At 42.2% G+C, this 245,443-nt stretch overlaps 5 protein-coding genes and 1 long non-coding RNA gene across 19 annotated transcripts; all 6 read right to left on the bottom strand.

The window, feature by feature from the left end:
* Positions 1–535: 535 nt before the first annotated feature.
* Positions 536–21,906, bottom strand: GNB5 (G protein subunit beta 5). The gene is made up of 11 exons (XM_064721781.1): positions 21,557–21,906; positions 17,526–17,662; positions 16,008–16,049; positions 15,210–15,286; positions 13,634–13,766; positions 9,975–10,118; positions 6,918–7,009; positions 6,745–6,793; positions 4,244–4,340; positions 3,131–3,297; positions 536–2,641 (listed from the first exon to the last, which is right to left on the bottom strand). Exons 1-11 carry the CDS (start codon positions 21,666–21,668, stop codon positions 2,630–2,632), a joined length of 1,062 nt encoding a protein of 353 aa, XP_064577851.1. The 5' UTR covers positions 21,669–21,906; the 3' UTR covers positions 536–2,629.
* A 9,208-nt stretch (positions 21,907–31,114) lies between these two features.
* MYO5C (myosin VC) lies at positions 31,115–64,794 on the bottom strand. The gene is made up of 41 exons (XM_064721780.1): positions 64,698–64,794; positions 61,654–61,764; positions 60,650–60,815; positions 60,239–60,383; positions 59,685–59,841; positions 59,016–59,159; positions 58,041–58,122; positions 57,368–57,475; positions 56,741–56,847; positions 55,821–56,086; positions 55,330–55,411; positions 54,864–55,004; positions 54,102–54,227; positions 53,402–53,485; positions 52,396–52,530; positions 51,977–52,074; positions 50,609–50,695; positions 50,414–50,525; positions 49,295–49,506; positions 47,947–48,112; positions 47,451–47,597; positions 46,740–46,904; positions 46,420–46,513; positions 45,791–45,854; positions 44,569–44,749; positions 43,890–43,983; positions 43,030–43,093; positions 42,863–42,943; positions 42,294–42,474; positions 41,400–41,493; positions 40,612–40,663; positions 40,248–40,413; positions 39,911–39,998; positions 39,122–39,217; positions 38,026–38,180; positions 36,828–36,917; positions 35,497–35,647; positions 34,807–35,089; positions 33,621–33,795; positions 33,018–33,098; positions 31,115–32,760 (listed from the first exon to the last, which is right to left on the bottom strand). The coding sequence occupies exons 1-41, from the start codon at positions 64,722–64,724 to the stop codon at positions 32,608–32,610; spliced, it is 5,211 nt and encodes a 1,736-aa protein (XP_064577850.1). The 5' UTR covers positions 64,725–64,794; the 3' UTR covers positions 31,115–32,607.
* A 768-nt stretch (positions 64,795–65,562) lies between these two features.
* Positions 65,563–162,613, bottom strand: MYO5A (myosin VA). 4 transcript variants are annotated; one of them, XM_064722689.1, is made up of 40 exons: positions 162,426–162,613; positions 141,805–141,915; positions 140,585–140,756; positions 135,610–135,754; positions 120,010–120,166; positions 115,727–115,870; positions 114,934–115,015; positions 113,404–113,511; positions 112,844–112,950; positions 110,491–110,756; positions 109,872–109,953; positions 107,415–107,555; positions 106,544–106,669; positions 104,541–104,624; positions 101,093–101,254; positions 100,452–100,549; positions 99,774–99,860; positions 99,576–99,684; positions 98,590–98,801; positions 97,566–97,722; positions 94,550–94,789; positions 93,807–94,055; positions 92,595–92,688; positions 91,752–91,900; positions 90,548–90,661; positions 88,339–88,485; positions 87,550–87,603; positions 86,027–86,254; positions 84,968–84,988; positions 83,359–83,459; positions 80,681–80,879; positions 77,103–77,196; positions 75,881–76,027; positions 75,341–75,495; positions 74,067–74,156; positions 73,220–73,370; positions 72,100–72,382; positions 71,149–71,323; positions 69,745–69,825; positions 65,563–68,901 (listed from the first exon to the last, which is right to left on the bottom strand). In XM_064722689.1, exons 1-40 carry the CDS (start codon positions 162,450–162,452, stop codon positions 68,749–68,751), a joined length of 5,502 nt encoding a protein of 1,833 aa, XP_064578759.1. In that variant the 5' UTR covers positions 162,453–162,613; the 3' UTR covers positions 65,563–68,748. The 4 variants fall into 4 exon arrangements, with proteins under 4 accessions (XP_064578759.1, XP_064578760.1, XP_064578761.1 ...); XM_064722690.1 differs by having other exon boundaries at positions 88,339–88,482; XM_064722691.1 differs by lacking the exon at positions 84,968–84,988.
* A 2,596-nt stretch (positions 162,614–165,209) lies between these two features.
* On the bottom strand, positions 165,210–176,926 carry ARPP19 (cAMP regulated phosphoprotein 19). 4 transcript variants are annotated; one of them, XM_064721898.1, is made up of 3 exons: positions 176,698–176,926; positions 171,964–172,086; positions 165,210–168,716 (listed from the first exon to the last, which is right to left on the bottom strand). In XM_064721898.1, the coding sequence occupies exons 1-3, from the start codon at positions 176,740–176,742 to the stop codon at positions 168,546–168,548; spliced, it is 339 nt and encodes a 112-aa protein (XP_064577968.1). In that variant the 5' UTR covers positions 176,743–176,926; the 3' UTR covers positions 165,210–168,545. The 4 variants fall into 4 exon arrangements, with proteins under 4 accessions (XP_064577968.1, XP_064577970.1, XP_064577971.1 ...); XM_064721900.1 differs by lacking the exon at positions 176,698–176,926 and adding an exon at positions 174,412–174,490 and having other exon boundaries at positions 167,777–168,716; XM_064721901.1 differs by lacking the exon at positions 176,698–176,926 and adding an exon at positions 174,220–174,356 and having other exon boundaries at positions 167,777–168,716.
* Positions 176,927–180,816: 3,890 nt separating this feature from the next.
* Positions 180,817–228,434, bottom strand: ATOSA (atos homolog A). Of its 4 annotated transcripts, XM_064721886.1 has the most exons (13): positions 228,113–228,434; positions 227,612–227,881; positions 197,615–197,799; positions 196,576–196,778; positions 196,035–196,160; positions 193,917–195,765; positions 193,153–193,269; positions 192,138–192,211; positions 191,226–191,337; positions 190,361–190,519; positions 188,491–188,559; positions 187,454–187,653; positions 180,817–182,102 (listed from the first exon to the last, which is right to left on the bottom strand). In XM_064721886.1, exons 2-13 carry the CDS (start codon positions 227,625–227,627, stop codon positions 181,949–181,951), a joined length of 3,264 nt encoding a protein of 1,087 aa, XP_064577956.1. In that variant the 5' UTR covers positions 227,628–227,881; positions 228,113–228,434; the 3' UTR covers positions 180,817–181,948. The 4 variants fall into 4 exon arrangements, with proteins under 4 accessions (XP_064577956.1, XP_064577955.1, XP_064577954.1 ...); XM_064721885.1 differs by lacking the exon at positions 228,113–228,434 and having other exon boundaries at positions 227,612–228,018; XM_064721884.1 differs by lacking the exons at positions 227,612–227,881; positions 228,113–228,434 and adding an exon at positions 215,853–215,936.
* Positions 228,435–233,444: 5,010 nt separating this feature from the next.
* LOC135452285 (uncharacterized) lies at positions 233,445–240,932 on the bottom strand. Of its 5 annotated transcripts, XR_010441571.1 has the most exons (6): positions 240,572–240,932; positions 239,583–239,684; positions 238,774–238,907; positions 238,275–238,454; positions 236,111–236,172; positions 233,445–233,573 (listed from the first exon to the last, which is right to left on the bottom strand). It is a non-coding gene; the product is annotated as an uncharacterized LOC135452285 (long non-coding RNA). The 5 variants fall into 5 exon arrangements; XR_010441573.1 differs by lacking the exon at positions 236,111–236,172 and having other exon boundaries at positions 233,489–233,573; XR_010441572.1 differs by lacking the exons at positions 233,445–233,573; positions 236,111–236,172 and adding an exon at positions 235,990–236,110.
* Positions 240,933–245,443: the final 4,511 nt, after the last annotated feature.

The raw sequence follows: 245,443 nt of genomic DNA, 5'->3' as shown, positions 1-245,443 counted from the left end.
CTGGCCACAGCTCAGTTCTCTCCTGATAAGGCAGAAAGCTGAACTGCTGCATCTCCAGGTGATCTGCACATCTGATTTACCCAAAAAGCCACAGCCTGGGCCCTCAACAGAATTTCAGTGCCCAGCTTTTCACTGGCACCCTGCTGCAACCCAAGGAGCTCCCACAGAACACATACCCTACATTTCCAGTTCCTTCCTGGGTATCCAACAAGGATCTGGAAAGAAACCATTACATTAGCTGGGATCCTTCTGAGCAGGAAAACAATCTGAGTTCTTGCCTCCTGAATGCAGGGTGAACTGAGATGGCATTTCAAGCACTTCCATGGGCTGCCCACTCTCATTTGCTGGGGTTCGCCTTGAGTATTTCTAGAAGATATTCCAGAAGCAATTTTCTGGTAGATCTGGATTTTACCTGAGATTTTTGTAGGAGAAATCATTTAAGAAACTGTGTAGTGCAAAAAGTGAATGTCAAAAAGGCAAAAAAACCCAAATAGCTACCATTATAAATACCTAAACAATGGGAAGAACTACTACATACATGTTCTCAATATGTAAAATACAATTTATTGTATTTAGGCTGTTCATAAGTATCAACACAATGTATTATGTTTGAAACAAACATCTTGCCAATAAATACTACCTAAACATTAATATTAATCTTTTGATCAAATGTGTACAGTGTATTGACTCAATATTGCACAGTGAGTTCTATATGACATTTCCATAGTGCATTCAGTTTGTTACAGGGATAGTTTGCCACAAATATTGCAAAGCATCAGAGTTGACTTTTCCAAGTGAAAACAGCTGACCTATTCCATTAGGGATGGAGGCTGGTATAAATGTCAGTGTCTTAGGTTAACTGGTTATGGATTCACAGAACCTAAGGTTTTCATGGATGAGGAGACTTCATTTCTAATATGATTTTTAGATAATTCTAAAAAAATACCACTTGCAAATAGAATGAGGATGTTATCATTAAACTCCAGTGACCAGTGAGCTTGTAAACAGGGTCATTCCAGTAAGCTTGTTTTCTCTCATTCCAATCTAAATATAAATCATCAATCTAAATATAAATCATATATATGCTATATTGAGCTGTACCTCACCACCTGCACTTCAAAGGGCAGGCTGTGCAAGCCCCCAGCACTACTCCAGCTCTTTGTGCCTGTGCTCAGGTGAGACTCAGAACCTGCTGGCATGAGCAGAGCTGACACTCTGGCCCCAACAGTTTTTCATGTATGAATGCAGATATAATCTCACAATGGTTCCATAATTAATTAATCTGATTAAATCTTGATTCTAGAGCATCACTTCTGTGTGGGGTGGTCCTGCCAGTCCTTGTGGCATCCCCATGCTCACACAGAGGGCTGGGTGCTGCCAGCAATGTGGCCAGCTGTCCTGCTCTCCTGAAAACCAGTGACTCCTGGAGCAGATGGAGTTCTGTGCTCTGGTCAGCTCAGTATCAAGCACTGGCAGGACTGTGCTCACAGCAGATTTTCCACAGCTCCCTGTTATTCACTCTCAAGCCCAACTATGACAAAACCATGCCCATGGCAGTGGGAGATGACTGTGACAGTAAGGACTGTATGATTTCACCTGTATTTGCATGAACTTACAACTGCCCTGACATTGCAGAAGGACCTTAAGGTGGGCATATACTGCTTTAATATATATTTAAGCTACATTGCCTTGCCAAAGTTGTATGAACTGCTCAAAATGCAAATAAGAATCATGGTCATAGAATGACTATGACTGACTTGGAAAAGATTTGACCATCAGTATAATGGTGCTTAATGCTTAGCGTGTAGTATCCCTTAGTGCTTAGCATGTAGTATTTCTTTAAGTAAAAGAAAATTCACTCACCAAGTGATACAATTAAAAATTTCTAAGAAACTACTGGTTAAGTATTACCTCATGATTATGTAAATCATGTTTATATCCCTCCTCTTTGCTGTTTATAAGTTTGTATATATTTAGATTCTTTATATTCAGGTAACAGAGATGAAATACTTATTTCTATCTAAAAAGACAGTAGGAAAAACCAGAGATTAAAGGGATTTTTTTTTCTGTACAAAAAATACATTTCTGTGACAGCAGCCAGTACCTTCACAGTAGGTCCTTTGCTCCTCTACTTACCACCAAGGTTCAGTCATCCATAACACCACCATAAAATATCAGAATTGTTTCTCTTTCTATTTTTCAACACTGAAATTCAATATGCTACTACGGAATGTTTCCAAAGCCTTTTGCTTTATCCCGATAAACTCAGGACTTTTTTTTTTACTTTAAAAAGGAATTAAATTCATGCAAATAAATACATAATATGCACTGAAATACTCAATTCTATTATACAGGTGACTTTGGAGAAAAGTCCCTTTATAAATAATGAAACTAATTCCAATAAAAGAATATAGTTTCAAAAAAAATTAAAACATTTCATTTTACTACAATTTGATGTTTGCTACGTGTTCAAGCAGACTACATTTTCTACCTAGTTGTGTTAATCTGTGGGCTGAGTGTCACTCTTTCGGACTGTAGTGAATATTTGATTTGGAGGAATGGCTTCTTTATGCAGTTTTTGTAGTCCAGGGTTTCAGTCTTCATTTGATTCTGCACACGGCATCTCAGGTTACGCCCAGATCTGCAGAAAGAGAGAGATGAACACTCCTTTATGACCCTGACTCTCCCATCAAACCTTAAATTAACATCGGTAAGCCGATCACATTAGTGGTACAGAGTATCAGCAGCAGTGATATCATGTAACCCAACAGCAAGCTCAAACTTAGCAGTTCCGCTAGCACTTTGTGGGGATTTTTACTTGGCTTTGCTGTTCATCTTTCACACTGTTTTATACCCTCCTTAGTTCCCCTAGAGCAGTTTTCCTCTAGCAGGCCTTCCTCCTCACCCCCTTTTACTGAACAATTGGAGAAAGCAGCACCCGGGGCAGTTCTCTTTCACTGAACAATTGAATACCACAGCACCCGGGGCAGTTCTCTTTCACTGAACAATTGGAGAAAGCAGCACAGGGGCAGTTCTCTTGTACTGAACCATTGAATAAGCAGCACAGGGGCAGTTCTCTTTCACTGAACCATTGAATAAGCAGCACAGGGGCAGTTCCCGCAGCGCTTACCCGGAGCGTGTGGTCCCAGGAGCCCGAGCAGAAGGCGGTGCCATCAGGAGACACCCGCAGGGTGCTGACACGGTTTTCGTGTCCGAATAGAATGGACACACGGGAGCCCTTCAGCACATCCCACACATTGATGGTGTAATCGTTGTAGCCCGCGAACAGCAGGCGACCTGCAGAGACAAGGACATTTTACACTCTTAGTGTGCCTGGACTGCAGGACACCGATCCCCAGGAGCCACAGCCCACCCTGTGCCCACTGCTTCCCTTGGGACAGCTGTGTCCCCTTGCCCCTGGGACAGCCCTGCCCGTGCCCAGGCTAAATGCTGAACCACTTACAGGTAACGACTTAAAAGCACTGTAAATTTTAGTTAAATTTTAGAGAATATGTTCGGTCATTAGAGAAGGGGGATGACTTCAAATCATGAAAGACCGAAGAGCAGTTTAACAGCTACTGCAGGGTAATAATGCTTAACTCAGAGCTTACACAGAAGTTGAATACAAACGCTTGAATGATTAACAATTTGGTAAGTGATTCACTGCCGATGGGGACGAGCTGTGGTGCATGTGACCATGACAGAGAGGTTTGCCTCAGTTCCAGGAGGAGGGCAGAACACCACCCACTCACCCCCACCCAGGGTGGCCGGGGAGCTCTGATTTGTGCTGGGACAGGAGAGACAAGACTCTCAGGATCTGTAGTGAAAAGTGGCAATGGCTCTTCCTTCATACCCCTCTAATATACTTTTACTACTAATCATTTGTTATCCTTTTAAAAGCTATTTATGTAACTGCACTTAATAGTTAGCTACATTTCATGTTGCCTTTGAAATGTTTTTCATTATTATTGTGAAACTCTAGCCCAGCTGTAGTTAATGGCAAAATATTTCCTGCCTTCAGTAGGGCCAGGAAAATACTTTTCATCACTACAACTAAGCAATAGCCAGCTAGATTATTTAAAGTGTAATTATTTTTACAGAGGCAAAAGAAGGCTTCCATGCATTTGGTACTTATTACTTTTGATAACTTTTAAGAATTAATATTTTATCAATTTAAACTGAAAAATTCTACAGTTCCCCTCAAATCTCAACACTAAGATAACCTCCAAAGTTCAAGTCTCACCACTGAGAGAGAAGTCCACACTGGATGCTCCAAAAATGATGCTCTCTTTGGAATAAATTGCTACTTCTCTGTCTGCACGAAGGTCATATAAACGACACTAGGATTAAAACAAAACCAACACACATGCCTCAGTAAATACTGGAAGCACTGGCTACAACATTTGGAAAAAACGGGAGTGGGAAGTGCAGCCTAACAGACATCACAGGAAGCGGCTGCTTGGCTTCTTTCTGCTTCCTCCTTTCCTTCTGCCTCTGGCTGCTGTAACTGGGATCCTCTAACAGGGATCTAAGCAACACGAGGCTGTTTTGTATACACTGCAGGAAGAACTTGCTTTTTCAAGCCACTTCTCTAAGGCTCCTGCCTGTCCCAGAAGGACATGAGTGGTGGACCATGGTACCCACAGAGTCCCCACACCCTCCTGCTTCCCCCTCTGTGGCTGATTAGGGCATCCTGCTGCTGGGGAGGTGCATGTGGACACAATCCCTTAAACAACAGTTCAGCACAGCCTGGGAGATGGGCTCAAGTCTCTAATCACTGTTGAGGTCACAGACCATGTGGCACAGAAGAGCCTGGGTGGTAGTGCTGGCTCTGAGTAAAGCCAGGTCTGGGAGGCCTCTCTGTTTGAAAAACCTGTGTGAAAATAATTCAAGTGAAATAATACATTTTAATGCACATCTCTGGGTTTCATTTCTCGTGGAAAATTCCAAATCACCTCTAACAACCTATACTTCCTGTTTTTATGATTTGCCAGCAAAGTTTGGCTTGACATGGAAATCATGTATCAGGCTTCACTGCCAGACTTCAGACCTCACTGCCATGTAGAAGGGCAGTCTGTTAGCCCTGAAATCAAAATGCACTTTTGAAACTATGTGAACTGAAACCCCTCCTCAATAAGTTAAGCTTAAGCAAACAATGGCCAGATGGGATTGCTAATATTAAGACTTTACTATTGAAAAATGGCTGGTATTCAAGTCTGCACATAAAGAAGGGGCTGTTTGATTTGCAGAGCAGTGGGGAGCTGCCAGGTATGTGCAGTCCAGGTCTCTCAGTGCTCCACAGAGATGAATAATTTCATCAGACTGTCCTGACAGGGACCTGAGGTCACTGCAGATGACAATACTGTCATCTGAGCATGTTTTTACGGATTACTTCCAGTCAGGATTATCTGTTCCTCAGAATCCCCAAGTATATAAATCAGGTCAAGGATACCACTCTGTAACACTGTAAAAACAAACCCCTTCATTTAAAGAATGAGGTAGCTGGAAACTGCCAAAACCTCTGTCAAAAGTACAGAGGTGGAATTTCTCATTCTCCTGCTCCAGTCAGGAGTGTCAAGAATGGTTAAAAGACAAAAAAAAATTAATAAGAACCTGTGATTCTGGGCGTTAAAAGAGTGTTTTCACTGTAATTTAATGATGGACAATTTCTCTGTATCACTCCCTCAGCATCTCAAGAGCTCACAGTACTGCATCCAAGTGTGCAGAGAGCCACTTGGCTCACCACAGGGCTAGAAGTATTAACTTCTAATCGAAGTTTTTAAAACATAAAAATCAGGGTCATTCTCTCCAAAGAGCCTTGGAATGTCTCCTCATCCAATGAAGACAAAAGGAATGTTTCTGTCGAGTTTAGCTAGCATTGAGTGGACTCAAAACATGCTCTGAGGGCAGAGTACTTTAGATAAAGTTTTTGCTCCCAGGTGACTCAGTGTGATGTTTAAATAAACAGAAGAAATGAGGTGCCAGGTGCCTCCCCATCATCTGCTCTCATGCTACACTTAACTGCCAGCTCAGGCCCTGCAGGGCTGTGGTGGGGCAGAGATGGTCCCCCATGGGACACACCAGCTGCAGGGAGGGCCATCAGTCCTGAGCATCACTCAGGGGCACAGGGCACAGGAGGTAAATGGCATTTTGTATACATTGTGCTGATCAAATTTACCTGTCAATGCATTCTGAGCCCCTCCTAGCAGATTGCTCATAGATAAGTGAGATCCATTAAGGGCTGATGTGTGATCTAGGATGACCAGGATGCAGTGACTCACTGCAGTGATGTAGCCAAGGCCACCCTGGGGCTGCAGAGGCCAGCTACCCACATCTGCCCTGAGCCCATGGCCCCTCTGCTCTCTGGGACATGCTGACACAAGCTGCATTTCAGCTGGTTCCTCCCATGCTGTGACCAAGAGCTATGTGAAGCCAAGTATCTTCCAGTAAGACAACTAATTTTAGTCATGAAACTTCAGACACAGAGAATTTGAAATGAGTATTTGGACAGTATGTCTTGTAGAGAAGTATGGAGAAGTGACCTACAGTGTTAAGTGATTTTCCCTAGAACATTATATATGGTATTTAATATCTTACCTTACAGGATTATTATTTCTGCCAATTTGGTGTCAAAGGCCCAGTTTAGTCACTAAAAGCCCTCTGTGGATGTGACCTAGCCTTTTAGGAAAATATGACTTGGGAAGCAATAGAATTTTCCTAAATTAGGTTGTGGAATTAACATACCGTGGCATCGTCTGAACCAGAGGCAAAAGCATCTCCACTTGGGTAATATCTGTGCACAAGTGAAAGAAGACCAGAACACATTACATTACTTGGATGAGCTCAGACTTCAGAAATAGAATCAGCAGCACATTGCCCAACACTGCAAACGTGTCCTCTCCCAGAAACACACTGACCTGACACTGTTGATATCTGAATCGTGGGTTTCAAATGACTGCACACACTGCCCAGACCGCATGTCCCAAACCATGGCTTTCTTGTCACATCCCTAGTAAGGAAAAAACAATCATTGCAGTTGTGCAAATGGTGACATTCGCCCCTCATGTGGCTGATACTCATCATCAAGCTCACAACATTCAGAGGCTCTGAACATCACAGCTCTGAGAGGATTTACCCAGCTGAGCAGCCCCAGAACTGGCTGCAGTGGCACCCTCAGCTGTGCAGGTGCAAGTGGGAGCAGAGCTCCTCAGGAAGGCTGGAGCTGCCCTGCACTCACAGCCCTGCTCTGCTTGTGCTGCTGCCCTGCCTCTGTCTGCAGCCCCACCACAGCACAGAGATGCACAACTGACCTGTTCCCTGACCACTTAACCAATATAAAATACCAGCATCCAGCATTTAAAGGTTTATAACTAGTTGTTTTCATACACTGAAAGAGAAAATAAAATCAGTGCATCCAGAGGGTTTCTAGCCCAGCCTCCTACCAGGGTTATCCCCTGTCAGAGCTCTGCACCCACATGCTTGATGGTGTGGTTGGGATGAGGAAAACAGCATAGCAGCACTTCATCTCACCCTCAAGCCAAAACCTGCCCTTCCAAGCTGTGCTTTGAAAGGATCATTTAACACACAGTGCTCAGTGCACCCTGAATTCCTTGGGCAAGGGGCTTGGCCCATGCAGTCTACACTGTCCTTGGGGCAAGAACCATCTCATACTGGAAGGGCCACACTCTCAGCTGCAATGTCTCACTGCTGTCACAGTTGCAGTGACAGGAAAAAGAACATGGACTTTGCTTTGAAGAGTGATGGGAGATTTTGATAAACTTGCCCCTGCTGAGGAGTAGCAGGCTGAGCTCCAGGGGCTCAGCCTCTCTGAGGCTGTGTGGGAAGAGCAGGGCAGGCCAGGTGGCTGCTGCTTCTGCTGAGCCAGAGCACCCTGCTCACCAGACCATGCCACACATTATTTATTTTAAACAAATATGATAGCTAATTACATTAAACAGTTTCCACACAATTCACATATTTCTCTGTCTCTTTTTTTAAAAATTCTGTTGTTATAATGAAATCCTAATGTTTTTAGTAAAGATGCCATTATTTAAAAGATGTAATGCTCCTTGGCACCAGCTTGTGGTTTCTGCACCAGGGAAACCAAACAGGATAAAGAATATTTTGGACCCAGCATATTTCCCTCTCAAGCCCCACCACAGCCCAGCCCAGGTCTTCATTTGCTTCCATGTGCACTGTTCTTACTGACTCCTCTGGGAGTTTGGGAGCAAGACCAATCTGACAAGCTGGTGCTTTGACTCCTAAGGTTTTGAAGGAGAAACCACATGTGGAGAGATGGACCCCTGAGGAGCCTTGCTCAGAGGGCACGGAGCACAACAGCCCTGAGCTCAGCCAGGAGGGCAGGAATTTTCAGTTCAGTTGTTAAATGTAACAGCACCAGCCCACATGCTGATACACTGACACTGCTTGTTCCAGCTCAAGGTTACTGTACCACAGAGGCCCAGCATTCAGGAATCTCTCCAAGCCACCCTACCTTCCTGCTGTTCTGCCTGTACCTGCACTGACACGATGTCAGACAGGTCTTCACTGCAGTGGTGTTTTGCATGTGGTGAATTAAGTGAATGCCTGTAAGCACAGACATGCCCAAGCTGCTCCATCAACACAAGCATGACATATTCCCTTAGCAGTAGCAGAGCTGCTTGTGATTCCTTGCCCTATAATAAGCTAAGCTGTTCCCAGGGAGAATGAACCTATCCTTTCTGGGAAGCAAGCCTGGTGACAGGAAAACCCGAGAGAAGTAATGCACTTGGATGGAATTAGCTTTCAGTCACGCTTCAGAGCAGCTGTGCTACCAGCAGGCAAGCTGGGCCAGCGTGCTGGACTCTGCTCCTGATGTGCCAGCCACATTTGATCAAGAGCCATAACAGAAGAGGTCCAGGTAGATTGTGTAGGGATAAAACCACAACTCCAAGCACCCCTAACCCATGGTTGGCACCCTCTGGCACAAGGGCCATTTCCAGCATCAAATACAGGATCAACCAGTGCTGGTGGGGCTCAGAAACCAGCAAAGTTATTGGTACCTTCAGCAGAGTTATTGGTAACAACTGGCCTCTCAGCTCCTGCCAGCTCTCTTCTGCACACTCACTTTCTAATGTGGGAAAGACTAAGATCACCTTGAAAAGCAGTTGAGCCCCAACCCACTCACATTTATGCCTGGCCTGCCTCACTACCAGGCTGTGTGCCAATGGCTCAGCTGCCTGGGAACAGTGATCCCTCAGCAGCAGGACATGATTGGGAAGATGCCCTGGGGACTTTCCCTGGCCAGTCCAGTCCTGCAGCCCCAGTGAGGTTTGTGTGCTCCCCAGCACCAGGACAGGGGAATGTTGGACTAATGAAGGGGCTTTAAATGCCTCTGGTACCTCTGGAAGGCACAGAAGACTCAGCAACAGCTGAAGATGTGGCCACACCTCATCTCCCTGCTCCAGCTTGCACGAGGGGTTAGGTGCCTGAGCTGCCCCTTGACTCTGGGGACACAGTGGCACACATGTTATTGCAACCCCACTTGGATGCCCTGAGCACAACCTGATGCCTGTCACACCCCATCTGGCTCTAGAGATCTGGGCACAGGGAAGGAGCAAAGTGTGGGAAGTCCTCTGCTGTTCCAGGCTCCCACCCACAGGGACTCACACCTCCACTGTGGCAGGAGCCCCAACTCTAGCTCTGAGCCTTCCCCCTCCCAGCAGAGGGTTGTTTTGATCTCTGGATTGCTTTGATGTGGGGTGGAACTTGCTAAGTAAGCAGAAGTGCAGTCAGACTGGCTGGGTGGGTTTGACCCCACAGTCAGGGGTTTAATTTGCTCCAGCTTGGAAAATGTGCTTGCAATGAATGGATTGCACTGGGGCATCCAACATACACTCCAGCACTCTCTCAATAACATCATGAGCCTCCCACTTTGCTGCCTTTTCACTTCCATATTCCTTAGTTTTATATTATGAGAGGAAGCTCCTGCTTACCCCAGAGACAAATGTATTTCCCGTTTCAGAAGGGGCCAGGTCCAGGCACAGGACATCAGCTCCATGACCATGGAAACTCTGTAGAAGTTGCCCACTCTCAACATCCCATAGAGCACAAGTTCCATCTCCACTTGCTGTCAGGATCTATAGGATGTGGGAGGAAGAGTCACAATACAAGAATCAGCAGATGACCCTCAGGTCACAAAGAAACAACTGACATCCTACACAAACACCAAAGGACAGCTTTAATTTAATGAAATATTAGGCAATAAATCAAAGCCATAAGCCCAATGTGAACCTAAGTACAGCTTATGTGTTTTATTTTTAAGGAAAAAAGGTAGAGTAAAAAAGAGAGCTGTATGGACACCACTATCCCTACACAATGTTTCAGTAATTGTCACTTTTGTGTGGTGGGATTTGCACAAATATTCTCTAAAAAGGAGGCAGAACAACACTGGTATTCCTATCTGCCCCTGTCTTTCACTCTATCTATATCTGGCTGCTGGAATTCAGCCCAGGTAAATGGAAGAACTCTTGGAGTTATGTACACCTGTTTAACTCTCCTTTTTTTTTTTTTTCTTTCTGCTTGAAATTGTGAGGTTAAAAAAAATTAATTTGGCTTAAGACATGGATTTTCTGAAAGGGAAGTAAGCCTGTCTAGACAGTTGTTTGATAAGTCCATCAGTTCTCACTTGTCCTAAACCATTTGTGTGTGAAAGGGCTTGAACACACACTGCCCAAACACAGCTCACAGCTTCCCATCTGCTACAGTACTTGTACAAAGCACATGTGATCAAAGCTTGTTATTGTGGCTAAATCCTGATGATGCTCAATTGTTCAAAATTTCCCCTTGGCACCCGAAACTGTTATGCAATCACAAATTCTGTAGGTTGAAAGAGTCCCTGTGCACTGGTGTGGAAGGAAGCAAGGGTGAACGTAGGAGGGCTCTCAGTTTTGTACACAGGTTTTTCTCATGGTTGGTGAGGAAACTCAAGTGATCCCAGTGGGTAGTTACAAGTTGAAAACAAAATTCTCTTCACGAAAAAAATGATCACACAGTCACGGAAACATTCACAGAGTTGCATAAAGGTTAAACACTGAACATGTTTGACAGATGCCCCAAAAATTCTTCCCGTAAACAGAGATCTGCAAAGCTGCAGAACAGACTGTTCCAAATCCTGCAGCAGAGAGATGCTAATGCTCTCAGATGATAATAGCAGAAGAAAGTCCTCAATTGTCTTCCCAGCCAGTTTTGAGCCTAGATGAACTCCCCTGTTCTGGGGAATGTTTGTACTTGGCTGAGGAATGAAGACCTTCAGCTCTGAGGATTTGCTCTGTAACACTGTGGAAGGGAATATGAAGGGAATAGGAGTGGCTAAAGGTGCAAGGGAAGGGTCTGTTGGCAACCCAGAGCTCCAGCTAATGTTTAAAGAGAATGATATGGACTCAACTTCAGGGCTGCTCCCAGCCCTGCCACACTTGGAAGCATGGCTGCCTGCCCTATGCAAAACACTTGAGATCCCAATTAACTGCTGCTATTAATACCCATGGAGCATTGTCACGTGGGGAGCATTATCACACCACAGAGCTGCAGATACCTAATTTGGGAAGTGAGGCTCCCTGGCTCTCTGCTCACTGGGGCAGGGGAGGCTCTCTCAAGCAAGACTGGACTGGGGCACTGGGAACAAGGTGTGTGGGTCACCCAACCCTGCAGCTCGGGGTCCACGTGAGAACATGATGAGCAGCAAGGGTGGAACTCCCTTTTTGAGCACCCACAGCCTGGGAGTGACTCACAATGAGCCACCCCCAGATCTCTTCTCTTTGCACTGCACTGCCCAAAGCCCATGAGCACACTAAACCCTAAACTCCTACCCAGCCTGTGGGCAGAGTGAGCTGCAGTTTAAGACAGCAGTCAGGGCAGAGCTGCAGGCCTGGCAGCACCTAGCAGTGGGAGCTGTGGGGACACAGGGCTGGGGGACACCTCCCCCTCATGCTGGAGCTGCTCCAGGATAACACCACATCCCTCCTGATGCAAACTGGGAGAGCAGAGCTGGAATCAGCTGGCACAGCTGGCAAAGCTCCTGCACAATGTACTTGTTGCACTACGCACCCTCAGAGTTACTGAATAGTTTTAATTCTCGACAGTTTTAATTCTGGTGTCTTTATGTAAATGAAAAAAATATAAGAAATCTGGGATTCTCTAGGATCTGCTACATAACAGTGTCCTAAAAGATGCTTGACCAACCTGTTGCTTGTATTTGTTTGAATAATAGCATGCAGTGCCATATAATCACTTATAAGCCTAACAATCATAAGAAAACTTCCTTTTAAAGACTTCAGAAAAATTTCTGACTCACTAAATATAAAGCACCTTAATCCACTGTGACTTAACAATAGTAATACATGACCTTCAATATCAATGCAGTTTGCTGTATTCAATATGGAAAAAAAAATCCAAGTTTTATTTCTTTTTTATTATGAAAAAAAAGATTGCTATTTTTCCTGTCACAGGATTTAATCTCAAAGCATTTAGGTAGAGACAAGAAAAGAGAAAACTGGGTTTATATCTCATCAAAAACATTCCACTTAATATAGACTCTTAATTCCACACAGCTCCTGCACAGGGAGGTCAGGACTAAGCAAGCCTGAGTGCTGGGTACCTCCACCACTTGTTTCCATGGCAATGGACTTAAATTAGCACCTAGGAGTCATTACAGAAACCAGAGAGTGACAAACAACAACATACTCTCGGCTTCACATGGCCTGAAATAGAAGCAACAAGAGCTGATATTTCCTTCAGAAGAGTTCCAAATATCTGGAAGAAGGGGACATGGTATTCCCTTTCCAGCAGCTCTATTGACATTGAGAGCTATAAAAATGCTCCATTCTGCCACTGATTTTGCTGCAGAGCTACACAGAAAAGGGCTTTAATTAAATTCAGAAACCAGAGAGGACAAGGGGATTATCCTGGCTCCTTTCATCATCTTCTGTGTTCCTAGAGAAAGAGATCTTTGAGATATTCAATAGAGAGGAAGGCTGGCTTGGTCTCAGATCTGCATTCAGTTCCTGGCTTTTCCATCACCTCCCATTGTGGGTCTCTGCGCTCCCCCCCACTGCCTGTGAGATGGGAACAGCATCACTCCTTTCCCTCGAGGGAACACAGCACTGCATGTAGGAACAGCAGGTATGGCCCTGTGGGCCATGCTCAAGCTCAATTGCATCACTTGGTACAAATAAAAAATACTTTGAATGAAAGCAAAAGCAAATGTTGCCGGATGTCCGGGACAGAGCAGGCAAACAATACAGTCACGATCAGCTGGCACAGCACCCAGCCCAGTCCTGGCTGAGCCAGGTTTTAACTATTTGCAGTAGTCTGGGCTCCTAAAAGCACAAACTGGGGAGCAGAGAACACACAGCTACCAGCGAGCTCCCTCTGCAGAAGCCACAGGCCTTTGTAGGGACAGCCTGGCCACAGGCTGAGACAAGCATTTCCTTACAGCAGCTTTTGCAGCACCTTCACTGCCCCCTGTGAGGGTGTTCCAGCAGCCCCTGCAGGGGCAGGACAAAGCCCTGGGTGCCCCAGGAGCAAGGAAGGACACATGCACTGCACCTGAGTGCAGCTCCTGTTAGGTGATGGTGAGCATAGGGAACACATTTACCTGCATGTCTGAGTTAGTGAAGCTGCAGGCAGACAAGTAGTTCGTGTGCATTGCAACAGATTTCTTCTTTGCAGCCATATTTTCATTTTTTTCAAATGTCAGAGGGTACACAGAACACTTGTTGTCCAGGCCACTGAAGAGAGTAATAATAGCAGTAACAGAGAGAGGAAAACTGGTTAAAACTGCACCGACAAAAGGCAAGTGGTGATAAGAAGGACACCACCTGTCAGCGCTGTGCTGCCAAACCCTTACAAGCACCGACTTCCCTGTATTGTGCTGTGTGGGATCTCCCTGTGCAGGGAAGCCCCAGCTGCCTCACCAGCCTGGCTGCTTTACAGAACTTGAACAGCTGCTCCTCAGTATTTTCACCCTTATCGAGTTTATAAATGGCACTGAATGAAACCTCACGAAAGTATAAGCTGGGAGGTGACAGCAGCCACCTCAGGGTTAATGTTTCACATGCAGCCAAACTGCCATTTTTCTGCTGACATCTGTCATGGCAAAGATCACTATTTCAGCATCATTCTACACCTACTTTTACAAATGTGACCTAGCTCCTATAGAAGAGGCAGCATAGCCAGTAGTGGGTGTGAAGACAAAACTTACAGAGCAGTTTGGAAAAAAGGCAACAGAAGCACTGACCCCTGTAGCTGCTGCCCCCATCCTGAACAGTTAAGCTGTGTCAGACCCAGGAATCATTTCTTATATCTGCCCCTTTCCTAGAGCTGTGGTAGATCAGTCCTGCCCTGGTCCCTTGGATCCTGGTACACCACCAGTTGCTGGTTCTGTGCCTTACATTATGTGCCTGGCACAACAGCAATACAGAATTAGGTGCAATGTATACATGCACTCCCCATCTCTGCTGCAAGTGTAAAGACAGAGCTTGCTTGCCATTCTTTGGGTTCTAGTCAAAAACATTTCCAGACTCCTTTCCACAGTCTGCTTCTCTGTCTCAGTCTGCTGCTTTCTAGATCTGCAAGCTGCACACTGAAGTCTCCCTTTGTTCCTTTCTCTCACCCCAAGCCTGCTTTGTCTGATCCACCCAGTTCCTTCTTATGAGATGTTTTGCCAACATTTCATCTCTTTGTTTTTTTCCCCTATATAAACTTTTTTTTTCAAATCCAAGCCCTCAGAAAACCACAAGATTATCAAGGATGGGGTTACTTCTCCCCACCCCATCTTAGCAAGATCTATTCACATACTGGTAATCATTAATGATGAACCTCTATGTCATAAAAAAATGAGTGCAAAGTAAGAACACAATTAAAACCTCTTTCCTTTAGAAAATATATCCAACATAGACAACCACACTAGAAAAGGGAAGTTGCATGCATGCAGAATTCCTAACCCATGATATAAATGCTGAAAGAGGATTATTTTCCATGCTTACACAACAAATGTTACTGCACTGAAGTTAGAGGAGATAATATGTACGAGCCATTATGGAAATAGAATCAGAGGCACTTAATGTAGACCTTCCACCCACAATCACAGCATGCAAACTTTTATCTCTCAGCTTCTGAAGCCACCAGGACACTGCAACAAATCCAAACTGCTGTGGAAGCTGGGAACTTACCCACAAGCAATGGCACATCCAGAAGGAGCATAAGCACATGCCATGACCCAGGTGCAGGGCATCGTCACGGCGTGTTCCTGAAACACAGCACCCTTTAGACTGGCACTCACTGCTCCTCCAGCCCATGCAACCAAAACAGTGGGAGTGAGCAGTTCAGTATTTCTTTGGACATCCTCAGGGTCAGTGCAAGCTAGAGATGTTTCCCCCAGCCATTACTCTCCGGTTAGTCAACATCCTTACTGCAGAACTCAGCAGAGCAGCAGGAGGATGGCCAGTCCTTCTCTGACACTCTCCACCTTATTGATCAGCCCCAAACTGATCACAGAGCACATTTTATTGGGTCGTGCAGTGCTGTGAAAGGTCCCCACTGCTGCACATGTAAAAGTGAATTAAAAACAAGTAGTTTTTCCTCATCTGTGTGGTGCAGGCAGCCCAGAGGGGGCTTGGCCATTTCACTGTGAACACCACAGCTGGAGGAGCCCCAGATCACACACAGCTCCTGCTACAGGAGTGCCCAGGAAAAGTTCCCCTGTTTTGCTGGCTGGGCTTTGCCTCCCTTGTGAGCAAAGAGGTTGGATCAGACTCTCCCACTGGAGACCACGACAAACCCCAGTGCCCTGACAGGGACTTTGCTCAGAAACAGGTCAGAAGGGCTGTGCCTTGCCCTGGGCTCCTTTTTTTGGGCTGCTAGTGGAAGTCTGCATTTTATCCCATTATCCCACTGCCTCCAGTGACACCTGTGAGCCCTTCACCCAATCCCACTGTCATTTGCCCTAGGCTCAGAAAAGTTTCACTTACTTTGTTGGTAGTGAAGGAATCCCACACGATCACCTTCCCATCCTAAATGAAAGCAGAGAGAAAGAGAAACTGAGGCCTTCCAGAGACATGGCTGCTTCCCAGCTTGGAGAAAACTCTGCTGCTCATTTCCTCTCCCCAGTCTGTTATGTCCTTTTGTCTCCATTTTAACAACAGCACAGTGGTCACAGTGAAGCACCAAGGAGACACTTGTCAGTAGTGCTGCTGTACCTACCACAAGAGAAGTGTATCTCCTCCTCTCTGAGATGACTCATGTTTGATTAGAAGACCAATTTATTTTTCAATGTTTTTCTCTTCCCTCTTAATGGCTCCATGAGTGCTCCTTTCTCCTGCAGCATATGCCCCAGACAGGGCCATCTCCTCAGGACACTGTCACCTGCAAACCCTCACCTGTCCCAACTGACTGTTTATGGATATTGCACTGTTTATTCATCTTCCCTTCCCAGTCTGATCCTGGTTTTCACTTTACTTGTCACTACACTTACTTTACCTTCAATTATCAATTATACAACCAGCTAAAGAGCCATCACAGAGCCTTGTACAGAGAGCAGCACAATCGCTTGGTGTACACCAGCTACACTCGTGCCAGCTACTTTGCCTTAGGCACACAAAATTTCATGATACTTTCCTGTATCATGAAAGTGAAATGTTTATTACTGAGCAACAACTGCTTCTGTACCTGGACTTACAGTTCTTAAAATAGAGTAAAAACTGCATTTCAACCTGTCCAGTTTTCTGATTGACACATTTTAACCACTTTAAAAAGTGTGGCATTAAATATTTAAATTATTCTCTTTGCGGAGATCACCATGAATGGTAAAAACTCCCAGTAAGTGAAGGTGGCTTGCAATGCAGATTGCCTATTTTTATCCCTCAAGTGAGACCCCTGACAGATTTCATGTAGGTCAGTGAACAGCTGTGAGATGCAACAAGCTCACTCACTGCCATACTGGGCTCAGGATGAACCAGGGGATCTAGAAAGCAATTATCTCATTACCTCCTCCAGCTTATGAGACTGGTCTTGAGCAGGTGTTAGGAGTGTTTCTCAAAATGCCCAACTAAATGCAGTAATTTTGGCAGGATATCTGAGGCTTTCAAGGTCATATCAATCATACAGACCACAGAAGAAATTTCTGTGCATAGAAATCTCTAAGAAAAAAAAATCAATATTTTTCCTCTTTTCCTGATGATTTTCTCTGAACACATAACCTGAAGAATTTGCTAAGTATTTAATCTGTAAAGAACATGGAAATAGGTGTAGCCTCACATGAGTCTATTTTTTTATTGTAGGAGGGAATATGGGAAAATCTGTGTATGATTGGACAAGAAATATTTAGGGAATTAGCTACAAGAGGTGTACCAATGATTCAAAGGTTGGATTTACACTCCTTGAACAAACACATTGCCAATGAACTTCTCTCAGGGCATCTTGAAAACATTTACAATAATCCCAGGTACCATCTGATAGCAAGAAGATTTGTACAGTGCCCAAGAGCATACCTGGGAAGAGCTCACAATCCTTCTCTTGTCCTTGCACCAGTCCATGCAGAGAACTTTGTTTCCATGGCCCTTCAGGGTCCTCCTGGTCTTCATCACAAACTGTCCCAGTGCCTCCACACGCTCTGCCACCTGGTGAACTGCAGACAGCTGGTGGTTAGAGAGCCCTCATCAAAGCTCTGCCCTGGCAAGTATCTGTCTATGAGTAATGCCCCTGCAGGGATTAATCCCTGAAGTTTGAGCCCAGTGAGCTCTGCCTCAGAGCTGGCAGGTGGCTAACACCAAGGTGGGCGGCACAGGAGCACATTCACCAGATAAAGACAAGGATGGATTCACTCAGGGCTGAATTCCAGGGATGCAGCAGCTGAAGCTCTTGCAGATCATCCCACCCAAGTGTAGCTGGAAAACAGATTACCCCTTTTCCCCCCTTACTGGGAAATGTTCAGGCCCGCAGGTGGACAGACATGAGCTCTGGAGGTGAGACCCAGCTGCAGCACTGGGCTGGTGCAGTGGGACACAGGTACTGGCACTGGTGACTCTGCTGTGCCATCCCTTCTGGTGGCCAGGACACAGCTCTGAGTGAGCAGGAAGCTGGACATTTGCCCTAAGAGTGCACTACCCAATTTTTCAACAATAACGATGGACATCAAGGACTTTGTGAGATGTCCCTTCTACAAAAGAGGGAAACAGAGGGCAGGAAGGCAACTTTCCTGAGCAGCATCCTCTGCTCAGAGGAAGTGGAGAAGTCAGCTCTTTGATACCTCATTTAATAGCAGCACTTTCAGCTGATGTTCTTCAAAACCTGACAAATTTACATTTCTGCTTGTGCAAACTTTGACATAAAATTCATGCAGCTGACACAACTAGAAGGTGACACACATAACCCTGATGCCTCAAGCTGGGGTCGCCTGTAAATGTGTGGGAGAAAGTGTCATCTGAGGAAATCTATTTGCCCTGCTCCAGCAGGTTCATCCCATGTGGAGCTGAGTAGGGCCAGGATGTAGCTCAGCACCCAGGGGCAGCTCCTCACACACAGGGAGATGTCCTTGCAATGAATGCAATCACTTCAAGTCACTTCAAGTCACTTCAAGTCCCACAGTAGAGTGGAGATCCTAAGGCTGGAGACTCTGGCACCAGAATTAAGAACTACTCTGTCTAGAGTAAAGCTGATCCACACCAAAACCTAAGATGACCCAGCTGCTGCTGGCTGTGGGAGCAATGCCTGGCTCAAACTTTCTGAAATAAATGGAGAAGCTCACATGCTTTAATGAGCTAGAAGAGGAAATTTTGAGCTTTTCACTGCCCTGCTGGAGATTGAGCTTCACCCCCATGGCAGGTGGTGCTTTGGAGCTGCTTGCTACTTCACCCTTCATCACTTTTCTGGGGCTGGGAAGGGCTGTGACAGTGAGAGCAGGCATCCTGAACTTCCAGATCATTTCTTGGCACAGGCTCAGTGAAGCAATTTCTGCCCAAGGCAGGGACTGATTTCTAGTGGATTACCTTTTCAAGAGTTGTCTTTCAAAGGCACCAGCCCCACAGGCTGTGCCAGAATAATGCTCTCAGCTGAAATCTCTGCTGAGCCAGGGGACAAGTGCTGTCCACCACTCCTCACGACTCGCCCACAAGTCAGAAGCAAGTTTCTGAGAAAGTACCCTATAACCATTCACTGATGAAAAGCTACATTCCCCCTGCTACTGCCCATAGAAACCTGCCAAATGATCCAATCAAAGGCCATGGAAACACAGGACTGGAGCTTATTATGGCAGCCAGAAAGATGCTTGTGTCCAGAATATATCTGAAAAACAAATGTTTCACAGACTCTGCACAAACGGTTTCCATTATGTGAAGGCAGCTGAGACTCTGTGAAATTGTCTGGTTTAGCCTCACTGATTCCCTGAGGATGCTTATCTCCAACCACAGCCATAATAATCCTGCTCCTCCTGCCCAGCACAGGGTTGAGAATCAGACAGTTATTTTTAAGCATTCACCAATATTGTTCAAAGATAGTGGAAAATCATGCACTCAGACAAATAGATTAGCTAAAGCCAGTAAACAGCTTTAGTAGTTTTACAGAGGCCCAGATAAAACTGCCTATTTTTCTTAAAAATATTGTTTGTCCTGAACAGGAGGTGTGGAATTGATGCAGATACTCTTGGGTCTTTGATCTTTTCTGTGTTGGGTCTAATGGTCTCTCTGGACCTAAAAATTCATGGATCACACAAAAAGAACAAACTTTTGTCTACATCCAAAATTTTAGGCTCTTGAATTGACTCCTTAAAGTTATGAGACTGCAAATCAAATGCATGTTTGGCATTTCCTTTTTCTAAGCACATTTATGAGAGCTGCTGTTTAGAACCAATTGAACAAATAAGGGCAATCCTATTTAAGCAAGCTATTTGTTTTGGGAACCACAGAGGGAAAGTCATGATCCAAGCAAAAGAACGCAGAAGATACAATTATAGATTAGGGGAAAAAAACGCCAAACCAACCATGCAAAGATCAGAAATGATGCCTTATTCTGAAACTTACAAACTCTGCAGAAATAGTACTTGGGAATAATTTAGGTGTAAAAAGCTCTGATATAGAATCAATTATATAAAATACATAAGGGAGCATTGTTCTACAGCAGCATAACACTTTTGTCTCAGAAATGCTGTAATGGCTTTGCAATCACAGCTTTCCAATGGAAATTCACAGATTTTATATATGACAAAGAACATCCCACGACTTTCAATGGCACACAGAGTTACAGTGTCACTGTAATCATGGGTAAAATTTTGTGAGCAAAAATGGGTTTAAGAATATGCTTAAGAGGTCTGTTAACTAAAAACTCTGCCACTTTTGGTACAGAAATGATATTATAGGAATATGGTGATTTATGGTAATGTTTCTGTAATGAGGACATCTTTGTTTGCTTAATAATTCTGATTAACAGGACATTCATATGACATGATTGTCTAACTTAGACAAGAAAATGTTCTATTTATTCCAGAATATATATTTTTTTATTGTAATCCTTCCCAGCCTGAAAATCAAAAGTGTTTTTCAGTCCCTCATTCTTACAAAGCACTAAGAACCGAGTCACTGGATACAAGCTCAGATTCCTTTTCAATGCTTAAGGCATCAGGACACATGAAAGAAAAGTTTTAATGACCCACTAATATTTTGAATAGAGTGAGCTACATGATTTCAGATGGAAACAGTAATTTACATGTTTTCCTTAAAAAAAAAAAAAAAACCAAAAGCAAAAAAACCAAACGAAACCCAAACAAAACCCGGCAATGGGTTGTTGTAGTTATAAAATGACATCATGATAATAAAGTATGTTTTATATCTCGGAACTTGTGGATACCTATTTGAAAAGCTCCATTAAGGTAAGGTGAGTTTCCTTTTCCTGCAAGGGGAAGGGGGCAGGGGGAGGGCCGGGCTGAGCGCTGTCCATCGCATTTCTGCCGGGTTGTCCCCGGATCCTGAAGCCGCAGCTGATCCCGGTGAGTTACACACTGACAGCTCCAGCTCTGACTCACCCGCACCTCTGAATCAGCACTGCATCCCTGACACTTGTTTCCCCGGCAGAAGAGGGGCATAGCAGCTGGTTTTGGAAACAATGCTCCTTTTTAAGCCCTTCCACACCTCGGGTGAAATCCCGGCCTCATTAAAGCAAATTCCCATCAACTTCCACATGGCTGGGGCTCATCCTGGCTGCTGACACTACACCCAGACGGTGTGCGGGTGAATCCCGGGCTGTACCGAGGCTATCTGAGGGTCCCAGCCCCGCCGGGCCGGGCCGAGCCAAAGCGCCGCGGGGCCGGGGATGCAGCGGGCCCTGCCCGGCCCAGGCCCTGCCCCGCACCGGAGCCACGGGCACGGCGCTGTCCGGGGCCCGGGGCACGGCGTGTCCGCCCGCAGGGCCCGGGCAGCGCTCCCGCTCCGGCCCCGCTCCCGCTCCGGCCACCGGCCCTGCTCCCGGCCGGGCCCAGCCCCGCTCCGGCCCCGCTCCCGGCCCTGCGGCCGCCCCGCCCGGCCCCACTCACGCTCCACGTCGTGCAGCTTGGCCCGCTCCTCCTCCAGCTTGCCCTTCAGGCTCTCGGCCTCGCTCTTCAGCGATGCCAGGGTCTCGTTCTCGTGCAGCCCCTCGGTTGCCATCTTTGCAAAGGAAGCGGGGAGAGCGGGGATGAGAGCGGGAGGGAGGAGGAGTTTGCCAGCCCGGCTCCCGGGGATGCTGCCGCGGCTCCTGCTGCCTCAGCAACGGCGCCGGAGCCGGCCCGGGCTCCCCCTCCCCTCCCGCTGACGTCCAGGCCAGTCCTGAGCACGCACACCGTGGGGACCAGCATCCCCATCCTGCCGCTACAGCATCCCCATCCCGATCCTGCCGGCTGCACCATCCCCATCCCCGATCCTGCCGGCTGCAGCATCCCCATCCTGCCGCTACAGCATCCCCATCCCGATCCTGCCGGCTGCACCATCCCCATCCTGCCGCTGCATCATCCCCATCCCCATCCTGCCGGCTGCAGCATCCCCATCCCCATCCTGCCGGCTGCAGCATCCCCATCCTGCCGGCTGCATTATCCCCATCCTGCCGCTGCAACATCCCCATCCTGCCGGCTCCAGAACCTCCTGCTCCAGCATCCCAGTGGTCTCCAGGCCGGCAGCTGGACCAGCCTCACCTCCTGTCCCGCTCCTACACATATCCCAGGCCCTCTTCACAGCCCAAAAGTTTCATTTCCACAGAAACACATGCCAATGGCTTTTTCTGCTACATACCTAAACTTATTTGTACAAGTTGCACAATGTGGGAGAAAGAAGTAAGAAAAAGCCATAGGTCACCCCAGTGGCATTTTAAAATATCAGATAGGGAAGACAGATCTTGCCCAGGGTTATCAAGTCCCATCTTAGCTCCATCACTCCCTGATACTCCTATGGGGAGGGGGTACTGGGAGAATCAGCTATGCAGGTCTCTAGCTCAGTTCCTAGGCCAGCAGGACAGATGCAGTGGTGAAAACTCTTCTCTCTACTATGCTTTGAATTCCTGATTTTTAAATTTGGTGTTACCAGGGTTCCTTTCCTTTTTGTTTCTCTCCTTTAGACAAGCTACCCTTTGTACCCCTTGTATATCCTACTCTCAGATGTGCACAGTAGAGTGTGGCATTCTTATCTCTTGAAACAGAGCAGTTTCCAAAATCCCAAAGAGTTAATAAAGAGACCCCCACTTTGGTGTGGTGTGAGCCCAGGGGCTCATTACTTTGAGTTCTGCTCATATGAATAAGTGCTGGGCACAGCTGATGCTTCCAGAGAAAGAACCATGGCACACAGCTTTTTGTTCCCTGGGAGTTCCTTGAAAATGTCCCCTTTTTATTGCAGAATTGTCCTTGATCTACGAGGAGTAACTCTGTGCAAATTGACTCCCATTATCTCCCTTTAGCCAGAAAATAGACAATCCAGTGGCTATTGTTCAGCCTGGGGATGTGCCAAGATTGGAGAGGGAGATAAGAAAACGCTTGTTTGCAGCTGTTGTTTGGGCTCTGGGCACATCCTGGATGAAGTGTGGGTCTCACAGAAAATAAAAGTCCCTTCCCACACTGGGTCTAGAAGCAGTGTTGCTGTCCAGTTGGGGTGCCCAGGCAGAGCTGCTGAGCTCTTCAGCATCACTCTGGAGCTGAACTCGGCCCCTGGTTCACAAGGGCCCTTTTAGTCAATGGCTCTGCAGGCAGAAGCCAGGTTACTTCACTGGGAATCGAATGCAGTGCCTCTATTTCCAGTCACTGTCCACAGAAACTGGTGTGATCTGACCCAGCCAGCCTGATGGCCATGTAGGCAACCCTGAACTCATCACAAAAGAAAATGTAGGCAGGTATGGGTTCACACACTGCTGGATAAAGGACCATCCTTCAAAGCCCCCGAGAGTAATCAGACATTGCAAATGCCTTCCAGCACAGACTATGCCAAAGTAATAAAAACTGAGTATTTTTAAAGTGATACCCAAAGAACAGAAAAAAGCAAAACCAAGAAACCCAAAGATCTTTTAGCATGAAAGTGACAGAAAGCTTCTTCCCATGCATTATCTTCAGGTCTGAAAAATTAAACCTACTTATATTAAACTCAGTAATGAAGCTGTGTCCTAGGGGGCAAGCAGAAGTAGATTCTGAAGAAGAAACTTCATTTTTGAAGGATTCTAACCTATAACAAATACCTTATTTCTGACACCTGATAAGTGTGGAGAGGCCCAGACTTAAACCCAACAAAAGGCTGTAGGAAATTTCTTTGCCTCCACAGGAATGCATCAGCTCTCAGGAATTTGGCATAGATAACACCTATGTGTCAGACAGTTGGCATAGTTCTAACAGTGAAAAATCCAGTTTCTTGCCTTGCTGATGTGAACAGTCTCACTGCCTTGTGGAATGGGATTAAAAAGTCTACAAAGAACAGCACAGAAAGTGAGAGTCTTTGGGAACCCTACATGTGCAGGCTGATACATGATACTAATCCTGAGGTGATGGGGTCAGCAGAGCCAAGAGGTGACAGGGAAGCCTCTGCTGAACAGACTGAGCTGTAGAACTGTGTGATGCAAAATGTACATTTCACTGGTTTGAAAAAAAAAATTAAAAAGGATTTAATTCATCTGATCAGCTTCTGCTTAACTGCCCATGCCATCATTAGCTAACCATTAAAAAAAAACAGGTTAGAGTAAGGCCAATTGGGAGCTTTAAATAAAATGAACCAGGGCTGAATCAATTTAGATGATAGCTTAGTACTACATCAAGGAGTGCCACACATGGCAAACACACCAGATTGCAGTGATGAGTGATGGAGGTCCATGGAAGAAAGCTGGTCCTGCTCTGGCAATAGTGACACTGGGAAAAATGAAGGATCTAGCAGTATAAAACAAATTGTTGCCTACCTCAAAAGCCAGGCCTTTGAAATGTTTCCTTTCTCACTAATTCAGCAGCTGATATCTTTTCAAGTTGTAAGCTAATTTTGTGGTGAATCTAAACCAGCAAACATTGAGTTTCTACTGATTAGCACCAAACTCCAAAGCAGGCAAAACCCCAGGGGAAGAGGATTATTTTGTCTAAAAGGCAAACAATTGAAGTAGGATGATGTCAACACTGGGAATCAGCAATTTCTAATTCTGTTATCCCTCAGCATATGTTGTTTTTGGGGAAATCACCAAGACTGACTGATGAAAATGCATGTGTACATCTGCTGGACTGAAATCAGGAGCTGCATGGGCACATCAGGGAGCTGCAGAAAGATCAGCCAGTTAGACATCACAATATGCACAGGCATCCACAAACAAAACTGTGGCAAAGGATATAGTGTGCATTTTGATATAAGCCAAAGCATACACACAGCTCTGAAAAAAAATAATTTAAAAGTCAAGGATGGAATTTCCCTATTTGTGTGTATTTCTGTGCTAGTGCAAAGAGCTCTCTGTGTTCGGAATATCTGCTTTTAAAGCTTTTAGAAAATATGAAGCAAGGTAAAGCCAGATCTACCGGAGAGCCCCAGGCCCCTCTGCAGTGCCAATAGGAAGCCTAACAGGCTGTTAGGTACTGATGCAATTCCTTCTGAAGTCTCAGGCTGCTCCCACCTACCAGCTGTTCCAGCTGTTAAGAGTCTGACCTCCTAACTGCCAATAACAGGGAGAAAGTTGCAGGAACTGTAAATAACAAACAGCCAGTTTCCTGCAATTCCAGCATGCATTTATCAACTCATGCAAAAACTTACTGAATAAATAGCCAAGAAGGCTGTTGGCCAAGAAGGACCTGAACAAAGCAGCAATTTCAGTCGGGAGAAGCAAATAAACTGGGAAGGGGCTGCCTTTTGTCTCGCAGTCATTGCATCTAAACTTCCTCCTAAACAAAGTAATGCATGGGAATGTGCTGTGTCAGCCAGTAAAGTGTACACATGTACCACCTACACCTCCAAATCAGTGCTCTCATCTGCCTGCACAACAGTGCTGTGTAAACACAGCTTGCTAAGCCTTTTAGCATCTCTGCAGAGATCATTTCATCTGACACTCAAACACAACAAACCGTTGGACCCTACGCTAGAGAACACTTCTGGGGAGGAAACAGTGATGGATGTCTTCTCCAACTGATAATGCACAATGGTTTAGGAAAATAAAATAAAACTACTGCAAGCTGGACAGCAAAATTCTGAAGTTTACAAAAGGAAATTTGGAGGCCAGCTCTTCAATAGCCACACAGGTTCATGACCTTAGCTGTGTGTTTCACCTTAAAAAACCCCACTCTGATGTCTCTGGAACAGAGCTCCCTACCAGGAGAGTGGGATATCACCTCACCAATAATTGCTGGAGCTTAGAAAGCCTCTAACAGAAGACATTCCACTGCTCTGCAACTTTTTCCCACCTTACCCTCATTGTAGCAACTTCCAGCTCTGACCCAAGTACTGCAGATAGCCCAGGAGACAACCTGGTCACAGCAGGAAATGTGGGCACAAAGGAGTTGTGACAGCCCTTCCCTGGTGTCTGAGGCAGACTAGGTGAATGTCATCTCCTCTGTCTCCAGTGAATGACTTTGTTGTGATGGTTTAATATTTTGTTGTTGTTGGTAAGTTCTTTCAAAGGCAAGTGGGAAACTCAAGATCATAGGCCAAGCAGAGCACATATGTTCAGGGAAGGTATAGGTTGGATATTAGGAAGAAATTTTTCACAAAAAAAATAATAATGTACTGGAATGCTCTTCCCGGGGAGGTGGGAGAATCACCATCTCTGGATGTGTTTAAAAAAAGACTGGACATGGCACTTGGTGCTATAGTCTAGTTGAGGTGTTAGGGCATAGGTTGGACTTGATGATCTTAGAGGTCTCTTCCAACCTCATTATTCTGTGATTCTGTATCTCAGGGAAGAGATGGGCACATAACACTTGCACAGCAAGTGTGGTACCCTAGGGTAAAAAGCTCATGGCCATTCTCCACTCAAGAATCATAAAAAATATCCTTGAACCCTGAGGCCACCTTGCTTGTAGGTTTGTGGAAACACCACGTGTTTGTCTGGCAGTCTGTGAGCTGAGCAATACTTATTTGCTATTCAGAAAAATGCAACTTCAGAGACCAGTGCTCCATTCCCATTGTTGTTTGAGGTGCCCACAGCATGGCAGTGACACCAGTGGCAGTGACACCAGCGGCACCAGTGAGACAGTGGCAGTGACACCAATGACATCAGTGGCAGTGACACCAGTGGCAGTGACACAGTGACACCAGTGAGACAGTGGCAGTGGCACCAGTGGCAGTGACACCAGTGAGACAGTGGCAGTGACACCAGTGGCAGTGACACAGTGAGACAGTGACACCAGTGCCAGTGACATCAGTGAGACAGTGGCAGTGACACCAGTGCCAGTGACACCAGTGGCACCATGACGTACCATCTCCACGCAGAGCGAGCAGTAGCTGCGCTGTTCTGATTTCACAGACACCGGCCTCAGGGGCTTCTCCTTGCTGCACTTGTCACAGGGACCAAACACAATTGCTAAAAAGGTCTGGTCCATCTTGCTGGATCACCAGAGCTGAAAGAGAAGAAGGAGGAAAGCATCATGTGAAAAACACTAATTACTTGTTTTTAAAATTTTAAAAGTTTAATATTAATAAAATGGTTATAAAAATAGTGATATAATTAGAGTAATAACAATTTGGACAGTTTGGATTAGGACAATATGAGGCAACAGAAACAAAGAGTTACGGATGTTTGGGTATCTTTTTCTGGGCAACACAGGCCAAAAAAAGGACACTCGTTAACAAAGGATTAACCCTTAAAAACAATAGCCTGTTGCATATTCATACACCTCATACATGATGCATAAATTCCATTCAAATACAGGATTCTGTCCGGTCAGTGTCAACTTCTTCCTCTGAATCCCAACGGTGTCTTCAGGGCTGAGCAAGGCCGGAAGAAGTTAATTTCTTCTGATAAGGGAACAATAAATTCTCTTTTTCTGAAAGATTTAGGAGTCCTGTGGCTGCTATCTTGCTGTGAGGCCTCTCTTTAAAGATGTATCTTACATAGCATAGTTTCTATTTTAACATTATGTTATAACCTAAAACTGTATTTAACACACTACTTGAGAAAATTAATATAGCATACATTTCTAACATAACACATATAATATTCATTTTAATATTTGCGAAAAGCCAATCATAGAATACGCATTTTTCACAATGCACCAAGTCCAGCACAGAGCTTGCCACCACTGCTGTGCCAGCTAAGGAGCCTAGGCTGTATATAGACATCTGTAGGCTGGATAATCTCTCTCTCTGACTAATCCCTCAGGCTGGATGAACTGTCACTATATACAAGACAGTCATGTGCTCTGCAGAGTCTTTTTAATGAAGAAAAACATATAGAAAACATATTTATACACCATTATAATATGTGCTGTGCTTATTGGTTCACTACATGTGGGAAAGTACTTTTAATTAGTACTTAGCCACTGCCAGCAGACTATAACCAGAAATCCATAGCAACAGCTGGACTTCTGAGAAACCTGCACTGATCAATACATTTTGTTTTTCCACTGCATGATAAAATGGTCATTATTATGCATTATTTTTAAAGCTGAAAATATGACCTAGGATTTGGTCAGCAGCAGCTACAAAATATTATGATCAATATGCTGTTTGAGCAGAAATTGATGCTTCAAGCACACTGACAGCTGGGTCATTACAAATCCACTTTTGTTCTCAAGCCAGGCATCTCTAAGATCAAAGCACTACCAATAGAGCATTAAAAACTACTTGAAAGTCAGAAAAACAAATGAGAATAATATTGTAGTGTCAGTTTTGTCTGTACATTTTTCATAGGGAAAATAAGACCTTTCACTTCTTCTAAAAATGGAAGTTTTAAACAATATTTAGACTTGTACATAAAAAATGAATTTGTGGTAAACAATCAGAAGTTGTTATCGTAAGAGAGATTTAAATGGAACAAAAGAAATTCAATGACCTATGACATTTTAGAATTTGTCTGGCTGGACATTATACAATCAAATCAAACTTTACTCTGTGTACTTGTCTCCATCCTGCTGTTTATGCTTACGTATTTCAGTGGACTATTTGGAAAGTAAGACAATAAATGCAGAAATCCTGCCCACTTTTAAGTCAATAAAAGTTTTGGTGTTGTCTCCAGGGGATGCATGACTTCATCCCAAAACACGTGGGAAGAAGAAATCTGGCCTGGAAGGAACTGCAGTGTAATAATTTAAAATTTGCATGGAGATTTCAGTCAACAGCCAAGGAGTTTTATATTCCACTTGATGAAAGCAGCAAATATGGCCTGAAGCTTTTAATGTATTTTTTTGCAAATGTGAGCCTGAGACCACAAGCTGCCACCCTTTCCAGGGAGCTTCTCAGTGTTGTAAAATGCCTGCAGTGCCTGGGCTCAGCTCTCCTAGATCCTTAAAAGTGGACATTGACAAGTGAATAACCTGTTATTCCAAGGTTCTCAGAATTAGTGATCCCTGAGGAACCACTGATCTTATTTGAACGAAATGTCATCAGTTGCTTCAGACACTTTTGACAAGGATCTATTAGGCATGGAATAAATACTCTAGGCAGAATTAATCTTTGATAACATATGAGAATTTGCTGGAATAATGTACAGAAGGAATCATACTTGCTATCAGTATTTTACTCAGGATAAGATTATGACACATTACAAAATTCTTCTACAAGAGAAGCCACCAAAAGTTGTGAATAATTAAAAAGCAGTATTACTCCTGACATAGTATACAGATCCATCACTATGACAATTTTACAAAGATATTTAAAGCAAAAAGGTTTAAAACCATTACAAGTTCTAGCACTGTAGCCTGAATTTCTAATCTTACTAGGTTTTTAAAGTTACATTAGAAATTTTAAGATGGTGAATCATTAAGAAATGAGTTATTACAGAGAAATACTGTACAATGAATCTTGTGGTAAAAAAAAAAAATATTACCCACCTTTTCAGAGTGCAAGAACCTGGAGATTCTCAAGATGGCTAAGTAAGCCCTGTGCAGCTGCTAACTGTAAAAAGACAACCTTCCTGTTAATTCTACTTAAAGGTATTTAAAGCTCAGCCTCTCCAGTTGCATCACCTCAGATCAGTTACATACTGGGGATTACTGATAATGACTTTATTTTAACTGCCTTCTTTTAGAACACAGAATAAAGAACAGGAACTATTAGACAAGCCAGACCTTACCTACCTGGTCTATACAGCAGGTTTTTGATGGTTTGTTTATAAACAAGTATTTGCTTGTTAACAAATATTAAAGTTGAAATACACCTGGCAACTGCTTTTTCCTGCTATCAACTTGGTATTCTGACAAATATTAAGTTTATCTCATATTCTTACAAAAACTTACAAGTCTAACAAATTTATTAGTGTCCATGCTGGCTCTTCCTTGGTTATACTTCTACAATTCTCCTAAGACAGCAAATTTAAAGTCAACAGGATTAAAAATTGCTGCTTTTCTTGCACTCTTTGAAAAAATTTTGGAGATATTTATGAAAACATGTCTGAAAAATTTAAGAACTGCCAAAGTTCACATCTATTATTAAGATTCTATGGAAGGCACTGAATTAATGCCATTAGATTTCACATTTGGTATTCAAGGGGATCTGAGGGAAAAAAGACAGAACTGAATCTCAGCCCAGTAGAGACTTGGGTTAAAGTAACCAGTCCTAATCATTTTTTATTAGAATATTATGGGAGCACAGGACTGAAAGGGACCACCTGTGCTGCTAAGCTCTATTCCCAGAAACTGCAGGAGTCACAAGTCTAAACACATCCAAAAATGCCAAAAGCATCTTACACATCTCTCCATAAGCCACTTCAGTGCTTCCCCACTGCAGTAAGGATCACCATTCAACACTTTCCCAGTTGAATGAAATACCTTTCTCCTTTAGCATCATCCTAGGAAAGTTAACCTCACTAATGCCCTTCACTAAAACTGCTCCTTATAATCAGAGGAGTAACAGAGACCAAAAATAGTTTTGCATTTAAATTCTATCTGAAGGCATTGATATCAGCAAAAGCAAGATAAGTTCTGAGAGCACACAGTAAGCTGGATAATTTTAAACTTTGTTTTAAAAATATACCTTGTTGTTTGCATACACAGCATTAATAGCACACTCCACAAAAAGCTTTCAAAGTAGCATCAAATTGTCAGAACAGTTTTCCTTGATCAACAATTTTTTGTCAACAGCACAAGCACCTTGACACTTCTCTGTGATGTGGATGCAAGAGTGGGCTGTGATTTCCCTCCCGTCAGCCCAGGTAACAGACACACAGCTCCAGGAGCTGCAAAAAAACCCTGTGCACAATTTGCAGCAACAAAAGTTGCTTCCATTAAACTATTTCCAGAAATTCATGAGGAGCCAAGGACAGCACACAATGCTGACAGGAAGAGACACAATGTTACAGCAAAGCAACTAAATTAAATAAATGTTTCTGGTGCAGTACAACACACACAACTGTTCACGTATTTCCAAATAACTTCTTTCAAATGATTCCATACTGGAAACAGAACTATTGCATCACACAAAGAACTACAAATTGATTTAAAACTACTTTATTTAACAGGTTAAAATAGTCTACCTACATGTATTATCTTTTGTACAGCTTTTATTGTTATTGAACAAACCACAAAATGTTTCCTTCATGTATTTTGACTATGTCTCTGTGGATATCATGAGGAATATGACACTGTACATGGTAAGCACCAGCAACAATAAACAACAAGAATTATTCCCTCTCTATACTTAAAGGTAGTTTGTGAAATTAAACAAGTACTAACACTGTAGTAATAGTCAAAAAACAATCAAAGACATTTTTCCTTAAATTAACTCAATTCATTAGCTATTTATATTATATTCCTTTAGCTATTTCAGAGCCTTAGTACTTGATTTCAATACCTATAGCAAACAGAGTAGCTAGAAACCCAGCATTAGTTACCTATTTAATGACAGTCACCCTTGTGGTGAGGTGAATGCTATTTCCCCTGCTGTTCTGACAGGGTCCAGAACTAAATAAAGTTATGTTTTACTCCCTGACCACAGGGAGAAGGCTGAACAAAGCAGAAAAGAGACCATTTCTGCAATTAAGGATCCTGCAACTGAAATTATGTAAGTAAAGGTGAAATGTAAGGAATTGAGCTTGGTTTATCATTAACACCAGACCACAGCTGCTGCATCTACTCCTATTCAGTCTCTGGATGGAGGAGGGAAACCACTAAAATGAGAAAGGCAGAAAGGTGTTGTGTGCATACTCAGTGTGTATTCTGAAGTATATTGCACTGCAGATGGAACCAAACCAGGAGATGACTCCTGCCTTTCAGAGAACCAAGCTTGTACTTCAAACCTGGATCGTAGCATGAATTTTATATCTAACTTTTCTATTACAATAACTGATATTGAATCCAAACTTGGCACTGCAGAGAACAGAACTGAAAGCTGTCTCCAAGAAGTGCTCCTGAGTCCCTGCTCTGGCCAAGGAGCTGAGCAGAGTGCCTGAGCTGCAGTGCAAGCACTCAGAGAGCTGAGCCACCCTGCCTACAAAAAGACATTGTGGGTTTGTAACAGCCATTCTCTTAGAGTGATCTCAGTTCCCCTCTTCACAGAAAGGTGAAAGCCAGTCTCAAATATATCAAGGCAAAGAACAGAATTGCCTTGGGAAGAAAAAACTCCCTCTCATTACAGGAAGTGAAGGCAAAGAAAATTGTAAAGCAGTAACATCTATCACATGCCAGTCTTCCCCTCTGACTGCTGCTGACAGGGCAGCAATGCAAACTTGTCAGATAAATGCTTTTCTTGTCAGCTGTGGACTAAAACTGTATGGTAAGCTTTGTGTCCAGGTGATGATATAAAGTTATTCTTGTAGGACTGAAATGAAGGAAGAAGTGTAAGAAAAGGGAGAAGGAAATAACAAGACAAAATTACTCCTACTCTTCAAGTCTTGACCAAGGAAGAAGTTTTTAACAGCTTAATTCACTGCACGCTGCCATGCTATCCAGCAGCTGGTGAAATGAACCATGACAGTCTGCTGTCTTTATAGAGTCTCAGAGGAAATACCAATTCACTGGCTTTATTAAACCCTCGTGAGAAAGCCAAGTTTGAAGCTGCTGGGGACTTGTATCAGTTCCAAAGCATGTGGAGAGGGGGTGAAAGGAAACGTCACTTGGAAGAGATGCTTGGTATCAAGCATCAGCTGTGGGACATCCTCACGGTTGTTTAGCATAGCCTGAAAGCAGAACAGAAAGAGTGTGAAAACAATGAATTAAGAATCAAAGCAAAGCCAGCACACTGCTTTCTTCCCATGGCAAATCTTGCTTTTCCATGATGTTAAGCAGATTTGCTTGCATCACTTTCAAGTGTCTAGAAGATGAGCTACTTAGTAATAATGTGATGTAAAGGCCAAGTACAACTGTAAAGCATCAAAACTCAAGTGTGTGAAGCACCCTGTGAGCTGAATATGGAAACAGCAGGGGCAGCTCTTACCTGGACCTTCCGAACAAAGGATGGAGTCACTCTTTTCTCAAAGTCATCTATGGGAGTGTATGAGTTCAGGATCTTAACTATCTGCTCAAATTACAAAAGACTATTTTAGTGTGTCATAAAAAGGGAGAAGACAAAAAGAAGTAAGCATTATTATGACATTCTTACTGATATTTAATTAAGGCTTCAGTAAAACATTTTGCAGTAAAGAGAGAATTTTGACTTGTCACCTACTGAGTTGTTACATATATGATGATTGCTATGACTCATTTCCAGAGGTGTCAGCAGATCAAGGAGATGTAGAAAAAGCTGAATTTATTAAGGGAAACAATTGAAAAAAAACCTGTGACATACTAAAAAAAAATACATTGTGGAACAAAAATGTGGGATACAACAATGCAGGAAAGCGTTCACCATAGGAGCAGTTAAAATGCTCAAAGCAATCAGGAATAAGGAGTTAAAATTCAATATAACAAGTGATGATGTGGAATGCTGAAGAATGTGACTTTTATGAAATGAAAGTCCAATGGCTTTTTGCAACAAATTATTTTAGATAGCTAAGATTCTGCAATCAGTGCTGCCGGAAAAAAACAGATGGCTCATTACCTGCACAGTAGAAAGAGATGTACAGTGTTCACATATTTCCTTGGCATCATCATCTGTGATCTTTTTAACCTGAAGGAGCCAGGCTGCCTGAGACAAGGGCTCCAACGTTTCTTTGGCATTGCTGCTTTGAAGATTCTTGTCCTTAAGCCATTCTTCCATGTAGCTGATATTACATCTGGGTTAAACCATGAACAAAGAACAGAAATGTCAGGTTCCCCTTGACAAGCAGGTTACTTTGAAGACTGCTAAGGAAGAAAGAGTCTTCTAATGTTGTGTTCAAATTAATATATTTTAAGCTAAAAACAATACCTGCAGGTCACAGAAATCAAACAATTAACAGCTTATTTAACTATAAATTAAATCCTTGTTATATTTCAATTCTTATTTTTTCTTAATTGTCTATTTTTTAAAGCTTGGCTAATAGATAGCAAGTTATTAGTTTAGCTGTTGTTTCCAGAAAATTACTAACATATAATGGCATTGTCTACTGCACTGTATGGCATTAAAACATTTATTTGCAACTGAGCATGTACAGGAAATGAGAACAATCTTTGCTGTTGCAAAGCAGGGCCAGGCTTATAAAGGATGATCAGCTTTCTTCTAATAATGTTCTCAGATGGGCCAAGATTTTACTGATTTTTCTTCCCCTGAGCCTGCAGACTGACTCATGGAAAACAAATGCACTGTTTCTTCTGCAAACAGTTAGGAGCATGTTTCCTTGGTGCTTGCAACAGGAGAGATGATGCTCAATTCACACCCTCCAAGGCTCTGTCCCAGTGCCTGTCTTGTCACAGAGCATGAAACATGCAAGTCAGCTTTTGTATCCCTGCCAGCCCTGGGACACTGCACCTGTTCACTGTGGTAAGAAAGAATTAAAAATACTGTTGGTCACATCACAGATGAGCTAGCATGGAAAGAATTCTAACCATGCCTGACTTTAAGCTTCTGACTGTAATTTTCTCTGCCTTTTCCTCCACTAGTGTTTCCATGGAAAGAACAATTTATAGTTGTCACGTTGAGACAGCTCAGCCCAAAACACGAAGATTTGCTTTTCCAAAAGAAGTAAAAACAACTGGCTACTTCCAGCAGAATGGTCACAGAATATCCAGTGACTTAGAGGTAAAGGACATTATATACAAGTGTTAAAAATTCATTCTCAGGCTTGCTGAAACTTTACTGGCTTTACCTTATCTGCATTCCTTTTCTACAGGAGCACATGTCCTTGCGGAGGAAGAGACTATTGAGGGTGACAGCTCCAATCAGAAAGAAAAGCTGCTTCACTGCCTGCTTTAGGAGCTCAGAGTCCAAGCCATTCTGACACATAGTGCTATAAAAATAGCTGAGCTGCTGCAAGATAGAGGTCATGGTGTAGGTATCCGTGTCATCTATACTGGAAGAACGTTTACGGAACCCCGTAGGTTTCAAGCCAGAAATTCCTTGAAGACTTTCATATTCCAGCATGCCTGGTACTGAAATACAACAGAAAATAACTGATGAAATCAAAATTCCCAAGGCTCCTTTCAGTTGCATTAATTATTGAACAAAACCTACTTTCAGGATATTTTAGAAGTTAATTGATACAAGAAAAATAAGATACTGACAAAGGCTTCCAGAGCACACAATTTTAAAAAAGCCTTTTATTTTTGTATGATGTTGCTCAGATTCACAGCATTATCCTAGACTAGGAAGTTTTGAGGAAAAAATCTGGGAATATATGATTCAGTGAAATTTGTATGCGTAGAAACACACATGCAGGAACACCTCAGTATAAATATCAGGAGAAAGGAGTCTGTCCCACCCTCTGCCTCCCTGTATGAGCTTTCCTCATGTGCTTCACCAGCTACATTTAGGTGCCCTTGGATTGCTGTTGTCTTACCAATCATGTGCTGAATGTTGTTCTCCATTACAATAATGAATTGGTGATATATTTGAATGGCCAAATCACTGAGAATTTGTCTGTATTCTGAGAGATCAAAATGCTTCAGACAGTTCTTATTCTGACGTGGAGTGTTATGCTTCATGAATTCCTATAAGTGAGTAGTAAATATAATTAGAAATCACATAATGTGGTAATTATAAATTGTTACTGCAATGTTGGAGTTACTCATTCCATTTCTGGCTGAACACAGAATGAGTCAAAGCTAATTTCAATGGGTGCTTCCTGTACTTAATTTTCCAGTTAAAGCTGACGTTTGCTTTGCTCCTAAAGCCAAAGGAAAGACACGCATAGATGTCAATGAACTCTGGAGCAACTCCCAGATCTCTTAAACAGAAAGCAAACCCTCCCTGTTCTCCTCTTGTTGCCCTACCCACACCCCCCACAAAAAAAAAAAAAAAAACAAACCAAAAAAAACCCACAACATAAAAAAAGCCAACAACGTAGCTGTTTCAACTATAATGGCAAACAAAAACATTTATGCCATATTGTTGCAAAGGGATATAATTTTTGGACTTTTCATTTGCAAAGTTCTGACTTCAAAAGTTTACCCCAAATCCTAACCTGTGTGAGGTGTTTATAATTCATTAGAACACAGATCAAAAGCAAATTCTGGATTCAGAGCTTTCCCTACTGCTGCAACCCCAGTCACAGAGTGTTGGTGATAAAGCTTATCAGGTTTGGGTTCTGAGTGACCCCGCTGTGGCCACGAGAGGGAGCGACTCCAAGCCCAGTTCAGGCCACCCAAGTCTATAAAACCTCTTAAAATACAGTCAGAGTTTCCAGCTGAAAAGAAACTTGAATCTCAGGATGAAATTTAGCTTAACAAGCAAGTGAGATAAGGGATAAACCTGAACAGCTTGTTGTTTTGCTTCTTTCCAGAGTTTTTTCTATTTTGGTAGCAGTAAGTATTTGAATGGACCTAATTATAAAATAGCAAAGCTGTTATATATATATATACATGGCTGGATATCTGAAGTCCAGCTCAAATTAAACTCATGTGGAAAGATTCAAATTAAGTAGCAGTTTCCATGCCATGACTTTAACCTACTTTAGCACTTTGACGTTTTCTTCATTTCTCTTGACTCATCAATTCTATACTGTCTTATTATTTGTATAAGACACATAACACCACTGCAGGGCAATGTGAATACATAAATACCTGTAAGGCACACTGGTGAGCTGGTGAATAGTTTATTAATTAATGCTACTTTGAATTTCAATTAAAATCTGTCAAAAGTAATGGAATCATTTTATTAAATCAATCCTACCTCTTCCCCGCTGTACTGCTTCAAACAGTTAAGAAAATAATATGTGTTGGAAAGCCAAAACGACAACATCTCAAAGTCTTCTGAATGTTCCTGAAAATGGTAAGTAAAGCAGTCTTACTATGGTATTGTCTCACAAGGTTAATTCAATAATTAAACTTAAGACCATTACAGCATTGGTAGAACAGAGTCTATCTATAGCAGAAGGAGCACAAAGCATCTAAAAGGTGCTGAACAAATCCTGCTCTGTTTTCAGGCTAACACTTAGCAAAGATCCCTCTTTGTTTGGTAAATACTGCTTAAGCATTCTTAATAGACAGGCTAAATAATAAGCCTGAACAAACAGTTTTACAATTCCTGTGGATATGTAGTGTGCTGGAGGGCTTCCTGCAAAGAAGTGTGAACAACACCTGCATTCACAAATGAAACTGCACTGCAAAAACTATAAAAACACAGTTCTAACTATCTATCTCTTATTTTTATTAGCTGAGTAAACATAAGCTTCTCTATTGGATAAATTGTGCTATAAATTTGTTTGTGTACAAACTTATAGGTTCTCTGTACAACACATTCAACTGCATAAACCACAGTCCATTCCTGCCTGTGCTTCCTCCCTGTGTCTGGTGTTTCATTCCACTATAAATCCATTCACAGAGCTGAATTTGTTATGCATACAGCATAGCAATTTTTGTTTATAATTTAATTTTGTACACGGGCTGGCAATTTGATTTTAATCATTTGGGTTCTAGTGCTGCAGTACAGGTGACATGTTGAATTACACCAGCAGCCAAGCAGTGCAAACACTTCCTCAGAGCCCACTACCAGCTTGCTGCCAGACATACCAGCCTTCATTTCTGTCCCTCTGACTTTGAACAGTGCTGAAAGCACAGGTGCACTTCACCTAATTAGCTACTCATTGTAAAATGTAAAGTGCTTTAAATGATTTTGTCAACATCTTCAGATAAAAATAATTTATGTTAATGCATTCCGTGGATTCTGTGTTCAGCACAGCAGAACCTCAGCTGGAGACTTTACAGGGATGCTACTACATCCTCAGTAAGTGTCACTAATCATTATCATTCCCTTCTAGGAACATCAGCAAGTGGAAATGTTGGCATTCCCCAGGTACCACACATGCATTTGTAAACCTTGTGTTAAAAATCAAAAAGCACAGTACAGTACAATCAAACACAGCTCCTACCTTAACAACCTGCTTGATGCCATCAATGGTCACATTCATGAAAGACTTCAGCATGTCAGCATCGTTCAGGTAATCTGCATACCTCACACACATGAACAGGATGTGAGCTGGAAGGCCAGGAATCATATTAACCACAACTCCACGGGGCTTCAAATCTGCATGGAGGAGAGTCATCTGGTTTATTACAGAAAAACCCAATTTTCAGTGTATCATTCCAAAAAAGACAAGCACCGTGTTCCTTTCTGCAGTGACCAGTCACATAATAACTGATTTACTGGTGAATCTCTTGTTTCTGACCACTTCTGTAACAGTATTGCTCACATATGAGTATTAATTATATTTTCTTGGGGGGTAGGAGAGTATTGTAGCAAATTCTAAGGTCTAGCATGGCTATGCCAGGCATGACAACTTCAAAAAGCAAATTACATTTAACTACCCACTGGATGCCCCACCAAATTCCAGCATTGCTTAGGGCCACATCTTTGTTCACAAAAATATTGACATTCAAAAGTGAGGAAGTGAGAAGAAAAGGCAAGTGTTTTTGATTTAATAATAGTACAAATGTACATGGAAAATTTGTCAAATTCACTATTAATTGTAAGCTAATGAGAAAAGCTGGTTTGGCAGCAAGACTGATAGTGTAAAGTAGGTCAGATGAGGGACAAAATCCTTTTAAGAGAGAAACATGAAGTACAGCTCCTTTTAGTGAAGGGAAGACATGGCAAGGACAGACATGAGAGCAACCATCACACATGGATATAAGCACAGTGACTTACAGACCTAGCAGATGACCAGGAAGAAAGAAAACTGAAGTCCCTGGTGTGCTCTTGGGATTTATAGCTTTAGAGGTGGAAAAATAGTAAGAAAGGTAACAGAGTCAGCATTATGTAGAGTCAGAGAAATTATTTTTACAGAGATAAAGCACTTCTGTAGTTGAAATATCTGGTAGTGGAAAGAGCAGTACAAATTGTACTGGTGGTAAGAGAACGGGGGAAAAGGCAACTTTGCATGAATGCAATATGGTGCCATGTACTTTTTGTTACAATGTTCTGAGTATTGTTGTTGACTTATAAAATTCCAAGTTTTACTAGAATACCAAGGATAAGATTTTGAATGATCCTTTCTTCATCCTCTTTTTTGTACTCCATCATTCCAATGTACTCTTTGGGCACAGTGGGCACAAGGGCTTCAGCTGTCAAACACAAAAGCACTGTTACTGCCAGGTTAATGGATAAGCTAATGGTCATGTTAGAACAAACTACTGGAGAAAAGCAGTTTTCTCTGTAATAAAGACAGCACACACTAATGTTCTTATCTTATGGCTCCAAGCATTATGAGTTAAGTAACACTTATATTATTCCTGAATAGCTTCACTGGATTCAGTGGGATTACTTGCAGTAATAAGAAAAAATAAACAGTGAAGTTATACCTCTACATTAGACAACTTTACAATGTTTTTGAGAGCATCCTGTAGTGAAGAATTACTTTGTAAGAGCTTTGTACAGACTAACTTCACATCAGGAACCACCTGCCACTTGAAGGCTCATGGGAGGGGCCCCTTGTCAGATGCAGAACTAACACTGGTGGCCCAGAGGGTTTGTGTGAGGGTGGGCATTAACTGCTCTTGGCAGGACCTTATCCCTGTGCCTGCATCTTTATCATCTAGACCAGGTCCCTGAGTGTCTGTGATTTAGCTGGGGAAAAAACAAATACACCAGGAAAGGACTTCTATGTAATTTGTGTTGATGATTCCCCGGCACACTTTTCTGAGGTACTAAATTTCTAACTCCACCCCAAACTCCAGTTTTTTAAAAATATTTTTTTTCTTCAAACAGACACTTAGCATTCAAAGCTATTAAACAAAATAGATCACATAACATCTTACATTTTTCAATAGTCTTGGTCAGAGTTTTGATCTGATCTTCTAATTTTTTTATTATTCTGTCTTTCATGTCCAGCTTTTCTTCAAGATCCTGTAATAATCAAAGTCAGTGAGTTAACAGCAAACAGAATGAAAAAATGTTTTCTACTGCTTCATGTTATTACCACAATTAATATTATAATGTGCTTTTACTTATATTTGCTGGAAGAAATAACCTCATATCCTTTTTTCTCCCTAAATTAATTGAAGAAACATCCTACTCATACCACAAAATCATAATTTCATTCTTTTTATCCTGCATTTCATGTACAGTTTCTCAATGACAATTTCATTTCCTCACCATGTCTTCCACAGCGAGTCGAGTTGTCACTTGCTTTATCTTGCTTTGTAGTTCACCCTGGATTTCATCTTGCATCAAACCATTGCTCAGCCCCTCAATTCCTTGGATGGTGTCCTTCAGATTCTCTTTTTCTTTAATGTCTACTTCATTCTGGGCCTCAGTAGTTCTAAAATAGGTAAGAAGTCTTGTCTCTTAATCTTTTGTGAAAGCACAGTCAAATCATACTTGTTAGTTATTAACTGCACAAAACACTCTAAGGCAAATCTTAAGTGGATTGTAATTTAAGAGTTTAAGTGACTCTGTTACTACAGCTTATAGTGTAGCAACACTTTTTTCTTTTTTAAAAAAATAAATTAAAAATTACCGTCTTTGTGTCCTGTCCCGTTCCAGCTCATAATGCAGCCGATTTGACATCTCTGCCATTTTTTTTCAATAATAAATAGCACAAAACCCAAAACAAAACAGAAACAACAAAATCAAAGGTATTTACTGTTCAGTACTACTATTCAGTAAAACTTTCATACACTCATAGTTTTGTTTCATCTAATGAAATCAAATTATTGATGCCAGATAATGTATCAGAGAAACATGGGACTACTCCATACCACACAGAAAATTGTATGGGATGAAGAATTTTGATACTACTAACTTCTTGCAGTTGGCGGTAAAACTACTCATAAATTTTAAATCAGTTGCCTAGGAAGACATCAGCAGGGTATGCTTTCCTAAATTGAGAAGAACTTTTCCCTCTGTCTCCCACTCTGAGTTTTGCAGCATTCTCTCAAGTCTACCTCATAGAGTATGCCTCAAATTCCAAATGATCTTTCCTTTTTATGACTGTTTCCAAAGGACATACTCCATTTCACATATTCTTAGCAGAGCCCTATGGAATACATTTGGAGACTTCCAAACCCCAGAACTGAACGACTTCAAAAAGGTAAAAAAAGCACATATTTGTATGTATCTTATTTTTTCAGAAGAGATATAACACATATTTTTCATTGCATTTCTTCCATTTTACTAATAAGAAAGTAAGTAATGAGGCAATGAAGTCATGATGGAATATTAATTCAGCTTTTAGAAGTTCAGTTCTGGGGAATTCATCAAGTTCACCTCAACCAACAGAATATGGGACCATAGTGGGACCATTACCTTTCAACTTTGTGGTCTGCTCTTGAAGACGGTTTTCAAGGTCTAATTTTTGATTTTCAAGTTCAGCAACTTGCTGCTTAAGATCTGGGATTACCTTTTAGAGAAAAAGGAGATTTGTGTATTTCAGCACCTTCCTTCTTTTCAAATCCCTTCAGTAGTTCCTAAGTCATCCCATGACCCTGAACTGCCAATAGTCCAAACCAGAGGACTTATTTAACTTGCTTGCCTGACTTGTTTGACTTTTCTGAAGGCACCTTCTGCTGGCTTCTTAAAAACTAAATAATGAGCTAATCAAATTGTTGGACTTTCCCACTAGTACCATTGTTTTGTTCTAGTTTAAAGGAAATTACACTATGGCTTTAATTTCCCTAGTTCAATTAACAGTGAAAAAACCCCCTCAACATTCCATAAAACACTTACAAAAATAATATAATAAATAACTTTTCCTTTTATTTTCGATTTTTGTAACTTTGCTTGGAAAACATTTCCTCGATTATTTTTCAGAAAAATGATATGGCATGTGCTATCTTCTGGAATAAACACGAGTTCCTTGCGTCAGACAGTTTTGCACAGCACCAGCTTTTGGAATGTGTAGCTGCCCTCTGGTGGGGAAAGCCTCAGAACTTTGAGGAGGCTTCTGAGAAAAATCTCAAATCAGGTTCATGCAAATGAAAAGGCAAAAAGTCTCTGTGAGGCTGCCCCAGCAGGCTGGACACTCAGACAGTAAATTTGGCTGTCTCCTTACACAGCACCCCAGCAGGCAGGGAGGGAGCCTCAGGGGTGTGCAACCTTACATGGCCCTATTTGTTTGAGCCTTGAGGTTTCAAAGACATGCTCACAATATTTGGAGAGCCACAAACACATCTGGGTTGTGCTTCTGCACCTGGACCTTACCAGATTTTCTGAAGTCAGCCTGCTAACTTCCAGCCTAATGCCATCGTTTATGTCATTTTCCTCTCGGAATAATTTCTGTAGATGATTAATATCTTGACTAAGATGTTCAACTTTAAAGTTCAAACCTTCAATCTCTTTCTCATATATTTCTTTCTGAGACTGGAAATGGCTTTCCAGTACTCTGTTAAAACAAAAAGGAGAAAGAACATGGCAGATGCAAAATGACCCTGATTAAATGGGTCAAATTTAATACAAAGTGAAAACAAAGTACTGTGATTAACACAGAGATATTCCATGACATCACCTGTGCATTAAAGGAGTTGAAAGTTATACATGATATCTCAGAGGAAACACATTTTCCTGACTGACACATCCACACTTATCTCACTGGCTTGGTAGAAGTTTATTCAACTGATTTTAAACTGCTCAGCTCATCATATAATGTGGTATTTCTTAATTTCCTTAACAGAAGTTCAGCATTGCACTGTAAAATTGTTACCCACTGATCTTTTGATTTATCTTCTAGGTCACAGCTTGGAGTTTTGGAAACACTGAAGAACTGAACTAACCTTGTGGCTTTTTTCAAGCCCTCATAAGCAAACCACAGTTCTCCATCCTCATTTAAGTGTTCCAGATCCTCTGTAGAGAGTCTAGAATGCAAGACAGAACCATTAGTGTGCAGATGACCATAATGCATTTCTTAAGCTTTTGTGAAGATACCTCAGAAGAAAATTACCTGCTCCTTACATCTTCAAAATCATAACTTTCAAGAAGCTGCTTTGTAACTTCTGACATCTTTTCTGGAAAAAAAAACCCCACAAAGTTTATAAAATTCATTATTTTCTCTACATGTTTCATTATAAAGACCAAACCATCCTCTTCCTAAATCTAACAAAGTTCTTCCCTGGTACTCAGTAAATATATCTGATTTACCACAGGAATACCATGAGGGACTTGGTTCTACTTTGGGACATTCAGGAGCATTGATGTACCACCAATACTCCTTTTTTTCTAAACTTTCAGTGCAAAGTTACATCTTCCTGGTCTGAATCTGGGCAACTCCTAGACCTGTACAGATGATTTATCATCTTGTGCTAGGTTACTACATTAAATGCTACAAATACAGGTTTGCTTGTTGACATTATTATCATTAAATAAAGTTCACAATAGTAGTGCTTGTTAAGTACATCTTTCCCACAGAAACAGAACCCAAATCAGCAAGTTATTTACGCATACATGACATTGTTGAACCTAGCACAAAGAACAGGACGAATGAAAACTAGATAATATATTGTTTACACATTTTTGGGTCCTTGTTAAACTCGAAGTGAAGTTTAAATTTTAGGTGAAGTTTAAATCATTAGTATTTATTTCTAAACACAAATGAGAAATGGCTGAATTCAAAGTTTCCTCAAAGGGGTACCCCATCAGTGACCACTTTGTACACTGTATATATATAGATGGATGGAATTAAACCACCATGGAATGGGAAAGAGAACTAGAGTTCTGTCATAGCTGACATTGAAGAGATCAATTTAAAGTGGCCTGGCTCAACTGCACTTAGGAATTCCCTGCACTGTCTGGTATGTAGCTTACCCCTCAATTCTCTCTTCTGTGAGTGGGCCTGCTTTTCAACATCCAGTTTCTGTGTCTGAAGAAGTTCAATTTCCTTTTGCAACTCAGGTATTTTCTGAATCAAACAGAAATCATATACTGAGACAAGGTGGGGATGACAAGGGCAGAGTATCAGAACTAAATTAAATCAGAATTATAATTAAGAACAAGTTAATATGGTGAAAAGCTTAAAATGCATTGTGTTTAAAGCACCTGATTCTCAGGCAACAGAGCACAACAGTAATGTGAGGTACTGAAAAAAAAATGTTTGTGCCATGGAATTGACTCAGAGAACAAAAATGTGACTTTACACTAATGTAAGGTTCAGTTTATAAACTACATGTATGGAAAATTCCCAGAGAAATGAATACTTTCTCAGGAAAATGGAAGGAAAACAGATCTATATATTCAAATTTATAAATATTAAAGCACAATTACTCTTGAAAACATGCACTTATTACTGCAAGCACTAACTTGCATTGTCTACTACATGAAAACACTGCAATACAGTGACCTACCAAATACAGCTTATTAACTACAGCTTCTCCTAAAAATGGACTGGAAATAAAAAAAAATAGTGAAGATAATCTATATGCAAAACATGCACATTCTCCACTTGCTTTCTCTAGCAGACTCCAAAATGAAATGAGTCATGCTTTACCTGTGCTTGTTTTGTAAGCTGTCCTACTTCCATTTTCAAGCCGTCCTGAGTGATAATTTCTTGCTGAATTTGTTGCTGTAGCTGAGTTTTTTCTTCTTTCAGAATCTTAATTTCTCCCTTCAGCAGTTCAATCTCCTTTTCATAGTCCTGCTTCTGGTTTTGGAAATTTTTCTCAAGTATCCTAAAGCACACAATGAAAAGGTAATTTTATTAATCTACATTCATAAGTGAAAAAGTGGGCTTTGTTTCAGTTTTAATTTGAAGGACATGCTTCCTTGAAGAACATTTAAATGAACCATAATTACTTGAAAATGCCATCCTACATTCTCAGAACCCACACACATAATGGATGATAATGGCAGGAGAACATCCCTATATTTTCTTACAGTTTTAGTTTATTTAATTTTCCTTTACAGTTTCTTACAGTTTCCAGAATATTTCTGCTGGATTGGCTTCCAGCATCACACAGGTAATGAGCAAACCAGAAATACTAGGAAAAGAAATCCTCTTAATGTAGTCTGAGGGTACTGGCAGCAGAAATCAGACTGAGCTGGAGCACCACAGAGCTTCCAGCCCTCAGGAGCAGTGACTGATTGCTCTCTTCACACTTGAGAGAACAGCACTCCTCTGGTACTGAAGGTTCTCTGTCTTGGACTGGAAAAGTTATTGGGAAATAAACACTTGATCCAAGAAAAGCATGCTGAAAGCAACAGCCATTTGTTGATTAATAATAGGATTTTTACTGCAAATTAAATACCTAAAGGGGAAAACAAAAGTTTTTCCTTTGTACTTTTAACTGAATGTCCTTTACAAACACTGCCTTTCCCTCACACTGAATCCTTCCATTCTGTCCTTTCATATTCAGTTCTCAGGAGTTCTGACTGGTACGGCCATCAGCTGCTCTTCCATTCCTGACCAAATTCTGAGGACATCTCCAAAGAAACCATTACCACCAGAGTTGCCTTTCAATTCTCAGACACAAGAAAAGACAAGAAATTGCAAAAGCAAGAACAGTCTGATTTCCTGCATATGACTCACCCACAAACAAGGACGTGCTTTTCCTAAACTCTGCATGAAGTACTTCAGTACCAGCACTAATGCCCAAGAACGTGGACAGATTCCTGACTGATGCCAGCATAATATGTTTGCAGAAGGAGAAAGAAATGTAGGGAAAGAGAAAAAATGAATGCTGTTTCAAAGAAATAAAACTCAGATTACATACATTCGTTGGTTTTCTTCTTTTTGTACATCGTTGAAGAGTTGCTGTGTGAGCTCATCCATTTTCTCTGTCAAAAAATATTTTAATATTTCTAAGACCTTCATGCAACTGTGTCCACTTATTAAAAAAGCATGACCATGATGAGTTTTGTTTTAGTAAGTATTCCTTAACATATTCTGAGGCTGAAATTACTCTCTCCAGTGCCAAAAATTGTCACAGTACATTTATTAAGTAATGCTATAGAAACAAAAAGATTCTGAAGCACCAAATTGTGCAATTATTCATCTGAAGTATACTTGATCTCATGTGCTGCCTGTGTCCTTTGAAATTAGATTCCTAAAAGTAGTGTATTAAAGGAAGCAAGGATGAAGCTACACTTTGAAGGAATACATGTGTACGAAAAAGGACATGTAACAGGAGGAGAGGTCCTGCTACTGAAAGAACAAATTTAATTATTAAATAAAAAGAAGTTGCACACTTGTGCTATGCATTCTAAGCAATAGAAGGACCAACTTTAAATTTACTACAATTTCAGCATTTACTGGAGAAAATGAACAAAAGTAATTTATTTTTGATGAAAAAATGATTTTACCCCACTATAACTCCTTAGAAACTCCCTTTAGTTATTGTACCTTTCATTTCCTCAGTTTTTTCTTGGAGCTTTATTTCTAAGGTCTCCTTCTGTTCTTGTAATTCTTTATTCTGATTCTCAAGTTTTAAGATTTTCTGTACAGACAAAAAATAAGCAAAATATACAAATTACAGAGGAGGAAGAAAGAGGTCTAAGAAGATCTTACATTTAAAGAAGCACAAATGGAGTCTCTTCCTTTCCTGCCACCTCCCCCCAAAAGAGTATGGTTACTTAGAAACTCTCAAATCATGGATTTGATAAATTCAGTAACTGAAAACAGTAATTAAGAATAAAAGCACACAGATGGCAATTATAATTTACCTGCTCACTGTCTTCTTTATATTTTTTCCCTTTTTCTTCATATGTTTTCTTTTGAGCAGTTAATTTTTCGAGTTCTGATTCAAGTTTCTGAATTGTATCCACGTCATTCATATGAGCTGAAGCCAGATTGGTCAATCGTTCCAGCAAGCCATGATTTTCTCTACTCTACAATGAGCAGGACAGGATAAAAGTGAACAGAAAAATGCAGTGAAACTGTTCCATAGAATTTTAAAGGGAGTACTTGACCTATTTCTGCTCACCATCCCATGGTTTCAGTCATGATCATTTCAACCCAGGACTGTTTCTGTCAACTAGATGAAAACTACCATTTTAAAGATGATTTGGCTGGAATGGCTCTCAAAAATAAGTTGCAAAATAAACTACCAAAGTTACAAAACATGTTGTACCAGAGGAATATCTCACACATCCTTCATCCTAACAGTAACAACCCCATCCAGAGACTGGATGGACTCAAGAAACATTAAAAAAAACAAAAAGGTAATTGCAGACTCTTCTCATTTGTATAATTAACCCAAAAATACAAGGAAACCCTAGATGGTTCTTTCTACCCTGGCTGTAGAAAGCCTAATAGTTTATTATAGAGGACCATAATGCTTACACACTCTCCTGTCTTCTCAACTCAACATCTTTGACTAGAGCAGATAGGATAAACAACTTAGTACAAATCAGAAGCTGACTGCTTCCCCTCACCTGTTCTTCTATCCTTTTCTGCAGCTGCTGGACTCTGTATGAGAGCTGGATATTCAACACGAAGCGCCGAATGTTCTGGAACCTGCGCCTGGCCAGCCACGCACGGGCGTACTTCTGCAGAACCACAGCCTTCTGCTCCTCACGCATCTTTAAACAAAGGATTAGTATCCCTCTGTAATTAGCTCAATCCACAGCAATTATAACAGCCTGTGAGTCTACACACACTGCTGAGGACAACGCAGCTCATGGAAATATCAAAATACTGAAATATTCCAACTGCAGGCCCATTTGAGCCATTGTAGTAATCACAATAAATGTTCTGCACCCAGCATAAACCAGACAGAGATCTTGGTAAAAAACTAAAAAAATAGAGCAGAAGATACAAGAACCAGACATGACAAAGGTAAAGTATAGGAATAATTGCTATTGTGTTCATATTTTTTACAGAGCACGAGTTGTTTCCAGTTACTGAAATCACATGTTTGATAGGCTGTACCTTGCGATACTTTTTTCTTGCTAGAAATCCTCTTGTGTAAGCTTGGATTGTTACAGCAGCCACATGGATGAGCTGGCAAAGTCTACGGACGAGGTAACCCCGACAGTATTTCTGAATGACTATAGCTGCCCATGTTTCCTTCAGATTTCTTGCAGTTATAGCTTGCCTTAATTCAAAAGACAATAAAATTTACTTAGATTGGATTTCTCATGCTCATTGCTTTGGTCAGTCAAATTGCATACACATACACAAAAAAGAGAAGATATCAAAATCAGGTAACCATTATCAAAAACACAGCTTGTTCTTCAGCTAAAGTGAAGGAGAGGGAGTCACCCACAACTTTTAAATGTGTCCACAAGCATTTGTTCTGATGGTCTCTTTATGAAAACCTCCCAGCCTACACAGAGCCATCTTTCCTTCTGCTTTGACAATGCCTGGTGAATTTTCTTTGCAATAATTTGTCCACACTAATCCATACACCCCTGGATTTTTCCCTGGCCCTAAAGTTCAGCAGAAAGCCCAACTGGGACAGTTATTATCAGCTAAGGACTGAGCTTACAGGCAGACAGGCCTCTTGGGGATTTGGTAGACAACGCTGGAAACCTGTTGGGGTACTTCCCTCATATCAGCTGAATAATTTGAACACATTCGATTTCATAATTACAATCAAGAGGAAATGGAAATACAATTGTGGGTATCCTTAAAATTAGAGGGTTTTGGGAAAGCTGCAAAAGGCAGGCCTCACAGACAGCAGAACTCTGATTAGAGTTAAGCAGTAGCCATAAGATTGGTCAGCAGAAAAATTATGTAAGTAGAAAAGGACAAATAGAACAATGGTCTGTGCATTAACGTTGGTCTAGAATAGCTCCCTAAGCTGCAGAAAAGTGTATCTAGTGAGATATTAGGAAGTTCTAAGCTTTATAATGGAGCTCTGTGCATTGTTTTAAGGCTTTGTATTTGAAATAAGCAAGTATTGTTTTAACTGAAGGTATGTGTGCTTATAGTGGTTGGATTGAACTACTGTCAATGTGCTTTCGTTTTGTGTGATTGGTCAAAAAACTTTTAAAGTAAGTTGTAACATTAAGTTCTTGGTCTGCTGCCTGGGATGTGAGCTGCTGGCATCTTCCCATTGTCATAACCATGCAATGAGACTGATGCTGGAAAATACAACAGCTCAAGGCACGTTCCCAGCAGTCCCGTCCCATTTCTGATTTGTACGCAGCCCCCAGCCGGCGATAAAGCCTGAACTGCTCTTTGATAAAACCTGCCCTTGGGGCAGCAGCCGGCCCTGTGCGAGTCCCCAGGCAGGCCCAGGAGCAGGTGCCCGGGCGGGCAGGCAGGGCGGTACCTGACGGTGCGCTGCCCGCGGTAGTACTGCTGCACGGTGAGCGCCGCGCGGCGCAGGGCCAGGAAGCGCCGGCGCTGCAGCCAGCCCCGCACGCGCCGCTGCAGCAGCGTGCACGCCTGCCGCAGCCTGTCCGAGCGCAGCTTCTCCAGGTAAGCCACCTGCCCCGCCCTGAAAAATATCTTTGTTCTCCCAAACTGATACTGGTTAGGATCCTGAAAGAGAAAACAGTAGGTACGTTAAGTTTTCAGCTTATTTTTGTAGGCCAGATATTCTCTTCCTTTTATAAATTGTCACTTCAGGCAAGCTCTGCTCCAAGACACCATCTTCCTAAATAAGAATATCCTCTCTGCCTGCTATGCAGATAGCAGTACATAGGGGGAAAACCCACTTAGCAGGAAAGACACAGAGAACAACATCAAAAGTTGTACACTCGTGATCTAAAATTAAAGGGAGGCTCTGGACTTATCATCAAGGCCTTAAAAGCAACCTCTTCACCTCCTCCTACAAATCTGGTTCCATGAGCTCAGCAGCAACTTTTGGTGCACCTTTCTAGCCTGGAACCAGTGAGCTGTGTGAGCAAAAACTTGGGGTGAGGCTGCTTTTAGGTTACAGCTTTCCCCCTTGGCCTGTGCCAGGGCTACGCAGCAAGTGTGCCTGTGTTTGGTGTCACACATCTCTGAATCCGAGCTCAGTCCTTGACCAGGACCAGCCTCACCACCACAGGCTCATCTAACAAAGAGAAGCAATGTGCAAAATAGCAGATTTTTGAGCAGCTCTTCAATAAGCTGCATTCCACCATCAAAACTGCTCTTGTGCTTGTAATACTTGACAAATGTATAACATTTACTGTTTACTGGTTTATAAATACAGATCTCTTCCATTTTGCAAGTGACAATATTAAGCACAGAGTGGTTAAATTCTCTGTCTATGGCCACATCATGACAGTCACAGCACAAGGTTACTTACCCACAAGCCTGTTTACAGCACAGTAAACCAGGAAAAACAGCAATAATGTAAATACCTTTCCTGCCTGAGGAGAGATACTACCCCTGGCAAAACAGACCATTTATTACTAACAGATGCTGTAATACATCTATGGGCTGGTGCAGACAAACCAACCTGGATCAGCCTCTGCAAAACAATCTTGCAAATCTGTTTCTTGTCATTTATGGAGAGCTCCTGCTGTGTCATAAGAATGCTGTAACGGCTGAAAAACTCAATGTAAGTCCACCTGGAAAATTAGAAGTTAACAAATTAATTTCATTAACAGACAAGTAGGTGTTTTTTGGCATGGGGGCTCACTGCTATCCCTACCTGGACGGGTAGCTCTGTGCACTAATCCGAATCGTTTCCAAAACACCACATGCTCGCAGCTGCTGAGCAACTCTCTTGGAATCAAACCTAAAAAAAAGGCAGTGTTATACTTTGCATTTCTGCTGGGTTTGGCATGCTGTAATAATTAGAACTATTCTACCAACTGGATTTGTATTTCTGCTCATAGGACACAAAGCTCTCTGCTTCTTATATAGTGTCTTACTCCATACCACATATTAAAAAGATAAATATATAAAAAAATCTGGGTTTTCTGTTTCTTTCTCAAAACCAAAGGAAGACTGTATTTATTTATCTCACTAAAATTCCTATTTCCTTTCAGTATTAACTGTGGCAGTTCATAGCAGCAAGTGGTAAAGAATAGTTCCACTCTTGACACAAAACACACACAGAAATAAACCCCCTCAACAGCCCAATAGGAAGAAACTTGCCAGGTATTTTTTATCTCATTCATGATGAATAAATCTGGACTTGCTCATTAATACCTGGGTTCAAAATTACAAACACAAGGCATGGAAAGTCCCTTTCCTGCTCTGGACCAGAGCTGATTTGCCCACAGAGCCCACCACCAGTGTCAAGTCAGTACCAGCCAAGAGAGCCCTGTGGCTGGCAGATGACTACAGTATTCTTTCAGAAGCTCTTGGTGCACTCTTCTAGTCTAATTCTGACATGTTTTTACATTATCCAAGCAACTTCTGCCCTCACTGCAGGATCATGAGAGCTCACTGCAGTGATAGTGATATAATATCAGCAGTAACGTGCTTTGCATGGAAAGATTTTGTCTGGCTACAAGAAAATGAGCTAACAGATGCTTAAAAGATTGCATTTAGAATCAAAGCTGGCCTCTTCCCTCCTACTCATATAAGATAAAGGCTTTAATTTCATTTGTCAGTGCACTGCCTGCCAGCTGGAAGTTGTATAGTTGACATCAGTGTGCTTCCACAGGTCTGCCCAAAAAGAGACCAACAGCTGCATCAAAGTTAACTCCTGCTCACAGGTTAGTGGCTATCCATCTGCTCATATGAACTATGAAAACTATCTGCCACATATGACTGTAGTAAAACATTACAATTACATAAAAGTTACATAAAATAACATAAAATGTCCTGACAAATACACAAGCACTAGTATGTAACTTGAAAATTATTAAGTTAAAGGATTTTTAAGGTAACAAAAATGATACTTAAACATTCAATTTTTGTAAGAAGACACTATTTTTTTCAAATTCAGCGATCTGGGAAGGAAAACCATGTTCTGTATGGGAAGTTTCTCCACAATAAGAGTTTAGCTTGCTGACACACCACTACAGTGATACAGAAAACCACAGCTGAGCACAACTAACATACTTACTCAAAAGGCAATTTCTCATCATTTGGCTTTATGCATCTCACATAATGAGGAGTGGTTGCATTGAGTGTCACCATAAGCAAAGACAAAGAATTCCTGAACTGGAAAATACCAGACATAAGAGTTGTGCTAATGAAACATTTCAGTAAAAAGTCAAATCTTGATCTGTTAAGTTTTGGCTGGACACTGGGAGATAGGGTTTACATCTTAAATGCAGGAAATTGAAGACTGTGGCTGTACCCAACAGCCTCTTGTATATAAAATAAACACACCTATTATACCCAGACCTGGAGCCCTGCTCTGTGGCTCCTGCTGTCCTGAAAACTGGACAGTCCCCCATGAACAGTGACAGAAGCCAGTGTCAGACTGCCCAGCATTTCCCAGCAAGTGCAAACCCCACAGAATAGCAGGTTTGGGGGTACCTTACTGCCCACAGTGGTCCGGAGCTGCTTGTTGGGTGATTTCAGAACAGGTCTGGCAGATTTGATGTTTATAGCTGAACTGAAAGGTGAGATGGACACTGGACTGTCTTGAAAAAAATCTGCACACAGATGAAACTAAAAGTGTGGTGAAAGAACCAGAATTAAACACCGTGTAAATGCAGCATCATTTTAATCAAAATTACATTTACTATACCATAAAATGCAAACTCCTCAATACTTAGGCCAGGTATTGCAGGATTTTGAACTGGGTATCAAACAAACAGCAACTGAAAAAAGAGTTGCAATGATTCTGAGTTTATTGTGCAGCACTCACACATTACACACACAGAACTCAACATCTGTGAAAGCAGCCTGCAAGAGCTATTTCAGTATAAGCAAATATGGACATAAATACAGAGCAGAGCTAAAAATAAGAGCACTTAAGGCCGTGTTTTCACAATATGCAATTTAAATTAAGAATATGTTTTCAGGTCAGACGAAGTTAGCTTAAGAGTAATCCTGAAGTCTCAAGGCTATAGACTTCAAAGGGACAAGCAGGTGGGAAGTGGCAGGCACACATAAGACACCTGATGTATTTCTTGCCCTGGCATTCTCCTAATCTCTTTTGAAGAATAAACAAAGGCAGTTGTTAATGATAAACCCCCTATCAAAGCTGCACGTAATGACTACAAAAAAAAATAGTTTTTCAGTTATAGGGATTAAAAAATGCTCTTGAAGGGAGATATTAAAAGAAAACTCCAACATAACTAGCAAAGTAAATGCACATATATGAAGGAAGTGGAACATTATGTTTTTTCATCCTGTCTATTATTTGATGGTAAAAATATACAGTTCTACAATATTAAATAAATTAATAAAAAATAAGACTGATTTATTCAACCTATTAAAAATTTGTATATCAGAAGAAACATTTTAAAATCAGATCTGAATTAATTCCAGTAAAATCAGGTATTCAGAAGATTAGTCATTACTGTTTGTCACAAACCTTGCTCTCTTTCAAGATTTCAATCAATACTTCGTGTACTGTATCTCTGTTTTTTTCCAGAAATCCTTCACATTTATATTCTACCTGTGCAAACAGGTGAAATCATTAACTTCAGCAACACATAAGCAAACAGTTGGCAAAACAATAATTTTTACTCTCCCAGCTGTGGTAGCCAAGAGCTCTTTATTAATCTCAAACATGATGGCTGAAACTCTGCTTTTCCTAATTCCATTATCTCAAGATTACACACATGCATCCTGAAAATTTAGAAGCACGAGAAACTGCCAGAATCCAAATCCCTCTGCCTTCATTAGGAACTTATTTCCTCCTTTCTTCATTATTCTATGATTTCAAATCAAGGCAGCAAAAAGGAATACTACATCTGAAATTTAAATAACTGAGACTAAAATGTCTATGAGCTACAACTATAACTATTCCATTTATACATTCTATTATTTTTCTGCTTTTTATCTTGATGATTTATTTTTATGCTCTTAAATTCATTATCTTAAGAACTTCTTACATTTAAACGTCATGTTACAGGCAGTACTACCAATAACAAATAGCACTATTGGAGATCAATTTTATACAAGTTCCAAACAGGTGTGGCTAATATATCTTATTTCCTACATTTGTTTTTTTTTCTGAATGAGCAACTGGTAGAAGCACAGGGAACAATACTGGGTTGTTTACACTGTACCTTATCAGCAAAGTGCTGAATGATGAAAGAAGTGTTTGACATCCTTGGCTTTTCAAAGAGTGCGTTTTTATTGACAAAATTATTGTACAGCTTTTGAAGCCAGTTTTCATCTTTTCCATGAGGCAACTGTAAGAATAAGAAGGGCAATCTCTTTAACAAACTGGGCTGTTGGAGCAGCAGAGCTGCTGATGGCAACAAACATGCTGCATACAGTGAATTACAAGGCCTGATAACCAGTTCTGGTCTCTTCAGACCCACCAGTCGCAAATAATTTTTGGAAAGAAGATTGTATTAATCCACAAGGTTTTCTATCAAAAGCAGTGATTTGTGGACTAACTAAATTTAAAAAATATTGGTGGAAGAGCTCCCTGGGGCCTGAGCAGTCCAAATTCCTGCTTGGAGCAGGACGAGCAGCAGCAGACTGCTGTTTGCCCTGCAGTGCAGGGGGTGAGGAAGGATGAGGATCCCACTGCACTCCTGCCCAGCCTGCTCCAGTCCTGCCCTGCCCCACAGGGAGGAGCTCCAGCTGCTGCCCCACTGCCAGCTAAGCTCTGAGATCCAGCTTTAGCTTCTTAATACTACAAGAGAAAATAGAGTAAGTAATTTACAGTCAAGATTGCCAAATAGAGGGCAAACATTCATGTTCATTTTCTGAAGAAAATGCTCTATTCCCCATTGAAAAGAGTAAAATATGGACTACAAGCCCCATTTGTAAAAATCTATAAAGTTTTGGGGTTTTTTAATGAACAAATATTAAATTACCAAGCATTCTTCATCCAGAAGTTCTAAAATTCCCATTTTAGCTTCAATAAGGTCAATGACAGGCTGGTTGTCATAAAAGTCTATTAAAGTCCATGGGATATCTTCCTTCATATATTCTTCTTGTTCAAGTTTAAAGACATGCTGGATTTGCAAAAATTATGAAAACATAAAGAAGGTTACAATTAAGGGAAAATAAGTACAGTGTCTGCATGTGCATAGTTGTATACATAAGAGAGAAAAAGTTTTTATATTTTGGAGTATATTGTATGTCTGTCTGTAAGAAAATAAACTTCTAAATTTTCATTTATATATGTGTACCTATGCTTACATATAAAAAGAAAATATTTTTATTTATTAGTGGATAGTCACTATCCAGAAATATCCATCACTCAATCACAAATAGCATTTACTAATATCCACTCTGAAGCAAAAAAATATAAAGAACTGTAATAAAAAAAGAACATACCAGGTTAAATTGCTGCTGTAGTTTTTCATTAGCATAATTGATACAAAATTGTTCAAAACTGTTCACATCAAATGTTTCAAATCTGAAACACAATTCAAATAAGAAAAAAAAAATCCTTTGACATCAAAATCAAATGGCAGCACCCCTGAAACTCTTTGGAGATATCCTAATGTTTCTAGGACAATTAACTAATGGTAAGACTAATGAAGATGCTAAGAAATTTCAAAACTTCTCTAAAAGCTAATGTTAGCAGACATAATAAAGCTAAAAATCCAGAGTTAAATATAAAAGTATCATATCAGAAGTGAAATTTAAACCTCATTCACAAAAAAATATGCTATTTATAGTAGCAGAGAATTTCTACCAATCTGGGTGCTAAAGAACCTATATGACCATGACCTTTTAGTAAAACAAATTCATTACCAATACAAAAAAGTGCCTTTTTTATCTACTCCAAAGAAAAGGCACTCTGTTTCCAGAGACATTCTTACCCATAAATATCCAAAACACCAATGAAGGTGTGCTGCTTGCCAGGGAACTGCAGAGCTTGGTTAATTCTTTCCACAATGAAGTCAAATAAATGGGAGTAGATCTTTTTTGCCAGAGCATCCCTGGCATTGACAGCCTGGGCCCTTGTCATGGGCTTCACCACGGTCTCTGAGGTGGTGACAATCTTCCTGTGGCACAGCCACCGGGCCATTTTGTCACAGTTTAAATCCAGAAGCTCACAGAATATACTGAGGTGTTTGTCTTCCATCTTTAAAGAAGATCAATAAATATTATTAGGGCACATTTAATTCTTCAACTGTCTTTCACTTTTTAATTCTTTAACTGTGAAATCCTCGCTCTGCTGCCACCAAGCTATGAGTTTTAGTTTTACATAGGCAAAGGGCTGTATTTATTTCTTCACCTGGCAAAATAGCAAGATGAGATAAAGCAAATAATACTGGATAGAACTCCTGATATAGGAGAGAAAAACTTGGAGTGGATGAGATGTTTTGGATTAAGACCCTGAAAGAAATGATACTTTGGTCTACTGTTAGGTGTTATTGCCTTTTAGACTTGCATAGCTTGCTGGGAAACATTCTGAGCAGCTTTGACTATGCTCTGGTTCCTGCATCCTGCAGAGAGTTCCAAAATGGATTTTCCAGCAGCTGTGGATCAATTGGATATGGAGTACTCTTAGCCACACTTTGCCTTTTGTTAAGACTTTCTGAAACTGGGCACAGAACAGCATCTGTGTGAACACTGACTGCTGTTCCACACAGATGGAGATGGAGAAATCAATCAAGCTTAGTGCACCAGATTTAATGCTGCTCTGAGCCCCAGAGAGGAGAGAAACTATTGCTAAAGCACTTATGGCATAAAATAGAATAGAAAATGTTGGTATCTGAGTGAGCTACTTCCTTACACTGATGGATGATCTTTCATCTCCAACAGCTGCTATTTCCACATTGCCCAAGTGCAGGATTGCTGCCAGCATTTTAAAAACATCCATCTGAAAATCCTTCTTCAGACCTAAAAAAACATTCCTTGATTATTTGAAATACACAGAAACAGCACAATTAATTAAAGCAGAACAATGCTGGGTGACCTGCTTTGTTGTGCAGCCAAGAATTGTACAGCATCTCTGCAGAGTAGGATGCAAATCCTTGGTTCTGCCAATTTTCTGCCTGTCTGATCTGATGATAGATTGGGCATAAGTTCCTGTACCTCCCCAAATGCCAGCTCAAGTCTGATTTAGCTTTTACATAAGCTTTTTACTGGGGCAAAGAAGCTTCCAATTCCACTTCTGCCACAGCATGTTAGTTTATGGCCCAGAAGACTCCAGTCCTCAATGCTTCTCAGCAGTAACAATTAACACCAATTGTTAACTGCTCCTGCCCAGCACTTCAAAAGCAGACCAACCACAATGGACAAGCTATGAAAAAACCTATTTTGGTAATTACTACTAACATTTTGGATATTTCAGAATCAATAAATTTTTGCCCATTTCAGGAAAAAAACATCTACTGAAAATGTATCCCCAAGAATTTACCCAGTAAGGCAAATGTCTTCTGAGTCTCCACCATATTTGCTCTGTCATCAACCCCTTCTATTACAGTGCTGCCACCCATTCGTGTGTAGTGAAACTCTTCCGCACTTCCTGTAGAAAAGAAGCAAATCTTGTAATTCTGCAAAAATTAGGGACTGGGGAGAGCACTTGTTAAAACTTCTGTAATACAAAAAATTAAATGTCCTGTCAGGTGACGTTTCAATGATGAGCTGAAGGTCCTCTTTTTTCTGAGGGAAATCCATGTGCTCAGCTCAGTTAAGCTGACACAAATTCATCATTCCCAGAAATCTTAATATCCATCTAATAAACAAACTGGAATGGAGACTGTGTAAACATACACCCAAATTCTGTTCTACCTGCTTCTCTGTAGATAAATGAATCAAGTCCCTAAGCTGTCATCTGTCACTACAGGAATTTTGAGAATAAGATTTCCAAAGACACTCAGACACTTGATTGTGCACTATTTGAATTTCCAGGGATTTGCTACCAAATCCAAAACCAGCAGGATTAACAGCTAAGTGACTTTAAAATGCAGGTCCTGTTTTAAGGTGGTGAGATTTATGCTGTAATGCACTAAACATCCTAGCACTTGAAAACCAAGCCTTAAAATGCTGCACTGCAAAACTGAAGAGCAGGTTATTTTCTTGAGACCTACCCAATTTAAGATGTTCATATTCAGGTTGCATAGCAGATGCACACAACTGATAAAATATATGGTAGTTCCTTTCATTTTCTGACTGTAAAATAAAGCAAAGAGTAACACCACAGAAAAAAAGATTAAAAACAAAATGAAGAAACAAACTGAAAAACACCTGATATTCAACACTACTGTAAAGTGATAATAACAACTAAAGGCTAAATTCTGCTGCAACATAGGTTAGCAAAGAAATTGCTTATTATTCAAATGGCCCATCTTAGCAAGAGCTTTGAAAGTGATACATTCAAGTATACTTTATCTCCACTGCCAATATGCAGACTTCTTTCCCCAAGGATGTTAATAATTTCTTCAGCTTGAACAACCATCTACTAATAAGAACTGCCAAATGCTGTAACAAAAAGATGTGTAGGAGTGTCAGCTGAAACACTGCCCTGTGGGAACTCAAAAAACTCTCCATTTCCAAACCATCCCTCAGGGCAGAAGATATACAGAAGTCTTTTTCAGTGTACTTAAAAAGTTACAATACTACTAAAAAAGAAACCTTTGTAAAAACCATTTTATAAAATTAAATACCTTCTTTAGTATATTATCATAAGCCATGACACTGAAGTGAGTCACATAAAATGAGCCTTGGCCTTATAAATTTTCAGCCATTTTTTCACTCAGAATCTCTCTGCCCCGTATATGCTGTTCCTTTCCAGATACCATTGGTCTCTCTTACTGTTGCAACCACAAGTACCAGATTTGCAGTTATTTCAGGGAATTGTGCCTGAGAAGAATTCGTCACTCAACATAAGGAAGAACATGGAATAAAGTAACATATTTAATTCCTCACAATATTAGCTTCTGTTAAAAAATCAAATGCTGATTGGATACATTCTCAGAACTTCTGATAATATTTTCTATATAGAACTAGTATAGTGCATCAGGAACTATATTGACCTTGACTATTTTAGGCTTTATTTTACCCACCTGAAATACAACTCTGGATTTCTCAAGCAGGTACGTTCTCATGTTAGCTCCAATGATTTGGTAACTCTGATCAAAACTGATTTCAGTGTATTTCCCAAATCGACTGCTGTTATCATTCCGTGTGGTTTTTGCATTGCCCACAGCCTACAAAAATTATAAACTTTTACAATTTGCTTTACTCACATCTCTCTCATAAGAATAACTTTGTCAAAACTTGAGTCAACCACAAGTTTCTAAAATCAAAGGTGCTCAGGGATCAATCTCTGTTCAAGCATTGAACTGTGTTACTTATATTTTGAGGCTTAAAATTGAAGACAAGCCTCAAGTCAAATACTAAAATGCTACATAAACTGAAAATTAGACAAAGTATATTTTTCCAGCATAAGGGTCCAAGTAATAAAACCAATTAATTTGTTCAATATTGCTACATCATCCTCTAATTAGGCAAACTAGCACCTCCAAAGGGCCACTGGTAAATCAGACAGGACCAGGTGTTCCTGAGGCTGACCACCTCTTTCCATCAGTAACAATCAGAGGCTGAAATTCAAATTTAAGTATCCAACTCACACAGATGAAGCATCCCTGAATATTTCAAACAAAATTTCCCAGAAGCTCTCAGAATTCTGCCCCTGATGAGTACAGGCTTGACAGACATTCCCCCAAACTTACCTCGGTTATTGGATTGGATGCCAATACTTTATCCTCCACATCAGCATTGCTGCTTGACTTACTCACAGTGGCAAAGTATCTCATGGTGTACCTTGCAGACACAGTCTTTCCAGCTCCTGATTCTCCACTGACTATAATGGACTGATTTTTGTTATTCCTAAAAGCAAATAATCAGACAGTTTATGTCAGACATGTCTAAAGGGCATGTATAAAAGTAGGAATTACACACATGAAGCAAAGTTTGAAATCACAGCTGGGCCCAAGTCTCATACATCAGTTCCATCTTACATCTATTCTTCTCTTTCTCCTCCTCAGTTGTAACCTCCAGGTTGATGTCATTGCTATTCATTAAGTTTTACCCCTCATCAAGAATGAAAATAGTTTTGGTTCTAGAAATTCCTCAGCTGGTTAAGGAATTCCTTCTCCTCTAATTAAGCTATGTGTTCAAAGATATTCCTAATAGCCAGTGGCACATACACAGTAAAATTAAATGACAATTAACACTGCCACTAGACTTCAAGAGTTATTTATGGACATTAAATAACATACTGAACCTTGCCATTTGCTTGTATGCTTCTTCTGCCACAGCAAATATGTGTGGATCCATGTCCCCCATGTTTTGCCCACTGTATGCATGGATAATGGCATCTCCATATATTGGCAGCTGCTTATAGGGGTTTATTGCAACCAGAATTATCCCTGCAGCCAAGCGTACAAAACAAAAATAAAACACAGGTTAGTTTTATGAAATGCCTGGTTTTGGCAGTTGAAATAATACAAAGTAGCAATATTTTCTGGGTAGAATGTGGTGATGAATAAAGAAGTCTATACTCACACATAAAACCAGTTAACACGAGTTAAAATACACTTCAGGAAAGCATTACACACATCATGTTGCAAACTGAATCAAGATTAATACTTTTTAAAAAAGATTTTTTAAAAACTCTCCATTTCACATAGCTTACCACTATATGTGTAGATAAGTTTAGATTCCACAAAACGAATTTTAAGGTTGTGTAGAACAGCTGGTTCATGCAGGTAACTGAGTGCAGTGAGATCATTTTCACCAACAAGTATGTCAGGATTTCGTAGTGGTGGCAAAGCAGCTGGATCAACAGGGTAACTCAGCTCCTGTCAACAAAAAATACTTGAAATGTCATAAAATGCATATGTTTGCATAAGTACAAATCTTCCACCTTTACATGAAGTTATAGAGTGGATGCAGCCCTGTCTGATCATCTATTTCATTGTTCCATACATCCCACTGAACTTGGGAGAATTGGAGGTGTTTGTTGCTTATGAAAAAGAAAGCCTCATTCTCTTTATTTATAATATTTTGTATTGAAATCTGTAAAAATTTGACATGTTTAGCTCTCCAAAAACAGGCATATTTCAAGTAGAGATAAGAATAACAGATCAGCTGCAAATGAATGAAAGTAAAGACCTGGTCAGAACTCAAGTCAGCTCTGTAACTGTTGTTACTTGCAACACCTCAGTTTTCTTTACAGAAAGTTTAAAACTCACTTCTGTTTCTTTCAACAAATCCTTTAATATTTATCTTTATGGAACAGGAATGCAGAAATACAGAAATGCTTTTAAAGTGTTAAATCTGTAAAGAACTTGGATACTATCATTAACAATCTTACACAAACCAACTAAAAAAGCAAAAAGCTGGCTCTGTGAGAGAGAATTATGCCTGTCCTGCACTTTCTGATGTTCACTTCAGTTTAGGACGAGTTTCAGGGCTTGTCTCCAAAGCAATCTCTGAGGTACACTCTCCATGCTCATGTATACAGACAGTGGAATTGCACTCCTCAGATTGTGGGCAGCAGATGTGTACTGTACCAACTTCAATATGATGAAAAAGGGAAATGTGTATGCGTTATTTAGATCCCACAATGGTGAGTGCTATGTTTCTGCATAAACATATCTCAGCAAACCCCACAATAATTCAGACTTTCCTCCTTACAGTTCCATCCTCTAACTGCACATGAAGAAAACTGTCTCCAGCTTTGTAGTTTTTTGTGATTTCTGCAGACTGCCAAACTTCTTCATTATCAGGGATCCAAACCCTATTGTACTGTAACAGAAAAACAAGGCAATAGTTAGCTTAGCTACTATCATAATACCAGTCTAGCATTAAAAAATACCTTTCAAACATCAAGTGCAACCCCATTCCAGGACTTTCAGGGTTTATTATTAGCTCTGTACAGCAGGATATATTTTTTGTGATTTTGTTATTTTTCATGAAAGAATTCAAAAAGAAAGCAGACTCATTAATTTCAGACATGCACATTCTGCTCCTGTTCAGAGCAGAGTCTGCAGAACACTGCATGCAGGAAGGTGAGCAAGGGCCAGACTGTTGCCAGGCTCTTCATATCCTCTAAAAATGAACAAAGAATAAAACACACTTAAAGGGGAGACCCTGTTTCTAGGAGGGTTCAAATAAGCAAGTACCAGAGAAATCATCTCATTACCAGAAATCAGACAATCAGGTATGGACAATCACTTCCCTGAATTCAAGTACAGGACACTGAACTCCGAATGCATTCTGCCAGAGGCACACTGTCATACCTAAGAAAGACTGCACAGTTCACTTTCTTTTAATGGGACTGAAGTGCAACCTCCAAACATCTTTCCCTGCTCTAGGACAAACTTCAAAGACTACTGGCTGGCTTCTTTCTTTACAAGCAATCAACTGGCATACTTTAGCTCTCTCTCAGCAAGGTATCTGTAATCCACTGAAGCATAGATATTTGAAAAAAATATTTGAATGTAAGTTATGCTGTTTGGACCATTTAGTTCTCCTGTGCTGAAGTTAAATGCAGAACCAAAAGCAACTTCTTAAAATGCTCTGCCTGAGAAGCTATGGGAAACAACATTCCTTAAAAGATATAACACAGCTGGAAACCTCAGGAGTAGGGAATTACTTTAGTGATGTGGAGTATGTCCTTCTCATCCTGACAGGGTTTGACAAAATGACATTGTTGTCCCTACTAACACAAGAAACTATAATATATACCCTTCCAGCATCCTTCTGTTTTGATAGCCAAAACCCTTCCCTTAATTCCCTCACCCTAGCTATATTCATGGTCAGTTGAAACAAGCTGTTTAAATAAACCTGTGAGAACTGCTGCAGCTGCTTACCTGAAAAATTAACATTAAGTCAGCATTTCATGGAGTGTGAGCAGACCCACAGATCCCTTGGGGACTTGTATTCCCTTTCCTTTTGGTGCTGCAACTGTTGGTTTTGCCACAAACTACTTTTTTCTCCTCCAGTTTGGAAGGAGCCTTGGAAGCTCGAGCAGATCCCCAGAACACGAGTGTCTCTGCCCCAAGAACTCCCCTGAACCATGGTGGGTGCCTACAGAGGTCCCTGAAAGCTGCACTGCACAGCTGTAGCTGCTTTAATTCTAACCATCAAGGATCAACACCAAACAATTTAGGGTAGGAGGGACTTGCACAAGAATGTCCTGTGAGTTACCCTGTGCTGCTCAGCTGAGGTTTCAGTATCTCCAAGGACAGACATTGACCTTTCTAGTGAGCCACACACCACCCTGGTGCTCATCAGGGGATGAACAACCATGGAAACCTCAGCTGCTTCCATGGCACCTCCTTGCTGATGCTTTCAGCGTGATGGCATTTTTCACACAATACCCGAAATCACAAAGACATTTTCTAAACAACCCCGAACAAATGTAATGGCAATGTTTTCACCTATCTGACCAAGGGGACAGAGGCCCAGCTCCTCAAGTATCTATTTAATAGCCACATGAAAGGCATGGCTAAATTAGCTTTACATTTGAGTTTTCTATGTTTATCCAACTATAAATTGTTAATTGTATCATTCCAACACTATGCTGATCTTCTCCTGGCTTACAGATAATGATTGTTAAATTGAATTCTTTGTTTGCTGTTATTCTTTGGGAGTTAGAATATCACCACCAAACAGCCTCAGGGGCACACAGCGTTTTCCCACGCAAGAAAATGAACTGCACTAGGTCAAGGACGAGAAACGGAGGGAGGAGAACGTGATAAAAGCACTGATTCTTCAGGAAAGGCCCCTGGAGTCGCAGGAGCCTCCATTGGCAAATGCACCCAGCCTGGAGAGCTGGCTGTCTCCAAACCCTGCCTCGCAGGTAAACAGACGGGAGTTTGCTCATTTCCGTGTCAGGTTACACCCGCACTCCTTCCCCCTTCACCTGTCCAGCATTCCTGGGAAAAAGAACCGCGCTCCTTCTCCAGCGGCTCCGAGCGCGGCAGCGGCAGCAGCGGCGGGACCCACCAGCCCTGCAGCTCCATGGCAGCAGCAGATAAGGGACAAGCTCACTAAATCACCAACATACTCCTGCTGGTTTGTTATTTAAAGCTAAGCAAACAAACGATACGTCACAACACCCCGGTGACTACAGGAGAAGAGGGAAAAGTTGTGCAAAAGTTTCAGCGGGCGCAATAAGGAGGAAGAATCTTTGCTTTAGGGCCAAGCTCTGCCGCACACGCTCAATATTTGCCCAACAGAAAGAGCGGCGCTCCGAGCCTGAGCGCCCAGCGAAGGGCAGTTAAACTTTCACGCATCCTAATCGCTGGCTGGAACAGCGAGACCGGCAGCCAGAGGCCGAGACTTTCACTAAAGGAGTGTTTCTCTCAAAAAGAAATGTCTCCCCTGTGCTGCGGTGTCCCGCACGGGCGGCTCCGCGCTGTGCCCACCGCCCGCGGGCGCACCAAGCGCTCCGGCTCGGCCCCTTCCCCATTCCCTCTCCAGCAGAGCCCGCACGGCCCCTTGCCCTGAGCCCATCCCCAGCCTCAGCCCCTTTCCCTGGGCCCTTTCCCAGCCCCAGCCCCGCTCCCGCGGAGTCCGCACGGTCCCTTGCGGGCCCCTTGCCCTGGGCCCTTCCCAGCCCCAGCCCCGCTCCGCCAGAGCCCGCACGGCCCCCTGCCCTGGGCCCTTCCCAGCCCCGCTCCGCCAGAGCCCGCACGGCCCCGTGCCCTGGGCCGTTGCCCAGCCCCGCTCACCTGCGTGTAGAGCTCGGCCAGCGCCATCGGGGCACAGCCGCGGCTGTCCGGTCCCGCAGGTGCCGCGGCCCGGCCCGGCCCCCGCCCCGGGGCGTGGGGAGCGGCCCTGCCCCGCTCGGCGCTCCCCGCCCGGCCCCGGCCCCGGCCCTGCCCGCCGAGCCCGACAGCCCGCACGGGCAGCAGGGTCCCGGCTCTGTCCGTTCTCCTAGTCACCGTCCTGGCACGCCCCGGACACACCTTTAGGGACCCGGAGGGATGGACACTGCGGCTGCCAGAGGGGCCCCGGGGAGCAGTCCTGATCCAGCGGAGAAAACCAACACAAACATTAATCACTGCCTACAAAGCGCTGTAAAGGAATTTCTATGACAAGCTCAGAATAACATAAAAATTAACAACATTGAGTGGATTTAGTAGGTTTAAAGCACTGACAGGTGCTACAGTTGAATGTCCTTTATGAGGAAGAAGAAAGACTTGGATAACCACAGTGCAGTGTTTCAGCAGGTGGATACATGCCAAGACCCACCAGCCCTCCCCACCCGACACGAGGAGCTTCCATAGCACACAAGGGAATGTTTTAGTGCAGTTACTCACATTTTATTTCAGGAACAGTTAATATTAGATGACAAAACACCCTAACCAGAACTGGGTTATGTTGAACAAAGCATTCTCCCATAAGCACAGCAGTTTATGGCACACTGCTGCTATCTGGGTGTGTATTTACACATCCTCAGATTTTAACCAACTCCCTTGGCAGTCAACACCGAGCCTGCCATGGAGGCAGAGGGAACCCTGTGACCATCTGGGGTCTATGCCAGCACACAGCTCATGAGCCAACAACCAACCAAAAACACCCTGAAACAAACTGTACAGTTGTACTTTTATTTGGACATTTTCCAGTGATAGCTATTAGGCTACAGTTTTTATGATGCATACATTTACTAAGTACAACATCAGACACTACAACAGATCAGAGCTCAGGTAATTCTGACAATGTTTTGTTTTTCATCTATGTACTGTAGTGGCATCAAGTGAAAACCTATGTTTAAAGGCTTTTTCTCATCGCATGAAGTATCAGCATCTTAAAAAACCCAAGTGTTTACTCATAGTTTTAGTATGTATTTGAAATGTGTTCAGTTTAAATCACAAATTACATATAGACCTTCAAATTGCAATTGCTGGTGTTTCCAAGTTGGGAACAAATGTTGCTGGATATCAATCCACTTCCAATGAAGCTGATGCTACTTTTTCCTATAACAGATTAATTTCAGTTAACTGACTTAAGCACTTTTATGTTCCATCCCAGTTTGAAGTGTGAGAAGCTATTTTCAAAATTTGGATAGAAGACTGTGTCCTAAACATCAGAAAAAAATGATCACTGGAATAAAAATACACCAAACTGAATGAGGTAATTATTGTGCAAAATCTATAGAATAACTGTATATATTTCTAAGGGGTCCTTGACAAGTATTTTTCCAGCATCTGATAAAATCTATCATCTCCATAGATAATAAATTAAAATTAAAATATAAAAGATATGTCCACATTAAAAGAGCATAACAATGATTCAAAGGAAAAAAAAAGTTTTTAAAATAATTCTGCATTATATTCCATGGTTAAAGAGATTTTAGTCCTAAGGTGAAAGTTATATTATACACTCACACTAAAATTTTACTTCTGAAAAGTGCATGTAAAATACTGCCATGTAAAATGTTAGATGAATTACCAACTACACATCTATTCCAACTCAAAAATATTTTCCTTTAAAACATGTCAAGCAGCATATACTTTTAATGTGATATAAAAGTAATACCAGTCCAACCACTGAGTTTAAGGATGATACCTATAAATTACTAGACACTACTTTTTTTTTAAGGAAACGATACAATAAGGCTTTTTACAGGTAAACAAACTTCAAAAATAAACAAAAATACATTGAGGCATACATTTTCAACACTAACGCTTAAGTAGTGGATACATTTCCTGATCTACAGTATGAACATACTGTAATGCCAATTGTTTGTTTTTCAATAGGAGAAAAAAAATTGGGAGGTCAGCATGTTCTCACGTGTTTTCTTTCCTAACCCTGTTACTGGATGCGAAGGCCTTGCCATTACATTCTCACGAGTACAGTACCTGACAGTCTGAAAACGACCTTACACCTCATTTGCAGCCACTTCACAGCAGCCAGAACCTCAGAAATCAAGTAACCTTTGAAAAAGGAGTGTTTGGTATTTGGTGCAGAGGAGAACCTCAATCATTTAGCAAAGATCATTCAGAACCCTTTCACAATGCAGTATAAATTCTTGGAAGTACTGGCATGATCCATCAAATGTAATATGGGACATTTGAATACAAGATGACAGGAGCATCTTCAAATGATTCTGAGAAAGTTTATGTTGTCTTTATTTCCAATTTGAGCAACCATACAAACAGCACGTCTGCCTTTCAAGTAAAACAAAACTGAAATGTTTCAGTCTGCTCAACAGCAAATCTTTTCTCTGTGAATTTCAGGCAAACAGAGGAGCACCAAACAGTCTAATAGTGTACCTCTAGGTTATTTATCAATATTGTAAAATAAATTAATGTTAACACTAAGATGCAGATTATTATAATACATTAAAAATATTGCACAATGCAACTGAGCAACGTGTGTGGCTTTATTTTTACATCTATGTTTGAGCCATCCACCACAGAACTGGAACCTTACACGAGGCCTCCACGGTCCAATATGCCTCACATTGTGAAATCTGAGTTTTATATAGCAGATCCAAGATGTGTGAGACAGAAAAATTTTTCCAGTAAAATGTGCAACATTCAAAATAACTCGGTTTCTCATTATGCACTCTGATTTCCAACCATTAAATCAGCATGAATCATAGTCAAGTGACAGCATCATAGTCAAAACCTACTTAACTTTCTTGTTAGTCAACCTTTCTAAGAATGAGAGCCTAGGGCTACTGCAGAAATTTCCTATTAAAGTTTTTCCTCTCATATTCCAGTGTGAAAGAAGACTTTTCTCTGTTGTTATTTTTTTTTAAGTGGCATAAAACCAAGAGATTATACTTAAAATACACATTGTCATCTCTGGGGTCTACAAACAAAGAACAACATTAGACAGACTCTATAACCTAAATAGATACTAAAATCATTACTGACTTCTGATCGTTTGCTTCAAGATTCTGTATTTTTAGCTAACTACTTTTAAAAATAACTAAAGGTGTAATTTCCAGTGTGCTACTTGTGCTTAGTTACCATTTTCCTCTACAGGTGTTACTTGATACAATGTGCAAAATTCCAGTTAAAATAACAGACTGCAACAGACTGTAAATAAGGTTGACAAAAAAATGAAGTGTCTTATTTTTAGTGCTTAGTATGATACTGTCATACATTTAAAACAACAGAATACGCAGCAGCAATTTAGTTTGCTCGGTAAACCACAGTTCTAACAAATAAACACCTAAGTTAGAGCATATAGTGAGCTATAGGACTTATCACTACAATTTATGCCAAACTGACATAAATGAGGAAGTGGTTTAAGAAATAACTTTATATATTGCCAGTTTGTGTTTTTCCATTCCATTTTTACAAATTCAATGTAACAGGCTCCCATGTGACTGTGTATTCTACTACAAAATGCCTTACTTTCAAGTCTTCCACGTCCAGGACTCTGACTGTCCCTATTGGTCCCCACCTATGAGAAGAGTACATATGGATTTTAATTTACACTATTTAAATATGTTACTAAAGATCTAAAAATGTCTCTAGACAGCTGAAGACACAGTTTTTGTCCAAGCCCGATTTCCATACTCTGGACACGTACAAATCAGTGATGTCCTCATCAATGCAGTCACCAATAAGTACAAATGCACATCTTTCTATGAGCCTTCAGCCTCTGGTGCTGCTGTGCAGTTCCCAGCTACCTCAACTACACACCTGGGCTTAGACAGGCTTTTGTTCAGAAAAACGTGGGTTTAGTGGCTCACTATGTTTGAACAGGTACAGACATCAGGCAACTGGTTCTCCATCTAACACTGACGGGACATCCCGGGGATCACACACGTGATATGAAGCCCAGGCCCAAGCTGGCTGGGATCTGAATGGTTTCTAAAGCCAGAGAGGACGGATTGAAGGGGAAAGTAACAGGGAAGATGTGTTTGGCATCCATGAGCAACTGAGGAGAGTCCTTCCTGTCCCGCAGACGCACCTGCAGAGATAAGAAAGTGATGACATCAGCATTTAGCCAGCTGACTGGGAAGAACCACCTTACAAAGCTGATCTGTGCAAACACACTCTGTGCTAACCTGAGCTGACACATTTACACCAACTGGGACTTCAAACTGTAGTTACTGTGATCTGCTTCATTTCCGCACATCTCTCCCTTACAGTGCAATCTGGGAATACCTAGATTCCATGCAAAAGGAAGATTTTGCCCAGTATCTGGTAACCATCTTTCCAGTAAGTGGAATTACTGCTTTATCTCAGTTCTACCTTCCCAAATTCCCTCATCTTGCTATACTGTAATTCAATTTCTAACAGATCAGAAAGCTCACATTTGTTTCTTTAGTTTTGCTCTACTGGCTGCTTCTCTTTGGGGTTTTCAAAACTTGTCACTTTCACCAATATATACAAAACTAGAAGGGGTAAATTAAGAACTTTGATATGGATATAGGCCTCAATTTTCAAGGCACAAAAGTTCACATACAGACACAGGTCTGGGTAAATTTGCATATCTAAATCTTAGTGCTTGAAAAGTTGTCACACAAGTGAGCTTACATACCCAAAGATGAATAAGCACAAAAAGCTCTCACCTGAAAACCTCATACATAGTGACAGGGAAACTAACATTTTCATCTAAGTCTGGAGGCAGGAACTTCTGACTGCTTAAATTTTAAGGCTGACATTACCTTTCCAATGCTGTTTAATATGATAGCTAAAAAGCATAGTTTAACTCATTTTCCTGAATGTATTTCAGGATGCAAACAATTTTGGCTGATCAGAGGTTTTCTTGGAAATAGCCAAATGGTTTTTGATGAAAAGACAGACATACCTGTATTGTACGTATAAATGACACCAAGACTCTCTCTTCAAACTCATTAACTGGAGTATACAAATTCAGGACTTTTACAATCTGTGAAGAAGAACAATCACTTTCAGGTTCATGCTACTGATCAATCAACAGATGCATCTGTGATTACTAATAATATAATTTTAAAATTAGCTATTTAAAAAAAAGAAAGTTATTTTCAAGTATCTGTTATTTTTCTGCTTTATTCATTAATGCAGAATTCCATCACCCTGCTCAATGCAAAGTTAAATGACTGCCTCCTTCAGAACATATGCTCTTTGGAGGTAGAAACCCAAAATTTCTACATATGTGATGAAAATACCAAATGATGGGAAAATCACATGAGAAGTAACTGATTGTGTTCCTACCACCCCCAAAACCATGATGTATTTCTCACCCTAATTTTTACCCTGTAGTCATGACCTCCTGCAGTCTTACAACGTCTCTGTTTTTCAAGAGAGCGAGCTATTTCTCTAAAAACAGGGCTAAAATCACCAAAGAAAAGAATTACATAACAAAGACCTTAAATAATAAAATGGGTGAAAAATCTATTAAAAATCTGTTTTTTACTATTTCCTCTACTAAAAACTCAAAACATTTTGTTAAAAAGTTAAAACACAGCACATGGAATTCTAACTTCTTATTCAGCAGAAAACTAAGTGATTTTGCAGTAATTTGAATTTATAAACCAAAATTTTTAATATTTTGATGCATATTATATGCTTTATTAATGCAACTGCTAGTGCTGACACAACAGTGAAAGAAATAGGGAAAATTCTTCCTTTTCCTAGTGAGAACTGTTCAGTAAGCATCAAAGATGCTTGGGTCCATTTATTCCTGGTCAAGCACTATGCAAATTCAGCATGGTTTGAAAAAGAAGTGCAACGTATCTGTACAAAATCTGAGCTTTCATAAATAGGAGTCTGTTTACTGAGACCCACTTGGTCCAGCCTTTGAGGCTAATGGGTACAGTAACCTCACACTCTTGTTTGCAGACTCACAGACAACAGCTCTGCTTGAATTGTCCATCAGCTTGGCTGGATACCAACCCTGATGGCAGGAAGATCAATTCCTGCTGCCCTAGGCAGAGCTGTCTGGAGAACAGAGATGTCTTTCAATGAAGATTTTCTCTAAAGATTTCCAAAAACAGAGACTGTACAGCACTGCACCCTGCACAATCTATTGAGCTTCCTCTCATTTGTTCAAAACTTATCTCAAACATCAGACTCAAAAGGGTCTGGTCCTTTTCTCACCCCTCCAACTTGATCTGTTTTAGCAAAACAGAATAAGAAACCCCCAATTCATGTGTGACAGTGGTGCTGGCAGAGATAGCAAACACCAACAGAGCAGAGAGCTGCTCAGGACAGACAATGAGCATTTGCTCACCTGGGCAGTGGTCAGTGCATTGCACATTGAACATATGGCTTCTGCATCTTCATCGGTTTTCTTTTTTACTTGCAACAACTGTGCAGCCTGGATGAGGGGTTCCAGGGTTTCCTTAGCCCCACTGTTCATCAAATTTTTATCACGTAGCCATTCCTCCAGTTGACTCACATTGTATCTGTACAAAGAGGTAAGAACATCAAGAACATTAATGCTTGATTAGAGATAAATGTAAATCATGTGCAATCTCTCTTTCCCAGTGCTGCTTCTCTGTCCTTATATGTGTTTTGTTATTTTGTCTTCACACTGTTTTCTTCCAATTAAGGCAGGGACTTTGACTTTCATAACAGTTAGAAACTATGGTCAAAGATTTCCACTAGTCTTTCCCATTTGTTTCTGTTCCTATTAATTGCATGAAAGTGACAAGAAGAAAGGCAAATGACATTTTGTCCATGTTAAAGTACAGTGAGGCTTTGGGACCTAACTTGAGGGAGTAGATTTCCTGACATATGCCAGTAAAATCCATTGAACAAATGATGTTCAATGCAGGAGATGATTCAGATGGCTTTACTTGAGGATGCAGCAAACAAAGAGGTATCCACTGCACCACCAGTATACAAAAAAAGCAGAAAGTATGTTTGCTATTCTTCTCTAAAAGCTGAGGAAGCAATTACCAACATTTCACCTAGAGCTCTGATTCCCACTTGATAATGAAACACTTTTAGGCTTGCTTCTACCACATTTCCTTGAACATCAGGTAGGATTTGGTCAAAGTCAACTAAGCTGTTTTTAACCAAATTTCACCAAATAAGTTTAACACCATCTGCACCTCTTTGCAGGTGGAAAAATAGATATTCCAGATATCTGCAGCTCCACCAAAATGATATTCAGCAACGTCAAGAGCTCAATAAGCTTTCCATTAGTGCACTGAAGAGAACTGATAAGCTGTCCCACCTTATCTGCATCCCTTTGCTCCAGGAGCACATGTCCTTGCGCAGGAGGAGGTTGTTGAGTGTTACAGCCCCAATGATGTAGAACATCTGCTTGACCACCTGTTTGATGAGCTCAGGGTCCATGCCATGCTGGCACATGACTGAGTGGAAGGAGTTGAGCTGCCTGATGATGGAGTCCAAGGTGTAGGTGCCCTCGTCAGCAATGCTGGACGTTCTCTTGCGCAGCCCCGTGGGCTTCACCCCTGACACGCCCTGGATGGTCTCGTGCTCCAGCATTCCTGAAACTGCATTTGGTTGGCACCATTATTGCAATGGCTGAAAACTGCTCATACACAAGGATATTGGGCAAGACAGCAAAGCAGAGAGAGCAGGCTGGGCATTCTGCTAGCCACAGTTTACCATGATTTCCAGAAATTGTGTCCCACTATGTTTGGCAAACTCTAAGCTCACAAGGTTTTGACACAGATTCCAGCATGTGTGTTTAAAACGACAGCCTGAATCTAGCTCAGGAAAGTACTTTTTTTCTCCTGGGGTCATATGAGCAGTGGAGTCAGCAAACTGAGAGCTGCTCCATTCTTTTAAATGTTGTGATTGCAAAGGATCATGAAAATTTCTGTGGGAATACTGTCTGAACAGAAAATGTAAAGTATTCTTAATGGGGAAAAAAAAAACCTCTCTCTGAATGTTAGCTTTATTACTGCTTGTGATTTAACTCCTCACTGCTCTCAATAACAACAACTAAACATTTTTCCCATATTAATTTCAATTAAGAGTTCCCATGTAAATAAAGCCTAATTTTTCCATGGGTTATTTCCCAACAGACAGGGTGACAAAGATCAGATTGTCCTGCCAGCTTCTTCCTGCAAATGCCTGATTTATGCCAAGCATGCATAAGGTATACCAATTTATTCTGGCATTGCCAGAAGAACCAGTCACAGTTTAGGTTTTCCTCCAATCCAACCTGTCCAGAATAGTCCTTGTCATCTCTGAACAGAGCATCACAAGAACTACTAATGAAACTCTACTGTTTAGGAAGAAATACAAGATACACCTTCTACCACCATCACAATTTTCATTTTGGTACTATGTTATGAATTTTAAGGAATTCAACTTTGCCTTACCAATCATTGGTTGCAGAATATTTTCCAACACTCGGACAAGTTGTTGGTAGATCTGAATAGCCAAGTCACTCAGAACTTGTCTGTATTCAGCTAAATCAAAATTAGTGAGGCAGTGTTCATTTTGACGAGGTGTATTATGCTTCATAAACCCCTGCATTCATAAAATAACATAAATTAATGCTTCAGTAGAGCACAAAAATATTACACAAATCCAGTATTTGCATTTTCTTTCATGCAACTGACAAATAATACCTTAAGTCACAGCCCCTCAAAATTTTAGTTTGGAGCTTTGATTGAGGCCAATGCTAGGATTTGCTTTTCAAGTATCATGCCCACCACATCTGCTTCCTTAACTCAAAATTTCAGGTCTGTGACACAGGAACAACTCTGCCAGCTTTCTGGCAGGCAAGACTCCCTCCCACTCCAGCATGGGCATTTTCACATGGCCAGCTATGGCCAAAAGGCCAATTAAGCTCAAAAGAGGAATTGGGCATATCACAGCCTCCGAACATCAACTGGCCTACTAAAGGCTAAAAGGCCTAGCATGGCCTTTTTGATAGGGAGTGCAGTGAATCATTGCTAAAAACCATAACGGTAGCTGCCAGATCCTCTGCTTAATCTGAGCTGGCCCTTTTGGGAACCCAATAGACTCTGGGTCCCAGCCTGCAATAAAGGGAGGCTGGTTCAAATCTTATATCCCTGTGCTTTCCACTGATGCTGTCACCATCATTCCAAAAGTTCTAGCCATTTTAAGAGCCTATGACTAGATCTTTTGTACAAGATTTGTGAAAGAGCAGTGCTGGCAACTCTGGAGAGCAAGAGAAACCAGGATAAGAGCACTGCTTACCTCTTCTCCACTGTACTGCTTCAAACAGTGCAAAAACCGGCAGGTGTTCGACAGCCAGAAGGACACTGTTTCAAAGTCATCTCCTCTTTTCTGAAGATAAAAACAAACACACTTCAGCAAAGACTGGCAGGAGAAATAAAATAGAATGCAACATACACAATTAAATGCTTAAAATACATTTTCTAGTAGATTCTCATTCTGATGTTTTGCAAAACTTTGTGTATTGCAGTAATGTATCAGGAAAGCAAGAGATTTGGCAAAGTGTCATTTAGCACCCTCCTTCTTTTCCTTAGTATTTTTCACGAATTATTTCCTCCACAGGGATGATCCTTCCGTGTGTTACAGACCCCTCCTAATTGCTCTGGGCAGAAATCAAAGGGCAATGTGACTGTATTCCCAAAATACCCAATGACTCTTGTGAAGAGCCCAGTGAGGAAGACTGGAATGATACACAGCCAGCAGGAGAAGCAGGGAACAATTCAGTTTTCATGAATGCCAGTTACATCACAACAACTTTGGCAGCCTGAAATGGAAAATGAAACAAAACAACAAATCCCTCTCACCACAGAACACAGGATCCAATATATGCTGAGTAGCTCTAGAGCTCCACAGTGCGCACTTCTTACACTTAAAAATGTTCAAAAATTCCTATGGACATCTAAGCTCCTGCAGGATTGTTTACCAAGTATTTTTTCAAAACTTGTTGTTTGATTAAAGGCTTGGCTTTTGACAGATGTCTCTCATTTAAAAAATAAAAAAAACATGTAAGCGTAAAACGTATTCATGTCTTAATAATGCCTTCAAGATACACCTGGGCTGAACTCTCCCAGCCAGCTCTTGAAAAGACTTTGGGCAATAACATATTATCATCAGTGTAATCTGTAGGTGAAGCAAATGAGGAATCTGTTAACCAAAACTGCAAATGAAACTGTTTATTTAAGTGCTCTGGAGAAGATTAAACAAAGACTCACTCTGCAAACTCTCACTACATCCAAAACTTTATGGGCTGAGCTTCAGAGGAGGGAGACTATTCAAAACAAAAAGAAGGTAGTTCTTTTTCCATTAATTCAATGCATCTCTGCTACTATAGGGATAAAATGCCAGCAATGTAATTTGCTATTTTTTTAACACAACTCTTGGCACTTCAGTGACAGTTCACTGATGACAAACCCAGAGCCAATTCATTGAAAGCCTTTTTCCTCATTCTCCTAACAAAAAACCAAAAGCAAATTTTAAATTAACATTTTTTTTCTTAACTAAGCAGACTAACTAACCTTTAAGACTTTTTTGATGCCATTGATAGTGGAAGTCAGCAAGGACCGCACTTTCTGGTCATCATTGAGGTAATCTGCATGGCGCACACACATGAACAAAATGTATGCTGGGAGTCCTGGAATCAGGTTCACAGCTACCCCACGTGGTTTCAGCTCTTGGGAAAAACAAACACACATTGTCTTGTTGAGTGTCAAGTCATTGCAAGATGTTATATGAGGTAATTACAACCTCCCCAGTTAACAGCATATACATGTATAAATATATATATGTATTTTGCCAGTGAAAACTCAGAGCAAAACTAAGGGCCACTTTCTTGGTAAAAGAACAGAATAAGAAAATGTAAGTGCCTGGTTAAAATATGCAGGCATGTTAATATGTACTATACTCATCAGGAAAGATAATTAGATTACAATACACATTTAGAAACCATCAAAACCAAAATAAGCCATTCATTTCCTAATGCAAATTCTGGGTTCTCATCATTCATTTTTCCAGAGTGTATGGAAGCAGAGAAGACAACAAATGAGAAAGATGCTTACCTAAAATAAGATTCTTGACAAGTTTTTGCTCATCCTCCTTCTTGTATTCCAGCATCCCTTGGAAGTCCTTTTCCTTCCGTGGAATGTTAACTGGACGAATAGGCTCATCAATGATTTGTCCAGGTGATATGTTCTCCATCTGGCCCACTTCAGAAAGGGAATGGAAAGAAATATTACATTTTCCAGTGAAACCAATACATGCCAGAGACATTTCTGTAACATTCCTTAGGAAAGTCCTGGCTCCAGCAGGACAGGGAAGAGAATATTAAGAGCAAAACAGAGAAAACTCATTGCTTGAGAAAAAAGTGTTTTAGTAAGAGAAGGAAAAGGGGCTGGGGGGCAGGAAGCAGAGCAGAGGCAATCACCCATGACAAAACCCCACCCTGAGGGAACTGATGTCCAGCCAACCTCAAACAGCAGCTGCCTTGTGTGCAAAATCCCCTCCTGTGGTCCCTGACATTAGGAGGTGCAGTATATGGAATATTCCTTTGGCCAGCCCGGGTCAGAGCTGTCCTGGCTGTGTGCCCTTGTGCCCTCCCACCTCAGCCTACTGAGGGGACAGAATGGGGAAAAAGGAAACCTTGACTCTGTCCAGCTCTGCTCAGCAGTAGCCAAAACACCAGTGTGTTCCCAGCAGTGTTATAGCCTCAAATCCAAACCACAGCATCACACAGGCTGCTGTGGTGAAAGTTAACTCCATCCCAGTCAGACCTACTGCATCTTTCTAAGTTAATCAGGCAATAAACACAAACCAAACTATATTTTCAGGAGCATTTTCCCCACTCTGTATTATGTATGAACATTACTGTGATCTTGTTAAGAGAAGTAACTGACCAATATTGTAAGATTTGTTTAAAAAAATATGTAGTTGGAGTAACTAACCTTCACATTCAAAGGAAAACTGGGTAACTAATTTTTGCCTGGTTCATATTTACTACTGCTTTTCTCTTGGCAAAACCAGATACTGTCTTTGAGTTCACAAACACTGCAGGAAACCTTCCTTTACGTTTGAATACTTTCTGCCTTCAGAGAAACATCAATCTCCTTTTCTCATCTTCTAAAGGTTCATAAAGGAACACACAGAGGTCTGAGCATTCATCCTGTTTCTGCAATCAACAGAGGCTAAAGCTACTGAAGACCTCACAAGTGTTAAAACAGATGGGTATGATGACAACCAGATCACAAAGTAAACCAAAATCTTTCTCTCAAAATAAAAAAGTACCTTCGAGTTCACCAATCTTCTTAGCAAACACTTTCAGCTGCTTCTTTAACTTGCGAACAGTTTTGTCCTGCTTTTCCAGCTGCTCCATTAAATCCTGTGAATTCAAATAAGGGAAGGATTAAGATATGGGGACAGCCCTGGAGTGTGTGACAGAGACAAGAAGAGTGCTGCCACAGAGTTACAAGGCAGTGAGGAAAGCTGAACAGAAGTGCCATCCTCTGGCCGAGGGTTGCAAGCTGGTACACTGCCTACAACACAAGCCAAATATTGCAAATATTATTAAGTTATATGCAGCATGAGAAAGGCAAAGCTCAAAGGCAGGTAGATTCTGCAGACACTCAGAATGAGGTCAGTTCATACAGCAGAAGATATTTTGCTGCAAACCCATCTCCCTCATGCTTCCTCCCTGCTCTTCCAAATGCCTCACAGAAATTATTTTCTTTATTATTAAACAGCTATCCTGTATTTCTGCATAATTTATTCCTGTCTTTAAGGCTGACTCCTTATTCAGACCTATCCATGTTATCAGAGGATGACAGAGGTTCCTAGAAAGACCATAATTTGCACTCAGATGTATCAAATCAAACATCAAACACTATTTCTTGCTGTCATCACATTTCCTTACACTGAAACTGGTTTCTTACACTTTTTTATTCTGTACCTCAATAAATCTAGCATCTAAAGGTCTTATTCTTTTAATAAACTCTATTTGTCCTTCAAAGGAACACTCCCCAGAAACCTATCTTTGAATAGTTCTGTGACATATCTGTTGTAGTACATTAATAAAATAATCATGTAATTAAAAAAGGGAAAGTCATTCTAAAGAAAGCAAAACCTCAAGCTCAAACAACCTGAAAATCATTCCATGTTAAGTGTTGGAAAGCAGCTTAAAAGAAAAATCTCCTAAGCAGGAGGATTATTCTTGGCACTGGTAGGAACATAAGGGATTGTGAACTCCCTGCATCAAAAACATCCTCTGGGAAACTACACCTCTTCTGAAGTACTGAAATATTTTAGTGCAGCATGGGCACAAACCTTAATCACGTAGTAAAAGAGTTTACAAGCTGATACAATGCACTTGAGCAATCAGACATTAGGCCTGTTGACAACAGAATCAGGGCCGTGCTTCACATCCAAAGCACTGCTCAGTTTCACAACAGAAATCCTATCAATAACACTACACACTTGTTGTCACATAAATCAATTTCTCCTGAAACTAACATAAAAGATACATTTGAGTTCAACAGACTGTTTTCAATGTATCAGAGATGGGATGTGATTTCAGAGCAACCTCTATGTGAGGACGAATAAAGTTTTTTCTATGGTTCCTCTAAACAGATTTAACAGATTTCACGTCTCATTAAGATCTGGAAACTCATAAATTATATTCTTGCAAGCTCACATATGGTACTGTCTTTAATTACTGTGAAAATATCACCAATGTAATTCTTCATATTTTGCATTTCTGAAAAATATTAAAATAAGAATAAATTGAATCTATGACTAGATTGCTGACATTCATATTCACCTTGGTAAGGACCTGTATGATCAGTCCTCTACTTTTCTGAACTGAATCTAAATGCATCAAAGTTTCACAATAAAGAGTAGTTTTGCAAATTGAACATCTTTTACATCATGCACCTCTTCTCCAGGGCAGTATTAAGTAGTATTCAAAAAGAAACTGCTTTGCTCACAGCGCAAGGCTCGTATTAGTAACAAAACTGTGCATCAAAAAGAAACACAGATTACACAAAGGACACTCAGACTAACAAAAAAAGCAGTGAAGGAAGTAATTGGCATTGTGAAGCTCTCTGCAGGGGGATTTCCTCTGAAAGGGAGAAAGGAGACAGCCTGCTTTTCATTAGTGCTTCAGAAACAGCGACCAAGACAACAGAAAACAGGGTTCACGTGAGCTACATACAATCATCCTCTTGTAAAGGGAAATCCGGTACAACTGATACTTCTTGGGATCATCTGCATACAACTCCTCATAAAACTGCAAAAATAGGGACAGGATTGGTTTCCTCCCTCCCTCTGAGACACTGAAACTTCAGTGAGCACTGTGCAGATTAAATCAGAATACAACGAGATCAGAATCTCCTGCTTTTAGGTATCCAGGCCTTAGTTGTGCTCATGCCAGCACCTCTCAGAGAGAAGCTGATGGAGGTGAGTTGCAGAACAGTCAGGTCTTTTAAAAATGGGCCATACTAGGACTGTGAAAGCATGGAATAAAACCTTTGTGAGAACAGGGACAGGACATTTCTTATGCTAATCAAGATGGGATTGCAGTGAACACTACAGTTCTAACATGGCATCTGGAAAGCTGCAAATTGTTTCCACTCCAGGGCTCAGAGTGGAACTGAAACATACACTTGGCTTGGAGTGGACTTGCAATACTCAAACATCTGACATGAAATACTGAGGAACGAGTCTGTATTTAACAAACAAAATTACATTCTGTGTATTTGAAAACAAAGAGAACTCTTTTGGGATATAATTACATGACTGTGTGTTGTCTTGAGAACACAATGATGAGTAGGTCTCTGGGGAGAAAAATGGCTAAAAATTGTAACATATGACACAGCAGCAGGAGGGAGCTGCTGAGACAAACATTCACCATCCACCTTTGTGACAGACTGTGGCTGCTGAGGCAAACTTACACTTTTAGCCAGTTCTCCAACATGGATCAGCTGAATTATCTGATACTTTGCTCAAAATCTTTGGTATTAAGACAAGACCCCAACAGTGATAACTGTTGTCATGTACATTAGCAGGGAACCCTACACCTTGGCTTGTTTGGAGGGAACAATGACACTCACAGCCAGGATTTTTCTGGCTGAAGTAGCTTGCTTCCCTTTACCAATAACAAGCCAAACATATGCCAACACTGGTCTCTTTGGAAGATTTCCCCAGAAATGAAGTAGCCCACATAGGATGATCATACTCCTTTGTGGAAGAAGGCAGAGAGTTTTGCCCAATCCTTCCTTCACACAAAAATGTTGTGCAGCACACATGGAATACCAGCTACTAGCTAAGTGACTTCTAGCCAAGTTTCTTTTTATGGGACTATTTCTTTTTTCAAAACATACTGAATGCTGGAGCTTGTAAAATGGTGGATTATCTGTGTAGCTTCAGGCAGGGAAGAGAGAAATTGAAAGAAATTACATTAAATAATTAAAGAATTACATCTGAGTTTTTCAATGAAACAAACTAACATATTTCAGGAGAAACACCTCTCCCTGGCATTATTAGTTTTTATGACTTCCCTGGATATCAACATTCTATTTAGTCACGACTAAAGTCACCAGTTGGAAGCTGGGATCCACAAGCTTCAAACAATCCCAGTTGGAAGCTGGGATCCACAAGCTTCCTCCATGCTGCAAACTTCAAACCAATCTCCCTAAATATTATTACTTCAAGAGCTGATCTCCCATTAGCTTGCACTCAAGAAAACCACCACCCTTGTGCAATTTTCCTGCAGGAAGCTGCCATGTGAAGGATGACAAGGTGCCAGAGGTGTGTCAGGTGTGTCAGGAGTGTGAGTGCCCCTGCCTGCTCCTGCAGCCCCGTTCCCTTACCAGGTTCTCGTTGGTGAGCCGGGTGATCTCGTGCTGCAGGCTGGCCTCGATGCGCGCCTCGGGCGGCAGCTGCAGGTTCTGGGCCAGCAGCTGCTGCTGCCTGTTGTTCTCCTCCTTCAGGCTCTGGATCTCACCCCGCAGAGACTCCAGCTCGTTCTCGTGGCTCTTCCTCTGAGACTGAAGCTGAGACTCCAGCAGCCTGAGGAGGGTGAGCAACAGTCGGTGTGAGCAACCCAAAGTTACATGCCCGGCTCTCAGAGGGAGTGTAAAGCTTTAGCTGCTGCTCAGGAACAATTAGCCATGGCTTGCAAAGGAAAATGAAAAAGGCAGAGTACTCTTTAAACCCTTTAGTATGCCTTCTAATTAAATTAAGCTGGCAAGATCAAAAAGTGAAGAGGGAGAAGCTAATTGTGACACTGCTCTGCATTTCCTTCGATTGAACACGGACTGTACAGGGTGCCACTGTGGCAATAAAAGTGAAGCTAAGCCTTCTCAGATTGACTGAAGGGGTTTAAAGAGGTTTTACCTCTAAACAAATCAAATAATCCTAGATGAAGATGACACTATGTTCATTTAAGTTAGCACCTTGCAATATTACCAACAGAAAACATTTTTAGTTAACTTTTTCAGCCAGAAATAATTTAATTGCAAATGCTCGTGGATAATCTTTATGTTTGCATTAAACCCAACATTTTTCAGAGAGTTGTCCTTAATGCACAGAAGGTCAACAACAGAATCAGACTCAGGACTGAAATCCAGGAGCTTTATTCCTCACCACTAACTCATTCTTTCCCCTTGGGCACATCACATCTCAGGTTTTTCTCACTGTGAAGTGAGGATAACACGTACCAGCCTCCTGCCAGGCAGGGCCGGAGATCCACTCCTGCTTGCAAGGCACTGTCCAAGGGCTCTGACTCATAATTTTGTACACACACAGGAAATGACAATACTAGTGACTACCAGTGTTCAATTAGACAATATTTCAGGGTTTAAATATGCATAAGGCAGGAACACTTATTAGTAACTAGACTGATGAAGCACACAAGGGCAAACAGTCATTCACCTGCAATGCTCTGCCATTTAATATAAAGCTTCTTGTCTCTACAGTGCCAGGACAAGAGGCAAGAGGCACAAAGCAAACCAATCCCATCCTGTCTGCAGAACACTTGCTCTAGGTTAGATCTTCACAGGGTTACACAACATGTTAGGGGCAGAATGTGTTAGCACCAGAAAAGGAAAGACTTTAGTTATAGCAGTCGTGGCAAACCACCACTTTGTGTAGTCACTGCTACACTGAAGCACACCAGCAGGGCTGTGCAGTGAATCAGCTGTCAGGGCAGGACTAGGGAGCGCTTTGGAAGTCAGGGACACTGATGAGCACACAGAGCCAGAGCACCCCATGACCAGCACAGCCCTTGCAGAGACCACAGTGGTCCCACTGGGGCTCCAACAGCACCATGAGCAAATAAAGATTACTTCTCTTTCGTGGTTGTTTTGTGACTTACATTTTGAATCTGGCATGGAGAGATATGGGAGAAGAATGTTTAATTTACTGACCTTGAGACACAAGGAGAGTAAGATCCATTTCAGTTTGAAATTTAAGAGTACACTGATGCTACTTAAACAGTAGTTTACTAATTACTAAAATGATTGTACTTCTTTAGGCTGAAAAACTGTAAGGAACATCAGTTTTGAAACCTGGTGTAAAGGCACACAAATAGCACGTGTGTAAGTATGGTGTAAAGGCACACATGGCTACAAATACTTTCCAACTGTGGAGCTTCTGGTATTTTACAGTCTACTTTTGTGCAAATACTCTTATAAATTATGTGTTGGCTGTTGTGCCATCTTAAACTTTTTAAATTATAAAATCTGACAAGTAGAAAACCTCGGGGACTAGGTTTGAGGAAACTCCTTAATTTCTATAATTTGTGTTGAATTTTTTTCCTAGCTGTTAAAGCAATAGAAGTACTGTAGCTAAAGCAAACCCATAGCAAGGGGCACAGTTAGCTAGAAAAGAAGATGCAAATGAAGGAAAAAAAAACCATTCTGAGAAGTCTGGTAACCTGTTGGCTTGTTTTAACCCTTCATAAGCCAGCCAAAGTTCTCCGTCCTCATTCAGCATATGATAGTCCTGGGGAGATTGCCTTTCAAGAAACGTGTTTAAAAAAATACAAGAGATATATGTGATGGTGATGAGGTGACATGGCAAGGACATTACACACTATATTACAGTTACCATAAAAGAGAAACAAAAAACAAAACTAAAATTAGCAAATGACTTTTCTTGTTTATGTGTTTTTCTTCTTCATGATGCAATTCAGCTCTCAGTGACAGCCCAGCTGGTTACAGCATTCTGTGCTGTTACAATAAACACATTGCCACAGACTATTGTGACCACTGAGCTCCAGAGGGCGACAAACCAGCCTGGGGAATGGCACCATGTCAGGCCATGCAGCAATTAGAGGCTAAGATGGAAATCCAGAAAGCTTGACTTTACATTTCCCCATTATTTCCAAATCCTTTCAAATACTACACACAATTTTACTAACAAAATCAAACTACAACCCCAGCTATGAGTGTTCTCTAGACATACATGGATGAACTGACTGAACACAATATACACGGTGTGTCAAAGCAGACCCCAAGTGATCACAAAATAAAGAAAGAACTTGTACCTGTTTGTTTCCTTCAGTCCAATATATGCCTGTGCTATTTCTCCTTTGTCTTTCATCTTCTGCACATCCTCCAAGAGGATTGTGGCATCTGTCATTGTATGCTGGAAAAAAAAAATCCCAGTAAATTTAACAACACAAGTGCTCCTTGAATCCATGTTTTCTTCATGTGGAACACCAATCCTTGAGTAGCCACATTAAATAAGTGTGGGTACCTGAGCAAGAGGTTGGTCCATAATTTCTATGTCCATTTGGTTTATCTTTTAAAATAAATGCATACAAAATGGTCAACTGTTGGTCTGTCTAGTAAGTGGGTACATCTGTTAATCTCTTTCCATTTGTTCATCACATAAAAGGAACAAAATAAATTTCACAGAATGTTGAATTTGCATTTTATTCAAATTACCAGGAACAGCTGCTAATACTAAAACTGAAGCAGCAGTTTTGCCAGCTTAATTCTATTAACATTTCTTAAACATAGCATTACATGGAATCTTTCAAAGCTCAAAAATAAGAACTATTTCTCACTCATGTATTTTAAATACTCTGTCAAAGCAGAAAAGAATTGTCAAGAGCTTGAGAGTTTCTAATTTAGAGAGCATCATGGTACCATTTTGTTTCAGTTTTGGATGTTTATTATGGCACTTTTGCTTTTCCTTCAGTAAAACCTGAAATACTTAATAGATGTTTACAGTCACCTTGGCCAGTCTGATCTGAGTCACTGCCATGGAGTACCACAGGACTTTAATGAACATAAGAGATGGAATTCTGACTTTCTGACTTTCAAAACAAGCAGATGCTGTTTTCATGAGCACAATTGTGAAAAGTATTTACAGTAATTGTGGATAAATGATGGAGCCTAGATCTCTATGTCTAGTATGATTTGTGTTATCCAATATGAAAAACAATAAAATATGTAAGCTCCTCAAAGAATTATTCCCAACATCTTTATGAGACCTTTGAGGTCTTTCTACTATTAATTTACTCCAGAGTAAAACTGCTGTATCTCACCTGCCAATCTATCAAGGTTTAGTAGTCTGAACATCTATAATTTAGTGTCAGTTCAGTTTCTTATACTCTTACATGTATACAACTTCATTTTCTAATCAAACACTCAGCAATTCCCATCCAGTTATCTAGAGATGACAATGTAAGCCCACAATGTTTGCTGCTTGCTGAGGACAGCAAACACTCCAAAGTAAGGTCCTTCTTCATACCATAGACATTTAATTTGTTGTGAAATACAAGGGCTTTGCAAGTTAACAGAGGCACCTGGTTCCCAGATCACTGTCCTTACCCCTCAAAGATACTCAGCAAGAAACATGATGGAGCTGACCAGACCAATTCCTACATCCTTCCTTTCATATTCAGGTTGTCATAAACCAACTGTTAAATCTGCTTGTTTTGAATTAACTTGTTTCCCTGTTTGGCAAAGCATGAAGATGGGGATGCAGAGGTCACAGAATTAATGGAAAAGTCATTCAATAATTTCAAGGTAAAATGCAAGAACATGTAGGTTACTTAAGAGGCAGGGAAATGACAGCTCAATATTGTTGAGGGTTATTTTAACATTTCGTAATTCTGGTTTGTAACTGTAGGAGAAAATGTGTACCTTATCCTCCTGGCAATCAAATTGGTAGGCAAGAAAGAAGAGAAACAAAACATTAAAAAAAATCTGTCTGTGCTGCAGCTGCCCAACCTAAAAAGCAGAAGCTATCTGCAAACTGGCTGCTGGCCATCCCACAGGTCACCTTCCTATTTCCCTCATACTCACAGCCACTGTAAAACCAACCCTTGCATCCCACCACTGCTGAGAATGTTATTGAAAGATTTACTAAGTAGTTTTTTACAATGTTCTAAATACTACACAAAAATGTGTTCTGTTTTCTTTGCAGTCAATCATTTAAAACAAGACTTACGCATCATCTTCATGCACCACAGACTCCCAGCTTACTTAGGACAAATATAGACATAACAGCAAAGGAAAGATGACATATCTGTTCATTCCTTGCTGCAGTTATGAAACACAGGATAGCTCAGTTCAGTGGAAATTACTAGTTCCTTGATTTACATGATACCTTTCCAGGTTGAATGATTCTTATTTGCAAAGCTATTACTTCCCTAACTGTGTCATCAGAGCTTTTTAGGTGATGATTTCAGTGGTTGTAATCTACTCTTCTTTAAATAAAAGCATGTAGCACCTATCAAGCAATAATATGGAATTTACACATCTTCAGAGGTCATCTTTACAAAATGTTACTGACTAGCAACCATACAGATGTAGAACAAACTGCTCCTTTTGCTCAACTATTAATTGAAAGGAATTCCCTGAGAATTCCTTTCAATTTTCCAGTCCAAAGGCACTAGAGAAATTATACAGCCCTCAGTGAGAATTATTTGTGCACTGTTAAAGGAGTCTGAGGGGATCAGACCTTTGGTACAGCCTGTACATGTTCACCTGAGAGCTGGTAGAGAAATCCCAGACTGATTGATTAATACAAGCTCCTAATTCAGACTGCTGTGATTTGTGCACTAATAATGGACCAACAGATTACACTTAGGAAGGTTTTCCAACCCACACTACTTTCTTCTGCCACTTCAAGCAGGCTGTTAATAAATAAAGCACGTTAATGACGCAGTGTAACTCTCCTACCTGCTGAGTGTGACTTACCTTGGGCTGAATCGCCTCTTTCTGGCTCACAAGCTGCGACCTCAGGATGAGAACTTCTTCCTTGCGTACTTCCAGCTCCTCACTGACCGAGGTCAGCTGGTCCAGGAGGACTCTGTATGCTGGGGCACCAGGAGCAGTCACCTCTGGAGCTCGTGTCTCTGTCAGGGCCTTCTGCAGCTCATTCAACTCGTTCTTCAGTTTCTTATTCTCAGATTCAAGCTCTTGACGCTGCAAGAAACAAGGACAGTTCTGTCACCCGGCAGCACTGCAACACGTCTGTAACCCACAGGTACAAAACCATGGACAGAAATGATAAAAATTACGTGCAGCTGCAAGAAATCCATCAATCTCCCCTGTATCCCTGGCCCCTTGACTGTGGCCAATAGTGGCTGGGAGGATTTCACTAACAGGACTAACCTTTTGTCTGAAATGCAAAACCAGAGACTCAGTCTCTGTGGTCAGGATGACCCCGAGGTGTTGGGAAGTCTCTTTTTCCCAGCCCCGGGATCAAAGGAGGAGTCAGGATTCCTCGGCTCTGGTTTTCAAGGCTGTTTAGTCTCTGTTATCTAGAACATTCTTTCTCTGATCTGCTGAGGTCTGTCTAGCAAGTCGGTCTGTGGCACACTGACCGCCCTTGGGGTGGTGTTATCTTTTTATACTACAAACTACGTGTACTTTATTTACAATAACTTTCCAATACCTATCGCCTATGTTAGACAGTGAGTTTCTACTCTAAACCAATCCAAAAGTGCCACCATGACACAGAAGATGGAGGCTAGGAAGAAGAAAGAAGAAGGACAAGGCACGCCCAAATCCCTCCATCTTGGCTTCTGAACCCCCATCCTAAAAACCCCAAAGTTTTCCTTTTGCACCCTGTGACACACTAACTATCATTCTACTTAAGCTCTCGTGGCTTGTAAATCTTCACATAAAGCTGGTAATTTTCTCCATGGGTTAAAATCAAAGTCACAGGTGTCTTTGGCTTTGTGCCAGGGGCTCGAGCCCTCCAGGGCATCCAGAGGGATGTCCTGGGTTCCCACACCAGAGCACACTCACATGAATCAGACAGATTTGATGGCAAACAGAATTGTCAAGCTTTTTCTCCTCTTAAGGGAAAAAAAATGTTCACAACAAATAGTCAGCAGGCTAAGAAAATTCTGCATCACAATTAGGAAATATTTTTAGTTTTAGTGGTCTAAGATAGGCAGTAATTTAAATAATATTTTTGAAAAAGAGACCTACATTTATCACTGTATTTTTGCTCAAATTATAGCTGTACTAAGTGTTTTAACAGAGAACTCCCCCTGGCTTAGGGGATCTTTTTGTTTTGCACCCCAGCCACACATTCTACACCTCAAAAAGAGCAGTCCTACAATGAAATGACTGCTGGGGAATATTTGTTCTAATTTCTCCAGCTACTATTTGGAAACAGGAGGGCTGATGTAATTTTCTATGCCTGCACATACTATTGGTGGCAAGAGTACTACTAGAAAAAAAGCCAGAAATCTCTGTTTTAGAATTACCTTGAGTGACTCATATTCCAACTCTGCACCTCTTATGGGAGGCCTTTCTTCCTCCTATGAATGAATACAAACAAGTGTGAAAACTCAAAATCCTTCACTGAGGTAGGAAAACAAAAGAGAACTCAATTATTTTCCTTCAAAACAGTAAAACATTCTGGTACAGCTAACTGCTGTAGTTTGAATATTGGCATTGTCTCCTTTACTTCTGCATTTATGACACATAATTGGTTAATATTAATAAAATCACATACTGTCACTGGCAATGAAACAGAGCAGGATGAACCCCAGTATGCTAAAGAAATTCACTGGTAGAAATGTAACAAGAAACAATTGCCAAAACTGATTTCATAAATTTTCTAAGAACTTCTAAGGGACCAAATCAGGAGAATTTACACTACAATCAGCTAAGGTGTCTAAGCCCAGGGCATTGGCTATGCATCCTGGTTGAAACATTTCTTCTTCTGCCTAAAATGAACAATTACCCATTCTCCCCATCAGTAAAGTCAATTTCCTTATGGCTATTCCTTATTAAAAACAGTCTTTCAGTCTTTTTTTTAAGCAAAGTCCCAAGCACTTTTTGTTTTGTCTTCCATTAGAGGATCTCAAGGACCTTGGAAAACAAAACAACCAGTCCCTAGAACTAAGCACCGGTACGAAACTCCTCATTAAAAAAAGCAAGTGCTAGAGGAAGATAAAGATTTAGAGAAAGCCAGTCAGCATTCACAGAGCTACTGATTCACAAGAAGGGACACAGTGGTGTCAGCATTTGATCAGCTGCAAGGAGCCCACCTTAGCTTTGGCACGGAGAGCCTGCTCCTCCTTTCTGTCCAGTTCATCCTGCAGGGACTGCTTTTCCTGCTCCAGTTCTGAAACCCGTTTCTGCAGCTTGAGGAACAGAGACATGTCCAGCGCTGCTTTTTTCTCACTAGGCTCCTGCTTCAGAAACAACAGAGGCAAGTCAAGAACCATTCCCCTGGCACAGCACAAGGAAGCACAACGGTGAGTAAAGATGGGAAACAGACTGGGAAAGAGAGGAACACAGAGATGTTACTTGATTCTGAGCATTGACTATCTAAAATATTTCATCTGCTATCAAATACTATTTTAAAAAGGATTTACTAGTAGAAAATGTTTCTAAGCCTAAAGCCTAGCAAAAGAAAGCACTAGGCACTACCTAGCAGACAGGAGGTCTATAACTAAGCATACCTTATAGTCTTACTTGTTTGAAGGGGGGAAAGTAGAAAAAAGAAAAAGTTTATGGTTAGACTCACCTGGAAACAACTCTAAATAATGGCTTTTTTGTGTGTTGGTTTAGTTTTCAATGATTTCTTTAGTAAGTTCTTCAGCTAAAGAGAAATCTCCCTGGCAATTTGAAGGTTAATTTAGCGGGATGTGACACAAAAAATTGGTAACGGGAAATATATTTTATGCCTTTTTGCTTTTATTGTGCTAATTATACAGCCTGTTCTGAGCCTAATTCATCAGCTTCTTCACTATTCTCTAGGCAAGGACCAATGTTTGCAATCTGAAGATGCATTAGAAATTGTCCATCAGCCTTTTTGTGCTTTATGTACTGAGAAGATCAAAGTATTTACCATGAACTGTACCATAAAATTTTAAAGCCTATAAAAGGAACTAGAAAATTAATATAAATGACTGTAGCAGACAAGCAAGCACAGCCATTTCCACCTCATCTCCTTTTAGTGTTGAGGGGAAGAGTCATAAACCACATCAACAGCTCAGGCAAATGGAAAGAGACTTTTGAATTTTCTGGCTTTACTTGTTTGCCTTGAGGTGGGCCTGATTTTTTAATGTGGTTTTGTATAATTAATCTATATTGTTAGTTTAGAGTTGGAACTGGAGAATGCTGAGGGGTTAAACAAAAGAGTGCTGCATTTGTTCACACTCTTGTGTGAGTTCATTTCCTCATTCATATTCTAAAACCCAAAGCTGGCTCTGGAACAGCAATTCAGCAAATCTATCAGCCAAAGGAAAAGCTGGCATTTGGCTCATATGTGACATTCCATCTCATGTAGTTGCACTGTCCTCCTCCTGACTACCCTTGAATGTAGGAGCATCATCCTGAAACCATTATGCAAGGTGAGAAACATAAGTGGGAGGGCAAACGATGACAGAGTGCACAGAGAGGCTGTGCCAGCCCCAGTGCGTCAGGATATCTGCATCCAGAGCAGAAAATCATTCTCTGTGGAGGCTTTCCAAAGCAGCCCTGACAGCCTGTCAAAAGCTGCCCTGCAGATCCCTAACCCAGGCAGAGGGCACACAGGGTGTGCTCTGTGTTTGCAGCCTCACTGTGATGGGATGGGCTGGAAGGGAGAGTTATCTTGGAAACTATTAGCAATGGCTTGGAGTTGCACCACAAATTATTTATGGTTATTACTCATTAGCTGAATCAAGTCATCTTTCTGGACATTTTTGAACATCTTCCTGATCATTTTTCCAAACACTCTGGGATTTGTATTGCTGCATATGCAAGCAAACTCCCATTCTGTGAGTTTGATTCCTCTCTATGTAATACAGAAAACCTGATCCAACATGAGTTTCTGATCCCCAACAGGAAGCTCACTCCATGTAGCTACTAAGGATGCAGCTTGCCATTTTAAATCATTGACTATAAAGCAGGCAGGCTCCTCAGGAAGTCTCACTGGCTCTCTGAATTCCTACTTTGGCCTGAATAAGCGATTGTGCTTACAAACACTGACAACCAAATGTTTCACAGATGTAAATCAGCTGGATCACCAAGTATCTACTTTGTGCTTATTGTAATACAAGAAAAATTCAAAGCATATTTTGACAGTCTTTTTACACAGAATCATAACTAAGGAATAAGTGCTCTCTAAAAGGAAATGGAGAAAGTTGGATTAAAGCATTAGATATCTCAGTATAAGCATATGGTTGTCGAAGCACTTATGAAAAAAAAAAGAAAGGAATGAGTTCAACCACGTATCAGTGAAAAGTTGTGGGGGATTTTCAACATTACCTCCATCCTGAGTGGTAAATCTTCTGCTTCTGTGATCTCAGAGCTGAAAGTGTATTCAGATTCATTGCTACTGTGAGTTGAGTCCGTTCTTTTGTGCCCAGGCTTGGGGATGCTCTGAAGCGCAAGTGGAACAAATCAGTACCAGTACATGGCCTTCCCTGCCACTGTCTCTTCACAACCACAGCTTAGAATATTTGGTGTTATGTCATAGTTATCAAAATTAGTAAGAAAATATTTTTTACTCTGGTCTCTCCAAAGACCTAAAAGCCTGTGAGATACAGTTAGCACTCAGCTCCATGGAGACAGGCCAAGGAGTGCTGCAGAAAGCAGAACCGAGCAAGGATGCAGCACTTTGTGGGAAAGAAACATTCAGATTACAGGAAGCACAGGCAGCTTTTTACTTTTTAACGTCCTAGACATTCTATTGAAGAATACTTTATATTCCTGCCACACAGAACATTCCCAGGACTACTTAAAATTTATCACTGGATGAAGATGGCTCAAACAACCCCAGCAGATGTGAAGAACTTGAGGGCAAAATAAGGGTGGACAGCACAAGTAATACCACCAAGAAAGTCACAGCAGAAATTCAGCCTTCTTCACATATGTGACAATTTTGTTGTTTCGATCAACAACAAATTTTAAATGTATTTGTTTTGGCTGAGCTAATGAAAATAAACAGGATTTAAAAGGACAAATTCTCCTTTCAAGTACAGGTCAACACATCAGCTGACAACACCAACTTATCCCATTAGTGTCACAGACATATTTTCTGAAAAATGCTTTTGCTAGGATTTTTCTCCTGAGAAGCTGAGAAGACTCAGAACAGAAATGTAAACAATAACTATCTGATGGCTGTGGAATGTGGTCTGGAGATGGTTTACCAACAGGGGCATCTTTGATTGGTGTCTTGTGGCTGTTTTTAATTAATGACCAATTCACAGGTCCAGCTGTGTCATGGCTGTGAGCAGTCACAAGATTTTATTATTCATTCCTTTCTTTGCTAGCCTTCTAATGCCTCCTTGCTCTTTCTTTAGTGGAGTTTTAGTATATAATTTTCTTTTAATATATGTCATAAAATAATAAATCAGCCTTCTGACACATGGAGTCAAGATTCTCATCTCTTCCCTTGCTGGGGCTGCCTACAAATCCCCCACCCTAGAGTCTGCCTGCACACAGGTGTGAACAGCTGTGGAGCACTCACCACCATGAGGTTCATCTCATCCTTGAGGTCATCGTAGCGCTCCTCCAGGCGGCTGAACTCATTGAGCAGGTTCTGGTACCGCAGCCGCTCGTCGTTCAGATCCAGCTCCAGCTGCTTCGTCTCCTCCACCAGCTTCCTCTCCATCGACTCTGCCCCACACAGAGGGATCCCAAGTGAGAATTCCAGCCCTTCCCACCATGCAGGGCACCCAGGCAGGAGGTACAGGCCTGTGTCTGCACCAGAGGCACAGCCTGCCATTGGAAGCTGCTGTTTGTGCTTCTCTGGGCAAACATTCAGCCAAAAATATGAAGGGCCAAAGCATTATTGTGGCAAGCACAGAAGAGCTCACTCAGCCAAGTTAGTTATTCTGCTAATATATTCTATAGATGATTTCAGGAGGAAGGAAGAAGGAGCACTAGCTCATTGCTGTGCTATGTAAAAGCAAAATGTGAGGTGCTTTACACCTCAAGCATCCTGATCCTCCTCATCACAGCTCCCTTCATCACAGCCCTCACATCTAGAGTTAAGCTTTCTTGGCTGCTGCCTACACAGTCACAGCAGCCAGAAAAGTCATAGTGGATAAACTGAATTAAATATCAGAGCTGCCTTTTAAAAATTGAAGTGCTTTGGAACAGTCAGCCCCCCTAAAAAAGACCCTGAACCCTTAGGATTTTGTGGAAATTTAAATGGTAAAGAATTCTCATGTTTGCAAGTTCTTAAAAAAAAGAAATGAATGCACAAAAAGGAATGTAAACTAAGGCAAATTAGCCCAATCCATGCAGTAGAGTGTTACTTTACCAGGTAGCATGAAGTAGAGAACCTGAATAAGAGAACAGAGCCAACCTGTTATTTCCTTGGCCTGGTCATGGATGCGGCGGTTCAGCTCCTCCTTTTCTGTTTTCAGTAACGAGTTCTGCTCTTTCAGCTCTGACACCAGCTACAGAGATAATAAAATATTTGACTGAGAATGCAGTTCATCTTTCATCAGTAGCTCTAAAAACAGTGGCATCTTTGCTGTAACAAAAGTTCAAATACTTAAACTGTTCTTCACAAAGTGGAACTGGTAAACTAAGTTGTATCTTCATTTCCAAATCACATTTCTTAAATATGCACCACTGTTGACTCCTCTGTATGTTCTGAACCCCATTTCTAATCAGATGCTAAAATTGTCCTGATGCACTGATGTCCTGAAGCACTCCACAGTGCAATGTATTTTTCAGTAAAGTCCCAAAGATGTAAATGGCTCATTAAAACAGAAATATTCATAAATAGTAAAACATTTGGTAGTTCTATGGTAAATTCCATTGCATTGGGTAACACCAAAATTTAACATCTTGCCTGTGCCCTAAAGCTGTGTCGCTTAACCTGTGTTCAGGTTTGCCAGGTACTCATTTGTCTCTGATTATGGTTACCATGCATTCACTTTGCCTTATCTATTAATATTTTCTCTTATGCTTATCTGATATTGAACCTTGTCACTGCAGCATCACATCATGATGGATTGGCTCTTCCAATACTCAAACTTGCACCACTATCAGCAAGTACTCCTGACAGAAATCAGCCTGTTTGATATGCTTGTGGTTAGCAAAGAAAAGGGGTTAGCTGAAACCTGTTGAACTAGACTGTGCACATGTGTTGAATAGGCTGGCTGTCTACATTAGGCAGGATATAGCAGCACCTTTGAATACTGAATGTGGGACAGATTTCTGCTATCAATGTGATAGATAGAATGATACCTGCCTCTCTAGGCAGGTAAAATGAATGAATTCACTACCTCTAAGTCAGAAAGCTCAAGGATTTGGCTTTGCAAATTCTTTCAGTATCAAAATCTGAATAGCTTGGATACATATATTTACATACAATATACGGATTTAGCTGGATTTAGCATATATCTCTACCACAGGTGTAGCCATTTAGACACCAAGCCTATTTAGGATTGTACAGCTATAAAAATACAATAAAAACACCAGCCACGCAAGTGAAAAAAAATCAAGCCTGGGCAAGACCTGAGTGGCCACTTCAAATCCTCTCATGCATCTGGGACCCCATACATGCCTGCTCAGTCTCATGTTTGTATTTGTCTGCGCGCTCCTCAATGCTCTTCTTCTCGGCCTGCGTGTGGTGCAGCTCCGTGCGGAGCTTGGCGATCTCCTCCTGCAGGCTGAGCACGCGGCTCGTGGCGCTCCGGGCCTCCTCCTCGCTCAGCCGCAGCCTCTCCACGTCCCCGCGCAGCTTCTCCGTCTCCGTCGTGTACGTCACCTCCAGGGCGGTCATCTTCTCCAGCAGGGACTTGTACTCTTTGTTCTGTGCAAAACACCACGCAGGCAGAGCAGCTGTTAGAGAGGTTCTGGTTCGAGGGAGCCTTTTCCTTCCCTACACAATACACCCAGACGTGGGAGCACAGGAGCAGCTTCCCCATTTCAAAAAGGTTTTGCAGAATTGCTTAACGAGGTGACAGAGCAGTCCAGTCTCTAAGCCTGCACATCCTAAACTAAAATCAGATGAAGAGCCCACATACAGACAGGATCACCCCACCTTCCCCCGACACAGAGCAACTGACGTGCTTCAAACGCAGCACTGGCGTTAAGCGAGTGGGAGTTTTTCTCAGTTCTGCTGAGAGGAACAAGTGGATGTTTGACTGCTCCAGTTCTGCTGTGGCCTCCCCTTCTATCACAGTTCTCCATCAGAAAAGAAAACTGAGCCCTTACAATGAAAATTCAGTGCACTCTGTGAATGCCCACAGCGCTGAGAAAGCTAACCACGACTGACACGTTTTCCAGGAGGCCGGGAGCTTTTACCTGCTCATCGATTTTCCGCTGCAGCTGCATGATCTTGTTCTCCAGGCCAATGTGGAGCTTCTTGTAGCGCTCCACGGAGCGGGCCTCTATCTTGAGCTTCTTGAGCTCCCTCTTGGCCATCATGCGGCGGTAGCAGCACTGCAGGTAGACGATGGCGCGCAGCGTGCGGCGGTAGCGCCGCCGCGCCAGCCAGCCCCGCACGTGCTTCTGGATGACCACGGACTTGTGCTCCCGCAGCATCTGCGGGGGAAAACACACGGGAAACACGGGGTGAGAGCTGCAAACTGCACCTCTGCAGTACACAGAGCCCCCTGTAATGATGGACACTGACACATCTTCGCCTGCAAAGAGAAACTTCTGAAGAGCAGCGAGAAATGGAGTAACTTCAAATTAAAAATAAGAGGGAAAGAAGACTGGAACAAGAACAATAACAATGAGTAAAAAGAAAAGGAACCCTTTTCTTTTTAAAACATGACAAAAGAAAACTGGAGGCACGAGAAAGGACTGGAGAAACATGAGAAAAACATGACAAAAAGAACTGGAGGCACATGGGAGCACCAGGCATTCCTTTGTGCTGAGGTCAGAGCTCAGCTAATTGCAAAAGTATATAGTACCTGCTGGCAAGATTACAAATACAATATTTTTTCTAAACTGTATCTTTATCTAGAAACACTTTAGAATCGTTGACATGTGCTGCATAAAGTTCATCAATACAAAGTTTAAAATTACCCCATTTGATATGCAATGCAGTCAGTCCTGCATTTCCCAGAAGAAATTGTAGCAGCTGTTAAGAAGTCAGAAGCTTTTGGTTTGTTTGTGTTATTTTGTTTTGGGGGTTTTTTGTTGCCTTTTTTTACATATCTTAGGCTTGCCAGCATGGAAAAATTTTCATCTATTCTAATAAGAAATTTATACTGTAGTAATTTGAATTTATTTTATGGCAGAAATTTCAATTTAAAAAAATCTGTAACATAAACCAGTCAAGTGTGTTAGCCAGACAGTTCAGCTTAGAAGAGTCTACCACTTGTTTATGGATCTTTCACCTACTAATTAAATCACAGATCACTCATGTCTGGAACCCCCGAATTCAAAGAAATTACATGAGATATGCATGGAGAACCTGCCCAAATCCACAAGGCTTCCAGTACTCTGACAGCTTTAGAGTTCACTTAATTCTGCAAATAAAACAGTTTATTCTAAAGAAATAATTATTTAGGGTTTCATGTTAATGCTCAGAATTGATAGTTTAAATATCATAGGCAGTTCACATTCTTACACTGATTTATCACAAAGCTAATAAGAGAAACTAGTCAGGTAACAGTAATTTTATTTTCTTTTAGACTGCTTAGCAAATGAACTGAAATGTGTTAGAAAGATTACAGTTCCAGATCAATGAATTTAAAATTCACTGGCAAAGTGGCAAGACTATAATACATAGGAACTTTCTCCCTTAGCATTTATTTCTGAATTAAAAATGAGACTGGAAATCCCAGCACTCAGTTGCTCAGCACACCAAGGTAAGGAAGCAGCTCTCTGAAAAGCACAGCAAGGTCAAAAGCCAAAGTCCTCCTGACTGCTGTCATGGAGTTGGCATTCCTGCCTCCTCCTTACACACTTTCTGGAACACTCCTTCAGGTTCCCAGCAGGAATACAACTAGCACTGGAATACAACTAGCTTTCAACAATGTTCACCCCCTAAGTTTGAAAGCAACAATTTTCACCTGGAGTTTGAAAGCAACAAGCCCTGTAAAATACCTCCATGGTGCGGGGATGGTCCTCATCCGCCAGGGAATTCTCGCATCCATGCACTCCAGGGAGGAAACAAGCCACTCCAAAGTACAGTGAGAGGATTAGCAAAGTTACTTCATCTACCAGCTATATCCCAGGAAAGCTTGTGTCAAAGCTAAGGAGGAACTAGACTCCTTGTCCAGCTGAGAAGCACGTTGCTATGTCTCAGGCAGGAGCTTTCCCCAGGATGTGTGAAACAGATGATTCAACCATATTAAATTCCTTGTTCTGCCCACGTGACTCAAGACATGCCCTCTCTTCCTACAACAACAACAGGTCCCTTTCACAATCCTAGGGATCAGCACGTGTACCACACATTACTGCAGCTAGGGCTCAGGGCTCACAGGGCAACCTTTCAGTTTCACTCTTCTGCAATCATCAACTCCACAACAACTGTGTTTACCTTCCCACGGCACCCAGAGCCTGTGCTTCCCTCTCTGGCCATCCTGCACCTCAGCTTGGGTAAGATCCCACCTTGGGAGGCCAGGACAAACACAGCACACCGCAGGGGCACTGTCAGTGTCATGTTTTACTGCAGAGAACAATTCACAGCTCGAGGGGGATGCTCCTGACAGGCAGGTCTGACCACCCCTTCCAGGGACTCCTCCAGAAACCTGCCATCTCCATTAGCCGGGAATATAACAGGTTTATTAAACTGTGCTGCAAGACAGATGGGCTGTGTGTTACTCATGTCACTAACAAGGCATAGGGAAACAACTCCCATCTTCCTGAAGATTTCAGGCCACCTACTGCTGTGACCCAGGTGCCACTTTATCTGTCAGACCACTGTTAAAAACACATCTTGCTTAACATCACAAATATAGTCTGCAATAACAAGAATGCTAAGAGTTCCAACAAAAAGGAAAGTGGATGTCCACATAAAAGAACAGCCAAGTAAACCACAAGGGTCTTACTACTAAGAAATTCTTATCAAGGTTTATTTTTTTTTTCAACTTTGTGGTTAGTTTATGTTAGAATACTACACATGTGACTGTGTAGCAAGTTTTGTACAAATGAAAAATACAAAGAAACTTGGCAGTATTAGATATATCTAATTTCCAGGTGCTGTCCCTAATCCATGCTCTGCTATTTTGTCTGTGCATCACACAAAACCTAATAGCACCCACACAAAACATTTCAGATTCCCAAGATGACACCACAGAGAAGCTTTGTCCTGAAAGTGTGTGGAAATAAACGATGAGTGAAGAAGTGCATTGTGATTTCTTACCATCTGGTACTTGTTTCTGACCATGTAGCCCCTCAGGAGGGCCTGGAGAGCAATAGTGGCATCCCGCATGCACCGGTATCTCTTGCGGACCACGTACATGCGCTGGAACTTCTGGATGGTGATGGCAGCTCGTGTTCTCCTCAGGAACTTGGCATAGCTGGGGAAAAGATCACAAACAGCACCTGTAATTATGTGATTGAATGCTTGGGGGTTTTTAATAGCCTGTATTTTTAGTTTCTTCTTAGTGTTGTCAGTGACACAGTACATTTACTTGCTGTGTACAACAGAATGACAAATTAACAGAAACCTTGCAAAGCTTTACAGGGAAATGTTTTCACTTCCCCTAAGAACTGCACTAAACAACTGACAAGGTAAACTCAGCTTAATTTCTCATCTCCTCTTCTCCAACTTTAAAGCTGTTTCCACTATGTCATTTTCCAGATCTACTCTCCCAACCTCCACTAGCAGAAAATGTTTGCTTGTTCTTGGCTATTGCAGTAAGACAATTACAGAGCATCATGACATATGCCTCTTTCTGAACGTTGGTTATTAGCGCCTTCATCACCACCCTGTCTTTGAACAATTCCACCTGTACTCCTGCCCTTCTCTCTGGCCCCATGGCCATCCCTCAGAAGTCAATCCAAACAAGTCACTGACTGATGAATGTCCCTTTACAGCTGCACCCTGGGTGAGGAATGGCTTCTCCAGCAGGACAGACCCAGCTGGGAGGGCACGCGGAAACTGGGCAATAAGGACTCAGACAGTCCTGCTTTACCTCACCTGCAACATATCTCCTTAGTACTACTAATTTCTGCATCACAGAGCCAGGGTGCTACTGTCCTCTCAGAAAGGTCAAAACCAGTCAGGACAGACACACTCATTATATTCAATTTCCTTCATTTCCTTGGAAATTTATTTCCTCTCAGGCAGCACAGGAAGGCAAGAACAGATGTATCTGTTTAAATGCCCTGCTTACAGGGCTCTGGACTGGGCTGGTGTGGCACTTGCCCTGAGCAGTGCTTACCATCGTGCCTGGTACCCTCTGACGTGTCTCTGGATGGTGATGGCAGCCTTCCTCATGCGCATGTACTTCTTCCTCATCAGCCAGCCCCGGATCGTCTTTTGGATGCGGATACAGGCAGCTCTCAACTTATCTGCCCTTATTTTTTCCAGGTAGGCTACTTGACCAGCACGGAAAAATATTTTTGTCTTCCCAAACTGGTACTTATCCTTGTCCTATTTTCAAAGGTAAAAAGAGGATAAGTTACAGCATTAAGTGTTAGTGCATAAAAAAAGGCATGAAGGGCTAAATGAAAGCACAGTTAGTAAAGAGGCAAAATTATCTGTGTAATATTTTGGGTAATCTGAGACTTAAATTAAGTAGTGGAGAAGGGTATTTTCTCTGTATGATTCTGTTAAAAATTAATATAATAAGGCCACAAGCATGGCCCAAAGGGGCAATGTGAGATTTTTGCTTAGATGGAAATGCCATAAAGATAATAGCATGGAACACTGCAGGAGGTGACAAAGGGGCCCAGAGGATGAAAGCAATACAGGCAGTGCACATGTACAATTTTCTGTTTAAATTGTAGCTGACCCCTCTGAACGGTCCATCCTCAACCACATTACACAGTGCAAACAAGGCAGCTGGGGCTTCAGGCATGTACAAATCACTTATTGTATCAGGACTAGGGCAGAACAAAGCATGCCGCTGCTCAAACACATCTGAAATTTCAGAACTGAACCAGAAAGAATAATATTTTATGTCTATAGGCTGTAGTACTCCTTTGAGGGAAAAACAGAATATACAAAGCCACACTGAAAAAAATTTTGATTTAATTTTGTTGGCTGTTTGATTCTAAGTTAAAAGGAACAGCAGTCAAAGAGCTGTAGGATACATTTGTGGTTTAGTATCTTGTAAAGGTACTAAAATAGTGTGGCTACGAGGGAGTCAGTGACACTGTCTCTATTTCTGCAGATTGCAAGTGCTCTCAGCTCTCAGTCCAGTACCTGAATCAGCTTCTCCAGGACATTTTTACACGTCTGCTTTCGGTCACCAAGGACATCCCTCTGCTTCATCAGAACCCGGTAACGGCTGAAGAACTCCTGGTACGTCCACCTGTCCCAAAAGCAGAGCACCAGAGCCAACAGTGAACATTACCTCAAAGGGAACTGCAGCAGGAAGCAATGCAGAGAGAGCAGACCCACCTGGAGGGGAAGCCAGCAGCGCTGATCCGGATGGTCTCCAGCACACCACAGGCTCTCAGCTGCTGCACTGCCCGCTTCTCATCAAACCTAGGGAGGAACACAAGGTGGCTTTGTCTGGGGCTGGGCTTGCACTGTCTGGGGGTCCTGGCTGTGTGCACACCCAGGAGGGAAGTGGCACGGTGGGGAGCAGGGGGGGTTGGTAAGGTGCTCCTGAAACTCAGGGGTGACAGAGGACAGTCTGAGCCCACTGGCACTTCCTGCTGGCCAGCACAAGAGCTACAGGAGCCTTTGTGTGCCTGGGCTTTGAGAAAAACTCTAAGCAAGTTCATATATGGAAAAAAAAAAAAGAAAAAAAGAAAAAGGCTTTGGGATCTGAAAAAGCAAATTCCAGCTCAAGGAGGGCAAACCCCAGTTACATTTGAAATTGCTAGCAATGAAAATGTTGGAACTTTTTGTTATGCATCACCATAAACAAAAAAATGGCATCAGGAAGCATTTCTCCCTCTATTCATCCCCAAACATCTCCTGCTGTAATACACACACACGGGGAATCCATAACCAGAGACACAGCACTTCATTCCTGAGTGAGCAAGGTCCAGCAGAGCCTTGATCCTCACTGGCCTTGGGCAATCCCTCCCCAAAGGGGCTCCCCAAACCCCACAGGAACTGGAATCTTACGTGAATGGGAACTTGAAGTCGTTTGGCTTAATGCAGCGCACGTAGTGTGGAGTTGTAGCATTCAGGGTTTCCATCAGCAGATGAAGAGAGTTTCGAAACTTTTTGAAAAAGAAAATGAAAATATTATTTATTATTCCAGGGAATAGCCAAGGTCAGGGAATAGCCTCAACAAGCTCAGTCATTTTTGAGATAACCTCAGAAAACAGACCTGATTTGCATACTTGTATTTTATTATGGCAAAGATATTTTATGTTTGGCCACTGATGACTGGAATCAAGTTTTCTGGGGATTGAACCCCGCTTTGGATTTGAATCAGACAAAGTGGCACATGATCCAAAAAACCCAGTTTAAAATTTTCTAACCTTCTCAGCATCCACGTTAAATTTGTTTTGAAAAGCATCAGTTTGGGGTTTGGCATCATAATAAAAAATTGATAAAAAATAATTTTAAAAAATTAATAAAAATAAATTCCCTGCAGTGCATTGGTAACTGGGGACTATTTGCACCTAGCTGAAAGTCACAATAAGCTGGACCTCTCTCAAAATCACAAGGGATCCCACGAGCCACCAGCAAACCTTGAGACACATGAGACAGGAGGTGAAGAGAGACATTTTGTAACAGAGCTGCATCTTCAAACTCACCTGGTGTCCCACAGTTTTCTTGTGCTCCTTGCTGGCTTGGCCTGGCCTGGCCTTGGCAGGCTTGACAGGCATTCGAGTCAGAGGCACGCGCCCCGAAGGGGCTGCTGATGTGGGGCTGAGCACCTTCTCCTCATCCTGGAACAACTCTGGCAGCAGCTTAAACTGGTTAATAGCATAAAAAACACACACAGGGTAAGAACCCAGCAAGCAATTGCACCTGTTTGTGCTTAAGGTTAAATTCCAGGCTCAGCTTTTGTAAGAACTGCATTTTTGGTGAACTTCACAGGGGACAAATGCAAAAAGCAGACATGCTAAATGGTATAGTGAGTGGGCCATGATTTAACGCCAAAACTTTTGTGGCTTTGATCAGTGAGTCTCCTTCTCAAGATAAAATTCTGATTTTTTTTTCATATAGGCAACAACAGCCATGTGAAACTGTTAGATACCAACAGCAGTTTCCTAAGTACCAGCTGCAATTATAAACAGCTGCTTTGATCCAAGAAGGAAACGACAGGGTCCTCTCATATTCCAATGGTGCATCAGTCTCCTTTGTGGTTGAGAGGTATCTGGGACACTGAATAAAGCAGCAGGCAGCAAAGATTATTCCTGCTTTATCACTCCAAATTGAAATAATCAGCTTAACAGAGGAAACATCAACTGAAAAAACCCCCACTAGCCAAATTTATCTGACTGAGATCTACTCCCTGCCACTGGGAGAAGAAGAAAAACCTGAAATGTCCTTCCAAATACCACACAGGACTTCTGCTTCCCCTTCTCTAACGGCTACAAAATATACTGGATACATAACAGCTGCTTTGAAGCAACTTATAACTAAAAATAACACCACCAGGTCTTTCCACTGACAACTACAGCTCTTCAGAACCATTATAGGAGAATCTGAACCTCTCTACCTGTCCATGAATAATTTTATATCTAGCATCTGTGCCTTTTTCCCCAAGAGGCAGGAACATTCATTTTTCAGTACTAGAAAGCACCTGGGCCAAGCACAACCTAAAAAATTAAAAAATTGGTTTTGTCTTATAAAACTTGGTGAGCAGACACAATAACCAATGGAACACAGTGAACAACAAAATGGCACCTGTGCCCTGTGGTTGTGCCAGAGGGGCTGGGAAAGGGCAAGAAATGTTCCCCAGCAGCACTCCAGCATAACAAAGTGACTAAGGATGATACAAAGGTACCCTGAATTCCTGAACTCAGAAGGGAGTATTGATCTCCTTGGACAGATCTCACCTGAGCTGGTGGGAGAAGGACATTTCCTGAGGGTGATTTACTCTTCTCCTTGCACTGATTCAGAGCTGAGGATGGTTGGGGTACAACTCATTGTCAGCTGCCTGTGGCACAGTGAGTTGGTGTGCACAGGCAGCTGAGCTACAGAGCCAGGTGTTCCCAGCCTGTACAGGAACTTATTTGAATATAATGTGATTCTCTGAAGCTCCTGATGCTCCCACACACCAGAGGCCAGGGTAGGAACAGGGTTCCCACTGTCTCAACTGCAGATGGATGAGTTCTAAGCTGTCCATACCTGAGGCTCATTCTCTTTCTCCAGCCCTGGGAAAATCTGCCTGTGAAAATGGGCAAGTGCATCTCAAAGGCACCATTTTCACAGACACTGGCCCAGTCACTCCAAGGAGAAGAAAGGAACAATGTCTGGCCTCTCCAGCACGGGTCAGCAATAGTGGAGCAGTGCTGCAACGATCCAGACTGCAGGACCACTCCTGTTTGGTTTGGGGTTTAGTATCTCATCAATTTCCTTTGTTTCTCAGAACACTAGGAGTGTTCAAAGAGAGGGAAACACTGATCAAAGGGTAGATAATTCACGTGATAGAAAACAAGCTAGGAAGCATTTCTTCCCTGTGATTTTTTCAGACAACCTATCACACATGCTGCTAACAACCTTACAGATCACTTCTTTCAATACAGAGCCACAACAGAACATTCTAACAACCATGCCAGTAGCAAGCATAAAAGCCCAGGATTGTTGTGCTGCTTTCATGATACATGCATGGAAACTGAACTAGTTCACAGAGGTTCTGTGGGTGGATTTACAGAGAAAGCCAAAATAAAAGAGTTGAACTCCACAGTCTCTGCCAAGAGCAGAGTGTGTCATGCACTCTGGAGAGCAAAGAAGCATCCAAGCTGTGTGTGAGAGTGGGCATGGGCGGGATGACAGATGATGCATTCAATTTAGAATTACCTTCTGTTGGATGTGCACAGCAAACCCAGAAAACATCACCACCAACAAAATGAAATAAAAATCAGAAATGCAGTTCTACTACAATTACTAACAAAGAGGCACTGATGAAAAACGAAAATAAAACATTCTTTAAACTGGTTTTGGCAAAATGGGGTAAAAACCATGTTTTTTTAGTGTTTAGACTGAACTGCCTCAAGCTACACTGAGCCTGCTGAAGCTGCTGTCAGGCTCTTACAGCAGCTCTGTCCCCTCTGTGTCACCCCATGGAGCACCCTGTCCCTCTGTCCTGCTCTGCCAGCTCCCCAGAGATGCCACCTGCCTCCCCCTCCACCCCCAGAAACTGGCTTCACTTAAACCACTTCAATACTGCTCCCAGTGGAAAGTCTGCTGTGGTGTTTCATTATACCACATGTTTTAATCATTTACCTTCATATCATCTGCTCAGAATAGAAACAGAAGAGAAAAATGCTGGTTTTCCTGATAGAATAGCATAATTTTAAATAGCCTGTCCTTGATACCCAGCTTCCTGGGCCATCAGAGCTAGCAAATTCCCAACAGCCACCACTGTGCAATGTCAAGTTAATTGCCTTCACATTTCTGAGAGCACAACCAGCAATTCTGCCATTACCAAACACAGACAATGCCACTGAAAGCCTGTTCTATAATTTTCCTTCATGCAGTAGTTTTCAATTCAGAAGTTATCTTTCTTTCATAGATATCAAGGAGGCAAGACTAAGTTCTGGTTTGTGTCCTTATGGTCTATATATTTTATTTCTCTCTCACTTTGAACTTGTCTCTCCTTCAAAACTTCTGTCATGCCATAAACAATGGGATTCTGTTTTCAGGTTATAAAATTAAGGGCTTAACTGTTGAGTCTTCTTATGCCACTGTGGTGTATCAGAAGTCATTGATATCTCTACAGAAAATATAGCTAAGTTTTGTGGAAAAAAAAAAAACCCTCCCCAAATCCTCTTTACCCCACTCAAAAACCCAAACCAAACAAAATAGCCCCCAAAGCAACAACAACAACAACCCACAAACAGTGAAATTAGTGGCTAAATAGACATGGAAAAATGTTAGGATATACGACTTTCTAAATTCACACAGATAAAGTAAAACACAAATTATGTTCAATTTCACTATGATCTGATACTAAGGGAGAAATATTTCCTATGTTTATAAGAAGTTTTCTATGACCCTTAATGCAAAAGAAAAAAAAATCCTTATACTAACCTTACTTGATTTTAGGACCCTAATTTGTTCTTCATAAACTGTGTCTTTATTCTTTTCCAAAAAGCCTTCACATTGATACTCCACCTGAAAGCCATCATTTTACAAGAGAAAGTATTAGAAGTAATAAATAATAATAATTTGCATGGAATTCACCAGCTATAACATTCGCATGTAAAACATCATTCTTTTATATACTGAAAATATCAGCTCCCAAGTGCATCTGTGTTAAATACAGATTTTTCTCAAAGAGAGTGCTTTCCAGTAAAACACAGAACATTAAAATAGAGAGAGAAGTACTGCTGTTGCATTATAGCAGACATATCTCACTGCTGAGAGATGCTCATGGCCAGGCAGCATGACTGAATGGTTCCTGTAAAGGTGAACAATCCAAGTGTGTGCTGAGCATCTCCTTCCCTGAGCCCATCAGGGCTGCAGAGCTGCCTGAAATTCAGAGGCAACTGAGAACAAAGTACCTCTCATCTCATTAGCTGAGAGGCAGTAAGTACATCTGCCTGCAGATTATGGTGGAAATGGCTCATTTGTGCTCCAAAGGACTCCTTTTACCAGCAGCAATAAAATGGCTGAATGTTGTGACAATACATAACAACCCTCTCTCACCGGGCTACAGCGTTTCCTGGACCACAGAACAGCCAGTGCCAGATAAAAACCTACCATTTATTTTACTGCCCTAATTCAAGGCAGAGAGAACCCCAAAACTATTGTCAGAAGTCCATTTATCAGTGCTTGCACAGTGACACTACACCCTGAGCTGCAAAACATTGCAAGGAATCCCTAGAGGGAAGAGGACAGAGGATGTCCCCAGGGTTTCTGCACAGCTGGAAGGCCACCCTGAGCAGTTCCTGGGGTACCATCCATGGTTTTCCTGCGGGAGACCATGCCAGGAGAGGGCAGCAGCATCCCTGCCTTGTCCAGGAGCACAGCTCAGCACACATCGCTGACCTGCCAGCTGGAGCTTGGCTTCTCCTCCAAGATGTCTGTGTGCACTCAATGAGCACACAGCAAACATAAAACACCTAGCACAGACAGCAGGGCAGAGCTTAGAGCTTTGCTAGTACCTACTTGAAGCTGCCTTCTGCTTTCCTTGGCACTTGCTGCTCACAGACTAGACATAGGAAGGCCTTGCTTTTGAATATTAAATAATTCCTTCTCTCATCCACAAAATAGAACAGACCTCACAAACCAAAACAGTTACAGAAATGTTCTTGGTGCTTTCATTAAGGTAACAATAAATGCAAAAAGAATAGAACCCTTCTTCTACACATAAATTCAAGAGCCTGGGAGAAACCTAGTGGAGGCAGAGAAAGGCCTCCAACCTCCCCTGTGCAGACCTACTGGTAAGAGTCTGAGAGCGTCTTGAAACCTTTTTTTGACAAAGCTGACAATATTCTCAGGCAGCTTTTCAGTATAACAGGACAACTGTATTACATGGGATTATGAATTTTTTTGTTTTTTTAACCTGAAGAGTGGCTCAGTTTGAGGAGTACTGGGAGCTGAACAAGGCATGCACTCCACTGAGACACCCCTCAGCCAGCTTCCTAGAAATAGCTGCTCCCTGCACAGCCCAGGAGCAGCACACACTGCTCCAGCAATAGAAAAGGCTCTGTTAGCTTCTCTCCTCTTTGCACGTTGAGATGGCAGCAAAAACTGCATTAATTCATTGCTGCTCTTTAGCTAAAAGGAGTGGGGTACAGGATTTCCTTTTTTGTACATTTCTGTTGCATAACTGGGACTGACACAGTGACGCTGAGAGCTGTAAATGCACTGAGCTTTCCTGTTTGGAAAGGGGATGGGCAGTGCTTGGAGCATGGGATGGAGTCAGGAGCTCCTGTGTGTGCCTGCACAGCTGCCAGCTCACCTTCCCCTCCTGATGAGGCGTTGGGGCAGCAAGAGCTGAGCAGAGCCAGGGATGGCACTGCCCAGTCTCTGCCTGCAGCAGACCCAGGATGCCCTCCCACACATCAGCACTGCAGGAACATCCTTACCTTGTCAGCAAAGTGCTTGATGATAAAGGCTTTATTTGACATACGTGGTTTCTCAAATAGAGCACATTTATTCAAATGAGTATTGTAAAGTTTTTGGGCCCAAGAGTCGTCTGAGCCTTTTGGCATCTACGGAAAAGAATACAGAATACACATAAAATGTCTTGAGAACTTTTCAGCAGCAAAAGCATCTAAGATGGGGGACAACACTTGATGATTTCCTTTCCCATCCCAGCTCCTCGGATTCCCAGCAGTGCCAGAAGCAAGGAGACTGTAACCAGCTGGGTGCTTGCCATTTCCACACTGGGCACTGCAGCAGGTGGGACAGCTGCTGGGGCACACCTGGCACCAACAATGCCTCCAGTGTCACACACCTGAAGGCAGGGACCCCAAAGGCACATCACCAGACTGAGCAGAACTCACCCCCCCCCATTAGAGATTTCTTGTGATAAGAACCCCAAGATGGGTTTCCACAGAGGCAGACACACTCTGAGTTGTACGTGGCTTGGCATAAAATAAACCAAGATAAAAGACAAAGGGTGAAACACTAACCAAGAGGCAATTTGGAGAAATCTGACAGGACCAAGGACTCCACTCACTTATCCTCAGGGAAGGGAAAACTGTCCAAGTTCAAACAAAGTTGATCAGAGACCCAGGAACAGCTACAGATACATGATGGAGGGGAAGGGGTGGGGAGTTCATTACTGAAACCACTTTTTCTCCTTCTGTAATTGCCAGTTCTGTTTGTTTGCTTCCCAAATTCTTGCCCCATCAGTGCCAAAATGACAACTGTCTGCAGGTGACTTGTCCCTGTGAGGCCCAGAAGCAGGACAGCTGAGGACCTCTCCCTCTGTGAAAGCCCTTGAACACACACCTTGCACTCCTCATCCAACAGATCCAGAACTCCCATTTTGGCCTCTATGAGGTTGATGCAAGGCTGATTGTCATAGAAATCAATCAAGGTCCATGGTATTTGTTCCTTCATATATTCTTCTTGTTCCAGCTTAAAGACATGCTGCAGGGCAAAAGGAAAAAAGTTTTCTGTGAAATGAAATGCAGAATAAATACATTGAACTCTCAACTGGATTCATCTTGGCACATTAATCAAGGCTGTCAAGTGACACACTAGTTCAACTGAATAAACTCTTTACCAAGTGTATGAAAAATAAATTAACCTTTTTTCCTGGCCTAAAAACAATAGTCCAAACTAAAGCACTCCATATTCTCTGCAAATATCCTACCTATCACTACTATATAAGTTCTTTTCTCTTATAAAAACCAACACAAAACTTAAAGTGCTGGAACAGCAACCTATGAAGTGAGATGTGCCATGCTTTTATGATTTGGAAAGTATGAACACTGCTCTATCTCAAGCAAAGTTTCACTATAAATACTTTTGTGTTTCCTTGTAAAAGAACAGAGCTCTATTTCCTCTTAAATGGCTGCTGATTTTTTTCTAACATGATGCACTGCATTAAAATTTACTCTTCAGCAAAAGCTGAAGGAGCATTAGAACTAGAAATCCTTTAAGGAAAATTCTGTGACAGATTTATCTGGTATGAAGATCAGTAACCATGTAGCATTTATTCAAAAATATTATCACAAACAACCTGCACAGCTCTAATGAAACATGCATAAGAGATGAATTAAAACTTCAGGAAAAAACAGAATGATATATTAAATAGGCAAACTGTGGTCTTAATAGAACAAGCACTTTGAAAAACCAAAAAAGACTGCTGACTCCAGTTATTTTTGATGATGTTTCATCCCCCACCTACATTTTTCTGCACACTGAGTGCTGCTGTGGCAGGTGAATGTGTGCTGGGAGTGCCCCCAGCAGCACGGGCAGGGTCTGGGGGTGCCACAACACTGAACTGGGGTGCCAGCCCCAGCTGCCCTGAGCTCAGTGCACAGCCCACAAACCCCTCACAGCTCCCCAGTCTGTCTGCAAGGCAGCAGAAAGCTACCCTGACAAAGCTGTTTATGCCTTTATTTCATTAGCTTAACGCCATCCTCCCCAGCACTGTGCTCCTGAACCACGCCCGTGGGAGCCATTCCCACCCTGCACCTGGCAGCAAAGCCCTGGCAGCACTCTAGTGCCAAGATCCAACCCCAGATGTGCAAGGAAACAGAAACCCGTTTTTTCACTGTGAAGGAACGAGCAATTAGGTGGTGAGAAATGCCATCAGACCTGATTTTCCCTTTGGGCGCTGGGCACCAGGCAGGGCAGGGTGGTCGGGCAGTTCCCAAACAGCCTCTCCTCAGCCAGGCTCAGGCTGCTCCAGGCAGCCACAAGGTTTTAATTCAAAGCAACCTCCCCCTGTGTGCCTGCATGGCTGCCCCACAGGTCCATGCTCACCAGCACCAGGTTTGGGAGCTTGGCAAGCACCAACACAACAGCCCTGTCACCCCCTCCTTTGTGAGGCAGGTGCTTACAGCAATGGCACGAGAGGGAAGGGGACGGGGCACAGTGATCTTCACTGAAGAACAGAACCATTAGAGCCCTTACAGCAACTAGATTTTGCTGTAAGCTGAGAAAACTCCAAGACGCCCTGTGCCTAGCAGTTACATCATCCCACTCACGGAGCTGAAGCCAGCCATGGCACTACCCACATGGAAAGGGCATGCCAGGGCTGGAAAGGTGCTCTGCTCCAGCACTCCCTGACACGCTGGGATGAACCATGGCACAGGGGATCTGGCCCTGGGAGCACACACTGCCACACAGGCAGGATCACAACCAGAGTTCAGAGCTACCCCGGCGCTGCGGCAGAGCCTAGCAACAGGCCTGGCAGAAATAACTCGCCTGATCATGATGCAGGTAAGAGATGTAACTGCAAACGTCACTGAGGCTGAGGGGAGAATCGTGATCTCTCTGGAGGAGGGGGAAGAGCCGCCTCCTGCCTCACGTCATTCATCACCTCCAGCAGCAGCCAAAAGCCCAAAAAGGAACCGCGGGTGGAAAAGCCCGGCAGCAGCGGAGCAGTGCTCTGCTCTGCCCCTCCAGGGGCTCTGGGTTATGGACACACCTCGCACTCCAGCCTCACCCTCACAGCCTCTCCCTGACAGGCAATCGCAGGGTCTTAATTGCCAAGCACTGCTTCTGCCTTATAATTGTTACTGTGATCGGAATTTCAAACAGTCCCAGAGCAGCAGTTAGTCATGAAATCTATTTCGAGGAGATAGTCGATCTTCCCCCATCCCTCAAAGCCCACGGCCAGGACAGCTGCTTAATAGACTGAAGGAATTCATCCTAACCACTGGGGAGCCAATTAGCAGAGTGGACTTGGATGAGGGGAAAGGGAAGAGGAAATGCCAGTCACTTCCTACTTACCATATTGAACTGCTGCTGCAGTTTTTCATTGGCATAGTTGATACAGAACTGTTCAAAGCTGTTGATTTCAAATGTTTCAAATCTGAAATATGAATACACTCAAAATTACTAGTGTACTAAAAGGAAAAAAGATAAAATTACCCCAAAATTTTAAATTCCCTCCCTCCAGTTAAATTCATTGAATTATTTCAGGCACAAATAACATGGGTCAAGCAAGAAAAGACACAGGGAAATGGCAAATTGCACTACATAGGCACTGTAGTGATGCTCCCTCTCTAGGCAGGGATGAGGAACGCTGATGTTCCTGGAGAGCACATTAGTTATCTTCGTAAGTGCCACCTTGCAGGAACCTGACATGAAAATTGCTTTGTAACTTTCCAAAATGCAATGGAGAAATAAACTACTAACAGCAAAAAATCTGAAATCCCACTATAAATGTTGAAGTCATGACAAAGATCTTAGTGTGTCAAAACTAAACACCTACTTCCTTCAGCTGGAATAAGCAGCTGCTAAGGTTTGGGGGTTTTTGTGTAATCCATGCAGTGCTAGGTGATAAAGACAAGAATGCTTTGCAGTCAGATAATTATGTAAGAGTGCCATATCTCTGACAAAAACTCACCCATAGATGTCCAACACCCCGATGAAAGAATGCTGTTTTACAGCGGCATGAAGGGCTTTGTTCACATGATCTACAATCCAGTTGAAGAGGTTAGCATAGATATGTTTGGCAAGTGCATCTCTGGCATTGATGGCGTGAAGTTTGGAAATTGGCTTGATGTAAGTTTCAGTGGCAGTGGCGAGCTTCCTATGGCAAAGCCAGTGGGCCATCTCCTCATACTCCACACCCATGAGGTCACAGAAGATGGTGAGGGGCTCATGCTTGGGCTAATAAAAACAGACTCGTTAGATATTGAGATATATTACCCACAGCAAATATACAATCATGCCAACAGAAGCGCCTGCCTGCAGTGACCCCACAATCAGCAGCAACAGCAGCTTCCTCAGCTCTTCCTCCTTCAAAATGTAGCAAGCTCCCTGCTCACTTAGCACATTCACATTGCTGAAGTGAATCAGTGAATAATCTTCCTCAAAGGCATTTATTGTACTATACTTGTGCTCACCAAAAGGCTTCACACACAGGGAATCTGCAACCTTCACAAAAATGAATCATCTGGCTTCTCTGCTGGACTTGTATTTGGAATTCTTACAGTTGTGTCAGGCCAAATGGCCAGAGCTCCTGAGAGGGGCTCTAGGCTGCTCACACACAGCTGTGCCAGGGAGGGATGGGCAAGGAGCGACACAGCCTGAAATACAAGTGTGGAAGGGCTTCAGTGCTCTGGTCTCGGTACTTAACAAAGTATTTTCTCAGTGAATTCTGGAGACAAACACTAAGAGATTGCAGCACACTAATGATGTTCTCTAGCTCTCAAATTGAACTGTACAAGAGAAAAAAAACCTGAGCTTTGTTTAACTGGGTAAGATCAACCAGTGAGGCTGGCATGTTGAGATGGGTATGTAAGGTTTCTGCACAATGACCAGTGCAGTGCATTTACCACTCCATAGATACCACACTCAGTGACTAACATGCAAACTGATCGCTAGACATCAAGGAGGACAGACAGGTCTTTCCTCCCCAGGAGCTCCCCTACAGCACTTGCTCACCACGCTCCCGTGGCACCTGGTGGCTCAGCAGCACTGACAAGCACTGTCTTGACAAGGACAGATGGCAGAGGACTGCCACCACATGTCCTACAGCTTCAGGGTACATCAGCTTTAAATATTTCCACATCCTTGTGACTTCTCTGAGGCTTTTTCTACTTCTTACAGCATGCAGGGCCCATGCAGCTACACCTCCAAAACCCAATTAACTGAGCATGTTTTACTGGCTTGGAAGACAATAATAAAGTAATAATACTTATGAACACTGCACAAAAGAGTGTCACATTAGGGTTGCTCAAGCTGACATTAAACAAACTGATTTATTGCCACAGCAGCACGGGAAGCCCTTTGCTGAGCACTCTGCAGTACACTGCTCCATCCCAGCAGAGCAGTGTGCGTGGCCAGAGCTCTGGGGTGACACGGCAGTGACAGAGAACAGGTAATGGTGTCCCTGAGCACACATCCACCACTGCCTGCCAGGTGCTGCCAAGACAGGGATCTGCAGCTTTTCACCAGCTCAGTTAGTGGGATTCCTGCACTGGAGATACCATCACAACACAGGCAAGCTCCTCGTGTCCTGGGGCTCATCAGCTTTCTACCTGTTATCATTAAATGAGCTTTCTGTGTAGTGAAAACCTTTATAAGGCACCAAGGAGCCTGACCGCTGCTGTGGTTTCAAAGCAGCAGTGAGATCCCACGATTCCAAACAAGAGACAAGCCAGAACTGTTTTGTTTCTCATCTCCAGAATATGGGTAAGAAGCCTGGGCCCTCACCAATGAGGAGGGTTTTTCAGATCAGACTATTCAGTCCTTGTTGTTGATCTCCAAGGCAAAAAAGAACTGATAAAACCATGACACTTAGATGAGTCACACAAATCATATCCGTATATCCTATGCTCATGTCTAAGCACCCCAGAGGCAATTGTTTTGCAATTATTTAGGGCATTCTGGCACTTCATACAAAAAAAATCCCATCTGGCAAAGCATTTACTGTGTGCAGGGAAGATATTCATGCAGGAATATAAAGATCTAGAGATCTGCTCAGGACTTCAAAGCTAGCCTGCCTACCAGACTTTTCTAGGGCAGATCAATTACAGCTATAATTGTATACCAATGTTATAATACAGAGAGTACTGTCTAAAGCCTCTGAACTGAGGAGAGTTGAATCTATCTGCAAAAAACGGTGAAAATGTTAGCAAATTAGAAATAAACCCATTTCCATGTCACTCTTTTTCAGAAGAGGTCCCTGCAAACAAGCAGAAGGCAGAGCTGTCAGGGTGCACACCATGCCCTTCAGCTGATCTGCCACTCACAGGAACAGTGCAGCTGTCAGAATCCCGAGATGCAAACTCCACGTTGCCCAGGTGAAGGATGCCAGCAAGGATTCGAAAAATTCCCATCTGGTACGAGTCACTAATTCCTGGAAAATGATGAGTAAAATGGTTTGAATGGAGAGAGCTGCAGTTGATTAAAAATTTGTTAAGGAGAGAACAGTGACTGCTGTGTATGACTTTGACATTTGACAGTGCTAATTGGCTCCACTTCTATCAAAAATGTTTTACAACCAGATGAAACAAAACTCCATTAAAATGAATCATTTAATTTGCTGTTTCAAAGTGCTTTGTCAGTGACCTCCAGCACTGTATTTGTTACACCAAGGGAATCCACCATTTATGTTCACATAATGTCCTTATACTTATACTACAATAACTTCTTTAAATATCTTCTCCCTGCAATAGAAGTATCTCAGTCCCGAAGTTTATCCAACTCTCCTCGTTCTAAACACAACAGAGTATGAAAATAATACACAAATAATATAGAAAACACTTGCTAGTGTAACAGATTTAGGCTATGACTATGATTTACCAATTACCTAGCAAAGTGCAGGCCTGCCTGGTGTTCACCATCTCCTTAGCATCATCAACACCATCAATCACAGGGCTTCCACCTTGTTTTGTATAGTGAAAATAATTTGCATTCCCTGTAATAATAAAAAAATACGTATTTTACACACATTGATGCAGAAATTCACAGCACATCTTAAAGCTGTGTCATGGTTAAGTTGCTCTTGGCAGAATCCATGATCTGACATATGTACATTTTCACCTTGTGGCCCACTTATTCTAAAGAGCATTTTTTTCAAGATTTAACTGTGCAAGTCAGTATTCTTTAAGCTACCTGGTTCCCACAGTAGGTCCTCAAGCATATTCTCTACCTAACCTTGGTTCAGACTTGCACAGTTGTGGAATAATCACTTGGGAAGCAGTTCCTCTCCATGCCTGAGCCAACCACTTACACAGCAGCCCCAGAGCTGAGAGCAGCAGCACTTTGGAGTTATGTGACAGATATTACCGTGCTATTACTACCTCAGGATATTATATTTTGCCCATCTTCTTTCTCTTTTCTAATTTATGGCCTGGCTCAGCCTTAGGAGTGTCCATTCAGGCTGAGAAGTGGAGGTTGGAGCAGAGGGAGTTTCACACTGCTCTGGGGACAGCACTGGGCTGCACTGGGAGACCAGCATCTCTCCTGGGTAAATTCCTATGGTTTCATGCTCCCAGCTGCACTAACAGACTCCTTTTCTTCTGATCAGCCAAGGTTCCAAGAATGCTGAAAGAGAAGTCTGCTAAATGGCTTCTTCAGTTATAATGACATCAGTTCCTTTCTTTCCTGTGTTAGCAGATGTGAATCCTAAATGTGCCAGGGTGGTGCAGAAGAGCAGAGAAACACTCTAAAACCAGAACAGTATTTGAGAAACCAGCACAGGCTGTGCAGCTTTCCTGCTATGAAATTGACTTTTAAAAATATACTGAAGCACTGCAATTTATACTGAATTTTTTAAATGGGGACATGATTGTCTATCTAAGGTCATCATTACACTTTTCTTTTACAAAGCACCAACTCCTGTCAAATGAGAAACCTTTCTTCTATCAACATTTTAATTTGAAAAAATAAATTCCCTCATCTGCTTTTTGATCACCAGGTTAGCAGAGACTAATGTAATTGTTGCTACAGCCCAAGTAAAAGTAGGCAGATGCAAAATAAGCTTTTCAGATACTTGTATCAGAAAGGGTAAAATTCTCTAGTGGCTGGAACAATGGAAAAAAGGTTTTAAAGAACTAAGAGAAAAGAATTTCACCCTCCAGGACACAGTAAGTCCTATTGATTGCAACTGCAGTGTATTAGAGTCTGCTGAACAAACAAATCTGTTACTTTTGTTCTATCAGAAAACCACAAAGTCCAAGGTCTATAATTTTAGATATTCTCAATACATTTTAGTATTTAAAGGTTTAAAAGTTTAGAATTTAAGAGCCAGCAATTCTTCTTTTGGGTCTTTGGCTCAGAAAGCCCAGAGATGCTGCTGTCCCCACAACCACACAACACAGCAATGTGAATGTCATACCTAAGCGTAGAGTTTTAAACTCAGGCAATGCTGCAGAGGCACAAAGCTGGTAAAAGATGTGGTAATTTCTCTCCTCTTCTGCCTTTAAAAAGAAAGGAATTTGTTATTTTTCACCACTTAACAAGTGGCAGAAACAACCATGAGCAGAGTTGAATTACTATGTAAAATGCTTTCTCTAGCAATACATTAAGAGCACAGAAGCCACCTGGAAAAAAGGAAGATAAATCAGCATCTACCACTTCCTTCTTGGTTAATTTAATCCATTTTCAATAGCAAGAAGCATGCAGACATTTTCATTTAAAAAAAAAAAAAATGATTTCACTTTCCAGAACTGTAGATTACTATTATTTACAGATCAGGATTCTATAGGTGAGTGAAATAAATGATCATACTCAGAAGTTTTTCATTTTCCAAAAATAGCTAACACTATTTGCCTCAGCATTTAGAGTAATCTGGTAAAGGAAGTATCTTCCTTGCCAAGACAAAGTCTGAATTATAAAATGAAGGACAAACACAGCTCAGAAGGTGATGACTCATGACCAACACCATAATTCTGAACTTAAGCACTCCAAATTCCATACCTCCAAACCAAAAAGAAATGAAAAATACTCTCTTCCAGCTAAACCATGTGCTATAACTGTCTCTTACTTCTAAAATATAGAACACCTCTTCAAGTAACATCCCCACATGATACAAACCATAATTATTATTGTTATATCTTTAGGCAGCCAGTCAAGGACAAGTCCATTTTTACTGAGCTCATAACAAAATGAAGAGATGACATCAGACTTACCTGAAACACCACTCTGGACTTTTCCAAGAGGTAAGTTCTCATGTTAGCACCAATGATTCGATACCTCTTATCAAAGCCAATCTCAATGTATTTACCAAAGCGACTGCTGTTGTCATTCCTGGTAGTTTTGGCATTTCCAATAGACTGGGAAAAGGGAATATGGTAAAGGTTAAACAACTTGTAGAAATTATCACATCTATTTAATCACCTACACGGCTCATAAACACTTAACAACATTAATCCTGTCCTGGTTTAAAAATGATCAAAAATCTAATGAAGAATGGTCTCTGCCTGGTCAGCAAGTTACATCAAAATAGTTATTTCATTAATATAAGATTGGGAGCTGATATTCCTAGCAATTCACTTCCACATAATCTAATTCTACAGCTAAAAATCCTTTCTTGTTCTTTGAAGTCTTTCAAAAGGAAATAAAGAGTCTAATAGAAAGCTCACATACATAAAGACTTCTTTCAAAGACAGTAAAATTGTAAGAATTATTTCAACGGGATATATTTATATGGGTAGGTGTACATATACATCTACAGTACTTGCAGCTTTTGAAAGTCTACCTGTTACAAACCCACAGACCACTCTGTTCTGCCTGGCTAACAGTTTATCATTACTAATACTCTCTAATCACCATGTTTCCAAATTATTTCTGCAAACATAACATTTAAAAATATTGACTGTGTGCCCAAGCAAAAAATTAATGTGCACAGACTCATGTCATGTGAAACTGAACCCTTTCCACAGCAGCTTGGTTACCGCCCCAGAGACAGCCCTGGATGCTGCCCTGCCTCATCTGAACTTTCTCAGGTTAATTCAACACAGCTCCACACACAACAAACAATTGCTTGTGCATATTACATGTCCTGGGGTGCCCAGGGCAAATAATGACTGTGGATCCTCCATGGTGCAATTCTGCCTTACCTCCTCAGCGCTGGGGTTCACCCCACAGCAGGTACCAGCTGGACACATCAGAGTTGAAGGCATGCAAATCACAACACACTGCACTCCAAACAAAAGCATTTTCTCTTCTCAATCAGACCATGTTTTACACATTATACAGAAATTCACCTTCTAAAAAAGTCCTAAAGGTATCTCTGTATCAACAGGAATGGCATTTGGAATAACAGATGCAGCACACTGCCCCTCATCACAGGGCACTGCATGTGTCACTAAGCCCCAAGTGCATCACTGTATCTGTGTCCAAATTCCCCAGTCCACACAGCCATCCCCTGGATCTCTGTACTGAAATAAACCTGAAACAAACAAATGAGAGCGAGCAGCACTGCTGAGAATCCCGGATCTGCAGGCAGGAGGCAGTGGATGGGTCAGTGCCAGCTGGTACAGCCTGGCCAGGGGGATTGGGTGCCAGAAACCCCACGGGAGCAGCAGCACCACAGACAGCCAGCAGGGCAGGTGCCAGAGTGGGCATCACATGGAAAAAGGATCTAGGAACAAATTCCATCTCTGCACTACTAAGAAACACCAAACTCATTCAAACTGAATGTACTCTAACCACACTCATGCATTTTTTTGAAAGAAGAAAATGATTGCTACTGTGATATACTTTGTTTTTGTTGGTAGCAATATAATACTGTAATATTTCTGAAACCAATTATTCCTTTGAAAGGTATTACTAATAAAAACAAAGTCTGGGATTATCAAGATTGTTTGCCTGAATATATACAAAGCTATACTATTTGCATAGCTATAGAGGGTAACAAAGAATGACGGGCAGGAAATGACATATAAAGATGTTTTAAGACTCACTGATTTCCACATTTGCAATAGGAAAACTGTATATAGTTATTAACTACAAAAGTAGTCACTTAAATAGTTGCTAGAAATGTACAGTAAACTCTTGATATTACTGAGTATTTAGTAGGCTAAGTTAATGTGATGGTAGCTCATAAAATACTGATGTTGAGTTGTCCAAATAGAAATTCAAAAATTAAATGATCTTCTGCTCCTAAGATTTTACAGCCAGCTCAGCAAATGAGGAGTTTCCAGTTTCTAAAATGAAGCACTCATTTTCTTCCTCAAATATATGGGTTAATTTGTGTTTCTACTGATTAATCAACTGAAGAATTCAAAACATTAATTATGCTATCATAAGAATTTGTCTTAACAGCAAATTTTACAACACTCACTCTAAAGGCAATTTAAAGTTCAAGTGTTGGAAGTTAAAAAGATAACTTTTGTCTAATTGTAATAATCTTTAAAACAACTGAAATATATATTTAGATATACCCATATTCACAAAATTGTTATCCCTAGAAAATAAAAATAAAGCATCCCCACTGATTTTTAGTGAATGAAAAAAGGTATAGATTGGAAGCTCTTTTAGTCCACAGTTTAAACCTCCTTGCTTTTGGAAATTAATTCGGATAATTAGAGATGAGCTGATGGCCACTGACTGGGAGCGGGGCCCAAGGGCTGAGAGAGCAGGACGTTTGCTTTGGCCTTTGAGACCAAACAGAAGAAGGGGCGCAGGGAAGCTGCAGAGCTTGTGTTCCACAGGGCTGTCACTGCAGGCTGATGTGAGCACACCCAGTGCCACTGCTGTGCTGGCCAGGGCAGGGCAGGAGGGGCTCAGCACCTTCCCCTATCAGCCACACACGGGGGTCAGCGCGGCCCTGGGTGGGACATGGCCCCTCCTGCAATCCCTGCAGCTCTACAAGGGATCCCTGGCTGGGATGTGGCATCTCCTGCAATCCCTGCAGCACTGCAAGGGAGCCCTGGGTGGGATGTGGCCCCTCCTGCAATCCCTGCAAGGTGTGCCCTGGGTGGGATGTGGCATATCCTGCAATCCCTGCAGCGCTGCAAGGTGTGCCCTGGGTGGGACATGGCCCCTCCTGCAATCCCTGCAAGGGAGCCCTGGGTGGGACATGGCCCCTCCTGCAATCCCTGCAAGGGAGCCCTGGGTGGGATGTGGCACCTCCTGCAATCCCTGCAAGGTGTGCCCTGGGTGGGACATGGCCCCTCCTGCACACATTGCAAGGTGTTCCCTGGGGGCAGCTCCAGTTCACCCTGCCCCACTGCCACTGCTCCCCAGGGCAGCTGCAGCTCCTTGGCTTCCTCCCACGGCTGGACATTTGGGTGAGTCCCTGCCCAGCACAGCACAGCTTGTTTTACCCCACAGAAGGAATTTCCACACAGCACACAGCACCACAAACCAGGCACCATTACCTTGTGACAGACACACACAATGTGATGGGGCAGCTATAGTTTGAGTATCATGAACTCCTCATGCCAGGAGGAAAGGAGGAATAAAACACAGGTCATTTTTAAAAATACCTGAGGAAAAAAACAATGGCAGCATTTTGCATTTCACATTTCACTGCATGCACTCTATTTACTCATGATCTTTCACACTGCAGAGATGCCCAACATCTACCAAAGCATGACCATGTGTGTACCTATGGACAGAGCTACTTCCCTCGAGAAATTCCCCCAAAAATTTCCCTCTGATGAATCATTTCTTAACATAGTTCCTTAACTTCAGCCACAACTTGAAGCTACATACGTAGGCAAAGACATGAGAAACAATTCAGATAAGTCTAAGAAATCTTTTCTGCTTGGCTGTGACATCAGAATTAGTGTCTCCTGAGCCTCCCAGAGAACAGAGACCTGAAGCAGGAGGAATTGTAGATGTCCTCTCAAAGTCCATTGCCAGCACCTGCCCTCCAAAGCCTTGGGACTTTAACTACAGGTGGTTACAACAATTTGCAGAACTGAAACATGAGTCTGAACTAATTATAGCAAAATTATGTCTTCCAATGTGTTTTTTTCCTCTGAAAGAAACGTGCATCCCATGCAATTTTGTTTCCTCAGTCTCTCTTTTCTAATTTTATTTCCTGAAATTCTACATTTGCTTTACTTCCTTTCAGAGTACAATCCACTGTGTGATGTACATATCTGGTGGGTAAGACCAACAGCTTTATCCTCTTTGGATACACACAAAACAAGTCTTGTCCAACTGCATTTGGCCAGCAGTCTGGGAACTACCAGTTACAAAGCTGAAGAGACTCAAAGCAGTATTCACATTAAAATTACTTTATGTGAAATATGTTAGCAATATTGAAAATATTACCTCCCACCTTCTCTCAGTCTTTCAAAAATGACACCTAAAGCAACTCCTTGTAAATGGATTAAACACAAAATTTTAATGTAAAACACAAAATATTTTTAGCAAGTATGGACTGCTCCCCATTGAATGTTTGTCCCAGTACTGGCAGCAGCTGGAGAGGGGGGTTTGGGGCAGCCAGCTCTCTTACCTCCATGATGGGGTTGGAGGCCAAGACCTTTTCCTCGACGTTGGCTTCGCTGGCAGACCCGCTGACTGTGGCAAAGTACCTCATGGCATACTTGGCAGAGACAGTCTTGCCAGCTCCAGACTCCCCACTGACGATGATGGACTGATTCCTCTCATCCCTGGAACACAAACCCACGTTAATTCTCAGCTGCTCTCTCACTACCTGCCCCTGCAGCTACTCCTACCCACAGTCTGTGGCACAGGCTCCACTACACTGTCAGTGGTCATTAGCAAAGGCCACGAGTGCCATCTTGCAGAGGGAGGAATCAACAGCAGGGTCAGCCACAGAAACCTTCCATCCCTCTGCTCTCATCACCAGCTTATCCCAGAATTGTTCTGAATCTGAAAAAATCAAGCATGGCTGTTCAGGACAGAGGTAGCAGCTCCGGAGTGAAGACAGTGCCTTTGTTGTGGAAGAAATTCTTTTCTTGTAAAAAAGAATAATTTCCATTTGGTCCTAAAATAATTTTCTCTCAATTCAGAGAACTCTGTGCGTAAATCCAACTATATGAATAAACAACATACTACAAAACACAGAAGTTAACATTAATAGAGCCTGAAACTTTTAAAATAAAGACCATATGTGCTTTATAAAGCTTTAACATTTTCAAAGCAAATGAAGTTTAAAAAAAAAATTATTTTGAAGTATTCCTGTCAGTTGGGTAAGTTGAATCCTATTTTACTCACTAACGTGAAAAGAAGAAAAAGGAGGAATAAAATTTCCCCCCAAAGCTTTACAGAGCTGGGGCTGGAACACAGAGAGCACAGCCCGGGCTGTACAGCCCAGGAGCTGTGAATGACATTTCAGACAGCACAGGGGCCACTAAGCAGGGCATGCAGGCAGCTCTGTGTGCCTGGGATGGCTTGCAGTAACAATAAAGATTTCCAGATAGAAAATGAAGAAGAAACCATCTTGTTTCTTCCCCATTCCCCTCCCAGAGTTCACCCATGGCAGTCAGAGGTGTGTGGGAGAGAGCCTGTGGCTCAGGAAGCTGCAGGAGTTTTATGGATCCTCCTGCTCAAAGAGAACAGCAGCAGGATGCAGGAGAAATCCAAACAAATGCCCAAAAATGCAGTTTTAAATGGGACAAGTGGTAACAAACAAGACAGTTCCTGCAGTGAGTCAAAACCAACCACTTCTTCATAGGATTGGCACCATTCTCTCTTTTTTCCTCCTGTGCTCTTTGAAATAGAAAAAAGAAAACCCCATGCCATTTGAAAATATGAAACTTCTGGTCGGATTGCAGAGACCGCTTAACGCAGGAGATAGGCAACAACATCACAAGCTTTTCATTTGTAGATCACCAGCTGTTTAATGCATTAAATATCATTAAATATCTGAATTCTGAGGAAGCTCTATGAAATGGATCCTCTGATGGTTGAGATTTTTTAGTTCCCAAAGTACAAAAAGCTTTCAGAAAACCAAGGAATGCAAACTCACTCAGACTTATGACAAAACAGACTTCTGACAAAACTGTCAATAAAAAACAAGCTCTTTTGCCAAGAAAAGCCATGGAAATAAAGGTGTCTCATTCTCACTGTCACATTCCTGAAGGACAAGTGTGGGAGCATGGAAAACACACTGGTTTTGCAGTCCTTAGTCTCTTCTCAGGAGTTCCACTTAAAAAGACAGTAATGAAAAAATGAGTTTGAAATAATTCCTCCTTACCAATACTGTTGCTAATTAGCCACAGTTTCCTTCCCCTGAGTCATAAGATATGAAGAGTTCTCCTTAGCACACACTCGTGTGCCCAGGAATAAGGGATCCATTATTTCATTCCTGTCTGAGTCCATACACACATCCACATTGCACCATTGCCCTGAAGAAGAGAGGCTTTGCTCTGTGTATCTGCAAACATTGCTGCTGTCCCTTATTGCAGACATCTTTTATGAAAAATCCTTTCTTTAGGATTCTTCTGCCTGAGAAGCTGAGAGGCCTCAGGAACAAAATGTAAACAATGATTATCTGCTGCTGTGGAGTGCAACAGGTGCACCTGTGATTGGCCCATGCTGGATCTTTGTAATTAATGGCCAATCACAGTCAGCTGGCACGGACTGAGAGCCGAGCCACAAACCTTTATCATTCTTTGCTATTCTATTCTTAGCTACCCTTCTGATGAAATCCTTTCTTCTATTCTTTTAGTATAGTTTTAATGTAACATATACAATAAAATAATAAACCAGCCTTCTGAAACATGGAGTCAGGTTCTCGTCTCTTCCCTCATCCTGGGACCTCTGTGAACACCGTCACAGTCCCTGCTGCAGGACTGTGTGTGAGCTGCACACACTGATGCTGTCCCTGCTGCAGGGACTGTGTGTGAGCTGCACACATTGCTGCTGTCCCTGCTGCAGGGACTGTGTGTGAGCTGCACACATTGCTGCTGTCCCTGCTGCAGGGCTGTGTGTGTGAGCTGCACACATTGCTGCTGTCCCTGCTGCAGGGCTGTGTGTGTGAGCTGCACACATTGCTGCTGTCCCTGCTGCAGGGACTCTGTGTGTGTGTGAGCTGCACACATTGCTGCTGTCCCTGCTGCAGGGACTGTGTGTGAGCTGCACACATTGCTGCTGTCCCTGCTGCAGGGCTGTGTGTGTGAGCTGCACACATTGCTGCTGTCCCTGCTGCTGCACACATTGCTGCTGTCCCTGCTGCAGGACTCTGTGGCTGCAGCAGGCACCAGGGCACACAAAGGGCTCCTCAGTGTCTGCAGCAGTGCCCTCCATCCACACTCAGGGCTGCTCTTGTCTCCTCCAGTACATTAATCCATTGTTCTGCTTTAACACACTGCACTGGCCATCCTCTAGTGTATTATTCTTTGTGCTGCTTGCCACAGAGAAAGGAAAACACAACAAAACACCCCAGATCGCACTGGAAGGGGAAAGGACAGAGCAGCACAACCCAAAGAGCACCAGGGCATGAGCTCTGCCTGCCACAGCCCCTTGGCCCATGGACATCCCTGGGCACTGCACCTCCATCCACTCTTGGAGAGGTGCTCTGGTCCTGCCAGGCAGCTGTGCCAGCTCAGAAAGCTCTTTAACATGATAAAACTTGAAAGAAAAAAGAAACCACCACATTTAAAAGGAAAATAACAAGTAAACTAGCATCAAAGCCCTTTGGATGATGTATGAAACACAGTGAGAATTATTTTTTTATTATTTGGTATAAGCAGTGGTCTAAAGAATAGCATCTGTTTATGTCAAATGAAATTTTCATATTCAGGGTGTGCTAAGAACAAAACAAAATTTAAAAGACCAAAACAAAGGAAAAAATGCCCAGAAAACAAAAGTGACACCACTGAAGTTCTTTCTCAGATATATACTACACCTTTAGAGTTATTTTTAGTTAAATCATTAAACCCTGACCTTTGACCTGACATTTTGAGTACTTAACATGTTGCCAGTCAGGAAAAAAAAGCTATAATTATAACTTTCAGCCAACGAAACATGTAAGTAGGGCAACAGCTTTATGTGACACCTCTTTGCAGCCAGATGCCACATTTTATGCAATATTTTATCTTCCTGTAGTGTTTTTCTCTGCATAAAACAAGTAAATAGATGATTTTAAAATTAAGATTACTTCTGAATGGAGGGAACATTTTAATTATGCTTTTGCCAACAGAAATGAGGAAAAGCAATCTGGGAGATGAGAGGTTGAGGAGTGCTCTTTTCCCCAAAGGCAGATAGCAATCAGATCCCAGCACACAGAACTACATCACTGTGATGCAATATTAAGCCAAATTATCTTGAAAAGATAAGACTGAAAATTGACTGGGAGCAATTCACCACTCATGGAAACACCACGTTATGTTCAGGATCACATTCAGCTTTTGCTCCTCTGAACAGCAGCAGAATAAAGGAATGACAGACCTACATTAAAAGTGCCATTTTAAGATGACAGACCCAGACACTTGACAAGCTGAAATGTGAAATGATGGGCTGGGGTTGCTTACAGCAGCAGAGGATTTGGTGCAGACCTCTGCTGTATAAATTCTCTCAGGCCTATACTTTGGGAATCATGGGAGGGTAACAGCTATTTCTTGATAAACACAAGAATGAGGACACACTATGCAACACCTAACTGGCAATTTAAGGCATTCTCTATCACAAAAAATAACGCAGAACCATATTTCTGCATAGGCTGGTAACTTTTAAAGACAATTTCACTTTATCTACAAAATTTTGTTGACAGGCAGTATGTTTATGAGGAAATTCACTGTCAGAGCACCAAAACTGAGAAGATTCAGTCTTACCTAGTTCCTGGAAACTTGAGATTACAGCCTGCATAGCAACAGGGGCTTCTTGTGCTTGGAATAAACATTGCAAAATTTAACACTGGAGACAGCTTGTGCTCAAAGAAGGTTCCGCATTGAGGAAGATAGAATGTTGCAAACTGCCCAGGGATACCTCACATACAGAAAAGGGTTTTGCAGATTATGAATGAAATGACAACACACAAGAAACCAGCAAGTGGTTTTAAAAACATCACCTTGCTCTCAAGAGGTGAAAAAACCCCGTTGTTGAGGATGTGCATGTATCTTAATGCAATGCTTTTAACAGCACTGGCTACTTTGAATTTTGTACTGTATAATATGTGCAGTAGATGCTTTCAGAAGAGCTCAGGGTGGAGGAACTGCTCCTCTCATGAGGGAACAGCTATCAGATATATTGGAAGCAAGAGCAACACTCACGGGGCACCTCCAATTTGTACAGAATGCTGCAACAACACTGAGCAATCATTGACAGCTGTCATTATCCAGGACAGCTTGTAACAATTTTAGTTGATCAAAGGAAAAACTGAAGCAAAAAAATAGAGAAACCAGTGCAAGAATTGAAACACCAAAGTCGCTAATATTTTTTCAAATAATTTTCAAACAATTTTCATTCAAAATTGCACCCACTTAAGCTGCTTCCTACAAAACCCAAAATAGCTTGCTGCTTCAAAGTCATCACTTCCACAGCAAACTGTCCAAACAGATCAGGATAATCAAGACATACAGACTAAAAAAATCCTTACAGATATCTCTGTTTACCTTCTTCCTCTGTACCAACAGAAAATCTCTCTCTGAAGCAGGAAAACTAAAAGTTAAAAACCTCTCTATCAATAAGCATTTCAGAGAGGATAAAAGAAGCCCAAAGCTTTTTTGAATCATCAAAGCACAACACTTTTTTGTGCTTTTTTTGCTTCCCATGGCTGATGCATCAGATGCATCACTTGATCTTGGCTTTCAGACTCATGACTCCACAGCAAATAATGTTAAATACATGTATATAAGCACAATCCCCACACAAACATCAACTTGGGAAAACAAACACAAGGAATACAGAATTACTGACAACAAAAGGAACACAGAAATTATTGACATCAACCTCAATACTCCTGTCAATCCATTCATACCCAAGCTACCAGCATCTCTCCCTGGAAAAATTGTATCACTAAGAGCTGATTTGGAAAGATTCTGATATGGACTTGGAAATGCCTGCCTGTGATGAACTACTTCAAAGCTGAATGGTCTCCATGTCACAACACAGATGAGCTTGGCAGAAAAGATCAGAGTGCAATATTCTTAATACATAAAGAAGAAAGCAAATAACAGGACAATTTAATGAGAAGAACATTAGTGCTTAGGCTGCCTTTGATCCTAAACCATTTATGTTTGTTAACCTTGAGGACACTGCCGAGGTGCTGATGTTTTTAAGGAAGCTTCTTGTCAGGGTGATTTAAAGGCCACCACCTCCAGGAGATCTTCTCTCCTCACTGCCTCAATGCTAAAAGGTTAATTAATTAAATCTCCTGGCTTTTCTTTTTTTTCTCCCCCTTGTGAAGTTGCTACTGCTTTATTCTTTTCTTTTGGAATAACAGCTTTAGGTTGTGGGTAAGGGCATCATCCCCATTGCATATGATAATTTCATTTTTATTTAACTCAAAACAGCACAGACTATTGCTAAAGACCTGATGCTGTGATCTTCAAAAACTGAAATCCCCTCCTGTTTCAATGCAAATACACAATAAATATCTTTTATTTAGCAGTGAGAGTTTGGTCTTTATCTCACTACTGTTCATCTACTGCAGTTCTGTGGTGATAAGATAGATGTGTAAGGCTGAAATTGCTTTACATTTTTAAAACAGTGAATTTTCAATGATGAAAATACCCAAAATAACTGCCAGGGAAGGAAGCTGTGACTCGGGGAACGTTTGGGAGAGATCCTGTTCTCTCTCACACACACACACACCAGTACCAGTGTGTGTACCTGGTACCACCAACACCCATGTGCATCGTGCCCATCAAAGACAGAGAGGAGCTTAGTGCTTTCCATCCTGCAGCTGAATTATGGCAGCAGGAAATCCAACCCAAGAAAATAACTTAAAAACTAATGACATTGCTGAAAGGTCAGACAGGAGCAGCTCTGAAATGCTGGCAGGTTTGAAATCTTGCTGTTCTTTCATCAGCAGCAGCTCCTCTGATAGACACAGGATTAACTAAGGACCAACAAAAACTTAGTTTAAGCTGTTTCATGCTTTAGACCTTAAAGCATTTCCAAAGCTCCCAAGGATACGTGTACATATATGCAGCTGACATGATTTAGTGTCTCCAGCAGTACAAACAAAACTCTGACCGAAATAAACATCCTAATTTTGCAATCAATCTCTCAGTATCCCCATTGTATATTTGTGACAGCATACGACCAAAATAACCTGCAGTATCTACAGTCAGAACATTCACAGATTTTTGACAGCATGGCTAAAAAAATCAGTTTAATAATGATAATGATCATTTCCCTCACCATGAAGCACTGGTAAGAAAGACAAAATAAATGAAATTTACCCAATGCACTTAAAATAAATCAGTGTGAAAGGGCTAAATATCACTGCAACTTTATATATGTTACTTATTGGTTTTCCCAAATAACTTTGATCTGTGATTCCTATAACAGCAGTACTGCTAAGAATAGAAAAATACATCTAATACTGCACATATTCCAAACAGCTCATTCAGTCTTGGAATAATTACCCACAGCAAAAATGTTGAACTCCTTTCTTGTGAAACCCAGCAGAGTTAAGGTATCAATATACAGCCAAGAGTTCTCTGCAGCATTGAATGCTTTGTGAGCTTCACAGAAAGAATCTTGATTAACTCCTTAAGAAATTCAGGAAGGACCTTCCCAGCCCCAGCAGGCTCCAGGGACTGGCATCTCCCAGGGCAGGAGGGAGGATGCACAGCTGGCAAATGCAGGCAGAGGAATAAAGCACCAGAAACACAAATCCATGGTATAAGGTGAATAAGGATTTGCACAACTCATCTGAAGGCTCACTAAATATGTCTGATTTCAATAAACACTGAAATAAACTGTGTTTCCTTAAATTACCAGGGATTGTAAACTTGAAACCAAACCATAGCCACCTTATTTTTCCAGGACACTTCTCTTTTCAGCACACAATGTGGCTTTGGAGTGATACAAGGATTTAGCTTTTTCTTGCAGACTCACCAGCCTGTGCTCCCCTCAAGAGCTGCCCTCCCAGTGCCCTGCCACAGTAGGTCCCAGGTTCATTTTTTGGGCAGCTGTGCTCCACTTTTCTGGGATGCTCCCACTGTTACAATTACTTGTTTTTCTAGGAGACCAAAATTGCTTCTCCACTTATCTTAAAATACAGGGCAGCTGTAAAACCCACCAGTGCTGGGAGGTTTAGCAGGAGTCAGTGCAATATATTTAGCTTCACCTTTGCCTAAGGGCAGAGCTGTGTGGCAGCAAACAAGGCTGTGCACGCTCAGCTGCACTCCTCCAGTGCAAAGGCCTTTGAAACCCAGCCCAGGGCAGGCAGCATCTGCTAGGAGCCATTATAAAACCTGGCAACTCTACAAACCCAGGATCTGCTTTTCAAACACGAGTAATTTAACTGTTCAATAAATAAATAAATAAACAAACAAGAATTCATTCAGCAGTTTTCTAATGCTCTTGGACTGATGGAAAGCAGCAGCAGCCAGCTCTGGGCTGCCTTCCTGGCACCTCTCTCATCGAGGGCAGGAGGCAACAGCTTGCCCTTCATCAACCTTCCAAATAAACTGTTTAATCTCAAAGTTCTTCACAGCCTTAAATAAATTCTGCTAGCCCCTGTTTCTGGATTTGGCTAGTGGCCCTCCAGAATGGGAAAGTTCCCCTGCTTTCTCCTCTTATTCTCAAACTGCTTCAAGCCCACACTACACAAGCACCCCTTGCCATTTCCTCTGCAGCTGCTGAGCTGCTCTCCCCTCACCTTCCCTGCAACCAGGCAGACCTGGTAAGGGCTCTGCCTTCCCCCCTGCTACCCTCACCCTTGATTTTCCAAGTTATTGTCCCTCTTGCAGTGCAGTTTGAGCAGCAGGCACAGCCCCCTCCCCTGCAGAGCCATGGCACCATGGTGCTCCCAGTGCCAGAGCCCCAAAATTCACCTGCACTGGCACATCCCAAAGGGGCAGCCTGACACACATCATTCATTCTTTCCACCCTCCAAGGCTGCTGTGTGGATTCACAAGGTAGCATCTGTAAAATGTGCAGAATGTGCAAAGTGCTAGGATGATTATCAGAGGCTGAAGTGCTCTGAACCATTCTGTAGAGATGTGATGGGCAAAGAGCAAAAGAACACAAAAGAAAAAGTGAGTTACCAGTGCTTTGCCCAGAAGCAAGCAGAGAACAGTAGCCACATTTCTGTGTCTGTTCCACCTTCACAGGCTGCATCCACTGGTTTATTCTGACAGCCTGGATCTAACATGCTCTGGCCTGACACATCCCAGCCTTCACAGATGCCACACATTAACAATTCAGGGAATTCTTCAGCTGCAACCCTGAGTCACAACAATTGCTCCTGACTAAGCAGTTAATTCTTAATTAATTCCTTCTAAAAGCATTCACTTTTAATAAGCATGAAACATCAGTCCAATAAACCATGTTCTTTAATCTCATTTCTAAATATATTTCCAGTTTAACTCGTTTATTTTAAACCTAACAGCATTTCTCACTGACACCTTCAGCTGCAGGAGAAAAGAGGATGTTCTGAGCACAGGCCAGTGGCAGGAACCTCAGTGCCTGGCACCAACCCTGGGCTGATCCAGGCCTGGCCATAGCAGAACACCTCTGCCTTGTCTGCTGTACAAGCAGAAATTGAGACTCCAGTATCAGAGGAGACAGGCTTTGGTAGGGCTTGTAAAGTGCCTGGAACACATGGAAGCCTCAGTGACAGCAAATGTCATTAGGAATAGATGATACCTGGCACAGAGACCCTTTAATGCTGCAGGAAAGGAGGGGCATGAAAAATGCAGCTCATTTTTGTACACTGAAAGCACTGAACTGAACTCCACTGTTAGTTACACACTCTATCCTCACATATTTTATTGTCAAGTTGGTGTCACCAGACACAGGACCAGGATTTCTGATTCAGGGGCTCAAAGCTCTGCTTTTGCCACCTTGGTGAACTCACCAAAGCTGCCCTCCAATCCCCATGCCTGCTCCAACTTATAAAATGGAAGCAATGATGCTGATCCCTTCTCTCTCCCAAAGTAAAGAACTTTGGCATCTGCTCATCAAACATGCAAAGCAAAGATGGAATAATATTTTAATTCACAACCTGAATTCTTCTGAGTCTGTTCCAGCTGCAAACTCAACCACTCCAAAACAGCCCAAGTTCTTAAGCATCTTTGTTTCTTTTCAACAACAGCTTGGTAAAAACATTCTGCAACACTCTCATAATCAGATGAAGTATTTTTTTTTTTTAATTAACAAAATGCACCACTTGCCATTATATTTACATCCAGGAAACACAGCTCTTGACTGTAAAAATGTCAAAAGGTGAAAAGATAATGAATTGCCAGTAACATCTCTGAACACACACACACGAGGAGATCTGAGGTCAGCACATGACAGATTGCACTCCAGAGTGCAGAGCTGAGCCAGCACTCTGCAACTGCTGCATCCAGGGATTAGCAGAGGTCACTCCTGCAACACTCAGGAAAGCTCATTGCTACCAGCAGGACACCTCATGTGAGTCCAGCTGCCAGCTACAAGCACCCTTAACCCTTCTGCTGCCTCAACACAATCACTGCTTGGGCAAGGAGCCCCTTGCGTTACACCAGGCCAATTCCCCCATCGGCCTTCTTGTACCTGTAACACCATGAAATGTCAGGCTCCAAGTGTAGGAAACCACCCCAAAATCTTCTCAACAGAAAGGAAAACACTTCCCTTTCCATCTGACCATAGGGGCCCAGAGATGCCACCTCTTTCCAAGGCAGATCTTTAACTCAAGGAGTCCTGTCATGGCCACAAGTGGAGTTTGGCCACTGTGTGCTTGTCCAGCACCCACCAGAGCAGGCTCTCATTCCACAACCAAATTCAGATCTGTTATAGGCTGTTAATCATCCCTGTCATGATTCTGCCAGGGGAAATACAGTATCCATGGATCAGACACTCAGAAGCAAAGCAGCAGCTGATCAAATGTGCATTTTTATAAGAGGATATCATCTTGGGATGCCTGGGATAACTGGAGACTGTCAGTAAAGATGCTTTCAAAACACCTACTCAACAGCTCTCCAAGCTTCCTTTTGAACAAGAAGTGATAGAAAAATATCTTCCTGTAGGTGAAAGCCATCAGACACACACAGAAGAGCTGACAAAACAGAGAGGCAGCCTGCTTATTAAAGGCAATTTAATAAAAAAGCTACACAGTACCACTAAATAAATCACTATACGTTGACCAAATAGAAAAAGTAAAACTTTGGAAATTGATGCTTTAAACACTGTTGTTTTCCCTGCTGGCATTCATTAAGGTTTATATGAATCTCATCAGTATGCAATTCTGTTTGCAGAGGTTACTTTCAACTTAAATGATGCTAGACAACTTCACTAATTAATCAGAAGAAAATCTCAAAGTTAATTTATTAAATTGAATTTGCTGTATCTGCCATCAACCACAAGTAGGATGGAACAAATCAGACCAAGAAAGTGCTGATAAAAAAATACATTATCCTAATTACTGCAATATACCATCACTAGGCAGGGGAAGGAATCCTGTGAAGGAGTGATTTTTCCCTAATAGTGTTAGGAAACTGATAATCATAAGTCTCATACATTAATGGAATTCTTAACAGTTTCAAGAGTATAATCATCAACATCTTACTGCAAACCATAGAGTTAAAAATGTATTGAATATTCTATGGAATATTACAAAGAAATGAGATGCACCTGCTGAAGGTTGCAATTCCTACAGAAGTTGCAATTGAAAATAAAAAAAAAAAAGGTTTGGCAACTGAAGCTTTGCTTCAATTTTCATAGTTACCACAGAGGGGTAACTGAAGACTGAATTTCGGTTTTGTTAACAATTTGGAAACACTGACATACAAAAGTGGCATGTATTGCAGCTCAAAGGAATCAACATATGCAAACACCCACATGCTGACATTGAGGTTTATATTTCTGGGACAAAAATAATATTCTTAAATAATGATTTTCTTCCTTCTACGTCAGTCATCTGCCTTAACCAGTCCCAAGCCTGTAATATTCACTCCAATGGAGTGAGGAATCCATGGACAGCACACTGCCATGGCTGAGCAGAGCCCTGAGGGCAGGTCCCAGCTCTCCCCAGAAGCACAGCTGGTCAGAGCTGCCCCTACAGAACCTCTCTGCACAAAAACCACATGGACACATCCCCAGCCGAATGATCCTGCTCCCTCCACTGTAAATTAACACATGGAGAGTCCTTGGACAGAGCAGGAGATCTGCTCCAAACCCTCACAAACCCAAACCAACAGAGTTACTGCTGAGGATGAAGCACTGAGAGCCCTAAGCCCAGCACACTCTAAGTGCAGCTGTAAAACTGGATCAGTGCTTATTTTAGGCACAGCAGAGCAAAGGTGTCTGAAACAAAGCTGTCAGTCTGGGCAGAGCAGCAGCACGAGATGGAGAGAGAAAAGGAAACAGGTACAAAGACAAATGACTGGGGAGGAAGAGAAGGGAAAGGAGAAAAGGAAAGAAATAATAATCCAAAATGAGATTAGTCTGAAGAACTGGGCATGTTTTCCTGCACTGAAAAAGACAAGAAGCCACCAAGCAGACAGTACCCACTGATTTTACTGTTGGCCATGGGTAGAGATGAGCCATGCTCTTCCTCACTAACTCTGCACTGGAAACTGGGGACAGAAGTGCTGTAGGAAGAGCAAATAAAGAGGCTCAAACAGGCCCAGCACTCCCAGCAGCATGTACCCAACACTTGGCTCCCACTCCGCAGGAAATGCCACACGCAAAGGAATCTTTGTGCTGCCTTGCACTGCAATCAACCCCAAGCAATTGCTGTGCATCACTTCTGCACCAGCCAGATGTGAGCTCCATCCCTGTCACTCCAGTGGGCAACATTTCTGCACTGTATTTTTTCTGAAAGCACAATGCAAATATTTAATCACTGGCTTTCCAGATTTCTGCCATGGGGCTTCTCTTTGGCTGAAGAAGGCTCCAGAGATCATTTAGTTAACCATGCACATGGATGGAGTTTCTCAGCTGCAGCAGATGAAGCAATGAAACTGGAAAGAACAAACTCTAAATCACTAAATTATGAATTAACAAGATGACCTAAGGAGTAAATATTTAGAAGAGCTCACTGAAGCCTTAAGGATAGGAGCATCATGACTAATTATTCCAGTGATCATTTAAAAATTGAGTTAGGAAAGATCAGAAAAAAGAGAAAAATAAATCTCACCAATTACACAGATAAATGCAGATTAATGCCATATGACCAGCTACCACATGAATATGCAATGCACTTATTAAAATGTTAATACAGCATCACAGACAACCTGATTTTCATTTTTAAATAGTCAGCTGCAGAAATGCAAAACTGGAGTTCTTTATCTCTGACTTCATAATTCAGAAGTAAAGGTGATTTGTTCGGAGTATAAGAAACATCAGTGAAGTTAAAGTGTGGGATTTAGTAATTGTAAGCAGCAATAGAAAACTAAATCCAATGACCAAAACTGGTGTGTTGTAATGACAGAAAAAGTTCTTAAAAACAAGGCCAAAAAATCCCCAAATAAATAAAAAAGGAAATAAACATTGAAAAGCTAAAACAATTAAATTGTTACTTCAGTGCAGAGATTTTTTTTCAGTTGCATTGTGTGTCCAGATTTCATTTTCCAACTATGAAAGCACTGTCAGCCATAAAAGAATAACAAATTGTTTATAACATAACAAAGTAATTAATTAAACAACTCGGAAGGCTTATTTAAGCTAATCTCCATAGTCATATAATTTCTCATCATTTGTTTCAAAAGGAACTCCTACCACCTCTTGTTTGCTGTTATTCAGGACTGCAGAAGTGCCGGAGGCTGCAGCAGAGCTGCAGGTAATTAACGCAAGGAGGAAAAGCCACAGAGGAAACTCCAGCCAAAATCTCAGCCCCCAGTCTGCCCAGCAGCAGGGAATGGCAGGGGGGGCAGGCAGACATGGCCATGGCACAGGCACACAGAGCACAGGGAGGGCGTAAGCCCAGGCAGGGGTTAGAGTCAGCCAGGGCAGACAGATCCCTCTCCAGCCTCCTACGTCCCCTGGTTAATGTTAAGAATGAAAATCCTGTGAATTTGGATGACAGCCGTCACTGACTATAATTTCAGACCACTGTACCAAGCCTCAGACACAAAATAAGGCTAATAAAGTTTTATTTTGTACAGCTTTTAGAGGGCTTGAGAACCAAGTGTGTTTAAAACAGCAGTGATGAAGGAGACATGCAGAAGATGTGACTATCGTAACACAGTTTTGCCTTTGTATTTCCACACCAGATTATAGATCTATTTCTGAGCAGAAAGGAAGTAAGGCAGATATCTCTGCCATTCAACAGTGTGGGTGTAGAGCTGTCCTGGTTTCAGCTAGAATGGAGGCAAATTTTCTTCCTGGCAGCTGGTGCAGTGCTGCACTTTGGAGTTGTGGGAATAACGCTGACAGCACAGTGACACCTTGGCTGGTGCTGAGAGTGCTCACCTGCAGCCAGGGCTGGTCAGAGCCTCTGAGCAGGTGCACAGGGAGCTGGGAGGGAGCACAGCCGGGACAGCTGAGCCCGCCTGGCCAGGGCATTTTCCACACCCAGGAACATCATGCCCAGGATATAAACTGGGGCTGATGGCTGCCTGGGGGATGGCTGGGCATTGCTCAGCAGCTGGTCAGCAATTTTACTGTGCATCACTTCTTTTTCTTGGGTCTTATCCTTTTTCTCTTTCCTTTTCATTGCTAGTACTGTTGTTGTTATTATTTTATATTATTTTACTTTATTTCACTTATTAACCTGTTCTTATCTCAACCCATGAGTTTCTCTTCCCCACCCCAGTGAGGGAGGGAGGGAGTAAGCAAGTGGCTGCATGGTAGTGAGTTGCTGGCTGGAGTAAAACCAAGATAAGGGTATTTTTGAAACACTGGCTCTTTTGCAATTACCCTAAGTCACGAAATGTTGCACTGAAATGTTTTCTTTTGAAATTATCTATTACCTGGGTATTGCAGATCACTGTATTCAGATGTGCGTGTGACAAACTTTATCCGTTCCATTCATTTTATCCATTCTATCCATCCACTAGTCTAGCTCTTAAGACTCTTAAATGAACAGATAGCTGACTTCAAACATGAAGATTTTATAATTTTCAACCCATTCTCCCCTTGCCTCTCTCACCTGCAGCATACCTTAAGGGCCATCACAAATAATTCAGAGATCTTTCAGTGTTTTACTTGATTAATTTGATCATGAGCTGTATTGCCAACAAGGAAAACTATACCAACAGCCTGAAGCTAACCATTTAGGACAGCAGAAGCATCCTGCTAACAAAAGAGCACACAGCAGCCCAAAAGACCTTTATCCTAGAAATGCAATATTTCAAATGAAATATTTCAACAGCTCCCCTAACTGCAGGCCCTTGGGGCTAAGGGAAGAAGTTCCTGCTAACCACTGCCCTTGGGTGCCAAGCTCATTTTGATGCAACATCTAACAAAATGAGGATTTCCTGCACAGCTGTTGCAGTGTCCTTAGAGACTCAGTTTCCAGGCACTCTTTGCAATCCTCCCTCTGCTCCCTCTTAATTCCAGTCAACAACAGCCACAGGCAGATTACGTAGCTGGGACATTACTGACACAGCCAGGAGCCTATAATAGCACTCTTAAGCCCTGTGATTTCTTTTCTCTTGTCAGTATCACACACAAGCACAAAACAGCTGAGAACCTGGCCCTTTTCTCTTTAATACTCCACTGGTGATTAAAAAAAAATCTCTATTTTGGTAATCAAATAAAAAACCAATCATATAAAGCACAGGGCTAATTTTAGACCTAAATACTGACAAAATCTGTGGTAATTCCTGCTAAGTGCCAGTGGCCATGATCTCCACAGCATTTATAAAGCTTTACTGTTCACTAACTTAGGCAACTCTTCCCCTTGTGAAATGTACTAAAACACTGGATAAAAGACAGACATTGCAAAATATTTCACAAGCTATAAATTAAAGAGAAGAGCATCAGCCAGAAACTTTGTTTTATTCCTTTCAGAAAAACAGTGACTTCAAGACTCTGGTCTACAAACCTGGCCATCTGCTTGTATGCCTCCTCAGCCACTGCAAAGATGTGTGGGTCCATATCCCCCATGTTCTGGCCACTGTAGGCATTGATGATGTCTTCGCCATAGATAGGCAGTTGTTCATAAGGATTTATGGCCACTAAAACAATACCTGCAAAGGAAATTAAACAAAAAGAATTAGTAATAGTTGTTTCAAAAAAAAAAAACCCTAGCAAAAATGGTTTTAACATCAAGTATTGTTCTAATCTTTCTAAAAATGTTAAAGAATAAGGATCTGATATTACTGACTTCAACAGATATTTATTCTGAATATAGTTCTGCACACACAAAGTATCATGAGTTTACTTCCACCCTGCTTTGGTAAGCACATCAGGGACAACTTTTTACCTTTTCTAGCTGCTTTTTCTAAAGCTAGCATACACAATTCAAAAAGATTCAGAATGTGCATATTTGAAATACTGCCTGTTCAGTGCAGTAAACCAATGACTGTGCATTGTACTTCCCTGTGTTTTACTCTGAATTACCAGTGACACTGTAATTTGTGAAGTGTAACTGCTGAGTGCTCCCACTGCCTGCCAGTTTGGGCATGTGCAGTGTGTTAACCCTTCAGCTGTTGTGAAAGAATGACACCTCAGCTTTTGTAATAAGCAACAATGTACAGACACAGTGTAATTTGGATTCCAGGGCACCTCTGCCAATCAGGCAGGACACCCTCCTGGTCAAAGGCATCAAAAAACCGAACAGCAGACGTATTTCATAGGGCTGACACAGAGCAGCACCCAGTCATGTCAGGAAATTAGGCAATTATAGCCCTAGAAGGCACCAGAACATCCTCATCCGATAGAGCTGAGCTTGTACTCACACCTCCCATTTCCTAGTTTTTCCATACCAACTAAACACATCTGTTTTTTTAATACAACTCATCACTACAGCCCTTCTAAATTCATGCCATGTTTTGCCCGCCCTGCACAGGAAAACTTCAATCTTACTCTTTACAAACTTCCTTGCCACAAACAGTGAGACCTCAAATGCTTTTGGGACAATTCTCTTTTTCATGAGAAATGAGGATTGCTCTACCCACAGGGATAATCTGACAAAGTTTCCTTATAACTTCCTCTCCTGCAGCATTTACAACAGGTAGGGAAAGTTTATTAGCTCTGTGCAAGGGTGGAAACACTGACCAGTGAGAGCCAGCTGTGACAGGCACACTGTGCCCCCTTGACAAGGCGATAAGGGGAAAAAAACAAACCCTCTAATTTTAACTGTGGACATTTTAAACCCAGAATTTCTTATTTTGGTGCCTAAGAGTGGCAATGCAGTTGCAGATGGCTGCACAGTGACTGCACCAAGCCTGCCTGGACAATCCATCCCTGAAGAACCTGCCTCAGAAGCGTTTCCATGGCACTCAACTTGCTTCTAAATTTACTCTGAAATTCACTCTTACACATACAGACTTCCTCAGTGCTGAGCCCAGCTCTCTGCAGATTACAGTCTGGTGATGCCTATCTAAGAAATTTTCCATGGAAAAGCTGGGAGAAGGGAAATGAAAGCATCCACAGTCTGGCACTGCTGGGAGCATCAACCCATTTTTAAACCCTTTCATGCATCTACAGATCAAGCACAAACCATAGCAAAAACATGAAACGAGAGGATATGTTTTAGGGAGAGATCTGAGAGGCCTTGATCTATTTCCTCAAACACACAGCAAGTTTTATGCCTTGACACGCCCATGTGAGGAGGGTTGGTGTTTTTCCATCAGCCACAACTTCACTGAAATGACTCAGGAGCTTCAGTGAAAAATCTCTATAAACATTCCTGCCAAGTTCTGATGCTGTAATGATGACCCACAAAAATCAGAGTAGGGGTTAGGGACAGAAGTGGCCTCAGTACTACAGGACTCGAGGAACATTTTGTGTGTCAATTTTTAACATCTGCCCTTAGAAAAAGCAGTAAAAAGTGAAATACAGCACACCACCAAGCTGAGCCTCTCAGGCCTGCAAGTCTCTTCAAAGACATTACAAAAATCTGTGTGAGACTTCTGACAGTTCCCGCCTGTCTCTGGTTATGCTGGCAAAAATAAACCCTTGAATTGGGAACAAGCAGCCCCGTGATGAGTCTCCAGCATATTAAAACACTTAACTTCAGTAGCAATCTGTAAAATCTACAAGCAACTACCATCTGGAAATAACCAAAACAAGTGAGTCAGGAATTATTTGCTTTCTGTGGAACTTTGAAATCAGTCTGCCACACAGGGCTATAATCCAGATTAATTTACATATAACTTCTCTTTATCTCCACTAAATCATATTGCTATTTTAAGAAATATGGCCTTTCCTAAATCAGATTTATGTGTGGTTTTGTTCCTACAATTACACTAAGTTGAACTCTGGATACTCTGTGTGCCTTTCTTCTTTATATATGCTCAAAGTCAGCCTATCTAATTCTTTTACCTTGAACATACCCATCTATGGCCAAACTGGACATACACATGAATAATTTATCAATTTAAAGTTTGCTCTCCTGCATAGAAGACAATACCTTTTACTAACCTGAACTAACCAGCAAGATTCACTGAGCTTTCACCACAGCCACAGCAGTTTTTCCATGTAAGCATTCAAATTTTCCTTTGTAACTTTTCAACTTCCTTCATTAATGCCTTGTTTCATGTTTCCAACAGTAAAGCAAAGGTATAAATCACCTCTGAATTGCTGGTGAAAGGCTGACTTGAAATTGAGAAATCAGCAGATTTTCTGTTTAAAAGTTTGAATTTACTTCAATGTGAAATTTTAAAGAATTTAATATCCATTTGACATATTACACTGAGCATGGTTGAATTAATTTCTAGGGCCCTGGACAACTATCCATCCATGCACTCCTGCTCCAGTTCCAGTGTTGAGAATATTGCTCCTGTGATTCTCTTGATGGATTGAAGTGGTTTGAGTCTCCTTGGGCTACATAAACTGGGTCAGCCCAAAGCACCCTCACAGGCCATGTGAACTGACCTGGCTGAGGTGAGAGTCACATTAAGGAGGCAAACGCAGCCCCCAGGGCTGAGCTCCAAGGCAATGATCTCTGCAGAGGGGCAGTAACCTGCAGCTGATGGAGAAGTCTGGAAGGTGATGCTGTGGCCAAAGGATCAGGATTCCAGGGGCTGACCTGCCAACTCTGTTTTGCTCAGCCTGTAACACAGCACAGCCCTGCCTGCTGCTCTCCCACATCCCCAGAGAACAAACCACTGCACCCCACGTTCCTCAGCAGCGCTGAGCCTCCAGCACCTCCTTCCCTCTGAGCCCCACACTGCTGGCTCCACTCACTCCTGACAAACACCCCAGCAGCTCCCACAACCACCTGGGTCCTGTTTGGAACCAAAACCAGCTGCCCCAGCTCTGCCATGCCAGGCCCTCTGGCATACCCAGCATGGAGAGCTAAAGGAGCTCCTCCTCCCAGCCCAGGAGAAATGATCAAAACAGCCAAAACCACAACTACAGCTGCACTGGGGAATACTTGAAATGCACCTTTTTCATGTTTTCCCAAACACAGGGAAACACAACCAACATACGGCACATTCCTTTTGAAAGCCTCTGAAATGCTGCTCAACACAGAGCCTGTCTGCAGGACACAACCCAGACAGGCTTGTGGGAGGGGGCATGGTGGTGTTAGGGGACCATGAAACTGAGACTGAAAAGCCCTTACAAGCTCAGGCCATGAGGCTCCAGCTGCACAAAAGCCTTTTCACCCAAGAGCTTTGCCAGGGGGGCACTTGGGAGAGAACCACAGATCATGCCTGTGTTCCATGGGGGAGCTGGGGGGGCTTCCCTGTGCTGGGACCACAGTTCAGCCTCAGCAGGGGCAGTCCAGAGCGGAGATACTCAAACACACAGATACCTGAGCAACCTGATCTAGGCAGACTTGTTTCAAGTAGGAAGCTTCACTGAGACTTCCAGAGGTCTCTTCCAACCCGAATTATTCTGTACTCTGCGAGATCTGGCTGCAAGCAGGGGCTGGCAATGTCTGATCCAGCCCCCCGAGCTCTGGTCACTGCTGAGAGCAGCACTGAGCAGATGTGCCCTGCTGGGCATCTGCAGATCAGGAGCAGCCAGAGTGAGCAGACTGTGGCAGGATGTTAATGCCTCTGTCTGTCCATCACAACATGTTTAACGTGCTGCCTGTCTTATGGAAAAGTTACGTTAAAAGCTAGCAGTGTAGTTTGACTAAACACTGAGATTTAAAAGGAACATATGCACACATAGGAAAAAAAGCCCAGAACCATCAGATGTAAATTTCAAGCCTGAACTACCTCACAATGTTTATTTTTAACATAGACCATTCAGCTGCAATTTTGCACTTCTGACAAAGTGATTATTTGAGTATCTTTCCTCCATTGTGGCCATCTGAAAATACTACAGGCAATTACAAGTTTGGGTAACCTCTGCTGTGAGTTAAATGTTTTTTTTTAAAACCAAGATCAATTGTAACTGCGATAAGACAAGCCTGGGCTCGTGAACTGTTACAAATTCACTTCTGTAGTTGCCCAGATTGCAAAACATGAAAAAGAAAAGAAATTGATGTCTTCTAAAAGAGATGGAGGAGCTCAGTGCAGAGGTAGGCAACAAATCCACCCAAGAGCAAGGCCAGCTCCTGCATCTGCAGTGTGTTATCCTCCTCCCACCCAGCCCAGCCTGAGCAAGCCTACAGAGAACACCAACCACACAGAAATCCCACTGTGAAGGAAAAACTGCTGAATACACATTTTATAAACAGATTCCACTGGGGAGCTAGAGCAACACACAGTGAAGGCAATCTTCACTGAGCCTCAATATTCTCCAGTCCATTAATGACCACAAACAGTGATTTCCCCAAGAACAGTCCAGCATCTCCTATCACTAAATGACTTTAATTTAAAGGCAGATATGAACAGCCAGCTTTGCCCTTGCTGCCCAGGGCAGTCTCTGCAAGGCTGGGTGGGAAAGGCAGTACTTGCCACAGTAGGTGTAGATGAGTTTGGAGTCGATGAAGCGGACTTTGAGGTTGTGCAGGACAGCAGGCTCGTGCAGGTAGCTCAGGGCTGTCAGGTCGTTCTCACCAACCAGGATGTCAGGGTTCCTCAGGGGGGGCAGCTCCTTGGTCTTGGGGTCAAGGCTGTACTCTAGGTCCTGCAAACCACAAGGACACACCTCAGAGAGCTGCTTCCCTCACCCAGCTCCTCCAGCTGCTCCTCCCACCAAAGCACGACAAGGTGAAAAACCACAAGGCACAATTTCTGTTCTCTGGTGATTTGACTTAGCAGTTGTTTCTCCAAAAATGTCATTTAAAATTTCCCAGAAGGGTTTTCTATCTGTACAACTGTATAGAGACATTACCTTCTTAGACTATTACTTAAGCAAACCCCATGCTTTTGCTGCCATATCTTTTTATTAAATAAACCAAAATACACTATATCATAAATCTAACCAGCTTTCTCCCTATTGTTTTCCTCTTGAGTGGAACAGGCAGAGGAAGATGATTTTCACCCATCTATCATAGTCAGCTTCATACACAGTAGCACAACATGGGAATGTTGGCAGAACACCATGAAGAACACAAACACTGAAAGAAATGCTGCTTAGAACTTTTTTCAGATATAAATTAATCTCTAATACAGATGTTCTAATTGCGTCTGTCTCTAGATCTAAAATCACTTTATTTACCTGCTATTTCCATGAAAAAAACCAACTCAAATGATGTGAGCTGTACATGGACACGTCATCATTTCTCAACACAGCCCACAGCATCTTCTTTGTAATGCCCTTAATCCTCGCCTTTTTTATCTTTATTAATTTTCTGCTGGTTATGTTCAACTTAAAAGTCACAGTTATTTCCCTGCAACACTGTTCTCCTAGCAACCCTGTCTCTCTGGAATAGCAAACCAGGGCTATGTGTTTAATGGCAAAAGTAGAAAAAGATGATGATGCAATTGAGCATAACAGGCAGTGGATAAAAGCAACTGCTTTTTAATTTATTTTAAAAACAAGGCAGAATTTATTTTTGTAACTAAACAGTAAAATTTATCACATCAAAAAATGCTGCAGAAAGTGAGTAGACAAAGCCAACTGCACACACCTAAATACAGATATATTGTGACAGCAGAGCTTCCTGCAATAGAAAGGTCAGACTCTGGTTGAGAACAATAACTATCAGCTTACAAACCACACACAGACTTACCTTGCCCTCTTCCAGTCGAAGCTGAAGGACTTTATCTCCAGGTTTATAATCTTTGAGGAGTTCTGCTGACTTCCACACCTCCTCTGGATCAGGGATCCAGACCCTGGCATACTGCAGTAAAACAACAACAGCAAAATATCTGTAAGCTTTGGCTGCACTATGGTTAAATCCCTGAAATAAATGACACTAAAAATATTTTTGTCTTTTTTAAATACATGTTTAACAGACAAAGCCTTAAGGAAGAGGCAAGTTAATTAGTACATCTGAGGTGAATAACTTGTTCTATTGATAAATCCATGCAGAAGGTATGCCAAGATATACATTCAATGCTGAAAATCTACAAAATAAAAAAAAAATAAAAATCAGCATTTCCAGAAAGATCAAAAATTTAACTATCCAAAAAGACTACTTGGAGTAACTCTTTTAAATAGGTTCTAAATGCATTTGTAGCATAATATCATAGAGCCATTTTTGTCGTCTTTTTTCCCAAAGAGAATACTTCAACCCATCTGTGTTAATTTAGGCAAAGCTGCCTGATCAAGTGTTAAAAGCTCTTCCTTTGTAGTTACAAACATGGCTAGATTAAAATTTATTATATTCAGTATGCCAAAAGAAAAAAAAAACCTGAAAGATTTGGTTGAAAAGGCCTCCAGATATAAGGAAAAAGCCCATCAACAAACCAGATTCCTATTAATAACCATTTTCATCCAAACTTTATTCATAAAAGTGACACAGTGCAAACATATGTTTTCAAAAACAGTAAGCATATTCATATTTTTCAATGAGTGAAGATACAATTGTTACCTCATATTCAAGAATCAATGAAAGATGTATGGAAAACTGGAAACCAGCTGGTCACTTACAGAGTCCCATGAACATGCAAATACACACACAGGAACACAGCTCTTGAGCAGGACAAGGAAAAGGCTGAGACATTTTTAATATGTTCAGGTTCCTGAAGCAATGCCCCTGCTATGCCCTGAGCTCACACCACAGCCACACCTGAGCAAACCAAGCAGCTTCTTGGCTCTGGAGCTGCACTCATGCACCTCATTGCAAAACACACTCAGTCCACTAATTTATTTCAAAATAACTATATTTCAATAACTATATTTGTCAAAGCATTTGATGGCAGAGAAAACTGCATTTGGTCATGCAGCTTCACCACCTAATCTTACACAACCTCTTTATGTACAGCTTCCTCTGCCTCAAAGAGTGCTGGAGGGCTTTCCCCCCCTTATTAACCCAGTTTTCCCACTACAGAAAATTAGAAACTGCTTGTTTCTGTTAGGCATTTTCTGAAAAACTTGATGAAAAATTTCATATTGCTTTCTTATTGCAAGAGAGGGCATGATAAAATGTGTTGAGCAGCAGGACTATGATATCAGGGTGTCCCCCACATGGCAAACATTCAGAAGGAGGAACAATTGTCCTATTAAAGGAATTTATACTAAAAGTATATTTCATAATAAAAAGTATAATAAAAATATAATAAAATTTTATCTATATTTTAAAAATAAAAATTATATCTATATTTTATATATAATGTCATATATTATAATTATTTATTAATAAAATAGTCAATATAATTATATCATATGTTTTCTATATTATATATAAAATTATAGGTACATTTTATAATTTAAAACATACACTGTATTACATTAATATTATATACTATATTACATTAATACTATATTAAAACTATCTATCTAAGGAAAAACCTGTGACTGTCTCCAGACAGACACAGCTTTGAGTGATTGGTTAATCATTCAAAACAACTTTCACCTGTGTCCAATTAACAAATCACTTTGGGTAAACATCTCCATAACACATTCCACGTGTGCAAAAACAGGAGCAGAGAATAGAGATAAGAATTGTTTTCTCTTCTCTCTCTGCTTCTCACTGCATTCCCAGGAAAAACCCTTGGGAAGTTGTGCCTGCTGACTTCAGGAAACAACTTGTTTCCCAAACCCGTGCTGATCCTTAGGAACACTGCACATGAGGAATTTACAACAGCCTAAACCAATGGTTTTACCCTCAGCACATGGCAAAGCAGTGCCTTCACCCGCAGAGCTCCTGCACAGCTCATGCCCACACACATAAACCGGGAGAAAGGAGAGCGGGAATGAAATAAATAAATAACAACTCACTTTCATCATTCCCATTACAGAGTATATCATGCTCCCACACCTGGCTTTCTCCATCACCACTGGCTGTTACTGCCAGCCCTAAGAATCCACTTTATACAAAGACAAGAAGCTTTGCTCTTTGTAGTCCATGTGTGTTTGTGTGGCTTATTTTTTTCTTTGAGCTTTGTTAGCTTCATAAGTATTTGCTAATGTTCTCAGTGCAGAGGTGCTACATTACTTTATTAATTGTATAATCTTTTCCCTACTCCCCAGGAGATAAATTATTTGAAAAACAGAAGATGCCCAAAACAATCACTCAGCGTGTGCTGCTGCCGGTCACAGAGCACTGTGTAACCACAGAGGAGAGCACAGCAGAAGGCAGGGCTTGGGCACTTGGGCAAGCTGCTTTCAGCCCTTCTGGATCCCCAATCCACAAGGCAAGGAGCTCTGGGGTGAAATGAAGGTCTGTGCAATGCAAGCACAAACCCACAAACTATAAGTCCAAAATTAAACAGGACTTGGCAGTACAGGTGGCATATTAAAGTCAAGTAGCAGGCTAAGGAACAACATTTTCTTTCCTTTCCACTTGGTTTGAAACAAAAGACACTTTACAAAACTTCAGAAATCATACTCATGATTTCATATAATAGTAATTTCAAATCACAATTTCAAATTCTAAAATCAATAATTCATAAGATTTATATATTCAAACACAGCACAATACACCTGTTCTCAGAATTATTTTATTTTAAAAAACTCCATCAAAACAAAAAGCTAAAAACCAAAACCCTGTCAGAAATCAGGTAAGTTTTTCAGTTTCACAAAAATGCTCCAGCCTCAGACACAGCTGAAGACTGAGTGCATTCCACACTGTGACCAGGTTCCACCCCCAAGATGCCACAGAACTTCCCCACCCCCAGTATTTCTGATAGGATATTCCTTCCAAGGAATTAACAGAAAGCCAAGTCAATGTGAAAGAGGAAAGCATTTAAATGCTGTCTAGCAGAAGGAATCAGCAGCCTGGATTCCTTTAGGCTACACAAAGCAGAGTTTCCTGACCTAAGAAAGGCAGCAGCCTGAAAGGCAAATGCTGATAACCTGAAGCACCAAATGCTGGGTAGCAGCTCCTAACTCTGCAATCTATGGCTGCATGGAACAGGCATCTTTAATTTATCCACCTAAAACTGTACATCTAGAGAAGGGAAGGAAAAAGCAGAAAACAGATCACCATAGAAACTGAGCCACTACAGACAGCAGAACCTTCCATGACACAGCCCTACAGAAATTGAAGCCATCCTATGAGCACCAGGCTGCAGCTTTTCATCCCCAGCACCAGTGCCTAGCCTTAAATCCCTGCCAAAGAAAACACCTGGTAAAAGGAATGGGTGGGAGGAAAGAGAGAGATGTTCCTAATTATAAGTACTGAATCATTTCTCAACATTCTCACCTCATTAACTGAGCAGAATGTTTTGCAAAATCAGATTTTCATGCTTTTATATAATCAGTTGATACTAAAATTCCATTGCTGCCTGGCCTTTACTGGGATCCAACCCTACGAAAAACAAAGCACCACCACTGGTGGAAACAGGACCAAGGGCCTCTCTTGGGAAATACCTTACTCTGATATCTGCTATTCATCCCTCTTTACTTACTAGTATATAAAAATAGGGTTCATGATTACATTAAAATAATGCTGAAATAAGATAAAATTCTAGAGCCACTGATTTACAAATCAGCCTTCTAAAAAGGGAAGGGAATTCTAGTTTAAAAATGAGTATGCTGTCTAAAATTCTAGCACTGAAATGACAATATAAATTACAGCAAGAATCAGATGAATTTTAGTTCAATCATTCTAATTATGATCCATGAATACATTACTCTTCGTGGGAGTTCAAGGCAAATTTTGCACCACCAAAACAAAACTTCTGATAGGGGAGATATAAGTATGACTTACTGCAGGAAAGAGCATGAAATAAAATTTTAGGTAAATAATGCTTGACCTTTCATGTCAGCCCAAGTTTACCACTGGTGTCACTTGCACCTTATATTTCAGTACTGATTTGGCTCAAATAAATGAGATTTGCTATCCCCCTTCAGTGGGGGTGATTGGACTGCACTGGAGGGGCGGGATGGGAGAGGCTGGGGAGCACACACAGCACCCTACAACATCTCCCACCCTACAGCAAAGAGCATCTCCAGGACACCTCTGAGCCCCAACCAGTCTGAAAATCACAATAAACACAAGGGATACCAAGGAGATGTCCAGAAGAAAAATAAATAATTAAATGCATAATGACAGGACTATTTCAGATCTCAGTTTCCTGCCCAGACTCTCTTCCAGCCTCAGCCTCACATAAAGAAAGAGCATCTCCAAAATGCCCTGCAAGTGTGGAGTGCTGTACTTGGTTCCAGGAAGGACAAGCTGGGCAATAGTTTATAGACACCTACCTATAAAGCAACTCTGAAAGAGTTCACAGCAGAAGATAAACACAGAAGTTTTCACATCTCTGGTGGGTCAGGAGGTTGGCTGGATTACTACAACTTTACATAATAAGAAAATCTAATAGAAAATCACAGTATTCTGTCATACCTCGTGATTTCATCTTAGATCACATGAAGAAATCAGCAGACTATAACAATTATCTATCAAATGAGACCATCTGACTCACAAAGCCTCTCTCCTGAGCTATTAACCTCTTGAAGCACTAATTGCCATTGCTGACAGAACAGAATTAGCAATGCAGGCAGCTCAGCAGTCTCAGCAGCAGGCAAATAGTTCTGTACTGCCATTGCACAACCACAAACACACAAGGAGGAAATACAGCTATCTTCCCAGCTCAACTGCTCTGTGCCTAACAGCTGGAAGAGTTCATTAAATGAGCTACATCCTAGAAGGAAAAAGGAAATTTCAGCTCAGAGAAAGCTGTCCCAAGTTTCTCAGCATGACCTACACATACAAGTGAACTGGTATGATTTTCATTCCAGCAGGGATCATCTCTTTTTTTATTTACAGACAGCCCCAAAAACCACAGTCTTTCACATGCTCACCATGAAAAGAAATAGGAGAGACATTCCCCACTCCCTTTCAAGGAGGACCTCGGGTCTGGGCAGGAATAAAGCAGCTCATTTATGTCTGGATCAGAGAGACACCATCAATTCTGGCAGCACTGGCTCAAGGAGCCAGTGGAACAGCAACAGCTGGTCAAAGTCAAAGCCAAATTTCACCAAAATTATTAAATGTGAACTTGCTGCTGACTGAACATGGCCACGTGGAGAGAACAGACTGCACTGCCAGGCTGGGAAAAGAAGTGTCTCTGCTAGTAAGGAGCATTAAAAGAGCACAAAGTCATCAAAGTTGACACTGCAGAAGTGTTGGACTGATTTTTGCAAAATGAAAAGTTATTACAAAAGGATTTCTTGGGATTCCTTGGCTGGGGTTGCTTTGGAAACACAATTTGATGCTATTAGAACAACCTCCTTTCGGCTTCATCATTTTCCCCTATGCTTGGTTCACAGTGCCACCACCAAATAACACTGAGCCTAGAAATACTTGAAAAGCAAAGTTTAGTTTTTATAAGCTGTACACAAGCAGATCAACAGCCAGGTGAGTAACAGCAAACACAAGTCTTGACTTGAGCAGTCTGGATCTCCTACAAAGAGATCAGGATCACTCACACAGGAGGCAGTCCTGTTTCTCCCACTGCTGAAACCACTGAAATTTGTGCCACCCTCCTGTGATCCATGGGCAGCCCCAAGGACACCCTGAACTGCTGCTATCACAGTGCTGCTGCTGCACCCTGGAAAGTCAGACAGGACTTTATTCTCATAAAAATGCCAAGTAACCAGGGAGGATTGGAAAGTGGAGCATCCCCATGACACGTGGGCTGCTGCAAAACCTCTGACCAACTCCTCTTAATTCTTCTTAGGGCCAGAGGGAAATGGAATCATTAATTTGAAAAAAAAAATTTAAAAGAAATTACAGGTTTTTTAAAGGCAGTAGCACTCTTTATGCATGGAGTGTATTTTCTGTCTTGTTGCTCAGCAAGAGCCATTTACAAACCTATTGAAGAGTTTAAGGCCTGATATTTAAGGCTGAATTAATCTGAAAATAAATTTATATTTCCTCTATTGTGTATCATGATATAAGTGGCAATTAGTATTAGTGTTTTATCTGTATTAGTGTATTATGAACAATCCCACACAGTTAGCTTGACCTCACAGGAAGATCACAAGCCCTGTGCTATTCTGTCTGATGGGAATTCCCTGGCCAGCCACAAGCAGAGCTCCCAAATCCAAGGGAATCCAGGGGACAGCAATGACTAGGCTCTGAGTTACCCCCAAGGATATCAGGATATCACCCTATGAGTTTGCAAACCACTGATACTGGTGTGCAAACCTGGCTCACAGGTAGGCAGGCGAGGCACTGCATCCTTCACCATGCACAAGGAAATCCCTGGAATCACAATGAGAAAAAAAATCTGTTGTACTTGAGAACTTCATCATCCCCTACATTTGAATCATAAGGCTATAAAAGCCCCCACTCCCCTTCTTTCCTTCCTTTAAGCATTTTTATAAAGTATTCTTTGTATCTGGGGCCCGGGGGCTTGCAACAACAAAAGCCACTTGTGTGTCCTTTGCCACATTCGCCTTGACTGCACAAGGTACAAGCAAAAGCTGTCAGCATCCCACACAGATCCACTGCAGCAAGGTCTGCATCATCTGCCACTGGAAAAACATTGATTTACATGGCTGGAACCTTACCTTGCTTCAAAGGGATGCAAAAAAAGCTAAACCCCAAACACAGGATATCTATGCACAGTGAAATTCAGAGAAAATTACCACCCTGCAAATCCACACCTTGGACCTAACCTCAGCCAAAAAAATGTAGTTGTACTTTAAACTACCAAATCTATCAAGGAGAGTTCCATTGCAAGGTTGTAACTGGTAAAATGGTCCTACAAAACATTTTTCAGGAGTTAAAACACACAAAATGTTTACAAGTTCAGCATTTTCTACACCTTTAAGAACACAATTTTCTACATTTTATGTAGAATTACTTGATTTTCTCTTCAAAATGTCATACAGAGGGAGACAGACATGGTCTGTAACCAGCCCTGCCCAGCTGCTCCATTCTCCATCAGTCATCAGCAAATAACTCACCACAAACCCTCAGTGAAACAGCAGCACTGCTATCTTGCTCCATGCAGATGCTGTTCTCATTTAATTCAGTATGTTTCTCCAGAAAAAGCTTATTTAAAGTAAAGCAGGCTTAAAAATACACATTCACACAAACAGCAGTGCTGAAGGAAATTTTGTGTTTGCAAGAGTTTTGATTTCTAAACCTGTCAAAGGAATGAATGCAGCTCAGAAGAATCTCCAGAAATGATGGCACTAACAGTGAGATCAAGCCCAGCAATGATCTGGGCACTGCTTGAGACACAAACCAGCTGAAAAACCACAATAAGAGCTGCAAAAACATGGAGCAGAAATGTGGCACCTACCTCAGATTGAGAGACAGGGAAATATTCTGACTCATGTGAGATTTCATTTGGGGTCATACCCACACAGAGAAGCAAATGCTGTATTGCATTCCAATCCATACCACCAGAATGAAGGCCAACAAGGAATTATATGCTAGTGATTTCAAATATAAGTTAATTATAAGTCTGCCTTAAAACTCACAATTCCTCCAACCTGAAAAACATGTTACAAGAATTGTACAAGAGTGACCACAAGAAATTTAAGGGCAGATGAAACAACTGCAGTTACTCTGAATATTCAGCTAATGAGACTTGTTGCACTGAAGAAACCTCACTAGGAAAAGGATGTATGATTTCATGTTTATGTACTTACAGTGAGTGCTGCTCCAATTGAAAAACTTTAAAATAGCCTACACCTAAGAACACAAAAAGATATGTAACCCCATTAACTTCATGGGTGCCTAAACTTAAGATTCAATAACACAAACATTGTAAGGGGCAAATAAAGGGTGGCTTTATTTGTAAGGGCAAATAAAACAAGTGGCTGCAGGATTTTGTTTCAACATCAAAATGATGCAAGCCATAATAAAGACTTGACAGCATAAATGCAGAAACAGACATAACTTCCAAATTCAGCCCAGACTGAATATGTTGCTTCCGTATTTTTCATGCTGATGTCACAGGATGAAATGCTGATTTCACTTTGTCAAGTTCTCAGATGGATTGAAGCCCTTCCAGAAGCTTTCTACAATTATATTCCTGGAGTTCCTAGAGACCTCAGGAGGCAGAACCCCTGAGTCACTGCTCCGGAGGGAAGGGGAAGCTGCAGCTCCTGCTTCAGACACACAGGAGGAAAATTCTCCTCCCTGCCCCAGCACAGAGCCTTCTGCAGCCCTGCCAGGGCTTTATCTGGGCTATCCAGAACTTCCTCATGCAGGGTGGGATAATAAAGGGCTGTACTGACCAGACAGAGGCACTGCACTGTGCCACAGCACTGGAGTAACAAAAACTGACTGGGAAAGCAGCAGTGGGGCCATAGCTGCTCACCGAGCTCACAGAGGTGAAATAAGGCCACGTTTTCTGCTACCTGTAAAACAGCTGGAGCATGGACAATTGCTGACTTAACTGTGAAACTTTAAATTTAAAGTTAAAAATTAAAGAAAATATATTTGAGAGTAAATTAAGGCTGTACTTTTCTGAGTGTCTTTCTGTAAAGTTGAACTCAAAAGCACCATCTTATTTTTACCTAATCCTAGCCTCCAAAAAAGCCACATTTGAAGTAAAACACCAAACTGATGTTTTAAAAAGCAAAGACTAACTGAATGTTTTTTGTTAGGCCAACACAGAAGGCCCAGCTGAGATGCAGCTGCACCACTGAAACTAGTTCTCCTTGAATAACTCAAGCTAAGTCAGTAAAAGCTCTGTTTCACCAGCTAACCCAGAGTGTAGCTGCCACCCAGACACCTTCCTGCCCTACTCCAGCAGCAAACTCACACCAGTGAAGCACATCTAATGGAGCCACATTTAGTTCCAGCAGTTTTTCATGGGAAATTAACAGTAATTTACAGCAAGTCCCCACACGAGGAAACCAGAGTGGCCTGATAAGGATGACCTGGCAAGCTGAAACCCCAAACCAGCGAGCAGAGTCAAACCTCCCCCAGAGCTGCTGCTCCTCCACAACACCTGGGGAAGCTGTGAAAGCAGAACTGGGGTCACAGAGCTGCTCTCCAAAGCCCCAGCAAGAGCAGCAGCCATTCCCTGCCCTCACCAGGGGCTGTGAGCACCCTGCCCAGCAGGATGGGCATGGGAATCACCTCTGCGCTGCACACAGGGGAAACTGCACCCTGCCACACCAGCAAACTTGCAAGCATATACCGCATTTATATTCCACTGCTTCTCTACAAGTGATCTCTCTTTGATTGTTTGCAAAAAGTTGAAATCAGCTTTACATTTCTGAGATGTGAGACTGTCACAGGGAAGAAGAGCACTCAGACATTAAATTCTAACAACTCCTAAAATTGCTTCTCCTCTTGCAAGATTTTTTCTATGTGAGACCATCTCCTAAACAATAAATTTAATGTCTGGCATGTTTGAAATGTATGTATCTCCAAGATCGTAAGTCCAAACTCAACTCAAATCCTCGTTAATAAACTCTTATACTGTAATACTATGACACTAGTAAGCACTTACATGCTTAGCTATACAGACCTATACATCTATGTGAAAACCAAGAAAACAATTAAACATATTCCACTTACTTTAACATACATATAGTCTAAAACTTCTATTTCCATCCCATATCTCCTGCAACAGACATTTTCAGCACTATCAGAGGCAGCTGGTGTTTCCTTTCCAGGCAAAGCAGGCTCAATCTCCATGGAACACATTTCCATCTCTCTTGTGTTGGTGTACACTCTCTCATAAGGCAACTTGGGAATCTCTCTCTGGTTTCCCCAGCAAAACAACTGAGGTCATCTGCTTTAAAGATACTAATGAATAACCCATGGAGTCTGCAGGGAGTAACGTGTGACAAGCCATGTTGGGGCAATGAATTCCCTCATTGTTAGACTGCCTCATAATATTTTTAGGTTATTTCTACAGCTCTACAAAGCTCAAGAGTGTCCTCCTGTAAACCACACAGCAGTTGCAAAATTCTCTTGTCTTGTGATAATCAAATGGAAGAATTCAAGGACAGCAGTGGTAATTGGAGCAAGAGTTTATGATTTTCATAGCCATGGGTATGTACATCATTCAAATGAGCAGTCCCTGTTTTTCCATCTTTAGGGCTGCCAAACTAGAAACATGGAGTTTACATCTACCCATACAGCACCTTGGAAAACAGCATGACAAATCACATGGCAGCTGCCACAGACACAGAATGAGAGCCCTTCAAAGCACTGCAGCTTCAGCCCTCATTTGATCTCAGAGCCAGGGCTCCCATCAGCCACAGAGCAGCAGAGCCAGCTCCCAGCCTCCCACTGCCTCCCGAGAGCTGAACAACCCAACAAGGCTCCTCTGCCAATGGCCAGGGGCAGCGAGCATCACCCCAACAGCCTCACCCACCTCCAGCCACACCTGAAGCCGGGCCAAAAGGAAAAACTGAAGGCCTGATGAGCAGTGAGGGAAATGCAACAGCTTTCAGGATGCTCAGAAAGAAGCCACAACTTTCACCAACCAGCATGGAGCTGACAGACACAAAAACACAGCAGCATTCTGCACCCTGACTGACTCTGCTCCAGCTTAATCTTTAAAATGCTCCCTCAAACCATTCATGATCATGGGGACTTTTAATTAATATTTGTTTTTTGGTATTATGTTTGTACCTTCTTTTCCCTCAACATTCCAAGAAGCTTTACCCCAGCCTCGAGTGCCTCCATAGCATTATTATTATTATTCAGGGAAAGATCCTTCTATTATTCCTGGCTAACAGGCCAAAAAAACTAAATCCACACCACTGAGGAGGACAGAATGTGTAAAACACAAGATTTCTGCTTCTGTAAGCAATCCATTTGCACCTTCTTCAAAATTTACATTAAAATTTGCAGATGCTCACATTAAAAGTTGGGTCAATATCTGCAATCCACAGACATTCAGCTGAAGTCTTTAAACTTCATTAGCAGTGCCTAATGTTTCCTGTGCTTACCTTGGAGCTCCTTAATATCCACAATTCAGCAAGGAAGGCACTCTCTAATGTAACCACACTGACTACTTAGCCTCTTTAAAAAAAAAAAAAACCATAAAACAAAAAACTCAACCAAAAGAAATAAAAAAAAAAAAAAACCAACCAAAAATAACAACAAAAAACCCCACCCAAATGGTTTTAACAGCATTGACTTCTTTATATTTCATTTGTATATAAACAGACTGACAGATAGAAACAAACAACTAAATACTGCAACTAGCAGCAAGCAAAGCAGCTGTTCTGTGACAGGAAAGGCCCAGGTTATGACCCGGATGCCCAGGAAGATCCCAAAATCACCAAGATCAACAGCTTGATAAGTCTGTGGTTTTCATGTTTGTGCAGTGCTGGGCAGCCCAGCTTAATCATCTCACACATTTCACATTTGGCTGGAGCAAACTGCAAACACAGACTGTGCTAAAAGATGAGTGGCACCATAAGATGGCAGGGTCCTAAATGTGCAAGTTTCTGCTGAAAATTCACTCTGGTTATTAAACATTACACCTGGGCTTCAGGTAGACAGGTCCTAACCCATTGCAGTGCTGCATACACTGAGCTTTCCTCAGAGAGCTGGACAAGAGACATCCCCAGGATGTTTTGGTTTGTTCTCCTGCACAAATCATTCCTAGCAGCTGCAGGACAGCAAAGCTATTTCTCTGCCATAAGAAGAAATAAAGAATAAAGGGCTTGATCTTTCAGGTTTATGTGCTCGATTTCGAAGCATAAAATTAAGCAATGTGTGATTACTCACACAGGATAAAGAGAAAACTTTGCAGTATCAGCCTTAAGTAAAGCCAGGGTTAAGCAAAGCCAAGAACAAGGAGGAAATTATGCAGTCCTGGGCAAAGGCGTAGCACTGCTCTCTACCAGAAGTCACCAAAGCCTTGCCAATAGTGTTGGCAAACAGAGCTTTAAACCAATCACACAACTCCAGCTTCAAAGTGAAGCCAGCAAAAGGGAAAGTTACTGTACACAGAGCCAGTGAATTCATAACACTTTGAATTTTCTCTGTCTCCCACGACTTTTAGGTAACAGGTTTAATTTCACACCTAGTGCATTCCCACTTAGTTAAAAATCTTGATACCAATTTGAGCGAGCCAAACTCTTAGAAACACCATCCCTGTTCCAGCATACCTTGAGTGGGGTTATGGCCCATGGAAATAAGCAGAAAGACACAGTTGGATGAAAAAGGTCAATGTCACAGACACGATGCAAATTTCCAAGAACCATGGGTTTATTTCTGACCATAACACCACATTTTCTTGCAAAAACAACCACCTATTATTATGGACACAGACAGGCAGCTCTTCCTTGCTATTTCAGAAGCAGAAGGTGCATTGTGCTGCCCCAGCTCACTGGAGTAGCTTGCTAATGAAGCATCAGGAGCAACAGCCCTGCCCAAACGCTGCTCCTTGGCCCTGGGCCCAAACCGTGCTCAAATCCTCCCTGCCAGAGCCAAGCACCACACACAGCAGCAAACACTGCTCCACTACAGCGAGCACAAATTGGGTCAGACACGACCTCTGCACCTCCCAGCACAGAGAGAAAACCCAGCCAGGCCCAGGAGCTCAGACTGTGCTCATCCCTGACTCCACACACACAGCAAGGTGAGGGGGCTTCAGCCAAGAGGCACAAAACAAACCCTGACTCACTTCTATCACAGCAGCTCTTGCTGCCTGACAGCACAGAGCAAAACTGGCTCCATCATCTCCCCTCTAGGCAAGATGCATTTCACACCACTAACACCTGTGCATGTGCTCATATACACGTGCAGCTGTCAAAGACCCCAGGAATACAAGCAAAACTTCAATAATTACATATTTCTTTTGTGTATTGTGGTATTTTTGGGGTCCCCTATAGCAGGAAGGAAATGATGAATCTGAGCATGAATCCATGCTCTTAGAAGGCTAATTTATTATTTTATGATACTATATTAAAGAATGCTATACTAAACTATACTAAAGAATATAGAAAGGATACTTACAGAAGGCTAAAAAGATAATAACGAAAAAGTCGTGACTCTCTGCAGAGTTCTGACACAGCTGATGGTGATTGGCCATTAAGTTAAAACAATTCACATGAAACCAATCAATCACCTGTTTGAGAAACAATGTCCAAACCACATTCCAAACCAGCAAAACACAGGAGAAGCAAATGAGATAATATTGTTTTCATTTTTCTCTGAGGCTTCTCAGCTTCCCAGGAGAGAAATCTTGGGCAAAGAGGATTTTTCAGAAAATATGATGGTGACAGTGTATAATTTCTGCTGACAAGGAACAAACCCCAAATTCAATGAATGTGTATAAATTACTGCATGAATACAACAAATAATTATACATTAATGTGTATAAATATCTAAAGGGTGTTGTCGCCTTATCACACAGGCTCCATGCTGTTGTCTCCTATCACAGAAGTTCCATACCTTTTTAGTGGTTCTCGTGGGCAGCTCCTCAGAGCACTGACCCTTTCTTCCTCACAAAGCAGCCAACTGACCCCAGCTCCCTTCTCACCTAGCCAATCCACTCTTTATAGCATCTTCTTCTCATTGCTTACACCTGTGGCCTGTTAAAGTCAGGCCTGCTCCTAATCTTTGCTAATTGGCCCAGCTGCAACTCCTTAGGGGTGAGATTACTTTCTACACTCTCTTTATTTCCTTATATTCTATCCCCCTACACAAGGGGAGGTGCCCAGAACAAGGACCAGGCTCTCCTCAGTGTGCTGAGCTGTACAACATGAGCCAGCAGGAAGGAACTGATGCTCAGCAGTTCCAACCCAATATGAGGAAGAACTTCTTCAGTGGGCAGTGGAACTCACAGAGAGGGTGTGGATCCCCCTCACTTCAGATATTCAGAACCGCTGGGACACAGCCTGGAGCCCTGAGCCCTGGGATGGCCCAGATGACCCACTGTGACCCACTCTGTCATTGTCAGTGTCCCCATAGGCCACCCCAGGCTCCTGGAGGTCTGCACAGCCCCAGGGCAGGCTTGCCAGCTGCACACTGCCTTCCCTCACAGCACAAACACCACTGCTAAACCTCACTGGCACTTCTTGCTTTTTAAAAATCCTACTAAAAATAGGCTGCCCAGAAACTGCAGCCATGTGATATTTGGACATTTGTGTGACTTCCTCCAATTCAGCTGGCTCACTGAGCACATTTCAATAACAAAAATGCTTTCTTTTCAAGACAGATTAGGCAATGAGTCTCATAAAGACAAACTACTTTGTTATTAAAACACACGGAGAGAATTAAACTCCCAAAGACCCCACAAGCAAACCCTAAGAGTTGGGTACATCTGTCTAAACCCTTACAACTCAACCTGGAGCGCTCTGTCTCACCCAAAGATAATAATGGTGGTCATTACACACATTTTCTGATATAGCAGGAACTTGGTAGCACTTTATCTGATCATTATTCATCTAAAAAAATAAGAGTAATCCATTACTTAACCCATCTGGTACATGCTATAAAATGCAGTAGAAAGAGACTGCAAATAACCAGTGGCAGCTCCATGTACAGACATTACTATTCTGCAAGCATTGCTGGTGACAATTTGGGGTGGGACACAATCCAACATAATCCACTAATATTACCAGGTAAATGTTTTAAAATGGCACTCAAATAATTGAAGAAATAAGACCAAGTATTATAAGTGGGACATTCACAGTTCTTTACATGTAACAAATAACTCACACAGCTTTCAAGATTAGGCCTACAGAAGGAAAAAAAAAAAAAAAAAGAGCATTTAAAAATATAAATCGATTATCACCCCTCCCCAGAAGCAGCTCCAAACAATGCTGCAGTGTTCCATTGGGACTGCAGGATGCCCCCTCCCAGCAGCTGTCTGTGGCCCCAGCAGGGCGGCCCCATCTCCTCCCCCAGACACGCTCAGCACCCAGGGCAGCACCTCTGGGGCACAGGGGGCTCCAGCTCAGACCAGGGCCTGCCCTGCTCCCCAAACCTCACATTTTGTTTCACCAACAGATTGCTGACATGTCACAAAGAGCTTTCTCAGCTCCTGCAGCTGCTGTGGCTGACATGTGGCTACAGAGAACAGGGTTTTTACAAAAACACAGTAAAATGTCAAGGTTGGGTTAAACCAAGTGTTGTTGGACTGTTGGGTAGTTATATGCTCAGCACCTTTAGTTTAAAGGCAGTAGGAATAAAAAGGGTGCACAGCACTGTGACTTGTCACTAGAGCTGCCACTGTGTTCGTTCCAGGGACACAGCAGGTCCCCAGGCAGGGAAGAACTGGAATATCCCCTGTTCTGTGGCTGTGCTGGGTTACAGGAAGAGGCAGATGCGGTTGTACAGTATCCTGTGAAGGCTCCTGCCATGGGGGTGCCATTCCTGCACAGCCAGGTTCGGTTCTGCAGGGTTTGGTGCCAGATTTGGCTCTCTCAGCCCTGAACTGTGAGCTGCAGGCAGGGCAGGAGCCCCAGGAGTGCCACCCCTGCACCCTGCAGGGACCCAGCTGTCACCTTCTGAGACACGGGGTGACTGCCCAGGGCTCACAGAACATTTAAATCACATGCAGCAGTTCTGCTGTGAACTGTGGAACATGTACAAGTTTTCCTAAGGATATTCTCTGATGGATCTTTGTACACTTTCAAGCCTAATCAACAGGAAAGGAGATTTAATGTGTGAAGGAGAGAGCAGCTAACAAGCTCTAAGTGATGTCCAGGTGTTTGAAAGACAAAGTAGACAAATTCATTGGTAGAATTGCCTTGTTAAGGTTTGGGGCTTGACCTGCTATCTCAGCCCTGCTGGGAGGTTCCAAAGCTTGGGAAAGGATCTCCACTGACAGAGGACACACAGAATGCAGAATTTAGGGGCCACAAGGACGTGTGGCAGAACCCCCAGACAAGGAAGGAACTAACAGAGCCCACCCAAGCAACTGTGCTGAATCTGTTCTGGCTGGGTAACTCCAGCAGGGGCAGACCCTGACCACAGGCACACCAAAACCAGAAATCACCAACCCAAAAGAAGAGACAGACTGAGCATGCAAGAGTTAGCATGAGAACCAAGAGAATCATTCACCAATAGAAGACAGAACACTAATTAATAACGGAACTAGGTAACTTGTAGCCAATGAACATTAATACCTTTGTTGGCTAAACTGTATAACTAGTGAGAAGTTTTGGCACTTTGTGGATTTGCCACCCAGCAGCCCTTTCTGAGCAGAACTGTAGCTGTATTTGACTTATTTAAAGTCAAATATCTCAACTCTGTTTGGGGATTGGCCTCTTCCACACTGGGTGAAAGAATCTACTTTAAAACAAGTCAGCACAGCAATATACAGGACTATATAATTAAAGCAGCTTTTTTTAAATCCCAAGCAAAGCCCACTAACAGACACAGAAATTTTGAAATATCTCCATTTTCCCTCCCATGCTCAGGTTGGTTTTTGCTGCATTTCCCTCCCCATGTAGCACCAACATGCCCAAGCAGAGCCATTCCTTGGTCAGTGTCCCCTGTTTGCCATTTTTGCTTGCAAGCAGCCAGCACAGGTGAGGAGACCAAGCATTGTGACACCCCTGGCCTCACCCCCAGAGCCACAGCTGCAGCCACAGGACACCAAGAAAGGGCCACTTGCAGCGCTGGGGACAGCACAAGCAGCTTTTGTTCTTGCAGCTTCCTCTGACACTTCCCTAACTCAATTTATTGCTCATAAACCCTCAAACTCAACCATTCCAAGGTCAGCTACTGAGATCAGCTTGCCCAGGCCATGCTCTCCAGTGAAAACTGTTTACTGAGTCTTCTGTGTTCAAAGGAACACTTCACTCACTAACACTGAAATTGCATTAAGCCCTATGCTAGGACCAAGCTAGCTGGAGCCAGCTCCCCCTCATCTCAAACATAATGGAAAGGGAGGAGCACATTGGTAGCAGCAAGAATGAAAATGCATGAATCTCTAACTGAATGGATAAATAAATAAATGAGTGCACTGTACACAGCCGTACAAAGGGGAAACAGAAATCCCGAGAGGGCAAAGCAGCACGCTCTAGGAAAGCACAGCATGAAAGAGAAACAACTCAAACCCAGGGAAAAATAGATGGAAACAGAGGAAGAAATGTCACCTCTTCACTCTGATCTTAAAAGAGGCAGCACAAACACAGCGTCTGATCTGCTCTGTTGATTTCTGTGTACAGGCGAGAAGAGCATGTGTTGGGGCTTGGTTTCACACCCCTGAAACTCACAGAGGTGACTCGAAACACAAAACATGGCAGCTCCAGCAGATGAGTTCCAGTTCTAGGCAGAGCATTCTCCCCTGCTCTTAATTTCCACAGAAATCAAATTACACTCAACAAAAGCCAGTACATGGCCTAGATTGTCCCTAGCGATTTTTATGGGTCAGCATGTATCTGCTGTTGGTCAACAGCTCCTGAAATGCTGAAATGGATCAGTGACATCCAAGCACTGCTCAGTGGGGCTACAATGACCCAAGAAACACACCAAGGTTCTCCTAAGTCTGTCTGCACAGTCAAAGAACCAAAACTTCCAGAAATGAACTTACAGCAAGACCACTGACCTGCTAGAGGTATAAACCCAACAGAACAAGGCTCAAAAGCATCATGTTTTCAGTAAGAATGCCTGAGATGTGGAACTGATTGAAGCTGCTTCCCCCTAAAACTAAAGCTAATGCCCTCAAGCAGAGCCTGAATTTGCAGAGTCACTGGGCACAGAATACAAAGCCTCATGGTTTGGGCCCACTGCTCACAACTAGTTTGTGAGTGCCCTTGAGCCAGTCCTTTAACTTAAATCCAAATTTCTAGATTAACTACAACCATGTCCAACTCCATGTCCAACTCCAAGGCTGGCTATATGGCCACCAAATTTAGAAACACATCTGGATGAATCAGAGCAGTAGGGCTTTCACAAGAGTGGAATGACTTCCTCAAAAAATCTATATAGCTGGTTTCTAACAAAAAAAAAAAGCTTGGAAAAATAAGAGTTCTTTTCAGCTATTTCAGTATGTGGTTGGGAGAGTGGGGGCTAGCTTTATGTTGGTAGGCAAAGAACCCAAATTTGACGGATAACATACTGGCAAACTGGACAGATTGGAGCAGAGAGCCCCACTTCCACCAGCCCCAGCTGGAAATAATCTGTTCTGCCATTCTCAGGCAGCACCTGAAGAAATGCTGACAACTTCTTTGCAACACTGCTCATCCAGTCATCAACATAACCTCACCAACAACTGCTGCAAGTTACACCAACACAGGCACCTGAGAAACACAGCCAGGTTGGGCTGGGGCATCCAGGGGGAGAGGGTAAAGGAGCTGCCCTTGCTCCAGGGCACACAGCAGCAATGATGTGCTGAAAATTCATCCCTGACCCTGCTTGCCAGCAAAATATCTATGCCAACCCCATATGCTAAGGGCTGATACTACTCTGGAAGCTCTGGTACTTTAAGCAGCTGCCCTGAATGACAGTCTCTGCTTAGCAGTTAAAAAAGCTGTGAAACACTCTCTCTGTGCCTATGTATGTCTCTAAAGAGGACAAGAACAGCCTGGTGTGTGAGAGGAGCACAAACACAATCCCACTGGCCTGCATCACCCAGCGAGTCCCTCCTGCACTTGTCTCACTTTGTGTTTGCTCTTTTTAGCTCAGCACGCTTGGACCTCAAATCATTATTTATGTTAGCTAATCAAGGATGAGACACTGAATGCTGCTCAAGCAGCAGGCTGCCATGACTTGAGCAAGGAGCCAGCAGAGAGGGAAGACAGCAGAGTCTCTCCTGAGCGCCCAGCAGGTTTCCCACCCTGGCCTGCCCATCTCTGAGCCAGGCCCTCCTCAGGAATTACAAGGGGCCTTGAGCTTCCCACTCTAACACAGCTCCAGGACAACAGCACACCCACATTTTTTGGAGCAGCTTCTGACAAAGGATTCAACCACTCAGTGAAGAGAATTCAAGGTCAGACAAAGTTGGAAATGAAAAAAAAAAGAAAAAAAATCAAGCAAGTAGTCTGAGCTACACTCTATGAGACATTTTAATTCCGTAAGAAGAACATCAACAGAGAGGGAGAAATCAAAACCACATTTCTAAAGTAACTCCTTACACAGAGAAGGTCTGTTGGGGGCCTGGAAACTCTGCAGTAGCACTGCTCCCTTGACCAGAATGGTAAATTTCATCCCTTTGGGACAGTTCAAAGAGGTATTCTTGTATGAGACACACAACACCAAGGTGTGCCATACCATTAATGTAGTCAGTATTCTTTTGGGGGTGAAGGCAGGCACCCCACCGCTGACATTCAATCTGTTCCACACAAATATACTCAGACACAGACAAGCAGTCTCTGTGAAGGGACTGTCCAGTTTGGTTTGCCCTCATGCAGCCGCTGTGCTGTCCCACCACTCCTGAGTGGGAGGACTCCACAAACAGTGACTTACCCATGCCAGAACAAAAGCTCTGTTTCCTTTCCTGCCCTGCAGAGTGCTGGACTGGGGATAATTCTGGAGTATTTCACTAAATGGCTCAAGGATCTAGATGGCGTGGCCTTCCTACCAACACTCTGATTGTGCAAGCCTTTCGAAAGTAGTATTTGGAGTTTGCCATGCTGTATTGCCCTGCTCAATTCCAGTGACCTCTGTCATCCCTTCTGCCCTTAAAGACCTGTTGTCTGTCATTTCTTTCAGATTTATGCACTAGCTCAAGGCAGAGCAATGAAAACAATGCATTGCTAGGGGTGAAAACAACCATTTGCACATCTCAATTTGCAGGCTTTGCCATCAAGATGCGCAGGGCAGTAACTGTTTCCAGGCAGAAGCTGATGAGATACTAACACACAACACTAAAAAGATTAGAAAAACGTCTGATTAAAGAGCATATGAGAGTCACGCTGCGCATCACTGCTGACTGCAGGGCTTCTGAACGACTGCCAGAAGAGCATAATCCAAAGGTGCAGTGTCACCAAAAAGCGTAGCTGAACAGCAAAGCCGTAGAATGTCGTAGAAGCCGCTTTTCCTCAAGGAGCGGCGCGGCGCTCCCGAAGGCGATAACCGAGCGGCCGCACCGCGCTGCATCCCGCCGCTGCCGGAGCCGGGCATGGCTCGGCACGGCACGGCACGGCATGGCTCGGCTCGGCATGGCTCGGTACGGCACGGCACGGCGCTCCCCGCGGGCCCGGGGCCCGAGCCCTCCCCGCAGCAGGGCCGGCACCCAGCGGCTTTGGGGAGCGGCCCCCGGGATGCGGCCCTGGCGGGACCGGGACTGGCAGCGCCGGGAACGGCAGCTCCGGCCCCGCACCCCGCGCCCCCGCCGCTCCGCCGGGCCGCGCTGCCCGCCCCGCGGCCCCGCCGCCCCCGCAGCCCCGGCCCCGCCGCCGCCCTACCTTCGTGTAGAGCTCGGAGGCTGCCATGGCGCAGGGCGCGGGCGGGCGGCCCCTCTGCGGCAGCCCGGCGGCGGGAGGCGGAGGCGGGCGGGAGCAGCAGCAGGAGGAGGAGGAGGAGGATGCTCAGGCGGCGGCCCGCGCCATGTTGCTGCTACCTGGCGGGCTCTGAGCATTGTGGGAGCGGCGGCGGCGGCGGGCAGGGCGCGGGGCGGGCGATGCCTCCCACCGGCGGGCGGGACGCGGCCCCGGCCGAGCGGGGACTCTGCCGCGCCCGGAGCCCCGCAGGGGGATCGGGCAGTGGGGCTGCGCCCCCGCGCCCCCGCTTTGTGCCACAACCGGTATTCCTCCTCTCCCTTAGCATTCTTTTTTTTTTTTTTTTTTAATTCATTTTATTCTTTCTCTGCTACACTGAACAAATTACTCGTTATGTCATCAGGGATATTTATCATTTCCTGCTGGAGGCGCGGAGGAGGCTCCACACCGCGGGCAGCACCAGGAGCAGGGAACCGTCCGGTCCCTTCCTTTCACGGGCACCCATTCTAATCCCACCTTTCAAATTGTTTACAATCTCCTTCAGCTGGATTGCATCTGTCATTCAAACCGTTACTGAAGGCACTGAAGGGAAATGGGCCCAAACCAGTTCCTTCAGTAATTAAGTCCATTCTCACCAAGACATGGAGGTACACATCTTTGAGAAGTTTAACATCGATGTCAAATGGGAATGAAAAGCGTTGTCCGTGTTCCAGCAAGGTCTCAAGATGACACCCAACTCCTTCATGATTCATTAATGACTGTTTTGTACAGCTCCGGTTACGTCAAAGGGTTCTTTTGACAGCAGAACTGAAGCTATTACTCGCTTTCTCTATTTTCATTTTCCACCTTGGAAATGCATCCTTCTAGTCCAAGTGGTCCAAAATACAAAACAAGTTTGAGATAGGTAAGTTTGCCACACTCTCCACCAAAGTGCTTTTGCCTATTTATCCTCTCTCAGAATTCAGCTGTGTATTCAGTGGATTGTATCTGCACTGCCCCTGAAACTCACAACTACCAAAGAAACAGACAAACCTGTTTACAGAGAAACTGAACCATGAAAGCAACGGGTCAGAAATCACTCATCAATTTAGTAACAGAGAGAAAACACTATCCTGACTCTCAAAACAAACACTCCCAATAAGTGCTTAGCTGGACTTTATTGCTGCTATCTGAAAAGGAGATGGAGAAAGTAGCAAGAACAAATAGGAAATAGCCAATATGAAAATATGTAGCTTACCCAGAGTTGTTTGCATTAGGTGCAGATACATGGCCTTCACAGCTAGGAAACTAAAGTTAGTAAACTCAAAATAGAGATTAAAAAACCACTGGTTCTGCTGAGAGACTTCAAAATAATGTGAACAGAATTTTAAAAATACATTCCTTCCCATGTTCTGCCAGCATGTCCAGGCTTATCAGCCGCGATTGCTGTTGCTGTCCCACAGCAGGAGGCTCAGTCCAGCAGACCTGGACATTCACTCTCAGTGCTATAAAAAGCTCAGAAGGGTTCCTGGGAGCTGCTGTCCAGGACAGGGGTGAGGTTTTGGCTAAGCTGTGCTCATCATGCCTCTGCCAAGGCAAACCAGGGAGATCTGTACTAACGCTACCAGACACCTTTTATGTGCAACACTGAACTATAAACAACTGAAATTTCTAGTTTTGTTTTCAGAAAGGACCTGGACCTCCCCTCTGTGTGAAGCTTCACATCAGGTATTTTGAACCCTTTCCTCAGGATATCTATGCTAAATTCAAAGACACTCATTTCAGGAGTTTGCCTGGACTGTGGATTACTGATCTCAGCCACCCACAGCTGGAGCTCAGGAGCCAAATGTAATGAGCCACAGCAAAAAATAGATATCCGAGTCCAAAATATGCTATGATTTGACACAATTTGCATAAACCAGGATTTCAAATCTGCCATTAAGGACAGGAATTGGGGGCATTGGAAGTTGCCAGGAAACAACCTTTTTGCAATGTATCCAGAGCGACTACTTTAGGATGCATCTCCTGCATCAAGTATTTGCTGCTAAGATTTTAAAAGGTCTCATCTCTTACCTTGCACAACATCTTTTTGAAAAGATGGCATTTTTCAGAGCATAGATCCCAGACTGTTCCAGATAACGGCGTACAGGTGATGTAACTGACACAGTCCACATGTAGCATTTTATACCGAATTTTTATGCAATTTTTTTTCAGCAGTTAAGAAGCATTTGCCCTATCTTTTTTCTTACATCTGTGTTTGGTTCATGTCTGTGATCTGTTCAACTGTGGCAGAGAAATTCCCTTCTCACACAGGACTTCCTATTCTGTTGTCATGCTGTACAATGAGTGAGCAGAGAGTTCTCTGCCAGTTCTCACACCTCAAGGACCAGGCCTGCAGATTTTAGCGGTAGAAAACAAACAGGGCTGGTTCCAGCCAGTACTGATGGAACAGTTAAGAACTCCGCAATGTAATACAAGAGATATGTAGGAAGAGAGACAATCATGTACCATGCAGGTATGCAGAGCACAGAGGGTGTTACTGTAACCCTGGGGACTGAGCTAACTGTGTAAATAACACCCAGGGAGCTGGAAGCTGTGCAAAGATCAGCCTCAGGCTGACTGGGAAATCAGTGGGACTCTTTTCCAGCATTGTTGTTTCTGGAAATGTTGCCATATTTAGGCCAACAGTCTAAAGCAATGCAAACTTCTTTGCACCAAGCTGGTTCCCAAACATCCCCTTCATTCAGTGCAAGGGACCCAAACAACCATCTGTTACGGAGTTTTCAAACAATAAGCTTTAATTGCCTTAATAGAAAAATAAGCACTGAAATATATATAAATGTGATTACATTAAAGTAATTCTGTAGTCTAACATACTAGAAACCAAAGCCCAGTCGTATTTTTAATGATACAGAGTAGTAAGATTTAGGGTTTAGAAATTTTCCACAGAGAATACCGAAGTATCCAGTATTGTTTAGGAAAACACAGTAAAGATGAGACAAACCTCCATGGTGCAATAAAAACTAAGTAAATCAATTTATTCTGTATACTATACAACGTGTAAGTTTGTAAAGAACAATTGACATTTTTATCACCTTAACATCTTGACTGGGTGTAAATATGTCCAACAAAATGTACTCCTGTGGCCTTTACACAAACACTGTCCTACTACATCAAGAACAATGAGAGGGAAGCCTTTGGTGTTACAGATTTGGGGACATATCTGTGAAGTTGTAATTAATCCACTTAACTATCTCAAATAAAATGTTGGTGCTATCTGCTATAACAAGCCTACATGAGTACTACTCTAGCAACTAAACACTCTATCTTTAAAGGCAAGATATGAAAGGGACTGCCAGTCTACAGTGTGGACAGGTTTTCTTTGAAAAAGGCAATTATCAAATGGTAAAACTCATATAATACATTATGTACATCAGTTTGGATAGCTGAGTTATCTTGCTGGAGTAAGCTGAAAGTAAGCATCCATCTGCAGTCATGTTCCATTTCCTGTTAAGTGACTACTGGACTTAAGTTTTATACAGTGTACAGAATCAAAATAGCTGTGCCTGCTGCTGAGGTCTGTCAGATGTGAAGGCTCATAATCAGTCACTGACCTAGTTAGTATTACAGTACTTCAAATATACACATGGAGAATGTATTCATAGCTGAATTTGTAGTAATCTTAGGAACTGCAAGTCACTAAGTGAGCACTGGAAGAGCTTGTGTTGTCCAACCAGCAGGACAAGCTGAGTTGTAGCTGAGTGAGTGGAATGTTTAAATTTAAATGGCTCTCTTTTTAAACCTTCCCAAACATCAAGAGAACTCACCTTAGGGGAGCTACAGAATAGTGGCACCAGACAATATACAGCAAGTCACCTTAAGTTGTTCAACATTTGTTTCAGGCCCAATCCTATTGTTAATTTCAATTTCATTTATACATAGAAAAATAAAGAAGGATTTTCACATTAGAACAAACATTTATAAAAAGCAGCTTGCTTTAATATTTCCAGTTTCCTTGTTATTCTTCCAGCCTCATTTCTTAAAGAACTCAAGTAGGTCCATTTCTTCAAACTGTTCTGCAAAAACCACAAATTATTCATAATACTAGTGGAGGATAAGGAGTAAGGACAGGCTTGACAAAGCCCATCTAACTACTAAAACAGGGCTATACAGACTCAAATAGAATCAGGTTAGGAATTCTGAAATTCCCTGGAATTGCTTCTCTGAATCAAAAACATGACATAGACACTATGTTCTGATCAAAACAGGACCAAATAAAGACTATTCAATTTCTCTTGACCATTTTGTTTGCCTCTAGAAGAGAGCATTGCAGAAGACATGGGCCAGCATTGGTATTGACTAGCAGTCCTTTATACCCCAAGACCTTTCTGAATATGTCAGCACAAAGTACAAGCTTCTGAAAACATGCAGCTTTAAGTGTTCTCTCTTGTGATACTCACTTTGGTGCTTTGTTTCTAACAGGCTCTTTCCAAACTATTTTTTTTTAAAAAAAAGCATTCAGTAAACTGATCTTTTTTAAAAGAATTTCTTGTTCTCCCAAAGACTGTGAAGGCTGTGACTACCTATATGAAAATCAATTAAATTAAGGATCATACTCCATTTTCAATATTCTGGTTTCATTGAACTAACATGTTTTAAATGCTTTAATTCACCTAACTAACACTAACTATGTATTTTGTCTATCTAATACAACCTTCATCATAAACATGGACTGGAGTTCAATCCTATTTTCTGCTATGAAAAGTTACCTATTTCTAAATAAGTCATTATAGAAATATCTTTCCAGATATTCCTTTCCACAAAGCCAATGAGGGGCTGCTGTACAACAAAGAAAAGGAAATAATTTACTACCTCTTCAGGAGTCCAAGAAAAAAAAGATATCCTTCTGCTTCCAGAAGTCTAAAGTAGCTCAAAGCCAATTGCATATCAAACATCAGTGAGCCTAAATCTGGTGTCTGCCACACAGGGAACTCTCTAGAACAGTACACTTAACCATATTCCATGCCAACAGACAGAGCATATCTGCTTTAAAAGCTTAAACAACTGCTGAACATAAAGGGCACTTGCCTGCAAATATAGGTACAAATTCCAAATTTATACTTGAATGCTGGATATTATTGTGAAACAAAACATACATCTGCAAAAGCATAAGGTTGAGTCAAGTGTAAATGTGTTTCACAAATTTCAGGTATACAATTTTTACTTTCAGTAGCAAGATTCTGGACTCTTAGTTTCAGGACAAGACTTTGAAAGATACAGAATCACTTGTGCTTTGATTGGCACATTATCTGCTTTTTAAAACATAAAACTAATAGACGTTTGCAAAAGGTTGTGCAAAACTATTGTATTTACAAAAAATGGCACAAGAGTGAATTCAACAGTCTATGCACATGCACACTTCATCCACATCTTCAACAAAAGTGTGTCCTAAGCTACAGAACTGAAAAGAATACCAGCTTCAACAGGCAGTTGTCAATAAGCACTAGGTTCACAAGAGTTACACCAGAATGGGCAAATATTGCCCAAGTAAAAACTCTATTGTTAAAGCTGAAACAGGTTTAAGGCCGTTCAAGTTCAAAAGCAGAAACAAAATTCAATCAGAGCCCTGTCTTTGTTTTTATACATGCTTCACCATCTAGCAACTTGTGGTCTAAACCTCTATTTTAGACAACAAACCCAAACACGGAAGAAAAACCCAACACAACTGGAGGTTATATTAAATACAAATATGCTGTAATTAAGATGAAATAACAAAAGCAGAAACATTAGAAGTTGTAAAACTTGCGATGTCACTTGCTGGAACCAGTCCTACACTAGGAAATGGGCAATATGTACATTTTCAAGTAGATTACATTGCTCTAACCAAACTCGTCCTTTTTAATCAGTGCATTGTTCTCAACTAGACCAAATACTACGTTTTACTCTTAACAGTATTCCCTTACAATAGCAGCACATGCTATCGCTACCTGCAAAGCTGTCAGTCTCATGACTTAGTGTAAGAAAGAAAAAGGGGGATGTGAGGGTGAGAAATAACTATTAAGGAGAAATAACAGGAATGAGAATAATCATGCAGTTCAGGTGTTCTCGTCAGCCAGCCAGCTTGCTAGCAACAAGAGATGGTTTCCGCTGAGGAAGATCCTGTGGAGTAGGAATATGGTCACCAGTGACTTCTGTCTTGTCAGGAGCTGCAGTAGGCAGTTGCTTATTCTTCATCTTTGCTTTAGCCATGTTGTAGTCACCAGAATCAAAGTATTTTTGCTAGAAGACAAAACACACATATTTAAAAGCCTGAAATCTTATCAGATATATTCACCGAATTATATTGGCAAATAGATATTTTAGATATTAAAAAGTTGTAAAATCTCTGTGATTTGTCAAAGTAGCTCTATGTTGATTAAAAAAAGGTCAAGACTAGTAAGCACAGACAGCTGAACTCTTAACATCACTGTGAACAATAATCTGAACATTACTTTTGCCTTGGTTTTCCCAAAAGCTCATCTCCCACTACTGAAACCTTGGGCTCTGCAAATTTTGTTGCAGTGAACAAATTCTGCTACACACAATAACCAAACAATGCACAAATTAAAACTGGAGAACAGAGCCTGATCTGTCACACCAGAGATCAAAGTAGCATGAAAGTGTGTGCTAACAAGAAAATCTCTTCTCTGCACGCATTAAAACAGTGAAACTGTAATCTCTAAAGTTCTCAAACCAATTATTTAGCAAAGTCAAATTTACTGTACAGTCCTGAAAAGCACTAGGTCAAGGAAATTATTATCCCCCATTCCATTTTTTTCTGAATACAAAAATAAATTAAGTTTTAAAGTCCTAGTTGAAAAACAGCGTTCCTTAATATATCAGCAAGTTTTTGTTAGCATTACATTTACGAGTAGCCAGACTTCTCAAAATGTTAAATTATCTATGCATGTCAAAGTCAAATGACTGTTATTTATCCACATCATGGTAAAATGAGGCATGGAATTTCATCCAATTCTTCAACTGGTCACTGACACATTTTGCAGGAAAAGTTGCATTGTTTTTATATCTCACCATGAGATCTACCACTCAGATACTCATAATCCATGATTTTGAACAGATTTTGTACGAGGCAAAAAAATTAGATTCAGGATTAAGATTGACACCACTGACTACTGCTTACAATCATAACCATGTCTGAAGATAGACTACCCAGTTAGATTTGTATAGGCTTAGTCCTCAGCCAGCTGAACAACAGCCATCATGACCTGCCATGTCCAAGTGCTTCTGGGCAGCACAGTGCCAACACAGCCTTTACTCTGCATTAGTACTAACCAGCTGCAAAATGCTCAGCAGCAGCAGTTGCTAGACAGAAGTAACTTGAACTGGCTTTAAATGTTCCCTGGCAGAGCCCTGAAGTTACCTGATCTATCTCTCCCATAGTCCATTGTACATCTGAATCACACACTCTTTATTTATAAACCTTCCCAGAACAATCCTTTTGATGGTGTAATCCCTATTTACACCAAAATGTTCTAGCACTACTTCTGCAGCCCAGGCCTCAAGGTAGAACATAATCTGATTTGGAAAAAAGTTTTCCCATTTTGCCCTTTAAGACTGAAGCAATCTAAAGAAACTTCTAAACAGCAACTAGGTAATAACAGAACCATTTGATCTTCAGATGTGATACAGCTGTTAGCAGGTATCTTTCTGTCTAAGAGTTCCAAACAGAATCTCCCACGGGAGCATGACCTAGTACTGTTCTCATCTACCACAATTCCACAGAAAGTGCACTGGTAATGGTGTGTGCATCAGATGCAGAACATTTCATGCAGAACAGCAAATATGACCTGGCAAAGTGTGTCCTGGTTGCAAAACTGATGATGATTTGGGCTACAGCTGACCACAGAAGAATATGTGAGAAAACCCACCATCTCTCATGCATTAGAATACCAATCTATTTTGTCCTTTAACATATTCCTGTACTTTCCTGATTTATTCTAGCTTCTCACAGATGGCCTGAATTTGATCACCCCTTCCAAAACCAACTATGTCTGTCCAGGTGTCTTCCTGTCACAAACAGTTTCTGACAGCACATACACTATCCTCACTCTATTCTAACTCTCATCAGTGCAGGCAGCTCAAAGTATACCAGAACTCCTACCAAGTAAAGGAGCCTCTTCATTTAAGACACTGAGAACACTAAATTGAAATAAAAAATAAACGGAATAAAGTTATTATCACCACATCAGGAACTGCAGGAGGCCTATTATGAATTAGAACCCACAAGTTTATGCCATCTTTCATCAGAGCAGCAAAAGTCAATTAAGATGGCCATGGATCTGTCTGTACTCAGATCTGAAAGTCCATGCTGCAAGAGCCTTTGCATTCAATATGTATAATTAAGATGGAGATATTGCACAGGCTGTTATTGCTGGTGGTGAGATTCTCTCACATTTGCACCAAGTGCAAGCAGCCAAAATTCTTTATGGCTATCAGTCTTTACTGACTGAATGCTGGCCTGTTTTCCTGAGATATCATCACAATACAAACTTACCACTCCCTTCTGTGTCTACACATACCCTGAACCCAGTGAAGTCTCATTGAGGCTGCAGAGTAACTCAGAGGGAGTCACCTCAGCTACCACCTGCCCAGCCATTAACTCTGCTTCATATCTTCCAACTCATGAGACAAAGATTATCCAAAAAACCTGCCAACAGTAACAATCCCCAAGAGATGTTACCAGATAGCACAGAATTAGATCAGCACTGAACTCCACCAGCTGGTTTGTGAAGGATTTATACCTGGAATCGTTGTGTGTACTGGAAGGTCCTAGACAATAGTGACAACGGTGTGACAGCAATGAAAGCACCACCAGAAGCAGTGACATACCAGGATTATTACAAGAACTGAGTCCCAGCATGCCTGAAAGGCATTACATAATCACTCTATGAATAATTAAACTAAAAATCCCCCAGTCAAATAGCTAAGAAGAGACATTGGTTAGATGTGGAACAATACTGAAATATTAACTCACTCTTCATTCTTCTATCATTATTTTTGGGTCTGGGTGTATATCCAGAATTATACAACCATTGTCAAACCACTAATGTCAGATAATGCCTGGTCTAACAGCAGGCACCAAACTTTCTTGTGCCAGAAACATGGATAATAGGAGTGGACATCGATTTTGGGGGCATAAGAATGGGCAGGATAAAATCACTACAAAATAAGGATGAGTTCCTAATCCTTGGTGTTTACTTTACAGGTTGTTTTCAAGTCTATCACAGCAGCTTCTAAGTTTAATTTTTTATAACAAGTGTGGTTGAGGCCCTGATGCTGTAAACAGCTATCCTGCCAACCTGGCATTTGTTGTGCAGAGACAAATTTGTCTTCCTCGTGATTTCTCAAAATTTAAGGTTCTTAGGACTCTTTAACCATGCAAAGGCCTGTGTATGAGGAAAAATAATTGCAGATACAGGAATTTTGGATTTTTTTGTCTATACCCTGTGGACAATAAAGAACTTACTCCTTTTTGAAGCCTCTTCCTCAAGAAGTCTGAGCCCCCTGGCTTCTGGCCCAGATGAGGATATCTTGCTTTCAATTTTGCTTCTTCAGCTTTTTCTGGACTCAACACCTTATCCTCCATCTCCTGAAAGACAGTGAGTGATACAGTAAGTGAAACATCCCACAATGTATATTTATGCAGAACAGCTTTGCAGGTAATACACCCACAGCCCATTGCTGCTACCAAGTGAGCATAACAATTATCTGATTAGACATTTTCAAAGACTCTTTCTCAGAAGCTGACAGCAACTGTAGGAGTTCAGCCTCCCATTTTAGACACCTTTCCTGGAGATGCTGAAAATGTCACACTTCCCTCTCAAAGAAAAGCAATTTGAATTATTCAATCTTGAATAAAAAAGCTCAAACAAAACTGGGGTTTCTTTTGGTCAAAACAAGGGGTCCACTAAGAACAAATACTGAATAGTGAGCAAAAACCACAGGACTTTTTTTTCCAAATGCCCGTTTCATTATTTAGTTGCTTAGGCAGATTGGCACTTGCACTGCCACACTGATCTGTAGGGCTGCTCCACCCCAATGTGTTGATATTCACTGTGAAACAGTCTCAAAAACATGCCTGCTGTTACATTAATAGCAATACTGTGTTTCTCTATACATGCCTATAATTATTCCGAAATTATGAGGATGAAGACAGTTGGGTAGTGCATTTGTGTAAAATAAAATGCCTATTTTATGAGCATACTGTAAAACATGGATGCTCAAAATAATAATTTAGAGATATTCATTTGGCAAAACTGCAATTTGTTCACTGGCCTCTACTTCACGCTCATCTTTTCCATGTCCATGTAGCAATTTAATGTATGAAGTACAATTTATTCTGTTGAATCATTCCTAAAATATTTTTCATTCAAAATTCTTGGTCTGTTTTTTCCAGAATTTGACCACAGCCTTTTTTTTTTTTAAGGAAAACCATTCCTGGTTCAGAAAAAATACATGATTTGCACTGACTGCTGCAGCACAGAATTGTTGTTATCACCTGAAGCACAGAAAGACTTTCAGGCAGCAAGTAAGAATTGCCACTGAAATCAGGAGGGTGTCACTCATCTATGACTAAGATTTCATGTCCACTTAGAGCTGCTTAGGCAGCCCCTTCACACTCTTTTCCATGCCTGTCATCATCCTTTGCATTGCATCAATCAGCATGACTGCCTGTATTCCCTTTTTAGACTTTACAGAAACTAATCCAACAAAAAATAATCATTTATAATTTTTTTTCCTTCTCCCCTTGTTGGGCTGTTTCGTCTGGATGGGTTTGCACGGGCTGGATGAGCGGGCAGCTGCATAAACAGGTTAACACAGCAGCAGGAGGACAGGGACACCGGGAGCAGGGAGCTACTTAAGCCACAAATGAAGAGGAACAAGAGCCACCACCACAGTTGCCATCCCTAAGTGCTCTCTATCTCTTATAGACTATGGTAAGGTGCCTCAGAAACAAAGACTGTAACAGATTTAGAATATAACATTTTCTAGTTCCTGCATTTGGGCAAACACCTCAAGGACAGCTTTGCACAATACAGGAAACTGAATTAAGAGTTCTCCCAAAGAAAAAACAGAAACTCTCATAACAATTATAGAGAAACTGCAGTGACAACAGGAACCAGTGCTTTTTATTAGATGAAAATGCAGCTAGGCAATACGATGCAAAATCCAAACATTTAAAATAAAGGGCAAAGTCTCCCTGGCACTCCTGAGCATAGAACTACACCATTTCCCACTAGGCAGTATCACACTAGCCAAGCCCAGGGTTCTCATGCCTTACAAAGATCACACAGCAGCTGCTCTCCCCATTGTGGTTTATCAGAATGCCACCACAGCCTGGATCTGCTCAAAAGTAATCCTTTCAGCTCAACACTGTGAACACCTAATGCTGAATCACTGGGTACTCACTGCTGAGCCAACACACAAAGTATTAGAGGGGGCACATTTTGCCATACTAAAAGCCAAAAGGACATATTTTTTAAGACAAGAGGACCAACAATAAATAGCTTATATAAATATGTATTCACGGTGCATCAAAGGAGACATTTATGCAAACCCACAGGGCTGACAAATTATGGCACAGCAGGCAATCAAACAAAAACATTGTGTTATGCATCAATGCAGCTCAAAAGGATACAGAGCACGGCGCTTCTTCTGGATGACCAACAACAACTAAGATCCAAAACCCCACAGAACACAAATTAAAGAATTTCAATACCACGACTTGGGGTGTCAAACAAAACCAGCTGACAGCAGGTTCAAAAAATACTCAAGACAACAGTTCTTCACGTAAAATACAGTTAAGGTGCAGAACTCCTTGCTGAAGGATACAGGGAGTGCCAAGGGTTTAGATTCAGAAAGCAATTCGCTGTGTTCATTTGCAGCTCAGAAGCCTAAACCAGATTGCTGAGACCTCGGAGAGTTTTCCTGGGAAGATCACTGCCTGCACGTCCTGATCTTATGTTCTTCTGAGGACTAAATGCTACTGAGCACTCTCAGAGACTTCAGCCCAAGCCACTCCTACATTCAGAACATTCCCCCTTGAATTACAGAAGCAACAACCAAGTGACTAACAAATGACTGGGGAGTGGGCAGAAATCAAGATATACCACGCTCTTCTTCCAAGTGACAACCACACAAAAGTTATAATTTTAGCTCTCTACAGGAACCTGACACAGCTCATGAAGTCATTAAAATGATCTACCAGGAAGGCAGTAGTTACCTAACTCACTTAAAGACAGCTTTTGCTTTTAATCTTCACACAGGTTCCAGCAGCATAAAGTTCTGTATCTGCTGGACAAGTGACCTGCATGACTAAAAAAACAGCCAGCAGCCTTTTAGAACCCTGGTATGAATGGCTCATCTTCGGCACAAGACATCAGACAAAATGCAAAGCAGAAAATGGGAAAAACACAGCAACAGCACAACCCTACAGCAAACTGATGTGGCAAAAACCAATCCAGCAAGAAAATGCAGCACCTCTAAGAGTTTCCTGAAAAATACAGGCTTCTAAGGCCAAAAGGGTCAACCAAGCATACATTCTCCTATGTCCAAAGTTTCTTTGTTTCTGAACTTCCCCCTGCCACTGTCCTGAGTTCTCACACCAAGAACAGGAAACGCTGGTCTTTGGCAGATTTTCAGTTTGTGTCACTGTAGTTAAAATCCTTTCTCACTCAGCACAAGCTTCTTACAGCATGTCAGAAAGTTTAGAAAAAAGCTCTGATCGTGAAAACACTGCCTCAAAGTTCATTTAAGGGCATCATCTTTTTGAAGCATACATATGAATAAGTACTGCAAACTGGGTTGTTTATGTAAGTGTTTCAGAGCTAAGCATTAACCGAGTGCTCAGTTCTGCCTACCCAGACAAATTGTTTTAGTGGAGGTTAATATTGCAATGTCATAACAGCACTGATAGCACAATATCACACTAGGACATAAACTCAGAGAAAGCAAAGTTTTATTTTATTGATGTTATATAATTTTTCTTGAACACGTTGCCAGAATAAAACTAAATTAGGAGAGAAGCAAGGACCTCCCATCTGTCAAGTAAAAGGTAATTTCTCCAAGCAGTGCATAAGCATGACATTTCAAGACTTCACTCTGAAAGTTGGTTAGGAAAATCAGCCCCAGTCACCTGACTTCATCAGAACACCCTAGAAGGCATTACAATAAACTTGCTGCCACATGTTTAACTATGCTCTTATTACAGAGCTATTCTAGGAGTGCTGCATAGGCCAGGGACTTATTTTTATAGGCTTTGAACAGGAACAGTATCCGTTCAGCAGCCTACCTGGCATGGACGTTCAGTCACGCTGCAGAACACACCTATTTAAGAGCAGATTACAGACCTGACAAGGAGCTGGTTCTGATTACTGCACCTACTGAGAAGGTATCATTCCATATTAACCCCCAAAGCTCTACCTGTGCGACTAACTCATATTACAAATTGTAAATTATTAAACAAAAACTTAACAGCTGATGTAGATCAAGCTTTTTCCTTTAGCGTCCTTCAAAGCAGTACTTGCGTTTCATAACTTCTCCGGATCATCGCCGCGGGGATTGCAACCGGGCTCCCACGGCAATGACAAGACTAAAAAACAAACGGCTTCTTAAAGTCACAGCACAGCCACCTATGAAACCAAACCCCACCTGAGAAATGACATAATTATCAGGGAGATGACATAAGAGGGACACAAGATAACCCAGCCAGTTATTCCTTCTAAAAGCCTTAACTAGCACAGGTCACGGCCGTTGTGATTTGGGTATTTCCGCTCCTGAACTGATTACATTAAAAACTGACCATTTTTTAGAACTGAAACAAACGTTTAGCCTGCGGATTATGGCTGGTGTCCATCCGGCCACTGCGATCGTGAGCCGCAGGCCGGCGCGGCCCGCGGAGCACCCGGAGGGTGCGGGCCCGAGGCCGGACAACGAGCGAGGGAGCGCCGCGGGCCCGGCCAGGCCGGCGCACAGCGCGATGGGCCGGGAACACCCGCTCCGGAGCCATCGTGCTGCTGCGGCTTCTCCGCCTGCAGCCCGGGAGCCGCCGGCCGGCCCTGCTGCGCTCCGACAGCCCCGCGCAGGCGGTGCGGCCCGCGGGGCTCCCCGGGCCGAGCGAGGGAGGGACAGGCCCGGCCGCGCCGATGGAGGCGGGAGAGGCCCCGCGGGGCTCCCTGTGCTCCTCGGCCCGGCCACCCACCTTCTGCTCCTCGGCCGAGGCGGGCTCGGGGCTCTCGGCAGACATGGCGCCGCGGCAGCGGGACGGCGGGGCCGGGCGGGAGGGAGGGAAGCAGGGAGCGAGGGAAGGAGGCGGGCGGAAGGCGCGGCCGCGGCTCCTCCGCGCTGCTGCTGCTGCCTCTGCTGCGGCTGCTGCCGCCTCCTCCCGCACAAGATGGCGGCGGCAGGCGCGACGGAGCGTCGGCGGGGCCAGACTTCCTCCGCCTCGGCCCCCGCGCGCGGGCTGGGCAGCGGGGGCGGGATCCGCCTGCGCCCCGCGCGTCATGTCCGGGGCGGCGGGTTCGAGGCCCGAGCTCGGAGGAGGCTGTCGGAGCCAGGATGGGCTCGGTGCCCCTCCCTTTCGAATGACAGAATTACAAAAACATCGGGGTTGGAAGAGATGTTCAGTGTGGTCCAGTCCACCCTCACAGGCGTCACTGTAACCACTAAAGCACATCAACCGGCGCCAGGGCCATACGTGTCTTAAAACACCTCCAGGGACGGTGACTCCATCGCCTCCCTGGGCGCCTGACCAGCCCAACAGTGAAATGAAATTCTTCCAATATCTCATGTGAACCTCCCGTGTCAGCTTAAGGCCATTTCCTCTGGTCCCTCAGTGGCCCCCAGCTCCCCTCCCCTCACCGCAGGCCCCTCACCCCGGCTCGCACAGCCTGCCCTGCTCAGCCTCAGCCTAAAGGGGAAAAGCCTTTACTGCTTGGATAAAGTCAGTTCTTTTGGCCACTTTTAGTGAGCAAAACACAAGGAGCTAAGTCCTCAGCAGCATTACTCGAGGATCTCACAAATCCCAGACAGCAGCTGACAGGATGGGAAGGCTCAGTCCATTGGAACTCCTTAACAACACAGTATCAAGTTATACAGAGTATTTTATTCCCTCCCCATCTACTTTTCACTGTCAGGTTCTTGGCTGAAAAGTAACATTCTGTGGACTCTCTTCAAGGGGTTTAAATAGCCCACCATTAATAAATCTCTAGGGGTCCCTAAATAAATGGATTATGTGAACAGCAAGGTGTGGATTAGCACAGCTCAGGAGGGATGGGCCAGGACAGGCTTTGTGTGATTATGCTTGGGAAGAACATGAGAGGCAGGTCAGAAAGGTCTGTGAAAGCTGGAGCTGTCAATGATTTTGTCACAGCTGAATTGTACTAAATGCCCCACAAGGCAGTAGGTGGAAGAGGTGTTTTTTTATGCACCTGAGAGATCCATCCAGAGAGATTCATCCAGGATCACCAAGCTGTGGAGAACCCAAGGAATGTGCACATTCCTCGTTCAGAAAGGGACAGAATTTGTTCAGATTGCACAGAAAAATAATCACAGAATGCACCAGTGGGTTTTTTCCTAATGATGAAAAAAGCCATGATAGTGGTGGGTGTGCCACATTTGCTTCTGGCAAAATTAGGGAGAAATGGTCTGAAAGTGTGAAAAACACAGCAACATTAAAAAATTATCATAAAAAGGATGAAATTCAGCGGTGACAGCAGACAAGATTGCAAACTCCAGGAATTTCTTTCAAATCTCTTAGGAAATTAATGTAAGGGAAAACAGTTTCAAGGATTCAGCAGTTCCTTAATGCAGTTATTTCTTTAAGGAAACATAATGCAAAGCAAAGATGGGAAATAAATTCAGAACCTCAGGAAAAGCCCAAGTTCTTCAATGGCCTCAAATACAAGAAAGCAGCCTACAGAAACTGGGTCCGTTTTTAAGGATGCGTACCTAAACCAGATCATGAAGACAGGGGGGTACCAAAATATTACAGAACAAAACTTTTAAAGACTAAAGTGTTTAATGTTTGTTTTTGTTCAATCTGACATGATCAAGGTAAATAGTGTAACAAACAAAGTATAGCCTCCAGCTGGAATAAGGAAAGACTGGTTTGCATGTTACTTTAATTAGTTTTGGTAAATATTTTCAACTTGGATGAAAAAATATCCTTAAGAGATTAGAGAATGACAGAAGCAATTTCCAGTTAATTACTGGTGATTCATATAGGAACCTGTGAAAAATGAATGGGTTTCCAGGAGTCACTTTTCCTGAATTTGAATTAGAGTATGGGGAGGACAGAATACAAGCTATATAATTTGGCTGTCAATAATGACTTGAAAATCCTCTAAAATAAGCACTCAAAAGAAACTGAGTAGCTAGGCAGGAATTCACAGTTAAGAACAAGGGTTTCACACAATCATTTTTCCTTTAAGAAAAAGGAAATAAACCATGTGGATAAGTGGGTGAAGGTGGCTGAAGTTCCAGATGCCTTCTGGCATTAATGAGGCTTCTGACACTTTCCCATGCAAATTAGGGAAACTTAATTAGATGAAACTTTAATGTGGTGGATGCAAGTTTGTTGGACACAGCTATCAATTCTTCAAACAGCAATGCTGTGTTCAGCATATAAAATCTTGGGTGGTGAGAGAATAAAATTCAATAAGAAGAGCTGCTATTTTGGGAACAAGCAGGTAGGATGTCTCTTGTGTTGGGTTACAAGATGAATGCAAGTTGACATCTGATACTGAAAATTAGTGTATTCCAACAGGATGCATGAAGGACTTTAATCCATATGATTTATCAACCAATTCTTCCAGTCTGACTGGCACAGAGAGGCCCTGACTGGGATGCTGTGTCCAACCTCACACACTTCAAGACTGATTCAGTCCAAAAGAAGAAAGCAAAGAGCCAGAATGACAAGAGGTGCAAAAAACAAAGACTGACTGAACAGTCCAGGGTTGTCTTAGTTACCAAAAAAAAAAAAAAAAAAAAAGACTGAGAAGAGACATAATTAAATTGTTTGCTTACAATGAAAAGGCTAGGCAGTATTTAACTCAACTTCAGCAACATTTAGTTGGATGCTATAAATCCTTATATAACTATAACTAAATGTATATAGTATAACTAAATGTTATACTTTGTCAAGATAAGTATAATTTATCACTGGAAGAGATTAGTTGTAGCAGCCATCACTGGAGGCCCTTATAAACCACTCATTTATTGAGGAATAAAGAGAAGAAACCAATGATCTCTCAAAAATTAGTCTAGTCTTACCCTGAGCTTAGAAGGTCATGTGGAATTTAGTTCATACTTTATAAGCATCCAGCATTTTTCCAGGTGTGTCCCTAATGGAAAGTGTTTACTCAGATCAAGCTGTAAATAGAGAATGACTCAGTAAAATCAAAGTTGTGCACAGATAATCCAAGGTCACTTTCATTCCAAATCCACATAGGGACTAAGTGTAGTTTGACTATTAAAGAGAATACAAATTTATTTCCTAGACATGACTTGTAGTAACCACATATTCAAAATCCACACTTCTTTGCTATTCAAAGCAAATTAAGGAAAGGAGATGACTTGAAGAAGTCTATTTAAATAAAGTTATCAAGATACAAACATTGCATAATGTCAGTGCAAAACTAAAAGGTTAATCTACTACTAATGATAACTTTTCATTAAAAATGTGTCCTTTCCTCATGTTGTTTTTTCATTGAGCATGCAAGCAAGCTGTGCACCATGACACAAATAAGTAGTTTGAGGATACATGCTGTTTGCTTATGACTCAACAGCAGCTACACAGAAAGTAGGATGCCCTCTTGATATCCCAGTCCAGACCTTAGTTCTGTACACAGCACAACTGCAGTTGTGTTTGACTGCTCTGCTACCAAAAGAAACCTTTTCTCAGTTTTAAAGGGCACACAATGACTAGAAACTGCAAACAATCTTTTCCTGTACAAATTTCCCTGATTCTCTCTAAAATGAGTGGCAAACACTGCTGACATGGGGAGAGAGGACTCAGCAATATCTGAGCTTTGCCCTTCTGGAGCAGCAGTCATTTGCATGTACAAGAGAGTTGATGAGTATCATCTGGAAAGTCCAGTCTCCATTACGTTCCCTGGCAGCCTTCCTGGAGATTTCATGATACACTGACTTCTCTCATCTAGGGGCACTGCTGAATATACAGGATGCACATTCATCCTTTCTCCAGTCTTCATCAGATAAGCATGGTAAAGGGCACCTTGCATATTACTGACACTCTAAAAACCTACAGCAAAGTAAAGAAAAACACAAATCAAGGTAAGACAGTTGGGAAACTCAGATCTTCATCAAATGTCATAAAGCTTCATTTCCATTATTAAATATATAGCTCAAATATAATCAAATGCTTCTAACTTTATTTCTCTCAGTTACACAGTTGAATACTCAGCATAAACTGTTCATCTGACTGTTTTGTTGTAGGAATACACACATGTATTGGAAAATAGTCATATGCCCAGTGTAGCATTGCTAGTAAAACTTCCTATGGCCACCTAGTGGCCTACATGGAATTGACCTATGAAAAATATTTAGGATTACATGAAGATCCTCTCATCTAAAAATAAAACAAAAAGTACAAGTTTCATAGCTTTTGCATATATTTGAGATATAAATACTAATTTGTTTGCACAGTACATCCTTTAACACAATTTGAGAAATAAAATGGGGGAGGGTGCAAATTTTATGTGAGGAAAAGTAATAGGAGAAAGCAAAATTAAAATGGCCCTTAAGGAAAGAAAAGGAGGGAGCAAAATGTGAATTGAATTAATGATCTGAATGAATGAGTAAATAAACAATCTGCAGTGTGGTTGCAAGTGTTATTAAATCTGGATGCGAGAAAAAATGGAAAATGGTACCATTAAAGAGAAAAAACAGCTAAATGCTTGCATAGTATGAAATGTTATGGAAATTCACCTGTTGTCCCCATTTTCAATAACTTAAATGAATATCACTTAAAACAGCACACAGATTAAAGACATCTGTATATATTTCAGATTTCAATATTAATGCCAAAAATACATAGTATGATTTTACATAGGATTTATGCTACATTAGAACACTAAAGACAAACATCACTTGAGTATTAAATGAAACATTAAATATTAAATAACTGAAAAATAAAATAAAAAGTGTAAACACTAAACTAACTTGGGAATTTGCTATTGCAACACATCCAATGAAGTGGTTTTAAACAGTACAAAAAGATTAGATTTAAGTATGTTTCCAGTCTACTTGGAATACACAAAGCTCATTCCAGAAACCTTTTAAAAACTGGTCCAGGATCACACAGAACCTTCTTTCTCTTGAGCGCTATTTTCATTCCTTTACAGACTTAACTTCATACTGTTGTCTCTACCAATCTTTGCTTGCAAGGAGTACTCAACAGTAAAATGAATACTTGAGTTTGCCATTGTTTGCTAGCATCTTGGTGAAAACTGAGGGTTTGTTGGAGATTCAGTGTAAGATTTGAGTTCGTATGCAGCGCCGCTATCAACTTCCATGGATTTCCGAGAGAATAGGAGCCTTACATCTCTGTGGAGGTAGATCTTTCCAGATTTAGAACTCTGGAACCTGAAAAGATACAAATAGCTGTATTACCTAAACCAATAATCTTTAAAAAATATTAAATAAAATGCACTCTTAAAACATTTAAGGCCAAAACACATTTGAACAAACCAAATTAGTCAGTTAAAATTCAAAGAGGAAGAGTATCCTAACACTTTCATTCTGCCTTGTTTCTCTGGACATTTAAAGGTTCTGTTCCTAATCACCAATGCAGTGCACAGCTTTTAAAGTGGCATGGAATATTTGAGTTCACAGTGCCATTATGTACATTGAAGATTAAAGTCCTCAGAAATCAGGAACGGCAAAAAATTCCCTTCAGTGAGCACTCCTAAAAATGTCCAAAGGGTGGCCTAAGCACACACAAAAAAAAGAATTTTCAACTATATACAAACTGAATATGCATTTCAGTTCCAGCAATCATACAGACAGATCTCATTGCTCTCTTTATGAGTGTAACACCAGGAAGGTGACTACTGCTTTATACCACACTCCAAATAAAAGAACTTGTCTTGAGAAGCAGCAGGTACTGGGATCTCTGCAGACAGACAAAAAGATTTTTTTTTGCACAGACTAGAAACATTTCTAAGAGACTGCGGTTCACTGGCCCAATCACCAAGCAAACAGTGGTCAATTCCAGCTAAACAGCCTAATTCAGGTGCTCCAAACCTGCATGAATGTGCCAGTTCCACTTCCCCTGGGTATTAACAACTGTATATAGGGAGACAAGATCTGCATTTCAGAGAACTGTATTCTATAGTTTTTCATGTGGCAGAACTCTGATTTCCTTCTCACCACCAGGAAAGGCAGAAGAGCCTAAGGAGAATTTCTTACAGAAACTGAATTAATGTCAGTACCACTGTGCCACAGAGACAGAGAAGTGCTATTGCTGCTGCAACAGAAACAGAAAAGGCATTGCTGTTGTCACAACAAGATGATACCATGGCAAATGCTGAGAGAGCAGTGCATGCTGTGTTATCATGTATTACAATTTGCACAGATTTTTAATAGGCTTTTACACATTGACCCCATTGAAGCAAAAGCAGTATCTCTAAAATAAACCTATCCATAATTGGACTTAAATTCTGGGCAGTAGAAGAAAGACAAGCACAGAAGATCCACCAAGGCTTCATGGTCTGAGGAAGGCAGGTTGCAGAAATGGATTCTGTGGCACTGTTCTGTTCAGAGGAGTGGTGCAGAATAGCCTGTGGTCATCCCCACAGCCAGACAAAGGCAAGCTCTGTTCTCCTAGATACAGCTGTCAAGGACATTAAGTGCAGCAGGGTCCAGCAGAATGCTCCTACTGGCTCCCTCAGAGATCTCATCCATCACTATTTATTTGCTCGGTGCTGTCAGTGTGAAAGCCCTTTACCTGATAGGCAAAAGGGAGAGACACTACCTTAAGAGAAGACGGTGGAGAGAGCACAAGGAAGAGTGAAAGAGATAAGGGACAAAGCAAACACCACAAACAGTTAACTCAGAATCTAGCTCATAACACATTTTAAAAGGAAAAAAAATTAGTGGAAGTCTATTGCAGCAAAAGTATGATTGAAATTAATTACTATAGATCTAGTTATCAAAGCACCATCATAAAACAGATCTCAACTCCCATTTTACACACAGATCCTTCAAAAGAATTATTAGCAGGGTCTATTTTTAAACTCCTCAAGCTTGCTCTTTTCTATGAGTGATAATCCTGCAAGACTCCCTTTGCTCAGTAAATAGTGGTTCCCCTGCAACATGACTTTTCAGAGCATGGCATTTCAGAAAGATTGAAGAAGGATAAGTGTGAGACAGCAGCAAAGTTCAAGGGATTGTTCTCATCTCTGCATCCCTTTTTTTTTTTTTTCTTTTAGACAGTCTACCCTAGTAATTGGGATTTAGAAATGTTGTTTTTTATACACGCAAACACATTGGAATAATTGAGACAAACATTCCCTACATCCTTGCAGGGTGGTGATGGAGTGGCCAACATGGGACTGACTCCAGAGCTGAGGCAGCTCCAGTAGTTTGTGTAAAGAAATTTTAAAATCCCAGCACAACCAAGCTCTCTGACAGATGGTGTCCTAGGAACAGTAACAGACACATACAGGAATAATTAAACACACAGATATCAGATGCTAAGAAGTCTGGCAGAGGAACTTTACAGAAGAAATGACAAATACAAGCACAAAGTCCCTATATGTATTTTATAGGCTATCACAATTCACAAAGAACAGAGAAATTAATGGAAACAGAATAATCCTGAAAAGCAGGATCATCATGAAAACATATGTAGCAAGATGTGTTTTGTAAGTGTCAAAGACTATACAACACAACTTATAAAATCTGTAAGTAAAAGCATTAGGACAAGAATAACAATTTCTAGATAAGAAAGAATGCTGAGAGACCAGAAAGATCAAAAGCAGCTAGTAAATCAGTAATAGCAGGTATCTTCAGCTTCCACCAATAAAGGTGCATGCCACATTAGGACAGTATTTTTAAAAAGTTTCTCAACACCTTGAGGAATCAGTACTTTTAACAACCAGTTTCAGGCTTACCCTCCGCTGAGCCCTCAGTAACAACCCCTGTTTAGCTGTTAGGCAACAGCAACTATGCTCCATGCAATTCCTGGCATTGTGTCAGTAACTAAGGCTGTTGACCAAGCTTTAAAATCTTGAAAAATGCTGAGCTGTGGGCAGGTTAGCTGTTTAATTACTTTTTACAAGAGTGCCAGAACGTGACCTAGAAACCCACAGATGGTCATCACAACGCCAGGCAGAAATGAGGCACAAGCAGAGCTGAGCTCACAGCACTTATGCTCAAGTAGATTTAATTACAAGACAAGAAGTCATTGCTTTACATGCAACAAAAAATTTATCCCTAAAGCATCTTCAAAAACCAACTTAAACTGCAGGTGCAACTCTTGGGGGTTTTTAATAACAAATAAAGCTCTGCTGTGTATGCAAGCTACATTTGGTGTCTCAATCCTGTAGCTGGGGTACAAGTACAGTCTGATGGCATATTGAACAGAGCCTCAGCCATACAGAACTGCATGCAGAAGCTGCTCACACAATAAATCTGACACTTTAAAGACTGTTGTAGAAAATCTGGCCGCCAATGTTAAGCTCCAGACCTATGCAAGCGTTTTTGCTGAATTACCACTTGAAAAGGAGCTTTCATAATGTGAGTGCTGACAACTGTGATTAAGGCCTGCAAGCAGATGTGACCACAATGCAGCTCACTGGTGGTGACTTCATTTGTTTTTTTAAACAAAATTTCAATACGTAAGCCTAAGATGCTTGTGCTCAATGACTACTGCAACTAAAACTGAAAGGCTGTTCTAAGTCAACTTGAGCTACAAACAAAAAGAAATCTGAATAGTTAGAACTTTTTAGGTTTACATAACTTTTCAGAAAAGCAGGGTTGAGGAAACTTTGCTGCTTTTAAAAATGAAGCTTTAAAACCAACTTACACAAACTAATATACTACTAAGATTTTTTAAAGCCCTCCTAATTAAAATCCATCTTTAGTAAAGAAGGCTACTAAATGGACAACTGACTCTTTTGTAAAACCATAAGTGCTCAGTATAATAAACTACAAGACAGATCAACATAAGCTACTTTAATATTTCAAGGAGTTCTGCCATTCTTACATTATGAGAAAGGACCCAAAGCTTGGGCTTATCACTGAAGAAAAAACTTGTAGCATATCTATAGTTATTCACTTTTCAAAGTAAGCAGGTCAGCATCCTAATTTTGATTTTGGTTTTCCCATCAGAAATGGATGCATTTCCAATTACACATCATAAACCCATGAACTGATCTCTACCAGAGGTCTGAAAGCTGAATTGTACAGATATCTCAAAATAAGAAGCATCAGAACTGCAACATTTCTGTCTCTCGGCAGGTATCAGAAATAGGAAGCTCTTAAAAAAGACTTCCAGCTGTAACAGATGAGAGAGCAGAAAGCAGGTTTGCCTTCAAATGAAAGTAATTCCTGATTCTGTCAATAAGAAATTTACAAACAACATTAAAGTAGAAACTGAAAGGGGACACAAGACCACTACTCTTCCTGCAGGTATGCCAGAGCCAGCTGGCCACAGATTTCACCCACCACTGCAGCCAAGGCCTGTCCCCAGTTCCTCTGCACGGGCAGATCAACATTACACCTGGACAGAGCCTTCTATTGGAGCTACACACTTTTTCAGAATTTGCCCCAAAAGAAAAATTTTGGAAGGTGGTTAGGTTAGACCTTGCAAGTCAGTGTGGCCTGAAAGGCTGAATTTCAATCCAGGCTGCATTTCAGAATGAAAACACTGTTCAACAGCCTTCTCATGCCACTATTTTCACACTCCAGTAAACCAACACACTTTTTATGACTGTCAACTTCCATTCAATGGGAGAGTCTGGCTTAGAATCACTGTTCTAGACAAGGTTGTGTTTGAAAAGTCTGTTGGATAGAAATCAATGCCACTAAATAAGAAAACAATATGCACCAGAAATAATTGTAAAACAACAGAGAAGTGTATGATATTTGATTTTGTTCTGCTTGCTCACTTCAGAATGTCAGCTGCTGGTGGGTTTCCAAGCGCTGCAGTGAAAGCACTGGGTCTGTGTGTACAGACATTTTTTACTACAAAAACACACACAAAAAGTCTGCAAACTGCAGGAGGACAGAGTACATCCATCATTCCCCTTTGTTTCCAACTGCAGTTTCCAGAACACCCCAAGAGCAGCAGCACAGTGTTGAGTGCCAGGCAGTGCTTTGTAAATCATTTAAGGAAGATTGAGTGAATATTTTATAAAGTGAAAGGCATCATCAGCAGTAATGCATCGTGAAACAGGCATTTACATTTTGCCACTAAACACTGTATTTTTAGGAGTAGCTCAGACCATTTTTCATGTTACAAGTTATTCTGGTGAAGAGACACATGTGAAGCACACCTTCCCTTCAGTGATCCTTAGTTTTGGCTTTTGCCCATGTAACATCCACTTTCACTATTTCCTGTAACCTCAAAAAAAGTGCACTGATTCAGCCAGAACAATTTCTGTCTTGCTAGGAAAAGGTTTAAGCTTTATAATGCTATACAACATACTTTAATGCCAAGACAGAACTTTATGTTATATTTCAACTTTGTTTCTCCCAAGGACAACCCAAATTATTTATTACCTCTTCTTCCTCTACTGTCTAGCTTAAAGACCAAGTTAGCATTCTTTTTTTTTTTTTTTCTTTTCATTCTTTCTTATTTCTGTATACAGAAAGGTTGGCTGGGAAAGAAATTACGAGTTGAATTTTGGCAGATACTTTTTTGTGGTTTTGGCTTGGGTTTGTTGGAGGTTTTTTGTTTTATTTTGGTGTTTGAACTTCAAGGAGCTTACCTCAGATGTATGAGGTAGCGTAGTAGCCTTTCTTCAGTCTGGTGACTGTTTTCTTTATTGACAGTTCTCTTGACTTCTCGTCTCACAGGAACAGAAAAAGTTCTTTGCCGTAGGAATGTTTGATGATTAGCTGGCATTTCTCTCAAGTCATAGATCACCACAAACATCTTCACCACAGTTTTGTTAGGGTTAAATAAGGTCTGAAAAGACAAACGGTTCAATACAATAGTCTTAAGAGATGACAAATTTTTTTTAAAAAAACAACAAATCTAACCCAAACTTGATCTGTCAAAATGGTTATCTATGCACTTTGTTTCTGTGCCATACAGAAACATTTATGTAAAGACATTGTGAAGCCTTTCTGGTTTTCAACACTTCGGCTACCAGCAATTCCCATTTGAATTATGTTATAATTATAATGCTAAACACGATCTAATCTGAATGAAACACTAGTATATGACTACTCTTACTTTGCTAATCAGCATCCCCGTTTTTGTTAATTTTTCCAGTCAGCTTTTTGTCTACACTGTTTTCCAGACACAATACACTTGCAGGAAGCACAGTGGTGGGCTCCGCTTTTAAACCTGAAATTATGAATGTGTTATCTTGGACTGGGTTCTAAAAAGAAAGAGTTCACTGGTTCTAAGCAATGAGTGTGATTTACTTTTTATTACAAAAGTAAAGGTGGTGTTAAAATATTACAAAAAGTAGATACAATTATTCAATCTCAATTGCTTTAGAAGAATTTCAGGATTTGGACTGTGGCCTAATTACTTCCCCAAGACTTTTTCAAAGCCACAGTGTCCCCAGGTATTCCAAATCTCCTGGAACTGATTGTAAGGCTCCTCCGAGCACAAAAGTGTTCAAAGATTGGGAATCTTTTTTGCCCCACACACAGATTTCTACTTTGAGTTACTACAGTACCTACAGAGATGCACATTTCCACTGCTAGCTTCATGCTCATCTCCAATAAACTCATCTGTGCATGACTTTCTGGATATTAGTGGTTTCAAGGCACTTATCTGCTGAGTACGTACCACTTGTATTGTTCCTGAAGGCGGTACCCGATAACCCCTTTTACCAAGGGACTCTAAAGTAATTACACCCTACAAAAACAAAACCCATATTTAGGTCACAGAGATAAACAAATCAAAATGTTCTAGTCATGTAATTGCATTAATTTGAAGCATAATCAGTAATTTATAAAAACTAAAAATAGAGAAGGCAATACATTTAAACAATGCAGTTAAAAAATCAACAGCAGGGGCCTTAAAGATACTTTGGCAGACCATTAAAAGCTGTGCAATAAGAGGTACATACTCCTCTTGAAACAAGATTCAAGTTTCCACATCTTCTCCACATCAGGGAGCTAGGACAAAACGGAGCTTTCTTTTCAAAGCAGCTGGGAGGTTAAACTGAAACATTTGTCCCCTCCTTTCCATTTCTATATCATCTACAATTGCACCAATAATACTCCAAATCTCACAGAACTCATTTTTGCCTTTCAAAGGCAGCAGATGTACTTAATCTTCCATTCTAATCCAAACCTTAGGAAGGATGACATCTGCTTTTGTACCAGCTGTGATGCACAGAGCAGCCCCACGGGCGCTGTGGCTGCCGAGGCCACGCTGGGGGCACTGCCACACGGCTGGGCACCCTGCAGGGCACCAGGGCTGCACAGGGCTCCAGAACCCGAACCAAACAACAACCAGGAACAGACCCCACAGCACACAAACTAGCTATACAAACAGAAACAATGTTTCTGATGATGGAGGCACTACACAAATGCTGTATTAATCCTGCGAGACTCAGCCATAATAGCATATTTGAAAATAGCATGTGGAAAAGCCTGAAACAATGAAACCCAGCTAGGAAAATAAGCAATGCTACTTTTAACCATTTGAGGAACATGAGAATCCCTTCATCTCCTAGAAAATCACATTAAATATTCTAGAAAGATGAAAGCAAAAGAATAGATACTTTTTGCAGTGGTTAAAACATATACAAGTTTAAACTCAAAGCCGTTACTTAAACTCTAAGCAATTTCATTTTCTAAATACTTTCCAAAACAGAAGGTCAGAAATGGTAACTGCTATGAATTTAAAATTTAACTCTAAATAGTGGAATACTCAGATGTTCACTGCTTGACTTCCACATTTAAACAAACCCTTTAGTGCATATTAGACAAACATACACATATGAAAATCTCTAAAAATTGGACCTGTCACCTATGTAAAATTAAGGTTCCTTAACAGGCATTCAGAACAAATCCAGCCTCTGATTCAATGCCAGCATACAAGTCACCATTTTCTTTTTACAGAGGAGCACTTTTAGACATGCAAAGCCCATGTGGAACAGAATTAGCACCCAGAGACTGAGAACACAAACACTGCATGGCTGCAAACATCAGCAAACCATGCAGCCTATGAGGGTGCTGAGCGTCACCACAGCCCAGGCAGTAACTGCTTTAAAAGAAAGGGCTGAGTAACTTCCAAGGCTAAGGTGTCCATCAGCCCTTTGGCCTGCACCTAAGCCACTCTGCAGGGTGGTTAGTTGCCCAGAGCAGCTGCTTGTTGGGACAACAAAATGTATCCTGTTAAGTCCAGCTATTGCCTCACTGCTATTTTAAGTTAGATGGATAAAAAGAGATGTTGGGGGTTGATCACTGCAGTGTGGGGGGAGACAAATACATTGAATATCCCAAGATGAGAACAGCTGAACGGTGGGGCAGAAAAGTAGAAGGAAAAGCACTACTTAGAGAAAGGAAGGAGGACAGGAGAACTCTGTCATAGGCAGTTGAAAATAAGCCTGCAAATCTTTACCTTCTGAACCCTCTACTCACCAAGCTCTTGCTCTTCACCTCCACATATCAGAACTTATTTAAAATAAATCCAACCACACATTTACCATGTAAGGAGAGGGAGCATTGTCATCTGAAACGCTGTAGAATGACACCTCAACTGGCAGAGTCATGTGCGTGGGACAAAAGACTCCACTTGCTCCCACCTCTGCTGTGAAACCCTCCACGATACCCAGCGGGTCCAGGCGGAAATTCAGGACAGATTCCTGAGAAACAAAGCACACACAGCTTGGCTTGGGATCACCTCAAATAAAACAGAGCATAACTTCTGTCAGAAATTCTGTAATCAGGAAATAAGTGCAAAAGCCCACAGAGAACTTTATTGCAGCAGGATCTGTGCTTGGTTTTCAACATATACTATCTGAAAAAAATTAATTAACCTAGATTATGTAACCTTCCCTACAAATTCAACTCTGTACTTCACAAGACAGTACAATATAACCCTTTAATGCACTGGCTAATAGCTGCTGTTATTGGATATGCTATATGAAGTGAAGAGCTGGAGCCTTCACTTCAAACACATTCTGTTTAACACACTGATTCAACCCAGCTTTTGTGACATACTAAGTAGACTTTAAGAGTGAAAATGTAAGTTCTTTTTTCTAGGTAAGTACATTATAAACATGAACAATTACAGGTTATTAAATCTCATTTATGGCAACAGAACATCTTCTAACTTGACCCTAGTGGGAAACAAAGCCTTAAGCAACTCATTGTATTTGATTCTCTGAGACAGAAGATGTCTGGGGCATGAAATAAGTGCCTTTACAGCTGGAAATGAAAACAAATTTTATTCAATTCAGTCAGGAACTTTTACATTCTAATAGTGCTGGAATTGTTCACAGTAATATACTTTTAAAAGCAGTACAGAAGAGTAAAAATACCACAAGAATTCTAGAGAATATGCAATACCTCAAAGTTTCCCAGAAGGCTCAGACTTGTTACTGGGGGAGCACTAGAACTTAGGATTGGTTTCCCATGGCTGTCATCTGGATCACTGTCTTTGTTTATACATTGTTGTGGGCTATTAAAAAAAGACAGAATAAATATAGAGGATAAACACGTTTGCTTTTGTCTTCTGGGTATAAACAGCTCTAGAAAGAATAATTTACTTACTGTACTACAAAATGTTGTTCTAAGGAAGTAACAGTTGAACATTGCTTATTAATACCTTAGCAGAACGTTTTCTAGTTAACTGAAAAAATATTTTTACCAGCTTTACATTACAAGGGATAAAGATGATAAAAAATTGTTCTTTAGCTCCATTTGCAGGAGCCAAAATATAGTATTATTTCCTCTTGTATGTGGGTACTTTTGTCTCATATTCTCATATGAGATATGAGATATATGTCATATTTCCAACACCAAACTACCATACCAAAAGCTGTTTATGTTACATGTATTAATGTATGAAAGGTCATGATTTGCCCTTTTTAAAAGTCTGGTTCTCTGAACAAGTGAAGGCAAAATGCTTAACACGTTCAACACTATGAGCAAAATACAACACAAAAATAACATTGTTTTGCAGGAGAATCAACAATTACTAGCTTTTCTGTCTGAAAACTCAAGTGCATCTGACAGCATATCTACCCTTGCATGGGACAGAATTCATTCTGCCAGCAGCTCTCATTGCATGGCTATGTCCCAGAGCTGTACTAACCTAGAAACTCCCAGGGCAACTCAGCTGCTGAGCCTTTTATCAAAATAAGGATTCCTTTGAAAGCATTTTTTGTCTTTGCTAACATGCTTTGATTTTGCATATAAATATATATATACATTATGCCTCCCTCAAAAATCTCAATGTTTCTGGTAAATAAAACATACCTTCTTGCAGACAGACATTTCAACAATGAAGAATCCAGATCAAAGCACCCAGACTGTGTTTTCCTTTGAGGAACCTCAACAAGGAAAGAAGATGTTAATTTGAAAACTGAACTGCTACCACAGGCAATTTTGCCAAGTAAGCACATTTTGCCAAGAATTTTCATGACATTATAAAATTACAAAAACAGAGCAGAGAATATAATTCTTATGCATTTTAAACTTAGTGAAGAAAGTTCTAGGATAATTAATGATGAGACTGTAAATTCTGATTAACAGGAAGCATTTCAATAAAGACATTCAGGAAGCTGATGTCTCTTTGGAACAGGACAGAACATTACTAATAAACAGGCTGTAACAATTTCCATCCAATTTCCCTGAAAATATGACAGCCTTTACAGGCAAGGAAGAATAAAGCATCCCATGTGTTGATTGCTACTTCAGTAGTTTTAATAGGAACTGCCTGGTTTTTTAAAACTCCAAACAACCTACCAAGAACTCTAACACTCCCCTAGTGTCTGCCTTATCACAGCAGCTTTGTTCACTAAGTCATTCCATGACACCTCTAGTTACTGAGCAATATACAGTACAAACTGTTCACAGAAACAAAGGCTTTGGAATAATGGGCAATCAGGTGTTGAAAAGGAACACAAAATCCCCTAAATGAAAAAATGTTAACTTACACTTAAAACACTGATCTTCAAAATGCTTTCTTTTGTGCTCTAGAATAGCACCAAAGCATTGTTTCTATCCATTTTTCAATTTAATGCCACCTTTTGTTAATCTTGATATGATCTCAAAAACTACATCTTTAGTATTTTCTTTTCCAAAATTATTATTCAGCCTAATTTACATGTTCTCTCATTTAAGCATTACTTTCTACTCACAAGAGTATTCACTGTGACACAAAGTAAATACACACCCTTCACCTAGGTATTTTGTCAAATTCTGCCATGCACAGACATTAGAAGAACAAACAGTCCCTTTCTCAGCTATAAGAATTTCCAGAATAACTTACAGGACTTGAAAGCAGAGGCAGTCCAGTTCTGGGATGAAAAGCCTTGGTTGAAGTTCCATCCAGGGATCTAAAATTGTGTTTCCTCCACGTATTCGTGTGTTTTAGAGGTGGTGCTTTCTGCCAGCAAAACAAATGTACTGAGCTTATCAGTGGAATATTTCAGTGACCTATCATGGTAACACTCACTTGCTGTAAGAGAGATGATTCCTGACCCAGGTGGATCTACAGCACACTAGCATGGGATGAAACATTCAGTAGAAATTCCCCTTGACTCAATCCACAGCTACAGACTGCCCCTAACAGATCACATTCCCTACTCAGATGGGTGCATTTCTACAAACCAGGGTGCCTCCCTGCCCATGGAAACAGCCCTTGCATAACTCTGTCACCATGAGGGGAAGAGGACAGTTAGTCCTTCTCCATGCTGAACTGAAGTTTAGGGGAGGCACCAACGGCCAAGTTACCCCATCACACAGAATCACTAGACAGGTCACCTTGTCAGCTAGGCCATGGCAATAAATTGGTTTTTGTACACCTCCAGGGATGGTGACTCCACCACCTGGGGAATCCATTCCCATGCTTAACCCTTTCCATGAAGAAATTCTTCCTGAGTTACTTCAGGCCAGGACTACAATGGTAATACCCTGCTACCTGCAAGGTCAGGCTGAAACTCCTCTTCATGCTGGCCCCCAGCAGACAGAGGGTACAAGCTATGTGACAAAGGGCAGTTAGAGGAATTATTATTTGTTCCCAAATGTACTTACCTGTACATCTGGGTTCCTCTGCCGCTCACCCTTAACCACATTGTCTTCTGCAGGTTTCTTCTGAGAAGTGCTTTGAAAATCAAGGCCTGTTGGGTCTTCATTCTCATCATGTGCAGTTTTTGTTTTATCTTGTTTGGTTTTGGTTTTAAAACTGTCATGGTCTTTATTTAAATAATTTTCAATACTAATAAGTTGTGTATTTTGCTCATAAATAATTGGTTTTTTGGAGTCTCTGTCTAAACACTTGAGCTCATTTTTGTGCAAAGAGTCAGATAGCGGGATCACGGTTGCTTTTTTTGTACCTTCAAGTATTCTGCATTTTTCTATCTGTATATTATTACAACTGTCTGTGCCATTGTTCTCACTAACAATTGTTCTTTCTTTAAGTTTATTTGTGCAAATCTGTTCATCAATGCTGCTGGGATTTGAACCCTGTTTAATTCCATTGGTTATCTGGTCTTTCTGTGCACAACCAGAATGTATTTCCAATTTATCTGGAATTTCAGATTTGTTTTCTTTAATACATGATGATGATATGTGAATGCTACTAAATGCATGACAAGTTTTATTGGAAGTCTGATGAAATGAATTTTGGACAGCCTCACTGGGTTTTGCTAAAACCAATTTTCTTCTTGCTTGGACTTTTAGAGAAGTCTTCAATTCTCCATCAAACCTAGAAGGACTGATAGGAGTATCAGGTGTCTTTGTCCCTGATTTACTGCTGTCTTCTAACAAAGAAAATTTTGATTTAGCAGACGAAACAGAAGACGATTCCTTGCCTTTCTTCAGCAAATTTTCATCTTCATACGTACTTCGGAAAATTTTTGCCGTGACTGGACTAGCCTCATGCACTTTGAATGGACGTCCAGCAGCATGGGAAGTGGCTGGATCACAATGGATCAAGTGCTGGGCAATCCTTGCTATCACCTCCTGGCGCTCCTGGAGCAGGGAATCAATCAGGGGGTTACCCTCCCCTGCTGACTGACGGCCACAATGGCTCCCTGGCACACGGGCATCGAGCAGGGGCACCTCTGGCACTGCTCTAGCTTTGCCTTCATCACCATCCTCCTGTTTTGCATTGTCTAAGTTGGCAGCAGGAACAGGGGAGCTCTCCTTGCTTTTCCTTGGCAAGTTTTCCTCTTCAAAAGTGCTCCGAAAAGCTTTTGGTGTAGCTGAGATGTTTTCATGTGTGGTGAATGGACGCCCAGCAACAACTGGTGAAGTAGCTGGATCACAGTGAATCAAGTGCTGAGCGATCCTTGCGATGACTTCTTGTCGCTCTTGAAGCAAAGAGCCTATCAAAGGATTGGTTTCTCCTGTGGGCTGATGAGAGCAGTGACTGTTCGAAACACGGGAATCCACCAGAGAGTAGGATTTAAAAGTTCTGACTGGTGTTTCACGAGCCTGTGTCTTGTTGTCTGCTGTAGCATTATAGCACTGAACTTTGGACTGTGACGCCCCAAAGTCAGATCCAAGTCTGGTAGATGGATAAAGTTTTAAATTTCTAAAAGATGTAGTAAATTCAGGCATCTTTTTTCCATTAAGCAGGCTTTCAGGTGTCATTGTCCATGTCTGCTTCCCATGAAAACGCAGGGGACTGGAAGTGCTGCATTGCTGAGCAGCACTGGGATCGCTGCGCTGATGGAACTTTCGCTCTTGCATTTGCTTTTCATAAAAGCTAAGGTTGGTGTGAATACTACAGGTCAAAACTGGGTAGTTGGATTGCCTGGGCAGGGACTGGACGCTGACCCTCAAGGCCACATTGTGAGAAACATTAGGAACAGGAAAGACATGCTCAGTGGGTGTCTGGGAGAACGTCCACTGCAAGTCCACATCTGCAGCGCTCACCCTGAAACAATACCAAAGGGCATTTACAAAAATAGCTAAATGAAAAGTTTTTAATTATCTACTTTGTAACAAATATCTAAGAAAAAGCACTAGAAACATCAGCAACTGCTTTATTTGCACAGTACACAAATCCTATAGAACTACCAAAGTACCAGGCCAACAATATGGCACCTTCTAAAAGCAAGCAGGAAACAAGAGAGAAGAATGATTTTAAGAGAAGCTGCAGCAATCGGCAAACAGTAAACCAGTTTTTTTCCATTGCAGGCATACCTGTACAGGATGTTTCGGGGAACAGCACCATGTGAAACACTCAGCCACGCGCTCAGCTGAGAGAAGAAAACAAAGGAGCGAACTGCCAGTAAAAGGGTCTTCTCTTCAATAAATCGATCTCCACTCCTAAGCATTTAAAGACAAACACATGAGTGTTGGTAAGAATGCTCAGAGACCTATTAGAACTAGAACATTGTCAGATCTTTGGTCAGAAAATAAAATATAGCTAAATCAAGCAAAAACTCCTCAAACATTTTGAAAATTCCAGAGCCTCATTTGTTTTTATACACATGAAAAAATTTGACATAACAAATGTTACATGTTACTATTTGCAGCCAGGATCATTTCATACTCTGCACTGCAGAAATTTTGAGTATAAGATGACTAAAATTGAAATGCTTCAATTTCACTAGCAAACAGTAGTTTTCTTAGATCAGTCCTCATGGCAAAGAGCCAGTTCAAAAACACTAATTGATTACTTTAAGGACTTTAATATGACAAGATTCTTGCAATTATCAACTAATCCTCATATCCAACTTACTGTCGAGGAACTGGCTCCAAAATCCACCTTTCTAATAGCAATGCATCTTGTTTGATTGCAGGATCATTTAAATCATTCCCCTCTGTGGTGGGCCCTTCATCACTATAGCAACAGTCTGGAAGTAGCATCACTTCTACCATGATTGGAATATTGTTCTTCCACAGAAGCATAACCTCAGATCTGGTTCGTCTGGCCTGACGACACTGAGGGAAAGCAAATGTCAACAAACACAAGCCATAAAAATACTAGCTAGATTTAAATGTGATAAAAAAGCACATTCTAAAATACTAGAGAAGGGTAAGGGTCAAATTCTGTTTGGTTTCACCAAATCAGAAATAAGATTCCAGAGCTATTAAATGAAAAAATAATTAACACCTCCTTTACAGTTGCTATTTGAGCAGCTTTCTTTAGGAAATTTAAAAAGCTTGTCAAAATGCATTTCCCCAACCACTGCACTTTGCTACCTTGTAGTTACCTCTCCACAAGGCACCCTCTTGGGTAGACAGACTCCAGCAGTATCTTTAAAAATTCTGTGTCCTGGAGCAGGCTAACTTCTGCATGAATATAACTTAAATTCCCACAGTACTTAAGAACTTTTACTTGAGAAATAGAATGTTCCAACCTTACTCCCAAATAGCCAGGCTAGATTTGATGTGCTTGTGTTTTTTGGATCACTAACTTTTCCAGAACACCTGGAAAAGCAAAAAGTTAGGCAAGTCAGCCTACATTTTCTCAAAAGAAACCCCAGACCAAGAATACTAAGTATAGTGCTTGTCATTTGCATAATAAAGATTCAAACAAGCACTGCATTCAGGTAGTCATGCAGAACTTCATGTGCAAGGATAAAAGGCTTAATGATCTCTCATTTTAAGGACAGATCTATTATTAGCAGGGTACTGAATTACATACTCATTTAAATGAAGGACTGCCAGAAAGCCATTGTTACTCATGCTGAACTGTGAATCCACTGTGGGGTTCCTGGCTGACTTTAACCACAGGAGCAAGGATTTGTGACATGAAATGGGTACCACCACCATACCTGAGCCAGTTTGTCACTGCATTCATGCTTAGTTGTTGGTGGCTGACTTGACTGTGCTGGTGGGCAGTGAAAGCCCTCTGTCCTGCCCTTGATGGAGTACTCTGGTGTCCGGCCCTCCGTGATCAGCAGGGCCAGGGAGACCAGGAACTCCTCAGCTTCATACTCAAAGTATTCATCCAAAGTATCTGCCATTTCAAAAAGAAAATAATTAATGACATTTGCTGGATACCAACTGTTGGTAGACTCTTCAGTTTGTTTCAGTTACACTTGAAATGAGGCTAGGCTATGGTAAATGGATCTTTGTGTCAGACTGACTGCACTCTCCATAAAACCCACCAGCCCCCACTCCAGCACCACAAAACAACTTTCCTCATCTCATAATGCTGTCACCACAAACAAAGAACTTTGTTTTTCTACAGCTTTTCCAGAAGACAAAAGGTTTCTGGGCTCTTGTTGGAGAAGTCTAATGATAGTATGACTTGGCATTGTTATTATCATCTGACAGATGGAACAAGAAGCCACAATATATCATAAAGTAGATTAAAAATTGAAGAAGAAAAAGAAATATTTACTTCTATTATGGAAAAAGTGGGACACAATGTTCTTTAAGATTTTTTTTGCAAGTCCCTCCTGCTGAGAGCAGAGCTTACTTCAGAGGTTCATTTTTAGTTACCACTAACACATAGGAAATGTTCTGAAGAAACATACAGACTATTCATTGTTTTGTACCACGGTCAGTCTAAACTTGTGCAAAGAATGAAAACTCAACAAGTCTCTGTAGACAAAGCAGCAGCTGGCATTGCTCTTCATGAAGAGCCCTGGCACACCCAGTTCCTGCAGAGTTAACAGGCACCATTTTATGGTGTTTTATAGAGCACCCTTCTCCTCCTCCTCACTCATCACGAGGATGTCACCCATCATTCAAACACATTTAAGTACAACCAGATCATGTCGTTCCCCTCACTGCTTCAAAACACTTCAAGTTTCAAAATTATTTAATTATTGAAGAGGTTACAGAAAACTCTCTTTTCCATGAAAGCTACAATACATTCCCTTCAAAGTCTATTTTAAGAGCAGCAAAGAAAAGCGGGTGGAGGCAGGGCTGCCAGCAGTTCTTTACCTTTATTTTGATGCTTTAGGGGAACAAAAGCACCTGACATCTCCACAATTTTAGCTTAAATGTCCTATGTCATCCACCAAAACTGCCACAGGGAGAGAGTTAATTTCTATTCACGTTTCAATTATCATGCATAAAATACCTTTCAGAAGTCTTTTTTGTCTTGGGCCCCTAATAGCAGAGAGCATTTGGCAAACACTGCACTGGCAGATTTGAGAGATGCACACAAGAATGGATGCATGAAACAAAAGCTCCAATTAAATGTGCAATTATCTGCATATGCAAATCATGGAGTGTGTACAACTAGCTTTTGCATGTACATATTTGCCTAGCCCAGGCTTGTACACCATGGACCCCAGGGCTTACAGACTGTTTGAAGGGATCTACACAAGGTAAGTAAGAGAAGTCAGCCCACTGCTGAAGAAGAGCCAGAGGACAGAGGAATTACCCTGGAGGACCCCATGTGGCATGTGAACAATACATTAATTCATCTGGCATAAGTTAAAATGGTCATTCACCTGATGGATGGCAAAAAGTATCTAATAAAGGCGCATGAAAGATTAAAGGAATGGTAAATAACAGAGAAGACAAGCCTCTGAGGTAGTGATATGAGTCACCTACAAAATTAGGCACCTGCACTTTTTTTTCAGATGGAAGTCTGGTAAACAATAGGCAAGTCATACTTGGGAATAGGAAAATGGAATTTGGGAAGACTCTGAAAAGGATTTGGATATACAACAGACAAAAAAAAATTTTCAGTATTATCTTGCTGCTAAGTTCATCTTTGTATGTCCAAAGGCCATGGTAATTTCAAGAAAGTCACAGCATGAAGGATCACTACTGGCATATTTGGCATACTCTGACAAAGAAGTTCAAAAATCGAGAAAGTGTTCAACAGGAGTTAAAATAATTTAAACAAGAATTGCCTCATGCCTAGCAGACTAAACAAAACTAACTCACTCCTACAAAAATCTGAAAGAATAGTTTTTAGTTAAGATACATAAAAACATGTATGATTTTTAAGAAAAACTGCAAAGAGAGTGTGATCAAGATCAGCACAGTAAAATGTGATACAGCACAGTAAAATGTGATACCTGAAAACTTACATTAGAGAATTTTAAGTGGCAAGTACCAGTAAAACAGACATGCCCTTCAATTACCATTAGCAGCATACCAGATGAAGCAGTAGACTTTGTATTATTTAGCTCTCTTTTTAAGAGAGCCACATGTTATCAAAATCTTTTGGACTTGACACAAATTAATGGACAAATCCTATGGCCTGAGTGCTTCTACTGAGCAGTTAAGATTTAGGCAAAAAAACCCCACCCCTTTTTTGCATTCAAAAGCCTCTGATACCAAAGCCTATATTGCCTACCTAAAGTGCTCAGTGCCTTCACAAAGCTGTCACAGGTCACTACAAGGCACAGACAGTTTAAGATGTTCAGATAAAAGACCCAGTGAATAGCAAATTAGCAAGATGTAGTGAATCAAGCCAGGTACATATTCTGAAATAATCATCACTCAAGAAACAGATTACATACAAAATATTGATTTATGTAAACAGATGAAGCTCACTTCCAAGTTCAATTTACAAATACAGCCTCTGTTGCTGTATCAGACCTATTATTTCAGAAGCAACCAGTTTCTTGCCTTAAGAATAGAAGAGAAGGCCCAACTAGCTAAAGAGACACATTTATGTAGTTATATTGGCTGCAGTTACAAAAACACCATGTTGTTTCAAAATAAAATGGCATCACTAAAAAGTCTGTGTTAAACTAAGAAATGCTGCAGCATTATAAAGACAGGGCCAGTACTTTAAAATTATGTCAGCAAGGTAATCAACCAGTTATTTGATCTGGACCTTAAAAAAAATAAAATTAAAGCACAAATAGCAAGAGATATCAAGAAATATATTTTTTCCTACAAAGTTCATGTGGCATAATATCTTTTTTTTAGCTCCACTAGATTTACATATCATTTAGCAACTTCTAAGAGTTTTCATAAAGGAAAAAACCCTATAACCATTGAGAAGCCTGGTAATTGTTCCTATACAACAGACACAGATGATGCAAGTTGATGTAATTGAGGACAATGTGGAATGACATTTATAGAAACAGCAAACTCAGTGTTTAAGTAAAAAAAGTCTTACTGTGTGTGTGCTGTAACTGGTTATGTGTATGAATCAGCCCTAGGACACATCATATATTGTGTATAGAATAGCCTCAATCCTATAACCTGACTATACAACTGTGATTATTGTTCTGCTTCATTTCTAGCACTGCAACATGCTAAGTATATAGCATAAAACATGCATCTCTGCACTGTCTGGGGTTTATTCTCCTTAAAATAGCAAAAAAATCCAGTTAGCAGACACAAGTAAATAAGAATTAAAGTAATAAGGCACTACAGCCCTTTAACCAATACATTATACCTAAAGGCTTTTGACCAGGTGGGCACAAGAGATAGCAGCAGGTGTCAGACTACTCTAGAAGGAAGAAAGAGAAATTTAAATTTAGACTGAAGCTACTGTGCATAGAGCAAAGCATACAATACTGGAGAACTGAATATACAATACTGGAACTTTGTTTTCCTTTGCCTCCTGCACATATCAACCCCAGCAAAGACTGATTTTCTACACCTTCTCAAAAAACAGAAAAGCCCATTTAACCAGAAATGTCAGTCTTCAAATCCTTGTCCTCCTACCTCCACTACACACAGGTGCATGAGCACTGGAATACAGAATAAGAACCCACAATCCCCCCCCAAACTGAAATTGGCTCACATTCTGAAACACCAATTAAGGTTAGTTATGTGGTAGTAGGGATTCACAAATCCACTTAACTGTAACCCAAGGACTCTCTGAAAACTTCAGTTAATTGAGTTATGCTTAGCTGACTCCTTTCCCAACTAGGTCACGCTTGTGCAGACCAACTCCCTTCCCTTTCCTATCACAGCTTTTTCTGTAGTAATTACAGAAGATGTTTTCCTGAAATACATGTTTTAGAAGAGCATTTAATCTGTTTTCTAGGCTCAGGCCAGGAAACAAAGACATTTGGTATCATGTAACCCATTGTGTTCCAGGTGCCACCAGAGGATGCATCTGGGGGCTGCTGCCCTGTCCTGCCTGGGCACAGCAAGGCAATAAAGGGCCCCAGCAGAGCCTCTCCTGCCCTGTGCCACCCTCCCATCATGACCAGGCTGTGACACAATCACAGTCTCTCCTAGTCCATGCTTATTTTATTGTCCTAGAACCTCTCATACTGCACTGCTCACCACAACTGTCTACCAAACTCGTCCTCTTCTCAGAAAAAGAGCTCATTTCTGCAAAGAGACTTTCTTCAAAGAAAGACAATTTAGTTCAACTGAGAGTATCCTTTAATCCTGACCTTTACTGATTGAGGGCTACTTCCTTTGAGAGTCCATGAAACAACTAATAATTGTCCTTGAATATGCTCTGTAACAGCCCAGACCTTTCCTGGAAAATTTTTAGGCACCCATAATGGATTTTGAAGGCCCCTGATTAAAAGTAATCACACTCCTATTTTACTTAGAAAGTTGAAACCCAGTAGGTAAAATACTTAACAAAAAATGGAGTATATGGTGTAGCCTGTTGGGATTCCCAGCTGATCAAGCCCTGCTCAGTGGGCACCATGGCATGGCTGCCCACATCTGCTCTCTCCTTCCTTTCTCAAAGACTAAAAGCCTGGATTAAATAATTGGATTTCTTTGTTGTGCTTTCAGCACAGGCAGCCCTTAAGGAGACACTTCAGTCCAAGGGTGCCATGGCAGGAGAGTCAGGTACACTGCAGGAGAAGTGGCTGCACTGTCAGAACTCAGAACCCATCACCCCCCAGCAAGGGCAGTGCCCTGCTTTGAAAAAATTACAGCAAAAGCCCTTCCTGCAAATCAATCAACTCTGAATAAGTTTTATATCTTGCTATTCCAAGAAACAGGTTAAAGGTACTTCCACATTTCAAGAGTAAGGCAGGGATTCAAGAAACTAAAGGAAATGAAACACAATGTAAACCTTTGACTAACAGCTTCTCTTCTGGAATTAGAAACACCTACGGATGCTTTGGTTAACTAATTCCACGTTGTGCTTCACTTCAAAAGAAAGTTGCCCTTGAATCCCCCAAATTCAAGATTCTCTAAATGAGCAGTCATGTTGTGTCTGCATATTACAAACCCATAATTATATCTGAAGTCACACGCTTCAAAAGCTTTGTAATATTAAGAGTTTAGGTCTAATTTAAGCTATCAAGAGTTAAAGTTATGAGATGGCCTACTTTTTTCAAGAAACAAGCTATTAGTTTCTTAAACTCAAGCAAATGCAGTGAACTGGTTACCTTAATTTAGGAGGAATCCTACACAGATTGGCACACATTGCCAACTGTCTTACATTCTTATGGGTCAAGATCTTTGAGCTGAGGGACAGCCATTGTGAAAACATGAGGAGAGCAGCACCATAATTCATCTTATTGTTACTGTTTGCTTACTTTTTCCAGGGTGCCAAACTGAACCACTACCTGGTGGTTTTTATTCCTGGGTATCAAAGCAGTTCAGCTGTAGGAAGTAAATGGCAGCATAGGAATTTATATTAGAATTGATGCATACCTTCTATTCAAATAAAATAACAGTATAAGCAACAAAAACCTCTGGTCCTACTTAGTTTCACATAAAACAGGGAGAAATTCACCTGCTTCTGTGTTGTTATGCCAGTTTATAATCAGAAAAACCAACCAAAGCACACTATCTTGTAAGTTAGGGAGGTTATTTAAAACTCAAGACAGAGCTTTGTGGAGCTGATGAAGTTATTGCAGAGTTGCAGAGCAGTAAGAATCAATCAGTGCCATGAGGTGCAGTGCAGAGTGCAGTGCTGCATGAACTCCCTGGGTGTGTGTGTATCACTGCTCATCTCCTGCATGTTCCTGCTGGATGCCTCTCACAGCACCCAGGGCTAATCTCAAGGCAGCTTTACTGTAAATAGAGAGACTGGTTTTAAAACTGGGCCAGGGGAAAAAAAAAAAAAGTGCATTTCACATTTTACTAAAACTTTTTCAGGTTCAAACAGCTTAATTAGTACAGACATAAAATCCATTTAAAGCTTAGGTTTCTTGCAGTCATCTCAGAAACTACTGCTCCCTGGGAGTGTAAAAGGCAGACTGTTAAACTGATCTGGGTGTTCCCATCTTGCTTCCTGCGTTTTGGCTGACATCCTATTTTGCCATCACCATGCTGCTTACTGAGTCACTTCTCTCCGTCCAACTGTAGCTTCTATTTTTATCTAAGCAACAACAGTTTAATGTGCTTCTTTTGATTTTTTGGCACTAAACCAAATTCTAGATGCAATATTTGCATTTTGAGCAGGGAAACTGGATTTGTATTCCCTTAAGTGGACAAAGAAAAGGAATAAAAAAAATGGTATCAGCTGAATCGTTTTTTGCTCCACAATGAAATCACAAATTGTAAAGTAGGTCAATCATTACAGTTTCAACATCTGTATTTAGTAGAAGGAAAGCAATACCTAAAAAACATGAACTTTGAGGCTTATTTCAAATGCCAATTCATGAAAAGTTGCAAGAGAACATGTATCATGTAAAATACAACTGTCTCCACTCTATCCTTACATGGGTAAATAAGTGCTGAAATATCTGTGTAAAGCCGTAAGACTACCAGCGCTGCAATGGTTAGCAGTTTAAAAATAAGCCAGTTGTGGGAAGAGAACATTTTCTTTTTGCTGATCCCTAAACTAAAGGTGCTACTTTGTACCAACATGCTACAACTGGACAGGTCCTGAAAGCAAAGAGGACTTGGCTCAGCTAATGCCCTTAAGAGCACATCAATTTCTGTTTTCCTTTATATTACTATTTCCTACATTGTGATTACATTAAATGTGACTACATAAAAAAAACCCTGAAGTTGTACTATAATGGAACAAAAATGCCTAAAAGGAGCAGACCAAGTAATTTCCATTAGTTCATCTCTAGGTTTTTACATTTTTCCCTTGTTTAGCTGATGCTCTGCCTAAGCAAGCAAGTGTTAGAACAAACTGCATGACACAAGGCATGTATCTGAACAAAACAAAAATTTAAACCCCAACAAAGCAAAAGGATTTCTGTCAGGTGTTTCTGTTCATTTCTAAAAGAAAATAATTAGGAGAAAACAGCTCTTTCCGAATTAGTGTGTGGTGCTGAGTATAGAAGAGACACTTGGCTGTAACTGGAAGAGAATAGAAGGTTTCTATCTGGCCTTCACTCACCACCAGTGCAGTGATTTACTACCCTGGTAAAGATGCTGATAGAAACTTTGCAGAATTATATTGGAGACAAATGTCTGTTTTAAATTCCACCCTAGTCCCAGAGGGTAGCAAGGGCAATGTGGAGGTCAGACCTAGGCTAACTTCACAGGCACTGGCACCACAATGCAAAACCCATCCAAATACCCAGTTTGGGCAGCTGAAGGAGCCCTGTGTCACCCTAGAACAGAAAACAGCACACTTCATTTTACAGAGTATGTGAGAATCTCTTCCTGAGGTGTTTCCTTGGCAAATTTTCCAATACAAAATTTCCATGTATATAATTGGTTTCCACGCTTCCCTCACTGGTATTGATGACTTTCATCAAGGCTTTCCCAGCCAAGGGAACTTTGGAGATGGGAATGATGACCACCTTCATTATGGCTGCTCATTCAGAAGGAGCTCAGCAGCAGCCACATGGTTGAAGACACATGGACTGAAGGCTTTCATCAGCTTACTCTATTTCACCTTAGCTGTAAATATCATTCTGCAGTGACTCCACAGCTGCTGCTTTCTTTTCAAATGAAACCCAGTGTGTGTTAACAATGAAAAAGCACATTTATTTAGCTAATCCTCACCTCTTACTGAAGGCATATCATCCATGTGACAGTTGCAATTGAATATTGGGAAGTCTTAACTCCCAGGCCAAGACATCCTTCCCATTAAAGAGGTTGATGGCAGCTCTGCATTAAATTCCAGATGTGACAGCATTTTTATAGTACATAAATAAAAGTGTGTGCCAGAAATTTTATTTCAGGCCCTACACACAATACAATACAGGATGACATCCATAAGTTTCAATTTTAATTTGTTTAACAATCCAGCCTGACAAAGATTCAACTACTTGCACACTTCTGTACTGTTTTATACAGAGATTGGTTAGAGATGGAAAGCAGTAATTTGTGATAATAAATCACTTCCAGATGTTACTGGAAAACAACAGAGACCTTTTTAAGTCCTGCAGTAGGTATTTCAATGCCTATGACAGCTGCACTTGAAAAAACTTGAAAAAACAAAAGATGTTTGCACCTTTTGCTGACCAGATTTTTGCCGCAGTGTCACTTGGTTTATTCCTCTGTAATGTGTCTTCACAACAGAAACAAGTATCTTTGGGCTCAGCATTTATAGGGATGAAGTGTTATCCTTGTCAAACATACTGGTTTCTAAAATTTCCCCATTGACACCAAAATTTTTTCTGTTTGGGGTATTTCATGCTTTATTTCATAATCTCAAATATGTATTGTACTTAGAAACTTTGGCAATATACTTTCAAGGGCTCTTATGCCTCTTTTTCTATTCATATAGATAAAATAACACTTCTTTTCTGAGGAGAAATATAAAGTAGCTTTCAGCTTTCAGAAGGATTTTTACCAAATTGTTTAGAAGTCATTTAGTGCCTGACAAAACTGCAATGGGAACATGAAAGTCTCACTGGGAAAAGCCATCTCTATTCTGTGTGTGCACAGGTTCCACTCTGGTTTACACCCACCAGGCACAAGTTCTTCTTCCCTAAAACCATTGCAAGGAAAAGAACTGTTACATCATGTGCCCTTTGCTTCAGACCATAGTTGGACTTGTTGGAAAATAAACCAGAGATTGGAAAGTGCTGTGTGAGAGCTCTGACTCACTTTTGGGTGGAATCAGCAGGCATGCCACAGCTGCTGGAGTCAGGGAAAGCCCCTGCTAAAAGTACCATGCTGACTTATGAGACCACACTTCATGGGAACCTTTCACTGAGCATTCAGCCCTCAACACAATACTGTTGTCTGGGCTAGTGAGGTTTCATAAGCACCAAAACACTCAGAAAACTTTCAACAACCAATACTCAAACACTCATCTCCACACTGTGGTCAGGTGCCAATGGGCCTGACTGATGGTTTTTGAAAACCATGCTACTGACAAAGCTCTTGTATGCTGTAAATCTCCTCAAAAGATACCTATCAGTATCTATTTTTAATAGATATTGCACTTTCTCAGCTTTACTGTGGTTACAAAAACCCCAATCAAAAACAAACCAGAGAAGACTGTGGGACAGGGGTGGGCAAAAGTCTATATATTTAAAAAAAAAAAACACCTAGTCTAATTTTTGGTGAGTCTATTCTATTAAAAGACCACTAAATAAAATAAAACCAGACAAACAACTCTCCCATGTGTGGTTAGTATGTGATTTCTTCAAGGGCAAGAATTTTGGTCATTTACAAGTAGCACATTTTAAAAGTTTTGGTTTTGTTACTTACATTACAAACTGGGTAAGAGTGTAAAATAGGTGCTATCAGCAAGCCACCAGTGCAGCAATAAACCCTGCACCCATGGAAAAAGCAACCCCTCTCCCTCAAGGATAGATAACACTCAATTTCAAATATCCTGTTGTCTTAGAGGAACCTGCAAAAACCATAATGTTATGAATGAATGCCAGCACTGTCACCTAGGTCAGCCAATGGCCCTGATCCAGATAAATGAAGGTTAATTGGTGTTATTTTTAAATTCCAGAGAATATGTCAGTCTGTGCAGTTTTCCATGGGGCTGAAAAGACCTCATGGGCCAGGAATTAAAAATCTGCAACTGCTTGGGCAGTAATGAACTTGTAATTCAATATAAACCATCAAAATAGTCATTGTACATGTCTAGATGTATTTTATCTGGGCAAGTACTGAATTGCTTGATGTATGCAGTTTTTATTTCTCTTGCTTTCACCCAATTTGAAGACTTGACAGGATCTAGCTGAGTACATTTATCTTGTTACAGATCAGACTGACCTTAAGATTAAAAAAAACCAAAACAATCAGACTAATGAAACTCTAGAGCACCAGACCTTGGAAAGTACCTATTTAAAAACTTGAACAGTGAAATTTCAAACAGCATACTTGTTTGCTTACAAAATGTAAGTGTCTGCTTTCCCTCTCCCCTTCATTCAACCATCCTTCCAGGCTTGCACTGCATCTTTGAAGGCTACCAGAGCCATCCAGCCACTGGGCACCTCACAGAACAAAACAAGCTTCTGACAATCCCAGACACAGGACACTCACACCAAGTGCCAAAATTAACACTGCTGGAGCAGGGATAACACTGGTGTATTCACCATGTATCTGCTGAAAACAATTCTCCCTTGAGGGGGAAAGGCTGGCTCAGGGCTGCTGCTGGCAGGGAGTGAGGCAGGGACGGTGAGGGCAGCAGGCAAAGTGTCCCTGCATGGCAAGGGCAGCAGGCAGAGTGTCCCTGCACAGGGACGGCAGCAGGAAAAGTGTCCCTGCACAGTGGGGACAGCAGGCAGAGTGTCCCTGCATGGCAAGGGCAGCAGGCAGAGTGTCCCTGCATGGCAAGGGCAGCAGGCAGAGTGTCCCTGCACAGGGACGGCAGCAGGAAAAGTGTCCCTGCACAGTGGGGACAGCAGGCAGAGTGTCCCTGCACAGTGGGGACAGCAGGCAGAGTGTCCCTGTGTCCCTGCACTGTGGGGACAGCAGGCAGAGTGTCCCTGCACGGTGGGGACAGCAGGCAGAGTGTCCCTGTGTCCCTGCACGGTGGGGACAGCAGGCAGTGTCCCTGCACAGCACTGACCTGGAGTCACCCACCGGGCTGGGCTGGGCTGGAGCTCATTGGCTGCACGTGTGTTTGTAACACCCTGTACTGAGGATTCTTGGAACGTTCTTTCCAGAGAAGCACAGGGACAGGGCTCACCCTGCACAGCCACTTGCAGGCCAATCTCCCCAGCAGCAGCAGCATCCTGCTCCTCGAGATAAACTATCAGGTTATACAAGAGGAAAGGATCCAAAGCCTGCTCGCGTGCTCTGAAATCAGGTGACCCGTGAGTCAAGGGACAGAGTAATAAATTATTAGGAAAAACAAAACACTACACTAAAAATAGTGAACATGAGCAGCACATGAAGAATAACAGTTTTTATCCAGTCAAAGCTCAAGGCCCTCCCCAGCCTCTTTTGTATCTGGGCAAAACAAATTGCCATGGGAAAAGGCAGACAAACAAATAAAAGCTTACTTTAGTTACTCCTTGATAATTCACAACTATATATTTAATTAAAAGTAAACAGCAGGGGAAAAAGCCCAGAAAGCTGAGTTTTGAACCAGCAGAAAAAGTATGAATGCCCAAAGTAAATATCCAATGCAACTTCAATCAGAAAATACCAAAATTACTTTCTTTCAGGAAAAATTGTTCCAAGATGAATTCAGCTCAGATATACCAAAAGCTTAACTTCAGCTACTAACACAGTTCAGGCAACATTAAGGATTTGCCCACTTGTCAGGTTTAACAGATCTAATAAATTATTGTGAATGCTCAAGTTAAGCATCAGGTAAAAAAACAAAAGCCCTTCACAAACATTCCAGAATCCAACTGCCTGATACTCATAACTTATTTTGTCAACCCTCCCATTAGCAAAACCATTATACAGAGATTTTCTACTAGAAATCAATAAAGAAAATAAATTTTGTTATTATCAGGGGACAACAATGCATAATTTTGTTGGAGAAAGAGGATTTTTTTCTAAGAGATAAGAAAACAGCAAGCACAGAAGAGTAGTCAAAAAGACTTAAAGTTTCCATTTAGAAGTATCTGATTACATTGGCTATTACTGTAAACAGCTGGTTTTTTGCAATCACTTATCTTCAAGAACTAATAAAAAACACATCTGAGAGATTTTTAGCACAGAACATTTTATTCTTACCATCTGAATTAGTGGCTGAAGAAAGTTCTGAAAGCATCAGAATCTGGCATGAGAACCCAGACAGCAAGGAACCTGCCCTCTTTATCCCCAGAAAAACATGCAAACTGGGTTCACCTCCTTGCTGGGCTGAATCCCTAGCAAACAGCTTTCAGAGAATTGCTTTTAGCATGAGCTGGTTTTCCTCTCGAGTATGGAAAAACGTTTGTCTGAAATCCAAAGATTTTCCTCAGAGATAAATTCCTCACAGACCAAGCTGGAAGCTTGCCCTGCCAGTGGGGACCTCTGGGCTGGGCACTGCCCACGTGAATGCCACAGCGAGCAGATGGCACTGCCTTATCTGCCTGCCCAGGGCAGAGCCAGCACTGCCCGCAGGATTTCTCACAGAATCTGTGTGAAAAAGGCACACACAAGATTATGCCTCATCACCACCCAGCCTTGTAAGGTACCTCTGGTTGGTGCCTAACAGGAAACCATATTTTCCTGTTCTTTTTGTCTCTTAAAATATCATCTTTCATAACAAGAAAATTACCTTTTTTTCTTCTCCTTTCAAGATCCTCCATGGCTTACCAGCATTCCTGTTGTCACCCACTCACTACTGCAGCAAACTGGCCTGTGATTACTTTAATCACCAGTCCTCACTCCCCCTGTGTTGTTCTACACTCTTGATTAAAATGACTCTGCTTTGCAGCTTCTCCATTACGGTGATAAAGGCTTGTTAGCCTGTGGGAGCACAGTTTATCTGTCTCCATCAGTATTATCCCTTTGTCTCCACACAGTCCTCTGTTGGAAGCCATTGATTTAGCGTTTGATACTTGCATAAGGTCTGAGGTGAGGACAGTCTTTTGTTCCATGCTTGTAGAGTACCCAGTAAAGTACAGATACCCAAGTGGGAGTCTTAATTTGTACAACAGATAACAAATAACGCCATGAATTTGCTTCCCTTCTCTTTAAGTCCTCTTATGACTGAGTTACACACCTGGAGGAGGAAGAAGTCCTTGATCCATCTGACACAGCAACACAAAACAGTGAGCAAACACAGCCTGAGAATACAGAGGCTTGGTGCACAACTACATGAAGTACTTCCTTCACTCTGTAAAGAAGCCACTGCTGTAGTCAAGACCCACAAGCACAGATGTACCTCACAAACACAGCAAAAGCTGAGGAATCTACATGTCCTTAACAGCACTGATAAAAGAGACAACAGGTTGTTCCTGCTGTATGAGAAGTGACTTGAACTCAGTTATATACACAGCTCTGTTCATGACTTCCTAAATGAAACCCCACCCTCCATGGTACTTTCAGTGCCATGAAGCTTAGTCTAAAACAACAATCTTTCAGATGTCTTACCCTAAAAAGAGATAGTGATATATTCTCGTTTGAATTTAACTACAGTAGGTACAGCACCCACAGAGTAACTTCACTATAAAAATAAGAGAGCACTTGGGGCACTTCCATCACATGCATCCTGCTCACACAGCCCAAGGGCAGCGGGAGCCAGAGGAGAAGTCACATCCACCCCACCACAGGCTCCTCCTCACCCCTACCATGCCCAGGTCAAAGGCAGAGAGCTTCTTACCTCCTGCTCCCTTTCTCCTTTGTGATGCCATTCAAGTTGCATGAGGCAATTTTCATGTTTAGTTAAATGGAAAGCATTCAGAGAGATCTGCTCAGATTATGAACTTCTGCATTTAAACTGATGTTTTAACTGCCAGGCATTTTAAATTATACAGTACTTCAGACATCTTTTGGAAAGATGTTATAGGAACTCCAATACACAAGGCCTCTAGGAATTCATATCCACATATTCTTAGTTTACCTTTTCTCCTTCTCCAGCTGGTTTGCTTTGCCTTTTAAAATTTGTTTTAAAGTCATAAAACCAACAAGTTATCTTGAGTTTCATAAACTTTGCTAAAACTGGAGAGTAAAACGTGTTAGTTGCCATGGCAGTAGTGAGGAGTTGCTGGGTCAGGATGTAGAGAACTTCTCTTGTTCTGTCTCATCATTTGCATCAGAAGTTCAGCCATCTGTTATTAACTATTTAACAACAGTCTTGCTTGTTAGCACTGGTGCTTGCTATTTAAGTCTTCCCACCTTCAGCCCTTTTGAAAAATCTCCTAATTAAAGGAAATTCATCTGAGGGCTCAGTTATCTTTCAGGTAGGACGACCACCATTACTTCAGGTTGGCCAATATTCTCCTTTCTCACCAAGGCAAAAACAAACACTTATGCAGACACCAACCTCTAGAAGCAGCAGCTTTATTGTTAGACAGCAATTTGAAAAGAATTTCATCAGACAGTAGATGATGTGGCTGAACTCCAAGAGAGGCTATATCCCTCCATTTAAGTACACTCCACTCTACATTATCTTTCCAAAGTTCCACAGCATCCCTCAATCTTCTTTATCCCAACTTCTTGATATAGCAAGAGAAAAGTTTTGTAGTTTTATTTCAGAGGATGAATAGCATTGATTCATCCATGTGTTGTTAACAAGTAAATACTGTCTTTCATCCTCTGAGAGAATCTGAAATATGTTTGCCTACTTGCTGCATACATGAAGAAAACAAAACTTAGTTATTAATTTCCAAGCATAGAATTTTGGAGTTAAAAGCATTTTACCTTATCTTTACTCTGCTATCTTCATTTAAATCTGCATAACCTAAAGAAAAATACTCGGAGTCTCATTCTAGGAAAGCAGGCCAGTCTTGTTGCTCCTCACTCATCACACCCTCAATAAGAAAGTGGGAGGCCGTACAGTGACAAAAGGGAACAATGCATCTCACTGTTCCTAAAACTACTTCATAAAAAAACACACAGAAAAAAAAACCCACCAAAAAAATCCCCAAAAAATCAAGACCCAGTACAATCAAAAGCAAGGAAGAGGCCTCCAGCAGGAAGTCCTTGTTTCAGTCATTTAACACCCTAACATATGTTAAGAGCACTCTGTTCACAGGTACACCCAGCGAAACTCAGATCCTCCAAAATTACAAAGTGGAAGAAAATTTTGAAAAATACTTATGTGGAATACAGAGAGTTGCAGGGCATCAGAAGACACATCCCAATAACAAGACTATTTTCCAGGCTGGTCTGTCTTTCATGATGACAAGCAGACCAGCAGCCTGTTATATGCACAAATACTTTCAGAGCAGCAGAACACGGCTCAGAGACAGCACAGGCTGAGATGCCTTCTCAGGCTAAAAAAATGAGAGATTGGGTAGATACAACCACACATGCATAGGACAGATCTGATATAATACAAGGGTTTAGAGATCCAGAACAAGAACACAGTGTCATTACTTGTGATTCAAAAGAGAATGATGCAACTGAACAGTCTAGAAGTGCCTGAAAAGATTTTCCTCTTAGCACATTCAGGAAAATTCCCCTTTACAGATATTTTTGACTTCACGTGTGAAGGCTTGGAGAAATATGTCCAGGGCAGCTTTCTCACTATCAGACCACATCAACTTGAGAGGCTTCCTTCAACTCCAACAAGAATGTGAACACTGATGGCATAACTAAACTCAAGATAAATAATCCTGGGGAAGAACTATTAAGCACATTTTCTGCCTACCTGTAAGGCACCTACAATGCCACTAAGCTGCAATTTTTTTTCCCCAAAATAAGTGAAAAACAAGAAAATGAGAAACAAACCTAAGAGTGCAAATGCACTGATAATTATAAAGCTTGTAAAAAGCAATAACAGTGAGAAGAGATAGAAACACCCAAGAATTCAATAATTTTATTTTAATGGACAAGACATTCAACATTATAGTATGCAGGTTAAGTAGGAGCTGATATTCCTATAGCTTTATTACAACATCATGTCAGTTAGAAATCACACCTACAAGCTGAACACTTCTGCAGCTCTGCTGCTAGAACAGAACTATCAGGGTAATGAAAAAAGCACACAGGAGAAAAAGCACAGGACTTGTTAGGAAGTGTCCTCAGGTGAGGAATGCAGATTAAGAATTCCATTATTTTATCTGAAATACAGAAAAAGACAAAACAAAAAGCCCAGAGCAAACTATTTTCATAACATCTGACCTCTTCTACTGCAGCTTCTTTTTTGTACTCATCTTCTCTTTGTGCTACTTGATCTCCCAAAACTTTGATGATACAAACCATTCATTGTCATCTAAGTGGTGGGTAATATATCTTGTGGAACTTTGTCAGAACATGTCTGACCACCCAAAATCCTCCTCCTAGCTAGTAAGGCTACCTCCAGCTTCAGTAGGTTTCAGTATATGCAGCCCCAATTATTGAGAGGGTGGGGTGGAGGGAGAGGCATAAGGCTGGCAGACCAAAGGCACAGACTGTACTTCTTCCTGAGAAATGCAAGGAGCTCTGAGAGATGAACTGATGATGGTGGAGCAGCATGAAGCTCCTCGGGTCATTTTTCCAATGCTATTAACCTTCACCTACAACGCCTGCCCTTAAGTGGTTAAACAGTAACCTGCAAAAGTAAAAAAGTTACAAAAGAGACAATATATGCTTCCCATTTAAAAAAAATTCTGGGAGAGTGGCCAGGCCCATAAAATTGTTTTTAAATTTTATTTGGGAGGATAAATGAGGACATTACAACTTTCAAGCTGTGTAAAAGACTGCACTTTAAAATGGACACCAAAGCCTACTATGGAATTTTGAATGCATAAAACAAAAGAACTTTTTTGATAGTTTTAGAATTGAACTGTGTCACACAGCACAATTCAGCTATTTACAAGTTTCTGTGCTGTAAATCATGTTATTAAGCTCTAATAGTTTTCTGGTACTCCAAATAATAAAACTTTACATAGGGTCAAAACTGAAAGGCTTAACAGAATTTTAGCCAAGAATCTAGTTTGCCCGCCTCTTCCCTAATATATGGCAATTTTCCACATAGCAAAATGGCAGACTCACATATTTAAAATTTAATCTATGTAATTATGAAATTTCACTTTGTCCTCTCAAAATTCCTTACTACTTTACAAAGCAGTGCTTCAGTGATTCAAAGCCAATATTCCCACACAAAACACAAGAGTACACTAGTGGAGTCATTCCTCCTCCCGTGCCAGGAGGGGGTCATCCAATGTCAGCAAGCTCACTTAAATTAGAGCTCTTGCACTTTTCAGAGGAATATCAACAAGCTCTAGACAGACACAGGATGAATATATATATATATATATATATATATATGCAAGTACTTGGTCAGAGCAACACTGACATTTGTAGATAACAAGTTAGCATAAAAAGCAATAGATAATCCTCAATTCTTCACTGAGTTCAGTATAACATTAATTAGCTTTTTATACCATATAGTTGAGCAACCAGTAAGATGCTAATTAAAAATACATATTTGTATTGCCCCCAAAGCTGACATATTTGCATCAGCTTCATTTGCCCCAAGACAAACAAGTAGTGGCAAAGGGCTAATAATGTTTCATGCATTGTTTCTAGCAGAAATCAAAATACTGTAATAGTTTCCTCCTGCTGGAGGAAAAAAAAGAGGAGAGAGAAACTTGACCTACATAACAAGGCACAGAAGAAACTCAGTTAAGCTTCAGGGTGTTTTTGGGAGGGGGAAGAGGTTGGTTTTTTTTTCTCATAACAATGAAGAGTCAAACAGTTACATATGGCTACACTAACTACAACTGTTAGCACAGCTGACACTTACCCAGCGTCTCACTTTTAAGGCTTAAAAATCCTCCCCTCCTGTTCCAGGACATTTAATACTCTTGCCCTAACAAGCTAATGAATTAACCGAGTTAATTTTTAGGCTGTCCATTACTTTCCTTTAAGGGAACGTTAGAAAACGAAAACGAAAAGCCAACCCCCAACTCAGAGAAATTCAGCCTTTCATAGGCTCAGTACACGGAAGGAAAGGAAGAATGTCTGGTTCGGGTTTCTAAAGGAACTGTTTACAGACTCAGCCGGAGAGGCAAACTTTGCTACACACTCAGTATAGGTGGGTTTCGAATCACCTTTCTCGGACAAGCACCGCCAACAGCTGCCGACTGCCCTGAGTTACACAGCTTGAACTTGTTCCACGCCTTGCAGCCTGTCCGGGCCGGTGCCACCGGCCCTCCAGCCTCCCCCCGCCGCTCCGCCCGGCCCCCTCCCCGGCACCCCGGGCCGGGCCGGGCCGTCCCGAGGCGCGGGGCTCGCTGCCGTACACACCTTGTCCGCTCGGCCCGGCGCTCCTGCAGCGAGCCCCGCAGCGCCGGCGCGGGCGGCTGGGTGCCCAGGGCATCCTCCACAAAGGAGGCAGAGTAGGGGCGCGCATAGCAACAGGGCCGGCCGCCGATTGGCCCCGCGGCCGAGCGCCGGCCCCTCGGCACGGCCCGGCCCGGCCCCCGCGCCCGCCCGGGCCAGGTGAGCGGGGCGGGCCCGCCGCACGCAAACCACCGGGGCCGCGCTCTGCAACCGGGACCGGCGTTACCGGGACCCCGCGGAGGGGATGCCCGGAGCCGCTCCCCTGCCCCGGGCACGCTGGCACCGCGCTGCCCGCAGCAGCAGCGGGAGCAGCCGATGCGTGTCTGCCTGTATGTCTGTCTGTGCGCTGGCACCGCGCTCCCCGCGGCAGCAGCCGTGTGTCAGCCTGTGTGTCTGTCTGTCTGTGCGCTGGCACCGCACACGCAATGTCCCCGCGCAGCAGCGCTCCGCAGAGCCAGCCCCAGCTGCGGGCTGTGAGGTGATGAATATTCACATCTGGAGCGGAAAAAGCCGCCAGCCCGTTCTCCTGCCAGGCAGCGTCAGCCAAGTTCCCACCGCTGTTTTTCCACTGCTCAGCCCACTCGGGAGTGGCTCGGCCGCCGCACTCCTGTGACCCTCCCGGAGCACACAGCGGGAACAGGATCCAGCTCTCCTTGCACTACTGCCGCTCTTACTTCAGTATTTGTAATGGGCACTTCTGAGGACTAATTTATGAGGATGTTTCAAGAGAGTAGTCTCAAAACAACATGTGCTATTTTAGATATAGTCTAAACAACGTACTGGCTACGTTAAACAATTTCATCCAGCTCTGACGTATTTATAAGTATTAAAGTCAGATGACAGTACCATATTAACATAATCAGTGCAAAAAACCTATCTCACTCCTAGCCTAACCACATCACAAAGCACGACTAAAACCCTTGTTCTGTAATTAGATACCATGGAACTATGAAAAGTCCAGATCAAACTAGACTACACAACCACATTCAAAACCCAGTACCACTCACTAACCCATTCAAGAGCATGGAAAACATGCCACTTCACAAAATTACTTTTCCCCACTCACAGTTTACATACCAGTATCATTTAGCTGTGGTTGCAAGAAAACAAAGTCTACACAAAATTTTTAAGTAGACGTTTTATCCGAGGAAGGTCAGATACCTTTTGTTAGCTGGCCCATTTAAAGATCTCACATACAGATAGTGCCTTACAGAGAGTTAGATGCAAAACATACCATTTCATTAGTCACTGACATTCAAGCTTCCTGTATATTTTATTTTACCTGTCTGCTTTCCAAGTATTTTTCCTTCATGGAACATTTACTTTTATAAAAACAACTGTCTGAAAAAGCAATTTCAGGTTTCCTTCATCAAGAAACTACCTAGCATTTGAGAAAAGTACTCAGACGATTTTCTATAAAACAGTTATTCAATATCTACAGGAGGAATGGGAGGAGTAAGAGCAATATTTATCACATTAGTAAACACAGTATGTTTAGTTTTGCTAGCAAGAGACAGGAGCAACAACACCCAAGTCAATTCCCACAGAGGCCAGCACAGACAGCATTCAGGAGCCACCAGGTGTTTTTACAGGCCAGCTAACAATGTTTTAGTGATGAGCAGCTGTCTCTAGATGACAGGCACACCTACCCACCATACTGCTCCTCAACAGTCTCCCCACACTGCACTGCTGCAGCACAACCACAAAGATCCTTTTCACACCACATATTCTCCAAGTACAGTAAAAGTAGGACAGCTTGTTGACACTCCAGCTTTTAAGGTTACAGTCCTAAACCAGCTGTAGGTGCACTGAGCTGAGCTCTATGCCTGTTTGTGGACAAACACCCCAGAAGTGAACTCATCCGGCCTAATAGCACAATAATTTTATAAACTGCAATATTAGAAATTCTACCAAAACAAAACCTACCTTGAAGGACATTACTCATTTATTGGATCTCTCACACTCCCACAAATTCCAGAGGCACAAGATGCTTTACAAGAGAATATGGTAGCACACAGAGGCATGCACAGGACTTTATCCTAGGCTGCATACTTCACCATCATAAAGTACCTGCACTTCAAATACTACTACTATGCTCACAGATCTAACACTGTGCAAAATGACAGGCAATAATCAAGATAACCAGAGTGTATTTTAACCCACCTTCTAAAAATGAACACTTCTAAAAATGAAACACTTCTAAAAATGAAAAAGGTGAGGTCTTCGTAACTGTGGATTTTATCCCAACACTTTGGGAATAAGCAGCCCTACACATTCTATAAAGCAGGAAATCAGAGCCAAGCATGCTTCATCTCAGTATCAAGTGAATTACACATCAATTCAGAGGCACTTGCCAATAGACATAATTGGCATCATCCCTACATTATAAAAAACACTCAATTCAACCTTTGAAGGGCCATACCAAAGCACAGGTTGTCTAGTAATGAGCCAGTTCAGAAAAACACTAATTCAGGTTCCAGCCCTCCCTTGTGCAGGAAAAGCAAGGTGTGCATGTGACCCCTAAGGAGCAAAGCCTAAGTGACTCCATAGCCCCTTATGTTTACACAGCCTAGTCATGGAGACAAGCTAAAAATAAAAATACACTTCCACTAACACATCCCTTCCTTGAAACAAACATTTTGGATTGAGTTACTAATTTGCAGAACACAAAACCACCAAGTGCTCTCATGTAGACAGCTTTATTCCCCTTCTCCCAGTACAGATGCTCAATTCCTCAGAGCAAAGCTGAGGTCAGTTCTTGATGCTTGCAATGCATGTTAAAGAGATGGTTAGATACACCACTCACACTCTGTGTATAGTTTTTCTCTTGCTTATGCCCAAACTCAAATTTCTTGAGTGAGAAAGGCTACCTACAGTCCACAGTACACCTAGAGAAGCTGAAAGCAAAATTAGTGCGTAACATAAAGCTGCTTAGATTTCATACTAGAAACTTACACAAGAATTAATTTTGCCAGTTCACAAAAAGTGTCCTAAAACATTTATAAAAGGCCACTACATTTTCTCAACATGAGGATGGGATGAAAGAACATACAATGCACATCAAGGACCATAACATTCATCTGCCATGGATCCAAAATACTTTCTCACAGCGAGTTGTTAATTCAGCAAGGCTCTGGTAGCAAACATCCAGAGGCAGCACAATAACAGCCAGTCATGACTGGCCTGAGTGCTTGGTGCAAGGTGAGCCAGGTGTGCATTCTAGCAGTTCTACACTGAACTTTGCCTTCAGACATTTCCACTATTATCAGCTACTCCTCCTGAACTAGCTATTTGGTTTTACTCCTCCACTTTTTACCAGCAGAGTCCTCAGAGGGGTCCTCCACACCTTGCTTGTGTTAGCACGGTGTAGGCAGTTACACCAGGAGTACTACTGCTAGTACAGCTATGGCAGAACCATTACCCAGGCCTATCCTCCAATAGTAGCTCTCCAGATACTTTGTTTCTCATGGTTTCCCCACAGTAAACAAAATTCCTCTGGCAATTCAAATAGCATGTGCTTCAAAAGGAAGAAGCTGTTTCCCCCTCAGATTGCAACAAAACAAAGTCATACTTTTCACTAAAAGGCAACTGAAGTGGGAAAACTTTCTATATATAGAAAATATACTTGAAGATCAATTTTAAAGACATTTACAGCAGAGAAAAAAGGGTTTACCTTTGAACAGAATGAGTGTTGGTATCAATCCCTCTAACCTAACTGCATTCCCAGTCCATGCTGACCTTCACAATTTTGTCCCTGTGCAGTTCCTACTGATAGGAAACTCCTCCTCTTTTGTTCCACATCACTCTACTGAAGTTTTTCCCTTCTTGATGCAACTATTCTCTTCTCCCCTTTCCTCAAATTCACCTACTTAATGAAAATTTTAAAAATAAAGAAAAGTAAACAGAAGTCTTGAAGATTCAGGAGTTCTAAAGATTCAGATCTAACATGCAAAGGAAATGCACCAGTACTTGTGACTTTACAGAAAACTGCACATTAAAAAAAGCATCAGCTCAACATATCAGAACTTCCCTCTCTGTTAACACAGAAGTTATGGCAAGGAGCCATCACAGACATTTACTCAGATTCTGCTCTTACACACCCTCTCTGCCCCCCAAGCCTGCAAACAAAGCCTTCCACCAAACTTGCTGACCTGCCTGAAGTGTGAGTTTGAGCCATGGTTTGTTTCACTGGCGTTGCTGGGCTGGTGCCCTGGCAGGGAATCAAGGAGAACAATACCTGGCAGGGGAGAAGGGCTTCCCATTGCTCTGAAAAAAACCAGGCTGACCACAGCAGCTCTTCCTGCACCTCTCCTTCCCTCGTCCCTCAGAAGAAACCAGCTGCCTCTCTACCACCTCCCATCATGGTGCTGACTGTACTGAGGATATGAAATAATACTTGCCACCCTCAATTTCACTGAAGTTCTGTGTCTCTTTTTGCCCTTCCTGCCACCATTACACAAAACAAGTTGATACTTGCACAGCATCCTATGAAAGAAGCTTGATTTGTTACAGCACAGAGAAGTGTGAAATACGTCCTAGAAATCCTGAAGGCTTATTAGTGGGCAAAAGGAATCCCTGCATACACAGCAAGCACCATTAAGAGGTTAAATTAGCACAAGCAGTCACCTGCTCATAGACTCCCTAAAGTAGTTCACTATCCAAAATGGACTTACTTAACAACCTGGTTCCCAGGGATCTTGATGGAAAAAAAAGATCACTAACTTGTGTAATGTAAAACAGATGACATTGCTCACGTGCAACCAGAGTCCCTGTTTCAGATATATTCTCCCTTTTTTATGCCACAGAAGAAAATCCAACTTGATTTTTCCTTAGAAAAAGCCAATGCGTTTGGGAAACACTTTGATCATTGCTAAGAGGGAAGCTCAGCTGCCCCATGGTTACTGGTACTACATCCCTGCACAGAGAGAGACTACATGCCCACGAAAGAAAAGTGGCCAAACCAAAATAAATGTGTATGGGGGAGAAGAGCTCCCCTCACTGCTCCTGAAGAAACAAAGTTGTTCAGAAGATTTCTCAGTGAGGCTATTTTGTTTGCCTTTATTCATTACAAGGACTGTTACAATCAGCTCAGACATTAAATGCCATTAGTATTTCATGTATGCAGAGTGCTCCTTCCCTGTGTGTCCAGCTGCCTCACACACAGCTCCCTCTCCAAATTATCCCCAAGAACATCTTCACACTACCCTATTACATCTTTGCATTTTGAGTCAATGTGATGGTGTAACACCATCCCAGACAGCAACTTGAAACAGCTTTGGTCCCAAAGCTAGCATGAAAAATCACTAGCCAAAGAACTGGTCAGGCCCATTTAACATAGAAGGAAATGTATTAGTACAAGTGACTTGGTCTTGGTCAGATTAACTCTGAATTGTTAAGAAAAGATGGAGAATTTTCATGACTTACAACTCAATTATTCTGTTTACAAGTAGCCTTTGTAAAAAAAAATCTCTTCCAATCTCAGTACAGCTCTGATTGCAGAGCAAGAATAACTCACATGGCTTCAGCCATGTGCTTGTAGCTGTAGTCATGCCACCCTGCACGAGACCAGCAGAAAAAGGAATAGGTAATGAAAGTGAAGTCTTCCAAAGTCCAGCTACCTACCCAGGTCCAAGAGGCACTCTTCTGTATTTGCATTCATCCTTAATTGCCTACTTATACATGGAGTTTTAGTACTGGGTAGTACAAAGGTAAGCATGCAACTGTACATGCACTTCTAAAACAATTTTAACTTAAAAACTGGCTTCTGTCTAAACATTACATTTAAATGACCTGCAAAGACTGAACAATTTACCACCTCCTTGAAAGACAATGATGTGAGACAATTTCAAAAAATCTAAAAAACATAGTTTATCAAGTATTACATTGGAATGGAGACAATAACTACCACTATATTTACAATTAAACTGCAAGACCTGATGGACTAAAAGAATAGCTGGACTGTTACCTTAAACTTATTGCTGAAAAGATAAAAGGTTATGGCTATTTCTCCACCAGTAAATGGCTGCTATTAGTAGAAGTCCATCAAAATACCAAAGAAACATTTTATAAACAGTGAAGCAGACAGAGCAAGTTCTTTTAACAAATGTCATATAGCTGGTTTGTTCTCGTCAGTTACTCTGTTTTCACAGAAGACTTCTAATTTTAATAAGTAGAATTTCATTTGGCAGCAAACTCTTGTCTCTCATGAGAATCTGTATTTATAAATGTTAGCTTATTTTTAAAAACATTTAGAAGCTGGCAGACCTCAGATCCAATAATAATGTCAACACTGCCCTTAACAGCAAAGTCCAACCTAATATGTTTCACCCCAGGGATCTGAACTGACATGCCAAAGTTTCTCACTGCAGCAAGTTAAGAATATGGTCAGAAGGGTCAGTTTATACACTCCAAGCCTATGGGCTTGGCATATCCACAGTCCCCAAAATATCCACCTAAATGCCACACCAGCAGCATCTCTTTTAGCAACAGCTAAAGGCAGCTAATATGGGCAACACCAAGCAAACTACCAAAAAATGGCAAAGTTGTTACCAGGATGGTTCTCTCTCAGAAACAGGTATGCCACGAAGAACCCTCACTGCTGAACAATGATAAAAGCACCCTTCCAACCCAAGAAATACTTTTGCAACAGGAAGACTTGCTTTGCTGTCAATAGCTAGGTACGAATTGCAGAACAGGTAAGAAAACGAAGCTGGGATTTCAAATTAAAACCTGAGATTTTCCATTCTACAAATAAATACACTTTAAATTTTTTGGTGCCTAAAATTTTTAAAAAGTTAAGCACCTAAAAGCTAAGAATTCTTCCAAGTAAAACGTTTGAGGTAGAAATTTAATAAAAAGAGTTTATACTGCCATTTTACAGGTGCAAGGACAGAACTGTATTGAAAGCATCTAGACTCCACCCTCAATTAAAAAACAAAGGCTCCTGTTCCTGTCCACTCATATCCTGTATCTATATGCTATCTGTTCTCAGGACAAATCTGCTCTCCCCAAAGAGTAGAGCTGGGTGGCTCCATGCCCCATTAAAGGAACGTGAGTACAGCACCTGTCAGTTTGCTTGGCTCGGTGGGGTTTTACCGTGAGCAGTTTCAGGTGTTGCTTCTCTCTGAGAACAAGCAGGTTCTATCGGCAGGCAGGAGGAGCAGGCTCCCGGCACACGCAGCTGGCCACACGTGCCCGGTTTGCCCGGGGGCTTCCTGGGGCAGGCACAGCGTCAGCCCGGCTCATCAGCACCCAACCTGCACTTACCTGTGGCAACCCAGCCCCGGGCGCTGCCCCAGCGCCTCTGGAGTGACAGCTCCACCGAGCAGGAAGCAGCTCATTTCCACTTTATTACTTTGTTGACTGCCTGCATCATTCTGCCGTGGAAAAGTTTAAGTGCTTTGTGACATTTCACTGAGGAGATACTACAAAATTAAAGTGTCTGGATCACGGTTCAATATAGGACACTAAAACAACACTCATCCTTTTTCAATATATATTTTCACTTCCTAATCTGCATACTCTGTAGCACGTCATCTTTGCTAAAAAGTTTTCCATAACATCTTCCCCAGTTAATATAGGGCATATTTTATGCTTATAAAAACAAGGGCCTTACCCACATCTCCTAAATTAACAACCAACTCCACAACTGAACACACTGGTTCAGCTCACTTCCCCTGAGTGCCATGCCTCCTCATCCTTCCTCCTAAAACTCTAAATTCCATCAACTGTTCATTAATCTCTCCTCCAGCTTTCCCCACAGACCGATCCCAAAATGCCTCAGCCATGTTTCCCACAGGAGGCAGTAAACAGACTTTTTGAACCAAGAGTTACCTCTTTCCACACCAACCTACCAAGTAATGTGGCAGAAGTTCCTTAACCCAGTTACTACAAACAGACCCTGAGGCACATAGCCAAGTTTGACTTGCAAAGAAGGAAGAAGACAAAAAGCAATCTTCAGTCTGCTTGTTCCTCTCTTGTAGACAGAAAGTAATTTCTGTAAATTAGGATCATCTCAAGGAGGGAATTAATGCTTCAGAAAGTAAGAAAGGACTGCTTTTTGTTTCATTTGTAAGTGAAAACAAAATAGTTTCTACACAGAGAACACAAATAGAGGAAAAACAAAGCAAGGCAATAAGAAAGTAAGAAAAGACTAGAATAAGGTGATAAAAACCAGCCAGCATGCATTTAGAGACAAACAAGCCTGTCCTCCTCCTTTAACTGATCATTCATGCAATGAGGGAGGAGGAAGGAGCAATAACTCCCAGCTATTTAGACTATAGCAAAACTTTTGATGTCTTGTAACATTTCCACAGTAAAATATGACTATAGTGTAGATTCATCTAAACCACAAGATGTTTTCCAGTTGTGCACCAAGTGTACTCTAAGAGTACATAACAAGCCTTCTGAGTTTGGCAGCAAGCTATCACTGACATTATGCAATGTTTTCATTAATGCTGATGGTGAAACAGTGTGTTTACACAGTTTATGAACAAAGCTGAGCTGGAAAACTTTGCAAGCTCTCTGCTACAAAGCCTTATTCTGTCTTCCAAACTCAATAAACTGCCGAAGCGACCAGAAGTCATTAGAACGAAGTTCAATAGAAGCAAGAGCAAAGCTCTGTACTTGAGAAAGGAAACAGCAGTCCAAACATGCAGCACGAAGCAGCTGACTAGGCAGCTGTACTGCAGAAACCAAATCGTGATGATATCATGGATCAAAGCCAGGTAACCCGATATGTTGTTACTGCAGAAAGAAAAAAACCCAAAAAACAACCAAAACTAACTCCAAACTCAAACATCACTCCAAAAACATGGCATGTAAGAAAGGCAGATTCTTCTCCCTGGCACCAGTGGAGGCTCAGCTGAAGAACCATGACCACTGTATTTTAACATGCTTCAAGAGTTCCCTTGAAGCACAGCGAAGGTAAAGCTGAGCAGCAGCCATCAGTTCTTGGGTTACTGTGTTCCCTCGACCCAGTACAGACAGTTCTGGGAATGTGCTCAGAGCAGCCACTGTCCTCCCACACTCAAACCCCACCTGAGGGCCATGTCCTGAGTGATGCTCATGAGATACATCCTGGGAGTGCCCCATGCCTTTGCCTGGCAAAGGAACAAGTCCACATGTTTACCTGTGCTTTCAAAGCTCTCGTCCTGCTCTCCCTCACCCACAGAACTGCTCTGCAGGTTTGCTATGCAGAGCTCCATATTCCATCCCCTCCACACTGCTCTCACACATTACACATCTATAGCTGCAATTTCCCAACTTGCCCTCCTAGAGAGGTAAGTACCTTAAGGCCAAATTCCCACGTTTTCTTCATTTCTGCCCATCTCTCTCACCTCCTTAAATTTAAACATTCTGTAGCTCTTCCCACTGATAAAAATAGTTGCACATTTAGATCTCCGCTTTCCTCTCCTGCATCATCCATCTTTGCTGGGGATAACAAGAACCTTACTGGTAGCTCAGCACAGGCTAAACCACACCTTTCCCAATGTGCCTGGGCATTACAATCTTCAGTGCAGTGTTGAGTTAAATTCTAACAAGAACTGCATCCCTCTGCTCCAAATTGATTCTGATATAATTATTTGTAAGAACAACAACAAGAAAAACCCCAACACATTGCAAGTCCATTTAAAGTCTGCTTCTTTATGTTTCACTTGGGGTGTGAACTTACAGTCTTCCCAGGATTTTGAGGCTCAGTAGAGCAGTGAAACCTGTGGCAAGCTGAGTGGTCTGCCTCTCCTCTGCCCTTTGCCATTAATCTGCGACGATTGGAAGCAGGTGACTGCACACTTGACTGCTTGTGTCCTGTGCTACAGCTGCTATGCAGAAAGCAGCACATGTAAACATTTGCATGATTCGTGCCTCCTAAGAGTCTCTGTGGGCTGCACATGGCATTTAGGCAGCACTTTCACAACCCCTTTGTGCACGGTGTTGCTCTGCTGTATTAGCACACAGTTAAGCTGGAGGGATCCACTAAAATGGCTGGAGATACGCTCCCACGTTTGGTAAGAGCCATTATTTACTTCAAGACTTTTTCATTAATTATCTTAGAAGAATTTCAAAACAACTTCTGAAGGATTTCGTCCAGTTCATGGTAAACACTTAACATTGTATAAGAATCTCAATTTATTATCTTCCAGCTTACAGGAAAAAAAAAAAAAAAAAGGAAAAAACCCACAAATAATACCCCAGCAACCTAATAACTTGCTTTCTGTACAAGTTTGGTTGCCTCCACAACAGGTTGGTTAAAAAAGGCATCTGATCACCTATCACATAGCAACTGAAAATGTTTGCAGTGTCCTAACTCCTTCTGCCTAAAAGTTAAAGAAAAGATTACACAAAGGTCATGTAGATGTGGAACCACTACATTAGAACATATTAAAGCTGCAAATATTGACTTGGGTTTTACCTGGCTGTTTTGAAATATAATTTTACCCTAACAGTAAACAGTTTTCAAACTTCAGTGTCTGGTATTAAAATCTAAAGATCCTACAAACAACCAGCCTTGCTGCAGTAGATAGTGTGAAGCTTTAAGCAGTTAAGAAACAAGGAAGAAAGCAATGAGAAAGGCCCATTTCAAAACCATGGTACTTAAACCCCATTAATTTATGATTGCTTCTGTACTATCTGTGCTATCATCACACCATATAATCCTTTCAGCACATACAAACAAGAAATCCACCTGAGAGTGGTCATGTATGCAGTGTCACTATTAGCAAACATGTCATTAACAAACCTAATTAGGATGTGTATGTCATGTAAGTGTTAGCATTTAATACACGAATATCAGCTATATAAAAGTGTTTCTCAAAACACCAAAGTGATTATAACAGAAATAGAACATGATTTTAAACTGAAAGAAACCAAGAATCAATAGAATCATCAAAACTTTAGGAAACATGGATTATTGTTATTAATTAACATTCTGAATATTACGATGAGCACTTCTAAAATTTTCTTCAAAAATGTCTTGCTTTAACACGAATCAATAATCACTGCTCTGTGGATCAAAATAGAAGTCATAACATATTTCCAACTCTAGGGGCATCAGCAGCTGTTGCTATACGGCAAAAGAGCTCAAGTGTTATAAACATATACGTAGACTGCCGTCTTGATTTTTCTGTAAAACCAGATGTCAGTAATCCGATGAGATGTAACCAAATAATCGTGAAAAATTTATATTTCACCACGCTTGTTATGAAACATCTCCATTATAACCGGGAAAAAAAAGCACTGTCAGTTTATAAAACAACACAGATGTAAGTTATGGTTATTTTCAGGGTGTTTTTCAGCTATATTTAGATATTTCTGTGCATCTGCTGGCTTTGTCTGTCGATGCCCGATTTGCCTTTGACCGACTCTCGGCTCGGCACTGCAGGACTGTGCTAACGAGCCGGCTGTGTCTGACACACGAACTGCAGCATTCCCACAGCAAAAGCACTCGGCTACGGCGTTTGTCTCCTTCCATCCAGCCGAGACAATGGGAAGCCGAAGGACAGGCAGGACACGGGGCTGGAGCCCCCCTTGGCGGGGCACCCTCCGCACCCCGCTCCCACTGGCATTCCCCGAGCTGAGCCCGAGTACCTGGGTCTTTTCCCACCCCCCAAAATGACAGGGGAGGGGGTAAGGAAACGGAGCGATAACATCGAAGCCAAACACCGGGCTACTTCTAATCCTACAGACAAAACAAACAAAAAGCAATGTACTGATAAGCCCTTTACCTCGTTCCGGCTTCATCTTCCCTGCTGCCTCAGCGAGGTCTGACAGGGCCGAGGTGCCGTGCGGCTGTCCCCGCGGAGCCGGGCTGTGGCTGCCCCGGCCGCCGGTGTCACTGTGGCCCCGGCAGCGGGCACGGCGGGCGGGAGGCGGCCCCGCCGCTACGGCAGCTGGGCCGGCGGGCCGGCCGGGGGAGGCTGCGCGCCGGCGGCCTCTGCCCGCGCCCGGCCAGGGTGTCCTTCCGTGACACGGCGCCGCGCGGGGCTATTTATAACCTGCTGGGGAAAAAAATCCCACAACAACAGACCTCGGCTCACCCCCGGCCGCGCCGGCTCTGAGTCACCGCGGCCCCGGGCGACGGCAGCCCCTGCCGGAGTCCCCTCCCTCCTGCCCGCCCGCCCGCCTGCCCCGAGGAAGGCAGCGAGCGGCCCCCCGCCCGCCCCGTCGGGGCCGCGGCCCCCGCCCCGTCACGGGCCGGCGGCTGGCGGCGGGGGGCTGCGCCGCACCTTCATGCCCGGCCCCGCCGCTGCCCCCGGGCTGCCGGGCCGTGCCCCCGCGCTGCGCCCCGGTCACACAGGCCGCCCCGCCCGCCCAGCGCGGCTCTCCATGGCTCTGCCTCCGGCCCTGCCTCCTCCTCCTCGCCGCTGACTAACTCCCCTCCTCTCCGCCGGGCACTCCCCGCCTCCCGCCGAGCGGGGCACACACATCACAGCCCGCCGGCGAGCACGGCACGGCACAGGGCAGGGCAGAGCGAGCCGAGGCAGCGCAGCTCAGCCGGGGGTACCCGCCACACTCGGCCTCCAGCGACCACCGCCCGCCGGGACCGCGGACCCCGCTGCGCCCGCCCCGCTCCGCACTCATCCCGCCCCCGGGCGGGCCTGCCCGGCCCACAGCAGCCCCACGTGCCGCACGGCGGCCAATGTCCCGCGCCCGCCCATCCGCCCGCCGTCGAGCAGCTCGGTTGTCACAGCAACAGAGCGCGGCCGCGGTACGGCGCGGTCCGGTCCCGCCCGGAGCGCGGTGCCCGCTGTCCCGGGACACCCGTGCCCTGCGCTGCAAACGGCGCCGCTGGGTTTATGGGTGTGCGCGAACGGCCTCGTCCCTTCGCCCCTAACCCCCCTCCAAGTGCTGTGGCAGCCGGGCTCCTGCCCCGGGGACGGGAGCGGCCCCTCGCTCGCTCACTCACCCGGCTCCGGCGGCGGCTGGCGCGGCCCCTCACCCGCGCCGTTCCCGCAGCGCCGCCAGCCGCTGCCCGGCCTCCTTCCCGCTGCCCCCCGCACACGTGTCCTGCCACGCGTGTACCCGCAGGAGCCCATGGCCGCCGGGGTTAAATGCTCGCGTGTCCGCAGAGCGGCGATCCCAGGTGTGAAGTGCCCGCCGGGCCGCAGCTGAGCCCCCGCCCGCTCACCCCTCACCCTGCGGGCCGCCCCTGCCCCGGGGCAGCGCTGCCCGGGCCCGCCCGGCCCTGCCCGGCGGCATGGCTCACTTCACGCTGATAACAACATTGTGCGGAGGAACAATGGAGTCAGCTGGGCTGCGGTTACACAACCGCATTAATCCGGCAGAAATACAGGTTTTACTGAAAGGGATGGTTCGGCGCCTTCGCTCACGTCAGGCCTGCCTAGTATAGCAGCTCAGGACCGGGGCTCCCAGTGCGGACCCCTTCCCTGCCCGTGCCCCAATCACCCCCCATCGCTGTAGGCTCACTGCTAAATGCACCACGGAGAACGGGGAAACAAGCGGCCCTGGTGATAGGGATCCTCCTCTCTCCAGGGGCACAGATCTAGGCCGGCTAAAGTGACCTCTAGAGAGGAGAAAGAACTGCTCGAAAGGAGAAGCAGTACTGCAGAAGAGCTGGAATGTCAAGGTACAGCTCACCTGGAGGCTGTGCCACTGCCAGGGCAGGCCCCATGGACAGCTCTGTTACTCAGACAGGGACTCGGTCAGAAAGACAGATGAAACAATGCAGTGTGTGTCATGCTTTTAGACGGTCCTACAGGTGGGATGTACATAGACCCTGCCACATCTCCAGTTACTCTGGTAATTCCTTCCACTGGGATTGTTTACAGACATTCCATCCTATAGCCTGGGCCCTATGGGAGGCACTCACTCCCTACAACAGGGTGACTGATACATACTCAAGTCTTCTGACTCTTGTGCATGGCCTAGCCAGTTCCTGATTCTTTCTAGTGTGCCAGCATCCCTGCAGATGCGTGTACATCTGGGCTCTGCACAGCCACTCTTTTCTCACAGCTAGCTGAGCATGTACTGGAGGTATTGCAAAGAGTGTAAAGTTCCAGAATAACTCAGTTCTGCACTGTTTGGCTTGTGTGAACTGCACCTATTTCCCTCTCTCATTTATCAGTTGTGTATCATTACACTGGGAGGGTGCTTCACAGAATATAAACTGGGCAGTAAACACCTCTCAATTCAGTCACGGGCAGATGGGAGGTTCAGTGCTTTGATTTTGCACTCCTGAGTACATGAGTGTCACTTCTGTTGCTGTGTGACTGCTGTGGACGTGTTTGGTAATTACAGATCTCAGAGCTCTCTGCCGGATGCAATGTAATTGCACATGTGGCAATCCAGAATTATAAAAGGAAGAATTTGACTGAGCAATAAATACTGTGGGTGCATGCAGATGAAGTTCAGCGTGACTGCAGTGGGCATGATTCAGCCACCTGTCAGATCCTCCTAGTCATCCTAATGAAAAGTCACATCCTTTAGGACACTAATTGTTGCTGTAGGACACTGCAAATTAGTTTGTACCTCGTTCTAATATTGGTTTTACAGCCAAAACCAAATCTGCCTTTCTACTATTTAATTACAATTGTAGCTATTTAGCCATTAAGCTTCACATACTATTTTTTAATAGCTTTAAAAGTTTTAATCTCACTTTGGCACTTTTTATAAAACAGCTCATCAGACATAAACGGACCCTATTTCCAGGAAAATGCTATCTCAAAATACTTTTTTTCTATTTTAATTAATGAGCCAGCTAGCTTCCCACTACCTTGTAGTTCTTAGGAGTTTAAGCCAATGGCAAATTAATTGCCAGCCTGAAAACCACTTATCATTAAAAAAAGTTTTAGGCATATGACAAGAGAAAGCCACATCTGGTGTGCAGTGCTACTCTGTGTGACCATGTAGGAGACTTTGGGTTCAGCTTCCACTCCTGAGTCAGTGCATTCCTGGACCCTGAGAGCCGTGGGGATGTCTGAGATACATCCTTCAGGTCCTGCTTCACTTCAGATGAAGGACTTTTCTCTTTTGACCACATAGACACATAATTGAGCTGAAAAAAAGCAGAACATAAAATTATTTGAGAGATCTAATTATGCAATATTCCCCATGTAATAATAAAAGCAAAATAATGATAAACATCCCAAACAAACTTGTGGACTCAGTTTGGGTAAAACAGCTAAAAATGTTCTTGAACTCATAATTTTTGTCCCAGTCACAAAAAAAAAAAAAAAAATAGTACATGAATACACAGAAAAAATATGGGATAAGGGGCTTCCACCACAGGAATTTGCTTACACACACTTGGAAATCTAATGAGAGCAATGAGAGTACTGAAATGAATCTCTGACCTCAGAAGCTTAGCATCAAGTTAAATATCCAAAAAGCACATGGTTGCATTACACATCACACAAAAGCAGGATTAGCTTAGAAACACAAACAGAACTTTGACTGCCCTCCCACTGCCAAGTTTAGACCTACACATACTTCTGGGAGCAGGGACAAAACCAGGTTTCTTATCCATTTCTGTCTCAGGTAGGTAACCTCACTGTGTAAACAGGTGAGAGCTTAGGCTGTATGTAGCCTCTGTGTGGACAAAGTGGCTCTGGCACAAACAGTGCATGAATTTTGGTGGCTGCTCCTTTCCTGGTGGAAACCTTAACAGGGCCACCCTATCCTTTTCCTGAAATGTGCCAGACCTTTATTTCTCTTGTGAACAGTAACCACATGTGAAACTTGTCTCAAATGGGCCATTGGATTTTAAAATGTCCTCACCTGGGGCAGCATGACACAGTGACTTCTCATAACTCTTGTTCATATAGAAATTAAGTTTAAAAAGAAACCAAAAAACCAAGATTAATGTATGGCTGTGTTTTCTTCAGCACTGCAGGCTGTTGGCACAGTCCCTGCAACCTGACACAGAGTGTATTTAAAGTTCCATCCCAAGTGTCTTTTCAGCTTTAGCTGTCAAAGAAGTGATGTCTGAGGCAGCAGATCAAGATTCCTGTGATTCCTGGAAACAATTACTGCCTGTTAAATGATGTGGCACAACTGCTTTTGACATGGCTGCCACCTATGAGGTATAATGCTACTGCAGCTGGGAGAATATTATTGCAAAAGGGTGAAGACAATCAGGAATAGACTGGAATGTACAGTATACAATGCAACAAATTTGAAATGTGCTAAAAAAACCCTATGAATAATCAACCATCAGTTAATTTTCACCAGTAGTAACCACTTTGCAAAGAAATTACTTATGTACTTATAGGAATTTATGAATTCACAACTAATAAATTCCTACAAGCTGTTACTAAAATTGAATTATAAACCCTTATCTTATACAGATAAGGGGATCTAGTTGAAAGGAAAAGAACTTGTTATTATTCTTCCTCAAGCCCAATAGCAAGGACAGACTGAGACAATTGTCCTATGTCTGCCTACCTTTGTGTTACACTGTTGGCTTCAGCCTCCAGCAGTTAAGAGTAAATATTTTAGCCCAAATGATCTTGATTTAACAGCTTGATTTAAGCTTTAATAGCATCAACCCAATAAGATTTTAAAATACATTAGAAACAGCCAAACTGCATTTCCAATCCTTACAGCTTCCAGGTAACCTGGCTCATAATGTCATTAGGCAGTTCTTTCAGAGCTCCTTACTTTAATTTATTCCACACTGGTCAGGGAGGCAGGAGAACCTTGGTGGGTGCTGCAGAGGAGGTTTTGTTCTATATTCATTCCCCAACCCATGCAGAAATTCCTCCACAAAGCTGCTCCCCAGCATCCTTTGGAACAGCCCTTAGGCCTCTGTTACATTTGTGGCTTGCCTCAGGATTAAAGAGAGGAAAGTGGATTTTTCTAATCTTTGTGAGTCCCCAGACACACTCACACAATAATGTCTGTCAGGATGGAATATACTCATGTTCTAGAGTGCCACATGATGAGTGCTCTGTGCACTGGGTACAGGCTGATACAGTTATACTTTGGGAGGGAAAACTCAAACCTTCAACCCAGGATGTCCAATATGCCTGAAACAATACTAGGCATTTAAATAAAGCAGGCTGATTTTTAAAGGAAAGCTCACCTCCAACTCAAATTGACTTCAGCAGAATTTGTCACTCCTGCAGTGTTTTTGAAAACCAGTCCACCTCTTCTCAAGTTCCTAATTATGGAATTAGGCACCTAACTTTAGATACTTATTTCTGAATCTCTTGACCCATGGGCTTGATTGTCATCTTACTGCATCAGCTCTCCCTGGTGCAAATGCATCAATTAAGGCACTGGAGGTACTTCTGCAGGAAGCCTGTCCCATGTATGGAAAATCAGGATCTGTGACAGTAGGAACAGCAATAGTTTAGTTTTCTTTCTTAGAAATACACAAATTGTGGTCACAGTGTTAAATATTTTGAAGAGAGTGAACAAACATAGGAAGCATAAACCAACTGGTGCTCTACTGTTAGACCCTGTTGTTTTCTAACTTACAGGGATTTTTCTTTCCATGCAGTTCCTACCAAAGTCCTCCATTGCTTAATTTCACTATGATTTGTCCCTTTCAAAGCAAAAACATATAGCTATTAACATGTTCTCACCTGCTAAATTAACTTTTTGAAATCAAATGTGAAATGACATCTTGGGTTTTTTGTTTTCCTCTGCGTTCTCTCAAGTTCCTTTATGTTCCAAGTAGTATTTTCTCACTGGAGACACAGCCAAGACTAAATTGTGGAGGAACTAGGAGAACAATAGAGAAGTAATTACACTCTTCTCAGAAGGAAAGCTTATTCTCCTCACCAGAAATGATTTCCTGGACTCAACACTTTGCTGCTAAACTTTGTTTACATACAGAAGATTCCTTCTGTTGGAAACAGCCTGGTCCATGTCCTGTGCTGCTCCTCAAGTTCCCCATGTCACATGGGATGCCCTGTGCCTTCTTTACTCTGCTGGCAGCAGCAGCAGGAGCTTAGCACCTCTCAGGATGGAATCTTCTCTCCTGCCAGCTTCCAGAGGCTGAGGTCCAGCAGCCAGCCAGACCCTCCTGCCAACAGAAACTGAGCCCTTCCTGTATGTCTGTCATTCACCTTGGGAAAAGTGACTTGCATAATCTCCTCTCTATTTGCAGCAACTCCTGAACTGATACTCCATAAGCTTTGCATGCTTCTTTAGCAGCTGATCTGTGATGTGCAATTAGACACCAGCTCCAAAGGAGAACAGTGCAGCCTCATCTGAGGCAGTGACTGGTAGCAATGGAAATATAGAAATAGGGTGGGAAAAACAAAGAAAGGTTCTGTTTTACAGAAATACTAATGACCTGTTCTTTTAAAATGCCAATCTAAGCAGACACCTACTCAGTAAGATCATTAAGTTTAATTGCATCAGCACTTGACTAATCAGGCAATAATGCACTGAAAAGCAGATGATTGACTTGTGAATCATTCCTCAATCTCTGAAAGAGGGGAAAATTACTCTCTTTTACATAGAAGATCTTTTCTGTGGCTGTAATATTCGTTCTAGACCAAAAGCAGGTTTTTGAAATATTTTTTCAATGTTTTTCCAAGGGGATTGTGCAAGTCCACTGATGAATGCTAATGTTACACAATGTTTACCCAGGACTAAGCTTGATGGAAATATTAATCAGAAAACATACAGATTTCCATATTAAAGTTGAAGTTTTTGTAGCAAACAGCAGGCCCAGACCAGAAGCTGAAGATGTATGTTTGCCAAGAGAAACATCAAGACATTGCCAGCAGTAGGATTGGGGAAAATGGAAGCACAAGAACTGTTTTCAGTCAAGGTCATCTCTCTCCCCTCATCACTGTGTTTACATCTGAGCAGGTACATCCAGGAGCTGTACCCCAATTACTCAATGCAGTGATCCAGGAAGCCAGGCACCCCATTTGCATTAATTTCAGTGGAAAGTGAGTGCATAACACTTGGAAGGAGGTGATTGGAGTTTTGCAATGTTGTTTTCCTATTGTTAATGAGTTGATCTATCTTGCAATAATTTCCAACACAGTTGTGTGGAAGTAATTGCACCAAATTAATTGCTGGTGTAACTCCATCTGGTAGGAGTTCACAAAGTTCAGCTTCTGGTGTCTCTGCCAGCCCTGTTTACTTTCCCTGTCCTACTGCGGCAGCTGGGTCATGGCTTTGCATGCCCCAGTTTGGTGGCACATCCAGCCAGCTCCTGCCCCTCCGGCAGCTCCCTCCTGTACAGCAGGGCTCAGCTCACAGCCTCTGCCCTCTGTGCCTCCCCTCTACCAGAGCTTGTGCCCAAGTGCTGTTGACTGAGTTTGTACAGCTCTCTGCAGAGCTGCCATCCCTGTCAGCCTGCCAGGAAGGCCTTGGATTTGTCATTTTCAGGCAGGGCTCATCCTCTGTCACATTAGTACCCATTTTGTAGGGGAGGCCAGCATCCCTCCAAAGGGCCAGCTTGTCATACATCTGACCCTGCAGCAAAGCTGTGGCACTGGGGACAAAAACAACGCAGGGAGCACGTGCACAACATGTTAAAGGATTGCCACGGCTACACTGATGGGTTGAAATTACACACAACTTTCCATGGGCCCTGGAAATGAAAAGGATAATTCATTTATGCAGAGAAGCAATTACCTTGCTGGAACAACAAGTCCAACCTATAGTTCCACCCAAGCTAAATTAAGGCCACAACTCCTACTAGACTTATGAGAGTAAGGCAGGAAAGTAGCACGTTGTTAAATACAAGGCAATATTTAATGTAACCCCATGCCAGGTTTACAAGAGAAGCCATGTATCATTTACTGAAGCAGTCACTGAGTTGGGGCTTATTAGGCAAATGGCAGAGCTGTGGAAAACTGCCATGGCCTGCTTCTAAAAATTTTAATCACATCGTTATTAGCCACAGTCCATCTAATTTATTCATGGCCATGTAGTGGCCTAAACTATGTGTTAATAGTAAAGACTGAATGGAAATGGCACTGAACAGAATGCGCTGCACATAGTCATCAGGACTGGTTTTTTTAAAATACAGAAATGTGAAATATACCCAAGCTTCAGGTTTAAGTGGCTTCAAATTTTGTGGGTTTATTTTTCTTAATTTTTTTAACATTAAAATATTCCATAAAACTCCACTCATGAGCCACTGTCCTATAGTATAGTGAAGAAGTAGAGAGAAGAATACTGTGGCTTGTTGGCACTTTGTATCAGTCCTGAGCCCAGCTCCACTTTCTTCATATACCAAATTTCCCTGGTACACACAAAGCCTCTGTCTCTCACCCCAAGCATTACTGTACCTGAAACAAAACAATTGCTCTTTTCAGGAGTTTGACATCCTCAAGTGAGAGCATAATAGCAACTATGGAAAAAAAAAAAATAACATTAAAGCTGAATACTGAAAGTCCTGATTGTGCTTCACGGTGTGAAAATAAATAAATATATATGTATATAAATCTCTGTGCCTGCCAGATGTCATCAATAGTGAAATCCTTGGTCATACACAAAGTTCAACTCCTCTTCACACAGAAGCAGCTAGAATTTCAACTCAGGCTATGCTGGGTAAAATTTTGTCTCCTACTTTCACACCAGGTCAATTATAATTTCAGTCCTTACAGTTGATTTGTTCTCATGTTGCATAACATTATTTGAAGGGGAAGGGAAGCTTACATTCATTCAACGATCTCAAACAAAGCCAGTAAAGTAGAGTACATATACTAAAATAAATAAAATTGCAGAAACTTATTAAATTGCTCACCTTTGGATGTCAATTAGAATTCAAAACCAAGACAGATCAGTGTACACATTTATAGTAAAGTCAAGACTTCCTTAATTAGGCTGGGTATTTTTTTTAAGCTAGCAATACAGTTGAAATATTGTAGCTTTATCTGTGCTCATATTGCTTTTGGCTCCTTCTGAATTTCTTGGTTAATTTATTTTCCCTTAAAGCTGTTTGACTGAGTTTCTTTCTTTACACAAAACATAAGCAGCTTCAGTGCCTGGAAAACACAGAGCCTGATTGTTCTTACACCAGTGCAAATCAGCAGTGATGCCACCAGTCCATAGAATTACAGCAACGTAAAGATGACGCCAGAGAGATAGTAATCAAAGCCATTGTTTCAAAGTTAATTTAATTGGTTTTATTTCAAAAAACAAAAGATGAGTACAGAGCACATTTGTTCTCTTTCTCAACAGAAATGTCAAAGAATGACTGTGGTTTTGGCGTCTGGTCTGTGTGGGATTTGCACACACGGATCACGTTTCAAAAGCAGGGCTCCAGTCACAGCCCACCATACTAAGGGTCCATTTCCTCACTCCAGTTGTAAGGAAGGGGAGGGTTTTACTCTTCTTCCTTTGCTGTCATTGAGGCTGCTTTTTCCACTGTCCAGAGCCAGTAGCAAGCTGCCATCAGCTGTCAGCAGCAGGGCTCCAGCAAGGAACACGTGGCACACTTAAAGCCACTGCCCAGCTTTGATTCACCAAGTCACTCTGCACATTTAACGCTTCAGATTTTTCCTTGGCAGGAAAGAACATTGTCAGATTTGTAATATTTTCCCTTCTTTAAATAAATAGATATATTGCTTTTGAAGAGGGGATTCTGGTTTGCCTTAGGAGGCTGCTATAGATCACAGCATCTTTAGGAATGCTGTAACTTATGGTAGGTACCTTTCTGACATAAATAAGGCAGAGTTGCTTTTCTCTGCATCCTCTACATCTCTGGTCACTGTAGCCATGAACCTTCATCACTGTTTTGCTATGAGCTTTCTAGATTCACCTCCCTTATGTTTAAAAATCTGGAAGCCAGGTCCTCACTGCAGAGGAGCAGGTGGCAGCTGTCCTTGCCAAAGCACACTGAGCCCTGCATGGCAGAGGTAAGGGACAGCTCGGGCACAGAGAGTGCTGCCAGGGCACCTGGGGAGTGCCACCAGCGCTGCCCCCCTGTGCCAAGCACACACAGGCTGCCACGCTGTGGGACCACCCCTGCTGGAGACACACTCCTGCAGCCTCACAGGGCACCCACAGGCTTCACTCACCCGGCAGCAGCTCCAGGTGCTTGTATAACCCTGTGTGGACAGTGCTTGTAGGGCATTAGCAGGGATTAAGCCTGCATTTTTTACACAAGTCAGAGCCACATGGGCTGATTGACATGCCCTGTCCCTCCCTCAGCTGTCCTTTGGAACCTTTGATGGAGGGATTGAGAAATTACATCCCAGTTGAGGGGTTGTCCTTTTTTCATTGTTACTCAAACACCAAAAGTACTCAGGGTAGAAGCTACAGCTTATGTTGAAGAGAAAATCCAGAGATTTCCTCCCACTTCCCCAGAGTGAGGGAAGATATATTTTCAGGGGAAAACACAGTAAATTACACATGAGAAGAAGCTGATGATTCTAGACACAAGAGTAAAACTGATCAGCTCTGATCAGACACTGGTGGGCCCCACTGGCCCCCAAATTCTGCTCTTACCCTTTCCAATTGCTGGGAATTACCAGTGCAGCAGAACTGTGCAGCTGGAGACTCTCAGGGAGGCAGGTGTGCATTTCTTCTCTCTTTTGGTGGAAGCTAAACAGCATTTCATCCTTCTCAAGGATCTGTGTGGAGCTCCCAGGCCATGCACCACACCAGCTATCATAGAGCCAATCTTTGCTGGAACAGAGGAAAGCATGACTGAACATCTGCCCAGCACATGTGGAAGCTACAGCTCTGAAGGGTGCTCTAAAGGGAGATGCATACACACAGAAATGCAGTTTGGCTGTAAAATGCCTCCACCTTTGTCTCCAACCCAGCAGGCAGAGGGGTGGTGGGCACTGCTGAGCCCCTCCCTTTGTCCCCGGACAGCCCTGGGGTGACACACACTGTGTTCCATGCCACAGGACTGCAGGGAGGCTGAACTGGCAGAGGAGATCACTGCCAGGTGTGGAACACTGGCTGCTTTATGCACAGGGGTGAGAAAGGCAGTATTTACCTGCTGAAAGGGCTGGAGTTTAATTATTTATTTTTCATGGCACGTAGAGGCTCTGTTGAGCAATGAGACTCCATTGTGTGCCAAGTGCAGCAGGCATAGAAGAGGAAATATTATTTCCATGAAGAGGCTGTATCCTGGAAAGGCAGGGCACAAACACATAAACACAGAAAGGAGTTGCCAATGGTCATATTTTAAAAAATTAAACAAACAAACCAATCACTCATTCATTAATTGTTCTTTTTACTTTTTCACATAATTTAGAGATTTGTTAAAACTCATTTTCATTGTAAGAACTTTATTCATTAAATACACAGTAAACATAAAAATGCTAAAGGAGTAGCTATGATTCTTGATGTTTACTATGTGGTCGTTTAAGTATTGTCAGTGAAAGAAAACAAAAATAGGGGGAAACATTAAGTTTAGCCAGAACACAATGCGCAGAATTATAGGCAGGAAATGTTGGATTCACAACCTGTGAAGAGCTTCTTATTTTCAATCTTAAAAATATTTTAAAAATATATAAACATTAAATAAGATAAATGCATTTTATCTGGGAGATACTTTGAAGTAGCACTTTTTCACTCACTTTGAGTATCTATTTTTCCACACATTACAGTATACTTGTATTTCAATGCCTGAAAAGACAAAGGTTAAAAATATCCAAAGTACCTATGTTAGCTGTACTGACATCAGTGAACCTTAAGGAAAATGTGTGTTGTTTGCAATACTCTGTCCTGAGCAGCACTTTCCACATGTTTAAATGCAGAAGCACAATTAGAGGGTTTTTAAAAGCTCCACCCTGCCCTAACCTCTCCCGTGCTGGATTTCCTTGATGGCCCCTCCTTGGCAGCAGTTCCCTTGTCTGCACTCAACTCCAGCTGCCTCTGAGGTCAGGTCAGATCCTTCTCAACCTAATGAAGAAAATTTGAAATAAGAGAGCAGTGTAAGAGCACAGCTTGCTAATCTACCAAAGATCAGAAAAACTGAAAAGGGAATAGCAAAGGCCATAAAAACCAATGAGGAGTGAAAAATAGATCACTGGAGGAACAGCCCCTTTCCTGTTGTGCTCTGAAGACACACACAGTCTTCCACTGTCTAGTTTTACACTAAAATACCTTAAAACCTCTGACTTTTCCATCTTTTCAAGTTTGGATTTGTCATCAGGTGTTAGCAGATTACATGGACCACAAGTCTCCTAAACAGCCTCTTTTGGTTTATATACATTAATTGATCCTGCTGTCAGCCAGAGGGAGATGCATCACCAGCAGGATAATATATAAAGCTAAGTGCTGTCTTGCTGGGGAGTGTAGAATAATATTCTGATTTTTATAGCACCTTCTCCCTAAAGCCCTCAAGGCACTTTACAAGGAAGATTGAATTAAGCTTGTCAGCATTCTGTATGGGAAGTAAATATTTCTTTTCTATGGTGCAGAGGGGAAACTGAGGCACTGATATTAAGTCCCCAGCAAAGGATTTCACTTTGTGCTTTCCAGCCCCTTAAACTCCTCACATGATTTAATTAAGCACATACTCAAGTGATTTGCTGGAATAGTGCCTAAGAAAAATGCTACAACCACTACAAGCCAATTCAGAATGCAGCTGAGAAAACACCCTGGGTTCCCCATCACTCATTCTGGAACAAGAACTTCTTTAAAATCTGCTGGTTTTCCTAAAATTAAGATCACGTCTTTTGAGTCCCATCCACATGGTGTGTTGCTGGATGAGTCTGGGACATGACATCCTCAGAGACTGTTGTGCCTCAAACCTGCTCTCTGGTGTTTCTTCAGTCCTGCCTTACCTCTGATCAGACAGATGAGCCTTTCCATCACCAGTCTGGCTGTTGAAGGGACAAACAAGACCTTTGGTTGTCCTTAGGGCTGGAGCTCAGCTGAGGGCATCTCCTGTGGCATCCCCTTGGGGAGCAGCATGTGCACTCTGTACCCAGCACCACAGTGCTCCTGGCGGAAATCCTCAAAAATCCAGCAGCAAACCTGCATCCAAGGAATGCTCTCTCTGTTCTGCCTTCCCTAAGGGGTCTAATGGCTAACTGCAGGAGCCTGGGGGGCTGTGGAGCTGCAGAATTTACAGCTGTGTCTTCATCTCACATGCTGTCACTCTTCCTCATTGTGCCAATAACCACACTAAGAGCCAAATAAAGTGAACTTGTTTCTGTCCCTTATTGCACATGACTTCCTGCAATTTAGTGTTTGCCAAGTGAGGCACAATGTAAAAATTAGTGAAACATAAGAAAGGAGCAATCTAAAGTACTTCCAAGGTCAAGTGCTTTGGAAATGCAGGGCTGTATAACTCTTCAGGGATTTAAAATCTGGGTTTAATGCATATCCTCATACCAGTGACCCTCTATAAGCAAGCTTGACATCAAAACAACCCTTTAAAATGAATACATAGATAATACATCATTACTAACATTATATACACTCTAATTAAAGAGATAAGGAACATATAATTTCTGTTAGAGGTGAATGAGCTAATTACTCTAGGTAGGCCTCCTTCAGAAGTGAGTGACACTGAAAAAGCTGCCAACACCCAGCTGATGCAAAGCCCACTAAAATTAGCTGGAAGACTGATGGGTCACAGTCAGCCCTGCTCTGGCCACTAATTTCTCCCTCCAGAGGTTCATGGAAACCTCCATCAATGTGAGAAAACTATTATTAACCCAAATGTTAATGTCATTCAATAAACTCCCAAATATCCCAGCACTGATTTACAATCAAAAAGGATTGCAGTTGATAGAATTTGCCATGTCTAATGTGCCTCCTGGTTCTGAAGTTTTTAAGGATTACCACCATAATGTTTTTTCTGACTTTCATTGTTCAAAGCAGCATCCCAAGTGAAAGTTACAGCTCTCCCTCTGGCCAGTCAGGCTTTAGGGAAAGAACAGATTTTGTGAGATTTCTGATAAAACTGGAAGCAGGCAGTCACATAAATTTGAAGGCAAGTTGCTCCTTTGAGCAACCGAAAAAGGATTTCAATGGAGAAGGACAGGTTTGGGAACAGATCAGGGGCTGGGGTCAGCCCAGCACCCCATGGCATTTCTCTTCAGCCAGGCTGGTACTTTACAGCCTTTGAAACCCTCACCAACACTCTGGATATTTGTGCTTTCACCTGCTGCCTTTGCTGCTTTGGCCTTCATCTGTACCTGCACCTCTTCATCTGCATGCCCCTGTTCAAAATGAATGTGCAAAATTTCCTTGCACCTCTGTAAACCACAGGGGCAAGGGCTGCACAGAAAGGAAAGCAATGGCTTTTCCTTCTTGTGTAAAGGAACACTTTCAGCCACATTTTTCCTTGGGGCTTTCATTCAGGGTATTTTCTGAGTGGATTTCTTATCTTTTTTACAAACTTTGGGACTCCAGTGATCCAGACAAACTGGGTGACTGAAGTGACTCCTGCTGGTAGCTCCACACTGCATGTAATCCTCCCACACCAGAAACCTGTGATTTATAACCCTACATCAGGGAATGAAGCCCTGGCCCTCAGCAGAGGCCCTGAGGAGCCCCCCAGGCTGTGATGAGCAGAAGGTGAGCCCAGGTTTGGGGTGCTGGCTTTCCATGGCCACACTAACCCGTGCATTCCCCCATGCATTAGCGTTTCTGCAGAACTCTTCACACTTTCACTTTCTCCGTGCTCCCCTTCCCTGCCTCCCCCAGCCCAGGTGTGTGCTGGGCAGTGCCCAGGGCTGCCCCCAGCCCCTGGAGCCCCCGGGTGTCTGTGCCCCCAGCACGGCCAGGCTGGGCTGGCAGCTCAGCACTGGGAGAGGCTGTGGCTTTCCACAGCAAATCAGAGCCTGGCTTTCTATTTCCAGTGGCTGCTAAGAATATGACAAATTTTCTCTTATTCCTACAAATCCAGCAACCACATAGCCTTTCACTATCATAAAGAGTAAAAAAAAGTCCAATTCGGGATTTAAATTAGATCCAGGAAACCTCTGCTGTCTTTTCCTGTCTAAAAGACATTTTTAAAATAAAAGAGAGTTTGAATGTGGCTTTACAGTCCCAAACTGCAGCTGTAGGACTGTCTTTAGAAGTGTCAAATTTCATGGAGGTTTGTTTAAAGGGGAATTACTGAAGTTATTTGTGTTTTAGTGGTATACCTAACTGGAGCCAGGATTTGTCAGATGGGTGCAAGTGGAAGGGTTGCAGTGAGCAAGGAGGAGGGCTCCAGTGGGCAGAGCAGGGAGAGCCAAGCTCAGCAGCACAGCCCTGTGTGCTGTCTGCTCTGCTCCAGCTGGGTGGGACACAGCCATGGGCACAGCATCAGTTCTGCAGCCTGGCTGCTGCTCCGTCATCTCCCTTCTCATATTTGATTCCTTTCTGTTGGTGGTGCATGAACATTTTTCTCAGATTAATTTAGAAGGTGGTCAGTGGGCTGGGGAAGCTTCAGGGCGTCACTCTCCCACCACATTGGCAAACTTTCACAGTTCACTCGGCAAAAAAATCTGCTTTGCTGGAATAGATGATGCCTCACCCCTAATTTGAACAACTGGAGACCTCTGCAGAATTACATCTGCTCAACCTGAGCCTGAAATAACACTGCAGTCTGTCCTGCCTGCTTTTGTGTTCCTGCAAATGATTTAATATTTTGCCAATGCAGTAAATCAGAAAACTTCCTACAATGCAAGTTCATCCAGACTGCTGCTTACCTGACAGCAGGTCTTGTTCTCATTCTTAGACCTTTGCAAACCAATGGTTTGCTTGGAACATTTTTCCAATACACTCTTAGATATTTTAATTACTTTATTTGATACTAAATCTGTTTTACAAGTGATTGGGAAAGAAGAATTAAGCAACAGTATCCAAAATCCATATTAAAATTGCAACCTCCCTTGTAGTGTCTGAAGCACTCACAGACAACTGAAGGTTTTCAGAGCCTGCACAGCAGCATGTGCTTGTTCCTACATGGAATTTCCCTAATTCCTCAATCAATTACCTGGGAAAGCGGCCATTTTAATCAAAACCCTAAGGGTAGATGAAATCATGAGAAAACAGGAGCTTTATTGCAATGGATATTGACTGTAACTCATTAAGATGTTAAAGTATTGACATCCCGTTTGATGAGAAAAATGTCTGATAGCGAGTGTACATAACTGTGCTCAGAGAATGCCAGCATCAACACATCATAATGAGTAACTAATGATGTCTGTGGCCTAACGAGGTGATTAAAGCAGTATCCTTTGATCTATGTCACTGACTTGATTTAATGCCAGCCCGAGATTGAATCTCCCTGCACCACTGGGGAGATCCAAGTAATTTGAGTAATTCACTCAGCCTGTCCCTGCATCACCAGGGCTGTTTGTGATGAGCATGGTCCCTGCTGTGGCTCAGTCACCCCGGGCAGCACACAGTGCCAGGGAGGAGCCCACTGCCCCTGCCTGCTGCCAGCCCTGCAGGAGCCTCACACAGCCAAGGGCCATGGCCATGGGGCCTCCTTGTGCCTCACAGCGCTCTCGCAGCACTGGCAGGCTTTGGGAGCATCCTCCACCAAGCACAGCAGGCAGGAGTCCCACTGTGCTGAAACACAGGGCTTGGTGCCAGGCACGTGCTGAGCATCCCATTCAAGGCACTCAGGATGAAAGCTCAGTACCTGTTCTTTGGGACAGCAAACACTGTGCCAAGAGTGAGACCACAGGTGACACCAGAGGCACAAAACCTTTGCCCAGGCTCACAAAGTGGTGTGGCCTGGCTGCCAGCCTATAGCCTGTTCCTAGCAGTGGAAATCCTGCTCTCCCTTCCCAGGGAGGACATTGCCAACCCTGTCACACACAGCACAGCAGCTCCTCAAGCAGCCCCTCCTGCCTGTGTGGACAGACCTGGGCTGAGCAGGGGTGCCCTGGGGAGACAGCAGTAAAGTCTGGGGTTGTATTTGCTTCATGAGGCTGCCAAAACAAAAGCATGGTCACCCTCAGCCAGGCCAAGGATTCATTTCTGTGGTACAGGGACAGCTGGGTGCCCAGGGCAGAGCACACAGAATGGGCTGGCATTCCTTTGTACTCTCTCTGCTGCCCACCATTTGCAGCTGATATTCTGAGCAGTGTGTGGTTTATGTATTAGCAGCCACTGCGGATTCATCTCCACTAGGTACTTACACTTTGCATTGCAGTGCTTCTCCTTAATGAAGCCAATAACAGGGATTAATTCTCTCTCCCAATCATCTTTAACCTTAAGTGATAATTAGTACTGAAATCATAACTGAGACTCAAATTCTGGGCACCTCCCTTGGGCAGGAAATTGCTTTGCTTGATGAATAGACCCTTTTTTACAAAGGGCTTTTTCCTGTCCATAAATAACTGTGCTGGCTCCTAGATGCAGGGTGTGATACTGCCACCTCCATCCAAACAGGGATTGTCACCAGGGAGAACAATGTCCCCCTGCCCTGGCACAGGGGCTGGGCACTGTGCAGCCCTGTCTCCCCCAGCAGTGCCCGAAAAGGAGGAAAATTGCTCCAGAATTGTCCAGGTCCTGTCCCAGTCCTCAGCAGCACCAGCACCCTGCATCCCTGCTGGGCCCCATCTCAGCTGCAGAGCCAGGCCCAGCTGCAGGCCCCAGCAGCAGCAGCACATCTCTCCAGCTCTGTCCCCTGCCTCATTACCCACCTCGCCTCTACAGCCCTGCTGGAGGCTTTTAGCATTTATTGGTAATTTATAACATTG

Source organism: Zonotrichia leucophrys, chromosome 10 (genome assembly GCF_028769735.1).
Source record: "Zonotrichia leucophrys gambelii isolate GWCS_2022_RI chromosome 10, RI_Zleu_2.0, whole genome shotgun sequence".
Lineage (NCBI taxonomy): Eukaryota > Metazoa > Chordata > Aves > Passeriformes > Passerellidae > Zonotrichia > Zonotrichia leucophrys.
Note: the sequence above shows the minus strand (reverse complement) of the source record. Positions and strands in the feature narration are given on the sequence as shown.

Coding starts and splice junctions, on each gene's coding strand:
- GNB5 (XM_064721781.1), bottom strand. CDS start 21,668: ATGGCAACCGAGGGGCTGCACGAGAACGAGACCCTGGCATCGCTGAAG. Junction 16,050..17,525: donor GGATTGTGAGCTCTTCCCAG/GTATGCTCTTGG, acceptor GCTTTCATTTAG/GATGGGAAGGTGATCGTGTG. Junction 7,010..9,974: donor GAAATACATTTGTCTCTGGG/GTAAGCAGGAGC, acceptor TTTCCTTACTAG/GGATGTGACAAGAAAGCCAT.
- ARPP19 (XM_064721898.1), bottom strand. CDS start 176,742: ATGTCTGCCGAGAGCCCCGAGCCCGCCTCGGCCGAGGAGCAGAAG. Junction 172,087..176,697: donor CCTCGGCCGAGGAGCAGAAG/GTGGGTGGCCGG, acceptor ACTGTCTTTCAG/GAGATGGAGGATAAGGTGTT. Junction 168,717..171,963: donor GGAAGAGGCTTCAAAAAGGA/GTAAGTTCTTTA, acceptor TTTGTCTTCTAG/CAAAAATACTTTGATTCTGG.
- MYO5A (XM_064722689.1), bottom strand. CDS start 162,452: ATGGCAGCCTCCGAGCTCTACACGAAG. Junction 141,916..162,425: donor CCTCCGAGCTCTACACGAAG/GTAGGGCGGCGG, acceptor GTTTTACTGCAG/TATGCCAGGGTCTGGATCCC. Junction 140,757..141,804: donor TTCGACTGGAAGAGGGCAAG/GTAAGTCTGTGT, acceptor TGTGGTTTGCAG/GACCTAGAGTACAGCCTTGA.
- ATOSA (XM_064721884.1), bottom strand. CDS start 215,925: ATGCCCTGGGCACCCAGCCGCCCGCGCCGGCGCTGCGGGGCTCGCTGC. Junction 191,338..192,137: donor AAATGTCTGTCTGCAAGAAG/GTATGTTTTATT, acceptor TTTTTTTAATAG/CCCACAACAATGTATAAACA. Junction 190,520..191,225: donor GCCTTCTGGGAAACTTTGAG/GTATTGCATATT, acceptor TTTGTTTCTCAG/GAATCTGTCCTGAATTTCCG.
- MYO5C (XM_064721780.1), bottom strand. CDS start 64,724: ATGGCGCTGGCCGAGCTCTACACGCAG. Junction 60,816..61,653: donor TGCAGTTAGAGGATGGAACT/GTAAGGAGGAAA, acceptor TTTTGTTGACAG/GAGCTGAGTTACCCTGTTGA. Junction 55,005..55,329: donor TACAGCAGCAATTTAACCTG/GTATGTTCTTTT, acceptor TTGCAAATCCAG/CATGTCTTTAAACTTGAACA.